Raw genomic sequence first — 219,225 nt, 5'->3', positions numbered from 1 at the left:
CAGAAGACTGCCTCTGTCTTCTGAGTGCTGGGATTAAAGGCGTGTGCTACCACGGCCCATCTTATTTATTTATCACTATATTGTCTTTTTTTTTTTTTTGAAACAGGGTGTATGTGGTCCCGGTTGCCCTGGGACTCCCTATGTAGACCAGGCTGACCTTGAACTCATGGAGATGCTCCTTCCTGTCCCTGCCTCCTAAGTGCTGGGTTTAAGGCCCATGAATGCGTGTCTGTGCACCACATGCTTGCACTGCCTGAGAAGGCCAGAAGAGGGCGTTAGATCCTCCTGGAACTGTGGAGTTCCAAAGGGTCATGACCTGTCATGTGAATGCTTGAAATTGAACCCAGGTCCTCTGCCGAGAGCTGCTGGTGCTCTTAACTACTGAGCCATCTCTCTAGCCCCCTCCCTTCATTTTTATACCATGCTAGTACCTCCCACATACTAGGCAAGTACTCTCCATCTGAGCTACACCTGTCTACTTCCTTCTTAGTGTCAAACTGTCATGAATCGAACATGAACCAATTCTCTTTGAATTTTATATCTTTTGCGAAAGCATGTGTTCATAAGCATACATCGTGTGGGCATCACAGAACATGCTGGATCCTCTTGAAATCAAATCGGTTGTGTTTGCCTCTGCAAGTGCCCCTCGTAGGGAGAAAGCCACTAGACCTTCCCCTGAGATTATAGTCACCCCCTCCTTCCACCTGGTGCCCACCCAAGCTGCACATGACCCAGGGAGACACTAGAGTATATAGGAGGGGGAGGCAAAAGAAGGAGAACTCCACCTGTGTCGCTTTTGGAAGGTCACCATCCATGCTGGAGATGAGTAAGCCCAATAAACTCATTGGTTCACCAAGCTGGGCTTGGACAGAATTGTGTCTTTGATCTGTTGTTGGCGCCCTATTTTGGGTGAATAGACATTTGTTCATGTCTCCCCAGGCAGTCACTCAAGAGTGGGGCTTAAAAATACACACTGTGCGTGATACTGTAGTCTGCGGCTCGCTCTTTTACGCTACATGTTTTTGTGCTCTTTTCATGTGGGAACAAGTAGACCAAACGCAGTCCTTTTAGCGTTTGTCTACTATTCCACGACGTCTCGCTCTATTTGCTACTACTAACAAATAAATGTGAGCGCGTTGAGCAATACCAGAGGTGGCCATCTCATTAGAACGCCCATCGAGTTGATTCGTCCGGTCCTCGGAATTGTTTGTGAATGCCCCTGCAGCCTAGAAACACTGGAATAATTGGCTAACTAACGAGGGCTGGAAATCGACCCAGTTGACAAAGACCTTTGGAGCCTCAGTGAGTTTGCCGTCTCAACTCCCATTCCCTTTTGGTTGCCGGCAGCGACTTGCGGACAGCCAATGGTCAACATCCAAGTCTGAGTTCGCAGCCACCGGGCCAGCGAGCCCTTGACATACTTTTTTCCTTTTCCGTTGTGGGAGACTAAAAGAGCTCAAGGCTCCTGCAAAGCAAAACTCCAAAAAGGGGAAGAGGGTTTGACCAGAACAGGATGTGTTTCATCACACGCATCTAAACAGCCTTGTGGGGAGACACAGAAATTCACTGGGCCGCACAAAGATGCATTTTAGAGCGAGCCTACAGCAGTGGTCAGGGGAGAGGCGGCTGCGGAAAGGGCTTCCCCTTAATGGGCGTTGCCCCGAAATCCAAGGAGGGAACCGTCTGACAGACTCCTGGGTTTCCCGCCGCCTTTGGGGAACTTCCCGACGCTCAAAAACAAAGCGGCGTGGAGGAGCTGGCAGGCGCCAAGACTCACTCGCAAACTTGCGGCCTGTGCGCCCCTGCGCGGACCCGGCCTGGCTTCCTGCCGCCGGCCGCCTCCTTCCCCCCCCCACTTCGCCTCCGCCCCGGTGCCACTTAAGTCTCCGCGGGACCCGGCGCGCGGCCGAGGCTGTGGCGGGCACGCGCGCTTCCACGCCGGGTCCCTGGCCAATCAGCGCAGAGCCCGAGGCGCTGCCGCTGCCGCCGCCGCCGCCGCCGCCGCCGCCGCCGCCGCGCGCGAGCCGAAGCTCGGGCGGCTCCTCCCGCGGAGAGCCGAACCGGACCGAGCCGAGCCGAGCCAAGCCGAGCCGGGGGCGCAGAGCGCGGGAGGCGGCGGCGGCGCGGAGCCCAGGTGAGCTGGCCGGAGGCGGGCCGGGCTGAGGGGGACACACGGCCGCCCTGTGGGTCTCCGGGTCCCGGGCGCGCGCCGTGCCGGCAGACAGCCCAGAGGCGGGCCCCGAGGGGACCCCACGTGCGCCGCCCCGCGCCCCGCCACGTGGAGGGCTGCGCCCCCTTCCCCCGAGCCTCCGGAGCGGGGCGGCGCTTGGGCCCGGGCGGTAGGGGCCGGCCTGGAGTTCCGCACCGAGGTCGGCCGGCTGGGGCGGTCCCGGGTCCCGGCGACGGGCCTAGGCCACCCCTGGGCGCTTGACAGGTGCGGAACCTGAGCGCGCGGGAGCGTCCCACCCCCGCAGCCTGCAGGGCACGGGACGACCTCGGCCCTAGCGGTTTGGACACAGGTGCCAGGACCCCGAGTCTGCCCTCTCACCACCCCGACCTCACAGGCCGGCTTGATCCTTTTGACCTAAATTTACCTCAGGGCTGCAGCGCACGGTGCATGAAGAGAGAGTGCATGATCAGGCCCCTCTGGCTCAACCCTGGTGCTGGTGCCCCGGTTTCACCCGGGTTTTGCCACGGTTCTCCCCACCCCCTGGCTGCCCAGTTTGGGGGACGGTATGTTTTCACAGCTCTGCCAGCCTCCTCCCGGGCTGCTCTCACTTGGAGATGAAGAGGTGGCACTTTGCTGGGGGTGGAGAACGTCTGAGGTGCCATGGGCAAAGAAGCAGCTGTCAGATCTGGGGGTGGGTCATGCCGCGCATTCATTACCCTAGATGCAACTTTTACCTTCTTCAGCCTACTCTTGGATTATCCCTAGTCCAGGAGTAGAAACTTCAGGTGCCCTGGGGCATTAACGATGTCGTTTACTCCTCCTCCCAACTCTGCCCCCACAGGGCTGAAGGGAGGATTGCTCTGTGTCCCCACAGCTCCTTTGTTCTTTGGAAGTGGCAGGGGCTGCCACTGTTCCCCAAACGCCCCACAGAAACCGTGCAGTTTCAGGATAGATTGTGTATTGGTGTACGAAAGCAGCGTCAATTTGCCATCTTCCTACTGCACATTCTGCTGCTCTTAAGCAGTTCACCAAAGCAATCATTTGATGAGCCCCCACCTTGGATAATCGTAGTGACTTTTTTCATCCATGCCGGGGCTAGAACCCAGTGCCAGGAGCAGGCTAAGAGCACCCTCTACCTCTGAACCACACTCTCACCCCCTAATTAACATTTATCGAGTTCTTGCTATGTGGCAGATTCTGTTTTGTTGCCTGCATTGTCTCATTTAATGCTTATCCCAAATCCTGTTTGTCTGGGAGTTTTGTCACTATGGTCGAGAATAGGAGATTGAGGCTCATAGAAGTTACTCAACTTCTTGGATCACACCTTGGTGGCGGAGCCCAGGCCTGTTTACTAAGCAGCATATGAGGACACAGAACAGTCCTGTCAAAATTCAGACTTGCCCTTCCCTCCAGTTGTTGGTGGGCTAATAACTCTGTGGTGGTTCTCAGGGGGGCAGTACCACCCTCTTGGCGGGCATTTGGAAATGCGTAGGAGTGACTTTTGGTTTGTCAAAATGAGACTAAACACTCTTGGTGCTTAGTGGGCAGGAGCTAGGGAATGCCAAATGTCCTGTAAGAATGTCGCTACCCTAAATGCCAGTAGGGAGACGCTGAGAAATGCCATAAACCTCAAGTGCTGGGGAGATGCAGAGATGGCCACAAGATGCGCTCTGAAGACATCTGTTCTGATGGGAGTGTCCCCCGGAGGCTTCCCGAGGGGGGTGCCTTTTGTACCAAGCCTTTGGAGATGGCCTGAAAAGTGGAGGGGGTGGGTAGAGGGAATAGGATGGGGCCCAGTTCAGCAGAGGGAGTTTGTGCATCCCATGCAGACAGTGGCTAGGGCTGTGGTCTGTTGTCTGCAGGCAGGCCACATTTCTGTTCTCGGTCTTTCTGCCTAGAGTCTAACACGGCCCCTCAGTCACCCTTGTGTTACCGTGAACCCATTCTATGGAAGGGCTCCAACTGGCGGTTTGTTCAGTCCCTTGAGACCTTTTCCTTGACATGCCTCCTGCTGGTGGCTCGAGGGCCTTGTGGATCTCATTTCTTCCCGCTGTTCTGGGGATTTGTGCACAAACTCTATCACATTTTTCCTTGGAGTCAGAGTCTTGGACGGGTAGGCAAGAGAGCCCCGGGGGCCTTCATGCAGGTGGCTCTTAGGCTGCCGTAGCCTCTGCGATCACACCCGTACTTCTTCCTCGCAAGTTGAGGGGTTTCTCTTTGGCAGTTGACTTCTCGGATGGGATGCGGCTCAGTTGGTAGAGTGCTCGCCCGGCCCACGTATGAGCTGGGTGTGGTGACACATGCCTGTAATCCCAGCACTTGTGAGGTTGCAAAGCTGGACCACAAGTTCAAGGTCGTGCTTATCTACACAGCAAGTTGGAGGTCAGCCTGGGCTATATGAGGCCCTGTATCAAATTAGGTAAATAAATGATAGAGTTCAGATTGTTTGTTGATAGAAATTTGTAAGGGTTTTGGTTTTTACCTTGGTAGCAAGCCCTCTAAGCTCCACCCCCAACCCTTAAAAATAACCAAGCAACGTTTAGGACACTTACAGAGCTGTGCATCTGTTCCCTCTGGCTAGTTTCAGAGCATTTGCAGTGCCCCCAAAGGAGATCTTGTACTAACAGACACTCCCTCCCGCCAGGCTCAGACACCCACATATCTGCTGTCTGTAGGGCTAGTGTGCTGTGGATGTGTCCCGAGAGTTACATCTTATGTAATAGGTGGTCTTTTGTGTGTGGCTTCACTCAATATCACGTCTTCTATGCTTCATTCCTTTTTATGGCTGAATAATATTCCATAGTCTGAATGAACTACATTTGGTTTATTCATCTAATGATGGACATTTGTGTTGTTTCTAGTATAAGGCTTCTCTTTCTTTCCCTTTTCTGGGAGACGGGGTCTCGTTCTGCAGTCAAGTCTAGCCTCCACCTTGGTCTTCCTGTCTCTGCCTCTTGGATGTGTACACCACCACTCCTAGCTGATTTTCTTTCTTCGATTACAGAACATTTTAAGCATAGAGAAAAGGCAAAGTTTTGTTTTGTTCGTTTGGACTGGCTTGTGTTTCAGAAGGCGGGAAGGGGGCCCTGGACGTGATGGGACTGGAGAGTGTGCTGCCCTTTCTTTTCTCAGCCTGGCTCCTTAGTCCCCTGTATGGCAGGCGGGCAGAGTCTGGAGACAGGCGGGAGCGGAGGGGCGCTGGGACTTGCTCCCTGTAAGAGTCTCTGTGCTGCTGGGGAACAGATGAACTGTGTTCTAGCATACATTTCCCTTTTGGAGAGAGAGAAAAAGGAAATTAGGAGATTCTGCCGTGCCCCCACACCCACCCCATCCTGAACGCTGCAGAGGGACTATTTTTGTGTTGCCTCTTTTTATCCTGGTGGCTGTAAATAGTTGAGAGATGGCAGTTACAGAGATAAAAATGCTAATTCCAACCTGGAAAGGAGAGATGGATGATCCCAAAGGAAGGGAGGCCAGGATCTTGCCCCTCTGCCCGGAGAGGTTGCACAGGAGGCAGGGCTGAGGGAAGGCCAAAGGTGTTGCCCAAGTGCCTCCGTTAGGGACACTTAAAGGGAAGGCCGGGTTAGCTGGGGTCAAGGCAGGGAGCATGTTCCTGTCCCTGTTTAAGTTTTTTTTGGGGGGGGTTGTTTTTTGAGACAGGGTTTCTCTGTGTAGCCCTAGCTATACTAGAACTGGCTCTGTAGACCAGGCTGGCCTCGGACTCAGAGATCCGCCTGCCTCTGCCTCTCTTGTGCTGGGATTTATCTGCCTCCATGCCTAGCTCTGTTGTGCTTTTAAATGTACACTGGGACCAGGTAGTGGTGGCACACTCCTTTAATTCCAGCACTCAGAAGGCAGAGGCAGGCAGATCTCTGAGTTTGATTTCAGGCTGGTCTACAAAGTGAGTTCTGGGACAGCTAGGCCTACACAGAAAAACTCTGTTTCTAGGGGGGAAAGTATATTGAGAATGTTTCTTTCAAAGCACCTGGCAAAGAGAGATTTAGGTTCATCTCAGACCTCGATACCCATTCTGGGTCCAGGTGTGGGGTATATGTGGCCTATACACCTAGTTTCCAGGCTTGTCCCTGCTTGGGTGGGGGGCATGTATTCTTGAGGCTGCAGGGGGAAGGAGGTGGATTAAACAGTCTCTGGACAGACAGGGATGAGGGAGGGAGAGAGGTTGGGTGGGCGAGACAGGGATGATGCCTGTGGTGCTAAGCTGCCGCCCCCCCCCCTGTCTCTGGTTGGATCTCTTTCTTCCCCTGACAGATTGAAATCCTGTTTGTTTCTCTGCTTCTTCCTTTGGGTCAGTGGAGGACTGGGAGGGGGTCAGTCGGAAGAGTTCAAGGAAGGAGTAAGCCTCCTGCTTCTCACCTCAAGTTCTGCCTCCCTCAAACACTCACCCTACCTACTCACTCACGTGGTGTCCTCTCTGTACCTTTGAGTCCTTCAGAGCTAGACTGCAGATAGAACTGTCCTGTTCTCTCAATGATATGTGACCCATCAGATCCCTAAAAGTGGCCGGCAGGGTCTCAGAAACCCTTTGGTCATTCAGGGTCTCTGCCTGCAATGGTCTGGACCTCTGGCTCTAGTCCCTGCCGAGCCACGAGCCTGCTGGCCTGCCTTGTCTCACCTACCCTGGCTTTTAGCATCTCCACCTGCAACCCCCTCCCCCACCACATTGATTGCTGAAGCAATGGGCAGTGAGTATGCTCTTACAACATGTCTGTTTGGATGTGAAATTGTATTCACCTTTTTTTTAAAATTTAGTAACAAATGATGCCTTGTACCACAGCTAGCAGGGAAGGTGGAAAGAGTTTAGTTACCATGGTGAGATTAGAAAGTCTCATTTGAAGCCTGAGTGGTGGCGGCGGCGCAGGCATGCCTTTGATCCCAGCTCTTAGGAGGCAGAGGCGGGTGGATCTCTGGGTTTCAGAAGAGCCAGTGCTACACAGAGAAACCCTGTCTTTAAACAAACAAACAAATGAAGTTCAAATTTGAGCCTGATCATGTGCACATCTTTAATCCCAGCACTTGGGGGACAGAGGCAGATGGATCTTTGAGGTATCTCTGAGTCTGAGGCTGGCCTTGTCTACAGATTGAGTTTCAAGACAGCCAAGGCTATGTAGAGAGACCCTGTCTCAAAAAGTAAAAAAGATTCAAATTTGGTTTTAGTATAAACAGTCAAGGAATTTTCCTTTTCCTTTTTGGGGGGTCGGTGAGAGGTGGTGTTTCGAGACAGAGTTTCTCTGTGTGGCCCTGGATGTCCTGGAACTCTCTCTGTAGACCAGGCTGGCTTTGAATGCTTAAAGGTGTGTGTCATCACCGCCTAGCTTTTATTGTCTCAATTTGTGTGTATGTTTGTGTGAATATATGCCATCTGTATGCCAGTGCCCACAGAGGCCAGGAGAGAATGCCGAATGCCCTGGGGCTGGAGTCGAGAAATTGCGAGCTGCCTGTCGTAGGTGCTGGGATCTGAACTCAGGTCCTCTGTGAGAGCAGCAAGTGCTCGTCACTGCTGAGCCATTGCTCCAGTCTGCAGCAGTCAAGGAGCTTGGCTACATACCTGCAGAAGCCTTTGCTCTGCTTTTGCTTAGTGTGCATTCACACCTGTGCCCTCCCTAGAACCCCCCCTTCCCCCGTGTGATCATGGGCAATCACTTAGACCCTCTGTGCCTCCGTCTCCTCACTGGTGAAGTAGGGAATAATAAGGTTATCATGACAACCAGTGAGTTGGTACAGGGTTAGTATGATGCCAAGCTAGTCTCAAGTATTGCCACGGCAGCAACTGTCACAGCTGTTGCTATAAGGGGTGAAAATCCTCAACAGGCTTCTCCTAAGATAGCCAGCCCTTCAGGCCTTCTCCGTCGCTGGCCTTTTTCTCTGTAAAATAAACAGCATTGACTTTGTGGGTGTTGTTTTCTGCCTAGCCATCAACCTGAGGGCTGCCTGGGTTATTAGGGACCAGGCAGCTGCGGAGCAGCCTGGCCTGCATGAGCGCCTTTGGGTGTCAGGAGCTGAACTTAGTGGAGACGCTTCCTGTCAGTCTGGTGTCTGTCAATTGTAGTAAAATTCTTTGGTAAGTGATGAGCCCTGTTGGCTCAGGTAGTTAAACTGTGGGGTATGTGTACTCCAGGCACAGATGGGTCTGGGTGCTAAATCAGTCTTCCATCCATTGTTTTTCCTCTCTCTTGATTGGCTTTCTTCTGAAGCAGGGTTCTTCCCATACCTTACAGCACTAAGTCTGACAGGAAGAATCTTTTCCTCCCTTTTAACACTTAAAAAGAAAAATCGCACTTGAATCCATCACTTGACCAGAGTAGCTGATGCCCAGTTGGGCAGTTTTGAGTCATGGATGAGACCCTGAGGCTGGTGATGGGGTCGGCTCCATGGGGCTGCCTCACGTAGAAAGATCTGTTCCCAGACTAAAGGACTGTCGTTCTCAGACTAAAGGAATGCCAGCTCTAGGCCAGCTAAAGACAGCATGTGACCTTCTGACTGGCCTTGGGATGTTTGAAATATACACCCTCCCGCTTACATTTGTTGAATGCCAGCTGTGTTCTAGAAAGTTCTAGGCCTAAAAATTCAGTGGTGAATTCAAAACCTCACACTCCTGTTAGTCGAACCATGTTGCTGTGCTGAGTCTGGTCATTTGTTCCTGGTACAGTTGGAGGCTGCTACCTTTGGTCTCCCCTCGTACAGATTGAGTTCCCAGGAAGGCAGTGACAGGGCCTATGCCAAAGATGTGACCCAGCCTGTACTTTACTCAGGACACAGTTTGTGACCTTTGCAAGGCTGTGTCCGTAACTGTTAGTTTTTGTTTTTTCTTTCTCGGAAAACACAGGACAGGACTGTAGGCCGGGCACCATGGTCAAGTACTTGGCTCTGTGTGCAGGGGCTGTGAGTCCCACCTCAGAGAAGCAAACAAACAAAAGAACTGGTCCATTTTAGTTCATTCGAAACTGCCGTGTGACTCTAGGTAAACCAGCAGTTTTTAAAACAGTCTGACATTTGGAGTGTGCGTCTGTGAGTGTGTGAGTGTCCGTGACACAGCGTGAATGTGGAGGTCGAGCCACAACCAGGGAGTTGGTTCTCTACCTCTACCATAAGGGTTCGGGGGTCACTCGCAGGTCTTCACCCTTGGCTGCAGTCCGCACCCACTGAGCCACCTTGCCCGCCCTCTCTAGTGACTCTTTTAAGCCTTTGTTTTCTGTTGGTGAAGTGAAGCACTTAGGGCAGATGACCGTGGAGGTGTGTGCCTGGACTTCTAGCATTGCTTGACTCTTCTTAAAGCTGGGGTTGTAGGCTCAGACACTTGTAATGGCGAGGTAGGTTAGGAGATGTGGGAGGTGGGGAAAGGAGGGTCATGCATGGCCTACCGCCTTACCTTGGCTGTACAGTGGGAACTGTTTCCCGTGGCCAGACTTGCTGTGAGTTACTGCCTGAGGTGTGGGGGAGGGTTGTGACACAGCGTGTGTGTGTGCATGTGTGTGTGGTGTGTGTGTGCGTGTGTGTGGTGTGTGTGTGTGTGCATGTGTGGTGTGTGTGTGTGCATGTGTGTGTGTGTGGTGTGTGTGTGTGTGTGGTGGGTGTGTGTGCATGCATGTGTGTGTGTGTGGTATGTGTGTGTGTGGTGTGTGTGTGTGCACTCGTGCCTATAAGCCAAAGGTTGACAGAGATTGCTCTTCATCCTGATCGGTTGAGACAGGGTCTCTCACTGAACCCAGCATTCACCAGCTGGCAGTCAGTCACACCTGGCTTTTTTAACGGGGGTGCTGTGGAGCACAGCAGGCATTTTACTGAGGGAGCTGTCTCCCTAGTCTCCTCCTCATGTTTGTTTGTGTGGTTGGGTTGTTGGTTGCCTAGCTGTGGTGGCACATACCTATAATCCTAACAGTCAGGAGGCTGAGGCGGGAGGATCACAAAGCTAGCCAGTGCCACAAGCTCTGTCTCAGTTTTTTTTTTCTTTTAATTAAAAGGAAAAGGAAAATATTTCCAGGACAGATTTCCTTGACCCTCAGCTGCCTTCTCCATTGCCGGCCGCCTCTCTCCTGGCCTGTTGTGTACTGGTCTGGCTGTCTACTCTGTGCTGTAGCACAGGGGTGCCTTCTTTGAAATGCTTCATGAAGTTGTTGTTGGTCCCTGCGACAGAAAACACACAGTAGCTCCTCCATAATCACTTGGAGTTTTTCTTTGATCATTTGGTTCTGTGTTTGTTTTTTGAGACATGCTCTCACTGTATAATTGTAGCTGACCTCAAATTTGCTGTGGTGGTGGCGCACGCCTTTAATTCCAGTACTCAAGAGGCAGAGGCAGGCAGATCTCTGTGAGTTCGAGGCCAACCTCATCTACAGAGTGAGTTCCAGGACAACCAGGGCTATACAGAGAAACTCTGTCTTGTAAAAACTGCATCCCCAAAAAAATGTTTGCAGTGTAGTTGAAGATGAACCTTGAGACCTTGACCATCTTCTAATGCCCTTGCCTCTACCTAAGTAGTATTACAGCATGCACCACTATACCTGGTTTATTCAGTGCTGGGGATCGAACCCAGGGCCTCCTGCATGCCTGGCAAGAGCTCTACCAAGTGAGCTTCAACCCTAATTGCTTGTTAAAAGAACAAATGAAACCGGGCGGTGGTGGCACATGAGTTCCAAGTCACAGAAACACTGTCTTGAAAAACCAAAAAAAAAAAAAACCCAACAAACAAACAAAAAAAGCAGAATTAATGAATTTTCTTTAGGGTCTTGGGCCTCAGTTTCCCCAGGTGAGAGAGGATGTGACTGCTTAGAGCTTTTCCCGACTCCAGGGATGACATCATTCCTGGCCTTGGTAGGATCTGTGGAGCTGAATTGGTCCTTTTATTTATTTATTTATTTTGTCCTGTCGTGCCAGGGAAGAGGGGCTCTCAGGACCTGGGGGACTCTGAGGAAGGTGTCTCTAATTTTGAGGCTCACCCTCTCAGTTGTCTCACCTCCCCACAGTGGCTTAGCTCAGCTCGGCGGTTTGGCAGGAGGCAGTTGCTGGTTGGAAATGGCCCCCAGGAAATGGAGATGGCCAGGCGTTTCCTGGAGGCCTGTGCTGCTTGGCTTTCTGGCACAGGAAGGAACGTGGCTCTCATCTTGGCCGGGGACTGGCTCCATCTGCTCCAGGAAGGGTCTGGTGGCTCCACGGGTGCCCTGGAGTGAGGGGGCCTTCTGGGCGGGGCAGTGCTTGTGATTCATGGGGAACTAACTGCCAGGCCAGGACCGCTGGCGCTTTGCCGACCCCAGGCAGCCTTGTAGGACGGTCCTCTTCAGTCCTGTGTTCCCATCCCTGCCCCTCCGTGTGCAGGGCTTGTCCTGTGGGAATTACACAACCAAGCTGAGTTTCTCCATGCCTGCTGTCTTCAAGCAAATTCAGTACAGTCGTTTGTGCCAAACTAATGTCTTTATGTTCAGTTTTCTACTAGAGACATGTTGGTAGCTTCATTAGATTCCCATAGGGTCTCTGGCCCCTAAACAATTCAGAATACTGGCTTAAACTGTAGGGGTGGGGCGGGGCGGGATTCTTCTACTCAGCCTCTCCTGGCCTCTGTTCTCTTCTCTAGATCTGAGAATGCAGGCAGCCCTGGCCTGGGTCTCAGTGCTTCTGTTTTCCTCCTTCCATCAGACCTTGAAGGCCAAGCCTGCGTCAGAGGCAGTGGTGAGGGAGGCCCAGGCCAGACACAGGCTGGCCAAGGAGACTTGATTAAAAACAGCTTTGTTGGGGGTGGATGGCTTGGTGTCCTTGGCCTGGAGTAGAGATCGATAAGCAATTGTTTTTCTGTTGGCAGGAAAAAAATCTCCATTGAGTGTCTCAGGCACTGCCAAGTCTGGTTTTCTTTTCAGGAACACTTGTAACCCCAACAGAAGTAGCTCTGAGAGGAAGGACAGGCCGCCTGCCCTGAGGGTGTCTGGGCCAAGGTGGTGGAATCCACACAAGAGCAGGTGGACTCACTAGGACAGTAGTCACTCCAGAACATTCTGGAACCTTAAGGACACAGCCCCACTGTTTGTAGGGATTGTATTGAAAGAATAGGTATTGTATTGAAAGAATAGTGTTTTTTTTTCATTTTTCAAGATGGGGTTTCTCTGTGTAGCTCTGGCTGTGAACTCGCTCCATAGACCAGGCTGACTCACAGGCTGCCTCTGCCTCCCAAGTGCTGGGATTAAAGGTGTGCGCCAGCACCACCCTGTGAAAGAATAGCTCTTTAGAACTTCCATCATGTTTTCTGAGTACTTGGCTCATCTGCTCCCCATGACTATCTGGAAGGTGTCCATCTTAAAAATGGGGAAACTGAGGCAGAGAGAGGCTAAGGCAAGCTAGGAAAAGGATAGGCCCAAGCCATGAACTCCAGGCCCTGCCTTCCTCTTTTTGGAAGGCGAGGATCACAGAGGACTGTGTAAGACAGCAGGAGAATGTGGGGCTTGGGTAGAGTCGTCCTCCGGCAGGGACGTCCAGGCGGGGGCACAGCTGAGGGTGTCTTCCTTGGGGCACTACTGTGTACAAACCTGCTGTGATCATGGCTGCTTACTTTCTTTCTGGAAATTCATTTTGGGGGCTGGAGAGCTGGCTCAGCAGTCAAGAGCTCACTGTACTCTTGCGTGGGACTTGAGTTCAATTCCCAGCTCCCAAGTCTGGCGGCTCACAACTGCCTGTTATTCCTGGTACAGGGGAATGCCATGTCCTTTCTGATCTCCAGGACACTTGCACTCCCATGACACAGACACACGTATACGTCATAAAAATGTTGTGTAACACACACACCACACACTGAAAATGAGCCGTAGCCACCGTTTTTACCTGTACCTCCATGGCGTTTAAGCATGTCTGCTGTGTTGGGCTCCTCCCTGTTTGGCATGCAGACTCTCATGGGGTCCAGGCTAGCTTCAAACTCACCGAGCAGCTGAAGCTGACCTTGAACTTCTGCTCTTAGCTGCCCATCTCCCTGGTGATAGATCACCAGCAGGCACCACCCCATGCAGTTTGTGCTGTGCTGGGGGAGGAGCCCAGGGCTTTGTGTGCAGTTCCAACCCTGTGCCTGCTTTTTGCTATATGGATTTGGCCATCATGGGTGCTTCTTACTGGTTATCAGTGTTGGTTCATTTTACTTAGCTTGTCTTCAAGGTGACTTCTTGAAGTCACTTGTAAGTCAGACTTCCCTTCTTGTTTGTAACTCTTACGTGATCCTACCGCTTTCTCTGTGTCCACTCATCCTTTGATGGACACAGGGTCATTTCCACCTTTTAGCACTTGTGACTAGTGATGCTATGGCCATTGTTACACATGGGTCTGACTGGACCCCTCCTTTGAGTTTTTTGAGTGCATACCCATGAGGAATTACTGGCCATGTAGGAATTCCATGGCCAGTTGTCTGAGGAGGGCCAGATTTCTGTGTCTCAGCTGGGTCCTCTAGCCCTGACTGCGTGCTTAATGTCTGAATATGTCCTTCCCTTCCTGTAAACTAGGCTGAGTTTCTTGTCACATGGTTGAATTTGTTGTGGTTCGTGTGTGTGTGTGTGTGTGTGTGTGTGTGTGTGTGTGTGTGTGTGTGTGTGTTATATGCACACATGTGCGCCCATGAGGGTGTGCGCTCAGGCCACAAGAGGATACTGGGTGTCCTGGTCTGTTGCTCTACCTTATTTCTTTGGGACAAGATCATTCACTGGCCCTAGAGCTAGCCTGCCAGTCAGCAAGTCTCCTGTCTGCTCTCATAGTGCTGGGAAGTGTCCTTAGGTGATACCCAGCTTTTAATGTACCTGGTGAGATTGGGGTTCAGGCCCTCGGGCTGTGCAGCAGTCATGCTCTAACCCCAGAACCTTCTCCCCAGATCCTTGTGCTTCCTTTCTTCACTAAATAAATTCCAAACAATATGCTTTCATCATGTTTTTTCTCCCCCCCTCAATTCTTCCCAGGACCTCCTTATCCACCCATCTTTATGTTCTTTTTCTCTCTCTTAAAATGAATAAACAAGCCGGGCGTTGGTGGCGCACGCCTTTAGTCCCAGCACTTGGGAGGCAGAGGCAGGCGGATCTCTGTGAGTTCGAGGCCAGCCTGGTCTACAGAGCAAGTTCCAGGACAGCCTCCAAAGCTACACAGGGAAACCCTGTCTCGAAAAACCAAAACAAAAAAAAGAAAAAAGAAAAAAAGATCAAGTTCCAAGACAGCTATGGCCCCACAAAGAAACCTTAGCTCAAAAACAAACAAGACAAAAACCAGTAAATGAACAAATAAAAATAAAAAACCCACCACTCTTTTTTCTTGTTTTGAAGTCATGAATGGTGTTCATCTGTGGGCACATGTCAGGCCTGGGAATGCCCAGGCTTTTCCGGTTGGAGGATTCCCAGCCACCTTGCCTGACATAGTAGATGCTTTGCAAGTAATTCTGAATGGACAATTTCAAGGGGGCGGAGCAAGATTTCTGTGTCTCAGCTGGGTCCTCTAGCCCTGACTGCGTGCCACTTTTACCCTGCCCTCTCAAGGCTCGCCTCTACCAGTGTGGCCCAGGAGCCATTTTATCCACTCAAGTCTGCCAGCACCCGCTGTTTCCCTGCACCTGGAGAGCCTCCTTGACTAGCACACAGCTGCAATCACACCCGTGCGTGCACTTACTTAACTCCAGCCGTGCCGTGACAACATTTGTCCACCAGAATTTGTCAAACTCGTGAGCCAAAGGCTAATATTCTGTCCCAGCAATGTTGAGAATTGACGGCCTGAAGGCGTGTGTCAGTCTGTCCTCTCTCTCTCTCTCTCTCTCTCTCTCTCTCTCTCTCTCTCTCTCTCTCTCTCTCTCTCTCTCTCTCTCTCTCTCTCTCTCCCCTCTCTCTTGCTTGCTCTTGCTCTCTCTCTCTTGCTCTCTCTCTCTCTCCCCTCTCTCTTGCTTGCTCTTGCTCTCTCTCTCAAATTGATATAAAAGTCCATGTGACATAAAATTGTGTTTTCTTTTTTGAAGGGGAGGCACAGTGCTGTAGAACCCAAGCTTCTCAAACCCTAGTTAGGAGCTTTACTGTCAAGCTGGTAGCTGCACCCCTAGCTCTGTAATTAACCCCTTTTTTCTTTCCTTTTAAACCTGAGACAGTTCTCACTTTGTACCTCTGGCTGGCCTGGGACTCTTTATGTAGACCAGAGTGACCTGTAACTCACAGAGATCCTCCTGCTCTGTCTCTGGAGTGCTGGAAATAAAGGTGTTCACCACCACGCCTGGCAGATTAACCCCGTTAAAATCAGAAGTTCTTTGCATCTGGCACATGATGGAGGTTGTGAAGCCACCACCTCTGTCCAGTTCCAAGACGCCATCACCAAGATGAAACCCTGTGCCTGTCAAGCAGTCCCTGCATTGCCCCCGGAGTGCTCCGTAGTCTGTCTCCGTGGACTTGCCTAGTGTGGAAATTTCATCTCCATGGAATTATGCAACACATATGGGCCTCTTGGGACTGGCCTTCACTTGGCATGGCTTTCTCAGATTTCATCTATCTGTGTTGTGGCCATTGTCAGTGGCCCAGGCCCTTCTGTGGCTTTGTGGTTTTCTGTATGTACGTAGGAGCCACATTTTGCTTATCCATGTTCTGACTTCCTTCTCTCAGCTACAATGACCAGTGCTGTTTGGGTGTACTCTGACTTTTCGAGGAACCACCCACAGGCAGCCCTCTTGGTTTCCTAGGTGGTGCTGGGGATTTGGACTCCGTTCTCATGTTTGTAGGGCCTCTTACACTGAGCCATCTCCTCAGCCTGTGTGTTCAGAAACAAAGTTTGTTCAGAAACAAAGTCTCAGTCTTTAGCCTGGGCCCCTGCACTTACAGAATAGAGGTCTGATAGCACACATCCATGATGCTGCTTGTGACATCTTAGTAGTCCGTGGGAGAAGTCTGCCTCAGTCATGGCACAGTGCAGCAGGGAACATACATGCCTATCTAGCATTTAATTCCAGATAATTGCTAATTCTTAAAGGTGTGTGTGTGTGTGTGTGTGTGTGTGTGTGTGTGTGTGTGTGTGCTGGGGAATAAAATTCGGATCCTCTGCAAGAGCAGTGCGTGCTCCTAATGACTGAGCCGTCTCTCCAGTAGCACCAGATAATTTTACTACTTTAGAGCTATTGCAGTCAGCGATCTGAATTTGACCCTCAGTGCTCCCAGCAGCGCTTACTTGCTCACAAGCCCACAGGTGGGGGGAGATGGAGATAGGTTGGTTTTGAGGGCTTGCTCGTCAGCCAGCCTGGCCTAATTAGAGACCCCAGCTTCTGTTGAGAAACCCAGCTTCTAAAAACAAAGTTGGAGGGCTGGAGAGATAGCTCATTGGTTAAAAGGACCTGGGTTCAATTCCCAGCACTCATATAGTAATTCCAGTTCCTGTGACTCTAGTGCCTTCTTTTGGTGTCCTGGGCACCCATCAGACATGTGATGCATGCATATATACACACAAAGCAGCCATATGCATAAAATAGTTTAAAGTGGGGCATTGGTGGCGCACAGCTTTAATCCCAGCACTCAGGAGGCAGAAGCAGGTGGATCAGGAATACATTTTTCTTGCATAAACTGGGAGATCACATCACCTCCTGTTCTGCAATGTTTTCTTTTTTTTTAAATATAGCTCTTGTTGTGAAGTCCAGGCAGATCTTGAACTCCTGTTTCCACCTTCTGAGGGCTGGGATTATAGACATGCACCACCACAACTGGCTGTACATTTCTTTTTTGTTTGTTATGAGACAGAGTCTTGCTCTGTAGCTCAGGCTGTCTGGAGCATGCTACGTAGCCTAGGCTGGTCTTTAATTCCTGGCGTTACTCCTGTCTCAGCTTCCCAATTGTTTTACCACCATGTTGGGCTGCAAGTTTTAGGGATGCAAAACGTGTGCACAAATCAGACACTAGCCTGGCCCAGAGGAGTGGCTGCTTTCCTATCTCTGCCTTGCTGACCCCTTTTTTCTTTCTTCAGGCAGCTGTGCTGCCCATGGGAGTGCTCCGGCTCGGCGGATGAAGTTGGTACACACACCATGTCATCATGTGTCTCTAGCCAGCCCACCAGCGACCGTGTGGCCCCCCAGGATGAGCTGGGAAGTGGGGGTGGCAGCCGGGAAAGCCAGAAGCCCTGCGAGGCCCTGCGGGGACTCTCATCCTTAAGCATCCACTTGGGCATGGAATCCTTCATTGTGGTCACCGAATGCGAACCAGGCCAGGGTGTGGACCTCAGCCTGGCCCAGGACCAGCCTCTGGAGGCTGATGGCCAGGAACTGCCCCTTGATGCCTCACAGTCTGAGGCACGTCCTCTACTCTCTGGTCGCAAGATGTCCCTGCAGGAGCGATCCCAGGGTGGGCCAGCATCTGGCAGCAGCTTGGACATGAATGGACGTTGCATCTGCCCGTCCCTGTCCTACTCGCCATCCAGCTCCCCACAGTCCTCCCCCCGGATGCCACGGCGGCCCACAGTGGAGTCACACCATGTCTCCATCACAGGTTTGCAGGTTCGTGAGTGGAGTGAGCTGTCACGGGGGTAGGTGGGGATGGGAGGGTGAGTTGAAGGACAGTGAGGGAGGCTGCATATTGTATGAAGTCTTTTGTTTTGATTTTTGAGGCAGAGTTTCTCTGTGGCTTTGGAGGCTGTCCTGAAACTCACTCTTGTAGACCAGGCTGGCCTTGAACTCACAGAGATCCGCCTGCCTCTGCCTCCCGAGTGCTGGAACTAAAGGTGTGCGCTGCCAACACCCGGCATGAAGTCTTAAACAAAACAAACACTCCCTTCACATTTCAACTGCACAAACATTAATTCTTCCCTATGGCTGCTCCTGGGTACACTTGCCACAGTCCAGACTGAGGGTGTTTCCTACAGGCAGGGCAGCTACTTCTCTTTGACTGCTCCTTTGCCAGTAGCTGCTGAGCCCTGATTGTTTTGTTTCTTTGAGACAGGATCTCACTGTGTAGCCCAGGCTGGCTTTGAACTTTCCATGACCCTCTCTCCTCATGCTCCTGAATGCTGAGGTTACAGGTATGTGCTGCCACTCCTGGCATCCTGAACTGCGTTTTTGTCATGTTTTAGATCAGTTTGCAAATTCTAGGATTTTATGTAAGCAGGTTCATTGCCTGTGCACTCTTTTTCAGCTAGTTTCCTCTCCAGCATAATGATTGTAAGATTCATCTGTGCCATCTGATATACTGTTGGCCCTGATAGCTACAGAGCCAGCCAACCTTGAAAATATTCAGAGAAAAGAAAATTTGCAACTGTATGAGCCTGTGGAGGCTATTTTTTCTTGTCATTAAATGATAATTTAAATAGCTCCTGCCTCTGAGCACTAGAGTAGAATGACTTACATAACACCGACGTTGTATTAAATATATAAGTAACTTGGGAACGATTTAAAGTGTGTGTGAGAGTGGTAGAGACGGCTCAATGGAAGAGGGATGGCTGCACTAACACAGGACGGAGTTCTCTTCCCAGCACCCACATGGAGTCTCACAGCCACCTTTAGCTCCAGAGGACCTGATGCTCGTTTCTGACTTGTGGGGACATCTTATGCAGACACACACACACACCACACCACACCACACAACTAGGAGATTTAAGACATGGGGGAAGAGGCTTGAGTGTGATGGGCCAAACCTGTAATCCCAGAACTCAGAAGGCAGAGACAGGAGGACCGTTGCAAGTTCAAAGCCAGCTTAATCTAGATAATGGGCACAACTTGGTAGTGCCAAGACGTGAGTGTGAGAGGCTGTATGAAGGGTACATTCTGTACCGAAACAGTGCCGTGCCGTTTTCTGTAAAGGGTTTGAGCTATTGGATGCCTTTATCTTCAGGGTTCTGCAACCAATCCCTACAGACACCGAGGGACATGTATGTTAGTAGTTGTTTCATTTTACTTATTTAAAAAAAGTTTTTGAGGCCTGATCTCATTTTATCCTGGCTGTCCTCCAACTTACCCGCCTCTACCTCCTGAGAACTGGGATTAAAGTTTCATGCCACCATGCCATGCTGTTGTTGATGCTTTTTTTTTGTTTTGTTTTGTTTTATTTTTCGAGACAGAGTTTCTCTGTGGCTTTGGAAGCTGTCCTGGAACTAGCTCTTGTAGACCAGGCTGCTCTCAAACTCACAGAGATCCTCCTGCCTCTGCCTCTGGAGTGCTGGGATTAAAGGAGTGCGCCATCAATGCCCGGCTGTTGGTTCTTTTTTATACTGAATTTTTTCATTTCTCTGGGTAATCCTAGAAGCAGAATGGTGGGTCCTATGGAAGGTATATGTTAAGAAACAACTGGTGGGCTGTGGCTCAGTTGGTAGAGGCTCGCTTAGTCTGTGCAGAGCCCAGAGTTCAAAGCACCTCATGGTGATGTACTATTGTAATCCCAGCGTTTGAAGCCAGGAGGACCAGCAGTTCAAGGTCATCCCAACTAGATCAGTCGGGTTTCTCTGTTTTGTTTTATTTTGTTTTCAAGACAGGGTTTCTTTATGTAGCCTATCCTGGAACTTGCTCTGTAGACCAGGCTGGTCTCAAACTCACAGAGATCCACCTGCCTCTACCTCTGAGGTGCTGGGATTAAAGGCGTATGCCACCACTGCCTGGCATGTTTTTTTTTCTTTTCTTTTTAAATTTACTTTTATTTAATGTGCATTGGTGTTTTGCATATATGTAAGTCTGTGTGAAGGTGTTGGATCCCCTGGAACTAGAGTTACAGACTATGAGTTGCCATGTAGGTGGTGGGAATTAAACCTGGATCCTCTGGAAGAGCAACTAGTACTCTTAACCACCGAGCTATCTCTTCAGCCCAGTATCTGGTTTTTCTAACAGGGTGTCCTTTATTTATTCTTTGACAGTCCATACATGTCAACACTGTAATTTAATCTTATCCACCCAGCATCTGTCCCTTCTGTCCACTTTTAACATGTCCCCGTCCCCTTCATGACTCTCCTTTTTTTGGTAACCCATTAAGTCCAGTTAGTGCTGCCTTTTGGAATGCTGTTGGATTGATCTTGTGGGAGTAACCATAGCTGCAGATGGTTCATGAACACAATGGCATTTCACAGCAGTCCTCCCTATCCTCTGGGTGTTACATTGTTTTCTCTCCCCTTTGAGATGCTCTCTGAGCCTTGGTGGAGAGGGGCAACGTGGATGTCCCATTTAGGGCTGAGCTCTCACTCTCAACAGGCACTTATTCTCAGCACTTGGACTAGTTATGAGTCTCTGCGTCAACTGCTGACCACCGCCGAGAGGCGAGTCTCTGGCCAAGGCTGAGAAGGGCACTAATGTACAAACACAAATATTAGGAGATAGTCCAACAGCACGTCGTTTAACAAAACAGCCGTAGTAGGGTTCCCTCATAGGGCTTATGACCCTCCTCCCTCTGCAGCTGTGGCCAGCTTTACAATACCAAGCTTGAATTCCCTCCCGTGGAGTCCCTCAAATCCCATCAGAGAGTGTCTTGTTCCCCTCATAACTTCTGTGCCACCGTGGGCGCATCTTGCCTAGCAGGCCAGGGTTTTAGCAGACAGGATTTGCTGTTGGGTGACACCATCGATGGATGACTTTCCTTCTCCGGTGGCCTGCATGGCTTCTTCAGGTACTGTGAAAGCTAGGCAGTAGGGCCGAAGTTCTAGCTTGGTTTCGCTGTTTTTGACCGAGGCGTGTTGTGTCTTCAGCAGTAGTTTTACCATGTTGTTCTAGGGGGCTCTGGGGCCTCTCTGATCTGTACCTTGTAGGGAGATAGCACTGAGATTTCCATTCAGTAACCCAGGACTTCTGGGGTAGGTGTTGTCCACCACAAAAGGCAACCTGTGTTCAAACTCTTTTATATTAGTTAATTAATTAATAGGCAGGGTTTATGTATCTATGTAGCCCAGGCTGTCCTAGTACTCTCTGTGTAGACCATGCGGACAGAAATCACAGATCGCCTGCCTCTGCCTCCCCAGTGCTAGGATTAAAGGCATGCACCACCACACTCTGGCTCTAAATATCAGGTTTGAGGCCAGCCTGGAGTAGATAAGACGCTGCCTGTTTGTCCACTCTCTGTCCTGGCTGCCATGTGGGAAGTGTGTGAGCCCTGCTTTCTCCCCATTAGCTGCCTGGTGTGGCTTTCACTGTTTTTCCTCAGTGACTTCTCATGATTATTGACCACTTATCCGCCTTTAAAAAAACTTGTGGCCGGGACCTAGAGTTTGTTGGTTAGGTTGACTGGCCAGTGAGCACCAGGGATCCTGTGTCCCCTCCTCGGCACTGCTGGGACTACAGGTGTGTGCCACCATACCTACAGGTTCTCAGGATCAAATTCAGGTCCTCATGCTTGTCTAGCAAGCACGTCACCACCCAAGCCATCTCCCCGTTCCAGTATGAACTCTTGGTTTTTGGTGGCATGGTGGGGAAGTTTCTCAATTTTGTAGTCATTATTGTTTTGGTTTTTGAAACAGGGTCTCGTATCCTTCAGACTTGGTAAGTTGCCAATGCTGGCCTTGAAGTCTGGATTTTCCTGCCTCAGCCTCCCAACTGCTGGAACTCTCTGTGAACCCACGTCCTGGTTCCGTGTATACATTTGTTTGTGGCATATGTGTCTTCAGCTCCTGTGAGAGTCATCTCATCTGTGCCCTCCCTTGCTTTCCAGGACTGTGTGCAGCTGAATCAGTATACGCTGAAGGATGAAATTGGAAAGGTAAGTGTCCTAGGAGCTGGGTCACCTTTGTAACTGACCAGGGATGTCCCTAACACTCTAGAGAGAACCAGCAGAGCTGGGTGGGAATAGGAGAGGACTTTTGGAGGCCAGGCTGATGGGGTGAAAGGATTTGCCGTTCATAGTTGTGTGTGCATGACTGTGTGTGCGTGCGTGCGTGCGTGTGTGTGTGTGTGTGTGTGTGTGTGTGATATCAGGTTGATATCAGATGTCTTCCCTCAGTACCTTTCCACCTTATTCTTTGAGACATGTTCTCGCACTGAACTGTAAGCGCATAGATTCTGAACGACTAGCCGCCAAGCCCTAGTCATTCTGTTGCTGCCCACCCCCACCCAGCGCTACCACAAACCTTTGTGTCCATGCTGGGGATCTGAACTCCTGTTGTGTGCTCAGCATTTTACACAGTGACCCATCTCGCCAGCCTTATTTTTATTTTTATTTGTTTATTTATTTATTTTTTGGTTTTTACGAGACAGGGTTTCTCTGTATTGTTTTGGAGGCTGTCGGACCAGCCCGGCCTCGAACTCACAGAGATCCGCCTGCCTCTGCCTCCCAAGTGCTGGGATTAAAGGCGTGTACCACCACCGCCCAGTTCCAGCCTTATTTTTAAAAATACCTTTTTGAGACATGGTCTCACTATGTAGTCCTGGCTAGTCTAGGACTCACCGTGTTGCCGGGGTCCGGCCTGTATCCGTCTTATACTGCAAGGGCCATTTATTCCGGACTGATTTCTTTGGGGCTGTAATGGGAACCAGTTGAACAGCCCCAGGTCTGACCCTGAGTGAGGGAGTGTGGATGAAGGAAAGCTTAGCTATCCAATGACATTAGGAACAAGACAGAGACATCTGGTCATCTCAGGAGGGCTCTCAGTCAATCCTAGATACCAGGATTTATTCCAGCATCACCTTAAATAACCTCCCAAAAGCGGGGGTACTGACAGAAGACATCTATTATCGTGTATAGAGCGGATATCAAATATGTCCTTTAATCCTAGAGACACTCCTAAACTGCACATACTCACTAGCCTTCAGGGTGGCCATAAGCTTACCCAGGCCTAGGTCTTTTGTTATACAAACTAGGAGCCATTCCCCACTGGGGCCAGCCTGCATTTGAAAGATGGTAGGAGTTCTGAGTTCCTAGAATTCTTGGCTGGGCTGAGCATATTTCTGAGAAATAACATTTGGTCCCCCAACACTGTGTAAACCAAGATGGCCTCAGACTCACAGAGAACCACCTGCCTCTGCCTCCCAAGAACTGGGACTAAAAGTGTGCCAACCACACCTAACCTTATTTTTTTTTAAATATGTTAAAATTAGATGTGTTTCTGCAAAAGTTCTGAAAACTTCCAAAGAAATCTTAAATTGCTATGGTGATAGTCCCCATCTCATTAATGGTGCCCACCCTCAATCAAGAGACTTGGGCTTCTGTGGGTTTTTTGTTTTGTTTTGTTTTTAAACATGCATTGATGTTTTGCCATGGGTATTGAGTCCCCTGGAACCGGAGTTACAGACAGGAGTAGCCACCATGTTGGTGCTGGGAATTGAACCTAGGACCTCTGGAAGAGCAGCCAGTGCTCTTAACCCCTGAGCCATCTCTCCAGCCCTTTTGCTGGTCTTTGTTAGTATCATTGCAGGAGCTAAAAACTTAAATGCTAACAGAAGATAAGTTAGTAATATCACTGGCCAAGGGTGTGCTAACTGTAAGACCATAGGGAGTAGTGAAGGCTGAAGCTAACTGTTAAGCTATGGAGTGAGACTCCTTGAGCGAAGCAGGCTAGGTATGAGGGTGGGGTGGGTGATAAACTGTTTTTGCATGGCCAGACTTTTCCAGGTTTTTCAAACCTGGGTTTTTATGTTTTTCTCATTTACATGTTAACAGCTGATTTAGACTGTGAAAAATGGTAAGTCTAACAGAATGGAATCTCGGGGTCCATTTCCCCAGTGAGCTGCAGTCTGTAGCCTGCCAGAGCTCACTATGTCACAGGCATCTCTCTTTATCCAGGGCTCCTACGGTGTGGTCAAGCTGGCCTACAACGAAAATGACAACACCTACTACGTGAGTGTCCACACCCCGTCCAAAGGAAAGCTTCAAGCCCGGTTTGCGTGCTTGTTCTCCCTTTCTGCTCTTAGGTTGTTTGGGAGGAGGCGATGCCCCCGTTTTACAGATGGGAAGATGGGGCAGGGGAGGGATTGGCCTAGCAAGTGTCATTCATACCCTAGCTCTGAGCTGCTCTTCCTGCCTCTTCAATAGCCCCAAGAACAAGGCAGTAGATGGACACAGTGCCCTTGTAGCTGAGGCTTTGGAGTCAGTCCAGTGTAGGCCCATTGACTGATGCAGTGGCAGGAGCCATGATTTCAGGGGTTCCCAGCTGACCAGGAACCTCCAGGGATGCCACTCACACAACTCACCCAGTACCAGCTTGCTCTGCTGGTGACCAGGCTCTCACTGCCTTGGCCTGAGGCCCCTCGACCCGGGAGCTCAGTGAGAGGCTTGGCGAGGAGAGAGCATGTCGTCTCCCTCCCTGCTGCCTTTAACTGGCCTCGGGGGTCTTTCCTTCTGCAGGCGATGAAAGTGCTGTCCAAAAAGAAGCTGATCCGACAGGCTGGTTTTCCACGTGAGTGTGGTGGGCTTTGTTCTGAGGTGTGGGGGCTGAGGCGAGATCAGACAGAGCCGGTGAATGTGATGTCCAGCAGACACTCGGGGAAGACACCACATCCCCTGAGAGCCCAGCTGAACTTCCTGCTCTGGGTCCTAATTAGTTTTAAGAGTTTAAAAGCTGAATTCGAGGGCTTGGCAGATGGCTCAGCAGTAAATGCTCTTGCCACCAAATCACGATGGTCTTGAGGTTGATACCCAGGGCCCACAGGGTAGTAGAGAAGCGACTCCTACGAGTTGCCCTCTGACACTGACATTCATTCTGTGGCTTATACGTGCCAAAATAAATAATAAATAAAAAACCGAAAATGGCCATGAACAAAATAAATAAAAAGCTTGCCACGTGTCTTAGTTTCTTTCCCTGGTGTTCTGACAAAAGACTGGTAAAACCAACGTTAGGGTAAAGTCCTTTACTTTGGCTCCTCTTTGGGGTGTCGGAGAGGCAGGAGCTTGTGGCAGCTGGTCATACTGTGTCCACAGTCAGGAAACAGAGAAGAATGGACACCAGTGTTTAGCACCTTTTCTCCACTGACAAAGTGCAGGATCCCGGCCAGGGGCTGGCGCCACCAGTACATCTTTCCACCTCAGTTAATGCAATCAAAATAACCTCCCAGAGGCCGTCTCTCAGGTGACTCTAGATTCTTCCTAGTTAACGACATTAGTCACCACCCCTTAGGACCCAGAAACTTCTCTCTAGTAGCCAAGAGAAAGAAAAAGAAACAAAGTTTGTGCATTATCCACTGAGTGGAAACATCCCTAGTGGCCATGAACCAATGAGTAAATAAAATGTATGTGTATCTGGTAGATTAGTATCCAGCCACAATAGAGAACTGATTTTTGATAATTACTTGGTTGAAAGCATGCTAACTAAAAGAGACCAGACTCAAAAAGTCATTTACTATATAATGCCGTTTATATAAAATATCAATAATAGGCAAATCAATGAGGAAAAAAGGTAGATTAGCAGGAGGAGGAATCAGATTTGGAAAGAGCAACAAAACTGTTCCATAGTTATCTGGTGGTGATGGCACTAAAAACTACTAAACTAATCAGCAGGTACAGAACACGTGATTGTAGCCCTAGCACTCAGGAAAGTGAAGGGAGGAGAATCAGGATACAAGGCCAGCCCCAGCTGCATGGGACCCTGTTTTGTAAAAGCACACACATGAAAAAGAAAAATTAAAAAAAGAAAAGAAAAGAAAACCAGCTGAGTGGTTGCCATGCATGTCTTTAGTCCCAGCACTCAGGAGGCAGAGGCAGGTGGATCTCTGTTTATTGAGGTCAGCCTGGTCTACAGAGTGAGTGCCAGGACAGCTAGGGTTACACAGAAAAACCTTGTCTCAAAAAAATCAAACAAACAAAACCCCACACATTTAAAATGGGCCTGACACAGTAGTGCACTTCTTAAGCCCACATATGGCAGGCAAAAGTAGGTGGGTCTGTGAATCCAAGGCTAGCCTGGTCTACATAAACTTCAGGAGAGCAAGACTTGCCTCAACAACAAATAAAATGATACCGGGAGTTGGGGCAATAGCTCGAGATAAAGAGCTTGCTGTGTAAGTGTTAAGATGGATTCCCAGAACCCACATAAAACTGGGCTGCAGGTGAGCGTGGCAGTCACCTGTAATCCCAGCTGTCACCGTGTCTGGCCCTCACTTTTGTTTTTGAGACAAAGCCGGCCTCAAGCTATGGCTCCTCCTGCCTTCAGAGTGATGGCTGAGAGATGGGCTCCACACGCTCTCGCCCGGCCCCCGCCCCGCCCCCGCCCCGTCACTTTACTGGCCGTGGCTAAGCACAGCGCCCTTTGCTTGCACACCCTTTGCAGCAACCGAACCTGTGTTGTACGTTTTCCTTGCCCTGGCTTAGTCACAGCTGCATTCTGTTCTGCTTATCACCCTTCCAGGCTTCTTCACACAGGGTGTGTGATACAGCAGTTCTGACAACTGGTCTTCACATTCTTTTTTTTTTTTTTTCTTGGGTTTTTGAGACGGGGGTTTCTCTGTGTAGCCCTGGCTGTCCTGGCACTCACTCTGTAGACCAGGCTGGTCTCGAACTCACAGGAGATCCTCCTGCCTCTGCCTCCCAAGTGCTGGGATTAAAGGTGTGCACCACCACTGACCAGTGGTCTTCAGATTCTTACAACTCTGAGTAACGCTCCATCCTGGTGTAGTCATCTCGTGTTTCTCTCATTGACTCATTTCCTGCATCGAGGAGAGAAATAATGTTTACATCTGCTGTATCCAGTGGGCACACTGAATTCCAAAGAGGAGAAGCGATAGATTTATATGAGGGTTTGGCTTTTTGTTTGTTTGTTTACTTTTTTTGGTTTTTCGAGATAGGGTTTCTCTGTAGCTTTGGAGCCTGTCCTGGAACTCGCTCTGTAGACCAGGCTGGCCTCAAACTCACAGAGATGTCTTTGCCTCCTAAACGCTGGGATTAAAGGTGTGTGCCACTACTGCCCGACTGTTTTTTGTTTCCAGATAGCTTCTTATGTAACTTAGACTGTTCTTGTACTTTCTATGTAGTCAAGGGTGACCTTGAACTTCTAATCTTCCTCTGCCTCCCAAGTGCTAAGATTTCAGTGGTGCATCTCCACATCCTGTTTTATGTAGTACTGGGGGCGGGGTCCATCCCAGGACTTGGTGTGCACTAGGCAAGTGCTCTACTCACTAAGCTAAACCCCCAGCCACTTTTCTGGGATGTTGAGAACCAGACCAGTATCCTCGGTGTGCCTTGGTCACTTTGGGTTGAGCATGTGACAGGAAAAAGGGATTGACTGGGTGAAGAGAAGGTTCAGGGACACCAGCTCCCTGATTTCCGTCACGGGGGAAGCGTGAAGAGAAGGCTGCTCCCGGCTCCCAGAAGCAGCTGCCCTCTGCAGCAGGTCTTTGCCTAACTCTGTGCTCCCTGCAGGTCGCCCCCCACCTCGAGGGACTCGCCCAGCTCCAGGGGGCTGCATCCAGCCCAGGGGCCCCATCGAGCAGGTGTACCAGGAAATCGCCATCCTCAAGAAGCTGGACCACCCCAATGTGGTGAAGCTGGTGGAGGTGAGGGGGGCGGGTGAGACTCATGGTCTAGCCTTGGCTTTGTTAATATTTAAACACCTCATTGCTAAGATCCCTAGAGGGTCAAGTCACAGTAGACAGCTGCCTCGAGACTGAGAGACTTGTTGCCTCACACACCCTTGCACTATTACTTCATGTTACTGTCACTTCTTGAGACTGCTTATCGCTCCCATTTTATAGATGCAAAAGTTGAGGCTGAGAGTTCTGAGGCTTGCCCTTTACCTACTTCTTTCTCTTTGAAGCTGGCAGTCTTTCCACTATCCATGAATGTATTTGGAACATTGAAGTAGCTACACGTGTTTGCTTCAGCAGCACATATAGTTAAAAAAATTAGAACAATACAGAGAAAATTAACATGGCCCCTGTGCAAGGATGATAACACAAAATCATGAAGAAGAAGAAAAAAAAGTAGTAGCTACACATACAACCAGCTCAGTGGGCAAAGGCACTTGATGCCTGACGGTCTGAGTTTGGTCCCCAGAAGGGGAATTAACTCCATAAAGTTGTCCTCTGGCTTCCACATGTGTACTGTGGTGGTGTAAACACACACAAGATAGTAACAGCAACAACAATAGTAATTTAAACAAAGCAAAACAGCAGTTCTGGGTGCACTGGGGCACTTTTAATCCCAGCACTCAAAAGGCAAGAGGGAGTCTAGTCTGTGTGGCTTTGATATAATGAATGGTAGATACAATAGATTCCAGGCCAGCCAGAGCTACATAGCAAGACCCCGTCTCAAAAACAAACAGACAAAACCGTAAGAACTCATGCCTGTGCTCCAGTAAACCTTCATTTATAAACACTGGCTGGCCCGGGTTTAGCCCGTACTATATTTAGCAAACCTTTGCTTCAGCTTAGTGGTTCTTTTTTTTTTTTTTTTGTCTCAAGATGGCTTGATGTGTTTCAAATTCTGGAAAACTCTGTGTTAGCTTTTAGTCATTGTAACAAATCCCTAGAAAAACAACTTAATAGGAAGAAAGATTGATTTCAGCTCAAGACTATTTCCAGTTCATGTTCATGTTCAGCTGATTTCTTTGTGTTAAGCCCGAGGCAAAGCAGAAATACAGTGGCCAGGGAGGAGATATATATCTTTAAGGTGCATGCCTTTGAATTCACCTAGCTCTACTACTACCCAGAACAATAAACCAGTTGGGGACTGGCCTTCCACACATGAGCCTGTAAGGGACATACTGTATTTGACTTTAGCAGGCCTCGGTATGCTGATGTTCACATTGGTTAGATTTATTAGTATGTAGCCCATTAAAATATAAACCAGAGGTGGACGTGGTGGTGCATACCTGTAATCCCAATGCTTGAGAGGTGGAGGCAAGAAAACCACAAGTTCAAGGTCAGCCTGGGTTACAAGCGATCCTGTCTCAAAACAAAAAAAGTAAATTGACAAAATTTTATTCATTGGAAAACAATAACCCTATTATTATATGTGATAAAGAGGTTTTTTCATTGTTTGTTTGGTTTGGTTTTGAGACAGGGTTTCTCTGTGTAGCCCTTGTTGTCCTGGAACTCACTCTGTAGACCAGGCTGGCCTCAATCTCAGAGATCTGCCTGCCTCTGCCTCCTGAGTGCTGGGATTAAAGATACATGCCACCACCACCCAACAAGAATAATATTTTTTTATGAATAGTAACTATTTTGTTTGTGTGTGTGCATGAGTGTATTTTCATAGGTGAGTGTACGTGTGTGCACATGCTTGTGAAGAACAGAAGTCAGTCCTGGGTGTCTATCCTCAGGAAGTGTTGTCTACTTTGTTTATTTGAGGCAGGGTCTCTCACTGGCCTAGAGTTCACCAACCAGACTAGGCTGTCTGGCCAGCAATCTCTAGGCATCCGCCTCTCTGTCTCCTCAGCACTGGGATTATAAGCATGTTCCACCATGCTTCACTTAAAAAAAAAAGATTTATTATGTGTATGTGATGGGGGTATGTGCATGTATTTGCTGATGCCAGAGGCGTCAGATCCCCTGGAACTGGAATTAGAGGTGGTTGTGAGCTGTGTGATGTAAGTGCTGGAAACGGAACTTTGTCTTCTGCAAGAGTGATACATGCTCTTAACCCCTGAGTCATCTCTCCAACCCTCACCATCTTTCTTACATGGGCTCTGGGGACTAAAGTCCTTGTGTTTGTAAAGCAAGCACTTTACTGACCGAGTCTTCTGCTCTCTCAAACAAACAAACAAACAAACAAACAAACAAACAAAACAAGGAAAAAGGATGTATTTTTATACTTTTACGGTGTGGTGGTTGCTGCTGCTGCTGTTTTGTTTTGTTTTTTCTTTTTCTTTTTGCTAACATTTGGTTTACTAAAAGGTATCTGGGCCGGGTGGTGGTGGCGCACACCTTTAATCCCAGCACTCGGGAGGCAGAGGCAGGTGGATCTCTGTGAGTTCAAGGCCACCCCGGTCTCTAGTGTGAGTTCCAGGACAGCCTCTAAAGTAATACAGAGAACTCTGTATCGAAACAAAAAAGGTGTCTGGATTCTCTATCTGCTTTGTCCTTCAGCCTGCTGTGATACTATTTTGTGGCTTCTGGACACTGGATACAAGTAGAGAAAGAGTAGGAAAGGCCAGTGTTCTCTTAGTCTTAAAGTAAAGATAGTTTCATCTCATAGCCCCCTTGGAGGTGATTTGGGGATCCCCAGGATGTCCAGATCCAATCTGGAGCACCTCTGACTCAGCTTGTTACTGACCTGGTAAAGGAGGGTCTTGGCTATCTGAAAGGGGCATGGAAGACTTTGTGGAGAAAGGGATCGTTGAAGTGGCCGTAGCTATTTCCTGGTCAGCAAAGACAACAGAGGACATTTCAGGGAAATGGGCATCATGTGTAAGGGCCCAGAGCATCCATATTTGGGGAACATATCCTTGCCTTTGGGATAAGGGGCTACTATTGCCAATCCTTGCCTTGGGCCCATGGCTACAGGACTCTAGGTGGACCCTGGGTCTAACTTGCCCTTGAGATGGGTTTCCCAGCTGTGTCTACAGTCTTGTACATCTTGGGTGACTGGGGAAGGTGGGCTCTGTGGAAGAGATAGGAGGCCTAGACTAACCAGGGATCTTGCCTATGCCTCCCCCCAAAAAGAGAGAGTAGATACAAGCTGTTACCCTCTTTCCTAATGCCATGCTGCGATCCTGATCTCAATTCTCCAATGCTGGAGTTGACCGTGTTAGCGGAAGCCCTGGGGTGCCTGGTCTGCAGGTTGCCCTGAGTCCAAGTGGGATTACTTTTCTCCCCAGTACCCCAAGTATCCGATTTTTCCACCCAACTCAGCAAGACCACACAGCCAGTCTGTTTGCTTATATATCAGGTGTTTCTTGGGTACCTACTATGTGCCCAGCACATGTAGACATCACCAAGACAATCAAGGTGGACAAGCTTGGGACCTGCCTATTGGACAAACAGGAGCAGGCATGAAGACATGTCATGCTGAGGTGGAGGGGCTGCTTGAGTTCAAGTAGGGGCTAACTTTCACCCTGAAGCCAGGACATGTGTTTTAGGAGATGGGCTGGACTGGTATTGAGTGTGGGGCATTTCTGGGGAGGATCTACTTCTCCTGCTGTTCTTCAGGGTGTCTGTCCCCGGCCTTGAGGGCTGACTTGAGGACAGGTGGACTCGGCTGTCACACTCCGGGAATTTCTGTCTTCCACCCTGGCTAAGAAGAAGGGTGGGAAGCGCCCCTTCCTTCCTGTGGGCACACCCACCCTGGCTAAGAAGAAGGGTGGGAAGCGCCCCTCCCCTTCCTGTGGGCACACCCACCCTGGCTAAGAAGAAGGGTGGGAAGCGCCCCTCCCCTTCCTGTGGGCACACAGCATCACACACTTGTACTCTCTCCTGCTCACACCTGTTCTTTCTCTCCTTGCTCCTGTCGTTGGGCGGCTGTGCCATCAGGTCCTGGATGACCCCAATGAGGACCATTTGTACATGGGTAAGAATGCTTCCCTTTGTCCACACTGAGGTAGCCGCATTTGCCAAGGCCCAGTTGTCCTCTCGGATAGCTGCAGAGGACAGGTTCCTCGTCCCTGGTCTAGTTAGGCCCCACAGAAGCCCACACACCTGGCTTAAAGCAGGGGGTGGGAGGGAGTTCTTGCTGGGACTTTTCACATCTGGGTCTCCTGTGTCTTTGTTTGCAGCTCTTTATTGAGCTCCTCTGGTATACTCAGAACTGTTCCAGGCACTGAGGGTAGTGTGGTAAGAAAGAGACCTTAACAGCCAATATCCCAGACAGAAAAGATAGTGTTGATAAATAAATGAGAACGTTAGACATGCTAAGGGTAATTAGTTAGGTGATGTCAGGGAAAGTGGACAAACCACTTCATGTAGGAGATGACCATTCCACACCTGTCAAGGTGTTGGCTGTGTTACATCTGGAGAGGGCGGCTAAGAAGCAGATGGAAGGTCAGGTGGAAAGACCCCGAGGCTTTAAGAACTTTAAAAAAAAAGGGTAGTGGTCGATAAATAGGGAGGAGAGTGAGGGGTAGGAATGATGAGTTTGGGAGGCCATGGTAGGGTATTTAGAACCTGGTGGGGCACTCAGAAACCTGGGTGCTACTCAGACAAATGTCCTCAAAGACCTCGTTTATAAATGCTTTTAATCCTAGCACATAGGAGGCAGAGGCAGGAGGACCTATCTCTGTGAGTTCCAGGCCAGCCTGGTCTACAGAACAAGTTTCAGGCCAGCCAGAGGGTGCATAGCGAGACCCTGTGTCAAAAAGGAAGGGGAAAATAAAAAGAATTAGAAACAAGTCACTTTAAAGAAAAACATGAGAGAAATATAGCTCAATGGTAGTATGTTTGCCCCAGATGTGCAAGGTCTGGATTCTCGATTCAGTTCCCAACACCCCCTGCGTGTGTGTGTGTGTGTGTGTGTGTGTGTGTGTGTGTTGGGGTATGGAAATATGAAAATACTTAAAAAAGAAAACATTAAATAAATGCTAATTTATGTGGTTTATAGATAGAGCCAAATGGAAGACATGGTAAGAAGTGAGTGAAATCTAAGGAAGTACAGCAGAAATTAGAAAACTTGAAAAACTGTTTGGGCCCAGAATGGTATTCCTAGAGTAATTTTCTCACCCTGAGTTAATACTTCAGTATTCATGCCCCCTTCTACGTTTCTCTGGAAACATCTCAAACGTTCTCAGAGCAGCCACCTAAGTGTCACGCAAAGGCGTCGAAGCTAACAGCACTACACAGAAAGAAAATAAAAGAGAAGCTGGGAGATCTGGGTTGATGAAGTAGGATGGGGATCTGTACACTTTACGACCACGGCCATGTGTGTTAAGGACAGAGGATGGGCAGTGTCAGCAAGAGTCTTTGCCAGCAGGCCAAGCGCTCAAAGGGTGAGAACATCTGTATTTCTAGAAAGTCAAAGAAAAGCGGGTGCTGGAGACATGGCTCAGTCAGGGGACCCAGGTTTGGCCCTCAGCACCCATGTCTGGTGACTCCTAAGCACCTCTAAACTCCAATTTCAGATGATCTGATGCTTGCTGGCCTCCATAGACTCTTGCACAAACAGTGCACATAAATTCAGGCAGGCACGCGTATAGACGGTGTCTTAGTGCTCTATTGCTGTGAAGAGACACCACGACCATGGCAACATTTAACTGGGGCTGGCTTGCAGTCCACTGACATCACGGTGGGAAGACAGACATGGTGATGGAGAGGTAGCCGAGTCCTACATCTGGATTGGCAGGCAGCAGGAAGAGAGAATGACACTGGGCCTGGCTTGTGCATCTGAGACCCCAAAGCCTACCCCATAACACACTTCTTTTAACCAAGCCACACCTTCTAACAGTGCCACTCACTGTGGGCCAGTGGGGGCCATGTTCCTTTAGACTACCACAGACAACAAATAAAAATAAGCCTAAAAAAAAAAAAGAAAGAAAGAAAGCCAGGCCTGCTGGTACACACCTTTAATCTCTGCACTTGGGAGGCAGAGACAGCCACATCTCTGTCAACTTAGCAAGCTCTAAGCCAACTAGGGCTACATAGTCAGACTTTGTCATAAAACAAAACAAGAAACTGAGAAGAAAGCACGAACTGTTCTTGTAGAGTATCCACATTGAGTTCCTAGAATGCATGGTGGGTGGTTCATAGTGCCTATAACTCTAGAGCTAGGGAACTATGACGCCTCTGGCCTCCAAGGGCACCTGCATGCATGTACACAGACCCACATAGTACCTATAATTAAAAACAGTACAAATTAGTTGAAACTACAGCTCAGAGTACTTACTTCCTGTCCCCCAGCTTTATTTTCCTTCTTGCACCCTTGACTGTGTGTGTGTGTGTGTGTGTGTGTGTGTGTGTGTGTGTGTGTGTAAGAGAGAGACAGAGGCAGAGAGACAGAAAGGGAGAGAGAGTGTGTGCATGCATGAGTACACTCATGTGTGGTCTTCATTCTTGGGACTCAAACCCAGGGCCTAATGTATGCTAGTCAAGCAGTAAATCATTGTCTATATCTTCAGCCCCCACCCTTTGCTTTTTGATACAGGAGCTCACTGAGTTGGCCTAGTCTAGTCTTGAACTCACCCTGTAGCCCAGGATGACATTGAATTTGTGATCCCCCTGCCTTAGCCTCTTGTATAATGGGGATTCTGTACCACTGGGTACAGCTTTCCTTGGCTATTTTGAGTTCTAGAAATAAAGTCCAGGTGTAGGGTCCCATGGCTATCAGGAGGTACTTTGCCTCCTCAGCAGCACCTGGTAATACCAAGCAGCTTTGGTTCAGTAGACTGTGTGTGTCTCCTTAGTCCTCCTAGGATTCATTTCTGTGCTCGGACAGTCTAGAGAGGTAGCTGGGGGTGGGGTGGATGAGGAGGAGGGAGGCGGATTTCCAGTGTCGCAAGGTGACAGTTTTACCTCCTTCTCTTCTCCACAGTGTTTGAATTGGTCAACCAAGGGTGAGTATCCGTCTCCCAGGTGCTATGCCAGGCTTCATCTGAAAGCTGAGTGAGGGGAGCTGGGCTCTGAGGGGGATAGTGGGCCAGCGCTAGCTGGATCTGCTTCACATGAGTGACACACGTGTCAACCTTTCAGGCCTGTGATGGAAGTGCCTACCCTGAAGCCACTATCCGAAGACCAGGCCCGATTCTACTTCCAGGATCTGATCAAAGGCATTGAGTATTGTAAGCCATGCCCGTGGGGCAGCTGCTCGCCTCTGGGATAGCTAGCACCCCAGGTAGTGGGCGGGAAACGGAAAGCATTTCACTTCTCTGCTGGGCTGTGACAGGTGGTTCAAAATCTCTGTAGACGGCTGGTGTTCTGAGAAACATCCTTAAACACAGAGCGTGTTTGGGGAGGGGATCGAGCTTGGGAGATGAGGCTGGGCTGCATGGCCAAGTGGAGATTCTCATGGGGTTTCCCTGCCCCCTCTCTTCCATTGGTGCCTCTCCATCTAGTACACTACCAGAAGATCATCCACCGGGACATCAAGCCTTCCAACCTCCTGGTGGGGGAAGACGGGCACATCAAGATAGCAGACTTTGGTGTGAGCAATGAGTTCAAGGGCAGCGATGCCTTGCTGTCTAACACCGTGGGCACACCTGCCTTCATGGCACCTGAGTCGCTCTCAGAGACCCGCAAGATCTTCTCTGGGAAGGTAGGTGTGGATCTGCTCAGCTCTGCCTGCATCAGAGTCCTTTGGTTCAAAGTAGTAAAAATCCAATACAAGAGATGTACAGAGAGCAAGCCCACTGGGCAGGTAGCTGATGAATCATGCAGGAACTCAAACAAGGGTCGGTGTCTCCCAGACTGGTTTCTCTGCATGTGGGTCAGGCACCAGGACTTGCGGGCTGCTGTCCATCAGAGAGTCAACTTCAGGAGCCAGGCTTTCCTCTCTGGATAGCAACTGCAGGGAAACTGTGACCCACCTCTGTGACTGGTGGAGTTGTGATTTCAGTGGCTGTGCCAGTGCGTCATGTCCCAACCAAGGAGGCCAGGGGACAGGGCTTACTTCAGCCCAAGAGTGTGGATTAAGAAAAGGTGGTTTAGCCTTTATTCCTAGCACTCTAGAGGGAGAGGCAGGTGGATCTCTGTGTGTTCAAGGCCAGCCTGGTCTACAAAGCAGGTTCCAGGTCAGCCAGAGCAGGTATACAGAGAAACTCTGTCTTGAAAAATGAACAAACAAACAAAAAAGAAGAGAAGGAGGAGGAGGAGGAAGAGCAAGAGGAGGAGGAAGAGGAGGAGGAGGAGGAGGAGGAGGAGGAGGAGGCTCCCCAAGGAGGTTGGAGACTTAGTTGTTGGACCTGTAAGCATAGCTGTAGTACATCACACTAGTGTTTCTTTTTCTTGCAGGCCTTGGATGTTTGGGCCATGGGTGTGACACTGTACTGTTTTGTCTTTGGTCAGGTAAGAGGGCGGCATGTCCTGTCTTGTGACTGATGTGGATGGCTACTTCCCTTGCAAGGAGACGGTTCTCATTTGCAAATTGTATCTCCACAGCTGAATGAATAGTTAAAATAGATCCTTTGTAATATCCTTATCTTTGATGATATTCTCATTTGTATAAAAATGTTTGAATGAAACAGAAAGATCAACAGAGGCTGTGTGGAGATTCTAGGTAGTTGATGAGTTTAGGGCAAGGACAACAAATACTCTACCTCTGCATTCTTCTCAGCCTTACTTAGTACTGGTTTGACGTCCTTTTCATCAGAGTGTGCCTAGCCGCTATTGCTGGGGACAGAATGGGAATCATAGTTCACAGGGCACTATTGACTTAGGGAGTGGTGTTTAACTTCTTGATGTAGTCTTTTTTCTACTGTCTCAACATTATTCATGTTCAGAGGCACCTTTTTTTTTTCCTGAGACAGAGTTTCTCTCTGTAGCTCCAGCTGTCCTGGAACTTGCTATGTAGACCAGGCTGGCCTTGAACTCAGAGACCCTCTGGCTCCAGGGTGCTGGGATAACAGGTGTGCTCCACCACACCAGGCAAGGCAGCTCTTTTAACCATAAAGTCTGGTTTGACTCTGCGAGCAATACAAGCATGGCTCCTTCCTGTTTGGAGTTTGTGTCCCCGTGGAGGCGACTTTAAGGGTCTTGTTTCAAAACCAGGCATATACAGAGGCAGGTGGATTTCTTTTTTTTTTTTTTTTTTGGTTTTTAGAAACAGGGTTTCTCTGTATTGTTTTGGAGGCTGTCAGTCCAGCCCGGCCTCGAACTTACAGAGATCCTCCTGCCTCTGTCTCACAAGTGCTGGGATTAAAGGTGTGCGCCACCATAGCCTGGCCGAGGCAGGTGGATTTCTGAGTTCAAGGCCAGCCTGGTCTACAGAGCGAGTTACAGGACAGCCATGGCTACATGGAGAAACCCTGTCTCAAAAAAAAAAACAAAAACAAAAACAAAACAAAAAACAAAATCAGAAGCAAAAAAAGGAAGGAAAAAAATCTTGGTCTATGTAGAAGTAAAATAATTTTTGGGTTTTTTTAAACTATTTTTTTGAGTATTTATTAAGAAAATTTTTCTTGGAGCTAGTGAGATGGCCTAGCAGTTAAGAGCACTGCCTGCTGGTACAGAGCACCCTGGTTTAGTTCCCAGCTCCCACATGGCTGCTCATAAAGGGCTGAAACTCCAGTTTTGGGGAATCTTACTCTCTCTACTGGTCTCTACGGGCATTGCATCCAAGTGGCACATACTCATGTGCAGACATAAAATAAAAAAGTACATCTTTAGAACAATTTTCAGCTCAACATAAAGTTGAGAGAATTCTATGGCAAAAACTCACAACCCTGACACCTGGAACTTACCATTATGTTATAGTATCCATATATCCATTTATCATCATACCTGCTCCCTTCAGCTGGCAGTCAGACCCGGGGGCCTTGTACATACTAAGCGCCATTTTACCCCCGAGCTGCACCCCTAGTTCAGTACTTATGTGTTTTACAACCCCTGAGAATTGAGAACCAATTTCAGTTTTCATTAGTTCAGCAAATCTTTACTGTGTGCCAAGGACATTCTGAGAATGAGCCAGAGGCCCCGGGGGAAAGGAGTCACCAGTAAATGACTGTAGTGACAGGGTTAGGTGCTCAGCTGGGGAATGGTGTGGTTGGCAGGAATGAGGTGGGTCTGCTGCAGGGAAGCCCGGGGAGGCCACGCAGGTGGTTGTGGTCAGGCGTGACTGGGGAGAACGAGCCATGCAGTTGATGATGGGGAGGTCATTCCAGGTGGAGGGCACCGTGGGTTGAGTGTCTAGTCACGGAGAGCCTCCCGTGGGACCCGAGCCAGGCTAAACTCTCACAATCGCTCACGCACGCATGCTCGCACACATGCACACCTGCGTTAGTCTCGGCTTCCTTACTGCTCTCTGGGCGGGTAGGTGGGGGAGTGTTTGCTTTTGTGTCAGTGGGAAACTGAAGGTCAGCTACCAAGCAGGTGAGCGGTGCAGTTGGTAAGGGCTGGGGGGCAGCGTGACATTCCTGTTCCTTCACGGGTTTCGGGATGGGGTGAAGGGCAATGGTTCCTGCTTCCTGTAGCCTGGGCCACCACTGTCCATTTCTCTGCTGTGGTCCCTGAGGAGTGGCACGGCACAGATGGCCTCTGAAGGACACAGGTGGCAGCCACTGACCACCGTCCTCCCTGGCCTTTCTGCAGTGTCCTTTCATGGATGAGAGAATCATGTGTTTGCACAGTAAGATCAAGAGCCAGGCCCTGGAGTTTCCAGACCAGTGAGTAGAGCCTGTCTGTCCACCGTCAACTCCTTCTGATCCCTTAGCGGTCAGCTTCCTGAGTTTTCTGTGACCTACCCATGATGTGTCTCCACCCCCAGGCCTGATATAGCCGAAGACTTGAAAGATCTGATCACCCGAATGCTAGACAAGAACCCAGAGTCCAGGATTGTGGTGCCCGAAATCAAGGTACTTGACTGCCGCTAAGAAGGCTGGTACTTGAGGCCTGTGGCCTGTGCTTGGAAATGTTTGGCTCAGCCCTGTCCACGGCACCACACCCTCCTGGCATCGCTGCCTCCCCGTGTCCTGGAGCCTCTGGGCTGCTGGGTGCTGCTGGGGGCAGGGAGGAGTGTTGATGCTGTGGGAGCTGTGACCCATCAGCTGGCCTGCCTGCGCTTGCTCCCATTAGCTTGTGATGATAGTGTCCGCCCTCAGAGAGTGATCTGGGGCCTCTGTGTGCTCCATGTTCTGGCTGCTGAACCTCAAGTCCTTCCTTTGAACCCGCCAAAGATGGGGCCCAGTTCCTTCGAGGAACTGCAGAGAGGGTGGGAGGAAGTCAGGGGGCAGTTCAGCCTCTAGCTGCTGCGTTGACCCCTGTGGTAGAAAGTGCTTTCAGCAGAGGCGTTGTCCACCACTGCATATGCCCCTGTCAATGCCAAATACACACATCTGGCGTCTAAAAATACAAATCCCAAGATGGGTGGGGATGTCATTCTGTCGGTAGAATGGTTGACGGGCATTCATGGAACCCTGGGTTCTGTTTCTAGTACTGTTTAGATTAGACATGGTAGTGCATGCCTATAATCACAGCATGGGGCTGTATGGAGGCAGGACCAGAGGTTTAGGGTCATCCTCAGCTACATAGTGAGGCAGAGGCCAGCCTGAGATATGTGACTCCATGTCTTTAAAAAGAAAGACAGACATCTCGAGATATGCTCCCGGGCTTCAGAGGTACCGGGCTCGTTTAAACTGGCAGGGTGTCTTTAAAAGGGTCCAAAAGTTGAGCCAGCAATGATGGCGCACACCTTTAATCCCAGCACTCGGGAGGCAGAGACAGATGGATCTCTAAGTTCGAGGCCAGCCTGGTCTACAAAGCAAGTTCCAGGACAGCTAGGACTGTACACGGAGAAACCCTGTCTTGAAAAACGGAAAAAAAGAAAGAAAAAAGAGGGTCCAAAAGTCCCAGATAAGGACTTGAACCTCAGGAAGGGGGCCTGGGTGCTCTTGGGAATACGCCCTTCCATCTGGCCCCTCCACAGCTCCTTGTTCCTTGTTCTGTGGGATGAGAAAATACACTTGTTGAGAGCCCAGCATCTGTTGTCAGGGAGAGTTGGTGGGGACCAGTGGGTGCTCCTGGGGCAGCTGGGCAAGACTGATACCAAGTTCTGATGGAGAACTGCGTCCGCGCACACCACAGCTCCGCAGCACCTCCCATTCCGTCTCCGCCTGTTCTCATTTCCTCCCTTCTCACTCACTCACCCTCTGCCTGCATCACCGGCTCTCCTGCATGCCTGGCCCAGGCCCTGGCCTCTCCTTCCTGCATGCCCTCCTTGGCACTGCTCACTGGCAGGGCCTTGTGGGAACCAGTGGCGCCTGTCCCTCACCCCTCCTGTCATTCTTGAAGCTGCACCCTTGGGTCACGAGGCACGGGGCGGAGCCATTGCCATCGGAGGACGAGAACTGCACTCTGGTCGAGGTGACCGAAGAGGAGGTGGAGAACTCAGTCAAACACATTCCCAGCCTGGCGACTGTGGTAAGGCGGGAAGGTCCACTGACCAAGAGTAGCAGAGAGCCTGAGGCAAGGCTAGAGACGGCAGGGCTGGACACTTGCCGCTGGGAAGCAAGCAACCATGGGCCTGAGAACCCTGTGCGAGTCACTCTGACTCACAGCCACTCATTGGGCCAGTAGCCCTGGGACTCCCAGATTTCTGTGGAGATAGGTAGCCCCCTGTGGGCATCATGCTGCCCTTCTAGAATTCCTGCTTCCAGAGCGTGTTAGGGGAGAGGAGCTGGGAAGATGAGGACAACCAGACCAGAGTCAGCAGTGGGCCTGAGCCTCAGCGTGGTGAGAGACTCCAGTAGCTAACTTGGCGTGTCTCACATCCGGCACGTGGGTGTTCCAAGGCTTCCCAATCTTGGGACACAGGGTTTCACTGGGAGACACTGGGCTCCCTTTTTGTGGCCCTGAATCTGGGTCTTGGTTCAGGGAGAAGGAAGCTTGAAGGAGTAGTTTTCAAGCCTCAACTTGGAGACTGTAGGAGCCACCCCATTGCCAGCCCCCTAGGAGGGTGTCTGGCTCTAGGAGGCAGCCCCAGCCCCAGCAGACAAGCAGGGCCCGGTCTCTACAAGGCCAGCACCAGCCTCAAGGGTCCCTTTGGGAGTCTGGGAATTGGGCCCTGCTCTCTTTGCTTGCCTGCTCTCTTTTGCTTACCCCATGCTGTTATTGTCTCCTTCAGAACCTGAGCTCCAGGGCTGGGCACTCATTCACGTTCCTTCTTCCAGCCGGGGCTCTGCATGACCTCCACTCTCCCAGACGCTGCCACACCCACTCACCTTTCCTGGTCCACTCTCCACCCACTCACCCTGTTCTCTGCCTGTAGTGGGAGAGGAAGCTAGGTCTGACCCTGGGCCACTGTGAGCGGTTTTGTTCCCTCTGGACTCTCTTGAGGGAAAGCATCTGGTTGGCCTGGGCGTCTGGTTAGGTATTTGTCACTGGAGAAATGCTTCTTGAACCATATGTAAGTGGTTCCTCAGGGAGGGGAACAGCCATGAGTATAGCCCGCATGTTCTGTGCCTTCACTGGGAGGCAGGTGGTCGTGCCAAGGAGTAGATAGATGTCTGTTGTAATAGAGGGGATGATGTCTGTTGTAATGGAGGGGCCGGAGGGCATGTATCTGATGGAGAGGCACTGGGCCCAATGGTGGTCCAAAGGGTTCCTTTAAGGATGTTTAAAGGGGCTGGAGAGAGGGCCAGTGATTAAGAGCAGCTGCTCTTCTTCCAGAGGACCTAGTCCTCAGAGCTTACAGCAGCCTATAACCCCTGTTCCAGGGGATCTAAAGCCTCCTGGCCTCTGTGGGTACCACCAGCCCTGCGAGTGGTGCGCAGATACACATGTAGGCAAAACACTCAATCATGTAGAATAAAAATTAGAGAAAAGAAATGGATGAACATAGAGTGGTAAGGTGTATCCTGCTGAGAGGGAACAGGGCGGTAGACAGCTGAGTGAGAGGAACAGGACAATTTGAGACAAGAAACTTCCAGAGGGGCTGGAGAGATGGCTCAGTGGTTAAGAGCACTGGCTGCTCTTCCAGAGGACCCAGGTTCAGTTCCCAGCACCCACATGGCACCTCACAACTGTGTGTAACCCCAGTTCCAGCAGATCCAGCACCCTCACACAGACATATGTAGGCCAAACACCAGTGCACATAAAATAAGAATAAACAAGTTTTTTAAAAAAGATGGACCTAGAGAGCGACCTTCCCATGGGATGAGAGGTCAGTGCAGGGTGCAGGAGGAGAGGCTGTCAGAAAGGGAAGCCGGGGGTAACACCTACCAGAGCCCAGTGGGACCCTGCACTGCCTGGCCTTTTGTGTCTGGCTTCCACTAGTTTCTAAGGCTCACCCATGTGGAAGCTGCATGGGTGTGTGCTTCATTCCTTTGGTGACTGAATACTCAACTACACAGATGTGCCGCGAGTTTTGCATTTTCCAGGTGGTGGACATTTGAATATTTCCACCTTTTTATTTCTCCCCTTACATTTGAAAAATTTTAAAAATTCTATGTATTTGTGTGTGCATGTGTGATTGTGTGCACACATTGAAGCCAGAAGAGGGCAGTCAGATCCCTCGGAGCTGGAGTTGGAGGCATGTTTGGGATGCTCCACAGGCCCTGCAGCCTGAGTTCAGACTCCCAGGACCTGTGTAAAATATCAGACTAACCTCAGCAGAAGAAGATGCAAGGCAGGCAGGAGAATCATCTGAAACTCCCTTGCCAGCTAGCCTGGCATACACAGCAGTGAATGGCTAGAGAGACCCTCTCTCAAACAAGGTGGAAGGTGAGGCCCCGCAGCAGGGGTTGTCCTCCGTACGTGTGCACCCCCACATCCACACACACCACAAACAGAAATCTGAAAACCATTGTAGGGGCTGGAAAGATGGCTCAGCTATCCATACCCACATGGCGTCCCACAACTGTCAGTAACTCCAGTTCCAGGGGATCCACTGCCCTCGTCTGGTCTCTGCAGGCAAAACATCTAAACATGTCTGTAAACAACAACAAACCTTCTTAGGGGCTGGAGAGAGGGCTCTGGTTAGGAACACTTACTGCTCTTGCAGAGGGCCCCAGCACCCACGTGGAAGCTTACATTTATCCAAAACTTCATTTCCATGGGAACGGGCACCCTCTTCTAACCTCCAGGCATGTACACAGTGCACATACATTTGTAGGTGGAGTTTCTTTGTGTCCTGGAAGCCATTCCCAAATAACCACTCAAGAGACTTATTATTAATTATAAATGCTTGGCCGATAGCTCAGGCTTATTACTAGCTAACTCTTATATTTTAAATTAATGCAAATTTCTTATCTACCCTTTGCTACATGGTGCTACTTTTTTAAAACACATTTCTATTTATTTATTAGTTTTTCAAGACAGAGTTTCTCTGTATAGCTTTAGAGCCTATCCTGGAACTCGCTCTGTAGACCAGGCTGGCCTCAAACTCACAGAGCTCTGCCTGCCTCTGCCTCCCGAGTGCTGGGATTAAAGGCGTGTGCCACCACTGCCAAGCTGGTGGTATCTTCTTTCAACATGGCTCATTCATCTTGCTTCTCTCTATATCTGTTGCTTCCCAGCATTCTGTCTGCCCTGAAAATCCTGCCTAGCTATCAGCCAATCAGATTTTATAAACAATGAGAGCAACACATTTTCACAGTATACAGAAGGATTATTCCATAACATTTCCCCTTTTTGTTTAGTTGAAAACGAAGGTTTTTAATTTTAACATAGTAAAACTATATATAACAAGGTTATCAGGTAAGAATTATAGTTACAAATTAGAGAAAATATCTATTATCTACCTTATCTTTGTGACTCTAAGGTTTTATACCTAATTTACCTTTTATAACTAAGAAAAACCATAAGTTTAATTATTTAGTCTTTAACTCCATCAAAAAAACCCAGAAGGGTTACTTAACAACAGGGACATCTGGATACCTGGACAGTCACCCAGAATTCTTTTGTAACATTGGGGCAGCCAACTTTGGCCTACAGGCCTAGCATAGCTGACAGACTTTTCTGAGAAGCAGGGGATTTTGAAGGACTGTTTTACCTTGTCTTGGCAAAGTTTGGCAGTTACGTTTTTTGTGTGTCCTGCTGGTTCAGTTTGGACAGTATACTGTCAGCAATTGAGGCAAGGGCAGTTTCTTTGCCCAAATGGCCAGCTTTGCCATAAAGAAAACAAATTCCATACAGAGTTTCTTTGATGCCCATTATCTTCTCTGAAGTAGATTGGTGCTGCCAGGAGCAAACATGTCTCACTGTCATGAAAAGCCTTAGGTTATCAAACATTTTAAATGCCACATTCTGTAGGTCTTTGAAGTGTTTGAGGACCATCTATCTATCTAAATATATCTGTGTATGATCTTGAAAAAATACCTAACATGACTATAAATTTGACTAGTATAGTCACCATTAATCTGTATTTCTTAATTATATATTACATTTTTAAATGAGCTGAATAAGCATAATGCCTTAAGTGAGTAGAAACATGTATACAGTATAACAAAATTAACTTTAAATTTGTATCAATAAACCACAACCGATACCAATGTAAAATATTTTGAGGCTAATATTTTTTTGGATTAGATTCAATAATCTACCCTTTTATTCATCACTTCTTTTTTTTTTTGTTTTTGTTTTTCGAGACAGGGTTTCTCTGTATTGTTTTGGAGGTTGTCCTGGAACTCGCTCTGTAGACCAGGCTGGCCTCGAACTCACAGAGATCCGCCTGCCTCTGCCTCCCAAGTGCTGGGATTAAAGGTGTGTGCCACCAACGCCTAGCTTTATTTCATCATTTCTATATCATATATCCTTTTTTCCTTTAGAAAAAGATTTGAATTTGACTATTTTGTTTAGCTTTTTTTTCTAACTGTGACCAATAACAAACATACATGCAGGTAAAGTATTCATACACATAAAATAAAAAAAATTTTAATTTAGAAGCAATTAGGCACAAAAGGCTATTAAGAGTATGGTTCTACTTATAGAAAATGCCCAGAATAAGAAAACCTATATGGACAGAAAGATTGGTGGTTGCTAAGGGCTGTGGGTCATGGGAAATGACTACTGACAGATATGGGGTTTCTCTTTAGGGTCGTGTAAATCTGAAAGTGGATCAAGGTGATGTGAATATACTAAAAACCACTCAGTTGTATATAGTTGGTTTCCTTATCTATAAACTCTACCAACCACTGATTGAAAATACACGAAAAAAGAAAATTGGATTTACCCCAAACATGTAAACCTGACTTGTTGTCATGCCCTAGCTGATTAGGTCTAACTGTTGACAAAGTGTTTATATCATGTTCTGTGTTGTAAGTTGGCTCGAGATGGTTTAAAGTACACTGGGGAATATGCAGATGTTATATACAAATACTGAACTCCTGTCTATAAAGGGCTTGAGCACTGGTAAGTTTTGGTAGGCTCGGAGGTTCTAGACTCTTAAAATGTTGAGTTTATCTTGTGTGAATTCAGTGTCAGTTCTGAAAACACATCATCTCTTCCCCAAGAATTGTGACATAAATGGCTTGTTTCTGATTGGGAACACGGGTCTTAGGACCGGGTAGGCTGGACTGGGTCATGACAAGCCACGTCTGATCCTGCAGCCAGGGAGCGGTCTGAAGGAAGCTAGCTGTTGCCCCCAGGCTCAGGATGGTTCTGGCTGGTGGCGCCTGGGTAGGAAGAGCCTGCAAGAGTCGTGAGCCCCGGGAGCTGGCAGGGACCAGAGAGAAGAGGGCGGTGGCCCAGTCATCACTGCCCTCTTCCTTCTCCCGCCTCAGATCCTAGTGAAGACCATGATTCGGAAACGCTCTTTCGGGAACCCGTTTGAGGGCAGCCGGCGGGAGGAACGTTCCTTGTCAGCACCAGGAAACCTGCTTACGTGAGTGACCCCACCTCCCTCCCAGTTCTGGGGGTGGGAGACTAAAGCTAGGCCTGGGCCATCCCAGGAGAGGCAGCTGGGGGCTTCAGTAGGCCCTGGCTTTGCTCTTGTGGCCTCCTCAGCTCGGCCAGCATCCATCTGTTGGCAGTGTACCTACTCGGAAGCTCCACCTTCCTCTGAGGACCTACTCTTTCAGTGGGGGTTCTGGGTTGTGGCAATCTGTGGCCCCAGAAACACAAGTGTTTTAGAGGCCGTGTGATGGAGGGGTCACGTGATCTCGCTCTGGGACTTTCTGTGTGAGCACAAGTCCGTCCATCTGCTCAGAAAGACCACCCTGGTTCAGGCTCTGGCAGATGCAGGGGTTACTGTCTCTGGGATGTGGGGGGCATCCCAGGGTCCCTTCTCACTTCCCTTTTCCCTTCCTCTGGCAATTCCAGCAAAAAGCCAACCAGGGAATGGGAGCCCTTGTCTGAGCCCAAGGTAATGCCTGTCTGCCTGCCTGTGCCATCGCCTCCCCTCCGCTGGGGTCTGGGGCGGGCATCTGCAGAGCACGCGGGCATCTCCTTCAGCCTGAGCTGCTGTGCCTGGCTCACCGAGGGCCTCTGGGTTTACAATGAGGGGCATCCAGGGGCTTGGGTCCCGTGGTGTGTCATGCATGTGGGCTGGGCTGCGGTGCATGGCGCTCCACCCGGAATGCCTGTTAACAGCCAGGTCTTCGGGTAGCTGCATACCCGTGCACGTCAACGGCATTGAAGGTCTGCTGTGGCCCTGGTGTGCACACAGAGCACAGATCAGGCCCTCCGTTTGTCTTCACTTAGGGCTCCTCTGCATCTGGTAGGGTAAAACCTAGAACTAAGTCCTATTCTGCCTGTTGATCATTGCGGGATCAGGGCTTTCTCCTTCCTGCCTGCATATCTAGGTCAGTGCTGCCTACAGACTCCAGGGCAGATGGATACTTGTCCCTGTAAAGTTGGGTGGACCTGTTCGGTGACTCTGCTCCCCCCAGGGTCTGCACTAGGGCAGATAGATATCCCCAGTGTCCTTCTCACTGACCCTGATGGGGCTGCCTGTCTCTGTTGGGAGTTCCTGTCAGTCACTTTTTTGTTAAAACTAGCTATATTGGGTCCAGGGTGATCATTCAATTGTTAAAGTATGAGGGCTCAAGTCCAATCCCACAGAACCCCTGTAAAATACCAGGTTGAGGTAGCGTGAGTTTCCTGGGGAGGTGGAGACAGGCAGATCCCTAGACTCACTGTTTAGTCAGCCTAACTTTTAAAAACAAGGTGGTTGGTACTTGAGGAAAATGCCTGAAGCTGACTTCGGACTTGCATCCATATGTGAACATACACACACAGTAGCTTTACCGAAGGCTCGGGCTGGAGCTCTGGCACCCCAGCACTGCAGACAAATGAGACGCTCAGTTAATTAACCCCCATAGCTCGCCACTGTGAAGTGTAGTCACTTCTGCAGCGCTGGGGACGGCAGTGTTAGCCCAGGAAGGACCGTCCTCCTCTGCCTGTCTCCACCACATCCGCTGACGCCTGCCCAGTTTTCTGCAGATTTGTCCACTCTGGGGGGCTTCTGTAAACGGGATAATGCCGTGTGCGGCCTTCTGGGGGGCTTCTGTAAATGGGATGGTGCTGTGTGCGGCCTTCTGGGGGGGCTTCTGTAAACGGGATAGTGCCGTGTGCGGCCTTCTGGGGGGCTTCTGTAAACGGGATAATGCCGTGTGCGGCCTTCTGGGGGGCTTCTGTAAACGGGATAGTGCCGTGTGCGGCCTTCCGCGTCTGGCTCCTTTCTCTCAGCAACGTGCCTTCAAGGCTCATCCACAGTGCAGCATGTGTCAGCGCTTCGTCCCTTCTCATAACCGAGACGCGCTCAGGCGGACAGTGATGTTTGGGCCGTTGGTGGAAGGTGTTTCCCTCTTGGCTGTCACAAATGGATGAGCCTGCTCTGGACATTTGCATGCAAGTGGGAACTATTTTCTCCTAGTTGGGAACTGGTTTATATGAGGCTTTTCGCAGGCCACCTGTGTCCCAGGAGCCAGCGGCTCATGTGGCATAAGAGAACACCTGTTGTTTGGGAATGGTGGGGTTTTGTTTGTTTGTTTGTTTTGTTTTACTTTTGAGAGGAGAGCCAGGGAGGTGTGTCCAGATTAGCAGCTAGACAGATGGCTGCCTTGTCCCCACCTTGTTCCCAGATGACCTGCAGCCCCGCCTTTTTGTTATGAGAAATGGAAGCCTCTGTGGGCCTTCTGTTCCCTCTGTGGCAGGGCCACCTCCTGACTCTGAGCAAAGCCTGCTCTTTGTCTCAGTGCTGTGCTGCACCTTCATGGACACAGCATAGGGCTGCCTGCCAGGCCTGGGAATTTGCAGGGCTTGTTCTCAGGAGGTCCTGGGCTGAGGCCCAGCCAGCACCAGTTGGCAGGTTTGAGGGCAGGCACCCTTCCCAGGAACCTTAACCTCTGGAGCATAAAAATAAAAGAGCAGGTAATGTAATTCCCAAACGTAGCTGTTTCTTCCGTAGGGACACAGGGGCAGGGATAGAGGCCCCTGTTTGGGTAGAGCACAGAGATCATCGTTGAGAGTTGGACAGTGGTCCTGAGCGGCAAGGGCAGTGGCATTTCCTACCAGGGGGACTCTGAAAGAAGCCTGGTGCCGGGTCCCCTCGTTAGCACCCCCCCCCTTCCATCAGCTGAAACCATGGTTGGCACACCAGGCAGGTCTTGTGGGGTGTGAGGCGCTCTTCTGAGAAGGGAGTGGCTGGTGAGGACAGACTGGGTATGCCAGGCCAGTATAGGCCTTTCCGGAAGGCTCCACGTGCCAGGCCAGTTCATAGGGCCCTGCCACTATCCCAGTAGCTCACTGTGGAATGGCTGAAGGAAGGTGTCAGTGTCTGCCTTGCAGGCCCTTCTAGACTAGAGGGTAAAGATGTTTTATAGTTCCTTGCTCTTTGGGGTACATCTTACACCTCCATTTACAGGGAGGCAAAGTCAGCTTTGAAATCTTTAAGAGAGGAACTGGAGAGATGGCTCACTGGTTAAGAGCACTGTCTGCTTTTCCAGAAAACGCTGGTTCAAATCCAATCACCCACATGGCAGCTCACAACTGTCTGTAATTCCAGTTCCAGGGGACCCGACACCCATGGCGAAACACCAGTGCACATAAAACAAAAATAAATTAAGAAAAAAGAAAGAAATCTTTAAGTGACCCAGTAGAAAGAGCGGATGTGACACGCGGGGGCAGCGGCGAACGTGGGAGACTAGCCAGGGCGCCATCATTTCTCCAAGTCTTAACGCCGCTTTTCTGTTCGGTGAGCAGGAAACAAGGCAGCGAAGACAGCCTCCGGGGCCCCGAGCCAGCCCCCGCGGGGGAGGAGGAAGTGCTCTTGTGAAACGTGGTCCCTGCGTGGAAAGTTGGGGAGCTCCGGCCCCCAGCTCCCCACCACGCATGCCTCCTCTGCAGTCTGCGGAGGCGATGGAGCCGGAGTAACTGCCTGGACCACCCGACCTCGCATGCCTGGCTGTGTGGCCCTGCACGAGGCTGCTGCACCCTGCCCTGCGTTTCCATAGCAGCATGTCCTACGGAAACCAAGCACGTGTGTAGAGCCTTGACGGTCATCTCTGGTTATCTGGGGTTTGTTTGTTGTTTGTTTTGTGTGTGTGTGTGTGTGTGTATGTGGTTTTTCTTTTTTTCCTTTGTTGTCTAAGGGGACAAAGAAAAAAAAAAGGACTTGACTCCATGACGTCGACTTTGGCTGCTGGCTGGCCGGACTGGCGGGTGTGAGGAGTTGCAAACCCAGACCAACATGCATTTTGGGACAATTGCTTTTTAAAAGATTTTTATGCCAAAAAAAAAAAAAAAAAAAAACGAACCACAAACAAAACACCTTCATCGTGAATTCAGGACCATGTCAGACGTACCAAGTGAGTGTGTGTGGACTGCAGCTGTGTGAAGACTCAAGTGGGGAACTGCTGGCTGGGGCTACACTTGAGGGGAGTGGAAGATTCAGTGTGACCCGTGTAAACCTGAAGCCGGGCGCCTTCCAGAACCATGGAGGGACAGTGGCTGCAGGGCACTTGGATGTAATTTATTTGTAATGAGGACTTTCTAGGTGTTTTTTTTTTCTTTTTTTAACGGGTGAAATTTTGGTCAGGAAAACTAAAAGGGCTTGCAGTTGAAATGCTTGAGGGGCGTTTAGCCACTCGGGAAGGGCATTCAGCAGCTGTAGTGGCAAAGGCTAGTCCGGAGAACGGAACACGTTTCTTCCTGTTGGCCGAGTCAGCTAAGCTAATTCTCCTTGTAAATTGGCAAAAACTTCAGGGTGAAAGCCTGCACTTTCAAGTACATTACATGGCTGAAGACTCAACAGTTGATGCCGAGTCCCTCGCTGGCCTGGAGTCTGGAGAAATTCAGAAGTTACATATTGGAACGTCCAGGGGCTTGTTACAGCTTCCATCGTGTGATTGTGTGGTGGGGACTGTAAGCTCTCTCCTCTGAAGTACTGTCTGGTTGATGTAGTCAATGAAGCGTCGCTGTCCCGCGGGGCCACTTTCCTGTGGGCGGCACCATCACTGAGCTTAGGCACAGATGGCTATCCTTAGGGTCAAGGCTTTAGGGTGAACCACACAGTGACATCAGGGTGCCACTGTAGAGAAAAGAGACATTCCTCAGGGCAAAGGACCTTTTTGTTTTATTCTTTGTAGCCAGGGGCCTCAAGAGCAAATGTGGACCTTTTTGACTTCTAGCCAATACTGGAAGTTTAGTAGAGGTTTAGGTGTGAGTATCAAGGGCCACAGGGGAAACCATGAAGTTTAACGGGGGCTTCCAGACTCTTTCCAGGGCTTTGGAGTGATCTGTAATGACTGTCTCAGTATTGAGGCTCAGAAGACTGCTTCCTGCTAGCTTCTGTCTGGTGGGCCTCTGTGCAGGGTTTTCCTGCAGAGGGGGGAGTGAGGCCCATTCCCCCTTGCCTGGCCATATGCAGAGTCTAGGTGTTCTTAAGCTCTTGAATAGTTCTTGCCAGACATTTCTTGCTGTCACATAAGTTAACTAGAATTAGGGCAAAGACTCTACTGTGTGTGTGAGGGGGTCCTCTCACCTGCTTGCATTGTCTTTGTAACTTTCCTCTTTTAAATGTAAGGAGAAATAACCCAGTAGCTCTAGCCCTTCTGGCCACAGATGTAGTTCGGCTTGCTTGCAATAAGCACCTGGAGGTAGTTAAAGCTAACAGGTCCTGAGGCTCAGTCCCAGTCTGTCTGCCTGGATTCTGGCTTGGCCAAGAGGCCTGCCTCAGGAGGGCAAGCATTGTACAGAGCTCTGCAGAACTCTTCTTGTGTTTACACAACCCTACTGGGCAATGCCCGCTCTCCCTACCCCGGAACTTGCCATCCAAAGTGTCTGAAGTGGATTGCCAGCGATCAATCATGCAGCACCCGGGGTTGAGAGGTCCACGTGGGTTAACTTTTTTCTTAAACAATGAAACACCAAAGAAAGCTGTGGAAAGGAGCGGCCCCCCCTCTCCCACCCTGTCCAGCTGCCGTGGGAAGTGTAAGAGGTACAGCCATGACTAGAGCATTAGAGCACAGCACTGTTTTCAAAAGCCAAAAGCGTTGTCAGCAGGCTGCCTCGGCAGCTTTTCTGTGTGGGCAGATAGGATGCCCACTGTTCGTTCCGTGCTGGGTCACCCATGATTAACGGATAGGCAGGCTTGGTCTGCACCTACGGCCTTGAAGAAAGCACAAGTCCCACCCCTTCTTTTCTGTCTTTTCTGCCTCCCCCATACATCCCACAGGCTATTAGTGGCTCCCAGACACCTTACAGAGCCCCTTGTTGTCATTCGGGGCTACAGAGGTCACCTCCCTACTGGTCTGGCCTTCCCATGGGACAGAGCTCTTGTCCCCGGACCTTCCTAGAATTAGGGGAACGTCTGTGCACGTTGAGACACCGGGTTAGGCCCACAGCCCTCGCCTCCTTCCTGAGGGTGTACTTTACATTACCAGTGCAGAACCAGAGCCTCCATTTGCTCCCAAGGTGCTAGGGAAGAGTGCTGTTTCCTCTTCTCCAGCCTCAGGGCCGAGCTGCGTGAGACTTTGGACTTTTCTATTTGGTGACCGATGCCCTCTGCTTCTGTTTTATTGCCCCGATCCTCTCTACTATGCATTTTCCTTTTACCAGGTGTACAGAGTTAAATACTGTGTATTTATCACTTACAAGTACATGAACTGAAGAGACAAGCTTGCGGTTGTTTTCCCACAGGTGATTAAGCTTCTCTGTAAACTTGAAATAAACAGACAGCAAAATGGTGCAAAGCCCGGGCCTCCTGGGGGTTTTCTGTTGGTAGTTGTCCTTCTGTGATGCCTCTGCTTATGTTGGCAATCCTTCCCTTAGGCTGATAGCGAGTCAGATGCCCAAGTCATAGTTAATGCAGCTGGCAGATCCCCTGATGTAGGCATGCCTCGGGGTGTCATTATTCAGCGTTATTCTGAGACCGGCCATACGCACAGTTCTTGGAAGCAGGGCAGATGCACATTCCTGGGTTCCATGTAAACTGCTCCCAGGTAAGGGTAGGATTCTGGAAAGTTGGACAGGAGAGTACTGGGAGTGATTTTCATCATGTGAGGCATGTCCTGTTGACTGGGCATTGTTTTCCTGGCTTTGACATTTTGAAAAAAGTTCCATCCCATGCTACAAAAATATGGGCTGTTGTCATATATGGTGCACATGTCTGTAATCCCCATACTTGGAGACTGAGGCAGGAACATTCCAAGTTCAAGGCCAGTCTGGGCTGCACAGTGAGGTTCTGTCTAAAGTAAGGAATAGAGGCTCTTTCGTCAAGAGACGGTTCCTGTTCAGAAAACGCCACTGAGAACAGGAGGCTGTGGAAAAGCCATTCCTCAGGGTTCGCCACTGTGCAGGCTTCAGGGAGCCTCCGAAAGCCCACTCATGCATGTGAGGGTGAAGGGTTCTGTTACCAGCTGAAGAGGAAGTGCCAGGGTATGGCCTGAGTAGAGGCGCAGCTGAATGCCAGACGACCCAGGTGAGTGCAGTAAACTGTCCCAAACATCCACCCTCACACCCTACCCAGAGAAGATGCCATCGCCTCTGTCATCGCACCGTAGCCTTTGTGATAGCAGACAAAGCATTTGTTTTAATCTCAGGGTGTTGCTGGGGCAGAGTGTCCAAAGCTGCCTCATTTGCAAATAGAAATTCCCAAGATTTCTGGAGGCAGGGAAACCTTTGCAGCAGATCCTGGGTCTGGTGAGAGCTGCTGTCTGCTTCCAGGATGATGTTCAGAACATGGAGGGACCACAAAGATGTGAGACCCTCTGTCCAGCCTTTTGATAAGGCACTTAGTCCCTTCATGAGGGAAGAGTGTGCCACGAGGCTCTGTCTCTTCATCCTGTCACACCAGAGATCCAGCTTCTAAAATGTGAATTTGGATGTCCCTAAACCATCCAGGTCCATGTGATCTGTGTTTAGGAAGCACCTAAGAAATCATTGTGTGTGTGTGTGTGTGTGTGTGTACATGTCATGTGGTTGTCTGTGAAGGCTGATGTCAGATCCCCTAGAGCCGGAGTCACAGTCATTCATGACCCTCCTGATCTCCTGATGTAGGTGCTGGGAGCTGAACTCAGGTCCTGCAAGAGCAGCAAAGGCTCTTAACCATCCAGCCATCTCCAGCCCTGATGCGAGCACTTAAGAAAGAAAGCCCCACAAGCCAGAGTTTTGTTAAAACCATTCCATAAGTCTTGTTTCTCCCTCCTCTCCACACACCTACCCAAAGCAAAAGCCCAGGTTGCCCGTTAACCCAGAAGAAATAGAACATTCCTAGCCTGTCATACCCCTGAGTACTTGAGCTGACAGTGGCCAAGGGGAGTTAATTCTGGTGTGACGAATTAAAATAAAGCTGAGTGAGCCGGGTGGTGGTGGCACACGCCTTTAATCCCAGCACTCGGGAGGCAGAGGCAGGCGGATCTCTGAGTTCCAGGCCAGCCTGGTCTACAGAGCAAGTTCCAGGACATCCAGGCCTACACAGAGATTCAATTCACAGTACGGAATTAAGTCAGTGTGATGTGGAAGCTGCAGGCTTAGGCACATGAGGCCCTCCCACCCCAGCCCGTCCCCTTGTTTGGTGGTTCCACTTGGATGTTGACAACTTTCATAACAGAAGGAGAGTTCCAGCTCATGCTAACAGACCACACAGACAGGGTTTTAAAAAGTCATTTCTTTTAATGATTGGTCCTCAGTCATTCCAACATAGCCCTTCTGAAAGGGAACGCTAACTCTGCCTTTGTTACAGGGGACAGAGTCTCTAGATACAGGGAAGAGGGACAGTGCCCCAGGCCTGCTGACAGCACCTGGGGAACTCCCTTATAAAGTGCTTGGACAGAGCTGCTGGGCCCGGAAGGACTGGAGAAGGAGAGCCAGTCCTGGGAACCCTGGAGAAGATGGCCACAGCAGGGACTCTGTTCTCAGATTGTCATTACCTCATTATGCTCACAGTATATAAACAGGTGACCCCATCAACACCACACCAGGAGTTCACTGTGTATAGTGAGCAAATGACCCCCCCCACACACACACACCAAAAGGCGAGGTTAAGAGGCTGTAAAGGATAGAGGAATGTCTTGAGTTTGAGGCCAGTCTGAGCTATGTATAGTGACATTCTGTAAAAGGTTAAAAAAAAAACTGGGTGCTGTGGCGTGAGTACCTCTGCAACCCCAGCACTCCTGGGGACCGGAGCAGGAAGGTCTTGAGTCTGAAGCCCATCTGAGCTACAGAGCAAGACCCAGGCTCAAAATCGACAAAACCAAAACAATATAAGACCCGCTGGGCAACCCTGAGTGTTTGTGGAGTGGAGGAGACAGAGTTGAACTCTGGAACTTTCTCTAGAGCAATGCAGCCGCCATTTCTCCCTTCTCACTGCTTCCATGAGGGCCGTGTGGGCTTGAAGTGTAGGGCCAGCATCACTGGCTCATCTCACCTGCGAGACCCTGCAAAGGAGGAAACAAGGAACTACCCAGTGTGTGTGCCACCAGGAGTTACCCAACCACCCAGGGCAGGAGGAGCTCGGTGCTTTCCCTGAGGATTTCTGGAAGGATCTTAGCAATGGAGAGACCTCAAGTTCTGGAGGGTCTCAGAGTATGGTCCAAAACCCTCATTCTGCAAGATGAATGTAAGTACCATGTGGACATAGATACTGTCCTACTAGCCGGTATCACAATCCAGGTGTGACTAATTAAAATAAAGCTGGGTTAGCTGGGCGTTGGTGGCGCACACCTTTAATTCCAGCACTCAGGAGGCAGAGGCAGGTGGATCTCTGTGAGTTTGAGGCCAGCCTGGTCTACAGAACAAGTTCCAGGACATCCAGGCCTACACAGAGAAACCCTGTCTCCAAAAAATAAAAGCAAAAAATGACTGGGTTAAAGAGAGAGTCCGTCTGATGAAAAAGCTGGAAATAATTGTGACCACAGGTGGTCATTTGGCAGGTGCCAACCTTTGTAGAAGGGCCTGGTTCTGGGTTCTGTCCTGCACTGGGACAGGAGACAAGACAGGGCGCTCGGACTCCTTGGCTGAGGGAGCACAGCCACCTACCTGCTCGTAGTCCTCCACATACTTATATTTCTTGTCTCGGTAGTAGTATCTTTTCTTCATGCAGTAGAGGACTATGACGTCACATAGCACGGTCGCCTGGGTTAGCACAGAGTGAACCAGGATGCTTTCAGCTGTTACTTGGTGTGGACCCCTTCCTTAGAAACCTGGTCTACCGAGGAGGAAGGGCATTCTCCATCCCTCTGAATCAGACTGGACCCCGACCAAGGAGCTTGGTCTCAGAGGTGGGATGTCTAGGGCTTCTTCCCCCTCACCCTAGAAGCGTCTAGAGACAAGTCTGAGGCGTAGGGAAGGACAGCGCTCGCTAAGCTGCTCGCTAATTGAGAAAGGTCCACTCCCGGAAAGGGACAGTTTGCCACTCACCACCCCCAGTAGTGCCAGGCCAGAGCCAATGTTGATCATGGTAGGGATGATGTCAAACTTCCCAGCCTGGGGAGGACAGAAAGAGAACCACAGTGCTCTGATGAGGGCAGAAAACAGGGCAGGGTGGCCCCCCCTCTCCCAGTGGGGTTCGAAGACGGGCAAACCTTCCCAAACACGATGATGTCAAAGCGGATGCCATATGCCTTGATGAGTGTGCGCTGCTCGTTGCCAGTGAGGTCCCTGTAGTACTTGGCAAACCTGAAGGACAAGAGGGCGAGTGAGGGAGTAAGTGCAGACCTTGGGTCCTAGGAGAAAGCTGTTAGGCGGGACCTGAGTCCCTGGACACAGCTGGTCTGGCTAATGAGTTGCTCCGTGGGCTTAGCAGACACTAAGCACCCCAGGTCAGCCTCCCGGCTAATCTGAGGCAGGTGGCAAGGGGGCTGGGGCCCCCATGGAGGAACAGGATGGCAGGAGCCTCTAGCTCTGAATGGCCTTCCTGATGCAGCCAAGACACCTGCTGCTCTCCAGGGGGCCCTGGCTACCAACAGAGAACTTGTCAGCTGCTAGGGATCCACAAGCCTGCGTTGAAGGGTGAGGGCCAAGCCAGCCACAGCACGGGCCTGGGATCTTAGCTGTAGGTGGGACATGCCACACGTCAGTGGTTCTTCCTGCGCCCATCTGCTTTTGTTGTTCATGTGGCTCCTACCAAACCACAGAATTCAAGCCAGGGGAGGCTGTAATCCCAGAGCTCCAGAAACTTAAATATACAACCAGCCAATTTGAGAATCTCAACACCTCCAGAAGAAACCTTGCCTCTACCACTGTTCTATCAGACACCAGCCCTAGCATTCTGCTGGGATCTTAAGCCTGGGATTGATCTGGTCCACAGCTTCTATGCTGTGGTCCAGGCTTGCGACACGCAGGTGAGACTACTGGAAGCCAGGAGACGGGCGTCCTGTGAGTCTGTCAACTTCTCAGCTCTAGGAGTCCAACCCAAGCTTGAGGCCTGTCTTCACAACGGTCTCTATAAGAACTGAGCAGTAATAGAGATGGAATAAGCGACATCTGACTCCCGGGGGAGCAGCCAAATACCTGCTCTAGTCTCAGTAAGACTTCTTACGCCACACAAATTTGATTCCACAAAGCACCACTAGGGGGAGTCAAGGGCAACTTTTTAAGGAGCCACCCAGCAAATGCCAGTAAAACATACACAGGATTTTGCTGCTTTAAGAAAACGGCAAAGGTGTTCCCAGGCCTCTCATCACATTCCCAGGTGTCCTGGATTTGATAGTGCCCCCTTCCCAAGCTCATGTCCAGTTAGGGCTTGCAAATGTGACCTTATTTGGAAATAAGGCTTTACAGATGTAATTTTAGTTAAAATGAGGTCATACTAGATTAAGGTCCACCCTAAATCTAATAATGTTCAAGAAGAGGAGGAGAAACTGGGCCAAGCGTGGTGGTGCATGCCTTTAACCCAGCGCTCAAAAGGCGAAAGAAATCCTATTTCTGGCGTTCAAGACCAGCCTGGTCTACACAGCAAGTTCCCCGCCTGTCCAAAAAAAGAGAAGGTAGGTGTGGTGCACACCTCTAATCCCAGTACTTGGGGTGATGGCAGGGGGTTCAGGAGTTGAAGATCATCCTCAGCTACATAGGGGAATGGAAGCCATATAGCCACAGAGATGGTGACATGTACAAGCCAAGGATTGCTGGTAGCTACCAAACGCTTGAAAAGGCACAGAATTCGACTACCAAGCTTGCGGCAGCACAACCCTGCAGATGCCTTGAATTTAGACTGCTGGCTCCAGAAATACTAGAGAATAAAATTCTGTTGTTTCGAACCATTCAGTTTTGTTACTAGAACCCAGGGAAGCTGATATACCGGCATTTTCAGCAGGCAAGTTGGAGTGCAGTCCTTTGTTTTATTTTACTGAGACAGGGTTGCACAATGTAACACAACTTGCCTCAAATTTGTGCTTCTCCTGCTTTAGTCCCCCAGGTTCTGGGATTATGGATGTGTGCCACTAGGCCTGGCTTGAGCACAGGCCTCTCTTGAGTCTTTACACCTGTAACCTCTGCATGCTGGGGCAGAATCAGTTACTGGAAAACCAATTTCTGGACCAGATCCCACTGGCCTTGAACAGAGTCCACAAGCTCATCTGTTCCCCACAGTCGTGAGCGGGGATGTGGCAAAAGATGGCTCTCAGAGGCCTGCGCTGCTGGCTTCTCTCCTCCAGGCAAACCTCAACACATTAATGGAAAGATTTTATTTTATGTGTTTGAGTGTTTTGCCTACATGTAAGTACACCATGTACATGCAGCGCCCAAGGAAGCCAGAAGAGGGTGTTGGATGCCTTAGATTCGGATTTATAGATGCCGGGAACTAAACCCTGGTCCTCTGTAAGAGCAGCCAGTGCTCTTAATTGATGAGCACTTGTAGCATCAAAGAGCAAGAAGAGCTTGAAGACCCCGCTGTGAGTGCCCTGCCAGGGTCCTGGCCTTCCTGCTTGAACGTGATGCACACACAGCCTGTGCCTTGGGCACTGACCTTTTGGTGGGGGGCGGGATATGAATAACCCCATAGGTATCAACTGTCACTATTCCCCCAACACGTGAGTGGCGGGGCCCAGGCTCACACACCTGAAATTGTAGCCAGGAGACACGTTGTGTTCCAGGTCCCGGGTGTCAAGGCGCCGGAAGGAATATCTGGGCAGGCAGAGGGAGGCAGCTCTGTCTAGGTTGCAGTCCCACTTGACCTGGATGCCCATGATGCCTCCCTGTTGGGAAAGCAAGAGAGACAACACAGCCAGGTTTTCAGAATTTAGGTCCATGCTGGGGCCAAGGAGGTGTGTGAAAAGCCATGCTAGCACCCACCTCAACTGCCATATCCTGGAAGCTGTGCCCCGCATCCTCCACGATTTTGCCAAGACGGAATATGGGGCAGAAGGGATCCGTATGAGCGTCATAAATGCACGACTTGAGGTAGGAGGTGGTGATATTGGGGAGGATATTCCTCCTGAAGTCAGGGAGGGAGGAAGCAGATAGTCTGAGCAAGGGGGCCCTGGGGAGAGCCAGACGTTCCTTAAGAGGCTTGTGAGCACGCATGCCTAGCCCCCACTTACTTGCTGAAATTAAACTTGGGGTACCAGATGTTGTTCTTTACCAAGAGGGTGAAGTTTTCCGCAGCCTTTAAAAAAGCTGGCCTGGAAAAGAATTTTAATGGTTACTAAATGCATGCACATGGCTGTGAAACCTTTCTAGTAGTTTGCAACGTCTCTCTCAAGGAGAAAGGGGGAGCCTCTGGTATTTTCTACTCTCTTTTGTATAACACTAGGTCACCAGGCCTTCTGGTCCTTCCTCTGAAAAGGCGGGACTTCCGGCCCAAAGCATCAGGCTTGAAGAACCTGAGCATTAGCTGAGAAGGATGCTGGCTATGGCCGGCCGCCATGATTCCTTAGCCATCTGCTGGCCCCAGGTTTGCCTTTCCGGGTGTTCACCTGCAGGTACATCCTGGCCCCGCTGAAAAGGAAACCCTGCCGCCAGCGGGCTCTGGAGGGTGCCACGTCAGCTTCTGGCTGACAAACGAGGCGAGTCTGTCCACGAGGGGACTCATTTCTGGAGTGGATTTTTCTCAGTGAGAATCCAGAAATGCAGGGCTGACCCTTCTGTGGAGGAGGCCTTCCCTGAGGCAGACAAGAACTTTGAAGTTATGGATGGAGTCACTGACCCCAGCCCTGCCTAAGGCTGTATTCCAGCCTCTGGGTATGCACACAGACGTAACATCCGCATGCACACACAGTCGCTGAAAACAGAGGTTTCCGTTCTTATCCAGTCCCTTCCTTTACATCAAGGAGGAAGCCCTGACTTGGGGTGTCTTGGTTGTCACTTGCTGATTTGTATTTCCTACAAAGAATAAGCCCCAGATCACACACCCTGTGCAGACAATGAATACAATATAAATACATTGTCAAGCCGGGTGGTGGTGGCGCACGCCTTTAGTCCCAGCACTAGGGAGGCAGAGACAAGCGGATCTTTGTGAGTTCCAGTCCAGCCTGGTCTACAGAGCAAGTTCCAGGACAGGTTCCAAAGCTACAGAGAAACCCTGTCTCAAAACACCAAACAGAAAAAAAAAATGTCAAATACAACTTTAGCCATGCTGTGATTTTGTTTTGTTGTTTCTTCAGATATAGTCTCCTATGTGTAATGCAGACAGGCCTGGGCCTTGCCACCCTCCCCCTGCCTAAACTTTGACATTAAAAACTTCATTGCATGTGCATGCATAGAGGTCAGACAACCATGGGCAAGCTGGCTCTCCTTCCTTCCACCACGTGGGTCTCGGGATAGAACTCACCCTGACACAAGTGGTCTTTTCTGCTGAACTGTCTTACTGGCCCAGCGGCATCCACATTTAAAAGTCAAAGAAGGTTAATCCTAAGATGACTGAGCAGGTTATCTGTATTCGTGTGTGTGTGTGTGTGTGTGTGTGTGTGTGTGTGTGTGTGTGTGTGTAACAACAAAGAAATGCAAAACATGACACCATGAATTTGAGAGAGAATGGGGTGGAGGTTATATGGCTGAGTTGGATGAAGGGAAGTGATGTAATTATATTTTAATTTGAAAACCTAGGCCGGGCATTGGTGGCACATGCCTTTAATCCCAGCACTGGGGAGGCAGAGGCAGGTAGATCTCTGTGAGTTCGAGACCAGCCTGCTCTACAGAGTGAGTTCCAGGACAGCCTCCAAAGCAATACAGAGAAACCCTGTCTCAAACAAACAAACAAACAAACAAACAAACAAAAATAAGAAAACCTTTTTTTTTACATGAAAGGAGAGAGCGGGAGATGGCTCAGTAGGCTCTCTTACCCTAGGTCAGGTGGGTCACAGGTGCCTGTAACTCAGCTCCAGAGGATCCAGCACCTCTACTGACCTCGAGGGCACCACAGGCACACAATTCACACACACATGTATTGTTTTCAATCTTCAAGAAAATTGATTAATCCCTTGGGTTTTTAAACATTTATTTTATTATGTATATATTAGTGTTTTGCCTACATGTATGCCTGGGTAAGGGTATTGGGTCTCCGGGAACTGGAGTTACAGACAGCTGTGAGCTACTATATGGGTGCTGGGAATTGAACCCAGGTCCTGTAGTGGAGCGGTCAGTGCTCTTAACTGCTGAGCCATCTCTCCAGCCCCTTCCTGGTTTTTTTTTTTTTTTTTTTTTTTTTTTTGAGGCAAGGCTTCTCTACATAACCTTGACTGTCCTGGAACTCACTCTGTAGACAGGCTGGGCTCGAATTCACAGAGATCCGCCAGCCTCTGCCACCCCAGTGCTAGATTAAAGGTATGCACTACCATGCCTGGTTGCTTAGTCTTGCTGTTGTTAGTTGCAACATGAAATGTGCTGTGCATGGAGGCCGAGAGTCCAGGACAGGGCTGGTGACATGACCTAGGGTAAAGGCACTTGCTGCAGTACCTGAGATTTGAGTTCCATTCCTGGGTCCCAAATGGTAGAAGGAGAGAGCTGACCCACAAGTTGTTCTCTGACCTTCACACATGCCATGGTACACTTGCACACATGTGCACACACGCGCACACAAATGTAATAAAAATTACTTAACAACAACAAAAGAGCTCAAAGTCATCCCTGACCACATAATGAGGCTCTTTCAAAAAAAAAAAATCAAGACCAAAAACCGAGAACTGTTTCCTGCTGGTCATTTGCAACTGACAGTAAAAATCACCTGTGCCCTTATCACAAGTAACAACCCCTTGTGGTTTCCTTGCTCTGTGGTTGACAGCCACTTTCCCTGAGTGCAATGGCCCCACTCATAGACCAAGAATGCACACACACACACACCAGCACCCAAGCTCACCTCACCCTCTCTGTCACCTCCCTCCAGGCTGAAAACCTTGGGTAGGACTCACGTTGGCACACCAGCGTCATTCTCCACTGGGCACCATGCTGCCACCTCACAGGTCTTCACAGACTCATTGAACGGAACACATTTTCCAGTCCCAATTCCTGTGAAGAGAGAACAGGGCCAGGTCCACAGGGGTCTCGTCGACAATCTTTTACCTGTATGTAGTACAGTATCAGACCCCGGGGGCCTGGGCAGTCAGTCTTTAGTAAATATGGGATTTAGATGTGTCTAGAAAATGGAAGTAAAACAAGAAGGCTGCCTCAGGGTTGGCCACATAACCGCCAAAAGTGACACCAACTCACGGAGAGGGACACCATCTGGAGTGTCTGCCACAACACAAGTGAATGCTCTTACACCAGGTTCCCCTAGGTTCATGTTGCATTATTGAGGGGGGGTTCTTCTCTGATGATGCACTGGAACTGAATCCAGGCTGTATCCCAGGGGGAGGGGGCAGATATTTTCTTTCTTTCTTTTTTTTTCTCCCCGAGACAGGGTTTCTCTGTGGCTTTGGAGGCTGTCCTGGACTTGGCTCTTGTAGACCAGGCTGGTCTCGAACTCACAGAGATCCGCCTGTCTCTGCTTCCCGAGTGCTGGGACTAAAGGCGTGTGCCACCATCTCCCGGCTGGGGGAGGTGTGGCAGATTTCTATTTCTGCAATTTTTCGACTGCAGATGCACCACAGTAAGTGTGGTGTCATCAGAAGTCACTTTCCCCAGGTCCAGCATCTGCTGAGAGGTCCCAGCTGCTCAGTCACTCACTCCTACCATTGCTGTGGGTGTCTGTGGAGCCAACAGTGCAGCTGGAGTCTGAGTTACAAATGGTGGTCTTATCAGGAATCTGGAAAAGGAATGAACAGAAACAGGTTCCATGTGGTCTAGCACCCACACCTACACACAGTGTGCCAGGAGCAGATGCGGGTGTGAAGCCTGAGGGGCTTTCCCTGAGAGTTACCCACTTCTGGACAAGTGCTCTGTGTCTGGTTCACGGTGATGATCATGTTGGTCATGATGAAGAGTGAGTTTTCCTCCTGCGGAGAGGAGAGAACCCTGTTGAGTCACCCTCACAAGGGTTGAGTGGGGCCCGGAGAAAGCCCAATGGGGCTGGAGAGATGGCTCAGTGGTTAAGAGCACTGGCTGCTCCTCCAGAGGACCCCATTCAATTCCCAACACCCACATGGTAGCTAACAAGTTCTGGGGGGACCTGACACCCTTTTTTGGACTCCATAGGCACCAGACACAAAAGTGGTGCACAGACATACATGCAAAGGAAAACACCCATACAATAAAATAAAAAAATATCCATAAAAGAAAGCTTTTGAGAATTTAAAAACCAAAAACTAGAGGTCAAAAAAACATTAAAAAAGAAAAAGCTGTGCAGTGGTGGCCCACGCCTTTAATCCCAGCACTCAGAAGGCAGAGGCAGGTGGGTCTCTGTGAGTTCTGGGGCATCCTGGGCTATGGAGTAAGTTCTAGGACAGCCAGGGCTACACAGTGAAACCTTGTCTTGAAACAAAAACAAAGTAAGGAAGAAAGCCAGATATTCCCCTTTTTGTGTGTGGGAGGGGCAGCTGAGACAGGGATTCATGGAGCCCAGGCTGGCCTCTAAATGTATGTAGCCAAAGCTGCTCATGAACTCCTGAACCTCCTGTCTCCACCTCCCAAGAGCTGGGATTACAGGTGTGTGCTATTAAATCTGTCCAGAAGTTTCCTTCAGAGTACAATCTAAGGTGATTGGAGACGGCTCAGGTTAAGAGCACCGGCTGCTCTTGCAGACCCAGGTTCAGTTCCCAGCCACCACATCCATGGCAGCTCACAGCCATCTACAACTTCAGTTCCAGGGGATCCAATGCCCTTTTCTGACCTATCCAGGCAAAACACTCAAACACATAAAATGAATTTTAAGAGAACAACTTAAAAACCTGATCTCTGGTCCCCTGTTCACTCTCCATGAAGCTAAAATAGCAACTGAAACAGATCATTGCACACAAATGTTCCTGGCAGCGCTTCATGACAGGCAAAAGGTGGGGACAAGCCAAAGGCTTGTGAATGGAAAACCAGCTGTGGTCTATCTGTGCAATAGCATTAGCCTTTGGCCATCAAAAGGAAGGAGACACTGATAAATGCTTGCCACACACACCAACCTCAGAAACATGTTCAATTTCCATTTCCACCCACACACAAAAGAATTGCAGGCTGGAGAGATGGCTCAGTGGTTAAGAGCACTTACTGCTCTTCCAGAGAACCTGGGTTCAGTTCCCAGCACCCACATGGTGGTTCAGGGCCATCTGCAACACCAGTTCCAGGGGATCTGATGCCCTCTTCTGACCACTGCTTGTTACTGCACACACATGGTGTAAATATAGATGCATTCAAGTGCACACACAGACACATAAAATATTTTTTTAAAAGCATGCTAAAGGCTGGATATGATGGCCCATGCCTTTGATTCCAATACACAGGAAGCAAAAACAGAAGGATCTCTGGGAGCTCAAAGCCAATCTGTTTACATAGCAAGTTCCAGGCCAATCAAAGCAGCACAGTGAGGCTGTCTCAAAACTGAATAAAGGAATGAATGAATGAGAAGAGTCTGCCAACTATTAACAGACATTTCTCTCTTTGAAGTGGTTTTGTTATCTCTCGTAGATACAAAGGTGCCAGTGTTTCTAGAAAGCAATTCTCTGTAGACAAGAGAGGAATTGTTAATTATGACCTTCTCATACAAAGAATGACAGACAATGACCCCAGGAGATTCTAGTTAGATGCCCCCTCCCCAACCTCCACTGGGTGCATTGAATATTAAAGAACTTCTAGACGTTCCCAGCATTTTATATCCCCCCAAAAGGTAGAGTCAGTTCTGGGAGCCATCTCTGGGATCAGGTCTCTGCAGACATCCCCACCCAGGTCAGACAAGGTGGCGAATGCTCTGGTAACAGCCAGAACAAACTGCTGTGAGGCAAGTCACAGGAGAGGTGAAGCAGGAGTGACACCTTGTCACTCTTCCAGCCGCTTAACAGACAGATAACCCCTTAACTGGTGCCAACAGAAGTCTTGCTTCTGAACCTCCCTCGAGTTAGACGTGCACAGTTCATTGTAGCCTACTTTCTGTTTCCTGTGGCTTATCTCTTTCATTTAGGGAAACTTCAGTCTAGAGGTGCATCTCATAGATGTGGAGGTCTGTTCCAACCATGGAGACAGCTCAGGAAGAGAGCCCCGGGGAGCCCCTGGCCCCCAATTCAGCTGCTTGACTGAACACAGCTGCTGGCTGGCCCTTCCCACTCAATCCCAGGAGCAGAGCACATCCCCTTCCTTGGCTGCAGCAGGGACAGTGGGTGTAACAGTCCCAGAGCTTGTTAGGATGGGTTGGAAGCCACCATCACTCTGCTGAGACTGTACCAAAAGACCATCCGATTACAGCCACTGGCTTCAACTGGTTAAAAAAATAGTTTTTGAGATGGGGTTTCACTGTGTAGCTCTGAATGGCTTGGAACTCACTATGCACACTAGGCTGGCCTTGACACTGACAGAGATCTGCTTGCCCTTGCCTTTTGAATGCTGGGGTTAAAAGCATGCACCAACATGCATGAAAGATCATTTTATTTTTCTGTCTCTTTAGTTCTGGCTTTTCTCCCATCAAACCCTTCTCCTGGGAAGGCCAGGGAAATGAACACTTTTTAAAGAGAATATCTGAAATCCTTGCTTTCTCCCTCCTAGCTCCAAGTCAAGTGCTCACAGCTTAACTAATTTGGCCATCATAAACACCAAGCCAGCACACCAGCCATCTGGAGGAGACATTAGGCCAGGGTTTGGCCAAGAGGCACATAACTGAAGAGTCAATGTTTAACTCACAGATTTGGGGGCTGGAGATTTGGCTCCACAGCAGAGTGCTAGTCTAGCATGTGTGAGCCCTAGTTCTAGAGAGAGAGACAAAATGTCAGCTTGTGTCTGTGTGGGTTAGCAGACTGTGTAAGTTAGGACACCCCGTGCAGCAGTTTCTTCCTTTTGTTCCTGTTGGAATGGGATGGTTTCCTTTTAGTATGGGTGTATGGTCTTTAACTGCTGTTTGTTGTTTTTAATATACCTCTGACAAGCTTTACCTTGTGGGTGTAAGACACAAAAGCAAACACATTACGGAAGGTGGTTTTTCCAGCCTCTTTGCCCAGGACTAAAGGCCTTTGCTTTCTCATCCTCTTGAGCCAGGAGAAATGAAGGTGTGGAAAAGACGGTGCTGGGTGGGAGCCAGCCCCTCTCGAGAGCAGCAGGAGAGCTCCCCAGGGTTCTCTGTTAGAAATGACATCTCAGAGATCTGGCTGCATTGCTGTCTCCGGCTAAAACAACCTGGGCACGGAGGTGGCGAACTCTGGCCACACGCTGTGTGTGTGTGCAAAAGCGGGAAGAGATTCTTGTGCACAGAGGTGACAGTCATACCTGAGCTGGAATCACATAGTCCGCCACATCCCAGATCCGGAATCCAAGTTCAGAAGTGTTGGTCACAGCCACACCTTTGGCCTTGGTTGTCACCGAGCTGACCACAGAGTCAGTTTCCTGGTAGCCCTTTTCCCACACAAACACCCACCTAAAAAAATACAGCAGGTCACAGGGTTCAGTAAATTCAAACTGACCAGGGAGTCTCCGATACCCACGAGGCAGAAGTGTGGCGTGTACTAATCATGTGACTTGCAAAAGCTGCTGAACTCCTACAACACTCCACTGGGTAAAATGGAAATAGTAGCCCCACTGATCATTTTCTGAAAAATAAATGACTTGGGTTAGCTAGCACGGTCATCGGCATGCGGGAAAGGCCCAGCGAATGAAGTCTTTATTACTGGATGTCGGGGCAGGCTTGAGACACTTGGTCTATGGGAATCGCTAATAATAAGTTATTATAACAATAGTTTTCATTTGATTTCCATGTAGTGGTCATTTAATCCTGACCACTTAATGAGGCCTCCATAGTATCATTATTGCCTACAGTTTACAGAGATAGGAACAGAGACAGAGAATGGTTAAGTTACTTACAGCTAGCAAGTGGCGGAGTAGGGAGGGATTTGACCTCAAATCTGAAACCTGTTTTGTCTCCAGACAAGGGAATCCCATCTTTTAGGCTGTTTTGTTTTTTTAAGACTGGCTTTTGTGCCGGGTGGTGGTGGCGCACGCCTTTAATCCCAGCACTCGGGAGGCAGAGGCAGGCGGATCTCTGTGAGTTCGAGGACGGGCTGGACCGATAGCCTCTGAAACAATACAGAGAAACCCTGTCTCGTAAAACCAAAAAAAAAAAAAAAAAAAAAAAAAAAGACTGGCTTTTGCTCTTCGGCTGGTCTGATGCAGGCTATGTAGCTCAGGCTGGGCTCAAATTCTGAGGGAGCAATCATCCCACCTCAGCTCCCAAGTGCTGGGATTATAGGTGTGAGACACCTATACCCCGCTAGTGTGTGTGTGTACATGAGATGGTGTGCTTGCATTTGTATGTGTGGTGTGTAAGTATGGGTTCACATGTAAAAACCAGAGGACAACTTTTAGAAGTTGATTTTCTCCATTTTAGATTCTGGGGATCAGATTAAAGTTGTTAGGCTGCATAGCCTCTGCCTCCTGAGTGCTGGAATAAAGGTGTGTGCCATCACTCCTGGTTAGCACATACCTTTAGATACTCGGTCCTGCTATGTAGCTTTGGCTGGTATTCAGTATGGAGCCTGGGCTGGCCTTGAATTTAAGATGACTGCCTGCCTCGTTCTCCCAAGCATTAGGAACATGGGCACACACCATGTTCTGTAAGAGAATTTATGTTTGTGTTCTTGAGTATATGTTTGCATGTGCAAGCAGGCAGGGGGCAGCCTCAGGGACCCTTCCTCAAAACATGATTTTAATACATGGCTTGGATACATAGCTTTGGCTGTCCTGGAACTCGCTCTGTAGACCAAGCTGGCCTTAAACTCTAAGAGATCCACCTGCCTCTGCCTCCTGAGTGCTGGGATTAAGGATGTGAGTCACAGCCGGGTGTTAGTGGCGCAGTTCTCTGTGAGTTCGAGGCTAGCCTGGTCTACAGAGAAAGTTCCAGGACAGGCCCCAAATCCACAGAGAAACCCTGCCTTGCAAACAGACAGAAAGGATGTGAGTCACTCCCATGGCTGGTTTCCGCCTTGTTTTCTTCAGAGACAGGGTCTCATTGACCTGGGGCTAGATGATCAGGCTGGCCAGTGAGCTCTAGGGACCTACCTGAGTCGGCCTCCTCAGTGCTGGGATTACAATTCTGTGATACTGAACTAGCTTTGGGTCTCAAACTCTGGTCCTTGTGTATTGAGCACTTCGATATCTCAGCTGACCCCCCAACCCCTCGGGGAAACTTTTCACTGTGACTTTTTCCTAGGAATTCTGGTCATCGCATTGCTCCTCTCCCTTTGAAGTAAGGACATTAACTGCTGGGCTACATCTAGAGGCATCTGTGTGCTAGGTACAAACAGGAACTGGAGTCACTGTGTCTCAGTTTACCCTCAGTCACTTTTCCTACCTTTACACTGAGACCACAGCAGATCGCCACAGGGTTGCAGCGAGATAAACTCCTAAGGCCACAGCAATGCCCTAAGCACCACACGGCAGTCAGAATGCTGCCCCCCAAGAGCCACTGTTAAATTTCCACAGGACACCAGTCTGATGTTGTCTCACAACCAAGAAATGCTAAGATCTGCCTCCGTAGGACACTCCTCCTTGACAAGACTCCAGAAACTGGTGTTTTCCGCTACTGTGCCATGGGTTTGTTTGACATGAGACATCTTCAAACCCTCTGTCCAGCCTAAATATGGGTTTCTCTCCCATCAAGTCCTCTTCCGCAGGGCTTCTAGGAACCCATCAGCACTAATGCTTCCATGTAATCCACTTTGACACAGAGTTTAGGGCAGACAGGCTGAGTTTTATGACAGAGCATTGAGTTGCCAAATCAAGAGAGAAATGGTGCCATCATCATGTGATTAGTTATTTCTTCATTCCAGGAATAAGATCACTGGGAATTCTGAGGGCGGTGTCTTTCTTAGGAAGGATTTGCTTTATGCATTAAGAGATTACACTTTCACCAAGATTAATGAAATCAGGAAGCTAACAAAGAAGCTAAAAGCCAGGGTGTGATGAATTGTCCTTATAATCCCAGCACTCAGGAGGCTAAGGCATGAAGATCACGTGCAGATTCCTCAGCCAGCCTGGACTATGTAGCTAGTGCAAGGTTACCACGGGCTACATAGTTAGCCTGTCTCAAAACAACAAACGTTTAAAGTTTACAACAAGTCCTGAATGTATATCCTGAGTCGATTTCAATCGTAGGAATATGGGTGAAAGCAAAGCATTGTTTTGTTTTGTTTTTTTAATAGAAATGATCAGGGCAGATATTACTATATATGCTGCCCATTAGAAACAGAATAAAGTAGGGGTGGCGAGTGTAGTTCAGTGGTAAGAGTCCATGATTAGAAATACAGGGTAAACCAGGGGAGGCACTGCATGCTTTTAATATCAGTATGTGGGAGTCAGAGCTCTATGAGTTCAAGACCAGCCTGGGTTACACATTAAGTTACAAGCCAGGTAGTTTAGAAATCCTATCTCAAGAAAAAAAAGGGGGGGCACAGGAAAAATTAATGACATATTTTTATGTGGTCTGATATAGATAGGATATTTTAACACTGTCAGTGTCTAAAGTGTCAGACTGGGAACTGGACACGGTAGCGTACGCCTGTCATCCCAGCACTTAGGAGGCAGACAGGTTTGAGAGTACAAAGTCATCATCCTTGGTCACAGAGTAAATAGGACAGCCTGGGTTACACGAGACCCCGTCTAACCTGAGCCCCCCAACCTCCTCACCAAATAGGGGCTGGTGAGATGGTCTCTGCAGCTAAAGGTGATTGCTGTGCAAGCCTCAGAACCTGAGTGTCATCCCCAGAACCCACCGTGGGTTGTCCAACCCACCAAAGTTGTCCTCTGACCTCCTCATGTGCTATGGCATGTGTGTACCCTCACTCATACAGACACACACGTGCACTAGTAAATAAGATCAACATTTAAACAAAGGTTACAGCCCAATAGCATCAAGTTTGCCTAGCATGCGTAAGGCCTTTGGCTAATCTCTGGTACCTAAGTAAAATATCACAACAAATTGTGTGCACAATACCAAACTATCTTCAAAATCTAGGATGTATTTTTCACTTTGAGTGCATTCTAATTCAGAGTGGAGATAGCTTGAGCTGTCAGTGGCTTCATGTGGCCCTCTTAAGATGACAACAGCCACAGGCCCTTCACAGTAAAGAACCTTAACAGTGAACAGCAAAAGCCAAGAGCTCCTCCATCGGAGCTCCAGATTCCAGGTAGTTCTAATCCAAGCTACTTAGTCAGCTGGCAGCATGTTCTAGTGCTGAGGAGTCTGTTGTGAACACTGGAACTACTCACTTCTGAGCCTTAACACGTTCAAACCTAGATGTGGGCCAGGTGTTCAGAATCCAAGGCCTCGTGCATGCTAAAGACACATTTTATGCATATAAAGACTTTCGGAGGCAGGGTCTCGTGTAGCCCAGACTGCTTTAAACTCCACGTCCTCCTGTGTCAGCCTCCTGAATACTGGTTTGGCAGACATATCCGTTACTGCCACACCAGGCAAGTTCCCTCTAGTGCCTGCTGCTTCTGTGCTGACATATGTTGGAATGGAAACCTGCAATCTTGTGAATTCCCTTAGGCAGTAGGAACAGATTCCAAACTTCACACTGAAGCAGGAGACCTTACTTTATTATTGATTTATTTTTGAGACAGGGTCTCACTATGTAGCTCTGGCTGTCCTGAAACTCACTCTGTATACCAGGCTGGCCTTGAACCCTCAGAGACCTGCCTGCCTCTCCCTCCCCAGGGCTAGGATTAAAGGTTGTGCCTTAGGCATCCTTAACTCCTAGGCCAGCTCTCCAGCCACCTGTGTTCCTATGTTATAACCCTTTCTCAGGTGAGTGCAGACAGGCACAGAAAGTTTGGCTAGCCCTGCAATACAGCTCTATGCAGTTGCATCAAGAGTCAACTTGTCAACTGGCAATCAGTATTTTCCTAAGGATTCTTAAATGGTTCCAAGGTATGGATTCGTGATCATCGTTGCTTAAGGCCCCTTAGGAAGAGAAAGCAGATCCACCTGTCAAACCAGCAGCTGCTGACACTGGAAAGTGGCCCAAGAGGCAAGGTAACTCCCACTTTCTCTCCTGAGGGGGCATTAAATTCTTACAGGTGCATTCGATTAAAATTAAATATTTAATAACACCTAGCGATGACAGCGTATATATAAACAGCACGTGGGGAGCAGAGGTTAGTGTCAGGATAAGGCAGGTACCCACGTTCCAAACAACCCAACAAATCAAGGGAAGTGACCTTACGACATTTTTGGGAAGCTCGACATCTCCGGGGTATTGTGTTATCTGGAGGTTCTCAAAGGACGGGAAACCACAGACCCAGAAAGTACCGAATGAAAATCACAAGCCTTGTTTTTTTGTCAGCAGATTTTGAAGTGGAAACGAAGAGAGAAGAATCGTGACGTTTAGAATAAAGCCCTCCCTGCCCAGTGCCTCCACCAAGTCAAAGGGCATCACGGAGCAAGCGGGAAGGTAAAAACACAAGAAAAGCGAGGTGCCAGTCTAGCCAAGGCTTAGCTCATAGGACACCCTAGTGTCCCCGGTGTCCTGTACAAGCCGGTTCCCGGGGGCTGGAGGCCGGCGAGGGCGTGTCGCCGCCCCTGGGAAGGGCTTGGGGTGGAGGTCGCCGGCCGGCCCAGCGGGTGCCCGGGCAGGGGGTGAGCAAGGGGCGCTGCCAAGCCCCGGCCGTCTGGGTGCCCCCAGCCGCGGCCCCTCCCCAGGCCCGCTCACCCGATGACGTAAGCCAGGATGAGCAGCTGCACCACGCGGTTCATGAGCCCCACTTTACGGCTGCGGATGAGCACGATGCGCGGCGTGTCGTACTCGAACAGGAAGGTCCCGAGCACGGAGCAGCAGCCGGCCATGGCTCTGCCGCCCGCTCGACGACGTGAGCATGTGAGCGCCGCGGGGTCGCCTCGTCGCAGCTGGGCCCCGGCCTCAGTCCCCGCCCAGCAGCTCGGGCAGGCCCAGCGGCGACGCCCGGAAATAGGCGGCGCGCGGCCTGAGGTGCGCGTCTCCTCCCCCCACCCGAGCCACCCGAGTCCTCTGAGGACGACACCAGAACTGAGACACACCCCTCTCCCCCCCTCCCCAGGGACTGGAGTTTGCAGAGCAAAAGGGATGTGCAGGGAAGCCCTGTCGACTCGAAAGTGACCCCCTCAGGCCTAGGAGGAGTGGGAGGCAGATGGGCTCCTCCCTGTTGCAAAGGACGCCTGAGTTCGGATGCGGGATAATGAGCCACTCCCCTGGGGGAACTTAGGTAAGAGCCGCATTCCCAGAGGACCTGAGTGCCTAGGAGAAGAGCAGTCCCTGAGGGAGCCACTTGCTCTGGCTGGAATGGAGGAAGCTGCGCCAGGCTGCTTTGTGAACCTATAGGGTGGGGGTGGGTGGTAAGGGGCGGGTGTGAACATCAGGTATGTAAATATCTGGGATGTCTATAGTAGTCACCCACATACGCCAGGCCATGTCCCTGCCCTGTAACTGCTCTTGTTACATCTGAGAGGAGGAAGTAGCCAGGACCAGGGAGGTGTTCCTGTAGCATTCCAGCCATTAACAATGTCTTACCACAGGCTTAAGGAGAACTGGAAAAAGAGAAGCCAGCAGGAAGACACCATTGTTACATGTCGCATGCATCCATTCCCTTCAGCCATGTTTTTATAGGTCTTTTATATTTAATGTAATAAATGCATCCAAGAAGTGTTAATACATGCCCTTCCTTACACCAGGTAATGTCCAGTGAACTTAGCAAGGAGAGCATCTTGGCCTTGGGCAGTATAAATATAGCAGGTAATTTATTTTAGGTTCTAATCACATTCACTTGTTCTTTTCATTTGGAAAACAAGTTGTGTTTGCCTGATTCACTTTAAAAATCCATATTGTCCATCATACTAAGGATGTGTTCTGAGCCCATGGGGTACACACATTATTCCATAGACCACACTTTTGCCAAAATACTGAATTAGGAAGACGTATCCTTTAGCAAGCTAGAATGTTTTAAACTTCAAATTTACATCTGAATAGTCCAATGTAGTGTCTGTGGTTAAAATGCTACATTTTCTACCACAAATGGACTTTAACGTTGGTGCGTACAAGAGGCTCATTCCAGCACCTTCTCTACCCTGCTGTGTCTGGCTACACTCTTCTCATAGTTACGTGCTGATCTGATTGGCCACATGATTTCCATTTGAAAATGTACTTTCTTATATGTTTTCCACTTATGGTCAACTGTCTCATTAGGTAGGTTTCATATTAGTTTATCTTCATATTTCAAATACCAAATATAGCATCTGATGTTACGAATTTGTCAAATGTATTTTTATAAGTAAGTTGAATGAGATATGAATTATAGTAAGATAGAAAGTATTGACATTAAATCAGTGCATATTAGCTAAGTAAATTAAAACTTGTTGATAAATCATTTAAGGAAATTTTTTTTCTTTTGCCAGTATCCACAAAGAAATCTTAGAAAATAGGATTCCATGAATGATAGTTGAAGTTCTTTATTGATGAGAAGAATTGGGAAGATTCAAAAGCGTATAATCTGAATGAATTATTAAGAGATGAATGAAAGCAGGTGGGGGGAACCCATGGAGTATTAATTTGTAGAACATCATTCAAGGGTTTCTCAAATGTATCTGTTGGAACGAGTTCACTGAAGTACAAGAGCAGGGAATCAGAACCAGGTTCATTTTCTTCTTCATGTTTCTTTTTATTCCATATGTGTTAGCTTCTGGTCACTGACAGAACCCTGAGAGGAAACTAAAGGGATAAAGGTGTGTCTGGCTGGACGTTTCCATCCCAGTCTTTTGGCTCCATTGATTTGCCTTGGTGAGACATCGCAGCTGAGAAGGCTTGATGGAGACCTCCTGAGGGCATTGCAGCTCCGAACCAGACGTGGGAGGGCGTGGGGACAAGGTGTGGCTTTCCAGAACTAGCTGCCAACGTGTTAGGCTTCACTTTGACTCTCTACAGCCTCCCGTATACTGCGGTTGGCTACTAATAATATAGGTCGCTCAGGATCCAGTCACCTCTCAGGGATTATGTTTACAGTTACCACAGACTCGCCGAGATCACCAAGTCTTAATCTACGAATTGTTCTAAAAGTATGACAGCCCGGTGTGGTGGCACATCCCCTAGAATCCCACACTCTATAAGCAGAGCTAGGAGGATCAGCGCAGGTTTAAAACCAGCCTGGGCTACACACTTGGTTCTAGTCCCACCTGGAGTGCAGAGTGAGACCATGTTTCACTCTGTAGTCAGTGACCAGGGACACTTGCTGCCGAATTTGACAACCCGAGTTCAGTCCCTGGAACCCACATGGCAGAAGAGAATGGACTCCCACGGTTGTCTTTCGCCCTCCACATGCGCCATGGCCAATGCACGCACTCTTTCTGATAAAGTGTCAAAGAAAAATTCTCAAACACAAGAATGAATATGAGCACTGTGATGTTTCCTTAATCCCTCTTGTCTGTTGTCTGTGTCTGCTGGGTTTTAGGTCCTGAGTTTCTTGTGTGCAGCACAAAAGCTTTACTGCCCGTTATATCCCAGTTGGTTCTTATTTTGATACCTATTTGAGTTTTTTTAAAGATTTATTCATTTTTAAAGGATTTCTTTTACGTTATAGGTACTTGTGTGAGTATGGAATGTGTCATGAGCATATATGCAGGTGGATGTTGGATCCCCTGGACCTGGATGGAGCTCTAGAAGTTGTGAACTACCTGATGTGGGTGCTGAAACCCAAACCTGGGTCCTCAGAAAGAGCAGTCCACACTGGCAACCACCTTCTCCAGCCCCTTGTGGTGTAGGGGTGGGGTGAGGGGGTGTGGTACGTGGTTGGGGGCGGGACTTTGTGCAAGTGCATACAGAGGCCAGAGCTGGAGTGTTGTGAGTCGCCTGACCTTAGTGGAGGAAGTGAACTTTGGTCCTCTGCAGGAACTGGATCAACCGCTGAGCCATCTCCTCAGCCCTATAAAGAGTCTTCGTAACAGAATATCTTGGTTTATTTCATGGCTGTGAGATTCTTAAGATATAGGACCTAGAGTTTTCAAACAAACAAACAAACGTTAGCCAAGTGTGATGGTCCATACCCTTAATCCCAACAGAGGCAGAGACTGATCAGCCCAGTCTAAATAGCAAGTCAGCAAAGGTCTCATTAGACCCTGTTTCAAAAAGAAACTTGATAAGGAAATCTGCCTCTGCCTCTACTAGAAGGAGGAGCATCCCAGGAAAAGGCGGTGGCAGTGGGGTGGTCTTACTCATGTGGTGGATGTTTACTGAGGTCCTGCTTGCCGTGTTGCTGTTGCTGGGACTATGGGGGCTAGAGACAGGCTAGAGCTGTGCTGAGTGCAGGCATATGCAGTTGGGAGGAAAGAAAGGGCCCATGGTTCTTTTTTAGAGGTAACTTACAAATGCTTTTCCTTGGGAATGAAAGTGCATTTCCAGCCCTGGTCAACACTGCCCCACAGTGATGAGTCGTCCCAGCCTTCGGGAGTCTGAATGTTAGTAGTCTGCTCCTGTTTTCTTGTTTCCTTTTGTTTGAGACACAGTTTCTCTGCGTAGCCCTGGCTGTTCTGGAACTTTCTCTGTAGACCAGGCTGGCCTCGAATTCACAGAGATACTCCTGTCTCTGCCTCTGCCTCCCAAGTGCTGGGATTAAAAGCTTGTGCTACCACAACTGGTAGTCTGCTCCTGTTTTCTATAAGAGCAGTTAAGGGAGATGTACAAATTCTCACAAATCAGTATCATGAGGCCCACTCAGAGAAGCTGATTCTGAAAAATGATTAGGAAAAGAAAGTTTTGCATTTATGTTCTTGCCCTTAGTTGATCTTCCTTTTGTTCTGTAGACCAGACTGGCCTCGAACTCACAGAGATTCTCCTGCCTATGCCTCCTGAGTGCTGGACCTAAAGGTGTGGGTCACCACTGCCCAGCCTTTGTTGATCTTTCTAAAACCAGCTTTGGGAGATGAACCCCACGGAAGAGAGTTTCCTTTGCATGTTCAAAACCCTGAGTTTGATCCCCAGTGTCATAAGAACAAATTTTATTGAGGGTGTGTGTGTGTGTGTGTGTGTGTGTGTGTGTGTGTGTGTGTGTGTAGCTGAGGTTGGCCTCAAATTTATCATCCAACTGCCTCAGCTTCTCACGTGCTAGGGCAGATAGAGCACAGACTCCACTGCCTTACATCTCAGATCTTAATCAAGTTCAGTTGTTTTTTTTTCATTATGTGCTTGGCTGAGTGTGGTTGGTATTGAGCAACCTTGGGGCTTTAGTAAGAATGTTTCTCAGTGAGAGTGCCAGCCCAGTCCAATGAGGAAAGAGTGGCCTTCTGCAAATGTCACCAGAACCACATGCAAAAGAGTGAAGCTGAACTCCTGCCATCGCCATGCATAAAATTAAATTTGTCTGACAACTATAGAAGGTAAAAATATATGAGCTCAAATTTAAACCTCTCAGTAAAGGCCTATGTACAGAACTTTGAACCTTGACTTAGGCATTGATTTTTTTTTAATTTACTAGAGAAACACAGAAAACAAAAGGAAAAAAGTACTTGTATTTTATTACAATTTAAAGTTTTGTCTTTTAAACAGGCAGGTCAGTATAAAGACTCCACAAATAGAGGAGTCATAAGTCACATATCTCATAAAAGTCCAGAACCTGGACTGTCTCAAGTACTGTTACTTAAAGTGACAACACAATGTAGAACTAGGCAAAATAAAAAAATGAATAAGTTTTTCTTTACCCAGGTGTATATCTGTAGTCTGAGCACTTGGAAGGTGGAGGCAGGAGGGTCAGGACTTGACGATCTTTGGCTATGTAACAAGCTCGAGTCCAGCCAGGGTTACATGAGGTCTCATCTCAAAACAAAATGATGGGAAATACACGTTTTTTGAAACTATGTACATGATTAGCAAGGATCTGAAAAGGTACACAATGTGATTAGTTATTAGACAAAAACTTACTCTCAGTGTCACAATGAGATACCATTTCATCTACGCTTGCAGGGCTTATGAAAAAGACACTTAGGTTGGAGAGTTGACACAGCCAAGAGCAAAGTGATTCCCAAGCCTTATAACCAGCTCTAACTCCAGTTCCACCATACCTGACTTCCTCTTCCAACCTCAGTGAGCACCAGGCATGCACATGGTGCATAAATATGAAGGCAAAACATTCATACACATAATAAAATTTAATTTAAAAAGATAGAAAATAAAGTGTGTGTAACTCTAGTCCCAGGGGATCTGATGCCCTCTTCTGGCCTCCTTGGGCACCAGACAAGGTACTTGGTGTATAGACATACATGCAAACACAATGCTATACTCATGAGATAAATAATTTTGAAAAATGGATGACTGAGCCAGGCAGTAGTAGCAGACACCTTTAATCACAGCACTCAGGAGGCAGAGGCAGGCAGATCTGTGAGTTCAAGTCCAACCTGCTTTGCAGAGTGAGTTCCACAACTGGAAGTGTGGTTCAATGGTAGTGGTAAGCATAGAATTATCATGTGACCTAACAAATTCACTCCTAAGTATGTATTTATGAAATACTTTGTTGTTTTGAAACTGGATCTCACACTGTAGCCCAGACTGGTCTGGGATTTGCAGTAATCTTCCTGCAACCTCTTGAGCATGGGATTACAGATGCCACCCCCTGCACTTCAGAGATTAAAAAAAAAAAGATTGTCTCTACAGAAACATGTATGAATGCTCATAGCAGCACTTGTAAAAGTCAGGGAGAAGATGAGTTAAATGTCTCCCAAGAAATGAAGAAGGCTTCTGCCGGAACCCAGCCTACCCGCCACACAGCTCCTCTGCTCTGCATCCAGCCCCTCCACCCAGCCAGGGTCTAACCCAGTGAATGTGTGGAACTGTAGAAGGTCACACTGAGTGAGGTAGCCTGGTCCCAGGAAGACTAACATCACCTGCTCTCACACCAGAGGCCTCTAGCTCCAGATCCTCAGGCATAAGTGTAGTTCACAGTCCACCTCTCTTTGCATGGATGCAGGACCATTACAGAAAGCCATGGCCAATCAAAATGCAGATCTTAAAAAACATAAACAAACGCAGTCCTAATGGGTACATCTACAAAGCATCTACACCCACAACTCACTCGGGAAACACTACAGGAGAGGGGCAGAAAGACTAAGTCCTGGAGGATCAGGGCAGTTTGTGTCTCTTGGTAATGTCTTATCAACATGAGTGCCTAAGCATGGACTGAAAAAGTCCAACAATAATAGACATGTTGAAGTGAACAAGGGGAGACCACCAGGCCTCAACACTACACAAAGAACTATAGGAAACTAAGTAATGCTGGGGTGGGAGAGAGTCTCCCTGTGAAGTAGCACACTGATTGGCTGTCCAGGAACAAATGGTTAGCCCTGAAAACATGCATATGAGTCACGTTATACAGACTGATTAGGTTACATTTGGGAATCATATAGTATTTATTACATATGTATACATAATATAATACACATTCCTAATATGTATGTATTGTATAATATACAGATACATGGCGCACAGGGTATTATGTATACATATATATTTCTCATTGTTACATGCATATATATGTGTATATATATTTTTGTGTGTGTGTATGTATAGGTACGTGTAACAAAGAAAAGAGGTCATGAATTTGAATGAGATCAAGAAAAAGGATATGGGAAGGTTTGAAGGGAAGAAAGAAAAGGGGGCTGTGATATAATTATATCAAATAATAAAAAGAAATTAATAGATAAAATGTAGTATAGCCAGCTAAGCATGGTGGCACACCTTTAATCCCAGCACTCGGGAGGCAGAGGTAGGCAGATCTCCGTGAGTTCAAGGCTACTCTGGTCTACAGTGTGAGTTCCAGGACAGCCAGGCCTACGTAATGAGACTATGTCTGAAAAAAAAAGTGACATCTTATTAGAATAGTGCTCAGACACAAAAGGGAATGAAATACAGACACATGCTACACCATGGATGAAACTTGCAAACTTTATATTGAAATAATCCAGACACAAGCCCCAAGTCACACAGTTCTGTTATTAGTAGTCCTGGGCTGAAGTATAGAAATTGAAAATATATTGCCAGCTGCCAGGGACCAGGAGGAAGGACAGTCAGGGACTACCACCGAGTAGAAAGTTTCTCTCTGGAGGGATGAAAATATTTTAGCAATGGACCAGTGATGATGCTGAGTTGTACATTTGCTGGGTGTGGCAGTACAGACCTGTAATCCCAGATCTTGGGAGGCTGAGGCTGGAGGATTGCAATTATAGGCCAGGGTGTGTGTGTGTGTGTGTGTGTGTGTGTGTGTGTGTGTTTAGTGCATGTTTGTACATACTATGTTTGTGTTTATGCCATTATTTGTATGTATATGTGGAAACCAGAAGTCAGCCTCCGGCGTTGTCTACTTTTTGTTTTCAACACAGGGTTTCACTATGTAGCCCTGGCTGTCCTAGAACTCACTATGTAGACCAGGCTGGCCTCAAACTTGCAGAGACTTACTGCCTCTGCTTCCCAAGTGCTAGCATTAAAAGCATACAACACTACTCCTAGCTACTCCACTTTGGGTTTTTTTGTTTGTTTTTTGTTAGTTACTTATTTGGTTTTTGTTGTTGTTTACTAGAACACTGCCAGTTTGGCTAAGCTAGTTGGGCAGTGAGCATCAAGCATCAAGCATCCTGCCTCCTCCTCCCCAGTGCACGCTGCATCTACTTTGTTATGTGTGTTCTAGGGACCAAACTCAGGTCCTCATGTTTGCAAAGCAGCTAGTTTGCAAACTGAGCTATCTCTCTACCTCCAAAATAATTCTTTTTTAAGGTTAATGTTTTGTTTGAGACAGGATCTCAAGTAGCCCAGGCTGACCTTGAACTTGCTATGTACCTGAGGATGACTTGGAATTTCCGATCTGTCTGTCTCCACCTTCCAAGTGCCAGGATCACTGGTACACACTGGTTCACAGGGAGCCCCCAGGCCTCACAAAGAGTATTTGTTCCGGATAAAACCGTCCACACTGCGATTATCCGGTTTCTGTGTCAGGTGCTGAGCCATTTCTTCCTCTTCTAGTCCCTTTCCCATGGGTGGCCCAGCAGCCATTCTCATGCCATTTGATCTTACCCCAGCCCCAGATGATTGGACCACAGATGGCAGGCAGCCTGCCCCAAGCCTGACTAGGCTGAGTCTCTCTCTCCGCATAGGGTACAGGCAGCTCTGTGTTCTCTCCAGGCAACCAGAACGGGTTGACATAAGCATCACCCACTTAAGAAGCTAGAAAGAAAGGTCGCCTGCAGAGGCCAAGATTAAATAGATTAGCCAAGGAGCAGGAGGCTGAAAACGGCTCCCTGGGCTTCCTGGCCATGCCCTCTTGGTTCACTTTTGTCCTGGAAAGAATCTGCTTAGGGACTGGGGAGATGGCTCATGGGTTAAGAGCACTGACTGCTCTTCCAGAGGACCCGGGTTCAATTCCCAGCACCCGCATGGCAGCTCACACCTGTCGGTAACTTCAAGATCTGGCACCCTCACTTGGACATACATGCAGGTAAAGCACCAATGCACATAAAAGAAAAAAATCTGCTTATAACCTTACAGCAAATGTTCATGCTATGTATGAAACCCAGGCACTGGCATGCTGACCAAGCGCTCTACTGTTGAATCCCTGTTTCTAAACTTTAGCGAGACATCTTCTCAAACTTGGAATTGCCATAGCATGGTGCGGGCCATTGTGACACACATCTGTGACCCTGACACTTAGGAGATAGAGGCAGGAGGATCAGGAGTTCAGCATCAGCCTTAGCTGCATACAAAGTTTGAGGCTATCTTGGGTTATATTAAACCTTGTCTCAAAAACAAAAACAAAAAACCCCAAAACAACAACAACAACAAAAAATGACTGTGGTGCTAGGATTCAACAGATTGAAAATGTCACCAGTAATGTAGGCGTCAGAACAAATGTTTGTATGAAGGCAGAGAATTAGAGAGAAGTGGGAGGCACAGCCTGAGGCAGCTAATACGAGGCACAATAAATCCGTTAGGGGTCCACAAAAAGACACGACTATAAGAAGCAGAGCCAAGAGCTCCAAAGAGCTCAGCCTAGGACACTTAGTCAAGAGGCCAGCAGCAACACACCCAGGTGTGCCTTAGGGTGTCGTTTGGTTATAGAGCATAAGACGGGCATTGACCACAGTGGTATACAGTCACAGAAGCCTTTCAAATGAGCTAGTATCCTTGTTGGAAGTATCTGTCACAAGAAAAGTTTCTAAATGTCTAGGCATTTAAAGATACATCATTCACGCCTTTAATCCCAGCACTCGGGAGGCAGAGGCAGGCGGATCTTTGTGCGTTCGAGGCCAGGCTGGACCGATAGCCTCCGAAACAATACAGAGAAACCCTGTCTCGTAAAAAAAAAAAAAAAAAAAAGATACATCATTCACTCACTTGGCACAACGATGTTAAATATGTCACCCCAGTGTAACACCATGACGGGTACTTGTGGTGTAGATGTGTATCTGTATACACACTCGGCATCTGAACAAAGGGTGAGTAGATAGCCAGAAAGAGAACTCTGGAATTTTGCTGTCCATTTCCCAGTGCAGTTCTTGAGATTGAATCTCATGAAACAAACACAACCATGGCTCTTCTGTAATCCTAGTCCGGGCTGGGTGTGGCTCAGGGAGAAGATGGCGAGCTGGAGGATAGCCTGGGCTACATAACAAGATCGCCATCTCAGAGACCACAAAGGAAATGTCTAATTCTTACGATGCTGGCTATAGATAACTCTGTGCATCACGGCCCCTCAAACACTCATATCCCCTTAGTTGACCTGGAGTAAATTAATGTGGATATAATCTACCAATGCTTAGATATGTATGTGTGCAAATGTTTGATTTGCATTTTCATGATGATTGAAGACATCCTAGGACAGACGCATGAGGTGCTTCTTTTCATGTGCTCATTGGTCATGTGTACATTGTTGAAATGTTTCTTCAGATCTTTTGCTCATTTTAAAACCCAGTTGTCTTTTTTGTAATGTAAAAGTTCCCCACATACAGTAGGCAGAAGTCTGTCATCAGATGTCTAGTCTGTCCCTCCTGTCTAGTGAGGTAATGGAGAAAAGGAGGGGAGAGGCAACAGCCGAGAGACGAAGGCTGCAATCCGCACAGACTCATGTTGAAAACTTGGGGTGCCAGTCCCTCTCAGCCTGCTTCTGTTGTGTAAACACAGCCACAAGTGAGGCAGTTCTCAGGTGACCAGCTGCCTAGTTTCCCCTGGGCTGGGTGCTTGTAGTGCCAGCACGGAAGAGTTGAGGACGAGGTCAGGTGTGTGGTGTATGCCTAGGATTCCAGGAACGTGCAAAGATTGCTAGTCAGGGTTGCCTGTCAGGCCAGCTTGGTCACATAGTAAGATCCTGCTTCCTCCAAGAAAGGAAAACCTGAATATAAATGGGATTAATTGCTGACTTTTTGACTTATCTAGCCAACTTCAGGAAAGCACCTGAAAGCTTTTTTTTTTTTTTTGAAGATAGGGGTTAAAATCCGGGGCTGGGGGGTGCTGGGGAGATGGCTCCTTGGTAAAGTGCACGCCTTTAATCCCAGCACTCGGGAGGCAGAGGCAGGCGAATCTCTGTGAGTTCCAGACCAGCCTGGTAGAGATGACATCTTGAATTCAGATCCCAAGTACCCATGTGAAAAGCCAAGCGTGGGCATGTCCATAACCCCAGCACTGGGAAGGCAGAGACAAAGGGAACCCTGGCCCTTGTATAGGTCACACTGCTGCTCCTGTCCCTTGTACAGGTCACCCTGCTGCTCCTGTCTTTTGGGCCTCTGAGAGAGAAGGGTCAGATGACTCCAGAGCCTTCAACTTTATCTCATTTTACTTTTTAGCTTTGGTTGTTTGTCTGTAGAAAAGAATAACCTCTAAGTCTACACAAGTAAATCACTAAGAATTCTCTTAGGTTTTTCAACCTGGGGGAGGGAACATGCACTAAGCTGCCTGTGGGGCCAGAGGTTAACACTGGGTGCCTTCATCAATTGCTTTTCCATTTTTTTGGGGGGGGGATTGTATTTTCAAGACAGGGTTTCTCTGTGTAGACCAGGCTGGCCTCGAACTCAGAGATTAGCCAGCCTCTGCCTCCCAAGTGCTGGGATTAAAGACGTGCGCTGCCACTGCCCAGCTACTTCTTCTTTTTTTTTTTTTTTAAATAGGGTCTTTCACTGAACCTAGAGCTCACAGATTTGCTAGAAAGGCTGGCTAGGAAGCACAGGGATCTTCCTGTTATTGTCCCCTGCTCTAGTATGACAGCATGCCCTTTTGACTTGAGTTTTTATGTGAGTTCTGAGAGTTCGAACTTAGATCCTTCTGTTCATGTTCTGTTATTTTCAGACAAAATCTCACTCAGTAACCCACACTGTCTTAAAAATCACTATGTAAGCCAGGCAAGGTGGCACAAAGTTCCACGCCAGCCTGAGTTACACAGTGAGACCCTGTCTCAAAGAATTTTTAAATAAAACAAAAACCACTGTATCTCATGTTAACCTGGAATTCCAAATGGTCCTCCCTGCTTAGTCTTCTGAGTGCTGGGATTTTAGGCACAAGTCAAGGTTTTCCCAACTCTTTTCTCTCTGTAAGTGTATGTGTGTGGTGTGTGTGTGTTGCATGTGTGGTGTATGTGTGTGGTGTGTGTGGTGTATGTGTGTGGTGTGTGTGTGGTGCATGTGTGGTGTATGTGTGTGGTGTGTATGGTGTATGTGTGTGGTGTGTGTGGTGTATGTGTGTGGTGTGTGTGGTGCATGTGTGTGGTGCATGTGTGTGGTGTATGTGTGTGGGGTGTGTGTGTGGTGTATGTGTGGGGTGTGTGTGTGTTGCATGTGTGGTGTATGTGTGTGGTGTGTGTGGTGTATGTGTGTGGTGTGTGTGTGTGGTGCATGTGTGGTGTATGTGTGTGGTGTGTATGGTGTATGTGTGTGGTGTGTATGGTGTATGTGTGTAGTGTGTGTGGTGCATGTGTGTGGTGCATGTGTGTGGTGTATGTGTGTGGGGTGTGTGTGTGGTGTATGTGTGTGGGTGTGTGTGTGTTGCATGTGTGGTGTATGTGTGTGGTGTATGTGTGTGGTGCATGTGTGTGGTATGTGTGTGGTGTATGTGTGTGGTGCATGTGTGTGGTATGTGTGTGGTGTATATATGTTATGTGTGTGGTATGTGTGGTGTGTGTGGTGTATATGTGTGGTGTGTGTGGTGTGTGTGGTGTGTGTGGTGTGTGCATGGTGTGAACTGTCTGGGATACAGGAAGTGCATGAAGTTTAATTATGATTGTCTGCGGCACCTTCACACTTTCTTTAGTTCCTTCCTCTTTCTGGTTTTTCCATCCCCTGAGTTCCGTTCAGCAGGAAATGGAAAGTAGGCTACAACAGTGGCAGTGACTTTCTCTGGGTAGCAGAGGCTGAGAACAAAATCTTGGAAGTCAACTGGCAAAGTCTGGGTGAAAAGGAAGCTGAGGCTGTGTTCTACTCCCAGAGACAAGAGACAGAGAGGGAGGGGCCATGGGGAGATAAGCAAGTAACTAATCCCCCTGGTGACAGAAGAGAGGCACTTTCACCCTCACCATGTGCATGACCTGGTGTGTGCCTGGCATTTTTATAAATGTTCCACGTACATCCTAGAAGAGAAAGTACATTCTTGGCAGAATGTTGAATTCTCTATGTATCTGTTAATCTTGGAAGAAGCATGTCTGAGTCATTTATTCTGATAATCGTGTGTGTGTGTGTGTGTGTGTGTGTGTGTGTGTGTGTGTGTGTGTGGTGATATTCTAGGCAAAGAGAACAGCAAGAATGAAGGCCATGATAGGGATGAGCTTGTTATGCTCAGGGAACAGAGAGAAAATGAATTTATCAGAATGGGCTAGGAAGATTTGGTGGCACTCAGGCGCTGAGCAGACATCAGTGGCCAGAGCTGCTGGGGCCTTTGAAGCCATGGTGTGGACTTTGGCCAGCACAGCAGATTCTTGACCATTTACCAGGTGGCCTGCTAAGCACTTCGCATATGCTAATGTCAGGTATAAATTGAGTTCATTTTATACAATGGAGCAGAACATTTTGAGATGGAGTACCCAAGAGGTCCTGTTCGGTCCAGGTCTGTCCTTTTGCAAATAAGAAAACTAAGATGAATTCTAGACTGGTCTCTGTAGTTCAGAGCAAAGCTCTGGATAGCCCTTTGCTATCTTTGAAGGAATATTATGAGTTCAAGACCAGCTTGGGCTGCATGACAAGACCTTGTCTAAAAGAAAGGAAAAAGAAGAGTCCATGTTCATAATTTTATTCAAATGCTATTGAAAGGAATCTGTTTCATGAACTCCATTATAAAACAAAACCCACTTACCTATCCAGGTATTTATTTTGTAAATGTAGTAGGTTTTTGCAGATCCAAGTTAATTTAAGTCAATTTCCCAAAAAGGACAGCCCCTTCTTCTAAAATGCTCTTCTTGCTCTAACTTCACCGCTTTTGTTTCATTGCCACTTGGGGATCTGTTCTGTGAGAGAGCTGCTGCAGCCTTCCCTGCATTCCCCAGGAGACACTTTCATTTCCACAACAGCTCATCCCAGCCTTTCTCGATGGGGCCTCTGTGCCTCATTCAGAAGGTCACCTGGCAAAACACAGTACTAACCCACTGCACTGGTGGTATGCAAGCTTTCCTACTTGCCAAGCCAGCAAGCAAGGCAGGCGCCTTTGGGGGCAGCCTCTGGTGGTAATGTACCTTCAATGTAGCCTTTTCTAAGACTTTCTTACAGGGCCAGAGAGAATCAGCGGGTAAAGGCACTTGTCACCAAGCCGGGCAGCTGGGTTCTGCTTCCAGAACCAACATGGCAGAAGAAGAGCACTGACTCAGTATGTCGTCCTCTGACCTCCACATGTGCACTCCACGGTACATGTAGATGGAAGTTTCTGTCCTGCCCAGTCCCACAGCCCTTTAGTCCCAAATAAACACATGGAGCCTTACATTAATTATAAACTGTTTGGCCTATTGCTCAGGCTTCTTACTGTCTAGCTCTCTCATAATTATTAACTCATTTCTATTAGTCTATGTATTTCCATGTGGTCTTAACTTACTGGAGAATGCCCAGGCATCCTATCTTACTGGTAGCCATATGGCCTCTCGCTGGTGACTAACTCTCTCCTTCCCTCTTCCCAGATTTCTCCTAGTCTGGTAGCCCCACCTATACTTCCTGCCTGGCTACATCCTGCCTGTCTATTGGCTGACACAGCTTTATTCATTAACCAATCAGAGAGACATATATTCACAGCATACAGAAGGGCATTCCCCATCAGGTACATGTGCACCCATTTACACACCCACAAAGTAAAATAAAACATGTCTAAAGACAAGCAAATCAGCTGGGCAGTGGTGGCACAGGTTTTTAATCCCTGCACTTGGGAGGCAGAGGCGGGTGGACTCTGTGAATTCAAGGCCAGCCTAGTCAAAAAGTTACACAGAGAAACACTGTCTCAAAAGAAAAAAAAACTTGATGCTGTTCAGAGAACCCAGGTTTGTTTCCAGCACCCACATGGATGCTACCAAGTGACTGGGCCTCCAGTTAGAAGGAGTCCAGCCATGCTTACTTCTGGGTGCCTATTCTGCTTCCATAGGCACCAAGCATGCACATGGTGCACAGATACACATGCAAGGGAAGTACCCCAATACATTTATAAAACAAAACAGAAAAGACAAAACATCCCCGGAGAGATGGCTAAATGGTTAAGAACACTTGCTATTTTTGCAGAGGACCTGGGTTTGGTTCCCAGAACCCAGATGGCAGTTTACAACCATCTAAACTCTCATTCCAGGACATCTGATCTCTTCTTCTGACCTCTGATGGCCCCAGGTGCACATCAGGCAAAACATACATATACAATGAAACAAACAAGCAACTTTATGCTACAAAGTGAGCATGGCCAGAGGCATTTCCGTCCATCACTTTGATCTTTTACATGGGTTCTCCATGGCATTGAAGGAAGCACACCCAAAAATCCTTCTCCCGTCTTTTCTCTTTAAATTATGTCCTTAAGCTGAGCATCCTCAAGATCCTCCCTGCTCAGGAACAGACTCAGAAATAGACTCAGCCTTGTGAGTGTGTGTAGATCTTGTGATTTCTTTGTCCCACAGGGTTCTCACTTTGGAAATAAACCTGTGGTCTCCTCGCCTGCTGCAGGCAGTAAATCCTCCCATCTTTCATGCCTTGGCTGTGTTACTTTGGCTTTGCCCTCACCAAGATGTGACTTCATTATGTTTGGTTACAGAGCCACTTTGCTCTGTAGGGACACAGTAGCCAGTACAGGTGAACCTGATCAAGCAAAACAACTCCAGGTGACACACAGGAGTCCTGGACTCTGTGGGAGGGTACAGGGCATATCTGCCCACCTGCCTCCCAGCCTGGTTCATATCCAGGGAGCTGAACTCTGTGGACGTTGCCCTCAGTGCCTTATCCGAGGAACTGCTGAATAAAGATCATCAAATCAGTGCCTCAGGCAAGGTCCAGCCTGCAATTCCACACCGATAAAGCCAAAGTAAGATCGATATATTCGATGCCCACTGGTCTATCCCATCTCTGTAAATACCTGTTCAGTCTTTCTTAAGATGCTTCGTTCTCCTCTTTTTCTGGTTTCCTGACCCAGGTGTAGTTTCCAGTAGAATATTTTGCAAATGAAATATGTCAATATGCAATATGCATAGTTACAAACTGAGCCAAGCACAGGATTGAAGCTCCGAAGGAAAGATAACAAGACTCTGAAAAGAAAAGGTAGAGGGGGAGAGGGTAGGAAGAGGAGGAGAAGGAAATATCCTGTGAGTCAGAGGCTAGCCTGGTCTGCATAGTGACACTCTGTCTCAAAACAAAAAAGAAAATTCCCTGGTTTCTTCTGAGTTTTGCTTTGTTTGGGGATTAAAGTGTGCATCACCACAGCCCTGCCAGGTTGTTTTTACTTTAATTTTTTTGTTTATCCTTTGAGAACTTTATACAATGTATTGATCATCACATTTTGTTCCTTCCCCTGACTCCTCCCAGACCCTGTTTGTTGTTACTCGAGGTTGCTTTCAGATGGTCATGAGTGCCAGCCTCCAACCTGATGACTATTGATTTTAACTTCAGGACATCTTATCTGCGATAGGTCATGTGTGTGTGTGGTGTCGCATCCCCATCCCCCCCCCCATGCTGTTAATCATTGCCTGGAATGCTCTATCCTGCCCACTTAGAATTCTAGTTAACCAGGAGTTTCTCTGCATAGTTTAGCTAAATTGTCCTTCCTCAGGCAGAACTCCTGATGTCAAATCCTTCCATTAAAGGACCTCAGAGCATCACTTGCCTTCTTCAACTTGATATGCACCCCAGGTTGCAAGTTTTCATTGTTTAATCATCTGATTACTATCTATGCTCGTGTATCTCCTTGGGAGGAGTAAGCTCGTCTACTGGGAAAATGAATGAATTCACTGAGACTCGGTACTCTTCTGAAAAAATAAAAAAGGAATCAAAGAGAAAACTTAAATGAATTCAAATCAATGTTTATTATTAAAACAGTTTTAAAAACTTACATTGCCAACCCGAAATTAGGAAAGGTTTAGAAGATGGTTCCCTTTAGAGAGAGGCATGAATCTGAGTTCTGCATGGAGTCAGGCATCTGCATCAAGAAGCAGCTCTCCCTCCTGACCAAGGAGGGTGTGGGCACTCACAGCCCCTGCCCAAGGCATTACCTACTCAGGAAGGATGCACATATCACCTCAGCTGTGGAAAGTGTCACTCTATACACAAGGTAGTGTCACCCTCCCCAGCACCAGTGACCAAGGCAGAAGAAAACCCTGGAGGGGTCTCAGTGACTATACTATTTGAGGTCTCAACAAGGAGATGTGAGTCACTAGGAAGGAGGCATGAGACAAAGGTGTGAAGATGCTGAGGCCACAGGATGGGATGCCTGCAGCTCTTACATAGCATCCTTAGACTAAACAGTTCAACTCTGAAGTCAAATACAGTCCACTTTTAAAAGATATCTCCAGAAAGATAGAATAATGAAAATCAAAGCTGATGCAAATAGTGTGGTTCCTGAGTTTAAAGCTAGATAAATCTCTGGGCTTAAAAAAATAGATTTTATCCATGCTGTTTTATGTCACCACAGTAGAAATCTGTTATTAAAACTCACATCATGTATCAGGGTGGTCACATGCTAGTGCTTGCATGTGGAAGTCAGGGGACAGCTTGTGGGACTCGGTTCTTTCTTTCCATTGTGTGGGTCAGGCCAGGCCAGGACATCCGGCTTGTCACAAGCACCATCATTCATTAAACTGTCTCCTTTCAGTTTATATTTATTGCTTCTAGTTCTTAAGAGTCTCAAAATGGTAAGTCTCAGAGTAGATCTGAAGGTGTCAGATCATCAGTCACAGTATCTCCTAATACTCACAGTCTCTATTCTGCAGAAGTCTTTTTAGGATCCAGTAGTCATATCTAATGAAAAACTGTAAAAAAGATCATGAGGCCAGACCCCAAACCAGTGACTGTCCACTCCTGTATGCTTAGCACTTGGAGAAGACAGTGAAGGGTACTGGCTTTCTTTAAAGATTAATTTATTTATTATTAGTGTGTGTGTGTGTGTGTGTGTGTGTGTGTGTGTGTATGTGTCTGTCTGTCATGAGTGGAGGTGGGAGAACAATTGGTAGGATTTGTTCTCCACTTCCCCCAAGGTTTCAGGGGTTGAACTCAGGCCATCAGATCATGTGACAAGCTCTTTCACCCTCTGGGTCAGCTCTTGGTGTGGATGCTGAGATCCAAACTTAGGTCCACACACTTTGCAGACAATTATACTCTTACCCTCTGAAGCATCTGTCTAGCTCCTCTTCTCCCTTCTCTTTAGTTATTATGATTATGACTTTTATTTTTTTTTAAAGAGGCTGTTTTGAAGCTGGAGAGTTGACTCAGTAGTTAAGAGCCCGTGTTGCTATTGCAGAGGACTCAAGTTCAGTTCCCAGCACTCACTTGGTGGCTCTCAATCATCTGCAATTCCAGTTCCAAGGGATCTGACACCCTCTTATGACCCCCACAAGCACCAGGCATGCACATGGTGCACAGATATACATTCACACAAAATACTCAAGACATAAAAATAAATCTAAAAAAAAAAAAAAGACAAAAAGACATGGTCTTGTAGTGGAGCCCAGGCTGGCCCGGAACTCCCAACTTTCCTGCCTCGGGCTTCTGGGCACTGAGATCATGCTGCCTCTGGCAGTCTGGGCTGCTTTTTAAAGGAACATGCCGATCACCTCCACACTGTAAAGTCCAGGATGTCAAAGGCACAGAGGTGGCTTTTACCCGTTTCTGACAGTAGTCACTTGGAACCATGGGATAGCAAAGAGGATCAGGCTTGTTTAAGTTAGATTTGATGGCTTCTAGGCTGGGTTAATGGGCCCTCTTACAACTGTCCAATAGGGCATTACATTTGCAGTGACTCCAGACCTCAATGTCCACCTCTTGTCCCAGTTACCTATTGCTGTGTGCCAACCCCCCTGCCCCAAATGTAATGACGTAAGACAGGAGACTGGTCCCCTAGGTTGACTGGGCTGTTGGAGCTTGGCCTGTCTCCTGCAGTTTCAGTCACTTGTTAGTAGGGTCTGGAATCACCTCAAGGCAGCTTCTCTCCATGTGGTGACCAGGCTTAGAGGGGATGAGCTGGCAGAGGGTTGGGTACTTCTCAGTGGGGCTGCTCAGGCTTCCTCACAGCAATGTAGCCGGACTCTCTACTTGGGCTGGCTTCCCTCAGCAAGAGTTCCAAGGGCAGGAAGTGGAAGCTGTTAGCCTCATAAAGCAAGGCCTTGAAATAGATGCAACACCACATCCATACTGGATGAAGCCACCAGAGCTGCCCATAATGGGGACGGGAAAACAAGGACTTTGGGTCTTGAGGGTTGGGCTGGGGGTGTTAAGGAATTTGTGGCCACCTTTAATCTCTCAGGGCATTCTCAAATCCCAAAGGGTTTGTTTTTAGGGTTGGACCTTTGCATCCATGGAGCTATGTAAACATTTACAAGAGGTCACCTACACCATCTCAATGTGCTCATGGTAGTAGAGAGAAAGCAGGCTGGGAAATGAGGAGCCTACGTACACTAAAGCCCAGGGCCAGACTCCAGGCTCAGATCTGCCTCTGGTTCTCATCCATGTGGAGAGGGCTTGTGCGCCTGCAGGTAGGGCTAACTAGGTCTTCAACATACAAAGGGCTGACAAGGGAGAAAAACTAAGTTCCCTGTGTCTGAGAATGTGGCTCTAGGTTGTAAGACAAGCTGCACTGTGAGCCACCTCAATGTGGCAGCCATGCTGTCAGTAGGGACACTTGAAGCCACTGTACTGCCCCTCCGTCTTGGGGAACTCCTTCCGGATCCTCCAGCGGCAGCAGCTGGGCAGGATGGCAAAGTTAGCCATGTCCTGGGAGCCGAATCGCCAGATGGTATAGCACCTGTACGCACAGTGTCGCAGCCTGCGGTTGGTGGCCTCTTCCTCCAGCACTAGCAAGGGCTCCTGGTAGAGCAGGAGGAGCTGCAGTGCTTGCCTAGACAGCACGAGCTTCCAGAAGAGCTTGGAGGTGGTGATGCAGGGTCCCGGCTTCCTACGGCAGCACAGCTCCTCCAGGGCCCTGCGATTCTCTGGTAGTCGCGACGGGAGGCAGTTTCCACACTGGCACCAGCCTGGGCTGTCCCCGGACCCAGGGGCCACCTCTTTACACAGCAGCTGCATTTCCTCAGGTTGTCCCGGAATGGGAAGTGAGTCGTGGAGAGATAGGGACAGCCTAGACAGGTCCATGACATCCATCTGAGGCCTCTGAAAAAGTCAAGTTTCCAGACCTTCAGCAACACCAACCCCTCGGGTTTTAGGTTCGGTAGCTGTATCAACCCATATAATCACATTTAATGTTACAGCATCTGGAACAGCTATCACTTATCTATCTGTATCAGGCTGGGCAGCTGTTTCTGATGTTGAATTTGTTTAGAATCTCTTGTAATACAAATTGTGTCTCTACATATTTGGAAAATGAAATTCAGAAGAGCCTCTTTCCCTGGCTGCCTTTGGAGGGTGTCTCTCCTCCTAGTGCCCAGTGCCCAGTAGGCAGCACTTGTGGATTCACTCCTGCTTTTGCCAGGCCTGTCAGACTTTCTCCTGGCATATCCATTTGTCATCTTCCAGAGCCGCCAGAGTCGCCATGCCTAGTCTATGTGACAGGTGCCTGTACTCACTGGGGGAGACCTGCACCAAGTGCATCCAAACCGAACAGTTTGAGTGTGTGAGTAGTCACAGCAGCGCTATTGGATGGAAGGCCACAACAACCCCAGGGCCACCAACTAAGGGGCAGATAAGCAAAAGCTGACCTACTCAGGCAGTCTGTCTATCCAGGAATACTATTGAGCCAGAAAACAGACAGAAACAATGGCACACTGCCACACAGATGAGCCTTGGAAACACAAGGCTAAGAGAAAGAAGTGAGACAAAGGATCACATAGTATATGACCCGCCTTATGCAAATTTCTAGGGTAGCCAGACCAATAGGAAGTAGGGGCAACTGGAAATGGGAAGTGGCTACTTGATGGATTGGGGTTTCTTTCTGAGAAGATACAAGAGTTCTGGAGTCGGTGGCATTGGCAGAATAGCATTGTAACACAGAACATCACTGAATTACATGCATTAAAATGGTAAATACATACAGTCTTAAATACTAAATACCTTATTTTTTTTTAGACATAGTTTCTTGTAGCCCAAGGCGACCCCAAACACACTATATAAGGCTGGCCTTGAACTCCTGATATTCCTGCCTGTACCTCACAATTTGCTGGGATTACAGGGACATACTACCACACTCAGCTAAATACTTCACTTTCTACAAGGACATTCTGCAAGGACATTATAAAAAGGAAAATTTTGATCAGTTCCTCCCAAGATGAGATCTAAAAAATCCTAAATATTAGGCAAATCCATGAATAAATGCAGAGAATAGCACATCATATTAAAGCGGAATGTTGTAGTTACAGAGATAGCTCAGTTTGTATGGAGCTTGCCATGCAAGCATAAGGACCTGGGTTAGGTCCTAGTACTCACATAAGAGGCTGAGCATGGTGCACCTCAAGTCCCAGAGCCAAGGAACAGAGACAGGAGGATCCCTGGAGCTCACCAGCCAGCCAGCCCAGCAGAATTAGGGAGCCCCAGGTTCTGAAGGAGGCTCTGTCTTGAAACAATAATGACAGGAAGTGACTGGGGAACACAAGTAGTATCAACTTCTGGAGTCCATAGACACTTGCACACACATGCATTCACACGGACAAACATGCACACATGTCTACACACATACCTAGCTGTTGTGGAAAATTAGTTTAACATGTGTTGCATTTGTTTATACTGTGGAACATTTGTTTAATGATGCAAAGATGTGCTGCATCCTTTTATGTTGCATTTGTTTAACTCTGTGAAGCTGTGTTACTGTGCTGCCTGAAACACCTGATTGGTCTAATAAAGAGCTGAACAGCCAATAGCAAGGCAGGAGAAAGGATAGGTGGGGCTGGCAGGCAGAGAGGATAAATAGGAGGAGAAATCTGGAAAAGGAGATCTAGGAGCAAGAGAAAGAGTAGAGGAAGACTCCAGGCGCTGGCCACCTAGCTACACAGCCAGCCAGAGTAAGAAGCAAATAAAGAACTATAGAATAAAGATAAAAGTCCAGAGGCAAAAGATAGATGGAATAATTTAAGTTAAGAAAAGCTGGCAAGACACAAGCCAAGCTGAGGCCAGGCATTCATAAGAAAGAATCTCTCTCTCTCTCTCTCTCTCTCTCTCTCTCTCTCTCTCTCTCTCTCTCTCTCTCTCTCTCTCTCTCTCTCTCTCTCTCTCTCTCTCTCTCTCTCTCTCTCTCTCTCTCTCTCTCTCTCTCTCTCTCTCTCTCTCTCTCTCTCTCTCTCTCTCTCTCTCTCTCTCTCTCTCTCTCTCTCTCTCTCTCTCTCTCTCTCTCTCTCTGTGTGTGTGTGTGTGTGCTGTGTGTGTGTGTGTGTGTTTGAGAGCTGGATGGTGGCCCCCAAAAAAGTAAAAACAACACTACCTAGCCTTTGTAAGTCAATAAGTTCCAGCAGCTTGGAAAGCTGAGGATCATTCCCATTCATGATTTAAAAAAATTCTCACAAACTAAGCACAGAAGGGAATTTTCTTGATCTGATACCACATTCTTAAAAGCTAACCAAAAACCTCTGGTAGGGAATGAACTATACAAACTGTCCGCTGAGATGGGAAACGATGTGCGCTTCTCACTGCGGTGCAGAAGCCCGCCAGGGCCTAGCTAGTGCTGGGACCGGTGGGGGATTCTTCCCTGCAGCCTCCAAGGGGACCAGTGCCCTGCTAAGACCTGAACCTCAGCAGTTTTGCCTCCAGACAGGAGCACAAACCAGCTTTTAAAGCCACCTAGTATGGACACAGGAAATCAATAGATCTGGCAAAGGTGCCCAACGACCAGAACTGTGGGGGAACACCAGACAAAATGCCATATGTTTGCCATCATGGTATGATTGACATTTGCCCCCATACTAGAAACTTCCCAAATGAGCTTCCATGCTGAAATGGGTAAATAAACTGAATGTTCACAAAGCAGAGATTATACAAAAATGAGAATGAATTGTCACCATATGCCATGTCAGATACCTCACTAAAATAGTGAGTGACAGGCGTCAGACTTTCAACAGAGTGTGCCGGAGACTTTATTGTACAACTCAATTTTCTTTTGCAATAGGGTCTCATTGGGTTTCCCAGCCTGGTCTGAACTTCTGTGTCCAAGTGATCTCCCTGCCTCAACCTCTCAAGTGCTGAAGCTACAGGTGTAGACAGTTGTACCCAGCTTGTACAGTTCAACTTCTACAAAATACTAGAATTATTAAAACTAATCCTTAAGTTGGGTGTGGTAGTACACACCTTTAATCCCAGCCCTCAGGATTCAGAGGCAGAACTCATATCTCTATGAGTTTTCCAGGCCGACTTGGCCTACACTGGGGTTCCAATCCATTCAAGGATGCAGAGTGAGACCTTGTCTCAAAAGAACAACAACAAAAACCTAAAACCTAACCCTCAGATGCAGGGTATGGACCTCACCCTTAGACACAGAGTGAGGACCGTTTTTTTAAGGAAAGGTGGCGACTCAGGGGAGGCATAAAAGGGATTTTTGGGATGTTCAGTCTCTTCTCTGTCTCTCCTCTGGATAAATACTCTATTAAATCCCAACATCCAGGAGGCAGAGGCAAGAGGATCTCTGTGAGTTCTAGGACAGCTAGGACTGCACAGAGAAACCCTCTCTCAAAAAATCAAAACCCAAAACTCTACTATGAGCTATATCCATAGCCCAAAACATCTCATTTTAAATCATTTTGTTGGATGTGTGTGTGTGTGCATGCACACGCATGTGCGCACACATGTACCAGAGGCTAACTTTCTGGGATTGGTCCTTTCCTCCCCCATGTGGGTCCCAGGGATCCAACTCAGGCCATCAGCCCTGGCAGCACTGCCTTTACCCCCTGAACCATCTTATCAGCCCCCAAACACCTAATTTTTCAGTCTGGGTGCTGGTTCCACGAGTATGTTTACTTTGCTAAAATTCATCAACTGTGATTTATATAAATATCTACAAGTGTTTATATTTAAGAGCAAAATCTCCTAAAAAAAGACTAAGTGTTTTCACTTACTGGAACTTCTTGGCCTTTGACAACTTGCAGACTCTTCCCGAGCAGCTGCTGGTCCACCATCCGAATGTGGGGCTCATCCACAAAGGACACATACTTTAACGTCTAGGAAAAGAAGGAGCAAGGTCTGCTTCTGTACAGGAGTTACAGGAATCGCCTGCTCAGACATATGTGAGCTCATCCGCTAATCATATTTACCCTGTGACAAAGCATGTTAGCGAAGACCTAAAGGGAAGTTAGGCACGGAACCCCACACGCCACAGGCCAGCGAGGCCCCGGCACACCGTAATGGTCTGTGCTGCGGTGCCTGAGTTCAGTGTCTGAGGATGCAGTCTCTGCAGGGCTATGGTGTTGTCCTTAAATAGTTTATATGTTAAATTTCACTCATCTGGGCAGGCTATGTTGAGTTTTAGTTACAAAGGTGAACTAATCTTCTCCCTCCCTCCTTCCCTTCCTCCCTCTCTCCCTCCCTTCCTTCCTCTTCTCTCTTCTTTCTTTCCTTCCTTCCTTCCTTCCCCTCCTATCTCCCACCTCTCTTTTTCCCTCCTTATTTTCTGTTTTGAGGCAGGGTCTTACTCTCCAATCTGAACTAGCCTCAAACTCACCATCCTCCTGCCTCAGTCTCCCTACTGCTGGGATTGCAGGCCAATGCCACCAAACGAAGCTTGTTGGACTTTTACTTCCACCATGGGCACAAGGACAACAGACAGTGAACAACACACTGTGCATTTGGCTGCTGGAAAAGGACAGTGAAGATCCCTGGGAAGACAAAGGAACCCTCTATTTTCTCAAGGAGCCAGCAGTTTCTCTGTGGGGGCAGGCAAGTGAGCTGAGTGGAGCTGCCTCACCAAATGCAGCCAAATAAAATCAGAACAGTAGAGGTGTGCCTACACCCTACCTTAGGCTCTGCCAGGAACCTCCACTCCCCTGCTGCCAGCACTCTCCTGTGGGCCCAGGACACACGTATGCATGTAAACCTGCATATATGTGAAATGTACACATGGAGAATGTATAGAAGTAGGTTGTGTGTGCAGTTGTCTTTTTAACCTATAAACTGTGGCGTATGATTCTTCTATTTACTTTTCTCCTCTCAACAAAACATCTTGGAAATTCGCTCATGTTATTACCTGCACCCAAGTGGCTGTAACAGACTCCGAGGCCAGCTGACCAGCCTCAGGTGGAACCTCAGCTCTCCCGGTCACTTTCTGTGTGACTTTGGACAAGTAGTGTTTAATCGCAGTGTCTCCTCCTCACCCATCTCCGTTTCTCACTCCGGACATTCACCTGCCTGAGCATCTCCAGTGCTTTAGAGACATAAGCTCCACATGAAACTTTCCAAGTATGTTTGATGTTGTCTCCAGGTTGACCTGGAACTCACATCCTCCTTGCCTTAGCTTCCCATGCAATGGGATTACGTCATTCTTTCTAGTGAGTGGTGTGTGTGTGTGTGTGTGTGTGTGTGTGTTGAAGCAGCAAAAGGCTTTATTTTTTCTTGCTAATAATAGTTACCTGAGTGATCACTAGAATTCTTTACTATGGATTTATCATGGCATTTATCTCACCATTGATAACTAATATTGTTTATATTACTAGTCACCATTCACCCAGTGGACATTTGGGTAGATGTTGTTTCTTCCTGTTATTTATCCATTCATTTTTGCAATATTGGGTATTGAACCCAGGCTTCACACATGCTGAGCAAATGTTCTATTACTAAACTATTCCTTGGTTATTAGTATTTTTGTTTATTAATTTAGAAACAATCTTATTTCACATATCAGTCCCAGTTCCCTCTCCCTCCCATCCTCCCATGCCCCCACCAACCCGGTTATTAGTAATTTAACAAGCATTATTAATAGTTTAATAAAACTTAGTGACCATCCTAGATGCATATACCATGTACATCTTGTATAAAGGTTTCTCTAGAAAAGTATGGAGAAATGGAAAAACCAGGATAGAAAACATTCTCACTTAAACATTATTAGTCACTGCCAAATGATTGTCCTCTGAAGCCATTGTACTGTATGAGGTCAGGAAGGAGTCGCGCCAACTTACTAAATGACAAAAACTGGAATGTAAAGATTTGTCTTCCCTGTATGCCTAGCTTCTCCATTTTTGCTTCTCTTCTTTCTCAAAATCAAAGGGCTCATTAGAGAGACAGCTGTTTGGGAATGAAACTGTGATATGGCCTATTCCCCCACCCCCTGCACGATTTAGGCACCCCACACCCGACCTGTGTGTGTATGGGGGTCTGACAGAGCGGCATGCCTTACCGCCTTCGGCTCCACGACCAGCTCGCACTTCTTCCCGTAGTAATACTCGTTGACGGCACACACTTCACAGCACTTACAGTGCGGGTAAACACTGGACCTGCAGAAGGAGCTCGAGTACGTGTTGATGATCAAGTCAATGAATACCGTGGCCTGAGGAAAAGCAGACACGGTGCCAGTGAAACTTCTGGCAAATCATTTTCTTTGCTGTTTTTGTTGCTATTGTGTTTTCAAGACTGGGTCTCACCATGTACACCAGGCTGGCCTGAGCTCACAGAGATCTGCCTGCCTCTGCCTATTGAGTGCTGGGGTTAAAGGTGTGTGCCTCCACCACCACCACCCAGCCTGAATCCTTTTCTTTTCTTTTGGTTTTTCGAGACAGGTTTTCTCTGTGTAACAGCCCTGGCTGTCCTGGAACTCACTCTGTAGACCAGGCTGGCCTGGAGCTCACAGAGATCCACCTGCCTCTGCCTCCTGATTTCTGGGATTAAAAGTGTGTGCCACCACCACCGCCCGGCTCTGAATCATTTTCTTAAAAGACAGGGAAGAGATTCTCTTACCAAGCCAAAGTAGGACAGTGTGGATCCAATGTACACAACCAGCTGGATGATGTCAAACTTTCCTCCCTGCAACAGAGCGAGAAGCTTTACTCAGCCTAGCTCAGAGTGGTGCCTTTTCTTGCTAACTTTGCAGTCTCTGCGATTAGCACGTGCAGAAACCGGTGACAGCACCAAGGCACACACCCCAGTGCTCAACTGTCACAGGGACCATGAGATATTATGCTTCTCCTTTCTGCCATCCAGAACACTTTAGAGAGATGTGGTCAGTAAGGGGAGGACCTCTGCAGGCTGCTTTCCCTGTAAGATGCGGTGTTTCAGATGAGGTCTCCCAAAGTGTGGGATAACTTGGGGAGCAGATATGTCTACACCCATCTGTATTCTTATTGGTCTCTTAAAGGTCTGTTCTCAGTGTCCTTCCCATTTGCTCAGTTATATTTTATGAGTCTTACTATGTAGCCTTTACTGGCCTGGAACTTGGTGTGTAGACCAGGCTGCCCCTGAACACATGACATCACCTGCCTCTGTCTTCAGAGTGCTAGGGTTAAAAGTGTGCACCACCACACCCAACTTTGCTTTTCATTGATTCTTTTGTTACAGTGTGGCATCAGTCACACGCTGGAGATCAAAGCTAGGTCTTCTCATCCTTTATAGGTGCACATTCTACCAGCTCAGTGTCAGATGCTATTTATTTATTTAGTGTGCGTGCGTGCGTGCGTGCGTGTGTGTGTGTGTGTGTGTGTGTGTGATATGTGCATGTATATATATACAGGTGTGCTTGCCCATGCAAACATGTAGAAGAGGTTGATTTTAAATTATCTTTCCTCAACCTGTGTGATTACTTTTGAGACAAGTTCCTCAGTGAATCTGGCTGGCTGTTGAGTCTCTAGAATCCTCCGCTGGGTGTAGTGGTGCACACCTGTAGTCCCAGCTCTTAGAAGGATGAGGCGGGAATATTGAGGATTCAAGGCCAGCTGGCTATGTAGCAAAAGCTGTGCCACAGAAACAAAGCAAAGTTTGGATATTTGTATTTTTCCTCAGTCATCCTCCGTGTTTTTCAGATGGTTTGCTCATCAGCAGAAACCCAAATACGTTTCTTCCTCCTCTCATTCCACAAGTGAATTGCACGGAGCCAACTAATTAGGACTGCTGGCGTTCACTCCTCGCTACATCCGTAGCTAGACAGTCATGGGGAGGAGAGACTTACGGTGCCAAAAACCAGGATGTCGAAGCGGATCCCAAAGACTTTGATCAGTGTCCGCTTCTCCACGTTGTTTTCCTTATAGTACTTGGCGTGTCTGTGGGAGAAAAGCAGCCACGTTTACCACAGTCTCGCTGAGCGTGCTGGTATCTTACGGGGAGAAAGAGCAAACCAGTAGCCGGTCCAGTTCTCCTCATCGGCTGTTGATGCCTGCCACAGCTGGTAGAGGAAAGATTACAGTCCACCCTTCTAGCTGTTCTCTGACCAACTGGAGCCAGAGAGTGTCTCCAAGTTACCTCACCTGCTTTCAGCATCATAGAGTAACAGAAAATTGGCTTTAGTTTCCTATGTAAACATCCAACATCTAAGGCAATATATGGTCAACAATAAGCAAAGAAATTTTAAAAGTAACTTCAGGCGATGTGTTTATTTCTCCTTCCTTTCTTCTTGTTTTTTATGTTTAGACAAGGCTCTCTCTATGTAGTCCTGGCTTCCTGGAACTCACTATGTAAACCAAGCTGGCCTTAAACTCAGAGATCTGCCTGCCTCCAGCTGCTGGTATTAAAGGTATATGCCACCATGTCAGACATGTTTATCTCACTCTTCCTCTGTTTTGGTTTCTCAAGACAGGGTTTTTCTGTGCAGTCCTAGCTGTCTTTGAACTCACTCTTGTAGACCAGGCTGGCTTCAAACTCACAGAGATCCTTCTGCCTCTGTCTCCCAACTGCTAATAGGCATGGCTTCTAGAACAAACCAGGAGAGGAGGACAACGTGGGTCTCAGCCCTCTGTTGTCTATGGGGACAGCGCAAGGATCTGTCATACCTGTGCTTTCTTAGAATCTGTGTTCATTTTTCTGCCAACCTTTAGCCACAGAGTCAAACCAAAGGTCAGTCACCTGTGGACAGCAGAGTGAAATTCATCTTTCGTGAGGCAAACTTCAGGCCACTTCTGGATACCCTGCCACCACTTTGTCTATCTGACTCTCACATCAGGCCAGAATTTCTCTATTCTCAGGCACACAGCTAGGGCCAGGCCATACAGTTCACGAAGGTCCTTGTAGCCCAGTGACTAATGACAGCATTCAAGACAGCAGCTCTCAGCCCTCTCCCCAGCCCTCCTCACCTTCCCTCACAATCCCAGCCTGACCAAACCAGTGCTTCTCCTACAACCCTGGGTAGGGTGGCCTGCTCCCATCCTCTGGGATATGTAGGCTTTTGGCTTAAGTTCAGTGACAGTGACTTCTCCATGCTATTGTTCAATCACAGCCACCCCAGACAGGTACAAAAGTCATATATGTGACTTTATTTTTCACAAACAATCAGGCAGACTTCTACCACAATGTTTAGCAGGATGTGGTGGTACATACCTGTTATCTTGGCACTTGGAAGGCTGAGACAGGAGGATTGCTTTGAATTTAAGGACAGCCTGGGCTGCAGTGAACTCAAGGCTAGCTTGGACTATAGTGAGACCTCAATAGAGAAAAAGAAAACTGTAACAAAGCAGTACTGTCCATCGCAACACAACAAAACTACAGGCCTCCTAAGGCTCTGGCATGAGCCTCTCAACAAAACTACAGGCCTCCTAAGGCTCTGGCATGGGCCTCTCAACAAAACTACAGGCCTCCTAAGGCTCTGGCATGGGCCTCTCAACAAAACTACAGGCCTCCTAAGGCTCTGGCATGGGCCTCTCAACAAAACTACAGGCCTCCTAAGGCTCTGGCATGGGCCTCTCAACCTTTTCGGGTTGTTCTTACATAGAAGCACGCATTTTCTCTCTAAGTTGGCGGCGACCTCTTTCCAGGTGTAGGGAGAGAAGAAAACGGAAGACAGATGCTCTGCCAGAATATCAATGGATCCTTTCTGTGAAAAACCCTCAAAACCTGAGGCTGAAGCCAGGCATGGTGGCGGCACACTTTAATCCCAGCACTCAGGAGGCAGAGGCAGGCGGATCTCTGTGAGTTTGAGGCCAGCCTGGTCTACAGAGCGAGTTCCAGGACAGCCAGCGAAACCCTGTCTTGAAAAACCATACTAAACTAAGCAAGCAAGCAAACAAACAAGAAAAACAAAAACCCCACATCAGCCAGTCTCAGGTACTTCAGTGGTGTTTGTAGCAGAGGGAATCACATGGCCTTGAATCTGATTGTTCCCTTCCGAGACTGATCTCTCCTTCCTGCCTTGTCAAAAGATCCACTTTCTAACACGCAAGACAGGTGCATCAGCACTCCACGCTTGTGGTTTGTTTGCCTGGGAAAATTATTTTGTGAGTACTTGGATTTCTGCTCCCGGGTTCTTGCCACTGTAGATCACAATGGAGGGCAAGGAGTTTATGGGGAATAGTCTCACCAGTTTGTCTGACTGTCCAGCCAGCAATCCCCAGGGACCCTCCTGTCCCAGCACTGGGATTCAAGGCACACACCACTTATGTCAGAGAGCCGAGCTCATGTCCTCTCGCTTGCACAGCAAGCGCCTCTCTGAGCCATCTCTCCAGCCCCCATAAATCTTTTTCTTGAGGACAAAGTTACATAATGTGAACTTTTTAACTTCCTGTAAAAAAGAAAGCCATATTTTCCGAAATACCTCATATAGCCTGTAATTTCCTTCTCTTTTGTGACGCTGTTTGAAAATAACTTGTTCTCTTGCCTATCAGATCTCCACAATTTATTTTTGGCCAAAGAGTTCTCCTGGTGCTCATTCAACAACAAATTTGCTAACACTCTATTCTAAAAGAATACTGACGTCATAACCCCTTCAGGCCTCTAGAGAGCTCAATCCCACCAGGAGCGGATGTTCTTAGGTTCAGCTCAGAGAACAAGGGGTTGGCCAATGTTTGGTTGGTACATTGCCCTGCATGCTTTGGCTTACTGCTAAATAAAAATGCCCAGCACCAGCAGGGGACCATTCATCATGTCCCCTCTTTCTTGCTAATGACCACAGCCTCTTAAGCATTTCGCCCTACTCAGCAAGGGTGATCAAAAAGTTACCTGAACTAAGAGCCTTTTCCTGAGCCCAGATGAAACTCCACTGACCCAGATGAGGCAAAAAAAAATCTCAACCAGCTCAATGCTGACTCCAGAATGTCCTCAGGGGCCAGGCATAAAGGATGCGGGGGTCACATAGGAGGACACAAAGCAGTGGCAAGGATAGTGACAACACAAAAGCCACATGCTCTTTGTACAGGGGCCCATGCCCAGCTCCAACCAATGCTGTCATATGGGATATGGGCCCAGTGTTATTTAAAGTTTACAAACTCTTCTCAGGAAAAAGAGGAAACCCAGATCTTTGTGTAGAATATCACAAGGTTTAAAACATTCTACAGGTACAAAGAAATAAGTGGAGAATTGTTCCAGTACAGATATTTGCTAAGTCTGGGGGGGCGGTGGGGGGAGAGGCTCTGTGATGCTCTGCACTGAAGCCAGTACCCATGTGAGGCCCTTGACCCAGGTTCCAGGATGGAGCTCTGAGGACAGGCATCTGCATCAGCAGGGTTCACTTCAGAGTGAACAGCAGAGCCCCACGGAGACTCGTGGAAATGTGGATCACAGGCCAGGAGGTGAGGCCAGGCCTGGGAATGTGCATCTTTGAGTCACCATGTGATGCTGGTGCTGAGCCCTGCATTTTGAGGGTTGCTAGTCTAGACTGTGGATGTGAAAGGTTTCGAGTTTCTTCTCGGAGCCCAGGCTCCTGTCCTCCCTCTTGACTAGAAAAGGGAGGCATGCCTGCAGAGCCCCTACCTCGTGCTTGGAGGGGCTCCCTGGCCTCATCTTCCTATCTCGTTATCACGCTTGATTTTCTTCAGAGCACTTTACCATCATGAGAAATGCTCTAGTTAGATTTGTCTGTTCTATCGAGATACCGGTTAAATGTCTTACAATGCAGAAGTCTTAAGGGTTCTGTTCATTGGTTGGTTGGTTTGTTTGTTTTGAGGTGAGGTTTCTGTAAGTAGCTCTGGCTAGCTTGGGACTTACTGTGTAGACCAGGCTGTCCTCAAACTCATAGAGATCCACCTGCCTCTGCTTCTGTATGCTGGGATTAAAGATAAGTACCACCAGCCTTGTAATAGGTTTTGACAAATGAATATCTTGTGTTTTCATCAAAATTCCTTCAACTCAGACCATTCCATTTTCTCAGTAAACTTTTTCCCAACTCAGAACCCAATATTCTGTCTTCTTTCATCATAGTTGAGTCTTGCCTACTTAAAAAAAATTACTCAGTGTGTGTGTGTGTGTGTGTGTGTGTGTGTGTGTGTGTGCAAACACCCAAATGACCTATATGTGGAGGTCAGAGGACAATTTGTGAGCCAGTTCTGTCCTTTCCATTATGTGTTCTAAGGGTCAAATTCAGGTCTCTGTGCTTAGCAGCAAGCCCCCTTACCCCGGAGCCATCTCCTTGGCCCTACAATTTTATCTTATTGTGGTTTTAATTTGCATTTCCCTAATGACCAGTCATGTTGATGAGCTATAATGTTTTATTCAACCATGAAGTAAGTAGCAACCTCATCTTTTTTGTTTGCTGTTTCTGCCCATTGGCACATTCGATACTGTTACCTGAAGTTGTAGCCCGGGATCAAGGACTCATTGGTATACTTGTCATCCAGGCGGCGGAAGCTGTATTTGGGCTGACAGTGATGGGACCAGCTGTCCAAGTTGCAGTCCCAGTAGATCTCAATGCCCATGATTCCTCCCTTGGGGGACAGTCAACAAGAAAGTCACTAAGTATTGGGTGTGGGTTATGCGACCATCAAACACTGTCCCCACTCAGAAATATAATTTCGGGGAAGGTTTTCTCTCTGTGGGAGAAAATACTTATTAAAAGGTTTCAGTGAGCCGGGCTGTGGTGGCACACGCCTTTAATCCCAGCACTCGGGAGGCAGAGGCAGGCGGATCACTGTGAGTTCGAGACCAGCCTGATCTACCGAGGGAGTTCCAGGACAGCCTCCAGAGCCACAGAGAAACCCTGTCTCGAAAAACCAAAAAAAAAAAAAAAAAAAAAAAAAAAAAGGTTTCAGTGCAACCCGGTAGTGGTGGTGGTGGTGCACGCCCTTAATCCCTGCACTCGATAGGCAGAGGCAGGTGGATCTCTGTGAGTTCCAGGCGAGCCTTGTCTACAGAATGAGTTTGAAGACAGCCAGAGCTTTAAAGAGAATCCCTGTATTTAAAAAAAATTAAAAAAAAAAGATAGAGGAAGGGGCTGCCAACCACTAGATAAATACAAATACAATCAATACAAGGAGCACGCCGGGGAAGGGAGAAATGCACAGATGCATTCTCCCCGGAGCCTGCAGAGGGGGCACACTGCCATTCACACCTGAGCTCACCTCAGTTCTGGACTTCTGCTCCAGGCACAGAAGAAAATGTATTTACTGTAACCACAGGAGAAATGAACCAAGGAACTCACTCAGGATGTGGGATTCCCTGGCACTGGGCACGGTTTACCAGGTACAAATAAATGTGAGCCTCAACCATCAGACACTGCTGCTTGACATTTGACAACCTCCACTCCCTGACACACATACAGAAACTCCACCAACCTGAACTGCCACCTCTGAAAAGCTCTCCCCAGCTTCTTGGAAGATGTCCCCTAGTCGGAAAATGGGACACTGAGGGTTCTGAGTCTTATGAAAGGTACAAGAGATGTTCAGATCTGGCAAGATGTTTCTCCTGTGCAGAATTGCAAACAAACAGATGTTTTTACCAACCATTTCTCTAAAGGAAAAACCAACTCCTGCCAAGTAGTACTTGCCAATTACCATGGTGTAAATGCCTCCACCACTGCTGTGTCAAGCTCCCATTGGGACATGATTGAACTTGACATGGATCTACTACCAACAGATCCATTGATGTGAGCTGTGTGTCTTGTCTCCTGGGGACCCTAGTAGATTGTCCTCTTACATTGTGCCAAAACAATCTTTGTGACCAGCAGCATATTGCAGAATTAGTTAGGTATCACTCCCAAAGACAGTGGCTTCCATCTCAGTTTCCCTTGCCCATCTGCTATGCAGATGGCTTGCTCTGGTGAAGCAGCCACCACGTCCTATGGATACTCAAATGGTCCTTGGGTGAGATGAGCATGGAGAGGAACTTAGCCTCAGTCACATGGGTAAGGCTGGAAAAGTACTCAGTTCTAATCAAACCTAGAGCTAACAGAAGCTCTGACTGACAGCTCTGGAAAGACAATAAACCAGAACCACCCAGCAAAGACATTTCCAGAGTTGATCCACAGATGAGAGAGAGAACAGCTCTTGCAATTTTTACACTCCCTAGGTTTGGGATCTTTTGTTCCACAGCCTAGATAACTGCTGCATACAAGCTGATACATACAGCCAGGCATCTGAGATGCTTACGTCGTATAGTTGTGGCCGGGGAAGTGAACATTGTTCTTGATGAGCACGGTGAAGTTTTCAGCGCTCCTCAGGAGTGCAGGCCTGGGAGAGAAGAACAAGGATTGGTGACCTCAGGGATAAAGAGTCCCTGGGACCAGAGGATTATGGTTTTGTGCTTTTGAGTGAAGAGAATTGAGTACAGCAACTTTGCAAAGTTCTCCATAAGGCCTGTAGCTTCTTCCCCCAGAAGCCTTCTCCCTCCTTGAGAACCTCATGGCAATTACCATGTCACTCCCAACACTGAAACAATTGGATGTTTGGCTGTTATGTGGTGGTGTGCTAACAGCTGGCAACTGGCTCTCCAAGGGAGAGAAGAAGGAGCCTCACACGTAGCACTTGCTGATTACCATGCCCTAAATGCTCCCACGATGGCTGGTGTCAAGCCCCATCCACCCATAAACTTGAAACTGAGACAGAATAAACGTAATCGGCTTTGAGGCCGTGTCGGTCAGCTCCTGAGCACCCATGGTTGAGACTTCCGGGATAGGCTTGAGGTCCCTGCAAGGCTGAGTGATAATTTTATTTTGGTATGCCCAGTCCTTATCACAGGACCACACACAGTTATCTATATCATTCATTCATTCATTCATTTATTCATTCACCAGAGGCTCTGAGTAGCATTTAGTTCTACACTGAGTTAGAGGAATCAAAATTCCAGGCCACAGGAAGGTCACCTACCCTCCAGCCAGCCAACCATTCATCAACAAATAATTATGGAACTGGTCATGGAGCAGAGCCCTGGGATAAAGTGATCCACAAACCATCAGCGGTTGAAAATCTATGAAAAATGGGGACTGGCTGAAGGTTAAAAAACAAAAACAAATGCGGGAGCAGTGGTGGCGCATGTCTTTAATCCCAGCACTCGGAGGCAGAGGCAGGCGGATCTCTGTGAGTTCCAGGACAGCCTGGTCTACAGAGTGAGCTCCAGGACAGCCAGGGTTGCATAGTAAGACCCTGTCTCAAAGAGAGTGGCGGTAGCAACAACAGAAAGGATGAAAGGGCTCTGGGACAGGCATGTGGAGACGCACACTCAGTGTTCATGTGGTGAATGAGTTGGTGACAGAGCTGAGACTGACAGCCAGAGTCCTCTGTGTGGCCCCAAGCAGTCCCGCCGTGTAGGCTGCCGTCCCCACACAGCACGGTACCTTCTGCACGCAGAAACTTCCCTGACCTAGAAACGAAACTGGGCTGACAGTCAAAGGCCAGAAAGGGCGGTACTACCTACTGCCTGCACCCCGACACAGGATGGCGGCATGGACCTTGGCCTGAGCCATATACGTGTCAGCTTGGGCAGCCTTCTCTTTGTCCCACATACAGAGTGGTCCTGAGTCTTGCTTGGTCTGGGAAGCCTTACAGAGCATAACTGTGTATTGAGATGAAAGCAGGGCCAGTGAGGCGGCTCAGTGGTAAGGGCGCTTGCCACTAAGCCTAATGGCTTGAGTTCACTCCCTGGGACCCACCCACACGGTGGAAAGAAAGAACCAGTTTCTGCAAGTTGTGCTCTGAGGTTCAGATGTATGTTATAGCACATAAGCAAGCAAGCAAACAAATACAAATGTAAACAAGTATCATATAAAATTTTTAAATTTTTTTTTCAAGACAGGATTTCTCTGTGTAGCCCTGGCTATTCTGGAACTCACTCTGTAGCCTCAGCCACTCAAACTCATAGAAACCCTGCCTGATTTTGCCTCCCGAGTGCTGGGATTAAAGGTGTGCACTACAAGTGTATTTTTGTATTTTCAATTAAAATTACATTCCTTATTTTATGTGTGCACAGGTAGCTGGTGGCTGCCATATTGGACACCAAACATTCCCATTACTGAAGGAAGTCCTATTGAACAGAGATGTTCTAGAACCACTATACTTCTAGGAGCTCTCTCTCTCTCTCTCTCTCTCTCTCTCTCTCTCTCTCTCTGTGTGTGTGTGTGTGTGTGTGTGTGTGTGTGTGTGTGTGTGTGTGTGTGTAGGCTAGCAGTTGGTAGTACTCTCCAAGTGTCTCTCACTGAACCTATTTGACTAGACTAGTTGGCCAGCAGCCCCTGACTCTGCCTTCTCAGCTGGGACTACTGTGTCTGCTGCTTGCGCCTGACTTTTATGTCGGTGCATGGGATTCAAACTCAGGACCTCAGGCTTGCTGGGCAGGCACTTTACTCACTGAGCTGCCTCCCCAGCTCTGCTTCTTCATAATCTTTGTCATTAAATATGAGCATGAATGGCTCAGAGAAAACCCTGCTGTACCTCTTGGGAGGGTTTCCAGAGCAGCCATGATAGACAGGGACACCTAAGGGTGTTCCAGGTCACAGCTGCATACCAGCTGGTTCCGGACTACTATAACATGTTAAGAGCTGGCATGGCCTTCCCAGAGATGACATAGAGGTCTCCAAGACAGGGCTATGCAGCCAAGGCCACTGTTTGTGCCTCCCATCATGTAACTCACCGGGGGGCCTCTTTCCCCTCCTCAGCGGGACACCAGGCAAAGACTTCACAGGTCTTCCTGTTCTTATCATATTGTATACACTTGCCAGTCTGGAGTCCTACAAGTTTTAAGGGGTTGAAGAACCACAGATGTGAATGTGCCAGACAAGGAATATCTCTAGGGGGCACCATGAACTCAGCCCACACAGAGACACTACACTCTTAGACCAAGCAGCTCCTTCCCCCATTTAACCCCACCCTCCACACCTATGCACTCCAAGCCAAACAGAGCACTTGCCAGTACATCCCTAGAAAGGCCCAGAGATAGCGCAGGGAGATGCTGGGGTCTGCCTGCCCTTTGTTTTTGTTTCTTTCAGGGAGCAATGCCTTAGCGGAGAGTTCTGTATACAATGTGTACTCTTTGTGGACGAAAGTGTGGCTTCTCGTGTGGCATCTGGGTGTCTCCAGGAGTACACAGCTCATCTGGGGATGTGTGAAGCCACATGAGGGACTTGGGGGCATCTTTCTGAAGTGTCAGGAAGGAAGAGAACTGATAAAGGACAAGCCACCTTACAGTGATCTCCATGGCAACTCACATATACATGTTATGGAATGAAATGCAACACTTCGGGTGCTTTCCTACGAGTGTGTACATTGTATCCACTGGTGGCTCTTACTTCCTTGTTCTGGCTGGCCTGGAACTTGCTATGTAGACAAGACTGGCCTCGAGACCCACCTGCCTCTACCTCTGCTGGGATTAAAGACCTGCACTACCATATCAGAGTCTTATGCCTTTTAAAGTTAAAGCACGAGGCCATGTCTTTTTGCAAGGCTGGGGCTGTAGCTCAGTGGTTGAGTGCTTACCCAGTCTTCAAGAAGCCCTGGGTTCGATCTCCAGTATCGAGAAAGAAAAGAAAAGAAAGCAAGAGTGAGGGAAGGAAGGAAGGAGGGAAGGAAGGAAAGAAGGAAGGAAGGAAAAGTAAAATTAAAAAGTTAAGCTTCCAGGTCCTTGGAGGCTCAAGCTCCCTGCCTTAGGGGAAGTTCTCCAACAATTAGACCCTGACCCCACATCTCTCCCGGGGCATTGGAGTCATTCGCACAGGTTTCAGCTGGTCTGTTGGGGACAAATCAGGAACAGGCACGGCCTGACCTGTGATTTGGTGGAGGGAAAGGCAACCGAAAGCCAGAGGCTAAGGACTTGGCTGGAAACTGAAGCTCATGAATGTCACAAAGTCGCTGGTTCGTCCCCCTCAGCATTTCAAAGGACAGAGAAGCACCTTTGCTTTGTGCGTCCATCCATCCCTCTTTACAGTCCCTGTCAGATTTACAGAGTGCAGAGCGGCCGGCGGGAAACTGCAGGAGGAAGGGCAGAACAGAGAGTGAGCATTGAATCACCAAGATACCACAAACCCCTGCTCACCAGAGCGTGCGTGCGTGCGTGCGTGCGTGTGTGTGTGTGTGTGTGTGTGTGTGTGTGTGTGTGTGTGTGTGTGTGTAAGCCAGAGGTCAATGTCAGGCATCCTTTTCTATCACTCTCTGCCTTATTTTTTTGAGACAAGGTCTCCCACCGTTTGGCTGGGCTGGCTGGCCCACCATCAATCCCCAGGAACACCCCTGCCTGCCTCCCCAGAACTAGGATCACAAGTGAGCACAGCTACACCCTGCTCTTTATGTGGATGCCAGGGATCAAACTTGGATCCTCATGCATGAATGGAAGCATCTTAATGACTAACTCATTTTTCAGCCCCCATATGTAGAGTCTTGTTCAGCCAGGTCCTGACACATGCTACATGTGGATGACTTCAAAACATGATTCAGTGTGAAAGGGGTCGGACACAAGAGGCCACGTCCTGTGTGGCTGTATGTATAGGAAATGTCCTGAATAAGGAAATCCACAGAGAAGAGCAGGCTGGCTGTCAGTGGCTGTAGGGAGGAGGGACAGATTGGTCACTAATGGGGAGGATTTGTTTTGGGAGTCAAAGTTTCCTTGGGGGCAATAGAAACTTTCCTGGAATTAGGTAATTATGGTGATGGATTGCATGATGTTGAAAAAAAATCACCGAACTGTATACTCAGAGGTCATAGGTCTTAGAATGGATGAATGACATCTCAGAAGCAAAAATACATAAAAATGTAAGCAGCCAGGAGGCACTTTCAGGGATTGGTGTAGCGAGCGGATGGCAAGGTTGAGGCTGTGGTGGCCCTGCCACACAGGATGGGGAAGCTGACAGGTACCAAGGTGCAGCAGGCCTCGTGGGAAGAAAGGACACTGCTAGCACACCCCTGGCTGGGGAACATGGGCCAGCTGTGTCTGGGGCTGAAGGTCAGAATAAGGCAGGAGAAAAGGCTTGGTTGTGTTTGACTTTGTGCAGCAGGACGAACAGCCAGTCTCAGGAAAGACAGACAGAACAAACACAGGTGTACAGAAGCCTCTGCTCCTTGCCGTCTGGAAATTTGTTTTTTTGTTGTTGTTGTTTTGGTTTGGGTTTTGTTTTTTTTTGAGATAGGGTTTCTCTATGTAGCCCTCACCATCCTGTAACTCTATCCATAGACCAGGCTGACCTTGAACTCACAGAAGCCCATCTGCCTCTGCCTCCTGAGTGCTGGGATTAAAGGCGTGTGACACTACTGCCCGGCTCAACTATGAATCTTTTAATTGCAAAGCCTCAGTCACATCTCTATAGCCTAACTACCCACCTGACTCGTAACAGGTCTTGATCATCATAGTATGAATAAATGAATGAATGAATGAATGAGTATGTACTATGGCTCTTGAGTGGTTGTGATTTTCATTATCAACTATAAGGAACTCCCAGGAAAGAAGATAAACCAATTCTATTTTTTGTCTGTAAAAGACACTCTAACATTTGTTTTGTGATTGTTGGAGAAGCTCTTGATCACTCTCCTGGCCTGTAGAAAAAGCATCTCTCTGCCTTTGGAGCTGGGCCTGTGTGTGATCACAGAACTAACATGAGGCCAGCCCCAGGCTTGCACACCTTCTTCTGCCTCCTTGACTCTGGGGTCCCTGAACTGCAGTTTGGAAATGTGGCTACTCTTCTGGAGGAAGAATGTGGGAAGACCCCGAGAAAAGAAAAACTCCTGAGAGCCCCTGGAAGTGATGAGGTGCCTCCAAATGGTGCTAACAGCAGCCGTTTTGCAACCCCGGCTCTGTGAGAGACAAAGCCAAACCAACAGAGAGCTGCCCAGCTGAGCTCAGCTCACCTCGGACCGTGAGACTAACCCAAGCTGTGTGCAGCTCTTGGGGTGCATAGGTGTTTGAATAGCTGGAATAATCCACACGTATTCATGTGTACACTGGGGCGTGGCCACGTCTACTGAAATGACCAGAGATGGCGTGGGTATTGCCATGTAAAGAGGAGGCATATGTCCAGGTGGAATGGCCCAAGCCAGGCTGCAGTGTAGGCTAAACTCCCCTCCCCAGAGTCCTGTGGTGCCTTCCAGGCAGTGGTACCCATGGAGGCCTTGGGTTTCATCTGTTCTGGGTGGTCATTTTGGTTCTATGAGCAGCACGTTTTCTGAAGGCTTCCAGTGTATCATGACATGTCTTCAGTGTTTTCTTGTGTAAAAAGGGTCTAGGAGTTATCCTCCTGAATTTGGGAGGCTCCACTGAAATGGGAAATAAATCACATGCCAGGAATCATATTGTGAGCTGCACAGAGAGCCCGTGAAGGCAAGAACGGGTGTACAGATGGCCCCTAGACTGAGGCGGGCAGACAAAGAGCTCCTTCCCAGAATGCATCTCCCCCTTCACCTCTCTGAGAGGGCCCCCTGCTTACCTCGGGACATAGCTTCTGTTCTTGGCCTTCTGACTTGAGAAAATTGGTCATTACGAAGAACGAGTTCCCCTGCAGAGAGAAATGGAAGAGCAAAGGCAAGGCCTTGGGGGGCAGAGCTCTTAAGCATCCTATGTTTGGCTGAGTGCCGGGGGCGAGCTTTTGTGCTCTTCCAGGCCTCTAGAAATCAGCGTGGGCAGCATGGACTTTGCCAAGGGTTTTTAACATCAGAGCTGCAGGAACTGTCTCAGCAGGCAAGGGGGAGCAGAGGAGCTTGTGAATGTGGGAAGCAGGCATTTTCCCAGCCAGGCTCAAAAGCAGCTGTGTCAGTTTTCTGACATTGAGACTCTGAGGAGCTGGGGAAGTGGAGGTGGATGTGGGCTGCACTCTGGGCAAGCTGTTCAGATTTCTCAGGGCTTAATGGAAGGCAGGGGGCTTCCCACTACCTGGGCAATCAGTGGCTTTTATGGTTTGTAGTTAGAAACAAATAGCAGCTTGGGCCTGATGGTTTTGCCAAGCGCTCTGGCTCCCCAGGGTTGAAAATGGGCTCCTTTGTTCCTCCCACCCCATCTGTTCCTCACCCCTTGGCCCCTCTCTCATTTCTCCTTTTTTGGTTAGCTGCTTTGCAGACTCAGCTAGCCACGCAGTTCTCTGTGACCTACACCTTTTATCTCTTTGTCACCACATCCTTTCTTTAGAACGACTCAAGAACCATCTCCTGGGGACCTTTTCAAAGGTAAAAGATCACACAAGCCACGCAGAAGACAAGCTCTCGGCCCTTGTGAACCCTGACTGGGGCTTGCCACGCGGTGGCCTTGCTTCTAAAGCCACTTGTGTACCCACCGCCAGTGAGCAGATCACATTTGGAATGCGCCAGGATGCGCTGCTATTTCGAGCAGCCCAGTAGGACTGGGTAAAGCGAAGACGTATCTTCTTTGAGCTGCTGGATGTGACCCAGTTTTGCAATTTTTAGGTTTTCTCAGTTGGGATTTTCGCAGGTTTTAAATAGGGACAACGTTTTTCTTTTTCTGTTGAGGCAAGGTCTTATGTATTCCAGGCTGGCCTTAAACTCGCTATGCAGCTAAGGGTGACCTTGAACTCCCGATTCTCCATCTTAACCTCCTGGGGCTACAGGCTACACTACCACTGGTTTTATGGGCGCTAGAGATTGAATTCAGGGTTTCATGCTTGCTAGCCAAGCATTCTGCCAGCTGAGCTAGATTCCCTAGTCCCAAGACAACTGTTTTTGAAATGAGGCTTAGACTCCTAAGGATTGGGAAAGGCAGCGACCAGGGATGGGTCCTGGAGTCGGCTGCCTGGTGCTCACCTGCAAAGGGAAGGTGTAGTCCGCAGTGTCAAAGACGCTGTGCAGTGGCTTCATCACCCCACCCTCCACGACATTCTCTGTCACCTCTGCGATCCCTTTGACCTTGGTATGCACTGAGCTGATAACAGGCTCCTTCCGCTGATACAGCTTGTCACTCACCAAAGCAAAGCTGAGGGCAGATGGAAAAACACCAGTGATTTTTACACAAGGCTGTGGTTTGGACTGCAAACTCTGGGGGAGGGGTGTGGTCAGAGCAGTTTCTGTTCACAGCCTGCTTATGCCCAGTGACCCGCTTCCTTGTGATTCTCCCTCTCTGCAAACCGGGGCAGCAGTTGTACCTACCACCCCCCCTTAGTATTACCTACTATAGACAGAATTTCAGTTCAGTCCCGTTCATACATATATGAATATATATATATATACATACACAGAGAGAGAGAGAGAGAGAGAGAGAGAGAGAGAGAGAGAGAGAGAGAAAGAGAGAGAGAGAGACCTGGTTGTCCTGGTGTAGACCAGGATGGCCTTTGAATTCACAGAGGTCTTCTTGCCTTGGCCTCTCGAATGCTGGCATTAAAGGCATGCACCACCACGCCCAGTAGGTCATTTCATTTATCAGAAATATACAGAATAGATAAATCTTTCGGGGTAAAAGATGGATGGTTGCAGGAGAGAAATGGGGAGTGACAGCTAATGAGTACATTATTTCCTTCTAAGACGACAAAATATATCGGTAGATAAAGGCATTTACTATATAATACAAAGCACATGTGAAATGACACCTGTATGTGCACTTTAAAGTCCTCCTTTATGTCCCCCTCTCTTTAAGTGGTCAGTTTTATGCTGTATGAATTTTACCTGGATGGGTAAGATAAAAATCACACATGCCTTTAATCCCAACACTCAGAAGGCAGAGGCAGGTGAATCTCAGCGAGTCTGAGGTCAGCCTGGTCTACAGAGTGAGTTCCAGGACAGCCAGGGATACACAGAGAAACCCTGTTTTAAAGAAAAAAAAGTAAACACATTTTTATAGATACAGACATATGTCTATAGAAATACCAAGACAAAGGAACAAACATCAAATTCAGGCTGATGTTTACCAGGGAAAGACACTGGGACAGAGGATGTGTTTACAGGGAGCAAAGCTGTTTCTTAAGCTGCACAGTAGCACATAAGTGTGACATTATTCATAGTACATTTTAGTGTTTCTCCAGCCATGATTAAAGAAGAAAGAAATCGGCCCAGTGAGACGGTTCAGGGAATTGCGTTAAGGCACTTGCTGACAAGATTTACCTGGATTTGATCCCCAGAACCCACATGAAGATGGACGGAGAGAACTCACTTCCAGAAGTTGTTCTCTGACCTTCACATGCACGCCACGGCACACGAGCATGCAAACGCACACAAAATGTAGACAGTTAAAAAATAAAAAGGTGTTGGTGCTAGAAATCCGCATTCAGGACCCACTCAACACGAATAATAGAGACCCTAATAGAACACTGTAGACAAATACATCTGTGAGTGTCCAGTCTCGCTTCAGCCTCAAAACACATACAAAAATACTTGCAATGTTCTTTCAAGTTATCCATTGCAATATCCTCTCAGAACAACACGTGCTCTACCGGTTGGGAAGCTCAGCCTGAGGTGTCATATCCACTCTAGACTATTCAACACATGGTCATCTTTAATAAAACCCAATCCTGTTAAAATCACACAGGCTTTGTGAACATAATGGAGCTCTGTATCATAATGATCATGAAAATTCTTTTTCTTCCTTTCTTCCTTCCTTCCTTCCTTTTTTGTTTTTGTTTTTCTTTGAGACAGGGTTCTCTGTATGGCTTTGGCTGTCCTGGAACTCACTCTGTAGACCAGGCAGGCCTCAAACTCACAGAGACCTGCCTGGGTCTGCCTCCCCAGTGCTGGTATTAAAGATGTGTGCCCCACCACCACCGCCCAGTGAACATGAGAATTCTGTTAACACATCCTAGAGACACATCAAAGGAGAAAAGAGGCAAAGAGAATTTGAAGTATCTTGCACTTTAGAAAGAATAGTCTAATGATCAATCCAGTCACAAACTTTTGACCTCCTGTGATGACTCAAGAGAAGCCAGCCTTCCTCTCTAGGCTGTGGGTTCAGTTACAATTCTCTAATCTCTAATCCCGGTGACTCTTAGCTCTAGGAAACTAGTGTTTAGGCCGGGCATTGGTGGCCGAGGGCACTGGGGAGACAGAGGCAGGTGGATCTCTGTGAGTTTGAGACCAGCCTGGTCAACAGAGTGAGTTCCAGGACAGACTCCAAAAGCCACAGAGAAGCCCTGTCTTGAAAAACAAAACAAAACAAAAAAAAAAAAAAGAAGAAGAAGAAGAAGAAGAAGAAACTGATGTTTTACGCATCCAGGTGCACACAACCCACCAGACCCTGGAACCAGCACAGCACTAAGGAGCCAGGTGTGTAGCTGAGCCTGATAGAGATGAGACAGTGGAAGGAAGATCTGGAGAACCTGGCCGGCACAGGAGACCTGCAGCAGGAGAGCTAAGGCAACCCAGAGACCCTTGCAGGCCAGTGTGGCCAAAGGGGAGGGAATGGAGGGGCTGCGTAGAGATAGAGAGGGAGGTTGGGGTCACAGAGCCCTGAGAATGGCTCTCGCCTGACTCACCAAATGTAGATGCAGATGGCCCCTAGAAAGGCATTCTTCAGAGTCCCGACCCATATGCTTTGGATCTGAAGGACTTTCGCGGATTGGTACCTGCATAGCTGGCCCACCGGCAGCATGATGAGAAGGCTCTGTGAGCTCCCCAGGAAGGAAGTGCTTCTCGGCAAAGTCTGCCTCTCTTATGAATTCTGAGCAAAGGTACGAACTCTAAAGTGAAAGACAGGCTCTGAGAGAGACCTGCCTTCACGTGTGCCTAACCCACAGCTAGCCCGGGGCCTCGCTCCCGCCTTTGCCGCGTGCATACCCTCACCCATGTTCCCAGGAGCGTTTATCAGAGAGTCTTCTCCCGGCAAAGGCATTTATGCCACCTGAGGTGAAATGCCAGGTCAAAGGGCATGCACATTTATGGTTCAATTTCTTGGGTCAAACTACAGAAGGCTGCATCATCTCATGCAAAGCAAAAGTGTGCACACCGCCTCTCACAGAGGTCTCGACAGCCAGAGGCATGGTCGCATGGGCATAGCTGAGACAGTGAAGGGTCTGGACAGCACCGTGGGCATTGGTACAGACATGAGGATAGATGTAAGAGTGAGAAGCCCTCTGAAGGAGAAGGGCACAGAGTGGAACTGTAATGTGGTTCCCGAGAGAAGGGGGCCAGGCAAGCTTTCCCCGTGGTTGCTAGCTGGTACCAGTGAAGATGACAATGACAATGGTGATGGTGGTGATTCTTCTCATTTATGCCATCCCTTTCTCCCTTTCCCCATCTATTTTCCATCTGCATTCAAATATAGTCTCTCATCTTAAAATAAGCCCTCCCTCCACCCCACGTTCTCCTAGTACCATGCAGGGCTTGGCTCCTCCTGCTGGAGCCCAGTCTTTTGAAAGAGTGACTCACCGCATCCCGTTTCCGCCATTCACCCCTCCACCCACTCCAGTCTGGCTCCCACCCCCATCACTTCTCCAGTGCCTCCCTTGCCAACTCACTCTCTTCCAAGTGCAGATGACGTGCTGCAGACGCCATGATCGACTCTGGTGACCATGGACCACTTCTTTCTCCTTCTTCCCTCGGCTTCAAGAAGCCTACATTCTCCTGGCCTCCTTGGATCTCTCTGGCCTCTCCATCTCAGAATCCCTTGGGGGAACTTCTGCATTTCCCTGCCCCTTAAATGCTAGCACCACTCAGGAGACTCTGTTCCAAGCTTCTTGCTTTCTTTTCCTGGCTGGACAGTTGAACATGCCCATAGCTCCTCCAATCACCACCTATAGTGTGGTGATATATATTCTGTCTTAAAGCCATGAAAGCAAATATCTACACAATCAATACACACAGTTATGAGCCTCATAAACCATTCAAACTCAAAGCCTTAGGCTCCAAACTTAGCCTTTGACCCCACTTGCTTGTTCTCCTGAACTTATCCAGGAAGGTATCCACCAACTTCTCATCAGTGGCACAGTTCAGAAATGTGTCTCATTCTTGGTCCGTTCTCTCTATATGGCTCATTCATTGTTCGTTTATGAAAACTCCCGGGGCAGCCTGCTCCTCGGCTCCATCATCCCACAGCAGAAGTTTCTGGCTAGACAGGTGCACACCCATGGCTTCTGGTGTCCCCTCCAGCATAGCCTTCCTAGCAGTGGGCCATGAGCTAACCATGTAAGGCTTGTGTTACAGAGGGGAAGCCCAGGGGACTCCCTCATTCATCCTGTTCCTCACACATCCACTTAACTACAAATCCTGCTGGGCATTGGTGGCACACACCTTTAATCTCAGCGCTTTGGAAGCAGAGGCAGGCGGATCTCTGTGAGTTCGAGGCCAGCCAGGTATATAGAGCTACTTCCGGGACAGCCAGGACTGACACAGATAGAAATCCTGTCTCAAAATAAATAAAAAACAAAAACTACAAATCCTATCGTTTGAGCTGGGCAAGAGGGTGCATGGCACTTGGGCGACAGCTATTGAAGGCCAGATGCAGCTACATGTGGAGTTACTTGAAACCCTGTCTCAGAAAGCCAAAATCAAAGAAATTCTACTATTTTATCTTCCTGATTTTCCTGAGACTGCTCAGCCCATTCAGTGACACGTTCCCAAGGACTGCCGAGCCTGCTCTCTGGCAGTGGTACCTTATCAGGGAAGAGTCTAGACACATGACTGAGGACTTTGAGATGTGAGATTACTAGGTTATTTGAGTGAGTTCCAAATGCCCACGTGTTCTGTCAAAGAGGCAGAGGACAGCCTGACACTTGCCCAGAAAAAAAAAAAAAGAGGCATTATGAAAATACAGTGGATAGAGAGAGAACCGAAGAGGTTGTTTTCCAGCAACCTCAAGATAAAGCTCAATTCTGTCCAGTCTGGGGCCTGCTGGCTTTTGCAGTGGCCTGGGATTCCCCTCTGAGACACTGTAACACCAACCAGATACTGTTAAACCACAGCCCTGTGCTGTGTTAACAGCCAGGGAGACTGGGCTGGAGTGGAGAAGCCATGGGTATGCACCCGTCTACCCAGAAGCCTCTCACGTGGTGTGACGGAGCAGAGGAGCCTGCTGCCTGGCAGCTTTCCTAAAGCTAAAGAGAAAGGGATTGCGCTCATTTTCTCTCTCTCTCTTCCTTCCTTGGAGATTATATGTATGAGATTTTGTTTTTAACATCTTGGGGCTAGATATCACAACATAAGTAGTCAGAACATTTTAGCTGCCAGTATCTCTACCAGAGCTTGCCTCTCTTTTGTCTTGCATGGGTCAGACAAAGGCATCTTCAGCGCCATAGCAGGTCCATTTCAACCTGGTCCACAGCTCTCCAACAACACCGCCCCACTCTGGCTCATCCAGTTCCTTAGTGGTGCTTGTACCCATTCTTGTCCTATCACATACCTCATTCCCTCTGCACGGTGGCTCTGGAGCCTTTAGAAACACCAGTCAGAGGGTTCCACTCCCCGGTGATAGCGTCTTCAGAGAATCACAGTCCAGCTCTTATCTGCCCTGGCCCCTGCTTCTCCCTCCTCCCTCTGGTTCTTGCTGTCCTTCTTGTTTGCTTCCTCGATCTTTGCAGGTACTGGCCTTTGGGTCCAATGTGTCACATGGCTGAATTCTTCTCCTGCTGGGGTGTCCTCCTATGAGGGCCTTTTCTAATCCTCCCGCTGCCCGAATGCTATCGCATCATCCAGGGTCAAGGTGATAAATGGCACATTTCATGTCCCTAAGGCCATAGATACTGTGCCTGGGTTGGGTTTGGTGTCTGGTATCTTCTCCACCCCCGTGGTAGCTTCACAGAAGAGGCCCAGTCTTCCAGGTGTGAGGCTACCCTTTGGAGAACAGACAGTCAATCTGGGACTCCATTTTAAAAACCATAAGCACAGGCACAGCACAGGACAGTCTGGGGCTTCAAAGGACAGCAGTGCTGCTGGCGGTAGGGGCTGGCTGGGCCAGGGGAAACTGCTTTAAGCGAGATCAGCCTTCTCAGACCTTTCGCCACTGAAGTATTTCTCAGATCAGTCTCCAGGAAAGAGGGGGAAAATTCACAATAGAAAGCAAATATCTTCTACCTCTCTGCTTCTCAGATTGTGGAATAAAATTCAAGATGATGACATTACAGGTGGCTTGGTTCAAACAGTAGTCCCCTGGTCACAGCAAATCAAATAGGAGTATAGCACCAGGGGGGATCGCCATTGCTGGGGGCTCCTGCTGGGACTGAGGAAGGGGCTAGCCTTGGCAACAGCCAGAAACATAGCCTCCACAGCTGTTTAGGGGCTGAGACTATACAAGCAAACCAGGACTACAAACAGGCCCCAGATTCCCTAGAGATCTCTTGTTTATTATTTTTATGTTTGAGTGTATGTGTGCGTATATGCCTATGTGAATTTATGTATGCCATGTGTGTACGGAAGCTTGCCAAGGCTTCTATAGCTAAGTAGTGTGGCTGGTGGAATTAAAGGTGTGTATCACCATTGCCTGACTCTGTGGCTGCGGCTAGTTTTGCATTTTGATCTGTAGTGGCTTTATTAAGTCATAAACAATATATCACCACAAAGACTGGAGTTCTCACAGGAAGGCCAAGTGTGGTGGCATGCGCATATAGCCACAGTGCTGGCCAATCAGAGAGAAAGAAATCCCTGGAGCTATCTCATTGGCTGCCAGCCTAGCCAAAAGGGTGAGACTTGGGTTCAGGGAGAGATCCTGTCTCAAAAAAACGGTAAGATGGAGAGCAGTCAAAGAACATGTCTAAACATCAACCTATAACATCTACATGTGTGCGCATGCACGCACGCACACTCACAGGTTTTTGGATCCTCATTTCTGTATCTCAAGCCTGAACATGGTTGTGGTTACTCTGAGACTCAAAATAGAGGGTGACTATAAAAATACCCACTCTGCTCCCAATGATGATTATTAGAAATAGCTACCGGTTATGGATTGCTCACATCAAAATCATGATAAAGGGCCAGGCGTTGGTGGCGCACGCCTTTAATCCCAGCACTTGGGAGGCAGAGACAGGTGGATCTCTGTGAGTTCAAGACCAGCCTGGTCTATAAGAAAAAGTTCCAGGACAGCCTCCAAGGCCACACTGAAACCCTGTCCCAACCCCCCCCACTCATGATAAAGGGTATACTTTTTCCTCTTTAGTTGTCCAAAAATTGTGTGAACAGACATGGAAACAGTGGCCTGCTGGCTAAGTTACTTGGCCAAGAAGATGTATCTGGGATTATAAAATGGCTCTGTGGGCTGTTTGCTGTGCAAGCATAAAGACCCAAATTCAACCTGCAGCAACCATATAAAAGCTGATCATAGCAGTACCAGGGAAGCAGAGCCTGTAGGATCCTGGTGATCAGTGGCTGAATCAGTGAGCTTCAGGTCTGTGAGAGACCTGTCTCAAAAAACAAGGAGAGCTATCTAGGAAGTTGACCTCTAGCCTTGACACGCACCCTTACCTTCACACACAAGCACACACACACACACAGAGGCCACTCTCCCTCTTAGTAAACCACAGCAGGCCACATGTTGTAACAAAGGCACCATCTTTACCACAGTCATAGAATCACAAGCCAAAGCCACAATGAGCGACCAGGTCACACCCACAAGGTTAATTATGATCAGGAAGCCACAGTGTCTCGTGTTGGTAAGGATGGGAGACCAGAGGCCTTACCTTCCACTGCTGTGAAAAGGTGAAGCCACTGTACAAACAGTCCCGCAGCGCCTCCAAGGGTGACATGCAGGTGCCCAGTGACCCAACAAGTCCCCTTCGAGGTGACCCGAGGAGAAATTAGGGCATAACAAAAGATAGCAACAACGCAAAGGCCGCATCTGATGAATGTTAAGTAGGAGTAGTTTATATACAGTGGACTGTTACCCGGCCATTAGAAAGTGTACGGCATTAATACACACGACCACGGAAGTGAACACTGAAAACATGCTAAGAGCCAGTTACAAAGGACCGAATGCTATGTGAAAAATAGGTAAATCCATAGAGGCTAAGGGGCAATGAGGAAGTTGAAAATGATGGCTAGAGGGTGGAAAGATTGCTTTTGGGCTGATGGAAATGGTTTTTGTTGTTGTTTTGGTTTGGTTTTTTTCTGGTTTTGTTTTGGTATTTTGAGACCAGGTTTCTCTCTGTAGCCCCGGCTGCCCTGAAACTTGCTCTGCAGTTCAGGCTGGCCTTGAACTCAAAGATCCACCTGCTTCTGCCTCCATGCCTGGCTGAAAATGTTCTAAACACCCTCCTCCCCCCCTACAGCTCAGTGAACACACTGAACACCATGGACCTAGACACTGTAAATCGGTGAAAGTCCAAAGGAATACATTGTAACTAAATACACTGTTTTAAAAGGGCCCCCTGGCAGGTTGTTGGTGGCCCACGCCTTTAATCGCAGCACTTAGGAGGCAGAGGCAGGCAGATCTCTGTGAGTTCAAGGCCAGCCTGGTCTACAGAGCGAGTTCCAGGACAACCTCCAAAACAATACAGAGAAACCCTGTCTCAGGGTGGGGGGTGGCGGGGAAGGGCCCCCTCGATGCCCTTAAGTAACATTTCCAAGCCTGGTCCTTACCTCCTAAGCATGAGGATGACTCAGACTCACCAGGGGAAATCCCTGCCTCCACACGGGAACCCGGGGTATCTGCCTGTGTCTCCCGGGTTCCTCAGGCATGCCCTGCCCTGCTCATCCTGGCAGGCCTCGGCTTCAGTTATAAAAGCTGAATGGGAAGCACAAAGCCTACCACCCTTTCTTTGTGGCTTCCTCCAGCTGCAGCCAAGGGCAGCTTCCTCCTGTTTCCTCCCAGCCGATTATGAGAGTGTTTCAGATTTAACAACCACATGGAATCCCGCAAGAGCACCTGCAGCTGCCCCCTGGGGGAGTTGGTGCTATCCAGTGCTGCAGAGATCTGCCCATCCCACGCCCCACTTACCTAACATAAGAAAAGACGATCACATGCAAGACCCACTTAATGGTGCCATAATTCACACTGTGGATCCGGGTGACTTTGTTTGTCTCATACTGCAAGACGTCATTCCAGCTGCAGCAAGTCGGCATGGCGACAGACTCGCTCTCTGTTCAGGCTGGACCTTGGCTAGCCCCTCCCAGGCTAGACCACAGCAAATACTCAGGTAGGATCAGCCAAAAAAAAAAAAAACCCGCACTGGTTCTTAGCAGGAACATTTAACTTCCAGCTCCTCCAGTGACGGCAGCGGGGGCGGGTCCTGGCAACTGCCCCAAATGTGAGTAGCATAAACAAGAACCAAGTCCTACAGGCCCGGCTGGCAGATGACCCTGCCCTGCCTTCCTCCCCCAACGCCTGCACAAAGATGGTGTTCAGAAGATGGGCATTTCTAAAATTCCCTCCCCCCCTTTTCTTTTGCTCCTTTGAACTCATTTCACTTGGGAGAAGGGAGCTGCCCTTCAAATGTCATAAGACCCTGCGTGACTCAGAGAGGGGCCTAGGCCCATTAAGGCTCACTGCATCGTCTGGTTTTCTTCTGCTGTTTTCTTTGTTTGAGACGGGCTCTCAAGCATCCAGGCTGGTCCTGAACTTCCCATCCTCCTGCCTCCACCTCCGGAGAGCTGGGGTCACAGGTGTGCACCACCACACTCGACAGAAATTACCCGTTCGTTTCCTACAGCCCTTTGGCCAGCCCACGTGCAGGGGTGCACAGGGTGGGTGAGAGGCGGCTTTTGACCTTCCCTGCTCCCAGCAAAACCATGGTCTGCAGACGATGGTGGCGGGAGCAGATTCATTATGGGGTGGGAAGACTACATCCACACTTCGTCGTGCTTGCTTGATCCTCTAGATTCTGTCCTGCCCTGTGCCCTGGAGGCCAACCCAGGACTTGGGCTAGTCAGTCGCAGACCACCAAGAACAAAGCTACCGACCGGCAGGAGTAGCTTTCTTGGCCATGCCTGATGGAGACTACTTGCTGAGGACTGAGGCTATCCCCAGACAGGGTTCTGAGGAAGGTGGAGTTGAGATGCAATCTTGTTTGGTTGATTTTCTTGGTTTGGGTTTTGTTTGCTTGCTTTTGTTTTGTTCTGGGACAGGGTCTCATGTAACCGAGTCAGGCTTCTTTTGAACTCCCTAAGTAACTGAGACTGGGCCTGAACTCCTCAGCTCCCTGCCTCCCCCTATCTAGTTCTGGGATTACAGTTGGAGCTACCACAGTAGGTCTGACACCCCGTCGGGCAGGTTGAAGGAAAACAAGGTCTACAAAATGGGTGGATTCCGGCACAGGTTGCACGGCTGACCCAGGGCCCTGTGTAACAGACATGGTCGGCAAGGGACTAGCGTGGCTATGGCAGCTGTTTCTCTGCATCAAGACTTAGGGTCCTCCAGGTACAGGTGGAATATTTCATTCTAAGAGTCTGACTTCAGAGGACGATGGTTCCCCTGAGAAAGAGAGCAGGAGTGGCTCGGGTGGTGTCGCTGGATAGCTAGAAAGAGTAGACAGAATCTTCAACCGCTCAACCCACTGCTGTCCCCCCCCCCATTACTGGCCAGGAGGATCCACACATTTCCAGTCTGTACTTCTCTTCCCTATGAGAAGTACATGGGGAAGGCAGCTGCCCCCTCCCCTGCTGGCTCCATTTCAAGAGACTAGAGGGCAGGGAGAGGCTGGGTGAGTGTCATGCCCCCCCATTCAGATTATTACTTAGGAACTCTGGCTTTGTCCTCTAGGCTTGAGAGTGGTGAGGGTTTCCCTCTTGCCAGCCCTAGGTGGCGCTCTAACTGCTTCCTCTTAATCCTGCCCCCACTGTGGGTTTTGTTGTTCAAGGCTGTCTCTAAAACTCTGAGGAATACAGTAATCTTCACCTGTAAATAGAATAGATGGAGCCATGAGATGGTAAAGTTGCTTGCCACCAAGCCTGATGACCTGAGTTCAATACCCAGGACCCAAGCAATAAGAGAGGAATAACTCTACACACACACACACACCAAAGATCAATGTAACAAAAAGTTTAAATACCAGATATACAGGGTCCCCATCAGGGCAGTGAAGTCTGGTGGTTAGAACTAGAGGGGTAGCTGCCTGATCTCCAATCCTGGCTTTGTATCATAACAACTCTGACTTTGAACAGTTCTGTTCATGCCATTCATTTATTCATTACCAGGAGCACAAGGAACTAGTGAATGTAACAGTAAATAAGTGTGCACGTCCAAAAATGTCCATTCACTAAAGAATGGACCAAGAAAGCATGACACATCCACACGCTGAAATAGTGTTCACTCATGAAAAAGCAGTGAAGACAGACACACGCTGTAGCTTGGATGAGCTTAGAGATGTGAAAGGAAGCAGAACAAAAGGCTACACCTGATAATTCAATTTCCAGAAACCCTTCTGTGTTTTCTTTACACCGCCTGCTGAATGTCCTCTATGGCTAGCCTGTGGTCTCTCTTTCCTTCCGTGCTCTGGACTTCACCGCCACACCACGCCACGCATGCCGTTGTCTCAGTGTGGGTGTCCATTGCTGCGAAGAGACGCCGTGACCACGGCAACTCGTAAAAAGAAAAACATTTAGTTGGGGCTGGCTTACAGTTCAGAGGTTCAGTCCCTTATCATCATGGCAGGAAGCATGGTGGTGTGCAGGCAGACGTGGTGCTGGGGAAAGATCCAGAAGTTCCACACCTGGATAGGCAGGCAGCAGGAACAGAGAGAGACACTGGGCCTGTCTTGAGCGTTTGACACCTCAAAGCCCACCCCCAGTGACACACTTCCTCCAGGAAGGCCACACCTCCTATAGTGCTACCCCCTGATAACTAAGCTTTCTGGGAGCCTGTGGGGGGTCATTCTGCTTCAAGCCACCACAGCTGTTCTCAATAAGATTACCAATACTTCTCAGTGGCCCAATTCACTGAACATATGTGTGCTCCTTATTCTGCTTGGCCCTTGGACTCATTCAATAGCACGGCCACTTACTCTGTACTGCTTGGAATAATTTCTCCCCTTGATTTGTAAGTCACCCCTGTCCTCATGTTGTCCCTCTGGGGCTCTCATCTTCTGACTCCCTTCTCCTCACACACATCGGCTCTCTCAGCACTTGCATGTTTCTGTCCGTGAGCACAGGGCAGACTATGCGGCTATCACAAAGCGCCCTCGCGGCTTCAAAGAATGGTTTCTTTCTCATCCATGCTACACATCCCACGCTAATGGAGCAGCCTCATCTTGAATTTTGAATGAGAACTCTGGAGTTCTCTGAGCAGCTATTAAACACTGACCTAGAAACAAAGCATTCACTACTGCTTGTCACTCATTGGCCAAAGTCATCACTTGGTCGTTCTCCCCCCTGCCACTGGAGAGCCAGGGAACTCAGTGCTGCTGTGCCTTCATGGTGTACCCAGACACAGAAGCAGCAGCTTCTGTTTGGTGAATAGTGTTGATGCCTATGGCCCTTCCTCCTCCCTTCCTCCTCCCTTCCTCCTCCCTTCCTCCTCCCTTCCTCCCTCTCTTCCCCCCTCCTTCCTTTCATCCATCTCTCCATCCTTCCCTGCATCCACACATGTTGTTTTAAGAATTACAAAAGACAAACAAAAAAAAAACAAAAACAAAAACAGGGAGAGATGATTCCACGGTTAAGAGCCCTAACTGCTACTAACTGCTTTTCCTGACAACACAAGTTCAGTTCCCCAAAACCGTGTTGGGTGGCTCACCACTGTCTGTAACTCCAGCTGCAGGGAGCTGACACCTCTTCTGGCCTCTGTAGGTACTTGCATACACGTGTGCGTACATGCAAGCAGACTTACGTAAAAACAATCCTTTAATTTAAAAAGAAAATCACCATGGCTGGAGAGATGGCTCCGTGATTAAGAGCACTGGCAGGATTCAATTCCCAGCACCCACATGGCAGCTCACAACTGTCTGTAACTCCAGTTCCACAGACACCTTCATACCAATGCACACAAAATAAAGTTAAATAAATTAAAAAAAAAAAACACCGAAATCTGTAGCCTGGGTGTGGCTCAGTGATAAAGTGTTGAAATAGTATGCACAAGTCCAGGTTCTATGCTTAACAATGCTTTCTTATTTCTTTCCTTCCTTTCTTTATTTTTTTGAGACAGAGTTTCACTCAGTAGCCCTGACTATGCTGGAACTCACTCTGTAGACCAGGCTGACCTCAAACTCACAAAGATCCACCTGTCTCTGCCTCCCAAGTGCTGGGATTAAAGGTGTGCACCACCACTTGGCTATAGGAGTTGATCTTAATGGGATATATGCAGTAAATGGGAAATTGCAGAAGGGGGAAATAAGATGTTAGCATTGGAGCCTTTCAAACAATAAGCCAGCCGGAGAGGAGGGGACCATCGGTGGTCTGTTTCTTTGTGAAGTAAGAAGCCAGGTTGTGGTGTGAACAGGGATTATAGGGTGACTTTCTTGGGAAGGGTGTGTGTGTGTGTGTATGTGTGTGTAGGTGTAGGTGTCTGCTTACAAGTGACTGAAGACCCGACTTCTTTAGGGGAAACTGGGGTTTTTTCTTTGAGAAACAGATAAAGTTGACTGCAAGGATAGCAGGAGTCAGCATTTCTCTGTAGCTGTGAGTGTCAGAAATGAGGCCCCGTTTCCTGAGAACTTATTAGTAGACTCTGAGGCTAGAACCTCCCTTTGCTGAGGTTGCTCTTTCAATTCCATTCATCTGAGCTATGTGGTTCTGTCCTTCTGGACACCCACTGGGTGTCTCCATAATGTGTGAAATCACCCCCCACCACCCCACCCCACCACGCCCCACCCCACCACCGACTGGGCTCTTACTCAAGTACAAGCCCAGATCCACAAGATTCCAGGATCCAAGGAGAGTGAATCTGGTTGGTTCTGCCCCCCCTCCCTGATCCATCAGCTCTGCTTCGAACAGGGCCACCAGACAGATGTCGTCTGGAGCAACCTTCCAGAAGAGGGAAAACGAGAGAGTTGCACGGGAGGTGAACTTCTCAGAATAGACCCAAGGCTGGGGACCCCAGTTCCCCCCTTGGGTAGGACAGCTCTGTGGTCTGTCTAGGTCATCCCCCAGGATAGCTCACATGCCCCCCAGCAGGACTGACCCATCACTGCTTCTGCTTTCCCTCCCCCCAACCCCTTCCCACTTCTCCATTATCTTTCCTGTTGTGTCTCCCCAAGCAAACTACTAATTCCCAAACTCTTGCTGGTGTGTGTGTATGTGTCTTATGTGATTTAAGAGTTTGGGAGCCTCGGTGCAGCATCTAGTAGGCCCAACAGAGGGACCTGAAGCAGCCTGGACACTGGACCTTGAGAAAAGACAAGTAGGAAGGGAGGAAGAGCAGGAGGCCCTGTGCTTCCAGAAGCCATAGGAAGAGCACTGCTCCAATATGCCAGTGAGCATAGGCCATTGGAGCAGGGACAAAGTGCTGCTGTCATTAAAACAGCACTGGTGAAGGGTGGGCAGATAACTATGGAACTGGACAGAGTCAAGGCCTCAGCAGGCTAAGAGTGGGAGCCATATATAAGACCCAAGCATCCGGCACCTGGGGAGAAAGAATTTGCTTCAAGTAGGGTCTGGGAAGGACTGGTCAGCTAAGCGGTGTGGAGCTGGCTAGAGTGGGGACTGTGGTCCTTGGACTCATCGGGTTTGAGATGTTTAGCTGTAGGAAGCCCTACACAAGATGGGGTTCTTTCTGTTTAGATTGCTTGCATTTGGCATCAAGGAGAAAAAAAAGGTATCTGGTCGTCCTTTGCAGTAGCTCAACAAATGACGCCATCACGGATGCATCTCCCTGAGTAGTGTTGGATTCTTCCTCCTTCCCAGCTCAGGTCCTTCGTTCCCATCAATGGCTTCGTGGCTTCGTCTCAATGATGAGAGTCTCCCACTGTCACTCAGGTGTGTCATCTTTTGGCACAGTTCACTGTGGTTGGTGAAAACAATGCCAAGTGGTACTCTCCCCTCTCTGAGGCTCCGTGGCACCTGGTGGTGAATGTGCCCTCTTGGCCTTCCCTCCTTCTCATCCCCTAACTCAAATTAATTAGAGCCCGCTGCCAGTGGTGGCAGAGGCTAGGGAGAAATCTCTGGATTTAAACATGCTTTTTCCTTGAGTAAATAAATAAATATAAATAAAAGGGGTTTTGGCTCAGTTCCAAGCCTCTCCCACATACAGCTGTTTTAATTAAAATAAAATAAAAACGTGAAGCTTTTCATTACACTAGCCATATGTGCCTAGTGGTCCCCCTCTGAGACAGTGAAGATATAGAATGTTCTATGGGACAGAGCAACTGCCCGTGTCAGTTGGAGGGAAGAAGAAGGAGAGTGTAGTGACAGGTCAGTGATGAAGGGGAAGGCGGGCCCCAAATGAGGCAGGTTCCGTTTTCCGTAGGTAGTAAGAGGCAGAGTCGCCTGGTGGGAGAGAAGGGGGACACAGGCCTCAGTGGTGGGACGCGCATATAGAAGATTCAGTTTCTGAACAAAGGGAGGGAGCCAACAGGGAGAAGAGGAATTCTAGGGTGGTGTTGAAAACCTGAGATCACGAATTTGTTGTTTCAACAGTCTGCATGGCTGCGCAAGTGCCGAGGCTTGGACCTTTCCCCCAGTACAACTCAGCTTACCAAAGGGTAGAGCGCTCTTAGGACTCGTAGCCATTGCTACCATCTGGGCCTCTCATGGGCATCAATGGTAGTTCCCAAAGTCGCAGGCAGAGCCCAAAACACAGAAACAGAAGGCTGACTCTGTTTCTCCCTACACAGCCCTGGCTGTCCTGGAACCCCTGGGTAGAACTTTGAACTCACAGAGATCCACCTGCCTCTGCCTTCTGAGTACTGGGATTAAATATGTGTGCCACCACACGTGGTTTTTCATCTTACTTCATATTCGAGACAGGCTCTCAAGTAACTGCTCAGTCTATCCTCAAACTCCCTATGTCACTGGGAATAATCTCAAATTTCTAATCCTCTGAGGTCCCACCTCCCAAGTGCTAGAACTCTAGGCCCATGCCACCACATTAAGCATGATTTTTTTTATTGTTGTGTGTAGATATTCTCCGCTGCATGTGTGTGGAAATCATATAATAACTCCTGGGAGTTGATTCTTTCTTTCTACCATGTGGGTCCTGGGGGACAAACGCAGGTCATTAGATTTGGTAGCAAACTCCTTTTACCCGCTGAAGCCATCTTGCCCCATCAAGCCATCTTGTCTTGAATTATTTTCAAGTATACAGTTCACTAACATTAAGTATACACACTTTGTTATGCAATCAATACCAACATCTGTCATAGCCTATGACTGTTGTAGTAGCAAAATACCTGGGATCAGGCAATTTATAAAGACTAAGAGCGTGCTGCTGACATCTGCTTGGTGTCTCCCGAGGGCCTTCTGCTGCATCAAAATGAGGCAGAGGGCATCATGTGGTGGGAAAGGAATGTGTGTCCTAGCTCTCTCCCTGACTCTTTTGTGACCAGGATCTTTCTACGTAGGCAAGCTAACCTCGACTCCTGGTCCTCTTGTCTCAGTCTGGCAAATGCTGAGATTACAAGTAGGAGCCACCATGCCTAACTGTTTGGTTTTGTGAAGACAAGGTCTCAATCTGTAGTCTACCTTGGCCTCACTGTGTAGCCCAGGCTGGCTCTGAACTTGGGGCAGTCCTGTCTCAGCCTCATGAGGGCTGAGATAACAGGTGTGAGCCATCACACCCAGCTCCTGCTTTTAATTCTTTAGGGTATAAATAGCTCCTAAAGGAATTGCTGGACCATATGGTAATTCTATATTTAAGCTCCTGTGGACTGGTGCTGTTGCTTTTTGTTTAATCTACCAGAATATCCTACACATGCCTGACAGCATCTCCTCTTTAAGCTGCACTCTCGGGGGAGGAAATACCCTTGTATTAGTGAACCACCATTGTTGTCATTAAAGCAGAGCTGACAAGCTTTTGGTTTGATTCCAGTGGGGCATTCAACCTCATAGAACATTGGGGAAGACAGAATGAAGTTATCCTGGAGAGATGAAAATTCAAGGTGGGAGAGGAGATAGGGAATGAAAGAAAGAGGGAAGAGGAAGGGGACGGAGAGAGGGAGAGGCTGTGACATGAGGAGCCACCAGCGTCCTTCTCCCCGGGATATCCCCAGCAGAGACTTTGCTACCAAGCAAGCCTGACCTAATTGTGTGACTTCCTGAGAGGTCCCATCCCCCACAGTTCTTCCTTAGTATAATAAATCCTTACTGTGTGACATAGGGTTTCTGCCAATTACTTGCAATCAGACAACATCAGCTCATTCTGTAGAGATAGACAGCACCTTTCTGCCAGTCGCCTGACTCTCCTGGGTCTGTGTTGTGGGCCTTCATCGGAGGAGTCTCAAGATGGCCAGATCAAAGGGGAAAAAAGTCAGTGGGACTGGCTGGAGCTAGGAGCAAGTTCCCAGGCCATGGTACTGTGGGCAAAAGCAGGGTCAGCAAACAGGTGGCAAGATGAGAACCAAGGAACACGTCAGACAGCTAGGCTCAGGATTTTTTTGGGGGGCAGAAGTAAGACGGGAAGAGAACCCCTTGTTTCTGCCCCCTGCCGAAGAGGGAAAGGCGTGGCTGCAGAGTTCAGGACTTCAGGCTCTCACATCCAACTCATTGCCCACATTAAAACCTTTCTCACTGCTCCTCTTATCAACTAAATCATTCCCTTGGTGCTTACACTCCCCCAGAACACTCCCCCACTTAGCCCCTGTCCCTTGCCCTCTCTTACAGCTCCACCCTCCATGTCTCTGATTAAGTGAAGGTTGAATATGGTACTTGTTCCCCTGAAATGCACATTTTCCATCTCAAATGTCCCTGGGGCTGCCATTCACAAAGAAAGAGCTGATTTCCTGATTCTCATTAAGGGAATTGTGAACTTGCTAAGAATAAGCACCATGCTTGAAGTCCAATGAACCACACAGTTAACATGATGATGATGATGGTGATGATGGTAATGATGATGGTGGTGATGACGGTGATGGTGGTGATGATGGTGATGGTGATGATGGTAATGATGATGATGGTGATGGTGATGATGATGGTGGTGATGATGATGATGGTGATGATGGTGATGGTGGTGATGATGGTAATAATGATGATGATGATGATGGTGATGATGGTGGTGATGGTGATGGTGGTGATGGTGGTGATGCTGATAGGCCATAAATTCTTAGAAGGATGGTGGCCACTCTATATCCAGGTTCAGAACCACAATATTTAAATGTTTAATTGTTGCAAAGATTAATATATTTTTCTACCATGCATGCCTGTAGTGGCTTAAATAAGAATGGTCCCTATAGGCTCATATATTTGAATGTTTAGTCACCAAGGAGAGGAACTCTTCCATAGGATTAGGAGGGTTGGAGGTGTGGCCTTGTTGGAGGAAGTGTGTCACTGGGGGTAGGCTTTGAAGTTTCAAAAGCCCATGCCACGCCCAGCCTCACCCCCACCTCGAAGCTTTTGGATCGGGATGTAGCTCTGAGCTGCTTCTCCAGCCTCATACCTGCCTGTCACCATGCTGTCACCATGCTGACAATGGCATAAGCTCTGCCTGTCACCATGCTGTCACCATGCTGACAATGGCATAAGCTCTGAAACTGTAGCCTCTAATTAAGTAGTCTTCGTTTTTTTTTTTTTTTTTGGTTTTACGAGACAGGGTTTCTCTGTATTGTTTTGGAGGCTGTCGGTCCAGCCTGGCCTCGAACTCACAGAGATCTGCCTGCCTCTGCCTCCCGAGTGCTGGGATTAAAGGCGTGCGCCACCACTGCCCAGCTAAGTAGTCTTCATTTTTAGTAAGACTTGACTTGGAGCAAGATGGTGGTGGCGCACGCCTCTAATCCCAGCACTCGGGAGGCAGAAGCAGGTGGATCTCTGTGAGTTTGAGTCCAACCTGGTCTACAGCCAGGGCTGTTATACAGAGAAACCCAGACTCAAAAAAAAACCCCACAAAAAATCAACCAACAACCCCAATATATATATATATGTATATATATATACATAAATAAAGAGAAAGAGAGAGATGACTTGGTCACACTCTGTCTTCACAACAATAGAACAGTGACTAAGACAACACCCTGCTTCCTTTCCAGCTTAATTCTGAAATCAAATTAGTAGCCCTTTGTGTCCTTAGCTATGGGCACTGGACCAAGGAAGAGCCAGGAGAGTCAGACTGTTGGCTGGCTAGTGGCTAGTGATGACTTCTCTATCAAGACTATGGACAAGGGAGCTGGAAAGATGGCTCTGTGGTTGAGAGCACTGGCTCCATCTTTGGGTCACTGGGCATGGAGCTGCTCTAGACAAGTTCTCATTTGCAAGGACTTGAGTGCCTGTTTTCAGTTCTTTGAGGGTTAACAAAAAATCTAGCCGGGCGTTGGTGGCGTACACCTTCAGGCCCAGCACTCGGGAGGCAGAGGCAGGTGGATCTCTGCGAGTTTGAGACCAGCCTGGTCTACAAAAGCTAGTTCCAGGACAGCCTCCAAAGCCACAGAGAAACCTGTCTCGAAAAGAATAAAAATCTAAGAGCAGAACTGTGGCACCATAATGTCACCAGCACACAGTAGGTTTTCTAAAGACTGCCTCTCCACTATTGCTTCATCAGTTTGTCCAGAAAATACCATCTTGGGCATTCAAATTATATTAGTTTAAGTCATATTTCTTTCTTTAATTTGTTTTTATCCAAGACAGGGTTTCTCTGTGTAACAATCCTGGCTATCCTGGAAGTCACTCTGTAGACCAGACTGGCCTCGAACTCACAGAGATCCGCCTGCCTCTGCCTCCCAAGTGCTGGGATTAAAGGCATGCGCCACCGCTTGGCTTATTTATTTTATTTTTAAGACAGGATCTCCCTATGTAGTCCTGGCTGTCCGGGAACTTGCTATATAGACCAAGCTGATTTTTCTTCATTAAAAACCTACTACATTTATTCATATGAGTGCTCCAGAGTGTGCAAGTGGAGGTCAGAGAATAATCCATGGGTGCCGTTTCTCTGCTTCCATCATATGGGGACCTGGGGATTGAACTCAGGTCTTCAGGATTGCTGGCATGTGCCTGTAGTCCTTGAGCTATCTCAACCAGTTCTTGTATAATATTTTCAAAACAAGTCACCATCCTGGTTTCCTTCATTTTGTATTTTGGAGGTAGAATGTGTGCTCTGGGGTTGAACTCAAATCCCGCATCTGCGTTTATTGACTGTTGGACCCCCCCAGATGTGTATCTTAACCTCTCTGAGCTTTGGTTTCTTAGCCTGCCTTACAAAAGAACCCAGATAAATAGGCACCCAAAATCGACAGACCCAGGGCTTCCAGTCTGTAGGCAGCTACTATGGAGTAAGTAAAATGAGGAGAAATGTCTGGGGCTTCCTTTTCTCAAACAAAAGCAACCCGAGGGAGAAACAGTTTACTCTGGGTCATAATGCGACAATGAAGCCCACCGCGGCAGAGGCCGTCGAGGCATCCCCACTCAGAAAGCAGAGAGAGAGAATGAACTCAGCTCCCTTATTCTTTATATGGACCATGAGCCCAGCCCTGAGAATAGGTGCCACCCACAGCGGGAGAGTGTTCCACGTCAGAGAGTCCAATCAAGAGAATCCTCCCCGGGAGGTGCGCAAATGCATCTCTTCCAGGTGTGTGAGAGAGAGAGAGAGAGAGAGAGAGAGAGAGAGAGAGAGAGAGAGAGAGAGAGAGAGAGAGAGAGAGAGAGAGAGAGAGAGAGAGAGAGAGAGAGAGAGAGATTGCAGACTGCCGTCTGGAAATCCCTGAGAGCCAGAGAAGCCTACAATGCATAGGTTTCCAGTCCTTTATCCTCTCTTTACTCAGATCCGAGTCAGTAGTCCCTGATTCAACATTCAGTCCAAGGAGAGCTCTATGCCCTCTGTCCGACAAGTCCTTGATGTGCCTGTTGTCCAGGGACATGACCAGCAGAGGGCAGCAATGCACCAGCATTCGCTATGGAGTCTGCGCTGTTTTTGTCTGACCCCGGACTGGAAAACTGGTGAAATAACGCAGCACGCCTCTCTCCTCTCAGGACATTTTACCCTCAGTGCACAGTTAGAACAAGGTCTTCTCACTGTACAGATGAAGAGGTTGAGTCTCCAAAGTGTAAGAAATGTACCTAGGCTATGTATACACAGTAGAATAGTTGGGGACGCGAGTGTCCTAAATTCAGACTGTTGAGAGGTGTGCCTGCTGTGCGTCTGGGCTGCAGAGCGCTGATGATCTTTCGCCTGTTTTGTGCATCACAAAGCTCTCTCCGAGCCTCGATATGAGAGAATTCTCATATTAATCCCCCGGTTCACAGGTGAGCAAGCTGAGGCCTCGATAACTCATTTGGTTTGGCTCTTGGCTTAATCTTGTAGGCTAATAGTGGATTCTCAGGAATAGTAGCCAAGTAACAATGCAGTCTAGGTGTTCTGCAGCGTTGCTGTTCTTAAATTTAACTTTACAGGTGTGCCTACCTGTATAAGTTTATGTGAACAGTGTCTGTGTGCACCCTGTCTGAGCACCGGCCCGGAAAGTCCAGAGAGCATGAGATCCCCTGGAACGGAAGTTGTGGATGGTTGTGAACAGCCTGATGTGGATGCTGGGCATTGGACTCAGCAGTAAGTGCTTTTAACCACTCCCCAGCTCCTTTGCTTTTAGCCGCGCATGCGTGCGTGCGTGCGTGCGTGCGTGCGTGCGTGCGTGTGTGTGTGTGTCCATTTGAGTGCAGGTGCCCACAAAGGCCAGAGGAAGTGCAGTCCCCTGGAGCTGGAGTTACAGGCAGCGAGCCACCCAGTGTGGGTACTGGGAACTGTTCTCAGCTCCTCTGTAAGAGCAGCTGTTCTTACCCGCTGAGCGGTCTCAGCCCCATCTGCAGTTTGATGCGTTAATGCAGGACGATTTCTAGTCCATGTTATCAGTCCTGACTTCAGACAGCAAGGCAAGCTGCTTGCTTCTCTGGCTTAGTGCCTGCACCAGCCATTAGCGAACCCTTCTAGAACTGGAAAGGCTTTTGATCAGCAACAGTCCTCAAAGGACTATCAGAAGAACCCCGCACCAGGTGCTGCTACCCACCCTCTGCTGCCCACTCACTCTGGCTGATGGCTGTTTGGCCAGTGTGCATGTGCAATGTCTTCAACAGACGCTTGGGCTGGATCGGATGATGTAATAGGAAAACACAACTCAAATTAGCTTCAACATAAGGAGCATGTAACTTGGATTTAACAAGCAAATTGCAAGGGGGTGCGGGCAGCCGCTCACCGACTTCCAAGGCTCTCTGACTCTTACTGCCTTTGCCTGGGCACCGTTCTCTTGCTAGGTACCGTGTTGCCCAACACATGGCTGCATGACCCTAAGACCAGTGACTCCCAGCCACCACTTGTCTTGTGTGAAAGAAACCACACTCCACCCATTTGTTCTCTCATTTCATTGGCCAGAAGTGGGTCACAAGTCCCCACCTAACCCAATCCCAAACTGGGGCAGTGAGATTGTCATAAAGGTTTAGACCAGAAGCCCGGCGTTCATGTCTCATGCCTTTAATCCCAGCACTTGGGAGGCAGAGGCAGGAAGATCTCTGTAGGTTCGAGACCAGCCTGGTCTACAAGAGCTAGTTCCAGGACAGCCTCCAAAGCCACAGAGAAACCCTGTCTCGAACCACCCTCCCCCCCCCAAAAAAGGCTTAGACCAGGTTATCAACCTGAGACTTGGCTTTGTGGGAGGCAATTAGCAATATCTGTGGTGATCCTATTGCAGTTACTCTAGCTCACAGGGAGCAACACCCAGCCCTGACACTCTGGTCCCTGCCTTTAGGAGTGAGGAAGTAGGAGAGAACCAAGTCTGGGTCCTGGTCTCCATTGTCTGGCCCTGGCTGTTTATAACACTTTGCTTCCTTTATACTGTGGCCACTTCTGTCCCTTTCTTGTTTTGTTGTTGTTGTTTGGTTTTTCGAGACAGGGTTTCTCTGTGGCTTTGCAGGCTGTCCTGGAACTAGCTCTTGTAGACCAGGCTGATCTCGAACTCTCGAACTCACAGCGATCCGTCTGCCTCTGCCTCCCGAGTATTGGGATTAAAGGCATGCACCACCACTGCCCGGCCTGTCTCCTTCTTGTGGTGCAAAATATGACAAGGAAAAAAAAAGCACAGTCCTGATTGCCCGCGACCCCACCACTCAGATGTTACTACCGACAGTTTTCCTCCTAGCCCTAGGACCGTTTTCTAAAGATGGGAGCTCAGTGTCTCCCAGACTTGCGTTCAGCCCCAATGCAGCAATATGCGGCTCGGATTCTCTGTGTCCCAGGAATTCTCAAACAATGTCAATGAGATTCAGGGAGGTTGAATTCAGGAGGCTTAACATGAACACCAAAGTCCAGTTAAGTGGAGGAAGGGTAAAAGGTTTAAGGGCAGCCTTGTCCAAAAAGAGGGCATTCTTCAGGAACACTCTAAGTGGGCTGAACATCTTTTCTCATGGGAGAAGGGGTCACCCAACGTTGAGTCCCCCTTTTTGATAACAGCTGGGTGCCAGCTGTCCTTCAGAGGAGTCACTTTTAATCCTTTGTCTTTTCCTCTGGTCCTGGTCTGTTTCCTGATTCCCAGTAATTGGTTTGCAGAAGGGTGGGCACATGACTAGATCAGGCCAATCGGGACCAAGGAGGCTCAGTTCCCCTTGTTGGGACCGTCCCTTTGGATTTGACAGCTGGCAGTTACCTTGCCATTAGAAATGCAGAGGTTGCTTAAAAATGGAGCCAAGGGGCTGGAGGTGTGGCTCAGTTAGTAGAGCCCTTGCCTAGTGACACAAGCGTGGGATGAGCCCGATGTGGTGGCACACGCCTGTAACCCTTGCACTTGGGAAGTATAGATGGGGTAGCAGACGTTCAAGGTCATACTCAGCTGCATAGTTAATTCACCTCCTGCCCACATGAGACCCTGCCGACATGGCAGAGTGGAGAGACAACCCACGGGCAACCTTGCGGCTCCTCCATTGTGTTGAAATCCATGGGCCCCTGGACTTTGCGTAAACGAGTCAATTGCTGTTTATATATGTATGTATTTTTAGGTAGGGGCTTGCTATGTAGCTCATTTGGCATTGAACTCATGATCCTCTTGCCTTGGCGTGCTGAGTGCCGGGATTACATATGTGCCCTGACGACTAGTCAGTTGCCTCTCTTTGCATATACAAGGTTTTGCTAATTTCTGTCCTGTGGGTTGTCAAGGTGCTCAGTGGGCGAAACTGCTTGCTGCACACTGACCTTAGTTCCACCCCCCCCAAGCCCACAGTGGAAGGACAGAGCCGACTCCCAAAAGTGAGGCTCTGGCCCCACACACATGTTGTGGCATGTGTGCTCCTGCGCTCAAACACATCACACACACACACACACACACACACACAATAATGATAAGTGAATGAAACATTCCTTTCTTGTGCAACAAAAGCTCGAATCCATTTGTTGCTAAAAGTAAAGGAGAAAATTTCAGGATGGGATGGGGGGCAGGGGACTTTGCAGTGCCACCGTACCACCAGTCGGGCTGTCAGGTAAGTCAGCTCACCTCTCCTGACCCAGAGCTGGGAAGTAGAGGAAATAATGCATCCCTTGGGGGGGGGGGAGAAGCCATTGATTCTTTGTGACTGACACTGCTTCATGAATGTGATGAGAAATAAAAATGTAAAGGATTCTTCTGAAATGTCAGGGATAATTTTAGAGATCCCAGAAGGACTTAGAAGGGGGGCAAATTGGGAATTAAACACATATGCTGTGAGAGCTAAGTGGCCTCGGGAAGGAGTGAGGTAGGGATAAGAGAGCTCCTGGGGCTGGGCATGGTGGTGGCGCATGCCTTTAACCCCAGCACAGAGGCAGAGGATCTCTGAGATTTCAAGGCCAGCCTGGTCTACATTAGGGAGTTACAGGCTAGCAAGAGCTATATAATAGAGAAACCCTGTCTTAAAAACAAAAACAAATGAACAAACAGAAAAGATCCTGGGCTTTCTGGTCTACCCTTCCCTTCCCTTTTTGATAGATAGGAGAGACGGAGGACTATTACCCCAAGAAAAATGGCAGCAGAGACTAGAGATGTGGCTCTGTTGGAAGAGCACTTGTCTAGCATACGGGAGACCCTGGGTTCAAGCCCTAGCACCATATAAGCCAGATGTGCCTATAAGCTCATCACTCGAGAGGTAGAGGAAGGAGGATTAGAAATTCAAGGCTAAGCCGGGCGTTGGTGGCGCACGCCTTTAATCCCAGCACTCGGGAGGCAGAGGCAGGCAGATCTCTGTGAGTTCGAGGCCAGCCTGGTCTACAAAGTGAGTTCCAGGACAGCCTCCAAAGCCACAGAGAAACCCTGTTACGAAAAACCAAAAAAAAAAAAAAAAAAAAAAAAAAAAGAAGTTCAAGGCTATCTTCAGCTGCATATGGGGTTTGATGGCAAGTGGGATACATAAAGGGTAGGAGGAAGATGGGCAGACAGGTCAGTCAGTAAAGTGCCTGCTGCACACATGAGGACCTGTGTTCTTATCGCGAGGACCCACGCGAGAGCCTTCCCTGTAACAACCACAGTGCTGGCAGTGGGGTGAGGTGGGCCAGTGAAAAGTGATCCCTGGCGCTCACTGGCCAGCAGCCTCGCCAAATCATTGAGCTCCAGGTTCAATGAAAGGCGTAGCCCAGTTAGTAGAATGCTTGCTTAGCATGTGGGAGGCCCTGGGTTCAAGTCTCAATAATACAAAACCCAAAACTTTTCAGAGCCAATTAGAATCTGCCATACTCTCCCGAAAGGTCTTCACAGAGGCCAGTGAGTTAGTGCAGGCTTCTCCATCATGCAGCTGAAGAAAGCAAGGCTCACACAGAGCCTACATCCACAGCTGCTAACGAGAGGTGCCTGAGGGGCGGAACTCAGCTGCTCCTGGATTGTACTCAAGCTAGAGCTGCCTTGGAAGATGACTTAGAACAAAGGGATGAGAATGCCTTTGCCGAAACTAAGGATGCCTTCCTGCCTTCTTTTATCCACTGTTCTCTTTCCGGAGTCCTCTCTCTCTGCTCTCCTCTCTTCCTGCTCCTGTCTCCCTCGTCTCTTCTGTCCTCTCTCTGTATCTCTGTGTCTCTTTACCTCTTTTCTCTTTCTTTCCCCCTCCCTCCCTTTCTAATAAACTTCTCACTCAAGCCTGGTGTGTTTCTCCCCCACCTAGGTCACCCTCACTGGTCATGGAATCCACCATGGTCCCCCACCTAGGGGCATCCCCAGATTTATCCTAGCATTTGAAGCAAAAGTTGCTGATATCTTGGTGCTGGGAACCAAACTCAGGGCCGCCTGCACACATTCTGCTTGCCCACACCCTACTACCTTATGGTACCTTTTTGATGTCTCCCCCTTACGTAGTGACTGTAATAACCACTGGGCGGTGCTTTAAGACACATAGCTCGCATTTCCTCCTGGGGTTCTGTTTCTGAGAGCATCTTCGCCTGCAAGTTCATGCTAAGGCCAACCTTCCCCTCTCTTGGGGAACAACCATAGTGGCGTCCCTGTGCCAGCTCTTCTGCTGACAGATAGTTGATCCCTTTTTCCTGTGCCTTATGCAGGCGCCCCTAGCAAAGAGGCCAAATGTCTTTGGCAGCCATGACTGAGGCTCCACCCACCCTCCTCTTGCACCGCCCACTACCCCCTCCTTCTTCGTTTCTTGTGTTCGGAAGGCTGTGGAACATCCAGCCACGGGAGGCGGGCCTTGAGATGTGATAGGCAGGCTCCGCCTCTCCTCTGTCTTCCTGATGGCAGGTGCAGCATGTCCGGCTGCCTCATGTTCTCGCCCCCAAAGTGAACTCGTTCCTGCCTTAAGTTGCTTCTTGTCAGGTATTTTGGTCATGGTGACAAGAAAAGGAAGGAATTTAACATTCTTCCCTTCCCAGCTTCCTTCCAAGTTCACTCCTTCCTTGGTGTTTGCTTCCCAAGGAATCCAAATGGTCAAAGCTCTTCTTGAAGTGAGCTGATGGGGGATTTCAGCCATCCAAACTCATGACCATCTGTTGCCAAGGAGACAGGGCTGGTTAGAGCCGCTGGTTTAGGATCGGGCTGTTCTCCTCACAGCCTCTTTCTTTTCACTCTGCACCATCCTCCCCCAGCCCCCCAAATCAGTGATTCTCAGCCAGGAGTAACCTTGCCACTTTCCATCCCCAAGACTTTTTGTCATGACTGGTCAAAAAGGAGGTAGCTGCCACTGGCATCTTGTCAAGCTCTGAGCTACTGCTGCATGTCCAACAGTGAAGACACAGTCCTCTGCAGCAGACTATCCAGCCCCGATGTCTACCATGGCGATGTTGAAATGTTCTGTGTTAAATGGAAATATTCACAGGAGTGACTCAAAGAGCTGTCTTTGGAAGCCAGGGGTCATCAGTGTGTCACTTCTGCCTGCTTTCAACCTCTGAGTCCACAATGGCAGAGACCAGATGACTCTAAACTGGTGTTCTGTGTCACCAGTGTTGAAATGAGCAGAGTAAAACAAACCATTATTAATTATTGAAACATTAGTCAAGTCTTTCCAGCCCCTGGTTCAATGCCTGAGGCATAAATGAATCTCAGTATTTGTTGAATGGCTGTATGATCAATGCACGGCTTTTTACAATCATTACCCACTAATTTATGTGCTTTGTGAGAGTCACTGGAGGCTCTCATGAGACAAGCCTGGCCTTCTCCTTGTGTTCTGCAACAAGGAACATGGAAAGAAATGACTTCCAAAGACCAGGGCCTCTGTCAGCCAACCACGGAGCAAGGAGCCAGAACCAAAGTCATGGAGAATTTTGGATGAAATTCTTGTTTCATTTAGGCAGAAAAAAAAAATAAAAAAGGAAACCAGGCCAGGCTTTGTGTAGCCTCGTTGTGGAACGAGAGCTGTTTTCTGGGCCCAGAACCCGCTCTGTCCCGTGTTTAATTTCTTCCATCTGTCTGGTATCTGACCTCTGCTGACCTCTAAGCCACCACCACATATTGTCTGCCTATGTTCCCATATAAGGCCATCTCTCTCTCTCCCTCCCTCTAGTCCTCTCCCTCTCCCTCTCTTTCTCAGGGTTGGATAGCAACACTGCTCGCTTCCTCCACCCTGCTCCCCCCCCGCCTTCCCTGGCACCCTCTGCTGCCAGGATGGACGGCTGAGAGCGGGAAGGGGCAGGGGGCTGCCAAGGAATGCTGCAGGTTTATTTTTACTCAAGCTGCATTCTTTGCCTGCCCTGCTGGCCTCAGCCACTTGGGGATGTAACATGCCGATAAGCTGGGGGCGGGGTGGGGGATGGTGTGTGAGTGAGATCTGTGGCTCAAATCTGCAACACCCCAGGTGTGAGCTATCGTCATGGAGTTGGGGTGGAGGGGAGAGAGCAGGCAGGGACACCGAGGTCATGGGATTCGCCTGTTCTAATTGCTCTGGCTCCAGTTCCCAGAAGTTTGGTCTCTCCGAGAAGCAGTGGCAGGGACTGAGGTCTGGAACCATGGAGGCCCATCTCTGGGGAAAACTCAGCACCTGCTAGGACATGGAGTGAATCCAGGTATCTGAGGGAACTGAATAGCTTTGCCACCCTTTGTGTCCTCGCTGTCAATTTCCTTCTCTATCAAAATAGTAACATCTGTTTGATGCTGTCCTGGAGAAAACACACTCTACCAGGCAGGATTTTTTAGTCTGTCTTGTTCCCTGTTGTGGAATGGCAATTGCACTAGTTCCTGGCACCCAGTAAGTGGTCAGATACGTGTAGAGCAACTCGATGAAGTTATACTTTTCAGTTTGCGGCACCCAAGAAATGATAGCTGATTTAACCATAGCCTATTGCATGCCCACAGTCATCTGATAGACACTAGTTAAGAGCCAGGTCATTTCAGGTGCTGGAAAATATCAGTGAACAAGGCAGAGACCTGGGGGGGGGGCTCAGTTGTTAGAATGCCTGCCTGTTCAGAGTGTGTCATTTGTGATGGATTCTTCCCCTCAGCATAATGTCCTCCAGGGTCATCCATGGTGAAGCGTGTACCAGTACTCCATTCAGTGTGTGTGTGTGTGTGTGTGTCTGTCTGTCTGTCTGTATACACAGATGTGTGCAGGTTCATCCATGGTGAAGCATGTACCAGTACTCCATTCAGTGTGTGTGTGTGTGTGTGTGTGTGTGTTAAGTGTGTGTGTTTGTATACAAAGATTGTGCAACTTCATCCAGGTTATAGCATGTTTTAGTATTTCATTTCTGTGTGCGTGCGTGTGTGCGTGCGTGTGTGTGTGTGTGTGTGTGTGTGTGTACACAGAAGTGTGCAGCTTCATATGTGTGCCCATGCTAATGGAAGCCAGAGGACAATGTCTGGTGTCTTTTTCAATCACTTTCTACCTTTTTTTTTAATACTTGCTCTCACCATTTTGGCCTAGACCTCTGTCTCGGTCAGGTTTTTATTGCTGGGAAGAGACACCATGTCAGGCAACTCTTACAAAGGAAACATTTAATTGTGGTGGCTGGCTTACAGTTCAGAGGTTCAGTCCACCATGGCGGGAAGCATGTCGGCATGCAGGCAGACATGGTGCTGGAGCTGAGTTCCTACACTTGACTCAGAGGCAACAGGAAGTCGACTGACTGACACACTGAGTGAAGGTTGAGAATAAGATCTCAAAGCCCGCCCCCCCAGTGACACGCTTCCTACAGAAGATGTGGCCCTCATTAAAGGTGTGTCCTCCAGCCTCAAAATCTGGATTAAAGATGAGTGCCATCCAGCCTCCTCCAACAAGACCACACCTAAGAGTGCCACTCACTATGAGTTTATCGGGGCCAAATACATTCAAACGACCACAGCTGACTGACCAATGAGCCCCCAGTATCCTCCTGGCTCTGCCTCCTGATTCTCCCTCATCAGCATGTTCACTTGGACTCTGAGGATCTAAACCAGGTCCTCACGCCTGTACAGCGAGCCCTTCACTGACGGGGCCATCTCTCCAGCCCCTAAGTTCTCGTTTTCCCTTATCGCACACACACATCGAGGTCTCCTTGTCCACTCATCAGCTTACGCACCATTTGGTTCTGTCAAACACCTGGACTTGACGTCTTCGGCTCATGAGACTAAGGTCCTGGCCACGTGAAGGACGAGGCCATCTGTGTCCTCCTGCTCTTGGCTTTGCTCACCCCCTCCCACCCGCCCGTCCACCTTCTCCTTCATGGTTCTGGATTTTCTGACGGCCCCAAATGCAGCTCTATCGCTGGCTGCCCTTAAACACTCCCCCTGAACTCTATAAATAGACCAAACATTCAGCTGAGAAAAAGAAGATGAAGGGAAAAAAAGGACCTGAGAAACATCCAAAACAAAAATACACTTCTTCTTTCCCATCACCAGCCAAGGATTTTTGATCCATCTTCTGCTTTGACTCTGAGATACATGCTTGAATTATTTTCCAACCATTAGCCCCACGTGGGTAGGAGATTGACGGCCTGGGCTGGGCACAGCAACACACACCTGTAATCCAGTGCCCCACAAGGAGATCATAAATTCAAGGTCAGCCCCGATTCTGGGGTTGTATCTCAGAAAAGGAGGGGAAGCTTGGCAGGTAAAAATGCTTGCTACACAAGCCTGATGACCTGGGTTCGACCCCCAGAACCCACAAAATGTTGGATGTGGTGGCTCCTATCTGTAATCCCAGGACTCCTACTTTGGGATGGGGGTGTGGAGATAGGAGAGTTGCCCCCAAGTCCACAGCCAAGTAGCCTGGAGTAGGAAGAAACAAGAGTGACACTGCCTAACAATGTGGGAGGGAGGGACAGACTTCTCAGTGTCGGGGTGGGGCATGTCTGCATGCATCTATATGTATACACATATACATAAACAATAAACATTGGAATAAAGGAAAGTGTGAGAGGTGACTGCGTAGAGAGCCCCCAGAGGCAGAGGAAACCCCACCATGTGTTAGTGCCAACCCTTGCAGAGACCTTTGGCCACCTACCTTGTAGCCTGACTGTGACCCTCTCTTCCGACTCTTCTATGCCGGTGTGAGGCAGTTTAGTGGACTGCTGAATTAAGGCTTTGGGATCGGGTAGATTGGTGTCTGAGTTTTAGCCTCACCAGTCATTAGTGACATGATTAGCTAGCAGGCCTCAATTTCCACCATCGTACAATGATATGAGGGTGAATGACTGGCCTTGAAAAGCCTTTTCGTTCATCATTTGGTTTCAGAATTCATTCTGCTCGCCCAGTTCCCTCTCTACAATCCATGGAAGATGAGCCACATGGAGTAAAACCTCTCCCATTGGCTACCTGCTGGGCTCCGCCTGATGGGAGATTAGGCAGGAGATGAGAGGGTGGGAGAATGTGGGGTCAGGACTGACTGCCCATAGGCATCCCTGGATCAGCAGCTTCCTCTAGCTTTGTAGGGATCTGGTCCTTTCTTGAACTTTCTGCTTTTGGCTCAGGGAATCTATGACACCTTTGTTGCTGGTCCCCTGTCGGGCACTTAAATCCTGCTCAAACCTTTATATACAGTCCTGTATTACACTCTCCTCGGTTCCTTAGGGCTTGCTGCCTCTATCTTGATGGGATCGCTGATTGACAGAGGTTGTTATTGGCCTTAGTCTGTGACTCAGTTCTTCCAGATCGACTTTATTTTGCATCTGCTGATGTCTGACCTCGAGCCCCTCTTCTGTTATGTTGGAAGGAAATGCAGCCTCGTGATTGAAAGTCCTCCCATTTGGCACACACCGAGGGGTGCCTGCTCCTGGTGCTTTTCTACAGTGATGAGGCTTTGGGGTACCTATGACCTCCTGTTCACTCATCACCCCACCCTGCAGCTCTGCTCTCATACAATGGCACTGCTGCCTCCGTGTGACTGACCCCTTGTGAAGCCCAGGGCAACGTAAGTGTCATTGGCTGTTGTCCTGGCCTTCATGGAATATGTCCATTTCCTCTAGGGCTTTATCCCTGTCCTGGGATACCTCATAGCACCTCCCGTGTCTGCTGATCCACTTGAAGGAGGTCCCCTTTCCTCCCCCCAAAGATGTCACAGGTTACGTAGCACGGGCAGATTTGCTATGAGAAGTGCAGCCTGCTAGTGACAATTGGAATTGCTTCCAGAGGAGGGGAAATAGGACCACACCACACACGTTAATATTGGAGTCGGTTCTGACCTGTTTGTGAAGTATTTCTCAAAGCTGTGGCTAAGTAGTAAGCTCTCAGCAAGTGATGATGATGTTTTGAGCCCCTGGGAGAATTTTGGGTGAGAACTGTATTTCAATCCAATTGGATAACCAAGGCGTCTATATGAATTGTAATATAATTTTGGCTACTTTATAGAGCCCATTAATCCCACTGGTGATTTTCAGGCTTTGCAAACTGTAGTCCATGTGCAAACACAAAATCCATTACCAGGAAAGCCTGACAAAAATGTAGTGCCAAGCATGCATTTAATTAGGCCTCTGGAATCTCATCCATTTAGCTGAATGTTTCACAGGATATTTCTCTTTCTGCCTTTTAAGAAATCACATCCTGCTACCAAATGTGCCCACAAGATCCAACTGCCAGAGCAGAGAGCTTGGGGCATCTCCAAACCTCAACTCGTGTTTCCATTTAAGCTTAATGACTTTCATCTCCATGTAACCTAGATGGCAAAGGTGTTAAATGACAATGAATGGTAACAAACGAAATGACCCACTTGCAAGCGTGTTCCCGGTGTCTGGGTCATTTTCCCCTGTTTTCAAAGAATGAGATAATGTGGGCAGTGTGCAGAGCTGCCCCAGATGGGATGGCATCTTGGAAACTGGCGTTCACTGAATGCTCGTTCAGGATCCAGAAATATCTCCTGGTCAGGATGATAGGTCTAAATTTAATACCCCAAACAGAAAATTGGCTTGGATTCCTCGGATTTTGTGCAGGAAAGTTTTTGTTTGGAAGTTCTGAACTGAAAATGGGCTGGAGACATTGTGTTTATGGCATCCCTCGGATGTCTCTGTAAAAACCTCTCCTGGTCCATACTAGGTGTCGGCACTAGATACAGATATTCCTTGGGAAGAAATAAAGGAGAAAGTTCCCATGGATACAGACACGCCACACAATGAATGCTGTGCATTTCTTCTTTTTTAAATTATGTTATATTTGTTGTATATGTATGTGTATGTGTATATGTATGTGTATGTGTATATGTATGTACGTGCACTTGTGTGCCCATGTGTGAAGGTCAGAGGACAAGTTTCAGAAGTCTCTTTTCTCCTTCTATTCTGTGGATTCTGGGACCCAAACTCAGGTCATCAGACTTGGCAGCAAGTGCCTTTCCCACAGAGTCATCTTGTCATCGTCCCCCCACCATTTTTTTTTTTTGAGATAGTGTTCCACCTCGCATGGGCTGGCCTCAAACTTACTATGTAGCTAAGGGTGATCTAGAATCCTGGTCCTCCCCAGTGCTTAGATAACAGGCATGTTCCACCATGTACTCATGTACCACGTGTGTTTTATGTGGTGCTGGGGATCAGGCCCAGGGCTTTGTGCGTGTGTGTAGTCAAGCACTGTAGCAATGGAGTCACACTCATAGTTCTTCAGATGTAACAGCCTTTCCCGACACAGCCGCCCCATGTCGCTCTAGCTGGCACGGCATCTCTCCCACTGCTAACAGGCCCAGCCCTTCCTTCGGAGAACCACCCTCACCCACTCTATTACTGTTGCTATAAGAAATAAACCAGTCGATTTAAGAAGGGTTTGACCTGGGTGTGGTGCACATCCCTACATAAGGTGGAGGCAAGGCAGAGCTTGAGGCCAGCATGGACCACACGATGAGTTCCAGACCAGTTTGGGCTGTATAGTGAAGACCCTGTTACGAAAATCAAGAAACAGAATAAAGCGCAGCATGGCCGTGCCCACCTTTAGCCCAGCTGAGACATGAGGCAGGTGAATCGCTGTAAATTCGAGGCCAGCTGGTCTACAAAGTGAGTTCCAGGACATCCCAGGCTACACAGAGAAACCCCATCTTGAAAAAAAAGAAAAGAAAAGAAAATTCAAGGCCAGCATGGGTGACTTAGCAGGATTGTCTCAAAATAACATATGATCAAAATATTTTTTAAAAATTTAAAAAAGGGGGGGTGGGAAAAAAGTAAAAAGGAAATTGTCTAGGGGCTAGAGCAATGCCTCAGCAGTTAAGAATACTTGGCGCTCTTCCAGAGACCCCAAGTTTGGTTCCCATCACACACATTACAACCATCTGTGACTCCATTTGCAAGAGTCTGATGCCCCTTCTGGCCTCCATGGGCACTGCATGCACGTACACATAAACTAAAAATGATGATGGGAGTGTGGGGCTAGTCTGGTATACTCTGTGCCAATGAGAGTCTGCTCTGGGAATTTTTTGAAACACTAGGCTGGCAGGATGTAAGTCTGTCACTGCCAGCAGCCCATTCAGAGCAAAGTAGGGAGGAAACAGAGTGATGGGGGAGAAAGTCAAGATGATACACTTAGATTAAGTCGCCCCCGACAGCAGTGATGGCCTTGAACTTCACGAATACACAGCATCTCACCACCTGTTCTAGTTTGCTTTTCTGTGACTGTGATAAAATACCACGACCAAAAGCAGACTGGATAGGAAAAGGTTTCCTTGGTTTAGGGATCACAGTCCATCGTCAGGAAGAGAAGGCAGGAATTGAAGGCAGAAGCTTGACGCAAGAACCCCAAAGGGACACTTCTTATTTGCCTGTTCCCCCTGACCCGCATGCCCAGGGATGGCCTCACTCGCTCGCTCGCCCACAGTGGATTGCGCCCTCCTACACACAGTAAGTAAGTGATGCACTAAAAATAAAAAGAAAGGTTGGAAATGTAACCCGACGGGAGAGTGATTTCCAAGCATGGGCATGGTTAGCAGAAAAAGGTAGAGGAGGAGGAGGAGGAGTGGGAGGAGAGGCGGCAGTGGGAGGTAGGGAGGGGGGTGAAATAAAAGTGACAAGCTTTCAGGACGGCTGTCACATAGGGTTAGAATCTACTGAAAATCTCAAATACACTTAAAAGGTGTCATTGGGAGAGTAGATGAAAGACAGGCAGCTTGCTTCGGACAGACTCAGCAATGCCTGCCTGTCTGCTGTGAAACTGTTGCTGGGAGTGTCTCCCTCTTCTTAGACGGAGGTTTTATCTTAAGGAATCACACAGGGAGGAATCGATTCTCCCTCTGGTCTGTCTCTGTCATTAGTTTTGTGCACCAAGCACCTTACCAGCTGAGTCATCTCACCAGATCCTTTCACTGGCCCTGAAACTTTCACATGGAGGCTTGCCGGGAAGACTCCTTCAGCCCTCCCTGTCCCCCAGTAAACGCGGGGCTCCTCATTGGGGCTTCGTCATCACTGGGACATTTCGTTACATCTCTCTCATTCCTGGCCTGTTTAATGGTGTTGTCTGTCTTACCCCCTCACCCCTGCGGGGACAGAACCCCATTGGATCCTGCTCTCTGTTGCATTCTCTAACTGCGGCAGCCAGCAGTATGGGGCATGTACGAAAGGTCTAATTTATCATTTGTTAGTTTTAGCTTGTGGTAAGTCCGATGTTAAATTCACCGTTTCTCCAAGGACGTCTGCGCAACTAACCCAGTTTTCAGAGGAGGACTCCATTTGTCTGTCTCTCCCTCCGTGCATGTTGTGTAATATACTATACTCTATAATTGTTCCCATGCATGCTTTAATCTGAAGATGCTTATGTCGAAAACCTAAACTTGAAAGCCACACCCAATGCTTCCTGACTCCAAACCCCATCTAGCCCTGCTTCAAAGAAGCAGTCGCCTTAAGTTTGGTAAATAAATAAATGAACGAAGCGGCACACGCAAATAGCAGAGCTCAACTGCGAGCTGTAGAGGGTTCGCAAAGAAAGCGGGACCAGAAGCACGGGACACCCTAGGCTTTCCGCAATGGCTCGGAACCCCAGACACGAGGTCCAGCTTCCAAGCCCAAGGCCCCGCCCCCGGTGCGCGCCCTAAACCATAGGAAGTGACGTTAGCACCTGGCAACCGTTGCCAAGGAGCGGTCTCTAGGAACCCGGGTGCCTCCGGGTGGGTGGGGAGGTGGTTTCGTGAGGAGAATTTGAGGTAACCCCGCCAACTCGCGGTCGGAAACTCGGCGAACCCAGTCCCCTAGAAACTGCGCCCGCCCCGGGCCGGTGGCGGCGCCAGGACCTGGCCGGGGGTCGGCCGCGCGGGGCCTGGCGGGAGCGGGGTCCTAGGTCCGCTCGGCCCCGGACGCTGTTCCTGGGACTCGCGGGAGCCTGTGGGCCTGCGCGCGCTGCCCCGACTTGTGCCAGATAAAAAAGGCGCGCGTCCTGGTTTTAATTCTTGCCCCGGCCCCCTGGGTGCTGCTGTGGGTGAGTGCTGGTGAATTAGCGTGGCCAGTTGCGCTGGAAGGAGAGTAATTGCTTTTGCTAATTTTAGCGCGCAGCGCCCGCCGGGCACCGGCAGCCTACCTGTTCAAGAACATCTTTGTCCTCTGAAAGCTGGTGGGCGACCTGGGGTGCGGGGTCCCCAACTGTTTTCTTTCTTTAAAAAAGTGTTTTGGATTGGCATAGACTAGTTATGCATAATGGGTGCCATTATGCTGTCTTCACACACGCAAATAGAGTGTTTCGATCAGACCACTCCCATTTCTCGCTCTGGTCCCCTTCCCACCCCCACTGATTGATTCCATTTCCATTTCCCAGTTCGTCTTCCTTCGCCTCTGTCCCCCCCCCCCTTCTTTGGTGGCCCAGTGAGTTTAACTAGATTTCTGTCAGGAGCGTGCGTTACTTACCAGGGGCACACCACTGAAGAAAATGTCTTTCCCTCCCCTAGCAACCATTACCTGCCTGTAAATAGCGCCCCGAACCCCACTTTTCTCTCTTCTTCTTAGCAATGGGTTACTCGTTTATCCAGATGTTTGGCTCGATTTTGTGGTTTTGAAAGAGAAAAGACCTACTGATAATTTCTAAATTATTTTAAATATATGTGGATACGAAGATGTGTATTAATATTTTTACATTTGAAAACTTGAACCTCCATAGTTTTTAAAAAAGATAATTCCAACTATCTATCTATCTATCTTTATTTATTTTTGAGACAGGGTTTCTCTGTGTAGCTGTCCAGGAAATCACTCTGTAGATCAGGCTGGCATCGAACTCAGAGATCTGCCTGCCTCTGCCTCCTAGCACTGAGATTAAAGTTGGACACCAGGATACCACTATCCCTGGCTAAAATATTTAGAAACCTTAAATTTAGATGCTCTACTAGTTAGTTACCCTTTTTTTCCTTTTTACTATTTTATTTATTTACTCATTTTATTATGAAATAGTGTCTTTAGTTTTTTGCCGTTTTTGTTTGTTTTGTCTTATAAGCTTTAAAACCCATTTCATGCTGAACTTGGTGGCCCTTGATTTTTAATTCCAGCACTCTGGAAGCAGAGGGTTGGCCTGCATAATGAATTCGAGGCCAGCCAGAAACAGATCTCAAAAGAAAAAAATTATTTTAAAGCAACATGCTCATGGTCTCACTTTATGTCTTGAGTGAAGTAGTATCTGTTTCATGTTTTTTTGTTTTGTTTTGTTTTGCTTTGTTTTTCAAGACAGCGTTTCTCTGTATCGTTTTGGAGGCTGTCCTGGAACTCACTCTGTAGACCAGGCTGGCCTCAAACTCAGAGATCCACCTGTCTCTGCCTCCCCAGTGCTGGGATTAAAGGCGTGTGCCACCAACGCCCGGCTGTTCATGGTTTTAACTAAGAAAGCACTGAGATAACCTTTTCTTCCTTTGTCTCACTGGGCTACACAAGGCTCAGCCTCTGCAGTCCTGGGGTTACAGACGTGTGGTACCAGACACAGGAGCAGCAATTCAGTTTTGTTGGGGTGGTTCTGATGAGGTCTCAAGTGGCCCAGGCTGCTTTGGAGTCACGAAGTAGCCAAGGACCACCTTGTACCTCTGATCTTCCTGATTCTGTGCGCAGCCACAACTGGTTTGTTCAGTGCTGGGAATCAAACCCAGGGCTTCTGTGCATCTGAGGCCAGCCCTCTACCAACTAAGTAACATCCCCAGCTCAGCAGTTCCTTTTAGGAAAGCAGTTTCCCCTGGGTGCGATTAAATCAGAGACACAAGTTTTAACTAAAAATTAAATTTAAAATATTTATTTTATGTGTATGTTTTGCCTGCATGTATGCCTGATGCCTGTGATGTTCAGAAGATGTTAGATTCCCTGGAGATGAAGTTAGGGATGGTTGTGAGCCATCATGTGGGTTCCGGGAACCAAACCCTAGGTCCCCTGCAAGAGCAGCCAGTACTCTTAACTACTGAGCACTCTCTCCAGCCCCAGATACTCATTTTTTTTAAAGGTTATGGTCTTTCATAACAACCTTATCTCCTTTAGACTTGGACTTCTGGTTTTTGTTTGTTTGTTTGTTTTGCTTTTTGGTTTGAGGCCTATGGAGTTGAGTTCCTTCAGCCTAGTAGAGGTCACTGTCTCCAGCGCAGTGTGTATTCAGAGGGGAATTGTATAGATTCCTCATGGAATGCACAGCTTTGCAAACAGTGTGCACCTAAGGTATTAGAACTAAAAAGTAGCTGAAGGAAAGCCATGCAGATGGTATGATGGGGGTGGAGGGCAGGCTCTGTTCCTTTGCTGCAGAACTTTAGGATTTCCTGAGAAAACTTTGCACCCGAGCAGGGCCTGGAGAGTGGGGAGAGCCACACCTCCAAACAAGGGTGAAGGAGGAGCGATCACGCTAGAGAGAAAAGTGGGTGTGAGTGGAGCAGTATCCTGACGGTTGCAGAGTGAAAGGCTGAGCTGGATCATAAAGCGCTGAGATCTAAGGGTTAGCCTTTATCTCATAAGAAAGCGCAGCTTACAAGTGACTTGGGATGAGAGGAGGAGGCCAGAAATCTGGAGATGGTTTGTTTCCTCATTGAAGGTAAAAGGAAACCAGGGCTTGAATTACCCAGAGTTGAAGTCTCCCAGGCTAATCCAGTAATAGACATGGGTAGAGACTGTTTGGCAGAGACCTGAACAGCACTAAAGAATATGCCTGGGCTTAGTGTGTGGGCCCTACTTGCACACTGTGGTTGAGGCTAAGTATAAATATGGGCTCTGGGTTGCCAAATCTGATTTTCAAAAAGAACAAGATCCAGATTTTTACCATAAAAATCTCTTGTTTTAAATGTGAGTTACCAATTTTTTTTTAAAAGAAACAAAACAAAACAAAAGGCTTGCCTGTAATTCTGTCTTTAACCCAGGGTAAAACTCTGTGGCTGTATTGGAAAGGCTTTAATGTTATTATTCCTTTGCCTGTGTTCAGATGATTTCTGCCAGAGTTAATGCATGTACAAAATCAATCCATATTTAATATTAACAACATATATAGATTTCATGATAAATTTTCATACTCTAATTCTTCCAACAAAACTGGCCTCTTCCCTGCATTTTGTATGCTGTACATACATATCTCTGCCTACTTCCTAGGAGCTTAACTCTGATTTTCTTCCAACACTTTCTTTAGCTATCAAGATTGAAGAATCCCTCTCCTCTTTTTTTTCTCTTTAGTTTTAAGCTATAAGACTTAATCATGAGTGACCAAATCAAATTCATTGTGGACAGCCTCAATAAGGAGCCTTTTAAGAAGAACTATAACTTAATCACATTCGATTCTCTGGGACCAATGCAACTATTGCAAGTTCTCAATGATGTTCTGGCTGAGATCGATCCCAAGGTAAATTTTCTCTTAATTTCCTGTTTTTTGTCTTTTTGTTGTTTTGGGGGGGGTTGTTTCTTGTTTTTTCAACACAGGGTTTCTCTGTGTAACACTGGCTGTCCTAGAACTCAATCTGACTAGGCTGGCCTTGTACTCACAGAGATCAGTCTGCCTCTGCCTCCTGAGTACTGAGAATAAAGATGTGGCTAAATTTTCTTTCTTTGTAAGGAAAAGTGTGTTAGGACAGCACACCTTTGCCTCTAACTAACTGTTATGGGTCTGCAAAGCCTCCCTGGCCTCACTTACTCTGCTTGTAAAGGAGTAGCAGTGATCTTTTAGGCCTCTCTACCAACTCATGTTCCACTTATCTGCTACACAGATTTTTTCTTCTACATTCTATTTATTTTGTGTGCATGTGTGTGGGCATGTACATGCACATCAAACCCGTGAAAGAGGACAGCTTTAAGGCATCAGCTCTCTGCTTCTGCCATGCAGGTCTCTGTGGTCAGACTGGGGTTGCCAGGCTTGGTGGCAGACCCATTTACCTTTGAGCCAGTTTGCTGGCCCCTCAATTTTCTATTCAACCCTTATTAGACATTATTTCTCTACTTCTAGACACAGATGGCTTTGGTCCTGGAGTAAAGATGCATTTTACAAAGGGTTTTATTGTATTGCAGGTTAGTTCATGTCTTCTATACACTTTCCCATTGCAGACTTTTGACGCTTGCCATTCTAAACTCGAGCCCTAATCTGGCTCTTGGGCTCCCTCACTTGGCATCTGGGCCCTGGACATGATCTGTTTTATGAAGAGACCATTGTACCTGTTAGCTCCAGCAGAGCAAGCTTGTCAATAAGTTTAAATAGTTTTCTTTGTTAAATATACAACAATGACATATTTTTCAATTTCTTTGTTTGTTAGCAAGATGTTGATATCAGAGAGGAGATGCCAGAGCAGACAGCCAAACGGATGCTGAACCTTCTTGGTATCCTTAAATACAAACCTCCAGGAAATGCCACAGACATGTAAGAATCTGCCCCTATATTATGCTTTCTTCAAGCCATGCTTTAAAGCCCCATCCTCCAGAGGCTACAGTTGGTCTTTTTAGGTAACACCTGGTACTCCCTTGAAAACAGTTTTAATCCTTCTAATGCTGTTTTGTCACGTAGCCGTCTTAAGTAGGTCAGTTCTTCCCCTCTGGCCAAAAAGTCAGGCAAATACCATTTTAGGATTTATGCCATTCTAGATAAAAACAACTCTGGGGCTGGAGAAATGGCTCAGTGTCAATAGTGTTTGCAGCTCCTTAGAGGACCTGGGTTTGGTGACTCACAACTAGCTACAACTCCATCAGATGCCCTCTTCTGGCCTCTCAGGGTACACACACACACACACACACACACACACACACACACACACACACCATATACTTACACAAATGTACACATACATATAGATAAATATAAGTCTTAAGAAACCAAGATGCTGCCTAGCCAACAAAGTATTAATGTTTACTCTTCCGATTAATGGTTTCAACACAACTTCTTGGATACTTTAGTAATATATTGAGGATCCAGTTTCTGACTAATGTAAGACTGACTTTAGCCTTGTATCCACATTTTAAAAGTAGTCTATAAAGCAATACGGATTGTGTAAGTAACACTTTGAATAAAGGCCGCCTTTTCCATCTGTGCTGACTGCTTCTGCGGTGTGTTTCCTTTAGGAGTACCTTTCGTCAGGGTTTGGTGATTGGAAGTAAACCTGTAATTTACCCAGTGCTCCACTGGCTGCTTCAGAGGAGTAATGAACTAAAGAAAAGGGCATATTTAGCCCGCTTTTTAATAAAACTGGAGGTGCCAAGTGAGTTTCTACAGGATGAAACTGTGGCTGACACCAATAAACAGGTACATAATAGTGGACAAAGCTGCTTGTCTCCAGTGTTAATCTCTCTCTAGTGGTTACTTTAGGGTTCCAAGTGCCCCAGTGTCAGTTGATGATCAGCTGTAGTCATGTCTTAAACAGTGACTTTCACACACAAGTAGTGTTTGGTGATAGGAAATGGAGACAGATGTTCAGGACTTTCCGAACCCCTGGGCTTGAGCCTGCAGAGCCCTGTGCTGCTGTTCAGCAAGGGAGTTGTACAGTCTGTTTGTCATTCAAATGAGAGAGAAACTGGCTATCATCATAATTACACCAGGACAAATGACAGACAGTCCTACTACTGCTGGCCAGTTGGAACGTGTGAGCCCCGGCATCTGACCCAGGTTTGCAGTCTCTTTCAGGGTGGAGAGAGCAGTGGAAGTTTGCAGTGCAGTTTTCTTAGCAACATTGGCTCTGGCCTTGGATTTTTCTTTAAGCTCTTGACTACTGTGGTCTGGTTCTTGTTTTGGAGGATGTCAGTCCAGCCCAGCCTCAAACTCACAGAGATCCGCCTGCCTCTGCCTCCAGAGTGCTGGGATTAAAGGCGTGCACCACCACCGCCTGGCTAGTTTTTTATACTTTTATTTCATAGTAGTGAGACTGATTTAGGTCAGTTTGTTACGAAGTTTATCATTCTGTCTTTTCCAGTAGACTATGAGGTCCATGCAGACAGGTGTCGAGTTTATACTATCTGTCTTTGTTTTCTTCCAGGATTTGTTATAGTGGCTTCTGTATGTTGGTTCCTCAGTATTTGGGCTGAATCAAAACAACCGAATGGTTTAATTTTTCAGCTGTGTATTGTTATGGCTGTCAGTAAAAGTGACGTTCATATTGATCTCTTAAAGCCACAGCTGCCCTAGTAGGCATTTATGTGATAAAGAAAACAGGGATGTGTAAGTGTGGAGTATTTCTACTCCCTCCCCACCCCCTTCATAAATGGGGTCATATGTATTACATAGATCTCTAGCAGGGATGTTAAAAGATTGCATTTTGGGCCAGGCGATGGTGGCGCACGCCTTTAATCCCAGCACTCGGGAGGCAGAGGCAGGCGGATCTCTGTGAGTTTGAGGCTGGGCTGGACTGACATCCTCCAAAACAATACAGAGAAACTCTGTCTCGTAAAACCAAAAAAAAAAAAAAAAAAAAAAAAAAGACTGCATTTTGGATATCTGATACTCATTTGATAATGTAAATAATTCTTCTAGGGGAAGTTTATTAATATACTCAGCTAATTAAGGGGACAAAAGGTAATAAAGATGTTGTTCTTGAAGCATGTCTGAGAGGTATATGTATTTAAAAAGAGACACATTTAGCAAAAACACTAGTAAAAATTTTATGTTTTTGCTGGGAAGTGGTGGCGCATGCCTTTAAACCCAACACTCAGGAGGCAGAGGCAGGTGGATCTCTATGAGTTCAAGGCCAGCCTGGTCTACAGAGCAAGTTCTAGGACAGCCAGATCTCTGTTTCACAGAGAAAGTGTACTTCAAAAAACCAAATGTATGTGTGCATATATATATATATATATATATATATATATATATAGAGAGAGAGAGAGAGAGAGAGAGAGAGAGAGAGAGAGAGAGAGAGAGAGAGAGAGAGAGGGAGAGTTGTCTTTCTGAATGGAAGGTTTTAGAATGAATAATTTGTAGATTTATAGAATATGACCAGTCAAAAAATACTAATTTTCTGATATTCTGATATTGTCATTAAAAAAATACTGTGTGTGTGTTGCTAGAGATTAAGCCCATAGTCTTTTTTTTAAACAATTAATTTTTATTTTATGTGCATTGGTGTTTTGCTTGCATGTATGTATGTGAGGGTGTCAGATTTTGGAGTTACAGACAGTTGTAAGCTGCCATGTAGGTATTGGGAATTGAATCCGGGTTCTCTGGAAGAGCAGTCAGTAATGATCTTAACCACTGAGCCTTCTCTCCAGCCCTGGTTCAGGGTCTTATGCATGTTAGGGACATGTGTGTAATTATACTTTCAGACCCTAGACTACTCTTGATTTAAAAATTAGGGTAACAGCTATGGTATTTTTCTTTAATCTGACTGCTCTTTATTTAAGCCCTGTGGTAATGAAGGTATTCATAACCAATGCAATCCTTACCCTCCTGGCCATTGCTCTTTTCTGGAAGTAACTGCTCTATTATAACATGATCTCTAATCTGATAGACAAGGGGCCAAAGTAGGCTTTTCTGAGAACAGTGGTAGCTATGCTGAAACTGTTGGGATGAATCTGTTATCCAGGTTAGTAGGGAGGGCGTCACAAGTGTTCTCAGAGGAAATAGGATAGGTAACCTGCAGGTGGGAACCAGGACTGTTGCAGGGTCAACATCGCTAGAGTTGAGATTGTGAGAAAGAAAGTAGCCAGAAATGGAGCAAGAAAAGTATTTATCAAGGAGACCATGCAGATCTTGTTTTTTTTTTTTTTTTTTTTTTTTTTTTCAAGACAGGGTTTCTCTGTGGCTTTGGAGGCTGTCCTGGAACTCCCTTGGTAGTCCAGGCTGGTCTCGAACTCACAGAGATCCGCCTGCCTCTGCCTCCCGAGTGCTGGGATTAAAGGCGTGCGCCACCAACGCCCGGCCAGATCTTGTTTTTTATATGCAGTATGGATTGTAAAAATGTGCAGGATTTTGTTTTGGTTTTTGGTTTTTCGAGACAGGGTTTCTCTGTGGCTTTGGAGGCTGTCCTAGAACTAGCTCTTATAGACCAGGCTGGTTTCGAACTCACAGAGGTTCACCTGCTTCTGCCTTCTGAGTGATGGGATTAAAGTTGTATTTTTGAGACAAGACCTTGATATGTGTAGCCCACACTGGCTTCACACCCATGATCCTTCTGCCTCAGCCTTTCAAATCCTAGAATTACATTCATGTGCCATCGTGACTGCTTTTAGAACATGTTTTAAGGATCTAAGTGATTGCTGCAAGTTAGTGACAGCTTGATGAAGAGAACAGGGCTGGATATAGTTGTAGCTGATAACCTGCTAACTTCCTGTTTCAGTATGAAGAGTTGATGGAAGCCTTTAAAACTCTGCATAAAGAATGTGAGCAGCTCAAAACATCTGGATTTTCTACAGCAGAAATAAGAAGGGTAAAGAAATGTCCACTTGAATAATACTGTATTAAGATTTTTTGATTTGGGTTAATGCGTGAGTGTTAACTGTGTGGAAACTGGTCATGGTAAATGACTGCTTTTGCAGGACCTTTTAATGTCAGTGTGTAGACATATGTGTCCGTGTATGTGCATGTGGAGGCCAGAGGGCATCTGGAGTTCCCCTTTGCTCTCTGCATTATTGTTTGAGGCAGAGTCTCTCACTGAACCTGAAGGGTAGGCTATTTTGACTGATCAGCTGTATCTGTCTGTTTCCAACCCCAGCACTGCAATTACAGGCACACTTAACCATGTCCAGCTTTTCCTTTGTAGTTCTTTACTGAAGAAATTAATGAGGGCAATGAGTTCATGTTTCATGTTGATAACTAGCAGGGATTTAGAAATACTTGATTTTGATTCTTTCTTTGGTATGTATTTCACACATGATACAGACAATGCAGAGGAGAACAAAGAAGAAAAAGTTGTGTGAGTGTGTATGAGGTCATTTGATACATAGTTACTCCGTCTTGCTTTCTTTATGAAGGCTAGAGGAGTCCCTCAGGTGTCATCCTCAGCATGCCACCATCCTCTGTAAAGACAGGGTTTCTCATTGGCTTGAAGCTCACCAATTAGGTGAGACTGTCTGGCTTTTCTAAGACTCGTTTTTATTATTTTAGAAATGTGTCCACGTGTGAATCTGTGTGGGAGTACATGCATGTAAGTGCAGGTGACTGCAGAGTCCAGAGAAGATGTTGGGTCCCCCAGAGCTGGGGTTACAGGCAGTTAAGATGGCCTACCATGGATGTTGGGAACTGAACTCAGGCATCCATGCATGCACTTAACCACTGACCATCTCTCCAGCCCCTGTTGCTTTTTTTTTTTTTTTTTTTTTTTTTTGGTTTTTCAAGACAGGGTTTCTGTGTGTACAGTCCTGTCCTTGCTGTCCTGGCACTCGCTTTGTAGACCAGGCTGGCCTTGAACTTACAGAGATCTGCCTGCCTCTGCCTCTTGAGTGCTGGGATTAAAGGCGTGTACTACCACTGCATGGCTGGCTATGATAGTTTCTTTGCAATATTTTGTAGATATAGAATTGCTTATTAACTCACAGAAATTATTTTAGGGCTTTTAATCCATGTTCCCCAGAAGATATTTTTACATTCTGCCAGGCAGTTAGGTCCTTTCCTTAAAGACTTGCTATTCTGACCTGCATGAATTTTGTATTTTTAGAATTCCTGAGTTATGAGTGCTATCTTTGTTCTCTCATTAAATCAGGGACATCAAAGTTTCTTCCTCAGGGAAGCCGTCCCCGACTCCCTAAATAGATTTCTTTCCCCTAGTTCTTTTCCTGTTATGGCAGTCACTGCCCTCTTAATTGCCTTACTGTCTGTCTTTCTAAATGCATGAGGCCCTAAGAAGGCAAGGGCAGTGTCTGTGCATCTTCACCGTGTATCCCCAGTGCCTGACACGGTGCGGGCAAACTGCGGGCAAACGGCAGGCCCTCAGCAGGAGTCTGATGACTGGAAATGGAAGGTGAGCTCAGCTCTGGTAGATAAGAAGGACCAGTGAGAGATCTCTGCTGTGTCCTGTGAGTGAATCACAGCCATGACTCAGGGAATAGAGTCTGGTTTTAACTCCATTCATTAGTACTAAATATTCCTGAACTGCTTAGAAAATATGGTTAAAGAAGAAATAGAAAAGAATTCACTCACAATCACATGCTCTTGAGGTAGCTACTGTTGACAGTTTTCGTCAGAATTGAACTATATATAACTACTGTAATTTGCTTCTTTCAAGGAATGCCATTTCATAACTCTCCTCATGTCATTAAACACTCTTCTGCACCATTTTAATGACTTGCATTTTGTTACATTGTAGTTAATCGTTGTCAGACATTTGATTCTTCCACATTTGAGCTTCGCTGTACATGTGGAGGGAGGCCAGAGAATGACACCTTATGGGAGTTATTCTCTCCTTCCACTATGTAGGTCCTGGAATTAATCTCAGGTTTTCAGGCTTGGCACCAGGTACCCTTACCCACTGAACCATCTTGCTGGCCTTAGTGAACATTTTATTTAAAACACCCCATGTGCAGAGTTCCTGGCATGTTTATTTTATGACCTCTTATATTTTTCTTTAACACTATCAGTAGTGAGTAAGAGTGCCCATTTCTCATATGCTTACGTAGGACATGAAAGTACAAACAAGACTCTCAAGGGAATGAATGGGGATAATAGGAGAGGGAAAAAGGAGAGGGTAAATGGGTGGACATTCTCAAAGTATATCATGTACCTATAAAAATGTATGGGCAGTGAATATACACTAATAAAAAATTAAGAATTAAGATCTTAAAAAAAAGAGTGTCCATTTCCTGAAATCCTACCAGTACTAGCTACCATTGTTTAGGTTACCTACAGTATTATTGCATAGGTTTTTGGTTTTTATGTGTTTAGGAAGCATATTTGTCTGTTTCTGTTTTCATTACAAACCATTGTAGAGCTGATTTAAAATAAGGTAGTTTATTTTTAATTTTTTAAAAATTTTTTTCAGAGAAAAAAATTGGTTAATCGATGAAACCACACACAATTTTACATCTTTAGAACATCATATGGGCCGGGCGGTGGTGGCGCACGCCTTTAATCCCAGCACTTGGGAGGCAGAGGCAGGCGAATCTCTGTGAGTTTGAGACCAGCCTGGTCTGTAGAGTGAGTTCCAAAAATAGTCAGGGATATCTAGGGAGTCCCTGTCTCAAAGTCAAAACCAAACAAACAAAAGTCTACCATAACCTTAAAAAAGTAATTTTGATGGGAAATCAGCAGGATATATGGTTTGATATTTAACAGAACAGATGGGATGTCAGCAGCTGTTCATGTATTTATGCCTGCATACATTTCACCATGGAAGATTTTTGAAAAATCATGAGCCATATTTGGAATCAGACACAAGTGTGCTGGCTGGCAGCTTTACCTTGCTGCCCTATAACCTGCTTTAGTTGCTTTTCTAGATGAATGCCAAGCTGCCAAAAAATTGTCTTGCATAGAGAAGCTTGGGGAAATAGAAATGCCCTTAAATCAAAAGAAGATCTTTGTTACTTGCTGCTGTGGTTGTAATAGGATGGTAGATTCAGGGCTTGTGCAAAACCCACCTCAGTTCTATAGATGAGTGCTTTTAATGGCCTCTTTACTACTTTTTAGGATATCAATGCAATGGAAGAAGAAAAGGACCAACTCATGAAGAGAGTTGAACGCTTGAAGAAAAGGGTAAGTCAAGAATTAGCCGGTAGACTTCAGCAAGTCCTAAGGACTGGCAGAGCTTTAGGAATGCAAATAAAGATTAAGCCAGGCATGGGCACCCAGTGGAGGACAGACTCAAGTAACACTGGAGGAAAGGGAATCTCCCAGGCAGTAGCCCAAAACTTTCAAGGACCTGGAGTTGAAAGCTTGGCTGTCATCTCTGGGGAGTACTGTTTACCAGAAGGAAATGATAAGTGGATGCGGGAGTCACATGACTTGCTAATGCCTTTCTCAAATGTGACAGTAACATGTACTACTTATTCCCTTACTGTAGGTGGAGACTGTTCAGAATCATCAGCGGATGCTTAAAATAGCCAGACAGCTTCGGGTTGAGAAAGAGAGAGAAGAATTTCTTGCACAACAGAAACAGGAACAAAAGAATCAGGTATCCACAGAAAGTTTATACATATTCAGGATCACAGAAGTAGCTCCTCTTGGGAATTAAAAAACATATATAAAAATGAATTTTAAATTTCACATTTCCTTTTGGAAGCGTGATGGACCTACTCTTTTTCTTTAGAAGAACTGGTGTGTGTGTGTGATATATGTGTGTGTATGATATATGTATGTGTGCATGTGTGTGTGCACGTGTATGCATGTGTGCATGTGCGTATGTGCACGCGTGTTGCCTTCCTCATATTGTGCATGTACTGTGTGACTGTGTTACCCAGTCAAGACTGCTGTTTTTCTTTCCATTTTTTCTATTTGAGTATTGAACCTAAGGCACGTGCTAGACAGGCACTCTACAACTGAGCTGTTGCCCCGGCTTTCTTTTTACTTTTTATTTTGAGAGATGACTTGCTTATTTGCCACTGGAATGAAATGTACAGGGTCCTGTGATGAGTGAAACCAAAAGAACATTCTTATTGCCTTAGATAGGTGCTCTGTAAAGACCCTGTACCAGCCGGGCGGTGGTGACGCATGCCTTTAATCCCAGCACTCGGGAGGCAGAGGCAGGCAGATCTCTGTGAGTTTGAGCCCGGGTTGGACCGATAGCTTCCTAAACAATACAGAGAAACCCTGTCTCGTAAAAACCAAAAAAAAAAAAAAAAAAAAAAAAAAAGACCCTGTTCCATTAGCATCTGACCTTACTGCTCTGTAGGAACACGAGACAACTGCAGTACACAACTCAGCACTTACACACATACTTTGGGGCCCCAAATAAGGTGTTGTTGCTGTTAACAATGTCACAAAATCGTATCGTAATTAAAAAGTCTGCGACCTCAGAATCACCCACACTACTATGTTTTTAAACTTCACCTTAAAGAAGAAATTATTTGGGGCTGGAGAGATGGCTCAGAGGTTAAGAGCACTGACTGCTCTTCCAGAGGTCTTGAGTTCAATTCCCAGCAACCACATGGTGGCTGACAACCATCTACAATTCAATCTGGTGTATATGTAATAAATTAAAAAATCTTAAAAAAAAAAAGAAATTATTTGTTGGTGGCGCACATCTTTAATCCCATCACTCGGGAGGCAGAGGCAGGCGGATCTCTGTGAGTTCAAGACCAGCCTGGTCTACTGAGTGAGTTCCAAGACAGCCTCCAAAGCCACAGAGAAACCCTGTCTCGAAAAACCAAAAACCAAAAAAAAAAAAAAAAAAAAGAAGAAGAAGAAGAGGGGGAAGGGGAGGAAAGAAGAAAAAGAAGAAATTATTTGGCCTGAAAGTATTACTTTATTTTATTTAAAAAAAACTCTATCTTAAGCTTTAAAAATATATTTCAAGTCACTGTAATTTCTAAATAGTCCATTTGAACTGGCAGCTGAGATACTCAGCTCCATGGGAGTGTGACTTGGCACCACAGCAGCTGCACTGTAGCAGTGAGTTCATTTCCTGAGCCTTCAGTGGTTATTTAATGTCAGTTTCCATGCTGAAGCGTTACTGACACTGTTAACAGTTCCTAGGGCCAAGGGAGTCATGTTACACAGGGAAAGGCTGCTGCATGCATCTCCAATGAATAATTTTTATTTATTTTTATTTGTTTGTTTGTTTGTTTATTTATTTTTGGAGACAGGGTCTTTCTTTGTAGTCCTGGCTGTCCTGGAGCTAGTTATGCAGACTGGACTTGAACTCACAGAGATCTCCTGCCTCTGTCTGTATCCTGAGTGCTAGGATTAAAGGCGAATGCCACCACACCAGCCACAGAGATTTTTCTTTAATCACTAACTAAAACAGCAACTAAAGAAAAATGTTCTGGAAGCATGTTTTAAATTTTGTATGAGGAATTAGGTATTGTTCAGTATATAAGGGCACCTGATGCTCTTGTAGATCTGTGTTTAGTTCCCAGCACTCACAGAGGATGGCTCACAACTTCTTGTAACTAATTCCATGGCTCTGACACCCTCTTCAGACGGCTGTGGGCACCTACCTGCTGTGGCACACGTGCATATGTATAATCAAGCACACACTCAGATACACATACATACAATAAACATATACATAAAACAAATAAAAAATTAAATTTACATGAAAATATATCAAGAAAACTACTTGGTTTAATGTAACTACTTTCTTAGTATTTATCTGTTTTTTCTATAGCGTGGGAATCTCATGTATTCCCATTCCTTGCCTATGTGAGCATTGTTTCACTAGACTGAGCAAGTAATAAATCAAATTGTTGTTTAAAGCTGTTTCACGCAGTGCAGAGATTGCAAAGAGTGCAAAACCAGCTGAAAAGTATGCGGCATGCTGCAGCGGACGCAAAGCCTGAAAGTAAGTGAAGATTTACTTACTTACGACTTTTTAACATTTCTTTTTTATGTAATTTATTTATTTTTATTTTATGTGCATTGGTGTTTTGCCTGCATGTATGCTTGTGTGAGGCTGTCGATCTTGGGGTTATAGATAGTTGTTAGCTGCCATGTGAGTGCTGGGATTTGAACCCAGGTCCTCTGGAAGAGAAGTCAGTGCCCTTAACTGCTGAGCTATCTCTCTAGCCCTGTAAGTGATTACATGATGTAGATTATTAGAAAATGGTAATTTACACCAGGATATTCCTTAAAATGATTAGTGGGGATTAATTATCTCACCATTTTGGAGCATCATTTCTTACATGGTCAGTTGGAATCCTGATAAAAAACATCCATGAGTTTTCAGAACCATTTTCCTTCCTCTTGTTTTCAGTCACAGGGTGCAAGTGATGTTAACTGTGAGAGTGAGCTCTTCCCCATTTGCCGAGCCCCATGCACTGAGCATGGGGCTGTGAAAAAGATACATGGAGACAACATGAACACTAGTCAAAGCTATACAGGAAAGGAATCAGTACTGCATGTTTTCTGTGGCTTGGTTTGTAGGTTAGTAAGGTTAATAATGTGGTGTCCCTGGCTGAGTTCTGTGTCGCTTTGCACAGGCAATGAACTGTTCTCATAGCCCACTTGAACCCATACCAGGCATTTTGCCCATCAGCAAGGAGAGTACCCAAGCTAAAAACAACATAAAGCTCTCATTTGTGTTAGAGAAATACTACAGTGTAAATCTAGCTAAGGGAGGGACAGTAATCTATAGATAGTACACAATACATAGAATGACAGTAATAAAAGTGACAATTGCAGGTGTTGGCAAAGATGTACAGAAATTGGAACCCTCATATTTGTGGAAATGTAAAAGGATATAACTGCTTTGAAAAAACATTTGAGAAATTCCACAAAATGCTAAAATTTGTCATCACATGAACTTCTATCTCTTCCTTTCTTTTCAACCTTTAGTGAGGGCACATGTGCCACAGTATAAGTATGGTGGTCAGAAGACAACTTGGGGGAGTTGGTTGTCTCCCTCTGTCTTGTGGTCACCACACCTGGAAGCAGCACCTTTGCTTGATGAGCCAGCTCACCAACTCCTCAACTACTGTTTCTGATCTCAGGCATATACTTAAGAGATGGAAAACGTCTACTCAACCAAAAACTTCTTGAATATGCGTGTCCATAGGAGCAATACTTGTGATAAGCAAAAGAGTTCCTAAACTGATACATAGACTAGCAAAATATGGCATATCCATACATTGGAATATTGTTCTGCCACCAAAGTGAATGAATAGTAATACATGCTCTGACACATGTGAACTTTAAAAATGTAACTGTACGAGATCAGCCATAAAAGGGCACATATTGTACAGTACTATTTATAAGAAATATCTAAAATAAGAAAATTCATAGAGGTAGAAATCAACTCAGTGGGAAGAAACTGTGGTTGGGAGAAGTTCAAGTAAGTGCCTGCAAGTGAGTTCAGAGACTTCTTTGGGAACTGATAATAATGACCTAACAAATTATTCTGGTGGTGGGCACCTATTTATACACTGAAACAACCAAGTTATATCTATAAATGGTTGAACCTTGTGGAAGTTCAGTGGGAATGGGAATACATGCTAGCTCAATAAAGCTATTAAAAGTGATAATACAGGAGCTGGAGTGATGGCTCAGTAGTTAAAATGGCTTAGCACCTGCAGCTCTTGCAGAGGACCCAGGTTCAGTTCCCAGCACTCACACGACAGTCTACAACTATTTGTAACTCTAGTTGATGTCCTCCCCTGACGTCTGTGGACAAGGCATGAGTGGTGCACAGACATATAATGCAGACAGAACACTCAGACACATAAAATAAACCCTTTAAAAAGAGGAAATGAGTACAAAACTCCTATTTACAAGATGAGATGCTAAGGCATTTTGGTTTCCAGCTTTCCAAATCACCCCTCACTCATCTCAGTCTAAATTCCAACTTAAGCAGTGAGTGTGCATTTAGGTGGTGGTGTCCTTTAATTCTTTATTAAATTTTACTTTTTCAATGGTTAATTTTCAGCAGGAAGATTTTTTTGCCTTTATGTGTAGGACATGCTCTTTATATGCTTCTATTATAAAAGGAAGATGAATGCTCAAAAGTCTCCCTTACACTACAGCTATTTAACAATTAATATCAAAAAGTAATTTGTGTGTAAAAATATTAAATATTCTGTTTTACACTCAAGCATGAGTGATAGCTCACAAAAGCTGGGAACCTGGAGCATACTTCACAGCCTACAGGCAGCTCAACAGATTGGAGAGTGTCCTTTCCAAGTGACTCTGGTCTAAACCTCTTCCAGGAAGCTAGGATACTTTCTCCTTCCAGGCAGCTGGTCTGTCTCAGAGCTGTCTTTGCAGCTTGTCCAGTGTATTAGTCAGGGTTCTCAGCCTTCCTAATGCTGCAACTCTTTAATACAGTTCCTCATGTGGTGGTGACCTCCAACCATAAGATTATTTTGTTGCTCCTTCATAACTGTAATGTTGCTATTCTTATGAATTGTAATATAAATATCCGATATTCAGGATATCTGATATATAACCCTCAGAAAAGGGTCACAATCCATGGGTTGAGAACCACTGCTCTAGAGTAATATAACTTATAGAATGAATGAGTGTGTAGTGTGTGTGTGTGTGTGTGTGTGTGTGTGTGTATAGAAGGGGGGCTTATTAGAATGACTTACAGGCTGTAGTCTAGCTGTGAAGGAATGGAAAGTCCAAGAATCTAGTAGTTGCTCAGTTCACAAGGTTGATATCTCAGCTTGCTTTCAGTGTACACTAGAATCCCAAAGAGGTAGGTCTTAGAACTAGTGAAAGAATGAACTTGCTGGCAAGGTGAAAGCAAGCAGGCAAATAACAAAAACTTCTTTCTTCCATGTCCTTATATATGCTTCTAGTGGAATGTGTGGCCCGGATCAGAGATGGGTTTCCCCAACTCAAATGATCAGAAATAAAGGTGTCTTCCTACCTCAGTGATCCAGATTAAAAGTAGATCTTCCTCTTCAAATTAAGCTAAAATCCTCACAGGTGTGCCCTCTAGTTTTGGGTTCTAGTTAATTCCATATGTAGTTAGGTTGGCAACCAACTATAACCATCTCAACTAGTCTGAGAGTAACTCTCAGCTGCTTTATTGCTTACTTTGCGAGGGAGGGGCTTAGTAAATCTGGTCAATTTCAGGAACTTCCTGAAGCTATTTTGAGTTGTTTACTTTCCTGCTTAAGGAGTTTCCTTGCAGGATGTAGTGCTCTCTTGGACAGTTTCTAGGATACCGTTACACAACAGGAGGTAGGAGTTGAGGCTTATCAGACAGGAAGGAAAAATCAAGTCAAGAAAAAATGGCTGAAAATACAGATAAAAAGAAAATATTCTACATAATGCATACACTTTGTGAGTGGGCAGGAGCTGGGGACTAGGATCCCCTGCTCAAAGCTCACGCATGCTGAGCAGACGCTCCGCTCCATCTTACTTATGAGCTCTGTTCCCAGACTGCCATTGACCTTTGATAGCAGACTTGCCCCTTACCCTGAACTTCCTTGTGGCCTTTGTGATGTCTCCCTCAGGGGCCTTCCCCCTTCTCCAAACAATCATTGATCTACTTTTTGTCACTGTTGGGTTAGTTTGTGTTTTCAAAACTTTTTAAAATAGAAAAATAATATTTAAGAATTTTACATTAAAAATATTTTAGACTTTGATTCGATGCACATCTGCTTATAGGAAGTGTGTGAATACCTGGAGATGAGGAGACTGCGCCTCACATAGCCAAAGAAGAGGGAATGTAGAGTTAGTGAGAAAATGCCTGGGAACGAGTGCATGCCTGAGTGGACCCTGATGCTTTAAACCTTCCTTTCTCCAGTCCTCAAAAGGGGCGGGGTAGGGGCATTGAAAGAATGAATGGAAAACTTATGAATGTGCATTAATAAAATTTTTCATGTTCTATTTGTACAACAGAACTAAAAATAATGTTAAGGCATTGGGCCATTTTTATTATGCAATCTTCATACATAGATTACTTAAACTAGAAACTCATCATTTTTAAAAGTCACACCAGAATTTGTAAATGTGAAATGCAAAGATCAGAAATAAACTATGTAAATCTCTCCAGTCTGGGAATTTATAATAAAACCATTATTCACTGAGAATATGTGTATAGTTGTATGTTTGCCAAAATAAGAGAACTATTAAATCTTAAAAATATTTACTAGCTGGGCAGTTGTGGCACACGCCTTTAATCCCAGCACTTGGGAGGCAGAGGCAGATGGATCTCTGTGAGTTTGAGGTCAGTCTGGTCTACAGAGTGAGTTCCAGGACAACCAGAGCTGTTACACAAAGGAACCCTATCTTGAAAACCCCCAAAAAAAAAAAAAAGGACAAAATTTTATTATAAACTAATACTTGATAAAAATCAAAAGCAACCAAATCCAAAACATTTATGGAAGTGGGCACTTTTATTTCTTTTTTCAGATTTGAATTTGTTGACTCCTAACATTGTCTTCATTGGTTTGATGCCAACAAATTATTAAATGTTATTAAATGTTACTGTTTATGCAGTATTAGAAGTAGAGATACAGTAAAAAAAAAAAAAAAAAAAAAGAAGCCAGACCTGCCTTTAATCCCAGTACTTAGGAGGCAGAAGCAGGCGGATCTCTTTGAGTTCATGGCCTGCCAGGTCTATAGAGTTCCAGGACAGCCAGGACTATATAGGGACAGTGTCTCAAAAAAGAAACAGACAACTAGCAAAAAAAGAAAAAAGAAGACTAAAATGTCTGTTGTGTAGGAGGGGACCTGGGGTAGATTTCATTTGTGTTTTCCTTTGGCTCACTGGCTTCTTAAATACCTAGAAGGCAAAGTAGGACACTGATAGATCTGATTCTGTAACTACACCTCATGTGTATTTTGTAATTGAAGGAATTAGGTTATGAAGTTAAAATGATCACGATATCACTTTTTTTTTTTGTTTTTTTGGTTTTTCGAGACAGGGTTTCTCTGTGGTTTTGGAGGCTGTCCTGGAACTCACTCTGTAGATCAGGCTGGCCTGGAACTCACAGAGATCCGCCTGCCTCTGCCTCCCGAGTGCTGGGATTAAAGGCGTGCGCCACCAAAGCCCGGCTCACGATATCATTTTTACTATAATTATCTAAATATTCTTCTATGTAAATTGTGATTTATATTCATCCTAATTAACCTGGAAGGATTTCAGTGATCTTCTATGGCACTGTATGGATGCTGCATAGATGCTCTGACACGCAGCCCCACTGTCTAATTAACCTGATTTCAGTGATCTGTGGTATTACATAGATACTCTAATACACACTAATGGGGGATGTCCTTCTGTATATATGTTTCTCTTATTGGTTGATAAATAAAACACTGTTTGACCAATAGAGGCAGGAAGATAAATGGGACTAGGAGAATTCTGGGAAGGGTAGGCAGAGGGAGCGCAAAGGAGTGACAGGTCCAGGCATTCTCCGGTAAGCTAAGACCACATGGAAATACATAGATTTATAGAAATGGGGCAATAATTAAGACAGAGCTAGCCAATAAGAAGCCCTAGTCATCAGCCAACAGTTTAACAATCTAGCATCTCTGTGTGTTCATTTGGAGCTGAAGTGGCAGGACTTAGCAGGACAAGAAAACTCCAGCTACACACAGCCCCACTTTCCATGCCTCACTCGTAAAGCAAAGTGCCGAGTATCATAGCACCCCGCTTTTAAACTAAACTTTCTTCTCTTTTTTTTTTTTAAATTAGTTTTTCAAGGCAGATTCTCTGTATATGCCTGGCTAGAACTAAACTTTCATTTGCTTTTTTTTTTTTAAAGGTTTAATGAAGAGGCTAGAGGAGGAGATAAAATTTAATTCATATATGGTCACTGAAAAATTTCCAAAAGAATTAGAAAGCAAGAAAAAGGAGTTACATTTTTTACAAAAAGTGGTTACTGAGCCAGCTATGGGCCACTCTGACCTTCTCGAGCTTAAGTCTAAAGTAAGTGACTTCATCATCTTACTCCCAGTTCTGTCTGTTCTGTGAAGAGTCCCTGCATGTTCCTACTCACGACTCCAGAGCTAGCCTGGGCTAAGGGCTGACACCTCTGCTGATGGGTTGTCCTAGTGAAAATTCTAGAATGTCATATACTTCAGAGTAGTTCTATCAGATTCTGCTTTTAAGTGTGATAGGGAAGTTTTATATTTTAAAGCTTTTCATGTGTGTTTTGACTAGATTTCATTTCAGTGCCCACCAAATCTGGTAACATATTACATTTTGTTCCCTATAAATAAAATACTACTCATTTGTATATTTTTTAAAAGTTATTATTAAAATTGATTGAAAGGTTAATTGCTGGTTCCTTAATTTATTTAGTAGCCTCTACAGTTTAATGTCTAATTTGAACCATATTGCTCTTTTAATTTACTTAGACAACATAGATGTCCAAGTCAGATGTGGCTTAAATTTAAGGTCACAGGTTAAAGGAGGGGCTGTCTTTAGAAATAATGGATATACTAAAATGTTTTATGTTTTATTTTATTTTCCTTGTTGAGAGACTGGTGTTACTCAGTTCCATTACTTTAGAAAGAGCTAATTATCAGTATAAGTGGTATCTACCAAAGGGACACAGACCATTAGGATAGTAGGAGTTTGGAATGTTCCATGTCACTTTCAGCTGGGTTCGTGCACTCCATTTGCTGTGCCTCTGGGAAATGTCTGGATTAATATTGTAACTGAGTGACCTGGAAGTTATAGCCGAGGTGGGTGGGTAACTTCAGGTTTGTAGAAAGCCCCTTCCACATAATAATGTAAGAATATTTCAGCCAGGTGGTGGGGCAGTGCCTTTAATCCCATCACTTGGGAGGCAGAGGTAGATGGTTTGAGACCAGCCTGATCTACAAGAGCTAGTTCCAGGACAGCCCCCAGAGCCACAGAGAAACTGTCCCGAAAAACAAAAACAAACAAACAAAAACGAATATTTCCTATAAATACTTCAGAATTGTGTATGCATGTCAGATTCAATCTGTAGAAGTAATCAAACTACAAATATTTATTATTAAATTAAGTTGTTTCTAAAAGTGCTCATAAAAGTCTACTCATACAGTAGTTGGAACTCTGTTCCTAATTACTTCAGAAATGGTAAGAACTGTAAACTCAAGCTGAGTGTTGCCTGGTGTCAACTCCAGAGTTCACTTAGGTTACATAATCACGGGGAGGGTTATGACTGCTTGTTTGATTGGTTGGGTGGTTTTTTGAGAGGGTTCCACTGTATATCACAGACTGACTTTGAAATACCTCTTCTCCTGCCTCAGCCTCCTTAGTGCTGGAGTTACAGGAGTCCTCTACCATCCCTGGCTCTCATAGGGAGACTTTTAACATGTTCCACTTTTACACTCTTTTAGGTCAATGAAATAAACACGGAGATCAATCAGTTGATTGAGAAGAAAATGATGAGAAACGAGCCAATCGAAGGCAAGCTCTCACTGTACAGACAACAGGTACTTAATCGTAGTTCATGGGAAGGCTGTCGTCTGTAAGGTGAGGAGGAAGTAAAGAACAAAGAGTTTTTCTGTCAATGCTAATCGTAGAAAGGCAGTGGCGTGCCGGTTTCTGTGCCTGTGGAATTCATCTTCTAAATGGCAAGTTTATGTTAGGTAGGGTAAGTCAAAACACGCCAAAATATATGGGCACTCCCAGATTAAAGTATTGATTTGTTAACTGTAATTTTGCTATCCATTTTTCAAGAGATATAATTACATGATACACAGGTTCCAACTTTCAAGGTCTTCTGCCTCTTGTCTTTTGGAGTTAATTAATAGCTTCGACAGTGTTGGACATAGGGAGATGCTAGGCACTTTGATCTTGAGGGATACTCATGTTTCTCCATTATGTGAGGTCCTCAGCTTGGGCTGCGTTTTATATTTATTTAAACTGCCTGCCTACACCACAGTTCCCACACAGAGTGCTTCTTCACTCCCTTGTCGTTATCATGCAATGATCGCATATGGGAAGCACTTTGTCATTGCTTCCCTTTTTATTTATTGATTTATTGTTTGTTTTTCAAGACAGGGTTTCTCTGTATTGCTTTGTAGCCTGTTCTGGAACTCGCTCTGCCTCCTGAGTGCAGGGAGTAAAGGCATGAGCCACCAATGCCCAGCTCTCTTTTTATTTTTTTAATAAAGAGAAAAATTGAATTTTTAAAGGGTTTGTACTAGAGAGTACCCTTCTGTCACATTTGTTTTATTCTATGGTATTTGTACTGTGTCACAATTTGGCTGATATCTCTCAGAAACAAGAACATTGTGATTTATCTAAGAAATTCCCCAAGGCTGGGTATAGTGGTATTGGCCCACAGCTTTAATCCCAGCACTCAGAAGGCAACAGCAGGAGGATCTCTGTGAGTTCAAGGCCAGCCATAGTGAGCTTCAGGATAGTCCTGTCAATCAATGGAAGGAAGCGAGGGAGGGAGAAGGAAGGTAATTTTTCCAGGGTTATAGCTCACGTTAATGCTCATTCATTTTTAAGAGCAGTTTTCGGTTTATGTAGACATAAGTACAATTCTGATGATTCTGATGTTTAACTTCTAAAAATACATTTTTTTAAATATATACAATGTTCTGTCTGCATGCATGTCTGCAGGCCAGAAGCTTAGATCTCACTACAGGTGGTTGTGAGCCACCATGTGGCTGCTGGGAATTAAACTCAGAACCTCTGGAAGAGCAGCTCGTAACCTCTGAGCTATTTCTCCAGCCCCCTAATGTTTAACTTTTAAACTACATCTTACTTTTTAAAATGCTGGAGAGATGGCTCTGCAGATAAGAGCATTGGTGCTCTCGTGGAGGACCCCAGTTCAGTTCCCAGCACCCACATGGCAGCTGACAGCCTCCTGTTATCCTTGTTTCAATGCATTCTTCTGACCTCCACGCACACACATGGTGCCATGCGAACACTGAGGCAGACACACATATATATAACCAATGTTTTTAAAAATCTTTTTTTTATTTTTTAAAATATTCATTTATTTATTATGCACTCAGTGTTCTGCCGACACGTATGAGGGTACCAGATCACATTATAGATTGTTGTAAGCCACCATGTAACTCAGTGTTGAACTCAAGACCTCTGGAAGAGCAGCCAATGCTCTTTTTTTTTTTTTGCCTTGGAAATTGTTTTTTTTATTTTATCATTTTTTTTATTTTAAATAGCTTGTTTTACATGTCAATCCCAGTTCCCTGTTAACCAAAAATCTTTTAAAGATGAACCAAATGTAGATATCTTGGCCTTTCATTTTTTAAAATACTGGTATTGACTTTAATGAGCTAAGTTGCCTTGTAGTTCTGAAAATAGGTATTGTTATTTTCTTTCAATGAGTGGGAACCTCCTGTGCAGACAAACCATGTAGCTGGGTCTTACTCTGTGCGCTTCCCTAGGAGGTATTGTCACTACCTTTCAGGGTTACTTAAGATGGCTTGAATATCTTTCCTATTACATATTTGGTTTTTAGTGTTTTGTATTTTTCCAGGGCTTTTGTCTTTCAAGATGTATTGAGTTTGACAATACACACTTTGCTGGTGGTAAACATTGACTGATGAGAATGGACAGTAGAGCAAGCAGTATTGGTCAAGAGCACCAAAGTTTATATTGAAAATCAAAAATAGATAATTTCACAAGATAACAGAAAACTGAATGTATTTCTTATTTTATTCTCATGTTACATATTCAATTAGGCATCCATCATTTCTCGTAAAAAAGAAGCCAAAGCTGAGGAACTTCAGGAGACCAAGGAGAAGTTAGCCAGCCTAGAGAGAGAAGTGTCGGTAAAGACAAACCAGACCCGGGAATTCGATGGCACCGAGGTTTTGAAGGGAGACGAAGTAAGTTGAGACATGTCATGATGGATCAGTGCTATGACAGTGAGGTTTTGTTTGAAATCACTGACATGTTCGTTCAGTTTTCTTAAGTTTATGTTGATGAGAAGTTAATCTCAGTTTGTAAAACTTACTGAAAGCTGAAGTAGTATTAAGACTTAAATGTTCTGGATATGAGATACGAAAGACTGGTGAGATAGTTTTCTGGAGTTTCACTCACCTTTTTAAATTTGGGGGGCGGGTTGTGCATGTGGATGCAGGTCCTGCAGAGGCCAGAGGTGCTGGATTCCCTTGGAACGGAAGTCACAGGTGGTTGTGAACCACCTGATGTGGGTGCTGGGACTCAAGCTCTGAGCCTTCTCTCCAGCCCCCAGTGCTTCCACATTTTAGTTAAGTGAGTTATATTGGATTTATTTAATATCTAATTATAGAAGCAAAGCAAAAACTAGTAGAATCAAATAGATAATAAAACTTGATCTTTGTTGGTAAATGTTTTTCCATAAAGAGCTAAGAAAACATCACTAAATTACTCTGTCCGTGGTATGTGTTTGACTAGTCCCATCAAAATGACCTCATCTTACATGCTTATAAGTTTTAAAATATTACATTTCTATGTTCTTTAAGTTTTGGGCAATGCTCTAATAGTTGCATTTATTGCAGCATACTCATAAGTTAGTGGGACAAATAATAGTGATTACTGATGGCTGAACTCAAGTAGCAAAAATACTATTCTGCAGCATTTTTCATAAAATTAACTCAAGAGCCGCTGAAGGGTATAGCCAGACACTTTGGATAAAGGAATGAATAAGATCAGAGTCTTGTCTCAGCCCAGTTCTTTCTGGCTTAGCAGTTCCAGTGACAGGCCACACCTGGCTTCTGACACCTTGCCTGTGCTCTTCTTACTCTTACAGGCTATTGCATTTTATCCCAGCTCCTACACCTCAGCAAAGGCTGCTCATGTCCAAACCTCATTTTGGACATTGAAAAGTTCTTGAGTTCATACTGTGAAAAATTGACAGTGTCCTTCACTGTGCCAAACAAATGAATTGTTCCCCTGTTGCAGGTGTTTTTCTCCACTGCTTCTAGTGTGGCTTTTAGTCTGAAGGGGAAGTAGTGACTTGGGGAAGGCAACATTTGGTTGAAAAATTCCCTTTGAGAGCCGGATATGAAGCTCACACCTGTTATCATGGCAGCAGGAATAATGGGACTCTAAGGCTAGCCTAGTCTACAGTGTCTCAAAATTCAGGAACAACAAAGCAAATTAAAAAAAAAAACAAATTTGTTTGGCTTTTAGCATCTGCTTCCAGATGACTATCAGACATAGCATATTTGAAATGCTACTTGGAGGCTAACCATGTGCTTCATGGCATTTTTGATGTCCAAGAAACAAAAAGGTCAACTCCATAGCAGTGTTGCTTATAGGGGCCCGTGCTACTTTACTAGCGTTTTTTATCTCAGTGATGGCCCAGTGACAGGAGAATCTGACTGCTATGACCACAGGGCCCTGAATCATGCTTTGAATTCTCTCTATGCAAATGTGAGGGAAAAGAACCCAGTGACAAACTGTAAGTCTTTGTTATTGAGACATTATGTTGTATAGTGGTATCTTATGGCAGACCAAGAATATTTTTTAAGTGGAAAAAGATAGCTTTGGAAATGCTATGGTCAACTTAATTTTTGCATAATGTCTGATCAAAGTTAGAAGAAATCAAGTAAATTATTTGGCAGTTACCTAAAAGAACAGAAGGTATTGGGGAACATTATGCATAATTTTATAAAGAACAAATCTTAGTAGACCAGTTTTATTTTCAACTTTCATAGAGTGATAGTCCATATGGGCAAAAAGGAGGAAGTTTGTTCTACTTAAAATTATGTAAGATAGCTGAAGTCTCTTCTTTGATATCACATGGTAGACACACACACACACAAAACCAAGAACCTCATATTTAAAAATGTATCTGTCAAAGCTCTTGGTAAGAAGGTTTTTTAGAAATAGTGGCATGCTGGGCATGGTGGTACTCAAGAGGCAGAGGCAGGAGGATCTTGGTGAGTTCAAGGTCAGGCTGGTCTACAGATTGAGTTCCAGGACAGCCAGGACTACACAGAGAAACCCTTTCTCAATAACCACCCCCCAAAAAAGGAAAAAATTAAAAAGAAATATTGGCATAAAGCTGGGTGGTGGCTGGCTCATGTCTGTAGTCACAGCATTCAAGAGTGCGAGGCAGGAGGATAGTAAAATTTTGAGGCTAGCTTGGGTTACATAATATCTCTCTTGGGGGGTGGAGAGAGAGGGAAGGAGGGAGGGGAAGGGGAGAGAAGGGTTGTGTGGCGTTTGTAAAGAGTGCTATGACAGATCCACATGCAGAGTGAGGATGCTGGACTGAGATTTCTGAGAGCTTCTCATGTAGAACTCTGTGCTAGATGTTTTGCACATAACTTGTTTTCTTATTATAAGAACATTATTATCTTTTTTACTTTACAGTTTAATGGCACTCAGGGAAATGATAGCATTGCACAGCTAAGACTTGTGCAAAGTAGAGTCTATGTTTCTGTTGACCTTGAATGGAGTCAATGACTTGTCTGAGAAGTTTTCATCTGCAAAATGAAGATAATTGTCTCTAGGAAAAGCACATTAAATAATTTATATCAAAGCTTCTGACAATTCACAGGTGCACTCACCACATAGCATGTGGAGTAGTCCTTCCGTGGGGTGCCGAAGCATTTATTTTTATGGTTCTATTACTAAATAAAACTCAGGAGTCAAACACCGGGGTAAAAACCTGATGATCAGAGAAGTATGGAGAAGTGACCAGTGACCTCCCCTCTCTCTCTCCTTCCCAGATCTAAAAGAGCCCATGAATCCTTCTATGCTCCTCCCTACTCCTTCCTGTGTCTCTGTGTGTATCCTGGGTCCTCCAAAACCTCTATGGTGAATTCTGGTCAGCTAGTTGCTAACTCCACCCTCTGATTCAAAGTAAACATCATTGGCAGTCTTGGAGTGTCAGTGTGACCAAATATCTGGCAACAGGGTGCCATTACCCATAGCATGTGGAGTAGTCATTCCAAGCAGGTGCCACTACATGTGGGAGGAACACGCGGTGTCCTGGAGAGGCTAAGAACACAGGCTCTGGGATTCAGTCTTTGAGTGCCACTCATCAACTGGATGGCCTTGGACAAATGTCTGCATCTCTTCACACTTAGCTGTCAAATGTGAATGTATGGAATGTGTAGAATGTTGAGAGCAGTAACTAACAACTCTTAATGTCCAGGGAGAGATTTGCGTTGAGTAGTTACTCTGAGGACTGACTGTATTAGTACCTGCAGAGTTCTCAAAATCCCAGTGGCCATATGAGAAGCTCCAGTGTGTTGGCTCCTAATACTTATGTTTTTGTTATCACTTACATGGAGAATTTGAAAGCTAGAACTATTCTTTACAGCTTAAATTTTGAAACCAATGTTTTTCAGACTGGAGCTATTAGAAATAAATATGAATATTTTCTACTTCTAAATAACCTAGATTCAGGATGGAGTAAGGTAGTGCTGGTAACAATTATTTTAGCAGCTCTTCACTGAGCAGTTACCATGTGCTCAGTCTTTAAAAACATATCTTTGGTGATGGTTGTCCAACAGTAGGAATATACTTGTGATGGTTGACATAATTAGAGTAAGAGACATGTAGAAGATCAGTGAGGTGTCTATGAGTATGTCTGTAATGGTGCCATGCCCAGTTAAACTGTTTATTGTGTGTATGGGTGTTTTGTCTACATGTATGTCTGTGCCATCTGAACGCCTGGTATCTGTAGAGACCAGAGGAGAGAGTTGGAGCCCCTGGAGTTACAGAGACTTGTTAGCTACCATGTGGGTGCTGGGAATTGAGTCCAGGTCTTCTGGAAGAATGGTCAGTGCTCTTAACTACAGAGCTGAGACATCTCTGCAGCCCCCCCCTAAATTCTTGTGGCATGAAAATTGGACTGTTTCCTATCCCCAATCCAATCCTTCCAGGGAGGAACAACTGACAATACATCATTTTAGGTCTGTCAGAAATAATGTTATTCTATGAGTCTGAGAAATTTAAGTAGCACTATAACTTGTTTATTGTGCCCTTTGCTTCTGAAAACAAATCTTGCAGATGTTTCCATGTCAGTACAGAAGAGAGGCCAAAGAATGTTCCAGAATGCCTGTGTGTAGATTTCAAAAATAATAATTGCATCCGTTTTTTTTTACACATTCTAATGTATTTTTGTTTATTTTAGCAGTGGAAACAGTTTTATCTATTAGTTCTTTGCGTTTAAAAATTCCCTTATGGTGTTAGCCCTTTGGTTTTTCTCAAATGTTTTATAATTTAGATTATTTTCACCTTTTTTCTGTCATTTTTAAGGGTTTTGAGTGGCTCAGAGTTTCTGGGGTGTGTGTATAGCCTTTCATCAGGCTCAGAGTTGTTGTTAGTGTTTTTCACAGTACAGCAGAACAGCACCTAGAGTCTGAAGAAGTGCCTCAGCAGACCGTGAGGCATGTTCTCACCCTTCTTCTGTCTGCAGCTGCCTCCGCAGACCGTGGGGCATGCTCTCATCCCTCCCCTGTCTGCAGCTGCCTCTGTTCTGGTTTATCTGAATGATATATCGGGGCTTCAAGTAATTGTTTGTTTGAGAATAAAATTCTACTGTTAAAAAAGATTTGAAAATCAATGAGTTAGATAAGTGGGAATCACTCCCCAAGGATTATATAAGGATTTCCCAGTGTGACTTTGCTAACCACATTTAAATTTGTTAGTTTGATGTTAGAGTCTAGTTAAAATCTTCATATGGAGGGCCGGAGGGATGGCTCAGTGATTAAGAGCACTGATTGCTCTTCTAAAGGACCCAGGTTCAGGTCCCAGAATCTACACGGAGATGCCATAACTCCAGGGGTTCCAACACTTTCCTTTGGTCTCTATGAACACCATACACATGTGGTGCATAGACATTCCACACATGAAAACAAATTTAAATCTAAAAACCAATTTAAATTCTCATATGGTTGTATCTTAGGACTAGGTTTAAAGTGTAAATCGCTGCCATTATTCCAAGTTAAGACAGCTTTAGATATTGAAACAAGATTTTAAGATTACATGATCTTACCTTTTCTATGTTTTAAAGTATTTTATTTATTTTCTTTTTGAGACAGGGTTTCTCTGTGTGTAGCCCTAGCTACCCTGGAACTTGCCCTGTAGACCAGGCTAGCCTCAAACTCAGAGCTCCACCTGCCTCTGCCTCCCAGATGCTGGTGTGTGCCACTACCACCTGGCACAATTTTTTTAAACATAGAAATATCTTATTGTGAGTGGAGCTGTAATTAGAATGCTGTAATTAGAAGTCAGGTCTGTGGGCTGGAGAGATAGCAATTAAGAGCACTGGCTGCTCTTCCAGAGGTCCTGGGCTCAATCTCAGCACCTACATGTTTGCTCACAACCATCTATAGGGGAATCTGATGCCCTCTTTCTGGCATAAAGGTGTGCATGCAGATAGAGCACTCAAAGCACTCATTCTTAAAGTAAATAAATAGTTCTTTTAAAATGTCAGGTCTGACCAACATCATCACTGACAGGTTGCTATTGTCTGTGTGCTTTTCTAGAAGTAGCAGAAAGTTGTTAGCTTACTTAGAACCTCTTCTAGGATGCACTCCCTAATACTGTTTTCCTGTTCACACTCTTAGTCACTGTGGTCCTCCAGATGTATTCTGACAGTGCTTTTTCTTGAATGTTATAACATACAGCACTCTTGAGGGTACTTGTTCAATTTCTGCCTTCCTAAAAAAAAACTAGCAATGGTCAGAGATATGTCTTAGGTAACTCCCTCCCTCTCTCCCTCCCTCCCTTCCTCTCTCCCTCCCTCCCTCCCCCTTCCCTACTTCCTTCCCTCTTTCCACATGGTCTCACTATGCAGCCTAGATAACCTGTGAAGATGGAGGTTTCTATCCCGCCAGGCCTGGAATTCAATATGTAGACCAGAGTGGTCTCAAACTCACAAAGATCTGCCTGTCTGGTCAAAGTTGTTGTTGTTTTTAATCGTGATAGTAATATTTTAAAAATGTCTTGGGAGTATTTTGCAAGCTTCAGTTGATGAGAAATTAGTCATATGTAACCCTTTACACTAACCTGGGCTGTTTACTTCCTTATATAGTTTTATGTACCTGATTACAAACTGAAATTTGCTGTTTAATGTGGTAGCCTGTAGCCAATTCTTTTTGTATGATTTTTGCCATTTCTTAGTCAACAGCCTAAGCTTGTAGATTTTGTTCCCAGGGTTGTCATTCAGATTGGTGTGTGTCTTTCACAGCAGCAGATGAACCTCTGGTTACAGTTCTCTTGACCATGGGTTGAGAGGTCACCACTGGTTTGCAGCCCATTGCGCTTTCCCCCTCACCATCACAGGGAGTTCAGCAACTTGGAAAATATGCTTAGTCAAATACTATTATAAGCACTTTAAACACAGCCAAGCATTTCATTCTGCAGCTACCACCAGAAATCCTAGAGCTAAATAGGGAAGGTTACGAAATCTTTTTAACGACTTCAAAGAGAAGCATTGTGGAGATAAGGGAATCCTGGCAAGATTTGCTGCAGCTGTCACTTCCAGGAGACTCAGGAACCAAAATTTGACACTTGTCAAGTGAGCCTAGGCAAACCTGAGCTATTTTTAGAACCTTTCAAATTACATTGTGCTCTTTATCATAGCAGGGCCTGCAGGTCCTAAAATTTCCCAAGAGATAGAACAAAACAGGACCAAATAAATTTGGCTCAGCTTACTGTAATAGAAGTAGTATGCAATGCATACAATTTTAGATGTAAACCTTGTAAATCTTTTTCCTGGAACATTAAGACCACTGGACAGCAGCTGAAGCATTCATTCGAGCAGTGACAGCTGTGAGGTGGTCTGATTCCCAATAGACTCACAGAGACTTGGGAGGTGTGAGCAACCCTCTTACAGATAGATGTTCCTGGGCCAGCATTTCCTTAAGGCTGGTCGCTACCAGCATATATCATATGGTTCATTATAGACTGTAAAGACGGTGCAGTTAACTAGCCACTACCATATGCCCATATTATGTCGTTCATGCTTGGCTGCCGAGACTTCCTAATTTAAAGTTAAAAATGTAATACTGACAGGTTGGAAAAGGTTGAGATAGAATCTGTCTGTGTGTTTATGTCACACTAGCTATGCTGGGTGTTGTGAACAGACGGCCATTTTAGCAGAAAACAAAGGTTGCTTTGAAACATTTTCTTTTTGCATAGAACAGGTAGCAGCTCTAAGAGCAAATTTCAGAGCCTGTGAGTGATCTGCAGAAGATAGCCTGAATTCAGACAGAACGGCAGACACTGACCAATGAGGGATGCTGCTGCTGGACGCAGCCATGCTACTTGTAGATGGTGGTATCTTGTCTCCTAACTCCTTAGCTACCTCAAGCTATTTCTATAGACTTCTTTATTTAAGTATCAATTGACAAGGCAGCTGACTAAGATAGGATTTAATTAAGACATTGAAAATAGCATGGATGTTGGACTAATAGGATTTGAGAACAAAAAAATACTCATTCTGGTCCAGTAGTTCTAAGAAGAAACTAGAGAGTTTGGTGAAATTATTACTTTCTCTTTCAACATGTGCAGCGCTCTTTATAGTCTTGAACAGCAGAAAGTATGTGTTGTGTAGTTGTCTTGTAAAGCCCTTCTAGCTAATTACTTAGAAAATAATTTCCACGATACATCTTGAAGCAGAAAGTTTTCATCAGGGACAGATTGTGGTTTTCGTGTAAATGCCCAGTGAGGTAGAGAATCCAGTAACTCTCTTGTCATTCCCAATGAGCTTGGAAGCTGTCAGGGATATAGTCTAGCTCACTCTGATCATTATGTAAAAGGTCAGAAGCACAGTGAGTAGATAAAAGGAGAAAGAACATGTGTCAGGTTCCATTTCAATCACAAGCTGAGTCTATAATATTGATCTAAAGGCAGAGCTAGTGCTGTAAATCATTAATCCATTGCCCACACTCAGTGCATGAAGATGTATTAGAGCTCCAAATAACAGAGAGCTCACTTAGCACCTACCAGCACAAACCATAAAGCATTATTCCTACTGTCCTAAGCGTGGAGAATGACAGCATTGGACTCCATATGTATATTGATACACATGATTACTGCCAGCTGCTCTAATGCACATTCCTGCCCAGTGGCAAGCTTTGTATTTTTCTTTAATGACGGTACATTTGTTTGAGTGACCTATTACATGGCATAAAGGGAAGTTTTTTAATCTTAATCTTGCAAAGATTTGTTGCATTTTTCCTATACCTTTCTTTTCCCCCTTTAAAATTGCTACTTGTTTTTTCAAACTCCTGTTGACTAGTGAAATAGCCCATCAGTTAAGAGCATCTCCTCCTCTTTCAGAAGACCAGGGTTCTGTTTCCAGAGTCCACATCAAGCATCTCACAACCACTCATAACTCCAGCCTCAGGGAATCTGATGCTCTCTTCTTGCCTCTGGGCATCAACACACACACACCACACACACACACACACACACTCCACAACACCACACACACAACACACAGCACACACAACACAACACACAATACAACACATAACACATACAACACACAATACAATATACACACAAGACACCACACACCACACAATACACACACAACACATACAACACACACACACACACAAATATTAATGTAAGTGTCTAAAAGAAAAAAGACTGGAGCTGGAGAAATGGCTCTAAGGTTAAACATACTTGTTGCTCTTGCAAAAGACCCAGGTTCAGTTCCCAGTGTGTACACATGGTGGTTCAGAACTATTCGTAACCCCAGTTCTTGGGGATCTGCTGCCTTCTTCTGACCTCCTCAGGCCCCAGGCACACCTTTAAATTGTTTTTGTGGTTGAGAAGGTGGCTCAGTCAGGAGTGCTTGCTGCTCAGACATAAGGGCCTGAGTCAGTGTGATATAACACACATGTGCAAGTTCACACACAGGAACACGCACAACATAAGGGCCTGAGTCAATGTGATATAACACACATGTGCAAGTTCACACACATGAACACACACAACATAAGGGCCTGAGTCAATGTGATATAACACACATGTGCAAGTTCACACACATGAACACACACAACATAAGGGCCTGAGTCAATGTGATATAACACACATGTGCAAGTTCACACACATGAACACACACAAGACTTTTGAAGTGATTCTTTAATTTTAAATTTACATTTACATTTTATTGATTTACTTGTATGTATATTTGTGTACCACAGTGTGCATTTGGAGGTCAGGGGATAGCATGAGGGAGTTGCTTCTCTCCATTCACTCTTTGAGTCCCAGGGTTAGAACTCAGGTTGTCAGGCATGGCTGCACGTGCCTTTCCCACTGAGGTGGGAAAGATGTATGTATCTATTATGTGTTTGAGTGCAGGTGTGCACATGCCCAGCACACTTATGGAAGTCACTGGACAACTTTGGGCACTTGGCTCTCTCCCCCGCCTCTGTCTTGCATAAGGGTCTCTTGTCTCTGTGCTACATACACCAGCGTAGTTTAGTCTTCTCGCTGATTCTCCTGTCTCTGCCTCCCATCACTTAACAGGAATGCTAGGATTATGGATGCACACAGATACATCTGACTTTCTACATGGGTTCTAGGGACTGAACTCTGGTCATCAGGCTTGCATAGCAAGGACTTTCACCTGCCTTCCCACCTGCTAAAATTATTCTTGTAAATATCTAGTTCAAAATGATGTTTTCTAAGTCCTCACAGACACAGAACAGTGGTGATAGCAGCAACCTCAGCCCACCATCACTGCTTTCCAGCCCAGAAGTGGGAGGGTGATAGCAGGGGTGGGGAGTAGCTCAGAACAATCACCAGACCTGAGGGAGGGGGCAGACCCAGGCACACAAACTAAATACAGCGATTGGCACTTGGGCCAGGGTACCAGGCAAGACAGGGTGTGGGGTCTTATTGGTTTCCTAGCCAGCTTTTCTCATAGAAGAATGCATTAATGACTTCCTTCATGGCCAAGTTGGAGATGAGCTATTCCTGGGTCAGAGAGCCCCAGGTCACAGAGTCAAAGCGGCCAACATCTACATTTGCTCCTCAGTGTCCTTTGCCATCATAGGTGATGGCACTGGGTCTAGTGTAGGCTTCTTAAATCAGTTCAGAGCTAGTCATGCCACAGCAGTATTCAGGCTTATCTTCCTTGTTTCCCTTCTTGTCCACCCGAGAGAAGAGCGCATCTCTGACTGCCATGTTTGTTGTACTTGGCCTCAAGGTAGGCCTGCTAGGCCTGAGTGTGGCCATCATTCTCCCTCCCTCATGCTTCTAAGGACTCATCAGTTCCCTCTTCTGGCTCAGCAGCAGTGAGCCCGGGGAGACGGGAGTGCAGCTCACTCTCCTGGTGGATGTGCCATTTTTAGTACTGTTCAGGTGCTGCTGCTGATGCAAAGGGTGTTATGAATGTCATCTGCAAAGTCGAGCCCCTGCTCCTTGGCCAAGGCGTAGGTTCACTGCCTATAGGCAGTGTTCTCAGCCTCACTCTGCGTCTCCAGCTAGCACCGTCCCAGGAAGAAGTGCACCTTCATAGATGCCAGTCGTGCTCCAGGGCGCACTGCAGTCAGCACAGGCCTGTTCCCGAATCTTCAGGTATACAGGGCCCCTTAGGTGTTGCTGGTAGTGCTGCCCCCATAGCAGGCCACTGCCTCCAGGTACTTTCAGCACCCAGCACTGGCACCAGTTACACAGTCTATGGCAGCAATTCTTTTTTTTTTTTTTTTTTCTGAGGCAGGGTTTCTCTGTGGCTTTGGAGGCTGTCCTGGAACTCGCTCGGCAGACCAGGCTGGTCTCGAACTCACAGAGATCCGCCTGCCTCTGCCTCCCGAGTGCTGGGATTATAGGCGTGTGCCACCAACGCCCGGCTATGGCAGCAATTCTTATAGCAAACAAACACCTTAAGATAATGTTGAGGTATATTCAATAATAAAAGTTATAACAAATGTGAGAAACAACATACAGGAGTCACATAGTTTCTAGTTTAAAGAAACCACCCAAATAAAACATTCTCACTCATCCCTGTGTGTCACTAGTTCCTCCTAAATTATTTGCAGGGGTGGATTATGGGAAGCAGAGTGTACCAGGCTTTGGTTCTCAGTTGCACCTGCCAGTTTAAAAGTTACTGACTGTAAAACAAGATACACTAGGACTGGAGAGTTGGCTCTGTGGTTAAGAGCACCTGTTCTTCCAGAGGATGTGGGTTCGATTCCCACCACCCGCTTAGCAGCCATAATTCCAGTTCCAGGGGATCAGGTCCCTCTTCTGGCTCACAGGCAGCACATATACATATGTGCAGACAAACCACTCATGCAAATAAAATTTTTTAAATTCTGGGGTTTTTTTTTTTGAGACAGGGTTTCTCTGTGTAGCCCTGACTGTCCTGTAACTTGCTCTGTAGACCAGGCTGACCTCAGACTCAAAGAGATCCACCTGCCTCTGCCTCCCAAGTGTTGGTATTAAAGGCATGTGCTACCCCGACCTGGCACAAAAAATAATTAAAAAATAATTTTTAGCTCCTCAATTCTACCCATTTTATGGAAGTGGTCTCACTTCCATAAATACTCCCAGCAATTCTGCACAATTCCCACTCCACTTGTTTCCCTTTGGTCTCTGGACCCTCTGGCCACGCCACTTTGCTGCTGAGTCATCATTGTTGGCTCTCCAGGCACCACTGTCAGTCCTCTGAAATAGGACAGGGAGAGTAGATCTGACTGATACAGTAGAGCTTCTTATCAAGGCTTCCTATGTGAGCATAGCATTGCTGTGGGAGCTAACAGAGTATGCACTTGCTTTTTCCTGTGTTTTAGAATCTGTGGTCTACCACACTGCTGCTCTCCATTTCTAGTCTGGTAAATGTCGATAGACAGGATCTACATGAAATATTGAGGTCTTTGATAATTGTAAGAGGATTGCTGGGCACGTCTGTAATCTCACTTCCAGAAGTCCAAGACAAGAGGGTGATGAGTTCAAGACCATCCTGGACCAAATAAAAAAGGTTATGTAAAGGGTATTTGAGAGCAGAACTTTGGAGAGTCACTGTGACAGGTGCACAAGCCAGTAACACACAAGCCAGTGACAAAGTGACACGAAGGCAAGCCGGCAGTTCTGTAAGATCCCTGCAGGAGCTCAGGACACGGTGACAGGCCGAGCCTCCTAAGGAAGAAGTACAGGTCTGAGAGGTGCCTGCCTCGCTTTTTAGATCCACTGTAAAAGTGCTGCGAATGCCTTCTGAAGAGCAGTTTGGCAGAATATCAGAAGCATGTGTTCTTTTTGACCATTTCTGGAAAAATATCCTACAGAAAGTATAAAGTGTATATATAGAGCTAGCATGGTGATACAAAGCTGTAATCCCAGCACTCAAAAGGCAGGAAGATCTGGAACCAGAGGCCAACCTGTGTCACATAGAAGATCCTTGTTTCAAAAAAATGAAGTGTTTGAAGAATAAATGTGTTTATATTGTTTTGCATGCTATTTAAAAGCCCAGAAATAATCTGAAATCCAAGTGGCAATTAGAACAAATTTACAGTGGACTGAAAACATTGGTGATGTGTTCCTTTCTCCTTAATTAGCCAAGAGCAGGAGAGTTCCTAGATGCCTCGATGGTCACCTTGCTTCTTTGTGTGGAACGGTGACTCATGTGACCCTGACTGTACCCTTCCCCTAGGTAGAATGTACAGAGTCCTAAATAATAACCAGTTCTCATAGAGTGCAGTGAGTAATATGTGGGGTTGTTCTTCCACCAAAGCATTTCTAGCTTTTAGCTTTTAAAAATAGTTGTGGAGCACAGCAAGATAGAGAAGGGAAGTTGGCCTAGATGTTACACAGGAGAGCCGATGAGCAGGGCTGATTTCATTTTGGGCTTTTTGCCCAGGACACTTTTAATAGAATGTATAGTTAGTTACTCTGGGGATTCTGAGTCGGTGGTTATATCAGGCTTACACATTTTTGCTTTAAAAGGAGAATTAGCAAGTTATTAGACTCAAGGTACTGTGCTGTGGCTCAGATTTTTCAAGCAGCTTTTGTAACCCATCCATTGAAAATTTGCTGTGTGGGGGCTAGATTCCTAAGTAGCAAGACTTAATTATAGAGAAATATTTGGAGAGCCAGGCATGGTGGTGCATGCCTATAAGCCTAGCCTGGGAAGTAGAGGCAAGAGCATCAGTTCAAGGCCAGCCTTGGCTGCCTTGTGAATTTGAGGCCAGCCTGGCTACAGGAGACACTGAGACAGTCAGTCTCCCCATCCCCAATATATAATTAAACCCAGTGTGGTGTCACATGCCTTTGATACCAGCACCCGGATGCCAAGACCAAGTGTCAGGTCAGGTTCAGTCTAGCCAGGACTACACAGGAGACCCTATCTCAGAAATCCATGAAGAAAAGGAAGAAGTATTCAGAACTTCCTTCATCTACATCTCTTTCTGAAACCATGGATTTCAAGTTCACGGGATGATGTAACAGAGATTTACAGCAGCAAAATGTCTTTGAACATGCAATAACCAAAATTAATTCAAAATCAGATATTACAAACAATGAATCTGCAGTATTTCTGGCAGTGCTAACCCATGCTGTATTGCAGGACCGCTCTGCAACCTTGTTGCACTGCACTGCACTGCACACACCATACACCATAGTTTGCATCAGACACCATCCGTCTATTAAGAATTGTAATGTTTTTACTGTCCATACAAAATTTTCTGCTGTTATAGAAACATAGTGGCCTGATTATAGAAAAGAAAGACTTCATATTTTCCCACCATCATTCCTCAGTGTGTAACTATCAAATTACTTTATCTTTGGGTTGGATTGTGCTGCAGTGTTTGATCTTAAAAATGGCTGTGTGAGTTGCAGTCTTGAATTTCACTGAAAAATATTGTTAAATTAACTTTACCCTAGGATTAAGAGAAAATTTTCAACAATTCTGAAATGGCCATAAATGTACTGCTGACATTTTGTCCTATGTTCATGTGAGGCAGCATTTTCAACACTAATGAGTATAAAATAAAAATATTTGGGGCTGGAGAGATGGCTCAGTAGTTAAGAACACTAGCTGTTCTTTCTTTCTTTTTTTTTTTTTTCGAGACAGGGTTTCTCTGTGGCTTTGGAGGCTGTCCTGGAACTAGTCTTGTAGACCACGCTGGTCTCAAACTCACAGAGATCCACCTGCCTCTGCCTCTCAAGAGCTGAGATTAAAGGCGTGCACACACTAGTTCTTACAGAGAACATGAGTTCATGTCCCATTATGATCACAACTATCTATAACTCTAGGTGTAGGGAAAAGGGGCCAGCCAAAGAAACACACCCTGAGCAGAGCCAAAGAAACACACTTTGGCCCTGCAACCAGAACCAAAGAAATGTACCCTGACCCTGAAACCAGTGCCAAAGAAAAACACTGTCCCTGGAATCAGAGCCAGTGAAAGAAACCTACCCTGGCCCTAAAATTAGAGCCAAAAGGCTAAAAAAGAACCAGTGAAAGAAACACACTTTGGCCCTAAAACCAGAGCCAAATTTGACCCTAACCCTGTGGAAAAAACTAGCCAATCCCTGAGCAGGAGCTCTAGCCAATGTGAGCTCAGCATTGAAATCTGACCAATCCTCACCCTGGAAGCCCTATATAAATCCTGTGCCTACCCGTCTGTCCTCTGTCACTTTCCTGGATTCTTCCCTCCCAATAAACCCCTTCGATGAACTTTGCAGCGGAGCAGAGACAACCCTGGGCTCACAGCAACCGTCAGGAACTCCAGTTCCAAGGAATTGCCCTCTGCTGACTTCTCTGTCTCCTGCATGCATGTGGTACATACACATTAAATGCATTAATATTAAGCAATTAGTCTTTACTAGTTTTCTAAGAAACTAGGTTATTGTGTATTTGTGATGCATGGAGTACTAAGTAGAGAAGAGAGGCTTTCTAATAAAATGAGTTTGTTTATAATGCTTGGGTACTTTTTTGCAGTTCAAGAGATATGTCAGTAAACTTCGAAGCAAGAGTACAGTTTTCAAAAAGAAGCATCAGATAATAGCTGAATTTAAGGCTGAATTCGGTCTTTTGCAGAGGACTGAAGAACTTCTTAAGCAACGTCAGGAAACCATTCAACATCAACTGGTAATACAACTTTATCTTGGCTGCTAAAAATACAAACTTCAGGAGGTTTATAGCTTGTAACTTTATGCTGAGGTCATTGTTTTTACTGGAAAGCCATACAATTATTAATTTTCTTTGATTAATTACAGAGATGTCATATAAGCTGATTCTTTTTTTTTTAATGCAGCAGTAAGCACTGCCTTTTTAAAATATGTGTGCTAACTTTGGGGTTATTAATAGAAGTTGGAATTAAGTCCAAGTTGGTTTTTCTTTTGGTTACTTAGTTAATGAGTAAAATTATCATTCCAAGTGAATGGCTGTAAAACATTATTTATCATGGCCTACATATGCTCCTCCATTGGAAAGAAAGGCCCAGGAAGGTGCTCTGTGGGGTTTGCCTGCACCCTTGTTCCTTGTGTTCGTGCCGTGGTTGGCAGGTGAGAGTTGAAGCTTTGCTGTTGAGCTTCTCTGAATGCCAAGTCCCTGCAGGTCTCTTGGCGTGACATTTCCCCTCCTTTTCCCTGTGGAAAGGAGTTTCATCAGGATGCTGCTGTGAACGGGCAATGCTTGTGGAGGTCAAGGGCATTTCACACGTCACTGACAATATGAACTTTCCAGTTTCGTGGTGATGAATAGTCTGCTTCCAGAGAACCTAGGACTGAGAATTTACATGACCCAAACATGGATCCTAACAATGGTAGCTTCAAAATTGACAGTAATAATTGCATTATTGTTCAGATTATTTCCTAATTTTCATGTGACTCTCTTGGCCTTGACTTAAAATCAAACATCTGGGAATTCTTCGGGTTCCTCTTCTGCTGTGGACATCATCTAATTCCATTGTGGTATATCAGTTATCAGTGTCTCCCACTTACTCCTCAGCCATCTCATTGGTCCCATTTTTTTTCTTATTAATTACGTGTTTCACTTTCTTTTTCTTATTTCCATTCCATATTATTGTTTCTCATAGTAATTCACTTTGGATTGTTTTTATTGTTTTGTGTTTTACTATCTTTTATTGTTTTAGATTTTTTATTTGTATTTTTATGTATTTAAGTCCTTAGCCTGCATAGATGTCTGTGTACCACATGTATCTCCACAGAGGTCAGAAGAGGTAATCAGATCCCCTGAAACTAGAGTTACAAATGGTTGTGAGCTGCCATGTGGGTGCTGGGAACCAAACCTGGGTGCTGTAGAAGAGCAACAAGTGCTTTTAACTGCTGAGCCATCTTTCCAGGCCTGTTTTGCTACCTTTTGTTGGATGTCAGGCTTCACATGTGGTTATATTTTCATGGCCCTGGCTATATTAATTTTCCTTCCAAAGGAGAATTTTATTTCTCTGTGTAACAGCTCTGGCTGTCCTGAAATTCACTCTGTAGACCAGGCTGGCCTTAAACTCACAGAGATCCACCTGCCTCTGCCTCCCAAGTGCTGACATTAAAGGTGTACACCACCACTTCCTGGCCAGGCAGGATTTAATTTTTTTCCTTTCATATTATTTTAATCCAATTGATGAGTGTTATGGGAGCTGATATTTTTCTAGTTTTCACTTACTCATAAGGATACAGTCTTTATACCTCTAGCAGGGGCTTTATTCCTCAGGGCCCAGCTCTGACTGTTAGATTATTATAGCTATACTTCTCAGATGCAGCCCTTCTGGGGCATTAGCTGGAAAACAGGGCACTTACCAGTGCCCTATATATTGACAAGTCTTGAGTTGCTACCTTTATCTCCCTAGTATGGTGAACATGTTGAAATCTGTATATATCTATTAAGCAATCCTAGCCAGTTTCTGACTATCTTCCTCTGGCATGCACAGCTCAGGGTTTGGGTTTTGCCTACAGAGGAAACTGTGTACAGAATTGTGGGCTAATTCTCTGTGGTTCCTTCTTCTCTTTTATGTCTAGTACTGTTGGCAGCCCAAGAATCCAATCCTTTGGAATTTTTGTTTGTTTTGTTTTCAAGACAGGGTTTCTCTGTATAACAGCCCTGGCTGTCCTCTGTAGATCAGGCTGGCCTTGAACTCACAGTGATCTGCCTGCCTTTGCCTCCCCAGTGCTGGGATTGAAAATATGAGCCACCACCACTCGGCTGGAATATTCTCCAATGATATTTTTTTATTCTTCTTTGAGATGGGGTCTTCTGTGTAGACGAGGCTACCCTAAAACTCACTATGTAGTCCTAGCTGGCTTTGAACTCCTGACCTTCCTGTCTCAGTCTTCTGAGTGCTGGGATTGCAGTCTTGTGCCACCATAACTGGCTTCCAGTAGGTTTTAAAACTGTCCAATTTTAAGTCCTTTTCTTACTCAGCTTTTACCATAACTGGCCGTTCCTTCTTCTCTGTAACGGTTTTCTACAGATACTAGGGAACCGCTCAGTCAGTAAAGAGCTTGCTGTGCAAGTATCAGAACCTGAGTTAGCACCAGTGCAAGCCTGTGCCCCTACACCAGGGAGGTAGAGACAAGACCAACACTTCGGCTTACTGGCAAGCCAGTCTAGCCAAATCGTTGAGCTCCAGGTTCAGTAGGAACACTGTCTCAAAACAGTGTGGTAGAGAGCAATTGAGAAAGACCTGGGGTCAACCTCTGGTATGCAACTTCACACACATGTGCATGCACGACATATTTCTCCACTTGTCTTCTGTATGTTACATTCTCATGGTTTCTCCAAACTAATATTGCTACTCCATTGCTGGGCTCCCACTTCCATACTTGTCATAGCTTTGCACAGATGTCATACACTTTCTCTAACAACCTTATGATTTAAATTCCCAAATCTACTCTCACCTTGCTTATATTCGGCTTACTTATCTTTGTACTGTGTGTTTATTTTCACTAGGAGTAAGCTTTTTGAGGGAAGGGCCCCTTTCCTGGTTACTGCTCTACACTGGTGCTTAGAACTGTGCTCAGAAAAGCTAGGATGTAAAGACCAGATGAGTGAATGAATACAACTTGTCACTTATGAATGCATGCGTTCACCAAATACTTACTGAGTATATCATGTGTTTTAGGTTCTATGCTAAGAATTATTTGAGAATCTGAAAGTAGATATACTTCCTATGCTTCTGAAGGTAGCGTGGCAACTTTGAATGTAGATTTATAGTGTATAAAGACATGCTCCTGGATGAAGTAATAATGGAAGTGAGTGCAGATTATCTGTTAAGATTCTAAACAAATTTATTACAACTTTTCAACAGAAATAGAAAGTGCATCTTATGGGAAAAAGATGTCAACACTCATGGCCTTTTCATTTCTTACAGCGAACCATTGAAGAGAAGAAGGGTGTATCTGGGTATAGTTACACCCAGGAAGAGCTAGAAAGGGTGTCGGCCCTCAAGAGTGAGGTTGATGAAATGAAAGGCCGAACCCTGGACGACATGTCTGAAATGGTGATGACACCTTTTGTCTTGTTTATTTTGTTAACTTATATGGTTAGAAGGCAGTAATATATGTTTTAATTTTCAGTTGGATGTTTAAATATTAGCCTCTGTCCAGTATTTACTTTACATTCTTTTGCCAGACGCTTCCGTGTCTCCAGGGGTTGATCTAACTGGGGCAGCAAGGGCAGGAAGGAAGGAGAGACACATGTACAGAAAAGCTGGGGTCAGGTGGCCTGAACCCATGGGTAGGGCAGCTGCAGCCCCCACTCCAAGCTTAGCTGTTTATTATACACCGCTGAACAAGGAGGCAGCTGAGCTCATAGGAGCCGTCTCCGTAGGGCAGCAGTCTTCATGCTGTAAACAGCTTCGGGAGAAAGTTATGCTGGACGTGTTCTGCACACACGGTCAACTTTTGCATTCAAGACCCGAGCAAGGCTTCGCCACTCCCTCAGGACTCAGGCGTTGGTCCTCAGCTCATGTCAACAACACACATTCACTTAAGACTCACTTTCTTCCTACATCCTTTCATCCATTTTTTAATCAATCTCTTAACTTTTTCCATTGCAATATGATTGTATGCTTCATATCTTACTATACTATTAAAGAAGTATTTATGGTCAAATCAGTAGTAGAATTGTCTCATCTTTGTATATGTCCTTCATGTCCCACATTCAGGGCTGCTGTCCTCCAAGTGCACATTTGGCATCAGGCATCCTAAGTTTGAAATCTTTCTTTGTTGGTAAATAGTTGCTGCCCCAAACTCAAAGACTACCCTGGGTGTTATCCTAGAACTTTCTGGATTTTTCCCAAATCTAATTCCTCAAAAGGATTAGTATTTAGTATAGAGAAGGCCTTCCAGATACCTCTTCTGTCAAGCCATCCAGATTAAGTATGTTGACAATCACCCATGCATATTTGTGTGTATTTTATGTGACCTCCTGACTTGCATATGTCTCAACAGACTATCATTATAGTGGTGTACAGATAACTTTGTAGTTGCTTTATACATTCAGTGTTAGGTTACAAATATTTCCTCATAATGGCTTGCAATCATAATTGACATTTGGAACCAATAAGTGGCATTTCACCTTGCTAAGAAATTAATATCTACTAGCCAGGTGTAGTGGCCCATATCTTTAGTCTCAGCAGTTGGGAGGCTGAGGTAAGTGGATCTCTGTGAGTTCAAGGCCAGCCTGGTTTACATAGTGACTTCTAGGACAGCCAGATTGACATAATGAGACCCTGTTCCCTGCCCCACCTCCCCCAGAAAAAATTCCCAATAGAAATTAACATTTCCTAAATCCCTTTCCTGTTGTTTGTCACCGAAGTAATTTACAGGTTTTATTTTTTTAAGTCTTTATAACTGTAATAGTATTTTTATGTATGTAGCTTTTTTCATTTTTATACATGTCATGTTTTTTTGTTTTAAATGACAGGTAAAAAAACTGAATTCCCTGGTCTCAGAGAAGAAGTCAGCTCTGGCCCCAGTCATAAAAGAGCTCCGCCAGTTGCGGCAGAAATGTCAGGTAAGGTTGACTTTGAGATAGTTTTAGCTCTTTCTTGCTCAGATGGACTAGGTGGACTCCTAAGTGTTTTACTTGGGAGGAAATTATTGTTACTGTGATATAAGCCAGTGGTTATGTCAAAGATTTAGTTGAATTTGTGCTACTTAGTTTGTCATACATTAATGAGTTGGTGAGGAGGAGAAGGAAATCAAATGGAAATATAAAAATGCAGCCAGATGAAAATTTTCTTTTAAATCATTTTGCATTTGAGAGCTGTACAGATTAAACCCCATTCTCTGGCCGGGCATCAGTAAAGCCAGCCGTAGATGGGTAGGCTTACTGTTCTGGCAGGCATGGTGGGGCAGATTACTGTAGGATAAGTACAAGTGCTGTTACTTGGAAGCCAATCCTAACCCTGATTTAAAGATGGACTGTCAGAAGATAAGTGCCGCCGCAGCAGGATCCAGCGGCCTCTACCATTTGGCATTAGCAGTTGCTGCTCCATCATTCTCCGTAGTCATTGTAAGTTTGAGTGTGAGCCATCTTGATGTGCCTGAGGATGGAACTAGAAAAGCAGTTCTGCGCGAGCACCATCTGTCAGAGTCAGCCCCAGCACGGAAAATCGCATAGACTTTGGAATCAGTTGGACACAATTTCTCCTTATAGAAAATGCCATGCAGTAGCTTATCCAGATAGACAAATGGGAGACGAAAGTAGGGGTCTGACTCTGGCCTGGAAATTCTTTTTTTTTTTTTTTTTTAAGGCATGGTCTTTCTCTCTATTATGTAGTATTATGTAGCTCTCTATGTAAACCAGGCTGTCCTCTAATTCACAGAGATCTGCATGCCTCTGCCTCCCAAGTGCTGGGATTAAAGGCATGAGCCACCATGTCTGGCCTAAGTTGTCTTATTTCAATGTCTTATTACACACTGCTACCATCACAGAGGAGATGAAGAAGTCTCTGCTATCTAGGGTTATGCTATACATGGTATGGTAGCACATAAAGAAACTCAAGCAAGATAAAAGAAAACACATCTAAAGAACAAACACTGTATATATTACTTATATATATTGTGGAGCAGGTCGGAGGGACTCTAAGAAAGTTTTTTTTTAATAATTTACTTAACTTTATTTTATGTGCATTGATGTGAAGGTGTCGGATTCCCTAGAACAGGAGTTACAGACAGCTGTGAGCCGTCATGTGGGTTCAGGGATTTGAACCTAAGTTCTCTGGAAGAGCAGCCAATGCTGTCAACCACTGAGCTATCTCTCCAACCCCTCTAAGAAAGTTTTGAACCAGAGAAGCTATAGGAGCATTAGCAGTGGGGACTTAATGGGTAGTGATAGTAAATTTGATATTAACAATATTTATTAAGTATTAGCTATGTACCTTGTACTCTGACATTTCTCATTTTGGCCTTACAATAACCCTAAGAGACAGGGACTTCCTTTATGGAAAGGAAGGAAGGGAGGGATGGAAAAAGAGAGGGAGAGAGGGAGGAAGGCACGCAGGCAGGCAGAAGCTAGGAACTTGTCTAAGATCGTGCAGTGGCAAACGAGAGCAAGTGTCTGTATTACACTTCACTAGTAACATAACGTGACACAGACACCCTGAATCTTTTGGGAATCTTCCTCTATTTCTGCCACCTGTGAGCCTTTTCACCACCATTTCTTTTTCCTGCCTAGTGGTCTCCCCTCCCTTTATGGGGCTGGTTATGCCTTGTAGCCTTATTTTCCACCCCCTCATTGTATCTCACACTGATCTTTCTACTCCTGTTGTGCCAAAACGTTCACGACTAACTCCCCTATTGTCCTTAATTTTATTTGTGTGTTTTATGGTGTTAGAGATGGAATCCGGGGCCTTTCACATGCTAGACAAGCATTTGTTTACCTACTGCTGAGCTATGCCCTAACCAAATTGGTTTTTTTGCGGGGTGGGGGGGGTTGGGGGTGGGGTGTTGTTTTTGCTTTTATGGTGTTGCCAAATGGAATCCAGCATTGCATACATGTTAGGCAAAGCATTGTATTTGGGAGCCACATCCCCAACTCCTAAAAGCCATTGTTTAAATTCAAGTTTTTGTTGTTGTTTGGGAAAGGATTTCACTATTCTCTCTCTCTCTCTCTCTCTCTCTCTCTCTCTCTCTCTCTCTCTCTCTCTCTCTCTCTCTCTCTCTCTCTTTTTTGTTTTTTTCAAGACAGGATTTCTCTGTGTAGCTTTGGAGGTTGTCCTGGAACTCGCTCTGTAGACCAGGCTGGCCTTGAAACTCACAGAGATCCTCCTGCCTCTGCCTCCCAAGTGCTGGGATCTCTTTTTTTTTTCTTAATCTTTTTTTTAAATTTAAATTAGAAACAAGCTTGCTTCTTACATCAGTCTCAGCTCCCTCTCCCTAACCTCCTCCCCCGCCATCTCCCCCAACCCTCCCAGCCCCCCACCCAATACCCACTCCACTCCCCAGGGAGGGTGAGGCCCTCCATGGGGGATCTCCAAAGTCTGTCATTTCATCCAGGGCAGGGCCTAGGCCCCCCTTTTTTTAATAATTTGCTTTATTTACGTACACTGGTGTGAAAGTGTCAGATCCCCTGGAACCAGAGTCAACAAACAGCTGTGAGCTGTCAAGTGGTTGCTGGGAATTGAACCTAGGTAAGAGCAGCTAGTGCTCTTAAATTTGGAGCCGTCTCTCCAGCCCCTGCCCAGAACTCTTGAGCTAAGAGAATCCCTCAACCTTTTAAGCCATGCCTTTTTATTTTGTTTTGTTTTATTTTGTTTGAAGTCAAGATCTTACTATGTAGTCCTGGCTGAACTGGAAGTCACTCTGTAGAACAGGCTGGACTTGAATTCATAGAGATATGCCTTCTTCATTCAGTCCCCAAGTGCTAGGATTAAAAGTGTGTGTCATCATGCCTGGGGACACTGTTCTATGTTTAAAGACCAAGAGTAATTTAAAATATCTTATACTTTAACTTTAATGGGCTACTCGCAAGTGTTTAGGGACTCTTACAGTTAACTATTATACTTAGAATGCATTCTAAAATTGAGTATTACAACTATTTAAAACCAAGAGTATCATCAACTCAAGATTTATAACTTATAATTTATCTAAATTTTTATAGTCATCTAACTAGAATAGCATCTTGAGGCAATTCTATAGCTGTGTAATTAATGGAATAATTATATGTAATTGCTAATATATCAGTTTAAAGTACACAATCTGGTAGTTTAGTTTTCTTGAAATACTCTTTACTGATTGATTTTTTCTTATAAAAGTAAAACTAAGCTGAATGTGGTAGAGCTAGAAGGATCAGAGGTTCAAGGTCACCCTTGATTACAGCTACATATTGAGCTTGAAGCTCTCATGGTCTCCATGAGATCCTGTCTCAAAAAAACCCAAAACCCCAAGCTATATTCAATCTGCAAGAATTGTTTAAGGGAAAGAATATAGCGATTAGGGAGGTAGCTCAGACCTGGTAGAGTGCTTGCCTAGCATGCGCTAGGGTTAGTCCCCAGCACCGCATAAAACTGGGCCTGTGGCAAACACCTGTAAGCCAGCGCTTGTGGTAGGATGGGTGGAAGGGAATTGAGGTCATCTTGGGCCACAGATACTGCTGTTATAGAGGGTAGCCATACCCTCTGCAGCTCTCTCCCAAAAGCCAGGACTACAGACATGTGCCACCATGCCGGTAGATTTTTCATCTCTTAAATCCTGGCAGCAGGGAGTGGTCATTCAGTTATTTGGCCTCATGTTTTAGATTTGTCATAAGCTGGGAGCCAGTTTGGAGCTAATATCTCAGCTTGCAAGTTCTTAGCCCATGTAGGTGGAGAAATCTAAACCTCTAATCAGCCTGAGTTCAAGCACCCATGGCAGCCAAGCTAGATCTTGATTGATTTGGATTTCAGATTCACAGGTAAAACAAAAAACAAAACAAAACAACGAAAAAAAAAACATATCATCAGCTAGTCATTATGACACAGGCCTTTAATCTCAGCACTGGAAAGGCAGGGACAGGTAGATCTTTGAGAGTTTGAGACCAGACTGGTCTACATAGTAAGTTTAAATTCTAGACCAGCCAGAACTACAAAGTAATATTCTGGGGATTTTTGTTTGTTTCATTTTGTTTTAAAGAAGGCTCTGTCATCAACCGTACCAAGTTCATCTTATTGAGAAGCAGTCTAAGTGCACACAGCTGCTGCCCTTTTCCTACTTACGGAACATATGATTGTTATATTCATTTATTTTGTGTGTGGGGTGTGTGTATGTGTGTGTACATGTACATGCATGGAAGTCAGAGGGCAACTTGTGGGATTCAATTTTTTACCTGTGTAAGTCCCAGGGATTGGATTTGGATGTCAGGCTTGTCAGCAAGTGCTGTTACCCCCTGAGCCGTCTCACTGGCCTCCCCGTTAGTTCATTTTAATACATAAAACCACAGGTGCTCTTTCAGCCTTTATACTGTTGTAGTATATGGAGTCCATACAACAGGGACAGCACATGCAACACTACTCTTCCACAGTAATGCTCGTTTTCAAGAATGGTACTATGTGGAGCCAAGGTCATTTTCAGACTGATTTTCAGTCTTATTCTTTAGCCCCTAACCCTTTGAAAGTTCTCAAATTGAGATCAGTTTGTGTCTACGATGGGGTCCTCAGTTGGAGCTCCTCACCCTCATGTTCCCACTGGTTTCTTCTACCCTGTGGAGCTCACTCCCCAGTGCTGTCTAGACTCGCTTCCCCAGGGGACCCACTGTCCATCTCTTCTTTTTTTGTTTGTTGTTTGTTTTCTGTTTTGTTTTGTTTTTTGAGACAGGGTTTCTCTGTATTGCTTTGGAGCCTGTCCTGGAACTCACTCTGTAGACCAGGCAGGCCTCGAACTCTCAGAGATCCACCTGCCTCTGCCTCCCAAGTGCTGAGATTAAAGGTGTGCGCCACCAACTCCCGGCTCATCTCTTATTTCTAGTCCTGATGATTCCACTTCGTTAGCAATTCATTTCAGCTCTGGGTTTTAAGAGATACTTGGTCCTCCTTAGCAAGCATTTGTAGATATTAGCATTCCTGTGCATTTGCAGAAGATATATAGATTATCTCACTGAGTTCACACTGACTCTACCCTTTATAGCAGTATAGTCTAGGCAAGGACTGGCCTTTCTGAGTGTTCTCTGAACATCGTGTGGAGGTGTCAGTCAGTATCTCCTTCAGGATAGTGTTCTAGGATGTGATTATTGTCCAGGGCCCCGTTCATATGCCCTGAAATGAGTCACAAAGACCCGCTCTGATAATGGACTACTCCTACATTCCTGGATTTTTCTTCTCCTTTGCTTCCAGTCCTTTACATACAGTGTTCCTTTTTTTGTTTGTTTACAAAAAGCAACTCCTTCCCCAGCTTGCCTCCCCCTAACCATTCTTGCTAATCCCGCATTCTCAGTTTCTCTAAGAAGTCCCACTGCTCCCAAGCCTGGGTTAGCTCTGAGCATCCTGTGTGCTCCTGTCTGGGTTATAGCTGCCCACAGGAACTCTTACAACCTGTGCATGAGTGTTACTAGGGGAGTACTGTTTTGTTCCCTGTTGTATCCCCAGCTCCTAAGCAAGAGCCTGGCACACCGAAGAGGACATGGAAGCTATTATTCTTATCAGCACCTCTATCTGTCATAATTCTCAAATGTCCAATTGTTGTATAAATAACCCGTAAGTATGCCAAGAAGCTTAGAGTTAAGTTACAAGACGGACAAGGACATGCATTGTTTCAGAGCCACGTTTTATGCGATTGTTTTTCACTTAATCATCTGCCCTTTTCAAACTAGGAACTAACGCAGGAGTGTGATGAAAAGAAAGCCCAGTATGATAGCTGTGCAGCAGGCCTTGAAAGCAATCGGTCCAAATTAGAACAGGTAAGAAGGGAGTTTTTATTTCAAGTTTAGCAAAGGCTATCCATGTGTGCACATTCTCACCCCCTCAGTGTCTCGAGTTCTTACATCTGTCTTCCTCAGTGCTCATGTCCCTAGCTCTTACCGGAGTGCTAGTCATGGTAGAGCTTAGTGAGTAAGTGCGCCTGCAAGTTAGAAAGTCTTAGGAGTCATCTGGGGACCAGTGGTAGACTGGTCCTGTAGACGAACTTGTGGGAGATGATTCTGATGGTCACCCTTCTGTTGTGCGTCTTCTCTTTTATTCTCCCAGTAATTTGTTGCCCACTCAACATTATGTATTGTAGGAAGTGCGAGGACTCCGTGAAGAATGCCTTCAGGAGGAAAGTAGATACCATTATACAAACTGTGTGATTAAGGTAAGGCAAAGAATATGCATCAGAAGCTTTCCTGAAAAGAAATTAAAATTGTTACTTTTTGTTTGCTTGGTTTTTTGTTTTGTTTTGTTTTCAAGATGGGGTTGCTATGTAGTCTTGGCTGTCCTGAAGCTCACTATGTAGACTATGTAGACCAGGTTGGCCTTGAACTCAAAGAGATCTACCTGCCTCTGCTTCCTGAAGGCTGGGATCAAAGGCGTGCATCACCACACTTGACTAAAACTTATTGCATTGACTGATGGATTTATTGTGTATGTGTGTGCCCATGAATACCATGTGCCCTGGTGCGTCTGTAGAGGTCAGAGAACAACTTGCAGGACTCTCCTTTGACTGTGTCAATCTTGGGGATGAAACTTGGGTTGTTAGACTTTGCAGCTGGTGCCTTTACCTACTGAGCCATTTTGTAGGCCCCTTCTGAGATCCCCAACAGTAAAGACTTCCTGAAGCCTGTCTTTGCCTTTAGAACCTGGAAGTTCAGCTTCGTCGAGCAACTGACGAGATGAAGGCCTATGTTTCCTCTGATCAGCAAGAGAAAAGGAGAGCAATCAGGCAAGTCATCTGATTTTGATACTATTTGCTCCGTGTTTTTACCTGTGCAAGGGTTATACATAAAAGAGATAAGGGCATTTCCGTTATCACATGCTAAGCCACCATTGAAGACTGAACCTTAGGTTGTCCTAGCCCTTCTAACTGGGTAGGAATACATATAACTGTACTTCTTGCTTGCTTTTTTATGTTGTAAATATATATATGTTTATATAAAATTTATACTTTAGCCACCTCTAAATGCAATTAGTGGCACTGCTTACACTTATAATGCTGAGCCATCACCACTGTCTGGGTCTGAACCCTTTCATGTTCCATTAATCATTAACCCCAGGCCCACCTCCAAGAATATGTGCACTTGTGTATTTGCTCTCCATAAGCATTAACGTTTTAATGCTGATTCTTTAAGCACACATGGCTGGGACTCTGGTCATCTGCCTACTAATTGTGCAGTGTGACAACTGCCTTTTAGCTAGAAATCATGTGACTGCAGTATTGCCAGCCTTTAGAATGAGAACTATTTAGTCCTTAAATGGTGACTTTTTGTAGTCTCAACTTGTGGCATACTGTAATGAATCAACCCTGGCCTTAAAATACATTTATAGCTAAATTGCAAGTTGTAATAAAATGCCGTAATGGAAGATAAGTCTTCTTCACCCTTCATCACAGTTCAGATGTTTTCTTTTTACTGTCCAGTAAGAACACAAAAGGGTAGGGGTCACACTGAGGCTTTTAATTGAGATTTCCAATGCATTAGTGTTATGAGAAAGGAGCCTAGGAAGTAGTCTGTAACAGAGTCTCTGTAGTGCACTGGAAGGCAAGCCAGACTGGAGCTCCCCTGTGAAGAGAGTGACTGTAATGCATGCTCTCACATATTAAAATATAAAAGTCCAGTTTAGGTTCTTCCAAAGAATGCAAACTTTCCTCTTATAGTCTATATTGTCAGTGGTAAGAAATGAGAGTAGATGATTTGTTATTGAAAATTAGACATTTTAGAAATTTAATTCACTTCTTTAAGGTTATCAGTATAAAAGGAAGAAGGAAAAATGCTTTTGAACTTTTAAATGTTCAGTCATTTTCTGACAGGATGTACATGATCACTAAAAAACCAGTGTGAGGCCAGCAGGGTGGCCTGGTGGGGGTCCAATCCCCAGAACCCACAAAAGGGAAGAAGAGAATCTAGTCCCTCAAGTTGTCCTCTGACCTCCTCCACGCATGTGCTGCGGCACAGGTGTTTGAATGTACATACAAACAAGCGTAAAGTAGTTCTTATTTAAACAAAATCCATGCAGCTGGGGAGGAGGCTCCCCGAGTAAAGTGCTCACTGTACGAGCACGAGACCCCAATGAGAATTTCCAGTGCCCACATAAAGAACAGATGTGATGGCGTGTGCCTATAACTAGCACTGAGGTCAGAAGCAAGCATTTCCAACGGGGCTCACTGGCCATCCCGTCTATCTAGAACACAACAAGCCCTAGGTTCTGTGAGAGAGACTGCTTTAGACATGAGAAAGATTGCTGAAGTCAGCCTTTGACTTCTACACCACCCACATGGAGGAGTGCACCTGCATGCATACATCAACAATCAATCACTATAAACTTTCTATTCCCTAGTTGTTTTGTGGAAAAGTATTGTGCCATGACTGTTGTAGAATATTATTTTAAGGTGTGTTACTTTTGTTTATACTCTGGAACATTTGTTTAATGATGCAATGATTATATGATTAAATAAAATTCACCTGTAGGCAGGAGGCTGGGTCAGCAACTAGCTGACAGGAAAGTGTAGGGAGGAGCCAGGTGAAGAAGAGTTTATAAGGACAGGTGAGAAAAAAAACGCATGAGCTCGAGGACTTCTTGGGAGGCACAGGGAGGTGAGCTTTGAATCTTGAGTTCTCTAGCGGGACAGAGATTTAAATAAGTTTCCTTAGTAACTCTAAAAGACTTGGCGCCTGAGGGAACAAAATCCCCCCAGGCTTTGGTTATTGCAGCCTAGACACTGCTGCTAGCAGTGAAGTTGCAGTTGCTAAATAGGTTAGCCATAGCTTAAAAGGCAACAATAATTAAAAAAGAAACACAACACATGACTATAGCAGTACATTCAAATATTATTAAAAGGGGTGCAGCAAAATGACTCAAGGCACAGGTGCTTGCCACCAAGCCTGACAACCTGAATAAGACACCTGGGACCCACACTATGGAAGATGAGGACATACTCCTGCAAGTTGTCCTCTGATGCACTTGTGTATATTCAAGTGCATACACATACACAAATTCAAAATTGTAACTGAAAAATAATTCTGAAGAATAATGTGGAAAAAATGGTGTTGGACACGTTTAAAAATATTATAGAGACAAAAAATATTGTTATTCCATTTTCAATATTCTGGTTCTTTTAATTAACCCAAAGGTTTAGGAAATAACCTGTTTAGTTTTCTTTTAACCCCACCCCCAACTGCCATCTCACCAAGGTATTAGGTGCAAACCTAGAGCCTTGTGCATGCCAGGTTAGAGTAGCATACTACTATAAGCCTGTTGGTTTCCTGAGAAATTTTTATGTAAATGAGAATGCTAAAACAATTTGGACAAGTCTCAGACCTAAGATACTAGTGAATTAGTGAATTCCCTAAAGCCATCTGAGCTATGACCATACTTTTTTGTCCCCCAAGACAGGGTTTCTCTGTGTAGCTCTGGCTGTCCTGGAACTAACTCTGTAGACCAGGCTGACCTCAAACTCAGAGACTAACCTGCCTCTGTCTCCTGAGTGCTGGGATTAAAAGTGTGCACCACCACACCTGGCTCCACACATTCTTCTAGAGTTACTGTGTCATTTAACTTATCCTAGTAGTCATTTGGGGAACATGGAAAGCAAGCAGTTGAACCTTGTGTTTCGTGTGTGTGTGTGTGTGTGTGTGTGTGTGTGTGTGTGTGTGTGTGTGTGTGTGTAGTTTGTGAGACAGGGTTTCTCTGTATTGCTTTGGAACCTGTCCTGGAACTCACTCTGTAGACCAGACTGCCTGCCTTCAAACTCAGAGAGATCCGCCTGCATCTGCCTCCCCAATACTGGGACTAAAGGAGTGCGCCACCAATGCCCAGCTATATTTCATGAATTTTAAGGGCAAATGCAGGCTGGTGGGATTGTTGACCATCTCCACTCTTGATCTTGTGTGCAGATGCCGCCTGTGCTTCTCCACAAGGGCTGTGAGTGCTTTCTCTGCCGTCCTCCCTGCCCCTCAAACACAGAGGCATGGTCTTTCTCTGCTGAGCTGCTGGATTCTCTCTTTTGTGGCTCATGATATCTTAGATTCTCCATCTTATCTTGCTTTATTCTTCCAATAAAATCTAAGTTTGCCCAGAGACACAAGAACATTGTTTGCAGTTAAATATAAGATCTAGCCAGGCATGGTTGTGCAGGCCTTTAATCCCTGTACTCAGCAGGCAGAGGCAGGTGGATCTCTGTAAATACAAAACCAGGACTATTATTCAGAAAAACCCTGTCTCAGAACATCCCTCTCCCCCAAGTAAACAAGCAAACAATTATAAGATTTAAAGTCTCCTCCCATATTCCTTATTTAGTTAGAGTTTCTAGTGCTGTGATAAAACACCATTGCCCAAAATCATTTTAGGGAGGAAAAGGTTTAGATCAGCTTGTAAGTATCAGAAGTCAGGACAGGAACTCAAGCAGGCCTGGACCCTGGAGACAGGAGCTGAAGCAGACCGTGAGGGGTGCTGTTTACTGGCTTGGCCTTCATGGCTTTCGTAGTCTGCTGCTTTTACCCAAGACCATCAGTCCTGGAGTGGCATCTCTCACAGTGGCCAGGGCCCTTTACATTGATTACTGATTAATAAAATGCATTACAGGCTTACCGCAAGCCTGATCTTATGGAGGCATTTTCATAATTGAGAGTCCCTTTTCCTAAATGACTCAAGCTTGTGTCAAGTTGGCATAAACCAGTCTGGACACCTGCCATCTGTTCCTTAATCTTTACCCTTCAGTCTTTGACCTTAACATGTCACCTACTTTATTTAAATCTTGCTCTTTTTTTCTTACACAGCATGAATATATAATTGTGCCTTGATTTTTAAATACATTTAAATATTTTACATTAGAATGAGATTTTTAATCTTATAAAATATTTGTAAAACCTAGAGCAATCATTATGGAGTAGCATGTACAGATATTGAGTGCTTTAAGATGAACATGGTGACCGGGCATTGGTGGCGCACACCTTTAGTCCCAGAACTCGGGAGGTAGAGGCAGGTGGATCTCTGTGAGTTCGAGGCCAGCCTGGTCTACAGAGTGAGTTCCAGGAAGCCTCCAAAACAATATAGAGAAACCCTGTCTGGAAAAAAACAAACAAACAAAAAGGATGAACATGGTGACACACTCCTGTAGTCTCGGCACTTCGAAGGCTGACATTAGAGAATTGTGGGTTTAGGACTGGTCTGAGAAAAATGGTGGGACCTTGTTAGAGGTGTATGTATGTATGTATGTGGTGTACACCTTTAATCTCAGTACTTGTTAGAGGTGTATGTATGTGGTGTACACCTTTAATCTCAGTACTTGTTAGAGGTGTATGTATGTGGTGTACACCTTTAATCTCAGTACTTGTTAGAGGTGTATGTATGTGGTGTACACCTTTAATCTCAGTACTTGTTAGAGGTGTATGTATATATGTGGTGAACACCTTTAATCTCAGTACTTGGAAGGCAGTGGGTTCCAGACCAGCCTGGTCTACAGAGCGAGTTCCAGAACAGGACTCCAAAGCTACACAGAGAAACCCTGTCTTGAAAAACAACAAAAGAGAAAGAGAAGAAGGAAGAAAGGAAAAGAAAAGGAGAAAGGAATTGAGTGTGGTGGCCCCCCTCCATAAACACCAGCACTTGGGAGGTGAAGACAGGAAGGCCAGGATGTCAAGACTAGCCTTGTTGTACACTAAGTTTGAGGTCAGACTGGGCTACTTGAGATTCTAAAAAATATAAAATGCTAATACATCTGTATGTGTATATGTTAGCAAATGCATGAGAAATGTACACATATATATATGTACTTATGCACATAAACATGTACATATGAAAATATTAAGTTATCTTTATTTAGAATTTTTCCACGTCAGTATGTGCAGACTTGTCTCATTCTTTATCACAGTTCTGTATTGCTCCTTTGAACAGATAACTATAATCTACCTAGACATCCCCAGCAACATGTTTTCAGTATCTCATACACATTGAAGTGAACAGTATTTGCTTAAAGTTTCTTAAGTCATGGGAATTCTTCTGTAGAGTGAGTTCCTGGAAGTCGAGTTGCAGAGGCAGACACTGTTCAGTGTTTGTTTAATATGTGCTCCTTCTCTCTGCAGACTCTAAAAGGCAATGTGTAATTTAAGCAAATGGGTTGCCATTGTTTTAAGGGTAGATTAACCAAAAATAGAATTTAACATCTTAATTTTCTTAACTTAATTTCCCATATAATGATCCCCCCCTTTAAATTACTGTTTAGTAGAAGAAATGACTGAACATGAGAAAAAACAAAGTATCTGATGAGTTTCACTCTGATTCTGCCCTAAACTGTAATTGTATATAGATATGCTAGTTTATAATTCAGTTGTGTGTTTATATCAATTCGAGTTGAAGTAAAATCATGTGTTTCCTCCCTAGAGAACAGTATACCAAAAATATTACTGAACAAGAAAACCTTGGTAAGGTAAGAATTATTTTTTAATGTTTCTAATTCAGACTTTTTTTTTTTTTTTTTTTTTTTTTGGTTTTACGAGACAGGGTTTCTCTGTTTTGGAGGCTGTCGTCCAACCTGGCCTCGAACTCACAGAGATCCGCCTGCCTCTGCCTCCCGAGTGCTGGGATTAAAGGCGTGTGTGCCACCACCGCCCGGCTATTTTTTAATGTTTCTAATTCAGACTATTATATAGCTCTGACATTGTCATTCTTTTAGAAGGCTACAGTTTTAGGAGTTGTTAATTCCTTTCTTAAGAATTTAAAGGGACTAACTAGTGAGACAGTGCTGAGTGTTAAAGTGTGGTTAGCCTGGTGACCTGAGTTCTTTCTTGGGATTCATGTACTAGAAGATAACCAACTCACATTAGAGGTCTTCTGACCTCCAAGCACATCTCTCTCTCTCTCTCTCTCTCTCTCTCTCTCTCTCTCTCTCTCTCTCTCTCTCTCTCTCTCTCTCTCTCTCTCTCTCTCTGTCGTGTGTGTGTGTGTGTGTGTGTGTGTGTGTGTGTGTGTGTGTATGTGTGTGTATGTTTGTATGTGTGTTCCCTAGCCAGCTGGTAGTGGCACACATCTTCAATCCCAACACTCAGGAAGCAGAGACAGGTGGATCTCTGTGAGTTCAAGGCCAGAATAAGTTCCAGGACCTCCAGGGCTACATAGAGAAACCCTGTCCTGAAAAACATTAAAAAAAGAAAGGAGGGCTGGGTGTTGGAGGTGCACTCAGGAGGCAGAGGCGGGTGGAACTCTGAGTTCGAAGCCAGCCTGATGTACAGAGTGAGTTCCAGGACAGGCTCCAAAGCAATGCAGAGAAACCCTGTCTCAAAGAAAGAAAGGACGGAGGGAAGGAGGAGAAAATAATGTATTTTAATTAGTTTATATTAATATTCATTTGTAAAAACCATTAACAATAAATAGATTGTTTAGATTTTTAGAAGTTATTACAATTGTCAGTAGACTTTCATCTAAAGATCCATGTTTAGAAAAGTCCTGGAGAGCTGGAGAGATGACTCAGTGGTTAAGAGTACTGGCAACTCCTCCAGAGGACCGCATTCAATTCCCAGCACCCACATAGCAGCTCACAACTGTCTGTAACTCCAGTTCCAGGAGTTCCAAAGTCCTCTTCTGGCCTCTGTGGGCACCAGGCATGCATGTGGTGCAGACATACACGCAGACAAAACACCTCTCTCTCTCTGTCTATCTGTCTCTGTCTCTCTGTCTCTCTCTTTCTCTCTGCCTCTCTCACACGCGTACACACACACACACATGCACACACGCACACACACAGTCTTTTAATTAGGAAAAGTATCTGATGAATGTTAATGTATATGGAAATGTTTATGAAACCTTAAATCCCCTTAACAAGCTTAATTTCTAAATCATCTATGGATTATCGGGCTGAGTAAAGCTCGGTGGTGATATATGTGCTGATAATGTACACGAGCCTAGTTTCAGTCTACAGTACCGGGAAGAAATCCTTGCTCCTTCTAGTGCAATATTTTACTTAAGCAAGAAAGCTGTAAGAACAGTGGGATATAAAGTATTTTTAAGCAGAATGAGGCAGACTTAAGTTTCCAAGTGTGCATTGCACACAAGCTTGCAGAGGCCAGAGACCCATGGGTGCCCTCTTCTATTGCTCTGAACCTGTTCCCTTGGGACAGGGCTCACACTGAACTGTGAGATCCGAGCTTCTCCCTCACCATGCCCCAGGGGTCCTCCTGTCTGTATCCTCCTCCCAGTGCTGAGGTTACAGGTGTAGGTTATGGGGTCCAAAACAGAGCCCCACGCTTGAGCAGCAGACACTCTTACCATCCGTAGCTGGCTCTTTAAATAATTTTTATAAGTTGTTAGCATTTTTGGCAAGGAAATTTTTGCCAGGTAATTTGGCAAGGTAATATAAGAAAAGTTATAATTTAGGTTTACCATATCTGAAAAAGTTGTGCTCAGAACTCTTAAAATTCTTAGTATACTTTAATGGTCTTTCCAAATACTTTTAATTTGTGAACATAAACATGTCTGTAGTGAGATACATTACTCACAGCATAAACTTTCACATGCTAATCATGTACTTTCTGTATTACATAAAAAGTGGTTGGTTGTGTCACAATTATATCCGAAAATTCCCCTGTGTGTTCTCTCACTGTTTTCTGATACTTACTTTCAGCGTCCATAACTGGGTGGGCAGTATTTAATCAGTGGTTTAAATCTCGCCTTCATCCGGGTTCATCCTCTTATTTGGGCAAGCGTCAGCCACCAGCGTTCTCACTTGTCCTGCACGGCGGATGAGCTGTGTCCTAAGAGAGGAAAGCTGGGCGTGCTGCTGTGTGGTGGCTGCTCTTCTCCCTTCTCCCCGGTGGTTGTCTCACTGTGTCTGTTGGCGTTTCCCCCCCCCTTGGTTGTCTCACCGTGTCTGTTGGCGTTTCTGTTACCCTCTTTCCGTATAAGTACACCACCAGCTCCTCCCTTCTTTCCCGTTATCTCCTCATCCTGTCTACGCTTTTCCGTCAGCCTTCCTCAGTCTGCAGAACCAACGCATATGTTTGCAACTAAACATTCTTTACTTCTCTTTATAATTATGGTCAATAAGTAAAACAGATTTAGCAGGTGGAACTGCCTACAGTGTTAGTAACAAAAATAATTCTGGGAGCTAGAGGGAGATGGCTCAGTGGTTAAGAGCACTGCCTGCTCTTCCACAGGACCAGGGTTCAATTCCCAGCACCCACATGGCAGCTCACACGCATCTGTAACTCAAGTCCCAGGGGATTCAACACCCCCTTCTGGCCTCCATGGGAACCATACATGCACATAGTGCACAGACATACATATAGGCAAAACACTCATAAAGTAAAAATGAATATGTCTTTTTTGTTTGTTCTTTGAGACAGGTTTCTCCATGTGGCACTGGCAGTCCTGGAATTGTAAATCAAGCTGGCCTCAAACTCCCAGAGATCTACCTGACTGTCTTATTTATTTAAAAAAAATTCTCGCCGGGCGGTGGTGGCGCACGCCTTTAATCCCAGCACTCGGGAGGCAGAGGCAGGCGGATCTCTGTGAGTTCGAGACCAGCCTGGTCTACAAGAGCTAGTACCAGGACAGCCTCCAAAGCCACAGAGAAACCCTGTCTCGAAAAAAAAAATTCTCATAGGGATTTTGGCTTATTAAATGGCAAACACCTTTTTTTAAAAATAACCATGTCTCTGAAGAAGATATGCATGTGGTTTGATAATTTGAACTTACGTAGAATGGACATACTTTCAGGATAGAATATAGCATCTATTGATGATAACATACACAACACAATATAGGTTATCAAGTATTTCCATCTGTTATCACATGAGAAAGAAGAGTATAAGGCTCATACTTTATTGTTCTCTGTTATTCACTACAGTTGGCAATTGAGAAAGCTGGGGTCCCTGGAACCTAAGTACCTTGCTTAAAACTGGTGACAAAGCCACAGCTGAACCTCGGGTCCTTTGAGTTGACATTCTGTGCTCTCAGACCAGACTGCTTCCCTGGTTCCTTTGTTTCTCCCCTTTTCCCTCCCCTCCCCCTCCCCTTTCCCTTTCCCCTCCCCCTCATCCTTTCCTTTCCCCTCCCTTTCTTTATTTTTCTCATGATTTTTTTTTTTTTGTTCCTTATACTTGATCTTTTTTGTTTTTTGTTTTGTTTTTGTTTTTTGACAGAGTCTCTCTGTATTGCTTTGGAGGTTGTCCTGGAACTCACTCTGTAGACCAGGCTGGTCTTGAACTCACAAGAGATCCACCTGCCTCTGCCTCCCGAGTGCTGGAATTAAAGGCGTGCGCCACCACCGCCCAGCTCTTACACTTGATCTTAGCCAAAAGGCTGGGAAGCAATATTCTTGTTTGTTTTATGTGTAACTGTTGCCTACATGTGTGTAAGTGTGCTACATCATTCACCAGAGCCCCTGGACGGCAGTTCCAGATAGTTGTGAGCCACCATGTAGGTACTGGGAATCAAACCTGAGTCTTCTGCTAGAGTGGCAAGTGTTCTTAGCCCCTGAGGCATCTCTTCAGCTCCTTTTGCTGATCTTTTTGACTTCAGGTTTAGGGCACCTTAAATTTAGTTAACTTTTTAGACATTCTTAGTGTAAATGTTTCAGAGGAGAACATAGTTGCTTCATTATCACTCATGAAATGTGCAGAACACCCTCCGCTCATGATGACAGAAGTAAACCTCTTTAACTAATTCATTATTATTCTTTTTGTTTTCAATGATAGAAACTCCGGGAAAAGCAAAAGGCTGTACGAGAAAGTCATGGTCCAAATATGAAGCAAGCAAAGATGTGGCGAGATCTGGAACAGCTGATGGAGTGTAAGAAGCAGTGCTTTCTAAAGCAGCAAAGCCAGACTTGCATCGGTCAGGTAATTCAGGAGGGCGGAGAGGACCGGCTGGTGCTCTGAGCCCATCGCGTGCCATGCGGCTGGGCTTCAGATGCTGCGGGCGAGTGCATCACCAGCACAAGGCACTTCCTTCTTGGAAGGGATTGTGCATCCGTTTGCTTTCAGACTCCCTCCTCCTAAAGTTGTCTTGGAAAATGAAGTGAAGGCAGATCATGTTTAAAGGTCTTTTTTAACATGAAGAAGAGGCTTGCGTTGTTTAGTTTAGCCGTCGAGTGGTGTCCTGAGTTATGGGAAAGGGACTGAGCTTGCTATCTGTAATGTAAACATGTGTCCATTAAGAACCATGTAGTTTTTAAGGCTGTAATAACAGTGGATTAATGTTTTTCTCAATCTTTTTTCCGACCCTAGAGGACTCTTTTAGGAACTAGTATCTCTTGTTTTGAAGAAACCCTTGTCTGAAGTCAGCAGTCCCTACGGTTCACTTCAGTTTCTTTCTCTTCTGTAAATGCAAACCAGTTTAATATTTTGAAAAGCATTTGTTCTCCTCATGTGATTTAAAAGCAAATAAAGCTCAGTACATGTCATGGCTGTTGATCTTAAATAATATAATTGTGTCCATTTTTTTCTTTTAAGAGTATCTTAGCCGGGTGTTGGTGGCGCACGCCTTTAATCCCAGCACTCGGGAGGCAGAGGCAGGTGGATCTCTGTGAGTTCGAGACCAGCCTGGACTACCAAGCGAGTTCCAGGACAGCCTCCAAAGCCACAGAGAAACCCTGTCTCGAAAAACCAAAGAAAAAAAAAAAAGAGTATCTTATAATATTCATTTCTCATCTCACAGGATTATTGTCCATTTTCACCAAGCATCAAAATGAGAGCTAATAATACAATCATATGATTGTTCTTAGGACTGTTATAAGTATAAAAATTGTCATAAAATGTAAATGTAATGTGGACTGGAAAATTAACACGGTATTCCTGGTGAAATTTAGGAATCCAAAGTGCTTCCAGCCTCTGCTTCATTTGGCCTAGACACTTAAAGAGTTCTTTGGTTGTCCTTAAAGACATTAAACTCGTATGTTCTCTTTTACTTCACTTTGATTTCAATCTGTTTGTCAAAAATTTTGAAAACTCAGGTAGTCCTTTGTAGGCTAGTTCTTTTTAACTGCCCTTAAAAAAAGAATGAAAATTCATGTTGTGTAAAATATACAGACATGCATCTCTTTGTCCCAAGTTTGATCTCCTCTTAATATTGAAGGCTTATTAGTAATCAGAATTTCAGTGTCAGCCTCGACTCCACATATGGCTACACTGGAATGCATTCAACACAGGTGTGCATACACACACACACACACACACACACACACACACACGCACGCACACACGCACGCACGCACACGCTGACAGGAGGAGGAAGATGAGCATTCCGGTGTTCGTGGCTGAGTTTTACCTGGGCAGGTGTCAGCTAGGAGCATTCTCATTTGTACCTTTGACAGAGCAGAAGATAAAAGAGGCAAGCCTGTGCTTTTTTTTTTTTTTTTTTTTTTTTTTGGTTTTTTTACAAAACAGGGTTTCTCTGTATTGTTTCCGAGGCTATCGGTCCAGCCCAGCCTCGAACTCACAGAGATCCGCCTGCCTCTGCCTCCCGAGTGCTGGGATTAAAGGCGTGCGCCACCACCGCCCGGCAAGCCTGTGCTTTAGTGTGTCAAAGAGACCCTTAATTCATTAATCATTCTTGGACACTGAGGTAAATTATGTTTATGCCAGATCAGCTTTAGGCTTGGTGTGTAAGTTGTATATAATGCTTCCTTAGCCAAAATGTGAATTCTGAATCAAATACTTGAAAGACTAGATGACTTTTACAGAAGCCGCATTTTATTCCCCAGAGATAATCTCACAAGATTATAAGACCTAGAGGCTAGTCTATTTTAGCCCTGCACTCCTCTGGTTCTCCTGTTTGTTTTGGGGTTGTGAATGGTAGCCCACAGGCCTGCTTAGGGTTCTGATTGATCACCTGCCATCTTCCCTCTGCATGGGACAAGTGTGCAGTTTACACACAAAGGCAGCTCTGAAATTGCTGTATTAATTGAAGCAGAACATCATTATTACTTCAAGAAAAGCAAATCGAAAAAACTCTGAAAGAACAAGTTATTTATAGCTTTTATGTAACATTGGACACTTAGTAATGCGGCTTAATGGGTTCCATGCAGGCTTCCTTCCACTCAGCCATGATTTGATTGCAACATTAACAAGCTTTGACTAACCCTGACAGTTTTTGACAGCTGGCACTTAGTGAAGAAGAGCTTGCTCCAGTTTTTCCTCCAAGGCCGATATTCTAACTGGCTAATTGATGAGAGTACTTAATCATTTTAGAAAATAATGTGTCTTTCACGTGATGGCCCAAATAAAGGAGAAAAATGTAGCCTGTGAATCTGCCTCGGCAGTCAGATTTCCTTCTCTGGGGCTGGTTGTGGCCAGCGGTTGAGAGGGCTGACAGTCAACTGCAACTCTCTCACTCACTGTTGGTTCTGGAAATAACCCGGTAAAGGTTGTCCTTTACGAAGAATCTATAGGAGTAGGATATACTTCCCGTTACAATCAGCTGAACTCAAGGTCACATTTTCCAGAGCTGGGGAGCAGCTGGAGGACCTTAGAACACTTGACAGGACATCAAACCAGCAATGGTTAACCCTCTAGCTTTCCCTCTGGGCTGATGCTTCCTACCATGCCTCTTTAATTCATCAGGCAGCACTTCTAAAAGAGTCATTGAATCACATTTGCCTTTATTTGATGTTTGTCATTCTGCCGAATTCTTAGCATGCATGACATTTATACATCTTTGAGAAAATTTTAAGCTCTGTGCACTTTCCAAATGTGTTTAAGTTCTTAATGCTAAAATGATACCAAGCATTTTTTTTAAATAAGAGACTATGTATGTTATGTAGCCCAACGAAAAAATGTGTAAATTGGCAGGATTCTTTGGATTTGAATTTGAAAAAAATGCATCATGAGTAACAGACAAAGCTGTCTTTTCACAGAGGCAAAGTTTATATTGAAAAATAACTGTGGAGGTGTGTGTCTCAGACAGCCCTAATCTTAACATAGGTACTCGCCCAGTGCTGGTGCCTGATGAGTGTGAATAAAAGGTTTGTTTCTACAAAGACTTCTAGGCGCTTACATCATGCCTCTTGCTTGGCAGGCAGGAGTTTGCCTCCGGGAGCAGGTAATGGGCACCTGCTGATTAGCCTGCCCTGGGCTTGCTAACCCACAGACTGGCCATGTTGTGGTGAGGCAGGTCTGGAACATATGGACCACACCGTCGTCCAGACAGTCTACACAGCCAGAAAAGGGATAGATCTGCACCTTTGTCACAGACGTAATTACCTCTCTACCTTCCTCCCTTTCCCCTAAGTGAGGGCGGTCTAATTAGAGCTGTTTGCTATGGCAGCCAGGCATGAGGTGAGTGTTTTGTCTGGGGAGGGCAAAGAAGGATCATTAGAGGTGATCTGTGTGTTGTGATGTCTGACTCTTCAGTCTTAAAAAAAAAAAGACAGGTTCGTTGTGTAAGAATATGGTTTATTCTTACCCAGGCCTTACAAAAGAAATAAAAAAATAAAACCAAGAGTCCAAATAAGTAGTTTTTGAGGCCTGGACAAACATGTGCTTACTGCTCCCATGCTCCCCCTTCTGGCAAACTGGAAGTACTCTCTGGGTCACTGGTAATTTCACAATTTCCTTTCTAGAACCAGAGAGCCTTGCGTCACTGAGCTGGTGACTGTTATGGAGATTCACTATTCAGAACTCAGGGAGAAATGAGAGTTCTGTTTCCCAGTGAGGTTCTGAGTCTCCATTTCAGTTGAGGATATAACGCTTGTGAGGAGCTCCTTAGGCTGCACTTGGTAGAGGGCATAGAACTCAGCAGAGTTCAGGCTCTGGCGCTTCCAAGGAGGCTGAGAATGACTCATGTTGTCCTCTGTTAGGACCTCTGAGGGAGCCCTGCCAGCCAGTGCAGAGTCAGTTTTACTCTGCCCTTGCAGTGGATGCCTCCTAATTCTCTGTAGAGTAGCCACAGTGCTGCTCACCCCTCACCAGGGAACCTGCCCCCCCACTTAAAGAGCTCAGGCACAATACTGTGTCAGCAGAAGGTGGACTTCATTAAAACATGAATTAAACAAATTAGCACGGTTTATCTCCCAAAGCCCTGCAATCATGACGATAAAGAAGAAAGTGTTCAAACCATTAATGAGTGCCAGGTATATGCCAGGCAGAGTCTAGAAGCTTGTTTGTGGGAACCAAGGTAATTCTCAGTGAAGTAGGACAGTTATTCCTTGTTTATAGATAATGGATATAGATGGCCAACATCCAAAACCTGTGCTCTAAACTGCGGCCTCAGTGTGTAACCCATTGTATACACAGGGTATTTATTCGTAAACAAGCTGGTGTCTGTTTCTGAACTGTCATGTGCATCAAATTCTGTTTAGTGCTGCTTGGGAACTACCTTTCTAAAGAATGGATTTGAGGTCTAGAGAGATGTCTCTGTGGCTACAGCATGGACTGCTCTTGCAGAGGACCTGGGTTCAATTCCCAGCACCCATATGATGGCTCACAACTGTCTGTAGCTCCAGTTGTGGGGCATCTGATACCTCTTCTGGCCTCCTCAGGCATCACACATGTGGAGCACAGACACACATGCAAGCAAAACACCACATGTTTAAAATAATTTAAAATAAAAACTAGGTTTGCTCACTGATTTGAAGAACAGATTTTACCTAATGCTTGCAATGAGCTGTGTCATTTAGACAAGGGTTCTACTAAAAGCTGATGTCAGTGAGCTCATGAAGGCGGCAGCTGATGACTCAGACGGGGTGAAGCCCTGCAGGGCACTGTTGAGGTCCACCTCCGCTCAAGTGGTGATGTGACAGTTGGACAAGGCCAGTTCTTGATTTATGAAAATACGGCAGTGAAACAAAAACTTGAATACAAAAAAACCATAATGAGCAAGACTATAAATAAATTTATTAAATCTAAAAATACTTTAACTGTTTTACAAACATCTCTTGCATTTTTGTATAAAACTGCTAAGACACAGCAGCTTTCTAAACTAGAGGAATTTGTAGGATGCTAACTGGAGAGTGAAACTTAATTCATTTGCTTACATGCAAGTATTATCTCCTGTGTGTATTACTGCACTTAGTCACGAAATGTAAGACCTGCATTAGTTGAGTTTTGCTCTAAAAACCTCATAGGCAGACAGGCAAGACGACTTAGCAGGCAAAGGCACTTGCCACCAAGCCTGGCGATCTGAGTTGACCCTAGAAATCCATGTGGAAATGAAAGTTGTCCTCTGACCACACACATCTACAAAATAAACAGAATTTTCAAAACCCACAGATTCAAGGATTATATAGAAAGTAATGTTATATGTGCAGTTATTTTGAAGTGGGTTAGGGAATGATTTAAATGAAAGGTGAGACATACCTAGATTTGTAAGGACAAGTTAGGATTTTATGGACACACACACAAAAAAATGGAAGATTTAAAAAAATGTGAGGGACTCAGTGCTTAAGAGCGCTGGCTACTCTTGCAGAGGACCTGGGTTGGGTCCCCAGCACCCATATGGCGGCTCACAACCACCTGTAACTCCAGCTCCATGGGAACTGACTTCATCTTTCTCATCTCCTGGAGCACTGCATAAACACCACACACATATACACACATTAGATAATTCAGCTTAAAAATCACTTTTAAGGATATGGCATGTTCAGAAAATGACAGGAGGTCTCAGTGGCCCAGTGGCATAGGGAGAAATAGTAGCGCCATTATGTGCTAAGCTCTTGTTCCTTGTACTTCAGCCCCTCTTCCTGAGCCACAGGTTGGCTTTCTGATGCTTCAGTTACCTTTGGCCAACTCTACCCCAAAACTTATAACTGAAAACTATCATAATAGTTCATAAGCTTTAAATAACTTTTATCCCAGCATATGATTTTAGTCGTATTTTATTGCTACTGCTATTGCATTAAAATTTATAATTTTCTATATAAGACTATATAGAAAAACAGTATACACTCAAAAGGATGATTTGGCACTGTCTTTGGCTCCAGGTATTCACTGGAGGCCCTCAGCTAGACCACATGAAAAGGCATATGAGAATAAAAGGTGTGGCTGCTGGCATCAACCACTCACAATACATAAAGCAACAGTAAACATCAGACCTAATGACAGGTGTTTAATGCGGTGGTGCTGTGGAGGGCCAGCCAACGCAGGAATCGATCAGAGAACCCTCCCTAGACCCCTCCCACTGTGGCAAGTTCTCACTTTTCCTAAATAAATCTATGCTTAATGTGCTCAAAAAAAAAATCTGGGATCTGGAGGTGGCACAGTGACTCGTGCCTACTTTTCTTGAGTTGAGCCAAGCCAAGAGGGTCCTAGCCCGAGTTCAACACCAGCCTGGGAAATGAGCTATAAGCAGATGGAGATGAGGGGGAAAGTGAAGAGAAAAGAAAACAAAAACCAGAGATGTAGGAGCCACCAGAAGATGAGAGAAGAGTCAAGGAGGCGTCATCAGCGGTGGGAATTGGCTTGAGCCTGGAGGGTGAGAACCATAACTAACGTTGGTGAGGACGTTGGTGAGGACCGCTAGGGCTAAGGCAGTGTGGGTGCTCGCTGCCCGGTGAAGCTGCAGGGGCAGGAGAAGCATGAAGTCTTCTCATCAGTATGAGCAACGTAACCAACGACAGAAGTGGTTTTAGTGCCTGCTTAGCCAATAAGCAGAATTATCCCCAGGTTTTCTGAAACTTTCAATATTTCAAGATACCAAAGTTTATTGCCAAGAGCAGAACTCTACTGGACTTCCAGACACCTGTTTTATGACTTGCAGGGTGCTGTAATCCTTTTGGGGTTTAAAAATTTTTAAGGGACCAATTCAGAATTGAAAAGGAAGCAAGCACTTTGAGCTGGGCAATCTAGGCCAGCCCAATGAAGAGCAAGCTGCCTCTCCTGGAAGCGTGCACAGAATCTGGCTTGGAGCAAGCAGGGACTCCTTGTGGGGCCAGAAACCTCCAGAAGAGAATGCCCTGGGGCACAAGGCAGCACTCCCTGGGGGGTGAGGGAGGGGCTGCTGGAAAGCAGTTTGCGAATGCTCCAGGCTGCTAGGGCGATGAGCAGTTGTCAGTTGCCAAGGTCTTGGTTCTCCACGCTGTCAGCTTCCTTGAGGACCGTTGATGAAATGAGAGATCAGCTGTGGAGAGAAGAACACACCATCATCTGTGGACTTAACTGGGGGAAGGAAGGAGCACTAGACAATCAGCCAGTTGTTTATTATATTGAATATGTTTACACCCAGACAAAGATCCAGCCTTTAAGGGGGAGGTATCATCTACACTTTTAAAAAAATTAGATGTTAACAGTCTTGGATTTGTGAGAAAAAGATTTGATAATTCTAAAGAATTCAGCTGAGAAACAGAATGTCTTAAAGGGATATTTTGGTTGGGAGAGAATTTTAAAAGTTTATATGATTTCCCGTGTTTTAAAAAAAAATCAAAGCTGGTGTTTCACAGCGCTTCGTTTCTTTCCCTTGAGAGCCAGGAGCGTTTTCATTGGAACAGTTGCCGAGTTACGAGTTGCCAGGAAGAGCCTCAGCCATCAAGAAGACCACTTGCCAGGAACTTGGCCATGTCAAACAAATGTTGAGCTTTTATTCTGACACTTCTTACAGAATTTGATTGAAACTATATATGTCCAGATAACACTCAGCAAAGTGCCCTTCTTACATTTGTTTCAAGATATATTTGGAAACAAGAGAGATGACCTTGGGCCCAGCTGCTTTTCCAATTTAGGACTTCTCCCTGGGTCTACTGAACGATAGATACTCCCCAACACTGCAAAGTCACCGAATGGAAAAACATTTTAGGTACTCTGTGCCTCAAGTCCCGGGATGGGGGACATTTCCCCCCAGCAATATGTTCTGTCTTTAAAGGAGGGCTATATTTAGCCATAAACTCTATATCAGCTTCATAACCATCTACTTCACAATACAGTCAGGAGCACATTTGCTTTTCATCAGAGCGCATTTTTGTAATCTAAATTGAGCTGTCCTTGGTTTTTAAAATATTTTAGCTTCTAAGAAAAAAAATCCAATCTTAACCCTTTGCCTTTGCTTTCTGGCATTCGGATTTTGGTTTGAAGCTAGACAGAGTTCATTGCAGCTTGATGTAAGGTCTAAAAGATTTTGGAAGCATCAGTGTCCCCTTTGGAGGTTAGTGCCACCTGTCACAGCTGACAGTAAAAGTCCTACTGGTCCAAACTCCAGCCTGAATGCCAAAGTTAGCTTCCAACTGTATCTGCAGTTAGCCCACGGAGGTGGATGGTTTATACTGTTATGGTGACACCCTTCCAGGTGCTATTTTGCATATTTTGAAGGCAATTCCATTTTTAGTTTGTTGTCATGGCCTTAGGTTTTGTTTTGTTTTTTAGATTTATTTATATGTTTTCATGTATGTCTGTGTACCACTCATGCCTGGTCAGATGAGATTGCTGGATCTCCTGGTACTGAGAATTTGTAAACCTCCATGTGGGTTCTGGGAACTGAACCCAGGTTCTCTAGAAGAGCAGTAAGTGCTCTTAGCCAAAGAGCCATCTCTCCAGGCCCCC

The 219,225-nt window shown here is 46.4% G+C and overlaps 4 protein-coding genes, 1 long non-coding RNA gene and 1 other non-coding gene across 20 annotated transcripts; 4 read left to right on the top strand and 2 right to left on the bottom strand.

Annotated features, from left to right (window-relative positions):
• The first annotated feature begins 2,023 nt into the window (after positions 1–2,023).
• Positions 2,024–51,679, top strand: Camkk2 (calcium/calmodulin dependent protein kinase kinase 2). Of its 4 annotated transcripts, XM_040731328.1 has the most exons (17): positions 2,025–2,134; positions 17,117–17,642; positions 21,763–21,810; positions 23,830–23,883; positions 24,391–24,442; positions 27,397–27,530; positions 31,446–31,482; positions 34,432–34,453; positions 34,590–34,678; positions 34,952–35,151; positions 35,847–35,900; positions 38,142–38,215; positions 38,317–38,404; positions 39,840–39,968; positions 45,269–45,369; positions 45,807–45,849; positions 48,690–51,679. In XM_040731328.1, the coding sequence occupies exons 2-17, from the start codon at positions 17,175–17,177 to the stop codon at positions 48,858–48,860; spliced, it is 1,764 nt and encodes a 587-aa protein (XP_040587262.1). In that variant the 5' UTR covers positions 2,025–2,134; positions 17,117–17,174; the 3' UTR covers positions 48,861–51,679. The 4 variants fall into 4 exon arrangements, with proteins under 4 accessions (XP_040587263.1, XP_040587265.1, XP_040587262.1 ...); XM_040731329.1 differs by lacking the exon at positions 39,840–39,968 and having other exon boundaries at positions 2,024–2,134; XM_040731330.1 differs by lacking the exon at positions 45,807–45,849 and having other exon boundaries at positions 2,026–2,134.
• Positions 27,845–27,956, top strand: LOC121134089. Its single transcript, XR_005871117.1, has one exon. It is a non-coding gene; the product is annotated as a U6 spliceosomal RNA (small nuclear RNA).
• A 1,901-nt stretch (positions 51,680–53,580) lies between the features above and the next one.
• On the bottom strand, positions 53,581–71,262 carry P2rx4 (purinergic receptor P2X 4). The gene is made up of 12 exons (XM_040731332.1): positions 71,129–71,262; positions 65,691–65,838; positions 62,222–62,293; positions 62,031–62,103; positions 61,271–61,367; positions 58,466–58,546; positions 58,218–58,359; positions 57,984–58,120; positions 55,511–55,604; positions 55,347–55,412; positions 54,966–55,061; positions 53,581–54,364 (listed from the first exon to the last, which is right to left on the bottom strand). The coding sequence occupies exons 1-12, from the start codon at positions 71,260–71,262 to the stop codon at positions 54,338–54,340; spliced, it is 1,167 nt and encodes a 388-aa protein (XP_040587266.1). The 3' UTR covers positions 53,581–54,337.
• LOC110342842 lies at positions 68,913–74,387 on the top strand. Of its 4 annotated transcripts, none has more exons than XR_002385009.2 (5): positions 68,913–70,452; positions 70,766–70,870; positions 71,493–71,657; positions 72,124–72,184; positions 74,022–74,387. It is a non-coding gene; the product is annotated as an uncharacterized LOC110342842 (long non-coding RNA). The 4 variants fall into 4 exon arrangements; XR_002385007.2 differs by having other exon boundaries at positions 68,913–70,672; XR_002385005.2 differs by having other exon boundaries at positions 68,920–70,870.
• Positions 74,388–89,676: 15,289 nt separating this feature from the next.
• P2rx7 (purinergic receptor P2X 7) lies at positions 89,677–122,362 on the bottom strand. Of its 2 annotated transcripts, none has more exons than XM_040731326.1 (13): positions 122,077–122,362; positions 113,037–113,205; positions 111,713–111,781; positions 109,193–109,268; positions 107,938–108,034; positions 105,462–105,542; positions 104,649–104,778; positions 103,666–103,802; positions 99,128–99,218; positions 97,924–97,989; positions 97,367–97,516; positions 95,097–95,198; positions 89,677–91,215 (listed from the first exon to the last, which is right to left on the bottom strand). In XM_040731326.1, the coding sequence occupies exons 1-13, from the start codon at positions 122,199–122,201 to the stop codon at positions 90,718–90,720; spliced, it is 1,791 nt and encodes a 596-aa protein (XP_040587260.1). In that variant the 5' UTR covers positions 122,202–122,362; the 3' UTR covers positions 89,677–90,717. The 2 variants fall into 2 exon arrangements, with proteins under 2 accessions (XP_040587260.1, XP_040587261.1); XM_040731327.1 differs by lacking the exon at positions 122,077–122,362 and adding an exon at positions 115,691–115,995.
• Positions 122,252–211,163, top strand: Ift81 (intraflagellar transport 81). Of its 8 annotated transcripts, none has more exons than XM_040731322.1 (20): positions 122,252–122,275; positions 152,560–152,725; positions 153,627–153,730; positions 154,426–154,606; positions 157,626–157,715; positions 160,907–160,972; positions 161,280–161,390; positions 163,634–163,718; positions 169,591–169,754; positions 171,158–171,253; positions 173,483–173,629; positions 188,644–188,793; positions 192,032–192,160; positions 193,588–193,677; positions 199,450–199,536; positions 199,857–199,928; positions 200,410–200,495; positions 206,147–206,192; positions 210,457–210,600; positions 210,988–211,163. In XM_040731322.1, the coding sequence occupies exons 2-20, from the start codon at positions 152,582–152,584 to the stop codon at positions 211,036–211,038; spliced, it is 2,043 nt and encodes a 680-aa protein (XP_040587256.1). In that variant the 5' UTR covers positions 122,252–122,275; positions 152,560–152,581; the 3' UTR covers positions 211,039–211,163. The 8 variants fall into 8 exon arrangements, 7 of the variants coding, with proteins under 7 accessions (XP_040587256.1, XP_040587254.1, XP_040587258.1 ...); XM_040731320.1 differs by lacking the exon at positions 122,252–122,275 and adding an exon at positions 149,009–149,096; XM_040731319.1 differs by lacking the exon at positions 122,252–122,275 and adding an exon at positions 149,114–149,368.
• The last annotated feature ends 8,062 nt before the right edge of the window (positions 211,164–219,225 follow it).

This window comes from Mesocricetus auratus, unplaced genomic scaffold (genome assembly GCF_017639785.1).
Source record: "Mesocricetus auratus isolate SY011 unplaced genomic scaffold, BCM_Maur_2.0 Super-Scaffold_100025, whole genome shotgun sequence".
NCBI lineage: Eukaryota > Metazoa > Chordata > Mammalia > Rodentia > Cricetidae > Mesocricetus > Mesocricetus auratus.
Note: the sequence above shows the minus strand (reverse complement) of the source record. Positions and strands in the feature narration are given on the sequence as shown.

Coding starts and splice junctions, on each gene's coding strand:
- P2rx7 (XM_040731326.1), bottom strand. CDS start 122,201: ATGCCGACTTGCTGCAGCTGGAATGACGTCTTGCAGTATGAGACAAAC. Junction 111,782..113,036: donor ACTACACCTTCCCTTTGCAG/GTGAGCACCAGG, acceptor TTCTCTCTGCAG/GGGAACTCGTTCTTCGTAAT. Junction 109,269..111,712: donor AACAGAAGCTATGTCCCGAG/GTAAGCAGGGGG, acceptor TTCCTCCTGCAG/TTTCCCGCCGGCCGCTCTGC.
- P2rx4 (XM_040731332.1), bottom strand. CDS start 71,262: ATGGCCGGCTGCTGCTCCGTGCTCGGGACCTTCCTGTTCGAGTACGAC. Junction 65,839..71,128: donor ATCCTGGCTTACGTCATCGG/GTGAGCGGGCCT, acceptor GTATTTTTTTAG/GTGGGTGTTTGTGTGGGAAA. Junction 62,104..62,221: donor CACAGAGCACTTGTCCAGAA/GTGGGTAACTCT, acceptor TTCCTTTTCCAG/ATTCCTGATAAGACCACCAT.
- Camkk2 (XM_040731328.1), top strand. CDS start 17,175: ATGTCATCATGTGTCTCTAGCCAGCCCACCAGCGACCGTGTGGCCCCC. Junction 24,443..27,396: donor CCGACAGGCTGGTTTTCCAC/GTGAGTGTGGTG, acceptor TGCTCCCTGCAG/GTCGCCCCCCACCTCGAGGG. Junction 38,405..39,839: donor TTGTGGTGCCCGAAATCAAG/GTACTTGACTGC, acceptor TCATTCTTGAAG/CTGCACCCTTGGGTCACGAG.
- Ift81 (XM_040731322.1), top strand. CDS start 152,582: ATGAGTGACCAAATCAAATTCATTGTGGACAGCCTCAATAAGGAGCCT. Junction 199,537..199,856: donor ATCGGTCCAAATTAGAACAG/GTAAGAAGGGAG, acceptor TATGTATTGTAG/GAAGTGCGAGGACTCCGTGA. Junction 210,601..210,987: donor GCCAGACTTGCATCGGTCAG/GTAATTCAGGAG, acceptor TTCCGACCCTAG/AGGACTCTTTTAGGAACTAG.